The sequence below is a fragment of the Mauremys mutica genome, chromosome 1 (genome assembly GCF_020497125.1).
Source record: "Mauremys mutica isolate MM-2020 ecotype Southern chromosome 1, ASM2049712v1, whole genome shotgun sequence".
NCBI classification, from domain to species: Eukaryota; Metazoa; Chordata; order Testudines; family Geoemydidae; genus Mauremys; species Mauremys mutica.
In genome coordinates, this window is record NC_059072.1 from 350,678,849 (window position 1) to 350,930,785 (window position 251,937).

Sequence of the window (251,937 nt, forward strand, 5' to 3'; positions counted from 1 at the left end):
TATCCATCTTAGCGGTTTTAAACAGGTAGCCATCACCATTCTATCTAGGGTGACCAGACATCCAGATTTTATAGGGACAGTCCCGATTTTTGGGTCTTTTTCTTACATAGGCTCTTATTACCCCCCACCCCCATCCTGATTTTTCTATCTAAGGAGTAAAATGGATCAAGCTTCAAGAGTTCATGAAGTCTTTGGCTTTTTCATTTCTCTTTGGCAAAAGGTGTTTGGAGTATGTTGTTGTTTGGTTGATTTGCTCATTTCAGGTGTTTAAACTTATTTTTCTTGGGGTGGGGGGAGGAGGAGGTAGAGTTTAGGTAGACGTTGCCGTGTTGAGTGTCATTCTTTCTATGGTGGAAAAGCTTTTTCAAATAGGAATGTTGTGCAGTTTCCTACAGATAGTTGACCTCTGAATTTGCCTAGTCTCCTTGGAACGCTCGCTTCATACCCTTAACCGAGAATCTTTTGTCCCCAATTCCCATGTGCTTTGTGATCTGTCTTGTCTCAGAGGAGCACAACTGCTGATGCAGTTCATAGATCAAAATTCAGTTTAATGTAGATGGGACTTGATCCATTAAATGTTTTGAAAATGAGGACCTAGAACTTAAATTGCCATGTGAAGTTAACTGGGAGCCAGTGAAACATGGGTTTGATGTCCTCACAGTGATCTAGAGGGCCCTGCTAAGATCTATTCCCCCTTGTGCTAGCTTACTATATGCATGTTATGCCTATGAGTAGCTGTCTAAGAAAGTATCAGAGGGGGAGCCATGTTAGTCTGGATCTGTAAAAAGTGACAAGAGTCCTGTGGCACCTTATAGACTAACAGAGGTATTGGAGCATGAGCTTTCGTGGGTGAATACCCACTTCGTCAGATGCAAGTTTATAATTTACATGGACAAAGGAAGTTATTTTATGCATTTTATGGATTAGAAGCTACGATATTCCTAGGTCTGCCACTGGCCTGATCTGTGATCACAAGTGAGTCACTTGACCTCATAGGGACATCTACCTACCATAAAACAATACAAACTATTTGTCATATATGGTATATATGTATCACTTCTTTACCAAAATGCAGGAGCTGTTTAACTGTGCATAGCGATGTTACAACACTTTAAGACAGTTAGTGAAGAATACTATTGAGTTGTAACCCTCCAGAATCTCCCCATCCCAGCTCTGCTTGAGGTTTAGCGCTGTATATTACTGGATTTCTGATTCAGAAGCCATTTCTCTCACACTCCAGATTCCCTCAAGCCCACCCCTGCCTGGGGTCTTAGCATTTTACCTTCTGCTTGGACAAGGGAAGAAATGTCTTCTGCATTACTGTTGAAGCATAGAGGGTCCCTTTGGTTCTTCATATTGCACTGCCTCCCACCCACAGTGCCCTGGGTCACGGTCACTCCCTTTTAGGGGTTGCAGTGGTGGTCTCTTGTTTGACTGGAAGGTAAGCTCCTTCAACAGACATATGTTGCTTATTAGCTTGGATCACAGAAGGTGCTGGAAGACTAGCAACGCCTCCCTTATGAACGAACATGACGTTTCCACAATCCGCAAAGCTCTGCGTATCCAGCTGCCGGAAAGCAGCACAATGAGATGTGGCTCTGTTATTCCAGCTGTGTAGCATCTCTTTGCGAGGAGGGTGAAAAAGTGATGCAGTGCCATCTTGTGAAATAAAACTCAGATCAAATGAGACAAGATGATGTTTTCTTAAACTAAACCTGCTTTCAGATTATTCATATTCAATATATTATTCATACGTGGGGCTGAGGAATTGAAAGCCAAGAAATTTTATTGAGCGAGAACATTGGATTCAAATGACACCCCGACATGCAATTTGAAGCAACGTGCAGATTAAAATAGTCATCTAGTAAAGAAACCACACACTTAACTCTTCAGATAAATACTAACCAATTTTATTTTATAAATACAGATGCAGAGATTTTTTGCAATTACCAATGGAACTTTAACATGCCATTTATTATGGGATATTTTATTTTGTTTTAGTTATTTAAAGTACCTGGCTAGGCAAGAATAAGCCAACACACTTACGCTTGCTATAAAAATAGAGCTGGACACAAATCTTCCAAAGCTAATATTCTGAGAAATCTTAGGAATTTCTAGTGGGGGAAGAAAATGCAATGAAACATTTTCACTTGAAAATGCTTGCAGACTTAACAGTGTGTCTGCTGTGCAGAAACTAAAAGGCTCTTGGCAACTAAAATGCAGTGTGATATATCATCCAAATTTACAGTTTACCTCCATTCCCCCTCACCCCAAGATTTTTTTTTAATTCAGTAATTTACAAGGCAAACTGTAAAAGAGCCACGTGGTGGCGGCTTGCACAATATTTTTGCCTTATAATGGCAAAAATAAATTTGTCAATGCTTTGATTAGCCCCAAGACACTATTTTAGGTGGAACGTTATAAAACGCTGCCAAGAAACGTGGTGGCAATTCAAGGTGTGGGTGTGCTGAAAGGATTCATTATTGAAGAAAGTGGGTAAAGCAAACTTGTGCAACAAACGTGCAGACTCAAGAATAGCTGTACTGTGACATAAGCATTATAATTACAGGGGTCAATAGTGGTTCATTTGAAGAGTTTTTATAAACTCCAGAAACACTGGGTTAAAGAGCAACAGAGCAACACAACACAACATGTGGGAAGACAACTATTGGGCTTCATTTGGTTGTGTGGAACCTGAGATAATCAATTTGAAAATAATGCAAAAAGTATTTAAAGTCACACTGATGTTCTATGAACCCCATTTAATACATTGTCCAATTGCTTTGAGTCAAATGGTGCCTGTGTAAGGAATATAATTTTACAACTTTTCTTTGGGTAGATTTAGAGACACCACAACACAGGCTACACTGTACTCCCAAATATAATGACTTTCCTCATGCATGTAATGTATGTATCAGTAGAAGTGCTCCACCCTCAAATGTGCATGAGTGACTCCTATTGCCATTGGTGCTCAGACTGGAGGTTGTAGGTGGTTCTGCGATATTTCTCTCTGCTAGCAGAAGAGAGGAAGACGGTAAGATGAAGTCATTAGCACGCAGCATCCCACCACTTTGTTCTCATCTGAAGCACAGAGACTTCAATGGGAATTTTGTGCATTCAGATTTGGCTCTCATTATGCTGTCCATAGGGTTTAGTAAAAAAATATTTTTTAAGTTTTCCCCACGCATAGTAATAATGCTTTAAAACAGCTGTTAGTTACCCTATGGAAATACACACTTTTTTTGGAATGCAAAGGAATTTTTCATGATGTTAGAACTGAAGCACCATCTTCCAGGGCCGATGGGGCCCAATTCCACAAGGTACTTAAGCATGTGCTCAACTTTAGGCATTTGAGTAGTCCCACTGAGTTAAATGGAATATGTTCATGCTTGATGTGCTTAATACCTTGGCCTTAATTTCTGAATGCCTGTTTTTAATGTTTCTTGCAATATCCTAAAAGTAGATGAAATGCTGTAGAAAGGCTAGGTTAACTAATGCAGTTATAAACAAGCTTTTGAAACTTTTAATGAAAATATAAATAGGATTTCAATGTACTCATTAAGGTGCTACATAAAAAAATGCAGCTACTAGACTGCAACTATGTATATACTGTATCTCACACTCAATGTATTGGTTTGTCAACCTACAATGTTTAGATTACACATATCCAGTTTAAATTAATTTAGGTTAACCTTATGGTGAAGTTAGAAAGTAACAGACTTGCTTACTGGTTCAAGAGAAAGGCTATAGTGGGAAAGAAAAATCAGGCATAATGAAGTAAATTAAACTTTTATTCTGCTATATATATATTGATATTTGAGAGCTCACAACTGAGCCCAAATTCTTGGGTATACAATATAGAAAGCAAGAGCAATGAAATCCGAACTCAGACAAATACCAGGAAATCACGAGCAGCCTGCAAAATCTGTTTTTCCATTAGTGCAGTTGTAAACACATGTGCCAGTGGTAAACTACCTATCTACAATCAAACTGCATAATAGGTCCAATGTACTGATTGCACATAGTCTGGACCTACTTGAGTGTGTCCATGAAATCCATCACAGCACCTTGATGTCTGAAAGCAAGACATCTCATACCACAAATGATAGGTGGAACCTGCTAATATAATGCATTTTTAGGCTTTTGCCTGTGGTGTAATAGCTCTATTTTAATCCTAAACCAGGAGTGGGGCAATTTCCATTGGTTAGATTAACAGGTGATTGTTGAAGAATAGTTAAATTAATTAGCCCTCAAGGTTTCCACCTGGAAACTTTGCCTGCTGGTAGTAGCAGTGAGTGTAGGAGGGGAGGGAATTAGTGTGGGTATCATTTACGTGGGGAGAGAAACTGCGTGAATCTCATTTAGATGCTTATAAAAAGATGCATGTTTCTCTGGTACATTTACACCAGGCTTTAAAGAACAGAAAACCCATCGGTGCAATCTTAAAATTTTAAGGATTGCAAAATTCAACTGAATAAGATGCTGTTCAAAAGTAGCAAGTTCATGGTATTTCTGTAACACTGACTACATTGCTCAAGAGAAACTGTATATTGGAGAAGGTAAAAATATAATGACTGCGGGTCTTACCATAGATATATTTTTAAATTAACTTTTTCCCCTCAAAAGATGAAAATAAAATATAACTAAATAATAACGTAAGCAGACAAAGATTCATACAAGGGCCTGATTGGCACTAAAATCTCTTTCAAAGAAAGTATTTAGAATGGACTCTGGTACCTGAAAAACAGCTTATAAATACCAGACAAAGAAAGGACAGGAAGCAGAGTCAAAGTTTACCTGGACAGTGAATATACCATGATCCTGTGTTATCGTTCTCAGTTACAAAGTTCATTTTCCAACACCAAAGGAACAGCTTTAATCATTTTCCCATAATTAACACAAAGGATTATAAGTGCAACTTTATCTTCATTTCAGATCGCTGATATCACCGTGGTACTGTCCACTACCGAATTCCTGTTGAAGCTTACTTGTCCGAACTTTTGCGTGGTCTGCGAAAGCTGGACATGTTTTCGTTCAGTGCATAGATCCTTCGGGAGAACTCCTCAAACTCCCCTAGAACTTGATCATCACATTCCACTGCCACAGCATGGTCCACCGGGATGCAGTTAAAGGCTTCTAGCTGATCTCCGGTGCTGAATCCTGTTGCTTCCATCCCAATTATTTCCTCTGCTTGCTCAACAGTGCAACAAAGATCAGTGCTGAGGGGAGGATGGAACTCACATGGCTGCTCGCTGCTTGCACTGCCAGTGCATTCACTAGGCAGAAATGTTCCGTTTATTGCACTAGTATGTCCCAGGAAAGACTCCTGCTGGTCTTGGACATTATTCAGACTCCCATTTTCTGCATTTAAACTGTCACACAAATCCTCTCTTTTGTTGGTTTCTTTTGAGAAGTCCATGGAGGTATCTAAGGATGAGGTTAGCGATCCAGAATTTTTATCCGACTTTTCTACAGGGGCTGCAATGGCAACAGGCTGTGCTAATGCAGAATTATAACTAGGAGGGGGGGTTTTGTACTGTAGTCTTTCATTCTCTGAGCTGGCCCGTTTCCGGTGTCCCTTATCTGGGGAAGGAGGCCCAGTAGATAAGCCAACATCCAAGCCACCGAAGGTAGAACTTTGTCTCTTTGGAACTGGAATTGCACTAGAAATATGATGCCGATCACTATAAAAGAAAAAGATAAAAATGACAAAATCATCATCAATGTGTGATCACAGCACAAAAGGTTATAGCCAGAAGAGCATCAGTTCAGGAGTATGACAAACTAATTACTACTGAGCTCGGACAACCTATTACTTGAGGACTCCTAGCGCAAAACCAGCAAGTTTGGTCCTAGAGTGCTGGCACCCAAAATTTATCACTTAACGCTGTGCACTGCAGAAGCTATCCCAAGTTATAACTTCACTGACAAAACTAAAAGCTCAGCTGGGGTGTATGTAGAAAACTTCCACTGTCTAAAAGTCAACCAACCAAGAAACTATCATGTTACATTGATTCATACAGTTACCTTAATGTAAAGTTTTCATTCTTATCATGAAGTCCTCCAATAAGCAATAACCGCAGTTGCAAGCACTGTATTTCAAGGAGAAGCTCCCAAAAGCATGGCCTATTGCGAGATTTCAGGAGATATTGCACAGTTTCTCGACTGTTATAAAATTAACTTGTGCTAGCAGTATAAGGGCTTGTAAACACTACAGAGAAACTATGGCCATCAGAACTCTAAGTAATGCTGGTGCTAGAAAAAAAAGCCAGCATCAGTTCCTGACCAGCAAAGACCGAAAAGAGTAGCAGTGAGCCAGACTGTGGATTAAAATCAGTTTACAGTGTTACTCTACTCCACAGTAAGTTTTTGAAAAGTGATTTGTAAAATACTTCAAATATCTATATTTTTTACATCACACACACCAGCAACACAGCCTTCACAAGCAAATTTATGATAGCAATAAGCAAATATGGCGGTGGTTAATGGTGGGAATGCTGCCCATGAGGAAATTGAAGTCAGCGACTCAGTTCATATTTGTTGGCAAAGAGCCATTATTTGGTAAACTGTTTGATTACTAAAGCTCTTGGTATATACAGAACACATTTCATTATCAATCCCCTGAACAACTCAATCCCCTAACATTGTTGGCACATGTGGCCTCCAAAAATCAGTCAAGTTTGAACAATACTCCCCTTCCCACTCAAGGGCTGATGCACTTTGTTATTTCCATGCTTACTGTGGAGTAGAGTACACAGCACTGCTCACTCAAACTCAAGTTGCTTTACAAAGAAAAGTAAGAATTCCAGCCTGGGGAAAATGTGGCATGGAGAGAGAAATTACTTGTCCAAAGCCATAAAGAGAGGCATGACAGAGCTGGGAAGAAAACCCATGTTTCCCAATTCCCAGGCCAGTGCCTTATCTTCTGGACCTCAATGCTGCTTCGGGCCTCCCTTACTGCAAGCTTTTTTTGAACACACGTTTCCATTTATAAATTGTTTACAAATGGTTAATAAATGATTAATAGATGTTATAAACATCTTAGAGAGTAGCATGTGCTCTAGAGGGTTTCAGCACACCAGGAGATGGCGTTATAGATGATCATAAGCAACCCCTACTTAATCGTTGGACTCCAACGATTAGCTATTAATTAAAACAAACCATTTAACAGCCCTTTATATTATCGATTTGTAAATGGGAACCTTCATACAAAGTGCAACCCTTTTTAAAAAAACTGTGTGCCGAAGACTGCAATCAGGCTGTATGTTTTAGTCAAGTGTACAAGGAGTAGTCTGCTCCACTTTTTTTTTTTTAATTCCTTTTAGCTTTGGATGCAGTAAACAACCATCAAATACTCAGCACTAAAGTATAAGATACTAGGTTCCTCAAATCCTAACAAAAAGTCTTCCTTTCCTTCATTTCCTCTGCGTTTGCTGAGCCTTCCTTGTGAGCCTTAGACTGAGAAACAAAGAAACAGAGGGGAAGAACTGACAGCTATGTTTTCAGGAAGTTTCATGCCACCCATTAAAAAAAATATAGTCAAATAGTTTTTATATAAAGCATTTTGCTCTGCACGAAGCTATAACATGTTTTATGGTTAAGTTACATATCTTAGAGATTTACTCTGAGCCCTGAGGGTTTATGAAGACTCACAAGGCCAGACCATATTTCTTAAAGCATTCCTTGGCAAATTGTTTGGCGCCGAAGGAAAGGAGCATGTCGTTCTGAAGTTGTTTATGTGACGTAATATTCTCATCTCATAAATAAATAGCTATAAAAGACAGTCACATCTGACTGCTCATTCATTGTTTAACTGAAAGGGTCTGTCTGGTCATTTAATCAATAGCAGCTACTTTTTAGTATAAACTGACTGCTTACGCATTGATAAACGAGACAATACTGTCTTCTGCCTGTTTCTAGATATACTGGATAACTACATGGTAGAACAAATTATTTCTTTCATGCATCTGGTGAATGGTCCCTTCTTAAGAAGTTGCATCCTTTGCCCAACAGATCTAGTAGCACACACGACTTGACCTGACTGAGTGGGGGGAGTTTGAACTCTGAATGTTGGCTGCCCAGTGACGGGCTGAGCAGAAAAGATGCCCCACCTGAAGTGGGCAGACCGCAGGGGAATAGACTTTCCTAGTCTGCTGCCCCTGCCATGGCCGTTGCTGGAAGAGGCCCATCTGCCTGTTGGGAGGAAGAGGTAGACAGAGCCTGGCCTTCTCCCATCAGTCTTGGTGGTGAATGAGAAAGCGTCACAATTGCAGCACCATTTGCCTAGTGAAGCAGGAATTTGGGTACAGCTACACTTGTGGCACTTTGTCATCTGGTTGCCCTATGAGGAGCCTATGGCATTTGTCTTCAGCAGAGTCAGAAGTTGAACAGAAGAAAATGCAGGAGCCAGTCTGTACAGGGAACTCAGTCAGCTGCGTGGGAAGGAGAGACATGGAAGGCAGTGATTTGTCACTCAGTCTAACAGTTCAAACTGCAGAAAGAAACTCACTAGTCCAGACCATCAAAAGCATCGGGGCAGGACCACGAATATGTGCACCATTGTTATTTAAACGGCCCAAGAGTATGTCATGTGACTCACGGAACATGGTTTATAATCTCACTTCACAACGGGGCAAAAAATCCCAGGAACAATGTTCCAAAATTACTTTGTAGAGTCTGGATGAAGACAGAGTGACCATTGTGTAGAATGGGCTTTTCATGTCTTGAACGATTTGATAAGTCTGCCTTCTCCATCACTAAATATAGACGCAATCTGTTTTAAATGGTAATGTTTTAAAAAACCATGCCAGAGAATGGGGGGGGGGGGAAATCATTCACGTGCAGCCCAGCACTAATCCTCTTTCAACCTCAAGCGCAAATCTTATTCCCCCCTCCCCACAAAAAGGTGGGCCACTCCATGAATTGATTCCAACATTAATTTCTTCTGTAAAATTCAAAGATGAAATCATTCTCCTTGGGTTCTATAACAACGTTAGGGGTCAATAGTCAAACAAGAATCTCTTCCTGCTAGTTGGAACCCCAGGAGAACCACATTGTCCAAAGAAGGGGAAAAAAATACTGCTTCAGCCCAAAAAGAGCTAGACCAGCAATTGTGGAACTAAGCCAAAATATTCAAACAAAATAAGGCATGCCTCTTACAGCAGAAGGAAAAACCACTGCGAGATAGGGCATCTATTTTAGAGAATGTGTTCGTGCTAGGACACAATGATGGCAGCTGCATAAACAGACATGCCGCATTAACTATATTGCAGACATTTAGTGAGTAAAGGGTCAGAAACAAGTTTAATAAAAGCAGAGAAAGTTTTTTGGGTTTGTTCTCTTTTAAACCATGGAACACATTTATAAGACAAGACTTTTTAACTGATGTGACAAAAAAGGTTGTTCATCGGCAAAAATAAGGAACTTCCTTTCCTTGCAAATAGATCAAGCGTGCAGATAGGATCATTTAGTGTACATCTCTAACAGTCTAATGCAGCAGCAATGAAAAATTAATTTCTAATGATTACAAAGTTACTTCTCATTTCTTTAGAATTTGAGTATGCACAGGCTGCTGTAGCTTCTCCAGGTCTACAGGAAAGTCATGTCGGGCCATATTTCTTTAACAGTAAACAGAAGAACTAATGCACTGTATTGGAACACTTTTACTATGCTGAAAATTATGGGAGGGGCTATAGTACATAAAATGACATAGTCCCTCCTCCTCAACAGCTTACAATTTAAGACCCTGATCCTGCAATCAGATTAATCAAGGCAGAATCTTAAGCCACTCCACTAAAACCAATGGGAATCTACCTATATGAATCTGATTGTAGGAGCAGGTTTAACTTCAGATATGACAAAAATCAGAGCTGGGAATTTGGGAGAGGGGTTACAGAGAGAATTGCTAAGTTATTTGGCATTTGCTACTGTTCACCACACTAAAACATAGTTAGTGTAAATAAAATAGGTCTTACATTTAGAAGACTTTACAGATATTAAATTGCTCTAAGCAGGAAATCAACTTGATCATTCTGCTGCAGGGCATTCATCCCATCTGGAGTCAGTAGAACAATGAAAAAAGGACTAAGTGTATTGCTGTTCTAGGAACATGAGGTGCATCAAGGAGGGTGGTGGGAGAAGGATCAATAAACTGTATCCACAAAATGATGGTCAGAGTGGAGACTGGGGGCAAACAGTATAATAAACTGCAGCTACAAGCCAGGTGTTTCAATTGCAAGCTCCTTGGGGCAGGGCTGTGTTCTTACACTTCTGGTTCAATAATTAAAATAAAGGGACTATACTTCCCTATTCTGCACTGGATTCAGACTGGCCACAGGCTAAATGAAATGTACAAATTTAGGGAATATACAGGAGCAAATAGCTAAATAAAACAAATAGGACAATTAGGGGCCACATATCCACAATTAAAATAATTAAAATTACAAAAAGGTGTTGGAAAAATACCATGTGAGTATTCTCACTGCAACAAATTTAGGACAAATTCATCCCTGGTGTAATTCTACTGAAGTCAGGGATTAATTTGCCCCCCCCCCTTTTTTTTAAATAAAGACCCATCAGAGCTCATGTACTTATATTTTCCTTTGTCTCCAGTTTCGTATTATATTACCCCAGTCACACCAATGGCTTAGCATTTTTTTTTTAAACTTTGCAATGGTTAGAACTCATGTTTGATTAAGTGTATTTTATAGTATTCTACAATCACAACTTAAGAGAAAGCACAAGAACTTGAAGGTTGATTCTTTTCTACAACCTTAAAGATGTACTGGCATCTAGAGATGAGTATATTCAAGTTACTGCCTACAAAATCAGTACAAATGAAGTGTGATAGTGAGGGATTGTCAGTATACGCCTTCCCTTAACTGGATGGTGTGACTTATGGTCTTCCATTCTAAGCCTTCAAATATTTCCCCGTGGATGGCAAACGATATCTGACTAGATTGTGGATTTTAGACAAACAGTGGGTTACTTAGTTTTGCAGCTGATTAAGTAATGTTCTCAGTTAGCAAGCAAAAGCTAATTGGCAGAGGACTTTTTTAAAAGTTACTTCAGAAGATGTGAAATTAGTTTGTCTAGCAACTATGGAGACTGACGTCTATCTACTCAATTGGTGGCAGTGCAAGACTTCCCAGGCTGCCTTGCTAAGATACAACCCTGATGAAAACTGTTTCTAAGGTCAAGTTAGTTCAGCTTCCAATCCCAATTACTTGGCTCATCTTCTGAGACTGTAAACAGATGTGGACCCCAGTCCACTAGGAATGGTCTGAGACCAGAGAAGTATATGAAATGATTTGGTAAATTGCCATCAGACCATTATTACTTTCAGCCATCAACTTGGACCAGACTGGAGTCAGTGACCTATGGGGCAAAAGGTAATGCTAGTATGAAGTGGAATTTATAAATAAAAATTAAGACTGACACAAATTTACTGAGCATTATAGATAAGCATATTACATCAGTGACAGAACCTGAATGTTCCAATTGTGTCCGGATTTCAAAAAGCCAAATAATAAGCCTTACAACATACATAAAGTTACTTCACTAGCAGCCCAAAATAAAGCAGTTATCTGGGGCACCACTACTGTTTCCCTTAAAGTCTGCTTAGGGTTCTCTCTCTTCACCGATTGCTGGTAATATCTTTTGATACTCTCCAAAGCACCTATTGTGCAAGAGACAGGAATTCTGCTGTGCAGCAATCTGGGAGTTCAGAGAGATTTTTTAAAAATCTATCTACAATATTTCAAAGTATTTTTTTTTACAGTCAAGAGATGTGAATTGTGATCTGTTCACAACTTTCTTTTAAAAAAGTTCTTTCAATCAGATTCACTTGTGATTATTTATTCTGTCTGTAGCAGGCTCTGAAACGATAATGTATTATGAAAGACAGAATACAATTCATAGTCTCAAGTATGTATCTTTCCCTCCCTACAAAATGTTTCCTCTGAGGAACATTACTAGATCACAGCTGGTCAAAATACTAAATCTTGATTATCTGGCCAGAAGCCAAAATCCACAGCTACGCTCTATGGTATGAGAATACTTTAAAAAATAACTTAAACACTATTTGATTTTTTTGTTGTTGTTGCAAACTATGACCTCATGGTAATAAGAACGCTAACTGAAGGTGTTTAAGTTGGTTTATAGCCATTTGAAATGTTTGAAACTCCAGGCACAGCTCTAAGCCAATATCATGTCAACTGTGCGAAAAAGCAATAATAGTTTCTCACCTTCTTAAAGATTACTGCTTAAATAATGCACAATAATGACAGGGCTGCAAAAGGTGCCAAAAGAAGGCTGCCAATATGAAGTTAAGGTGAAATTGTGTCTTTTTTGGCAGCTAAGAAATGGACAATTTTTTTTAAACTTCATAAATTAAGCTACCAGAGTTTTCTAAACTCAATAACTTCAGTTTTACTTTTCTCCTTGAATCAGGCAGTATGAAAAAAAAAGCAATCTTTAAGAAGAAATGGTTACCAATTGGTTCTGTAACTGCCGTTCTTTGAGATGTGTTGCAGACATCCATTCCACTTCAGGAGTGTAAGTGCCCCAGGCACAGTCAGATTTTTCCCTCAACGGTACCTATTGGGATGGTGCATAAAAGTCTTCTGCTGCATCGTGCTGCTACATGCCAGTAAAGGGCAGAGCTGCTACCACTCTTCCTCAGTTCCTTCTCACCAGACTCCGATAAAGAGGCAAAGGAGAATGGGTTTTGAAATGGACGTGTGCAACATACCTTGAAGAACAAGAGTTATGGAACAAATTAGTAACAGTCTTCAAGTGATTGCACATGTCCATTCCACTTCAGGGGACTCACGAACAGCTGGATCTGCAGGTGGAATTGGAGCCTACCTAAATAAAGATTGAAGGACTAGAGGTCCTCCATGGTGTCATCTCTAGACTGTTGAGAGATGACATAATGGGAGGCCAAGGTATGCACTGAGGACCAACTTGCTACTTTTCAAATGTTCAGAATGGGTACTTGGGCCAGAAAGGCTGTAGAGGCTGCATGTATCCTCGCTGAATGTGCTAAGACACTGTTTGGAGGGGTTACATTGTTGTAATACAAACAGATATAACAGTTGTAGTACAAACGGATATAAACAGTTGTAGTACAAACGGATATAACAGGAGATCCAGGACAAGATTCTTTGAGCAGAGACTGGACAGCACTTCAGTGTGTGGCAATTACAGACTATATGAAGATGACCCAAAGGGTTTAGTCCTGTTCAAGTAAAATGCCAGTGGTCTCTAATACCATTCTAGAATGTGTGAAGTTCCTCATCCTTAGAAGCATGAGGCTTAGGGAAGAAAGTTGGGTTAATAGATAGCCTGATTAACATGGAAGTGAGACACCAATTTGGAAAGGAAGTTTGGATGAAGGTGTAGGTACATCTTGTCCTTGTAGAAGGCAGTATACAGAGGTTTAGACACTAGAGCTCAGAATTCACCTACTCTCCCGGCTGATATAATTATCACCAAAAAAAGACAGTTATCTTTTCCGTAACTGGCGTTCTTCGAGATGTGTTGCTCATGTCTATTCCACAACAGCTGTGCATGCTCGCCACGTGCACCAGTGCCGGAAGTTCTTCCCCTAGCAGTACCTGTAGGGGAGTGCCCCAGCGACCCCTGGAGTGGCGCCTCCATGGTGTGGTATAAGGGGCGCAGCGTGCTCCCCCCACCCTCCGTTCCTTCTTGTCAGACAACTCCGATGTGGGGACGGAAGGCGGGATGTGGAATAGACATGAGCAACACATCTCGAAGAACACCAGTGATTGCTTCTTCGAGTGATTGCTCATGTGTATTCCACAATAGGCGATTCCAAGCTCTCTCTATTGGAGGTGGGCAGGAGTTCACAAATTCTCGGGACGGAGCACAGTCCTGCTGAACCCAGCGTCATTCCTCGTTTGGGAGACAATCACATAGTGCGAGGTGAATGTGTGAACTGAAGACCACGTGGCAGCCCTACAAATGTCCTGAAAGGGGACGTGGGCCAAAAAGGCAGCCGATGAGGCCTACGCTCTAGTTGAGTGCACCTTCACATCTGGTGGCGGAGAGATTCCCGCCAGGTCATAACAGGTACGGATGCATGAAGTGATCCAGCTGGAGAGGCGCTGAGAGGAGATCGGCCGACCTTTCATGCGCTCGGCCGAGGTGATGAACAGTTGCGAGGACTTTCTGAATGGCTTAGTCCGCTCAGGTAGAAAGTCAGAGCTCGTCTCACATCCAGCATGTGGAGATGGTGCTCCTCCCTGGACACTTGGGGGACAGGACCGGCAGAAAAATGTCCTGACCCATGTGATAGGAGGAGACCTCCTTCGGGAGGAACAAAGGATGTGGGCGGAGCTGGACCTTATCCTTATGAAACACCATGTACGGGGGCTTGGCGGTCAGGGCCCTGAGCTCCGAGACCTGCCTAGCTGATGTGATCGCAACCAGGAAGGCTATCTTCCACAAGAGGTGTGACCAGGAGCACGTGGCTAGCGGCTCAAATGGGGGGCCCCCGTGAGATGGGCCAACACCAGGTTTAGGTCCCACTGTGGGAATGGGGGCCTAACATACGGGAAGAGATGATCCAAGGAATCAGCCAGTCATAGCATGGGAAAATACTGTGTGGCTCTGCACCAGCGGATGGAAGGCCGATATGGCAGCCAGGTGCACCTTGACTGATGAGGGCACCGAGCCCTGGGGTCTAAGGTGGAGGAGGTAGTCCAGAATAAGATGGATCAGGGTGGCCCCACTCATCCACCCATCTGGAAAACCAAGACCACTTTGCCAAGTAGGCTCAGCACGTGGAGGGCCGCCTGCTTTCTAGGAGGATGTGTTGAACCCTTCTGAGCATGTCCTTTCCTCCCTATGTAACCACTGAGCAGCCATGTCGTGAGGTGGAGTGCCACTAGGTTGGGGTGGAGGAGGTGGCCCTGGACCTGGGAGAGCAGGTCCAGGCGGTACAGCAACAACCACAGTGGGGCGACTGAGGGTCCCATACCAATGCTGCCTGAGCCATGCTGGGGCAATTAGAAGGACCCGGGCCTTGTCCGTCTTTATCTTTTCCAGGACCTTGCCGATCAGCGGGAATGGGGGCAAGGCACAGAAAAACTGGTCTGATCAGGACAGGAGGAAGGCATCGGAGATAGAGCCCCGTCCTAGCCCCACCCGGAGCAGAACCAGGGACACCGAAAGTTCTGCCGAGTCATGAACAGGTCCACCTGGGGAGTTCCTACACTCGGAGAAGTCTGTGCACCACCTCTGGGTGGAGAGACCACTTGTGCTCAAGCGATCCGCCCGCACGGTCCGGGCGCCTGGCAGATGTTGTGGGCTATACAAAAATCCCACAGATCCTGACCACCCGGCCCTCCAGGTGCGAGTGGAAGGCCATGCAGGCCAGCCATATTGCCCTGAGCACCTTGATGTTTATGTGGAGGGTCAGATCCCAAGCCGACCACAGACCTTGGGTCTGGGCATTCCCCACATAGGCCCCCCATCCCAGGTCCGACGCACTGGACACCAGCTCCAGCGACGGGACCCTGCCCCTGAACAGGACCCCTTAGAGCATGTTTCTCGGGGAGGACCACCACTGTAAGGAGGCGATCACTGGTTCGGGTAACCATGAGGACTTTGTCCATCCTGTCCCTGGCCTGTGACAACTCTGAGGCCAACAAGAGCTGGAGGGGCCTCATCCTGAGTCTGGCGTGACGGACCACATACGTGCATGTTGACATATGACCCAAGAGCGGGAGGCACGCTCTGGCTGTTGTCACCAGAAACCTTGTGACCATGTCGATGAGCCCCTTTAGGGTCTCGAACCTGTCCGGTAGGAGGGACGTTCTGGCTGACGAGGCGTCCAGGACCGCCCCCATGAACTCTATGCATTGAACTGGGACTAACATGGATTTGGTGTTGTTTACCAACAGGCCCAAAGTGGTGCACGTGGACGGGAGGAGAACCCCGTGATCCCGCACCTGAGACCAGGAGCTGCCCTAGACCAACCAATCATCCAGAAAGGGGAAGATCTGGATCCTCAGTGCCTGAGGCAGAATGCTACCACTGACATACATTTTGTGAATACCCTGGACGCAGTGGACAGGCCAAACAGGAGGACTGTAAATTGGTAGTGTTCCTGCCCCACCACAAAACGGAGGAAGCATCTGTGCCCCTCGAATATATGAATGTGGAAGTACATGTTCTGCAGATCGAGGGTGTCGTACCAGTCTCCGGGATCCAGGGAGGGGATGATGGAGGCCAGGGAGACCATGCGGAACTTGACCTTCACCATGTATTGGTTCAGGCCTCACAGGTCTAAGATGGGCCTGAGCCCCCTTTTGGCCTTTGGGATAAGAAAGTAGCAGGAATAGTACCCCTTGCCTTTGAACTCCCCAGGTACCGCTTCCAGGGCTCCTAGGCCCAGGAGCCACTCCACCTCCCGCTCAAGCAGAGCCTCATGCGAGGGGTCCCCCAGGAGGGACGGGGGTGGAGCGTGGTTGGGCAGGGAGGAAGTCAACTGAAGGGTGTAGGCCCGGGAGATGGTGTGGAGGACCCGTCAGTCCGAGGTCAGCTGTGATCACTCTGGGAGGAAAGCACACAACCGATTGATTGGAGAAGGGAAGTTTTTGTGAGAGTGGATCCCTGAGGAGAACTGGCAGGGCGCTCCCGGGTGTCCCATCAAAACCACCTTTTCCCTGCCTGCTTGCCCTTGGAGGACCCAGGGTGTGGGGCAGGCTGAGACTGCCTCTGTGGGCGCCTTGTATAGTCCTACAACTTCTTATAAGCGGTCCTGTATTTTGGGTGGGTGGCCTGAGCGGGAGTCTGCTGCGGCTTGAACTTAAGTTTAGCTGGAGCTAAAGCATAGAGACCCATGGTCTGGAGAGTCGTGTGGGAGTCTTTCAGGCCATGCAGCTTTGTAGCCATTTGTTCCGCAAATAGAACTTTGCCGTCATATGGGAGGTCCTGCAGGGAGGTCTGCGCCTCGCTGGACAGCTCAGAGCAGGAGCCATGATGCCCTTCTCATGGACACCGTGGAGGCCATAGACCGCGCGGCTGTGTCCGCCGCATCTGAAGCTGCCTGCAGGGTTGCCCTGGCAGTCACTGTATCCTCCTCCACCAGCACTTTGAACTACTTCCTGTCACGCTCCTGGAGGGAGTCCTCAAACTTGGGCAGGGAGCCCCACAGATTGAACTCACACCGGACCAGGAAAGCCAGCTGGTTCACCACCTGTAACTGGAAGCTCGAGGATGAATAAATTTTCCTTCCAAAAAAGAGTCCAGCCTCCGTGAATCTTTATTTTTCAGGGTAGGGGCTGACTGGCCCTTCTGCTCCCTGTGGTTGGCCGACTCGACCACCAGGGAGTTAGGAGCAGGGTGGGTGTATAAATACTCGTGTCCCTTGGCGAGTACAAAATACTCGCGTTCCGCTCTCTTAGAGATGGGGGCCAATGAGGCTGGGATTTGCCATAGAGCATTTGAAATTTTTGCCACCCCTTCATGGAGAGGCAAGGCCACCCTGCCCGGTGCTGAGGATGACAGCACATTAAACAGGGAGCCCAAGGGCTCCTCCATCTCCTCTGTTTGGAGGTGGAGGCTTGATGCCACCCTTTAAGAGTTCTTGGTGGGCCCTAAAGTCTCCTGCAGGACGGAGGGAGGCGGGGCAGTAATCGTCTCATCCAGGGAGGGCGAGGAGGCTGGCACAGTACTTTGAGTGTCCACTGGCACCGGAGGGTCCACCACCTGGTCGGTCTCCAGGCACGGTGCCTTCCTCAGAAGTCTGGAGAGAGAGGCCGATGGTCTGTCTGAGGCTTTGGCCACCGAGCGAGCCCCCACCAAGGGCCGCATCAGGGACCACAGTGCCCACTGGTACCATTGGGGCAGTCACTGCACATGCTGTAGCACCAGCTGAGCCGGTTGTTTGGCCTGGCCCATCGATGGATGACTACGAAGGGAGGCCAGGCTGACACATGACATGACATGACGTGACACTGTCTCCGGACTGGGAGGAGTGGTGGTGCCGGGAGCGATGCCGACCACGGCACCGCAATCCCGATGTGGAGGACTGGTACCATCAGTAACAGCTGCTCCATGATTGGCTCCGATGGGTGGACCCGCGACGGGGTCCTGGAGCAGGATGCCAAACAGGAACAACGTTGATGTCCGTGCCATGACCAGCAGCAATAACCCCTCTGAGACGAGGACCTTTGGTGACGTCTGCCTCTGTCCTGTTGGTGTTTGCTCCTCAAGGCAGAGCGGTGCTGAGAGTCTCGGTCAGACGGAACCCAACCAGACAGCCTGGTGGGCGTTGAGGGTGATCCACGTGGACTTTGCCCTGAACGGTCTCTGGGCAGTGAAAGGCATTGGGGACATTCCCTCGACCGAGACTGGTATCGATCCGGGGGCGACTGCGGAGATCCCAGCGGCAGCTTGCCTCTGGAGTGCGGGGCCAACATCAGTGGTGCTCCTGGTACCAGCATGGACATAATATCCTGGGCCACCTGAAGGGCCTCCAGCATGGAGGGCATCTAGACATCTGGGGAGGCCTGCTCTGAATGGGCCGGGCTACTCCGCTCTACTTGAGTCAGAGGCTTAGAGGCCAGTGGGGATCGAGGACTGCGCAACAAGGGTCTAGCCTCTGTCCTTGGTTTACTCCGGTGCCATGGTGAAGGCGGCCTCTTTCTAGCCTTCTTGGCATGCCCCTGGATGGGGAGCAGTGCCGACTGGTCAATGGCACCGAAGGGTCGCCGCGCACCGACACTGCAGTGCCCAGTGTCGACTCGGAGCAGCGCGCCAGACCCAGGGTCAGTGCCGACTCCATCAGAATAGCCCAGAGCCTAATGTCCCTTTCTCTCTTGGTCCGAGGCTTAAACGATCTTCAAATCTTGCAACGATCACTGAGATGGGTTTCCCCCAAACAGCGCAGTCAGCGTGTGGCTCACTCAGTGGCATAAATCGCCTACAAGTGTCACACGACTTAAAACCTGGGGCACGGGGCATGCCCCGGCCCAGGCGCTCTAACTAAACTAAACTACAGGTACCATACACTGAACGAACGAGCAGTTTCAGGAACGAGCTACAGCAAAGCTGGAGCAGAGCAGTTCCAAAGCACCTTCACTGGCGGCAAGAAGGAACTGAAGTTGGGAGGAGCGTGCAGCACCCCTTATACTGCACCATGGAGGCGCCACTCCAGGGTCGCTGGGGCGCTCCCCTATGGGTACTGCTAGGGGAAAAACTTCTGGCACCGGCGCACATGGTCAGCACACACACCTATTGCGGAATAGACATGAGTAATCACTTGAAGAAGAAAGCTACATTCACTGAGAGGTGGAATAATGAACAAGTGGCTAAACATTCAAAGGAGAACCCACTAACTTTGTTAACACCAGGTTTAAGTCCCAAGGGAGGATAAGGATCCTCCACTTGGGGATACAACCGGCTCAAACCCTTTAGAAATCTGATTGTCATAGGATTGGAGGAAAAAAAGTGATAAGATGGGTGAAAAGCCAAGAAGTGCTACCTGGACTTTAATGAAATTAATGGCAAGACCTGCCTGTTTCAGATGTAACAAATAGTCCAACACATGATAGACTAGAGCCCAGAGTAGAGAAACACCTTTTTCCTGGAACCAGACAGAATCTTTTCCACTTGAACAACTACGTATATTTAGAAGATTTTCTACTATTTAAAAATATGACCTGAACCCCCTTTGAACAAATCTCTTCCTGAGGAGTCAACCATGGAGTATCCAGGCTCTCAGAGGACCTGCAGATTGGGGTAGAGGAGGTGACTGTGGTCCTGAGAGATCAGCTCTGGATCCAGAAGTAGTGTTAATGGAACCCTGACTGAGAGGGTCAGCAGAGTGGAAAACCAGTGTTGCTGAGGCCATGCTGGAACCATGAGCATGACTTGAACATGGTACTGCCTGATTTTCAACAACACTGGGGAGGGATGGGACTGGAGGAAATGAGTACAGGAGCTTGACTATCAGGGTAACAGGAAAGTATCTATCACAGACCCTGGGCTGTGATCTGCTCAGTAACAAATGTGATGACATTTCTCACATAGACTTGTTCGCAATGAAAATCAACAGGGAGTCCCCCACTGCTAAAAAGGAAAGCTTGACAAGGTAGCCAGATGGCTCTCTCTTCTCTGACATTTACATGAAGAGTCAAAGCGTGGGCGGACCATAAACTTTGTGCCTGCAGGGACCCCCAGGTGCACTGCTCCCTCTCCCCTAACCAAGGGCAGAAGCATCTGTGACTAGAGTGGAAGTTGACTGACCAGGAGCAAATGGAAAAACCATTTGAAAGTTCTGTCCAACAACCCAGAGAGGCCAAAATGTGTGCTCGTAATCAAACTAACATGCCTAAAGGAGGAGTAATTGTTGTGTACATCACTAGCCACCCTTGCAGTTTTCTGACATGGAGACTGGCATGTTGAACTATTAAGTGAGAGAGGTTATACGTCCTAGAAGGCAGAGGCAATTTTGAACTATCGTGGTAGTTCAATTGGCCCTGAGGCTCAGTCAAAACAGGAAGAATACTTCTGATAGATGCAGATATGCTTGGTACCCATTCCGAATGGGAAGGTCCAAGGTGGCAACAGGAAAGCCTTAATCAGCAGAAACTTAAGCCTAGCTTCCCTGTCATTTTTGGTTTTAGGCACAAAGTCTCTGCAAATTAGACACCAATTGCAGATGTGAGTGTCTCCGAGACACTTCAGGCAACTGGAGCGTGAGTCATTCCCTGGTATCGGTGTCTTGCAGGAGTGGCAAGCCTTGAATACTGGCAACAGAGCTGTGCCCCGGTACCTAGTAACGAGAACCAAAGTTTTCAAAAACACACTTAAAAGAAAGCTTCTCTTTCTAACACTAACACCTAAGCTAGTACAAACAGGTATGAACTATATACAAATAGAAGGAAACTTGTGATAACAAGACAAGATGCTCCACAACTGTCTTGGGTGGAAAGGAGTAAATGAGGTTGGTGGTGGGTCCACCCTTTATATCAGGGGTTCTCAACCTTTTTCTTTCTGAGGCCCTCCACCAACATGCTATAAAAACTCCATGGACCAGCTGTGCCACAACAACGGTTTTTCTCCATATAAAAGCCAGGGCCAGTAGGGGGTAGCAAGGAGGGCAATTGCCCAGGGTTCCACACCACAGAGGGCAGCACAATGCTAAGTTGCTCAGGCTTCGGCTTCAGCTCCTGGTGATGGGGCTCAGGGCCTCAGATTGCAGTACCATGCAGTGGGGCTTTGTCTTTCTGCCCTAGGCCTTAGAGAGTCTGATGCCAGCCATACTTGGCAGACCCCCTGAAACCTGCTCGTGGCCCGCCACGGGGCCCCAGACGCCTGGTTGAGAGCCAATGCTTTATATCATTGCGCAGCAGCATGAAGCTTCCTGGGGCATATGTGCTGCCCCAATGGATACTGGTGAGGGAAAAATATCTGACAACTCTGCACTGTACGTGCACACATCTGAAGTAGAATGGACATGCTATCGTTCAAAGAAGAACCTGATTTAATGGACTATCCCCGAATGACATCTTGAGATAAAGCTTTTAAATATGTGGTCTAAAAACAAGATCTGCCTGATCAGCCAAAGTCAAAAGGGTTGTCATGTTTACCACAGATGGGTAAGCATATCGTCTATATTCTATTAACAAAGAAGAAATACCCATATTTACTGAAGTGCATTCTTCACTTTGTGCTAAAGTCACTTTCCCTTTGACAACATTTTATGCTGTTCTTGGAATGCTACACAAAATTGACTAAAATTAAATTGCTGAACAGATTAGAAAATAGTGAAACTAAAGGAATCCTTAGATTTGATTTAAAATTTAGTTATTTAAATAGCCTAACTTGTGAAAGAGAGCTCCATAAAATGAAGAGGAATATAAACACGTATCCTGGCCCCAAATTACACAGTCTAAACATGAGAAAGTGTCAATAATCCTCAAAAGCTGAAGCAAAAGCATGCTAAAGGAGAATAAGAGCTTTAAAATATGTGAATATGACTGCAGGGCCCTCAACATCAGCAAAAATTATGCTTTAAAATGAGCTGCTTTTCTGCAAGCCAATGAAGCTCCAAGACTAAACAAATTGCAAAACATGGAAGGAAAATTAAATATTTAAGAGAACTGCAAGTGGGACAGGATAATTAACAGCTTAGCCTGGTAATCTCTCACTTTAAGAAAGGGAGCCAACATCCAGCTTTTATATCAGAAAGGCAAGTCTTGCCACTCAGAGCCATGAAAGAGTCGACAGGAACTGACAAATCTGTCTTGATGTTGTCTGCACATAGCAGAAGAAATATTTTGCAGGGGAAATATGTAAAAGACAGCAGAATACAGATATCAGAGATGCTGAGGAGGAACAAGAGAGTTTGAAGCAATAAATCAACCATGCTGAGATGTGAAAACATGTATGTGTCATAGAATCACAGGACTGGAAGAGACCACGAGAAGTCATCTAATCCAGTCCCCTGCACTCATGGTAGGACACTGTATTATCTAGACCATCCCTAACAGGTGTTTGTCTAACCTGCTCTTAATCTCTAATGATGGAGATTCCACAACCTCCTTAGGCAATTTATTCTAGTGCTTAAATACCTTGACAGTTAGAAAGTTTTTCGTAATGTCCTACCTAAACTGCCTTTACTGCAATTTGAACCCAATTGCGTCTTATCCTGTTCTCAGAAGCTAAGGAGAGCCATTTTTTAAAATGTACTTGAAAACTTATGTCCCCACTCTGTCTTCTCTTCTGCAGAAGAAGCAAACCCAGTGTTTTCAATTTCCCCTCATAGGTCATGTTTTCCAGACCTTTAATCATTTTTGTTGCTCTTCTCTGGACAGTCTTCAATTTGTCCACATCTTTCCTGAAATGTGGTGCCCAGAACTGGACACAATACTCCAGTTGAGGCTGTATCAGCATGGAGTAGAGAAGAACTACTTCTCATGTCTTGCTTACAACACTCCTGTTAATTCATCAAAAATGTTGTTTGCTTTTTTTGAAGCAATGTTAGACTGCTTACTCATATTTAGCTTGTGAGTCACTCTGACCCCCAGTTGCCTTTCTGCAGTACTCCTGCCTAGTCAGTCATTCCCCATTTTTTGTGCATGAAACGGATTGTTCCCTTCTAAGTGGAGTACTTTGCATTTGTCCTTATTGAATTTCATCATATTTGCTTCAGACTATTTCTCCACTTTGTCCAGATCATTTTGAATTTTAATTCTGTCCTCCGAAGCACTTGCAACCCCTCCCAGCTTGGTATCATAAGAAACCAAAACAATACAAATCTCACCAGGGAGAGAGATCCAGCAGTAACACAACAGGAAAATTAAACCCTGATGCAAAGACACATCTGTAATAGGGCCAAAGGGAGTCTCAGTGCTCTGAGCTGAAGAATGGATTCTGTGAAACAGAGTGTGACGTGGCACCAGCCTGGCATTGGCCCCGAGAGGGTTAAAACCAGCCTGGGGAGACTCAGCGGCAGGCAGCTAAAGGAGCGGCTGCAGGGGAAACAGTCAGTTAGGGCAGCGGCTGGACGAGCCAGTCAGGGCCCAGCTGGCCCATATAAAAGGAAGCCGCATACCAGAGGAGTTAGTCTGCTGCAGGGAGCCCTAAGGAGATAACTGGCTTCCTAGAAGGCTAGAGAGACCAGCACCTGGGGAAGAGCAGGTGCTAGCAGGGATTCGGGGCTAGGGAGAGCTCCCGACTGGCTGCCACGACTTACAGGCTCGAGGCCCTGGGAAGAGGGCAAAGGAGCTGGAGCCAGAGGCAGGAGCAGAAGGAACTGAGTCTGCAGGGAAGTGGCCCAGGGAATAGAGACAGTGAGCTGGAAGGAAGAGGCAGCAGGAAGCTGCTGTTTGCAGGGTCCCGGGGCTGGGGCCCGGAGCAATGGGAAGGCCTGGCCTCCCCCACTAGCTGCTGAAGGAGCCACCTGGCTGTGGACTGCCAAGCCGCTGTGAGGAGTGGCTGGACTCTTGAAGTGGCTGGACTCCAACAAGATGGCCAGATGGTGACACGGCCGGAGGGCTGTGCCACGGAGCAGACGCCGAGAGAAAGGAGCTGTAACAGGTCTGCAGGTGGAGGTGAGGACGGGAGAGCCACCCCCCCCCCCCGAGGGCGCACCTACTGGGAATGAGCTAATTCTCAAAACGCACAGCAGAAGGTGCCAGTGTGGTGAGTGACCCCGAGTATCAGAAAGGTACTTCAAGCAGGTACTCTCAGTGAGTGATTGCCAAACCAATTTGGATACAAATCTGAAGTTGGGAGGCACTTCCACAGCCTACTTCAATTTTTTTTTCTTTTTTTTTTTTTAAAAATTGACAGAAGGTTATTTTCAAATCCAAACTGAGCAACGTCTTCATTTCACAAGATAAATATCAATTATTTCAATATGGTCATTTAAACTATCCCAACATTTCTATGGCACCAAGACAATTCAGTGAAGTTGGTAGTTGAGTGCACCCTGCCAACACAAGCAGCATTGAGAAAGTTCATATCACACCCATGACTAAAAGGAGCAGCAAGAAAGCCCATAAAGTTAGGAGTGGATGTAACAAACTATCCGCAAAGTGGTTAAAGAAGCTCACAGAAAGGCAAGGGGGTAGGGAGACAAGCAAAGAGCACACAGTACCTGGATCTCAACAAGGACGACCATGTTCAAGCCAAAAGGTGCAAATCTACCCTAGTGGTCATTTAAGGGTACGTCTACACTTAAAACGCTACAGCTGCACTGCTGTAATACTTCTGAGTAGACCCTCACTACAGTGACAGGCCAGGTTCACCCATCACTGCAGTTAATCCACCTCCCCAAGGGGTGTCACTAGGTCAAAAGAAGAATTCTTCTTTTGAGGTCTACACCTGGGGTTAGGTTGGCTTAACTGCATCTCTCAGGGTAGTCATTGGATTTTTTCCAATGTAAATTTTCAGTGTTGACCAGCCCTAAGGTTAATTTAACAAAAATGTATAAAATATGCAGGACTGCATCAAAATGTGGAAGACAGATGCTAACAGAAAGTAAGTGCTGAACATGGAATATTCATATGCCATAAGATGACAGGAGGACTCAGTGTAATTTATGAATCAGATTAATCACAAAACATTATTCTACACGTTAAGAAATTCCCAGGGTGAAGAGCGCCCAAAGAATGCAGACTTCTAGCAGCACTGGATGCCCAATAAAAATCCTATAAAAATATGGAAGTGAGCCACCCTGCTAAATTCACCCACTGGTACAACTATCTTAATAAACTGAATGGAGTTTACAGTATATGATTCACATACATCATAAATATGAATGTTAATTATTTAGACTGTAAGCTGTTTGGGGCAGAGACATCTTATGGGTTTGGACAGCACCCAGTACAAAAGGGCCCTGATAAATGACTGAGGTTCCTAGGTATTACCTCAACACCACCACCATTTATACCCTAAATAGCTTGTCAGTGATTCATGTTAATTTGCATTCTCAGACTGTGCCACACACAGTCCGTAGTTTTGCTGGGAAAGCCATCACCACCAGCTTTTATTTTTCTATTGAATATAACAATGTATCATGTGGACGTGTCTAATAGTTAGATCATGACCTCTGGGCAGGGCAGGCCTCGGGGACAGACAATTACAGCACCTGCCCTGGTTGCCAACTTCCAGGGGCACCAAAACATCCAGGGGATGCCACATTGCTCAGCTGTCTTTGGTTGGTTTTCTTTTTCCCTTCGCTGCCACTTTGCCTTTTTATTTGTTTTTTTTGTGCTTGGTTGCTCTGTGGCAGGAGGCAGGGCAGCACTAAAGGTGTTTTTCAGCAGATTACCCTCCCTTCTGGGTTCTTCCACTGGCTCATCATGGACTTCTCGGGCTAGTCAACTTATCAGTGACTCAGGGATAACGTCTACCTCAGAAGGGTGAGGAAGTTTGATTGCTGTCTAAAGCGGTTTGACCTTCAGATGAAAGGCATCGTAAGTGCAAAATACTACTTTGACTACTTTAATATATATGTAACACACATCTACTTATAAAAACAATTAAAATGCAAAGGCAAATCACTGAATTCCAAGAACATTTCAATATAATTTTGCTTTATAAAGATCAAAGTTGTTTTAAATTAGCAAGATTTTAAAACAGAACAATTCAATTTTGCTTTTTTCACAGATTACCCCTCAGGCTAGCAGCCCTAGTACTTGTTACTCTTCACATCACTGCAGCACATCTACACTAAGTTTGCACAGGTGGTGCAACTAGCTCTAATCTGTGCACAAAAACCCCAGTGTAGACAAACCCCAAGGATCTCAACCTTGAAAGAGTAATTCATGACTGAAGTTCTCAATACAGAGTTGATGGCAATGGACTAAGTAACTAAATGGTTACTTACCTTCTTGTAACTGTTGTTCTTCAAGGTGTGTTGTTCACATCAATTCCAATCAGGCGTGCGTGCACTCCGTGGACAGTGGTCAGAAACTTTCCCTTAGCAGCTCCAGTCAGGTCAGCCAGGGAGCCCCCTGGAGTGGCACCCTCATGGCGCTCAATATACAACCCTGCCAACCCGACCCCACTTCGGTTCCTCCTTGCCAGCTACTCCAACAGAGGGGAAGGAGGATGGGTGTGGGAATGGACCCGAACACCACATCTCAAAGAACAGCAGTTACAAGAAGGTGAATAACCATCTTTTCTTCTTTGGGTGATTGGAATTGACATGAACAATCAGGTGACTCCCAAGCTCTCCCAGTGGGGTGGGGTCGGAATTAAGGAATCACTGACCGGAGCACCGCTCTGCTGAGAGCTGCGTCGTCTCTAGCATTCTGGGTGATGGTGGAAAACACATGCACTGAGGACCAAGTTGCTACTCTGCAGATCTCCTGGATGGACCCCTGGACCAGGAAAGCGGTGGATGAGGCTTGAGCTCTTGTCGAGTGGGCTGTAATAGCCGGGGCTGGGACCTTGGTGAGGTCATAACAGGTATGGATACAGTCCATAATCCAGGAAGAGATGCATTGTGAAGAGACCGGAAGCCTTTTCATCCGGTCTGCCACCACTACAAACAGCTGGTTTGACTTTCTGAAAGGCTTTGTGCGCTCAATGTATAATGCTAGAGCTCTCTGCACATGTAAGAGCGAAACCTCTGCTCCTGTGCATTGACATATGGGGCTTGGGATAGAAAACTGGTAGAAAAATGTCCTGGCTGAGGTGGAATTGGGATACCACCTTGGGCAGGAAAGCTGGGTGAGGTCTGAGCTGTACCTTATCCTAGTGGAAGATTGCGTGGGGGGGGGGGTGTCGGATGTTAGTGCTTTTAACTCCGACACCTTCCCTGTCGATGTGATAACAACCCGAAAGGCCACCTTCCACAAGAGATACAGAAGGGAACGTGTAGCCAGTGGCTCAAATGGGGCTCCCATTAGTCTAGCTAGGACCAGGTTGTGATGCTCTGTACCTCAGGGGAACATTCAGCACCTTCATGTTCATCCTTGTAAAATGATTGTGTGGTATCCAATGCAAAGTTTGTCACGTTGGTGTCTTCGGAAGGCTCATGATGCACTGGCCATTGTTGTTATAGTAATGTAATAAGTTATAATTTCATGTATGTAGTTATGAGGCTGAAAATGTAGCCTCATGGCTTAAAATAATCCCACGCAAAAACTCTCCAAGAGCAGAGAGGCAGTTCACAGCTTATCAGGGCAGGTATGGGACAAACCCAGCCCAGCCTCACAGGAACAAAGGACGCTGGTCTAGACAGCAACAAAAGGATCTATTAGACTCTCAAGTGAGTCACTCCACTTCCTTTGGCCAGTTTGGGATTGTGATGAGGTAATGCTCACCTGACTCTGAAGGGGCAGGAAAGCCAAGAGGGAAGAAAGAGCATGATAAAAAGAAGAGACGTTTGCCATGCTCTCTCTCTCTCTTCCACCTACATTTACAGACACCACACCAAGCAACTGAACTGCTGATCAAAGGGGAGAGCCTGGCTGAAGAGCAACCAGCCAGCCTGTGGTGAGAAGCATCTAAGTTTGCAAGGGCATTGAAAGTGTTAACATCAGCTTAGAATGCATTTTGCTTTTATTTCATTTGACCAAATCCAACTTGTTATGCTTTGATTTATAATCACTTAAAATCTATCTTTCATAGCTAATAAATCTGTTTATTCTACCTGAAGGAGTGTGTTTGGTTTAAAGCGTGTCAGAGACTCCCCTTGAGATAACAAATCTGGTACATATCAATTTCTTTGTTAAATTGACAAACTCATATAAGCTTGCAACATCCAGTAGGCATAACAGGACACTGCAAGATGGAGGTTCCTAGGGTTGTGTCTGGGACTGGAGATATTGGCTAGTGTCATTCAGTTGCACAATCCAAGGAGCACCTTACATGCCATAGGCTGTGCGTGAACATCCCAGGAGTGTGGGTTCTCACAGCAGAGCAGGGTAAGGCTGGCTCCCAGAGTCAAGGACTGGAGTGACCTAGCAGATCACCGGTTCAGATAACACCAGAGGGGAACGTCACACAAGCTGATGTCCCAATTACTGGTGGGCAGGACTGTGAGTATAGCCTTTCCATGCCTGAGACTGAACACCCCAACTCTCCCAGGTGGAACACTGAGATGGCTGCGAGGTGTACCCTGATGGATGATCCGGCTAGGCCTTGCCGCTTCAGATCCAGTAGATAGTCTAGGATGAATGGTAGGGATACGTGACTGCGATAGCACCAGCATGATAACTTTTCCATTTGGCCAGGTAGGTGGCGCTAGTGGAAGGTTTCCTGTTCCCAAGTAGCACCTCCCTCACCGATTCCGTGCATTGGAGCTCCCTTGCATTTAACCATGAAGCTTCCAGGCTGTGAGATGGACGTCCAGGCGAAGCAGGCGGCCGTGGTCCTGTGTAATCAGATCAGAGAGGAGTGGCAGTGCGATCAGGGTGCCCACTGACAGCTCCAGAAGTGTGGTGTACCAATGTTGGCGTGGCCACACAGGAGTCAGCAGAATTACCTTTGCCTTGTCCCTGCGGATCTTGAGGAGAATGTTGTGGATGAGTGGTATTGGAGGGAAGGCATACAGTAGACGGTTCTCCCAGTGCATCGTGAACACATTCGCGATAGATCCCAGACTGTGCTTTTGGAAGGAGCAAAAACGTTGGACACTTCCTAATGCTCCTGGTGGCAAATAGGTCTACCTGGGGAAACTCCCACCTTTGGAAGATAGAATGTTGACCGGGGATGTTGACCGGTGCCGGGGTGCCACACTGTGCTGCCATGCCAGGGATCTTCAGTACCAAGGATCTCTACCACCAGAGTACTTCCTTGGTACTGATTCGCAGACTGATGCTGGGGTGCTCTGCACCGAGCCTGGGCCCGGGACTTGGCGGTTGGGTGCCGCTGGATGGGGTGTGGGTTCCATTAATCGCTGCTTCAAACGGAAGTCACGTTCCTTTCTAGTCCTGGGCTTGAAAGCCTTGTAGATCTTACAGCGCTAGGACTGATGTGCCTCCCCAAGACACCTCAGGCATGAGTCATGAGGGTCGCTATTGGGCATAGGCTTCTTGCATACACCGCAAAATTTAAATCCTTGGACTTGAGGCGTGCCCCAGTGCCCAAGGCGGGGTGAGGGGAGAACGACCGACTCACCAAGACTACCCTAACTACTGAACAAAAAACTGTGTAGAAGTAAGTAATAGCTAAGGGAACACTTGCAGGCAAGTGAAACTGTTCCAATGCCGCCACAGATGGTAAGAAATAACTGAAGGGTGGGGAGGGGGGGTGTCGGATCGGCGGGGTCATATATTGAGCACCAGGAGGGCGCCACTCCAATGGGCTCCCTGGCCGACCCGACAGGAGCAGCTAAGGGAAAAAGTTTCCAACTGTGTATGCAGAGGACGCACACCTGATTGGAACTGATGTGAACAATCACTCGAAGAATTATTAATTTACAAATGGATTAGCTGAACTGATACGTTGCCTTAAAAGTGGCATTTTAAAAATGAACCTGATCCATACTAAAATTCAATTCTTTTTTAGTTTGTGATTTTCCCCCCCCCCCTGGGTCCTGGGCCTTCTTTCCATAGGAAACAGCTGGAAAGAAAGAGCACTAAAGAGGAGTTATTGATGCCACATTATCAGAAAAACACTGCCATTAATGCAGGTCACTATTGCATCAGTTAACAGTTGTGTAAATTCAACCAAAAGAATAAGATCCTTGAAAAATGATCCCATTAAAAGAGAAACTAAAATCAACATGAATACTGAAGATGTTTACAAGAATAAGTTTGTGGTATAGATGAAAGTCTAAAATTCAGTAAGACTTGTCTACATCGTTGTAAACATTAAAGAACAGCAAGTGAACAAGAAAAAGGAGAGGACGCAGAAGTGCAAACAAATTGGTAACTAAGAAAACCAAGAAAGACTCTCTCAGCTGCTCCCAATCTCATGTTGAGAGTTGAGAGACACCTGGAAAAGCCTTGACAGTTACCCTATGCAACAGACATGGGATATGTCTATCAAGTCAGCCTATCACTTGATAGGTCAGCCTATCAAGTGACTTACCAGCAATAGCCTGCAAATCTCCATTTTAACAGCTGTGTTGTATGTGCGCTTTATATCGAGAGCCAGATATTTTCCAAACACACACTGGGTATTTGACCTCATGTGAATAAGTGCACAACAGCAAGTGCCTGACTTTGAAAATCTAGTCCATAATTTCTCCCTTGAGCTATGCTTCCTGAAAAGAACCATTTCCATTTATTTTATAAGGAAGTACTAAGAAGTATTGTTTAGAATCATTAGCCCTAAAAAAGAATGACTATGCATGCAAGTCTTAGAGGTGAGAAGGAAATGAGGCATAGATATTCACTGGGGTAATTTGATACCCCCAGAGAACCATGCCTAATATTCATATATGTTTTGAAATATCACCTAGCCAAAAAATGTATTTTGTCTTGCTAATGACCATACATCACTCTAAGGAAATACCTGTCTGTATAAAGACAATGTCCCTAAAGGATAATGCAGGCTTGCATCACTAGTACTTCAAAAGCCTACTATGTATAAAAAGGGAGGAAAAGGGTATCTAGTACTATATTTATATGAGTAAATTTACACCTGTTTGATAATAGTCCCAAACACATTACCTCATCCCTGCTCAACCAAGATTGAAAATTTTGATCTTGTCTACACTATTACTAAATTGTTTAAAACCTTACAGCAATCATGCCAGACCCCTCTCTTTCCACAGATCTAGCGTGCCCAGTGGTAGACAACCCTGGATCATATTAGCACTGACATAACAGAGATACATACTATATAAATAACCAAGATATGTTTTCCTCCTTTCTGTGACTTGTTAGGAGGTCAGAGCTAGCAAAGGGAGAAAGCTTTAGGCTGTGAGCCAATTTCACGGCTGATCTAACACTGCTGAAATCTGTTGAGTTACACCAGGGATTAATTTGGACCTCAGAGATGATAAAGTAGAATTTCAATATTCTGATTTAGTGCCACTCTAGCAATGCTTTTGATTGTATTCATCTCGATGCTTATTCCCATTTATGAAGTTTATTATGACTTTTCTATTTCTGTATTTTTCTTCTCTATTGCCAACATTCTCTTTCAACCCTAACTAAAATTACATTTGGAGACTAATATAGGTCCGTTACTGATTCATGTTTTTGAAGAATTAAAGTATAATACTCTGGTCAGTTAGGGGAGACAAAAAGAGGGTGGTAATGACCTAATTACTGGCCTGGAAGAGCTGGATCTTTCTTTCCACAAAATGGCATATCAGGGCTGCCAGGGGGCCACTGTGCACAGAGAGAACCAATGACTTACAAGGTATCAAGTGCTTTTTTTTTAAAAAAAGGTTCTGGTTGCTATATTGTCTATTTTATTCTGGAAGGTTCCTGAAATGTAACAGAGATCAAGATACATCTTAAGGCTGAGAAATAAGACAAAACTCTATATGTAAGTACCAAAATAGCCTCACCACTGCCAGCACCAGCTTTCAGACTCAAGCCTCTCCCCATTTGCTACAGGATTTTATTATTACCATCAAAAACTTTGCTCTATGATGCTACTCCGTCTCCCACAACCCCATGTTTGACTCTTAACACATTTTTTTTTTTTAAACCACACACAAGTGTACACAGTGGATTGTACTGTTCTATACTTCCACTAGGATTTTTACTATTATTCATTTGATGTGGAAGGTGCTCAGATACTACAGTGATGGGCAGCAACACATCTCCTGATACATCCGGGTTATTAAAATCAAAAGAAAATTAATGCGTCAGTAAGCTGTACCACTTTCCATCAAATGCAAAGAAAAAAGGATGCTTTTAAATAGCACTTGTTCTGAATGGTCTGTTTAGAGCCATGCAACAGACCCAGAAATGTTACGGTTATGACAATCACAGTGCTAATGGGTTAGTGTTCCTATGAAAACACTGGCTTCCTTTAGAAAGGACTGGAATGAAGAACTCATATATACTACTAGTCTTACTTTGCTGAAATGGAAACTTTCAGAGTAAGGTAACTTGTTGGGTTCACTGGAGCAGTGAAGGAGCCTGCATTTAATCAACTCAGAGCACCACCATGTGTCCCTATAGCAAAAGAAAAGTCAGCGAGGGTAAGAAGTGATTTATGAAAGTAACAATGCATGGAAAAACCTGCTTAATGTAAGAGGCTTGTATAACATATGTACTTTATACTCCCGATGCCTCTATACGATCTTTAAATCTACCGAGAAAAGTAATTAAATTCATACAACATGGCTGACCGCTTAGCAACATGAACTATGTGGAGCACAATTCACCTGTTCTCCATGGGCTGCGCTGGCTTCTGATTTGCTTTATAATTCTGTTCAAGGTGGTGACCAATCTAAAACCATATATAATTTGAGTCTTTGGTTCTTTAGAGAATACCTCTCTCTTCTTAGGCCTGGTCTACACTAGGGTGGGGGGGTCGAACTAAGGTACGCGACTTCAGCTACTGAACTACCTTAGTTCGAAGTACTCACCCGTCCAGACGCCGCAGGATCGAAGTCTGCGGCTCCCCCGTCGACTCCGTCACTGCCTTTCGCGGTGGTGGAGTTCCGGAATCGATGGGAGCGCGTTCGGCGTTTGAACTACCGCGTCTAGATTAGACGCGATAGTTCGAACGCTGAGAAGTCGAACGCTACGCGTCGACCCGGCAGGTAAGTATAGACCTGCCCTTAGACACTAAGATCATATAAGAGTGGCCATACTGGGTCATACCAAAGGTGCATCCAGCCTAGTATCCTGTCTTCCGACAGTGGCCAATGCCAGGTGCCCCAGAGGGAATGAACAGAACAGGTAGTCATCTAGTGATACATCCCGTTGCCCATTCCCAGCTTCTGGCAGACAGACGGTAGGGACATCATCCCTGCCCATCTTGCCTAATAGCTATTGATAGACCTAACCTCCATAAACTTATCTAGTTTTCTTTAACTCGGTTATACTTTTGGCCTTCACAGCATCCCCTGGAACAAGTTCCACAGGTTGACTGTGCACTGCCTGAAGAAGTGATACAATAAAGGAGTTACAAAGTACATAAACAAATTTTAAATTCCTATGGAGATTTTATTATCCACCTACTTTCTTCTTCTTCACCTTGTCCCATCAGTCAGGGTCAGCAAGTCTTTTTAGTCTCCTAGCACACTTGTCAAATGTGTCTTCAAAGACAACCACCTTCATCATGTCCTCCTTCAGCATCTCGAACCACCTTTTTCTAGGTCTTCCTTGGGTTTTGTCCCATGACTACTAGCTCTTTACTATAGTCAACATATCATCATTTCACATGACCCAGACATAAGAATGGCCATATCGGGTCAGAACAATGGTCTAGCCTAGGAACCTGTCTTCCAACAGTGGCCAGTGCCAGATGCTTCAGAGGGAATGAACAGAACAGAGCAATTATCAAGGGATCCATCCAGTTGTCCAGCCCTAGCTTCTGGTAGTCAGAGGTTTAAAGACACCCAGAGCACAGGGTTGTGGTCCTGACCATCCTGCCTAATAGCCATCTCAGGTGATATTCCCTCAACTTTTCCATAATAGGGGTTACCTGCATCATGGCTTATACCATTTCATTGCATAGTCCATCAGCTCTAGTCTTACCCAGTATCCATCTATGCATTCTCATTATGTCAGTGTGACGTAGTAGTTCTCTCTATTTCTCACTGGTTGGCATTCAGAACCTTATGTCATGACTAGTCTAATCATGATCATACACATTCTGCTCTTTAGTTTACTTGGTATATTCTTATTGCAGAAAATTCCCATCAACTCTCTCCATTTATGTTAAGTGCTATTTCTGCGGGCTCCTAAACCTGCAGCCACATTTCCATCACTACTCAACACCGAAGCAGGATATTTAAATTGTTGCACAGACTACCCCATACCATCTTGTTTTACTGGATTCTTATTGCCCTCTCAATGAAGCATGACATATATTCCATCTTTTGCCTGATTCATAAGCCATTTTCTTCAAATATACCCTGTGATGCTGTTTAAGAAAGGTGACCATTTATATCACTGTTAGGCATAAGGCAGGCTCTGTCCCGAGGCAGAAATGTAGCAGCCTGCCTATCTATGTTCCTTCATTGCAATGAAGCAAGCAGCTGTTTTGCCAGGGTTGGAAATGCAATCAGCCAGTGCTATCCCTTAAATTGCCTGGAGGTTCATTTTATAGCAGATAACAGGAATTGGATTGAAACAAAATTCAGTCAGTTTTTGCTTGAGAAAGGAAACGGTATCGAAGAGTAAGTGTCTGCTTTGTGCATTCCTACAAAAAACTGTTTCAATTTTAGAATAACACACTTCTTGATATAAAAAAACATGGTTAATAGTGCTACTGATAGTTAATTGATCTCATTATCTGAGGAAAAAATGTAGCAGCCTGCTTACATAGTAACATTGCTAATGTTCCTATTAGTTAGTTAACTGTTCCCATTCTCAGTCAATTCCCCCAGGAGCATAAAACCTGTAAAAGTTAAGACTTCTTTACATTGCCAGAGTGATGTAAAGGAGCCTTATTATAAATGACAGTAAGGGAGTCCTCAGCTAAGATGATTATGTGCTCTCTCACTTTTTTTCTGTGCCAAAGTGGCACAATGGGGTTAGATTACAGGTCAGGATTTATTTTACTTACCCACTAAAATAAAAGATTTTGAAGGCAAATAAAACATTTATCAAGCAGTCAATATAATGTCAAAAAATCAGAACGAAGCACTTTCTGAAGTACCTAGCCAAGTCCTTTTGAAGTTACCAAAAGGATATTCGTTCTTTTGTACAACGTGAATGGCCTTCACATCATGCATCAAAAAAAGCTACACCAGTTTCTTGTGCTCAAGAATTCCCTACAAAACTGCATGCGGATGGGGACAAATTATTTTGCACATCCTGCAGTGTTGTTCTCAGTCATGACCGATGGTCTGTAATAGTGGATCATTTTACATAAAAAACCAAACCTTTAGAAAAATATGCAGAATTTCCAGAATTTTAAATATTGTGCACAGAATTTTTATATTTTGATGTAGAATTTATTTTTTTGGAGCAGAATTCCCCCAGGAGTAAACCAGTCACACAGCCCTCCATGGTTCTAGGTTCTTTTCTAGTTCATATTTATCTTCATAACATGTCATCAGTGAAAACCTTGCTCCATGGAGCTTCTCCCCTAACGTCTTACATCAAGGCGTCCTGACAAATCACAAACAGTAATGGGTTTAAAGCTGATTCTTGATGCAGACATACCCTCACAGCGAATGACTCACTGTAGCCACAGCTGCTTCTCACTAGTGTTGTGCTACCCTCATATGTGTCCATGATAGTCTGAACATGTCTCCAGCAGATAGCATGACTGCAGGCACCACAATAACAATTCTCTAGAAACTGTCATAAGTCTGCTCTAAATTCAAAACCACTAAGTGCAATTCCTTGAGTTTCTCCCTATACTTCTTCTACAATATTCAGGTGCAAACACTGCATCCACTGACAACATTCCTGGCATAAACCCAAATTGGTTGTCAGTTCCTTGATGCTCCAGTTCCTCATGAAATCTTTCCTCGATAATTCTTTCCAGCCATTTCATTGTGTGACTCGTTAACTTGATGGGTCAGTAATTGCTACATTCTTGCATGTTTCCTTTACGCTTGAATGTAGAGACCAATGTGCTCTTCCCCTACTCATCAGGCATTTTTCCAGTTGAAAAAGTTAATCACCACCACTCCCTCACGGCCTAATGCTTTAATGCGTCAAATGGCAAACTGTCAGGTCCTGCTGCTTTCCCACATTCAAGTCTCCACCATGGTAATAGGTCTTGTGAGGCTTCCCCTCAATGGTTTCTTCACATTTTTCTTCACTGAGCAGTTACTCATAAAAGCATTGCCACGTCCTAATGATCCCACCATCCTACACTAGTACTCTTCCATTTTCATCTTTGACCCACTTTACAGCTCAAGTCCTCTGTGCTTCTTTGCCTAATCTTGGCTAATCTATATATTTATTTTCCCCCTTCCTTGTTTAGTAGTCTTGCATATAAGGCTTTAAATGCCTGACCCTTACTTTCCACAACCACTCTTTTTGCTGTTTTCTTTACCAGCTTGTATTCTTTGTAACTTTCCACTGTTCTTTCTGTCATTACTTAAACCCTTTTCTCTCCTTCTTTACTGCTTCCTATACATAGTTGGCACCATCACATTTCCAAGCCATGAAATTACCCTCCTTTTGTTGGCCACAAGCAGGTTGTGCCCTTTCTGTAGCATTTGGATATTTTCCCCCAAACATCATGGTCAGTCATTGTCCAATCTCCATGGAACCTCTTCCTTAAATCTCAGACTGACTTCCCTATCCACAAGCCTCCACCATTTTAGCCTTTGTTCTGCAGCTCATTTTGTTCCCCCAGTAGCCTTTTCACCCTTAAGTCCATTACAAGCAATCTATGCTGCTCCACAATCTTAGCTCCTGGTATCACTTTACAGTCTCTGACTTTTTTTTAATCTCTTCTTGTCAGAAAATAATTGATCGGGAACCTGTTGGCAATGCTCTTGTATGTAATTAAATGGTCCTCCCTCTTTACAATGTATGTATTGGCAACAATCAGGCCATGGGCTCTGGCTGACCCTAAGATATCCTCACCAGCTTCATTTTTGGTTCCAAAGCCTCATTTTCCTGTGACAATCACCGTAGCCTTCACTGTGTTCTCCCTACTTTTGTATTACTTAAGTTAATTGGTGAAACAGAGGCACTTACCATCTGACCATTAGCCCATGCTCCATGAAGTTTTTCAGGTTAGGAAGAGTTTGCCTTAGGTCTGGAGTACCCAATCCATGTTGATATCTAAGCTACAAAGAAAGAATTGTTAGAATTAGTAGGGCCTGCTGAGCACTAGACTGTGTTTCAAAGGTGGGGGAATAAAAAGCAGCATAACTAATTTACTAGCTTTGCAAATTAGAACTGAAGGATAACCAATCAATTCAAAATGGGGAAAAGGAAGAATTGTAAATATGCACTTCTTTAGTTAGGAATATTTTAAACGTAAACTGAATCCCCATAATAATGGGTTAAAAAACCCTCGCTGACTTGGATAAAATAATCAGTTCATCTGATCATTAATCCTTGTTACATAACTACTTTGTTTCATGCATACAGCATGAATATGCTCTCCTTGTAAAATAGGCTGATGAAACATGGGCCGGAGCTTATATTTTAGTACTGCATTCTTACATTCATAGCTTTAAAAAAAGCAGATTGAGAATACCCATGTGTAAACAAACTATTAAAATAATTCTATGCTAAATAGTATGAGATATAATTTTAGTATAGTATCAGAGGGGTAGCCATGTTTGTCGCTTTTTACAGATCCAGACTAAGAGTCCTGTGGCACCTTATAGACTAACAGAAGTATTGGAGCATAAGCTTTCATGGGTGAATACCACACATGCGTCCGACGAAGTGGGTATTCACCCACGAAAGCTTGTGCCCCAATACTTCTGTTAGTCTATAAGGTGCCACAGGACTCTGTCAATTTTAGTATAGTGTGTTAGTTAACTCTGTAGATAATTCCCCCACACGTGCCACTTAAATGAGCCCCTGTGATCTATTTATAAACAACAAAATTAGGTAAGGCTATATTGTGTCTATTTCACTGCAGCTGCACTACCTACTAGTTCTGTCAATCTTGGCATCAAATAGAGATACATTATAGCACAATGTAGTTGTAAGGTCTTTGAAGTAATAAAAAAGGGGGGGGAAGTGTGTTTCCTGATAACTCACCTAAAGATTACTTGATTAAATTATAACTCACATGTGTGTGTGCACTGTTTCTTATCAAATTGTGAAATGCTTCAATCCTCTATCTCTGATAAATGATAAACTGAAGCACACACTTAATTCAGATAGCATAATGTCAGTGACCAGAAAATATTAACTATCCACTTGGAAAATTATTAGTGGTCCTGAAACTAAAAAACAGGGCCTTTGGATTATGAAAGACCATTAGGATCTTAATCAAGTTTGCATTTGTAGAAACTACCTTCAGTAATACAAATTAAGTTGAGCAGTTCATTTGTTAATGCACATTCAACAGTTGCCAGTGGGGAAGCGGGGGGGAAGGAGGGGGAGTTTGACAGGCTGCAAGTATATTTTAAGACAATGAACTCTGAGTGGACCATGCTGGATAAATCTAAATATGTAACCTACATGCCATAATCCAATTAAACTACCACCTGGGTATATGGTCTTGAACAGTTTCTATCAGAAGAAAAAAATCTGTCTCACTTCATAACACACTAAATGCCTTTTATTACACAATAGATAAAATATTTTTAAACTCACACTGTTACATATTTGTGCTTATTAAACTGTTACACACAACTCTGCATTGCGTTTGCTATAGCAGTTTCCAAGTTCATGCCCAATATTTGTTCCTACATTCTAAACCTTCAGGGAGGCTTCTGGAGTCAAATTTATCCTCCTGCCCTGGATTATACTAGGAAAGACAGCCCTAAAATTAAACTGTTAGAACACAATCTGTTGGAATAAGCCAGTCTCGGTTTGATAAATGATGTTTACATTTAATGAACATTGCCATAAGTAGGGTTCATAGTCATATTAAAAAAAACCTGAATTTCTGAGAAATAACTGCTTCGCACCTGCACATAGGCACTGATTCAGTAAGGTATTTTGAAGTCAAAGAGATTCCTCACACATTTAAATAAAATATCATCTTGTTGAATTGGGGCATAAATGATTATATCTTGGAAAACAATGGAGATGGAGTATGCACAAATCAGCAAATAATTCTTGATAGTTTTCTTTTTAAAAAATATCAATTTTCTTTTTTAAATCTTGAATCTGAGAATTATTTCTATTGTCATCTGGGTTTAAGGAGAAAAAAATTGCTTTGGAAAAAATAATTCCCAAGTACTGGATTGTGTGACTGGAGGCCACTTATTGCAGAGTTTATTATTTCCATATGGACATAAATTTATGTACTATGGTGGGCTGTGATGCATACCTTCCACTCCAGTGACAGAACCTGGATTAAAACAACCATACAATGTAAATTACCAAATGATCCACACTCTCCTGGTAGGATTATACTAGATTTGGCTAAACAAAGGACTAGCCTGGAGCAAAGGAAAATATTAAACAAAAAAAAACTCTAATGACATTACATATGTCATTACCGGTACTATCACAGCCAAATGTTTGCAAAATAGGCAATTTTTTTAAGTCATTCTTAAATTCTAAGGTTTCATGACATAAAAAAGGACATGATTAAGGGATTTTTCCCTTTAAGGCAGGCATGCACTCATTTTGAATAGTCAGGATCAGAAGACTGTAGATAAGAAAGACTCTCCAGTATTAAATATGGACAATAGCACTGTTTCTAACTCCATTTTATATTGTCAAATTAATCCATAAATGCCATTGAACAGTTTTCCAGTTGGGCCCATGTTAAAACTTTGGTCTTTTCTTGAGCAGATATGCTGTAATGCAAACTCCATGCAGGATTAATATCTGCCATACTACAGCAGAGAGCCTTAGCAAGACATCTGATGGAGCAAATTTCATTATTTCTAGTGTAGTTCAATATGTAGACTCTTTTACCCTTTAGATATTTATGGTTAATATTGCACAAGAGTAACTGAAGTTATATCTAGCAAGTATCACTATACTTGTGGACTTTCAATGCTACTTAAAATTTCTTTAATTAGGAATACCATCAGAAGTATCGCTTGCATAATTGCTTTTACCACCTTTGCAGAAGATATGTGATGACCACTTGGCTGCTTTGAAATTACGGTACTTATTAGAATCATGTTATTTCTTTGTATCAACATACATAAATTCTGTCAGTGGTTTAGGGGTATTAAAAATATAAATTAACATTTGTGACCTACAAGAATAGTAGGCATCATTTGCTGATTTTTTAAAACCAATTTGAACTTGTTGGACCCATACATTGTAACAAAATTTGATACATGGTCAGTTCTTTATCTTCAGGAAATGGTACACTGCTTGAAATAAGCATGCAGCAGAAAACAGGTCTTGCTAGACCGAGTCTTCCTTTCCAGTCCGTCTGAAGATTAATTCATTGTCTTTGAAATGTGTTAAGGTAAATATGAAGTATAGCTGTTAAATATTATTTTGGCTACTTTAGGTTTTGTGATAACTCAAACATTTAACTCCTGGCAGGAATTCTTCTAGATGTCATTAGTTATTTAAAAAGTTGGCCTCAGTGAAGGATTCAGTGCCTCCCTTTATATTCCAAAATATACCAGAACAATTGGTGGTGGTGTTTTTTTTGTTTGTTTTTTTAAATAAATCCCCCTTCCTGTAGATTTCCTCTTGCAGTTTTTACAAACTCTTAATTTGCATGTGGCCCAGTATGCAAACAGGCCTACACTGTGAGGCATACACAAATGGCTAGACAGGGATAGGTGTCTTACCTCCTGCCTGAACGCGACATTTCCAAGAAACGTCACCTCCTGCCCTAACTCTAACACCTAATTTTCAGTATAGATACATAACTCCTTAAATCCAAGGACAAAGGACATACAAGAGGAAATAAAGAGGAAAAATCTAACAAACATCTTAGATGTCTGTATAGTACAGCAAGAACTATGGGGAATAAATGGGAAGAACTAGAAATGGTCTGAAATAAACAGAATGCAATTCAATAAAAGGACAAATGCACAGTACCACACTTAGGAAGGAATAATCAATTGCACAAATACAAAATGGAAATGGCTGCCTAGAAGGAAGTACCGCAAAAAAAGATTGGGGGGGGGGGTTATAGTGGATCAAAAACAAAATATCAGTCAACAATGTAATACTTAAAAAAAAAAAAGCAAACTTCATTCTGGGATATATTGGCAGCTGCATTCTGAACAAGACAGACAGACATTCCTCCACTCTACTCAGAACTGATTAGGCCTCAGCTGAAGTGTTGTGTCCAGTTCTGGGCACCACACTTTGGGAAAGATGGACAAATTGGAGAAAGTCCAGAGGAGAGCAACAAAAATTATTAAAGAGCTAGAAAACACGACCTATGAGGAAAGATTGAAAAACTAGGTTTGTTTACTCTGGATAAGAGAAGACTGAGGGGGGACAACAGTCTTCAAGAACATAAAAGGTTGTTCTAAAGGGGAGGGTGATAAATTGTTCCCCTTGACCACTGAAAATAGGAGAAGTAGTAATGGTCTTTAATTGCTGCAAGGGTGATTTAGGTTGCACATTAGGAAAAGCTTATTAACTGTCAGGGCATTTAAGCACTAGAAAAACGTTATCTCGGGAGGCTGTTGAATGTCCATCATTGGAGGTTTTTAAGAACAGGTTAGACAAACACCTATAAGTCTAGAGAATACTTAGTCCTGCCTTCGTGCAGGGGACTGCACTAGGTGGCCTACTGAGGTCCCTTCCAGTCCTGCATTTCTATGATTTAAGATTATCTGTACAAATATCTGATTATGAGGACCAGTGGGCTACTAGCTCTTCATAGCAACCTCACATGCCACCCTTTGTTGAACTATTATGTATATGTCTGACAAAGGATCCTTGTATAACCCTGTGCCCTCTGCCAGTTGGGACCAAGGAGTCTCTGGGTTACACCAACTTTTATGCATAAACTACACAAAATCCATCTCCTGTACTCTTGGCTAGATTGCAACAGAATGAGGGGTAATATCTGTTTTTTCTAAAGGAAAGCAATTAAGTTAGTAAGGAAAGGAACTAAACTTCAGTTGTGAACCAACAACCCAGCATGTTGCAAAGAGGCAGTGATGGAGGTACTGTTTTTTCAGAGGAGATAAAAAAAAATATAGTCTTAATCACTTGTGGCAATTTAAGATCTATAGTCCTTCACAAGAGTAGGAGTGATATTTAGAGGGTCCTGGGAATTACCAATCTGCCTAAATTTCTTTTATAGTTTGTGACTTAATGGAGGAAGGTTCTTTTTGAAGGTTAAGGAAAGTTCTGGTGTTGTGTGACAAGTCATGTGACAATGCAAGTAAACCTAAAGATTTGATACAGAATAAAAAATTAATAAAAATAGGTAAACAAATATATAGTACTTTACAGCTGCAGAGAAATGTGCAACCATTAACTAAATCAAACTTCAAGCAGAGAGCAAGTAAAGCGATGATAAAATCCACAGAACTAGGGTACATTTTCATGCAACTTATCTAAGCAATAAAAAGAAATGCAAACGTATAACCTGTAAGTCAGAATTTAGTTTCCCAGGGTCTTCAGGATTTTATACAAAAATTTTACTCTTAACATTTTCCTAACAAAATCAAGAATCAAAAAGTGACTAATTAAAAACAGATGCTTGTGAACGCCCCATGTTTTTCTAAAGAAATGAGCTTTCTGCTTTACCTGCTATGTCAGTAAATAAGGGCTTTGCTTGGCCAGCAGGGGACGAGAACTTGCTACTAAAGTACTCACCACTAGTTTCGCTGAAATGTTTAAATCTAGAAATCCAAGTGCCTTAGGCCTTGTCTACACTAGCAAAGGCTTGCCAGCACAGCTATACCAGCAAACCACTTTTGTTGGCATAGCTTATACCAGTTCCCCAAACAAAGTAAGCAATACCAACAAAATTTTTGCCAATATAACTACATCTACAGTAGAAAATTTGCCAGTACATTAATGTCACTTAGGGAGCTGATTATTTTTATGACTTTATTAAACCACCAAGTTTCTAGAGTAAAACAGGCCTTAGTTTCTTGGTCTCTCCCAAATAACCAGAATCTAAGCCATTTAAGGTTTTGTGAGGTGTTGGCAGGTCTTTAAGGCCCTTGAATCCTTAGGATTTTGTTTTCATTTTAATCTTAATATTCAAAGGTATGCAAGTAGTGATGCTGATGACTGCCTGTTTCTGGGGTCAGATTTACTACAGTGTACAGGGCCAGCACAAGTGGCATAGACCCTTAATTCCTATTTAAGTGCTTTTTGCAATGGGCTGAATTCCACCCACTGATATTCCTCTTATGGTATTTGCTGCCTCTTAGTTTAGAAGATTTTAAGTTCAAAGCTGAAGTACAAATTTAAGGGTGTTCATTTGGTAAAGGAACAAAAAGATCACTAATCTTTCCTGAAGCTTGATCAAGTCTCTCTAAACTCTTTTTAATTCCAAATTAAACACCACTACCATATACTTGACTAAATACTTGTGAATGGTGCAGCAAGCTGAAATGGACAGAAGTGTCCTACATCATAACCCATGCGGAGTACAATGACCCAGAAGTGTTCTCTGTTGCTATGCAACACACAAAGAAGAATAGCAATAAAATTAATACACGATTGCTTTGCTGCACTTCAGACTAAGATGAAAATGGTCTTTGGTATAGAACCTGATCCACAGAAACACAGAACTACACCAGAGCTGAGAGTTCCAGATGAAGCTACTTGCTAAGCCGTTTCCATAGACTACTGCTCGCTCTTGATATGCTTTATTGTAGTATCAACTTCTGTTAGGGGGATTAAAACTGAATGGGGTATGGCTCCAATCGAGCTAAAGGGCCAGCAACAAAAAAATTCTTCCCCATCTCCCAAATTTTCAGAGATCTTCTGTCAAATTACATCCATGACACTTCTTTTTAGGTATGTTTCCTTGTATCAAAGGGCTGTTTTCCATTCCCCATGGAAAACTACATTATCTGTTTCTGTATGGACATCTTTAGGCAATTACACAGAAAAGTGCTTTAAATGTTGCAACTAGTACAAGGTGATAACTACACGTACATAAAACAAGACTACAGCTAGTCACAGGGATAGTCAGAAAAAAAGGCTTTTATAACAGCAAAAAAAATTAAATTGAATTCCCACCCCTTCAGCTGAAGAAGTAGAGCCATTAGTTACGTCACTACATATTTAGTCTTATTTCCCAACTCTGTCTTCCCCTTATTAATGCAATTTAATGAGGTTCTTCCTCACAACGTGCCACAACCCAGCCTCAAATACTGAAAAAAAACTGAAACCCAATGTAAAAACCTCACTGAAAATAAAAACACAGCACTGCCATTCAAAAAAACCCCAAATGAGAGGTTAAATGTTTTCAGAAATTAAGTTAACGAGACCCTAAAATACAAGCAGGCCATGCAATTGGAGTTTTAAAGAGGATACATATGGAGATAGTGGCTGGTAGGTCCAAAGAAAGCATCAAGGAAGGCAAAAAGATAGAGCAGGAGAAGGCGGGAAGGGGAGCAATGAAGTGTGAGGCATTGGAAAAGGGAAGGGAAGGAAGAAGACACAAACAGTAGGGATGGGTGAATTTGCACAGTCCTGACAGCTGTCTTGAACTTCCAGTTATCAAAGATTTTGCTACCATCAAAAGTTGCCCATTCCAACAGGGCTTCCCTCTTAACGTTATATTTTGACAAGAAGGAGTAGAAAATGGCTGTTTTACAATGCAGGGTAAATTTATCCCCTCCATGACCCCCCTGGGGGGGGCACGCCCCACAATTTGGGGACCACTGCAGCAGATGTTCCATCTCCTAAATTCTACCACTTAAAATTTATAAACTATAACCCTAGCCAAGATAAGGGCCCACTGTGCTAGGTACTACGTGTACACAGTGAAACAGACCCACCCCTGAAGATCCCTAGCTCTCAAATCCCTCCTTAAAAACTCCCCTGATTCCATGTCCCTTGTCTTACACCAAACTGACCTGTCGCTGACATTTTCCATCAGTTCTTCTGGCACAGACGGTGTCTTTATACAAAGCTTTTATAATTGCAATCATCTTACCTGGCTGATAACTCTTTAGAGCTCTGATAGGTAAATGGCTTACCAGAGTAGAACAGCAAGACAGTAACATCTGACTACTCATTGCAGGCTTACACTTTTATAAGCATCCACTGCATATTACATAGTTTTCCTCTTCTGTATTCTGAATTTACATTGTGATAAGCTAATACAACGTAAAGACTCAATCTTGGAATCCACAGAAGGTCTCCATAAAGAAATGGAAATACCAAGACTGACTGGCTAGAAGAATTAGACTTTTGAACTGCTTGTATTATACAGAGGACACTGCTACTTTTGAAAAAACGGGTACACAGAATGAAAAAAGTGTGCAGGAAGCTGAGACAGTTTCAATATATTAGAACATTAGAATGATAAAAGCCGGATGATTAGTAAGATATTATAGAAAATACTAATTAAGTTCAGCGGGAAGTATGTAGTGGCTGGGTTAGTACATACTTTGAGAGTTCAGTTGATTGCTGCCATTCTATATTTATCTGTTCATTGTTTCTTGAAATTTTATTTATTGTTTTAGGTCCCCCTGCGGTATACTAATTTGTACTCTTTATTCTAGGATGTGTGGAAACGTTTCTCCAAACAGACAGGACAGCTAGATTCACATTACCACCTGGCTTAAATGTCTTTTACTGTGCAAAGCCACAATTTAGACTGAAATCTTGCAGCTTTTTTTTCCTAATCTGTAAGCAGAGTAGACACGTTTAGATACTAAACAAGTGTCAGAGTTAAAGTTTATCGATTAACATATGCAGCACTCTCCCCTATAACAGTATATCTTGATTTTAAAGAGCGTTGTTGGTTCTCTGGGCATGTTAACTTAAGTATTAATAGACTTATACCAGTAATTGCACTTACATAGCTCAATTGTAGTTCTCAACTATGTTCAGATAAATGATGATCTGAATCTCTTGTTGGTACACACAAATTGGAGAAAATAAACATATGCTCCACACATTTAAAAATGTGAAAGCTGAGAAATAGAGGCACAAAATGTTCTCTGAATGAATTCTATAGAATTGGTTAGAAGCCAGCCATTGATAAGGGTTTCTGATACAATAAATATTGGGATATAAATAAATAAATGAATTAATAAAAATGGTAGAGTTAATTGTTTTACAAGATCCTGGATCCCTTTTCTTAGTATGAAAGAGAGTTGGCCACGACTTGGATGACTAAGCAATGCAATAATCAAAATAGGAAGTGTTATAATGCCTGCTGCTATATAAACAACCTTGGGGAATCAATGAAATTATGCCTGTTGCTATATAAACAGTCCTCTGTGTTTATACCTTTTGGGGGGAAATTATAAAACTTCAGATTATTTGCTCACTAGCGTGTTGCCTGCCTATATTTTATGAGAGAGAGACAAGGTGGGTGAGGTAATATCTTTTATTGGACCAACTTCTGTTGGTAAAAGAGAAGTCTTCAAGCTACACAGAGATCTTCAAGTCTGTTCTAACTGAGAAAAATACAAGTTTGAGTAAAAAAAACCCACCATGAAAACCCATCCCTGGTATGCTTTTAGAAAGGACAGAACCAGAAAGACAAGAGGCGTGGAAACAAATCAAGGATTGCCTCCATTTCTGTGGCAGTTCCTTGAACACTGAATAAACTGCATGTACATAAAACTATTTCCCCTCTTTATAAAAAAAAATTGTGTTTGGATCTTAAGGTAACAGCCCTACCTCTCCATATCAACTGGATTTGACTACTGTGAATCTCTCTGAAAGCCACCTTGACATGCAGGTTTTTGATCTGCAATTTTTTAATTGTGAATTTCGCGCTCATAAGACAGGCACTTGATTGACAGCCCTGGAGACGAAAGTCCTCCATTGATCCAGAGAGCAAGGTACAGTAGTACCAACACTAGCACAGGATTCCTCATGCTGGCTGCTGGTGTTCCTACCACTGACCTGGAACAACCACCCAAAAGCATTCCATCAGAACTCTGAAAGAACAGTAGTGAATACGGCATACAACAATCAAAGCAGCAAAGTTTGATACTGTTTTATTTACAGAACAGTTTGTTGCTGTAATTGACCTAATTCAGTTTCTCTAACAATGAGGCTTGAATTCTTTGTTTTCTTTAGAATGCACTGATAGCCTGTGAAAGGTGCCCAGTTGTCAGCTCTAGAGACGGAAGTTTTTAAAGTGTACAGAAAGGGAAATAGGTACCGCAAATTTCCCCGTATTGCCTCACCTGGTATGTAACAAATAGAGGCCAAGAGGTAGTTCAATAACTGGTCTCTTTACTGAGATTGTCAAGGTTCGAATTGGGGACAACTGTGGCTGGTGGTTTCTGTATCTCCTCCTCCCATTTAGAATTCAGTTCATGGTCCATCTGAATGTCAGGGGAGATCAATGTACAAAACTGATCTGACTGAGAAACCAAACTACAATATCCTTACTGGTATATTTGGACCAACTGAGATCCCCTTTTGCTTTGTTTTACTTACTTCAAATTTTGTATAAGCCTTCAATGTGTGCCCTACAATTTTATTTCACTGCTTTTGTACAGTCTATATGGCTGCAGCTTAAGTGACCAACAACCTTTTAAACTGTTTTTCTTGGTATCCTTTTTACCTAAGAGATTATGATTTTACTATTCACTTGTAGCAGCAATAAAAATAATTTTTTGGGAGAAAATGTACTCTGCATAGAAAGGGGAAAGTTTGGCTTTATCTTCCAACAGCAAAACTACACTAAAGCCAAATTTAGCTAATCTACAGACTATAATACACAAACAATTGATGGTTGTTCCCCATCTTTCAATAAAATCTTTAACACTAGACCATTGCGGAAATCTCATATTACTAAGCATTTGTATTTTGTAAAAATAATTAAAGTACATTTGCTGATCCATTATGATAAGTCAGCAAATTAAAACCACAATTGTCAAAGTAACTGAACAAAGCTAATAGTGACGCACTTGTTTAATCTCTAATTTGTAAATTTCAGTGACCTGCAATGGTTTCCCAGATAGTAACGGAAATATGATTCTACAATTCTTAAAACTGAAATTGAGAAAAGCTGATATTTAATACTGGATTTTGCTTTCACTGCAATATTGTTTAGTGGAGACTGCCCATAGGTATTAAGTAAATAAAGTTATGGGAAATAAGAGTATGTGTTTGCGTGCATGCACAACACTGTATACTTAACCATTTATATGAGCCAAAAACTGCATTTCCTCTTGGACCCACAGACTTAGATACTGGTGAAATCTTCCATGAAAGTAAACACAATACCCCTCCAGAGAGGTAGGCTATATTAGTGTTCACAGTTTGAATTTATTTGGTATCCTAATAAGGATATGGGAAACAATTGTGAATGAAAGATTGAGGGGGAAAGGCCACTTATGTAAGTGAAGTATTCCTATAAACCTTGCTGGTTAGTAGATCTCTTATAAAAACAGTGATGAAGTACAGAGTCAGGGGCCCCACAGAGGTGTCTCATACTCCATGATTATTTTTCACAGCATAAATTTAAAAAAGCAATTAGAATATAGTGCAGTTACCAGCTTAAAAAAATGCCAAAAAACACCTCAAAATGCACAGAATTTTGACGCTTTTTTTTATATTGTTATCCCACAGTTTTGCTTAAGTTATAGCCCCAAAGTTGATGCCTTAGTACTTTTTAAACGCCTCAGTATCATGAAGTTATATTTAGTGGATTCCAAGACATGGGCACATTTGTTTCCTATGATCTCATTCATTGTGAACTTTTACATTACAGTAACCATTACATCAAGGATTGAAAGAGGGTCAAAAGCCCAAGGAGAAAAGTAAGTCATTACAAATTAAACAAGATTTTTGTTTGGATACATAATCTAATTTCCCTTATGTGATTAGGTTTACATTAATAATTTAACACTGAAAAAGGAAATTTTGGAGAACATGACCACCACCAAACATCACTCTTTGCAATTTTGTGCTAAGCTAAACCACGGGCCTCTTTCACTTGCTTTCTTTGCTAACTACTATAGATTATACTTCATTGCTTGGTTCGACACGTTGATCCACAGGTGGCAGTGTGCAAACACTTTTACCCACTTTACACATGCTTCTACTCACTCTTCCCACATTTATCAATTACCAGAGAAATTTGTTGTTTAAACAAGTATTTGTCAATGCATAAACTATAATGGTTAATTTCCCCTTGGTTATATACAATATATTTGTATTTGATGGTCCAATATAAATAAAGTTTGTTATTTCAGTAACTACCGCATGATCACCGGTTCTAGTTTAGACCATTTTCTTCCTAGTCCAATGGGAACTGTCATGCTGAATAAGAACATAAGAACGGCAATGTTGGGTCAGAGCAATGATCCATCTCACCCATTCGCCTGTCTTCCAACCATGGTTGGTCCCAGATGCTACAGAGGGAAGGAACACAACAGGAACATTTATCGAGTGATCCATCCTCTGTCATCGACTCTCAGCTTCTGGCACTCAGATTTAGAGACACCCAGAGCATGATCCCTGACCAACTTGGCTAGTAACTATCGATAGACATGTTCATGGAGGGTTGGTCCAATTCTTTTTTGAACTCAGTTATACTTTTGGCCTTCACAACATCCTCTGGCAACAAGTTCCATGGGTTGATTGTGCATTGCCTGAAGAAATACTTCCTTATAGTTGTTTCAAATCTGCTGCCTATTACTTTCATTGGATGATCCCCTGGTTCTTGTGTTGTGAAGTGGTAAATAACACTTCCTTAATCATGTTCTCTCCATCATTCATGATTTTATACACCTCTATCATCTCCCCCGTTAGTCACTTAAGGTACAGGGGGCTTCGGAGCAGAGTCCAGTATGGAAGAAAATACAGGAAAGCCAAACAGTATCAGAAGCAGAGTAATGAGTTATAGCTTAGTGTTTGGTGTAATATATATATATATATATATAGACACCAAAGTAGAAACTTTACAGATTTCAATAATGGGCACTTTTTTTTCAGGAAGGACATAGAAGTGGCAATGGACCTTGTAGAATGAGTGTTGTCCTATCCAGATAGAAGGCTGGGGCTCGCCTAACGTCAAGGGTGTGTTGCAGTGCCTCCTGGTTATCTCGATGTGGTTTGGAGTGGAAGACAGGCAGGTGAATGGGCTGATTGATATGGAAATTCATGGTGGCTAAGTCCATAAATGGCTATTAGCCAGGATGGGTAAGAATGGTGTCCCTAGCCTCTGTTCGTCAGAGGATGGAGATGGATGGCAGGAGAGAGATCACTTGATCACTGCCTGTTAGGTTCACTCCCTCTGGGGCACCTGGCATTGGCCACTGTCGGTAGACAGATACTGGGCTAGATGGACCTTTGGTCTGACCCGGTACGGCCTTTCTTATGTTCTTATGTTCCTTTGACAAGGTCCCTCACCAAAGGCTCTTACGTAAATTAAGCTGTCATGGGATAAAAGGGAAGGTCCTTTCATGGATTGAGAACTGGTTAAAGGACAGGGAACAAAGGGTAGGAATTAACGGTAAATTCTCAGAATGGAGAGGGGTAACTAGTGGTGTTCCCCAAGGGTCAGTCCTCGGACCAATCCTATTCAATTTATTCATAAATGATCTGGAGAAAGGGGTAAACAGTGAGGTGGCAAAGTTTGCAGATGATACTAAACTACTCAAGATAGTTAAGACCAAAGCAGATTGTGAAGAACTTCAAAAAGATCTCACAAAACTAAGTGATTGGGCAACAAAATGGCAAATTAAATTTAATGTGGATAAATGTAAAGTAATGCACATTGGAAAAAATAACCCCAACTATACATACAACATGATGGGGGCTAATTTAGCTACAACGAGTCAGAAAAAAGATCTTGGCGTCATCGTGGATAATTCTCTGAAGATGTCCACGCAGTGTGCAGAGGCGGTCAAAAAAGCAAACAGGATGTTAGGAATCATTAAAAAGGGGATAGAGAATAAGACTGAGAATATATTATTGCCCTTATATAAATCCATGGTACGCCCACATCTCGAATACTGTGTACAGATGTGGTCTCCTCACCTCAAAAAAGATATTCTAGCACTAGAAAAGGTTCAGAAAAGGCAACTAAAATGATTAAGGGTTTAGAGAGGGTCCCATACGAGGAAAGATTAAAGAGGCTAGGACTCTTCAGCTTGGAAAAGAGAAGACTAAGGGGGGACATGATAGAGGTATATAAAATCATGAGTGATGTTGAGAAAGTGGATAAGGAAAAGTTATTTACTTATTCCCATAATACAAGAACTAGGGGTCACCAAATGAAGTCTGACTTGCATCTGAAGAAGTGGGTATTCACCCACAATAGCTCATGCTGCAAAACGTCTGTTAGTCTATAAGGTGCCACAGGATTCTTTGCTGCTTTTACAGATCCAGACTAACACGGCTATCCCTCTGACAAATGAAATAGGCAGCAGGTTTAAAACAAATAAAAGGAAGTAGTTCTTCACGCAGCGCACAGTCAACTTGTGGAACTCCTTACCTGAGGAGGTTGTGAAGGCTAGGACTATAACAATGTTTAAAAGGGGACTGGATAAATTCATGGTGGCTAAGTCCATAAATGGCTATTAGCCAGGATGGGTAAGAATGGTGTCCCTAGCCTCTGTTCGTCAGAGGATGGAGATGGATGGCAGGAGAGAGATCACTTGATCATTGCCTGTTAGGTTCACTCTCTCTGGGGCACCTGGCATTGGCCACTGTCGGTAGATAGATACTGGGCTAGATGGACCTTTGGTCTGATCCAGTACAGCCTTTCTTATGTTCTTATGTTAACTCTGAAGAAACCTGAGCTTAGAAGTTGGGGTGGGGCCATAGTGTGACCTTGTCCTTAAAAATACTGTGAGGAGGGGTATGCCATCAGGGACCCCTATTCCTCCAACCCATCATGCAATGTGATGGTTATCAGGAATGCAGTCTTTTGACAAATGGAGCAGTGAACAGGTAGCCATTGGTTCAAACGGTGGTTTTGTGAGGCAGCTTAGAACCAGATTGAGGTCTCATACCAGAATAGGGTGCTGACCTAGCAAAAAGATTTCCAAACTCTGAGGAATCTTGTTGTGGTTGGGTGGGCAAAGATGGAATAACCCTGTATTTAGGAAGGTTGTATGTGTGGAAAGCCGTGACGGCTGCTAGGTGGACTCTTCTGGAGCTCAATAGTCCCAAGGTTTTCCAGAGTTATCAGTTTAGTTCCTATGTCTAGAAGCAACGAGGTAATCGGTGAAACCTGCCTGAGGTCACACTACCTGACAAACCTCATCCATTTTTGAGAAGACGTGTAGCAAATAGATTGTTTCCTGTGTAATAGTACTCTTTTTAAGTCTTCTGAGCAGGCAGTCTCTAATATTGTGACCCATGACTAACCATGCTTTGAGATGAAGTACTGGGAGATTGGGGTGGAAAAATCTTCCTGCCTTCCTGGGAGAGGGGAGTGATGATGAGTAAATCAGAGACCAAATGGGCAGCAGCATCAGGTAAGGAAAAACAGATTTGCCTGGGCCAGGTCAGAAGTATTAGGATGACTCTGGCTTGGTCTCTTTATTTTGAGCATACCTTTGGCTATTAGGGGAGTCAGTGAGCATGCATATAGGAGAATTGACAACTAGTGAAGGTGAAAGGCATCCCCCCGAGAATTGGTGATCCTGTCCGTCAGCTGAACAGAAGTGAGTAAATTTCCAGTTTAAGTCTTTGGTGAATAAGTCTGAAGGGTGCTCCACTGACTAAATGTGGTGTAATATGGTGGGGTTTATCTCCTACTCATGATCTTTGAAGAAGTGCCTGCTGAGTGCATCTGTAGTCACATTCTCAGCCCTTGAGGGATAGGCCACTGTGGTGGTGATCTGGTTGTATATTACTCCTGGGGGAATTCTGCACTATTGTGCATGTGCATAATTAATGAGCATCGCAGATTTATATTTTTTTGCACAGAAATAAGCTTCTGCAGTTCCACCTTTCCCCACCAGAGGGCATTGTGGTGATAGAACAAAGCAGCAGCTCCCTGCCAGTGAGGGAAGAGAGCCTGCAGTGCCTTCTTCACAGCCGGCCAGGTCAGGAGACAAGGGCTACGGGGAGACAGTGTGGGGTGCTGGGACCAGACATGGGCTCATAAGGGCTAGTGGGGGAGGACAGACTGGGGCAGGGGCTGAATGGGAGTGGAGGCACATGGCAACAGGGGGAAGGAGGTGCAGAGAGACATGGGGACAGGGGAGGGGGCACAGGGACACAGAGGGTGGCTGGGTAGAGGTACAGAGACATGGGGATGGGGAAGGAGTACAGGGATACAAGGGGATGGGGTGGGGGGGACACATGTAGACAGGGGCTACAAGGACACATGGGGGTGCAGGAACACGTGGGGACAGGGGCAGATGTGCCTGACTGAATGGGAGAGGCTAGGGGTCAGCCAGGATCTGCGGAGGGGGGGGGGGAAGCTCCCCACCCCCACAAAAAACCTGTTCCATACCTTTTCCCACCATACCTGACAACTCTCCAACTTCACACTCACGCTCCTTCCCAGCAATTTACTTCCCTCTCTCTCAGCTCTTCTGTTACCCCGACTCCCTCACGGCTTGGCTTCTGAGGGGTGTGAAAAATACAGTTCTGTATTGTAGTTTAAATGAATGATTACTCAGTACTGTATTAATATGTCTAGTAAGGAATCCATTTGTCAAAAAAGATTTCCTGAATCTTGTGTTGTCTGTATAGTTTCAGACATACTTGCTGACAAGTTTTGAAATAAATTATCAAAAAATAATTGAAACTCGTATGATTATATTGTGTTATTTTGACAAATAAAATATGCAGAATTTTAATTTTTTTGGCGCAGAATTCCACCAGGAGTAGCATATGCACCAATTCCAAAGCTTGAGAACCTCAGCACATAGAGAGGGGGCTCTTGCTCCTCTTTGGCGACTGCTGTAAAACATGGATGATATATTGTCTATCATGATCTTTGTGTGTTTAACCCTAATTAGTGATCGGAAATGGATACTGGTGTATCCGACTGCTCTGAGCTCCAGGAGGTTGATGTGTAGTATGGCCTCTTGCAGCATCTACTTGCCCTGGGTCATTTGAATGTCTAGTTGTGCTCCCCACCCTAGCAAAGAGGTGTGCTTCCATATGACGACTGCTGGGAAAGAATATGCAAATGGAATTCCTGTGCACATGTTGTAATGGTCTTTCCACCAGTTGATAGTTTGTTTTACGGAGGTAGGTACGAAAAGCAGAATATTTAAACTGTCTGCATGGTGAATAAACCCTTCTGAGCCACCCTTGAAGGCAACGCATTTGGCGCCTTGCATGTTCTGTAATGAAGGTGGCAGCTGCCATGTGCCCCAAGAACTGAAGACATTCTTGACTGTAGTTTGGGGGCTCAGCTGAGTTGCATTGGCTATATTGGAAAGGGCCCCAAATCTGTGCAGAGGAAGGTAGGCTCTTGTTGTCACTGAATTGAGGTGCGTCCCTATGAATTCTAAGTTTTGGCTGGGTCAAAGTGGATTTGTGGCTATTCAATTGCAGGTCCAATTTGAGGAAGAGACCTATGGCCTCAGAGGTTGCTTGAGACGTCAGTTCCAGGAGAGCAGCCTTTCAGCAGCTAATCATCCAGGTATGGGAATACTAAAATACCTTTCCTTCGGAGTTGCGCTGCTACTACTGATGACTTTTGAGAAGAACTTCAGAGTAGACTACAGGCTGAAGGGTATTGAAAGTGGTCCTGGCTGACAGTGAAAGGTAAATCATTTGTGGGATGAGTGGACAGCAATATGGAAATACACATCTTCAAGGTCCAGGGCTGAAAAACAATCCCTTTGCTCTAGTAACAGAATTATCACTGCAAGTGTCACCATTTAAAATCTTTGTGCCTTCACACAGGTATTGAGTAGTCTCAAGTCTAGGATGAGCCTCCAACTTCCACTCTTTTGGTACCAGAAAGTACCTTGAATAAAATCCCTTCCCTCTATGTTGCCTGGAGACTGGTTCTATAGCTCCCAAATGTAAGCGATAGTATATCTTGATGAAACAAGCTCTTGTGAGAGGGGTCTCCGAAGACGGGATTCATTAGTGGAAATGTAGTAAAAGGGATGGTCTCCCAGGCACGTCTGAAGTGGTGAGGACAGTCACCAAAGGGAGAAATCTTCAACTGTGCGGAGGCACCAGTCTAAGTATGGCAAATTTGAGCCCTTGATGAACCTGTCAAAATTGCAGCTTGGAGATGGACAAGTGAGAGGCGGGAGGTTGAGAATTGGATGGTTTCCTTTTCTGGAATATCAGCCTCTTTTCAGAGGTTGTATGAACCACACCAAAGGTAAGGAATTGAGCAGGGTGAGATTTCTGGGCCATCTGGGATTGTTGAGCTCTCTCTTGTAGGTGTGTGTGTAAATGCCAAGAGAATATAAGGAAGGTCTTGAGTCCTTTAAGGTTAGCACAGACAAGTCTCTCCTATCTGCGAACAACTGAGACCCATCAAATGGAAGATCCTCTACTGTATTCTGGACCTTTTTGGGAAGCCAGAGAATTAGGGCCAGGATGCTCTTATCACTACCGCTGCAGCGATTGAATGGGTGGCAGTATCAGTGGCATCAAGGGACGCTTGCAGGGCTGTTCTGGCAAGTAGATGGCCCTCTGCAATAACTGCCCAGAACTGTTCCTTGTCCTCTGTTGGTAGGTGATCAACAAAAGAATTCAGCTTGGGATAACCGACATGATTGTACTTTGCCATTAATGCCTGACAGAATTACCAATTGAGTCGTAAGAAGGCAGAGAAGTAATATTTCCCAAGGGAAAATCATGCCTGACTAACCTAATTGCCTTCTATGAGGAGATAGCTGGCTCTGTGGAGGAGGGGAAAGCAGTGGATGTGTTATTCCTTGATTTTAGCAAAGCTTTTGATACGGTCTCCCACAGTATTCTTGCTGGCAAGTTAAAGAAGTATGCGCTGGATGAATGAACTATAAAGGTGGGTAGAAAGCTGTCTAGATCATCAGGCTCAACAGGTAGTGATCAGTGGCTCCATGTCTAGTTGGCAGCCGGTATCAAGCGGAGTGCCCCAAGGGTCGATCCTGGGGTCGGTTTTGTTCAATATCTTCATTAATGTTCTGGAGGATGGCATGGACTGCACTCTCAGCAAGTCTGCAGATGACACTAAACTGGGAGGAATGGTAGATACACTGGAGGGTAGGGAAAGGATACGCTGGAGGGTAGGGACCTAAATAAATTAGAGAATTGGGCCAAAAGAAACCTGATGAGGTTCGGTAAGGACAAGTGCAGAGTCCTCCACTTAGGACGGAAGAATCCCATTCACTGCTACAGCCTAGGGACCAAATAGCTAGGCAGCAGTTCTGCAGAAACGGACCTAGGGGTTACAGTGGACGAGAAGCTGGATATGAGTCGACAGTGTGTTCTTGTTGCCAAGAAGGCTAATGGCATTTTGGGCTGTATAAGTAGGGGCACTGCCAGCAGATCAAGGGATGTGATCATTCCCCTCTATTCAACATTAGTGAGGCCTCATCTGGAGTACTGTGTCCAGTTTTGGGCCCCACACTACAAGAAGGATGTGGAAAAATTGGAAAGAGTCCAGCAGAGAGCAACAAAAATTATTAGGGGGCTGGAGCACATGACTTATGAGGAGAGGCTGAGGGAACTGGGATTGTTTAGTCTGCAGAAGAGAAGGGGGGGTGAGGGTTGATAACTGCTTTCAACTACCTGAAAGAGGTTCCAAAGAGGATGGATCTAGTCTGTTCTCAGTGGTAGCAGATGACAGAAGGAGTAATGGTCTCAAGTTGCAGTGGAGGAGGTTTAGGTTGGATATTAGGAAAAAAACTTTTTCACTAGGAGGGTGGTGAAGCACTGGAATGGGTTACCTAGGAAGGTGGTGGAATCTCCTTCCTTAGAGGTTTTTAAGGTCAGGCTTGACAAAGCCGTGGCTGGGATGATTTAGTTGGGGATTGGTCCTGCTTTGAGCAGGGGGTTGGACTAGATGACCTCCTGAGGTCCCTTCCAACCCTGATATTCTATGATTCTTCCCAGTAGTTCTAGACACTCACGGGGTTTTTTCATGATGAGGCCCAGTTTTAATGTGGTGCTGCCTTCCACGTTCATTAGCTATGTCAACTACCAAGGAGTTAGGTGAGGGATCAGAAAATAAAACTTAATTCTTAAGTCCTGGAAAAGGGCGTATCCGCTCTTTTGCATGGAGACGGAGTAGATGCTGGGGTATGCCCGATCTTTGCTGGGTCCAGAAAAGCTTCATTAACAGGCAAAGCTATGGAGGACGATGAGGGGAATGCAGGATATTGAGCAACTTATGATGAGGCTCTTTTACCTCCTCAAGAGGAATCTGCAAGGAGTCTGCAACTCTCTTGACCAGATCCTGATCATGTTTAAAATCTGCCAGGGATAGCGAAGGCAGCATGATATAGAGCAGGGGTAGGCAACCTATGGCACGTGTGCCAAAGGCGGCACGCGAGCTGATTTTCCGTGGCACTCAGGTCCAGGGGCCTCTGCATTTTAATTTAATTTTAAATGAAGCTTCTTAAACATTTTAAAAACCTTATTTACTTTACATACAACAATAGTTTAGTTATATATTATAGACATAGATAATGTTAAAATGTATTACTGGCACGCAAAACCTTAAATCAGAGTGAATAAATGAAGACTCGGGACACCACTTCTGAAAGGTTGCTGACCCCTGATATGAGTAAAGGCTATATTTAGTTGGTAACCAACATTAATTTGCAACTAATGAGAATCAGCCTCTTTAGGAAAACAAGTTAAAAGGTACAAATAAAAATCGGCTTTAAAAATCAATTATTTAAATAAAGATTTTTTGCTTGCTGTTTTAAAAATCACAATTTACATTGATATAAATTAAAGCTATTTAACATCACCAATCTACCCTGGTCACTACTGCAATTCTTACTTTACAAGGTTAGCCAATGGTCTGCATTTGATAATTTAATAATTACAACTTGATAAAGTAATAATCACAGTCTACATAACTATTTCAGGGAATTGGCAGTGAACATAAAATGAGCATACTGGGTCAGACCAAAGGCCCATCTAGCCCAGTATCCAGTCTTCCAACAGTGGCGAGTGCCAGATGCTTCAAAGGAAATGAACAGAACAGAGCAACTGAGTGATCCATCCATCATCCAGTCCCAGCGTCTGCAGTTAAATTTAGGGACACCCAGGGCACTGGGTTGCGCCCCTGACCATATTGGCTAATAGCTATTCATGGACCCACAGTTAAAATACTCAACAGAAAAAAATAACGGCCTAATTTCTATTTCTTAAACCCTACTTGTAGGATCACTATAATCAGGCCCAAAAGGAGCTAGACATTTCTGGGCTTCCTTACGGCAACTATCACAGAAGGAGAAAAAACTGCTCCATGTGCTTAGTAAGGGCTTTGGATTTTACAAATAAAAGGAAAAATTCTGGGCCCAAAACCCATTTATGCTCAGATTAAAGCTATTATACACCTACAAAATTAAACACATGGTTTTGAACGGGGACTGATACAGCAAAGCATGTTTCCCAAATAATGCTTCACAAAACTAATACTGATTTACTTATGAATTCCACCTGAATGTTCCCGAGTGCAAGATGCGGTTTCCATTCATATTACCCTGTTTTACAAAATACCAGTTAATCTTTAGAGAAGCTTTGATTTCAGTAACTACGTATTATGGACCAGGTCTCCTCCTCACATACACAGAAACCTGGTGGAAGGAGTTACAAAGGCAGGAAGACTTGAGGGGAACCTTGCAGAATTTCCTTAAGAGGAAGAGGCTGGGTGTAATGCAAACTTGGCAGGGAGCTAGACTTTCCACTCTCTCAGATCACTAGGACCCACATGGAAAGAGAACAGAGCTCTTTCCACGACACTCCACTGGCTCTGCCACCCTGGCTCATGCAGCTTCACACAGCGGTCATGGAAGTGCTCCTGGGAAAGTTAAATATCTGAACAGAATTAACTCTTGATGGAAAACTGGTTGGCCAACAGGAGTGTTGCTGTTGAATGTGGCCAGCTCCTTGCTCCCATTCAGACCTTACTGCCAACTCCAGGTTATTGGTGTTGCAAGAAGGAGGCAGAGGCAGCAGTCTCATTTCCCAGTTCCCCCCAGACAAGTGTAAGTCCACCCCATCAGGTCCCTTCTGCATTCACAAGTCCCTCTGTTTGTTCCAGATGAACTAAACCTATCTTTGAATAATTTTCAGGAGTTAAGAGTTTGTAAATCCCACTTGAATTCAAAAGCCCCCAACTCTGCCCCCCAAAAGCAGTACTTAAAAAGGGGCAAACTTATGATTCTTTCCCTTTTAGTGGTCAAGGGTAAACTTACTACATATATACCAAGTGCTTTAGTTTCCTGGAAAAAAAAAAGTGTTCTACCTGCTCTTATGATGAAAAGTTCTATTGCCTATACAGACATACATCCAAGTTATGTCTTCACTGACTTTTCTTTAGCTGTTTAACACACCAGTTATTTCATCAACCTCAAATGGAAGATATCTGTAACTCTAGGAACAGGGAACACTTTAAAATGAGACCTCTGTTCGCATTCAAGAGATGATTTATGAAGAAGAGTCACTGGGAGTACTTGGTGACTGAACACGACTACTATTTTAGTGGACCACGAACGTCTTCATTTCATTGCAGGTATGACAAAAATACTTTCATAAATCAAAACTTATACAGATTATTTAGGAAGCAAAATATATGAAATAAAATTTACACAGCAAAAAAAATCAAAGCATAAGAAACCAAACTAATCATAGCACTTTTCCAGTACAAGGACATGACTTCTTAACGAGGAGTTTAAATTAGCAGAGATTAGCATAGGTATTAGCAACAGATATTAACATAGATTAGGATAAAACACTACCAAGAAGGGGGGTGGGGAAGAGGGAGAAAACTGGTTAGGGTTGTAATATGGGAAAAGATCAAGAGTGAAAAATACTTTATTCCTATCCTTAACTTTAAACAGATCTTCTGGAGCACATATGATCTCTTCTCAGACTAATAATGTGAACATTTTTACAGCTTTTGTAGGACCACATCAAGAGTACAGTGTTCAGTTAAAGGCTGCATGATTTGAAAAAAACAGAAATAACTTGTGAACCTTTTTTGGGCTTTGCACGATCAGTATACAAAAAAGGTGTAATCAAATCAATGGGTTTTTTGCTTGGCATACAATTTAAGGGCCATATACAGCACTATATAAGTTTCCTTTGAACTGTGCAAGTCCTAAGTGTCCATAGATGCTCATTATGTCCGGCTGCATCGGACTGATGGTGGGCCTCTTGCAGCAGCTCATGTCAGATGCAAAAAACACTTGACAAAAGTGAGATGCACTCATTTAATACCGGCCACTGTGCAGACATCACATGGTAGAATCTCTAGGAATTTACCATGTCTTTCTGTAACAAGTCTCAAAAATTTACCAACCTGTGCTATATTTTTGTTGAGAAGGTAAACTCCATAATCAAACTGAAGTCTCTCTCCTCCCTTTGGATACAGTGGAAACCTGAGGAGGAAGGGTCAGAAGAAAAAGTCAGATTTAGAAAGTACACATTCAATATTTTATCTTTAAAATTAGTCTGATTTAAGCAAAACCATTTGCTGAGATACCAGCAAGAACACTTCTGAGTGCAGGTAAATCCATAGCCTTCTGTTTCTGCAGACTCCCAATCCCAATGAATCTGCAGTTTGCACATCAACTACTCATCAATCCCACTTACACGTCATGCACTTTCTTCCATGAGATATTCTATACCTGGAAACCCTTCCTTGGCTTGGGCTGCCATGTTTCCATTGTCTCCTTTTTCAAGTCCCCCCTGGGAGCAAATGTCTTCCAAAGCTCTCCCCTCAAGGTCTTGTTTAGAGCACTTAGTGCAATAGGGACTCTATACAGAGCCCACAACTACCATATTTCAAGGGGTTATTTCTGTTGTACAGTATCAGAGGGGTATCCGTGTTAGTCTGGATCTGTAAAAGCAGCAAAGAGTCCTGTGGCACCTTACAGACTAACAGACGTATTAGTTTGTAATAAGGGAAGCACATTCTGTATGATCTCTAAATGTATACTGAGATTTATATAATGGAAAAGTACATTGCACAGGAATACTTTTGTATTAGAATCATCATGGCTAGTTGCTGGTTCTCAGCTGCTGCTTGTTATAAGAACCATCATTTTAGCCCCAACGTAACTGAAGCCTATTCAAGTTTAACCTTCACTATTACTGTACAGTATTAACATCAGACATGCAAATTCTTAGAGATTTAAACAATTGTTCACGACAAAGCTGTTAATTTCACAATTTTATAATCTTACTACTGCACTCGTTCCTCATTTTGACTCTTCCTCACATTGCGTCTTGCCAGTTGGACTTTTACAGGCTGAGCTCATAGTGGTTAACATGTCAGTTTTAGAATCTCTCAATACGACCATGTACAAGTTTTTGCCTTTAAACTCAGTATCTTATAAGCTATTTGCAACACATTCTAGAGATGTGATTACACAACCTCTATTTTGTTCTGACTTCAAAGGACTTCTTTACTGCTTGCTACTTATTATTTGTGACATTTAAAAAGAATTTTAAAGAGCCATTAGAGCTAAATGTTAACAGGTCAATATTACGGGAAGATGAAATATTAAGACATCAGCTCCAAATTTTATGATACTTTCAAACTCTTAATGGGTCACTTCAAGTTGAGCAGTATAAAGATCACCATAACTAGTATATCTAGCTCACCTTGCTTAATACATCTATAAATCCAAGCTGTCTGCAGCACAGGAAAATAAAAGTGCCTTTAAATTGAAGATGTATGCTGCAAAAAACTACCACTCAATATACTAAGTGCAAGATACAAATCAAAATGAGTTCATTTCAATACCTACAGTTACACTACTCAACTGTAGCAGAATTTAGATTATAAAGGCTACAATTACAATTAACATTATAAAACTCATTCATTCTTGACAATAAAACTGCTGTTAAAATACAAAGCATGCTTCATTACATGATACTATTTCGTTAAGTCACTGAAAATGAGAGCTATATATTTTCTGTTAGAAATGGAAACCTCAATTAAAGGGAGATGGAAAGAGACAATATCAAGCACTTAAAAGTTTCTCTCCTGCACAATCAATTTCTTGTAAGGAACCCTTTAAAGTCATTAAGATTAAACTTCTCTCCCTACCAGTTTTTCCCTTCTGACATTTGGCTAACATTCAAGATTCATCAATCGGTGAAATGAGCTGGGGAAAACATGAAGTTAATAAGATCTCTTCCTGTATACTCATGTCATTACTATAATACTAAATTCCTTGAATTTTAAACTAAGTCAGGGAATGTGTTAGCCTATGTAAAGTGGCATGCACATTTTGGCACTACCCAATGGAAAATGCGCTACCTGATTTCTATGTGATCTTAGTTTTGTTCACCTCATCCTACCTCTACCCTTCCCTCTGTCTGTCACACTCACTTGTTGAAACTGTAAGCTCTTTGTGGCAGGGACCATGTCCTCTTATGTTTTTAAAGAGTTCTTAGCATGATGTGGCTGCAAATAATTACTATTGATGGCTGTCTGGTGGCCTATGTGAAGTGAATTTGTACTCCTAGCTCATAGTGAGCAATGCTGCTAAACTCATGCTCTCAATTTGCCATGCAGCCCAGAGTTAGTTTGTAAGTTCATTAGGTTTTCAATTAAGTCTGTTAATCAATTCAGTTGCCATCCACCCAGAGACTAATCTCTCTAAAGCCTGAAACATTAAGCACTGGAGGCCTACTAAAGCGCTTCCTATCAATTAATCATGTTTTCCTTCCAGACCTGCCTGCTCTAATCTCTGCTCTTTATGCACTGATGACTTATAGATTCATAGACTCTAGGACTGGAAGGGACCTTGAGAGGTCATCGAGTCCAGTCCCCCGCCCTCATGGCAGGACCAAATACTGTCTAGATCATCCCTAGTTTAGAGGCACTTGTTTGCATTTAGTGCCTCTAAAATAGAAAACAAACCCATAAAGTTGACCGAGTACTCACTCTGGGAAGGAGAATTCCAATGTTATAGGCAAAGGCATCATAGGATAGCCAGATTAGAAACAAGGTTATTAGTCAAAACTTGTTTTAACACCTGAGTGCAGTACTTGTTCATGTTAAAATTAGCTTTTTGGGGGGTTGGGTGGTGTTAATGTCACACAGAAGAGTCTTTATACAGGATTAGACTATGTTAAATGTGTAGTTGCCCACCCAGGGTCATTCTTTGGTGTGGTGAGATTTCAGTGTTTCCTAGTTCCCATATCAGGCATCAAAAGCAAGGCTACCAAACTATAATAGATTGCACCAAGTCAATTTGTTTATATTTGTGTAGCTCAAATGTAGCCTTCTGTATAATATTTGTATAGCAAAAAAACAAAACAAAAAAACAAAAAAAGAAGTAACTGACTAGCCAGTAGCAGTACTGCAGAAAAGGCCCCGAGTATAATGGATCACAAATTGAGTATGAGCCAACAATGTGCTGCAATCACAAAAAGGTTAATATTCTGGGGTGTATTAGCAGGAATGTTACAGGCAATAATTGTTCAGGTCTACTTGGACTGGTGGAGACTCAACTGGATTACTGTGTCCAGTTTTAGGCATCACACTTCAGACAGATTTGGATAAATTGGAGAGCAACAAAAATGATAAAGAGCAGAGCTGTCAAGCGATTAAAAAATTAATCGCTATTAGTTGCACTATTAAACAATAGAATACCACTTATTTAAATATTTTTGGATGTTTTATACATTTTCAAAAATATTGATTTCAATTATAATAGAATACAAAGGGTATAGTGCTCACTTTATTTTCTATTACAAATATTTGTACTGTAAAAAAACAAAAGAAATAGTATGCTTCAATTCATCTAATACAAGTACTGTCGTGCAATCTCTATCATGAAAGTTGATCTTACAAATGTAGAATTATGTACAAAAAATAACTACATTGAAAAAGAATGTAAAACTTTAGAGCCTACAAGTCCACTCAGTCCTATTTCTTGTTCAGCCAATCACTCAAACAAGTTTGTTTACATCTTCAGAAGATAATGTTGCCCGCTTCTTGTTCACAATGTCACCTGACAGTGAGAATAGGCGTTCACATGGCACTGTTGTAGCCAGTGTTGCAAGATATTTACATGCCCGATGTGCTAAAGATTCATGTCCATTCATGCTTCAACCACCATTCCAGGGGACGTGTGTCCATACTGATGATGGGTTCTGCTTGATAACAATCCAAAGCAGTTCTGACCTACGCATGTTCATTTTCATCAGCTGAGTCAAATGCCACCAGCAGAAGGTTGAGTTTCTTTTTTGGTAGTTTGGGTTCTGTAGTTTCCTCATTGGAGCTTTGCTCTTTTAAGACATCTGAAAACATGCTCCACACCTCATCTCTTTCAGATTTTGGAAGGCACTTCAGACTCCTAAACCCTGGGTCGAGTGCTTTAGCTATCTTTAGAAATCTAACATTGGTACCTTGTTTGCGTTGTCAAATCTGTAGCGGAAGTGTTCTTAAAATGAACCATGTGCTGAGTCATCATCTGAGACTACTATAATATGAAATATATGGCAGAATGCAGGTAAAATAGAGCCAGAGATGTACAATTCTCTCCAAGTAGTTCAGTCACAAATTTAATTAGCGCATTATTTTTTGAACGATCATCATCAGCATGAAAGCATGTCCTCTGGAATGGTGGCCGAAGTATGAAGAGGCATACGAATGTTTAGCATATCTAGCACATAAATAACTTGCCATGCCAGCTACAAAAGTCCCATGAGAATACCTGTTCCCACTTTCTGGTGACATTGTAAATAAGAAGTGAGCAGTATTATCGTCCATAAATGTAAACAAACTTGTCTTAGCAACTGGCTGAATGAGAAGTAGGACTGAGTGGACTTGTAGGCTCTAAAGTTTTACATTGTTTTGTTTGTGTGCAGTTACGTAACAAAAAATTTACATTTGTAAGTTGCACTTTCACGATAAAGAAATTGCATTATGATACTCGTATGAGGTGAATTGAAAAATACTGTTTCTTTTGTTTATCATTTTTACAATGCAAATATTTGTAATAAAAAATATAAAGTCAGCAGCGTACACTGTATTCTGTAAATATATTTTAAAAGTAGAAAACATCCAAAATATTTAATAAATTTCAATTGATATTCTATTTAACAGTGTGATTAAAACTGTGATTAATCATGATTATTTTTTTTTTAATCACGGTTATTTTTTGAGTTAATTGCATGAGTTAAATGCGATTAATCGACAGCCCTAATAAAAAGTTTAGGAAAAGGTGACCTATAAGTAAAAGATAAACTGTGCATGTTTACTCTTGAGAAAAGATGATTGGGCAGGAGGGGATAGGATAACAGGCTTCAATTACAATAAGGGCTGTTATAAAGAGGACAGCGATCAGCTGTTCTCCATGTCAACTGAAGGTAGGACAAGAAGTAATGGACTTGATCTGCAGCAAAGGAGATTTAGGTTAGCTATCAGGGGGAAAACAACTTTTTAACTATACGGGTAGTTAAGCTCTGGAATAGACTTCCAAGGGATGTTGTGGAATTTCCATCATTGGAGGTTAAGGACAGGTTAGACAAAAACAAAACCAAACAAGTCAGGGATGGTCTAGGTATACTTGGTCCTGCCTCAGCATAGGGCAATGACTAGATGACCTTTTGAGATCCCTTCCAGCCCTGCATTTCTATAATTTTATGATTAATTTTAGAAAGTATTCCACAGACTTCAGAATCAAGAAGCAGGGCTGATTACAATAAGAACAAACAAGAGAGACTGTTTCTTTTAAGAGTGCATTACTCAAATTTAATATACGAACAGATGCACTTTTTAATACTATTAAGTATCAACAATTATTTCTCCACACAGGAAATAAACGGCTTTAAGAGTTGTGGGGATCAAAGCAGAGTTCAAATTAAACTATTTGGCCTGATTTTAGATGACAGCATGGCAAAAGACCAGACTAGAGCCACTTTGTATGACCAAGTCTAGCAACTAGAATGTTTTTGAGTTTGAAATAAAAAGTTTATATAATCTCAGTTCTCACTCCCACAGGAGTCAGACACACTGAAAATGAGACTATGAGTATCCTTGGCATGACAGTCCAAACACAACAAACAGAATGCACACTTAACAGGAACAATACAAGTAAATTTAAAATGAAGTAAGACAGATTATGGCCAGAAAACTGGGACAGTCAAGAGATAAGAAATCCTCTCCCCTCCTTCACTCTAGAAGAGGCAGGGGGATTGGAGACAGACACCAACATTAGCAAATACCACTTTATACCTGAATAGTACTGAGTGTCTCCAATTTAAACACTGAGGGTAGGTCTATACTGCAATGAAAAAACCCATGGCTGGCCCGTGCCAGCTACCTTGGGCTCACGGGACTCAGGCTGCGGGGCTGTTTCATTGCAGTGTACTCGTTTGGGCTCGGGCTGGAGCCTGGGCTCTAAGACTCTCCCACCTCACAAGGTCCTAGAGCCTGGGCTACCGCATGAGCCTTGAAGTCTACACTGAAATCAAACAGCCCCATAGCCCAAGCCCCACAGGCCTGAGTCAGCTGGCATGGGCCAACCACAGGTGTCTAGCTGCAGTGTAGACATACACTGAGTTAAGCTCCACTACACCCATGTCAAAGGTAAGAATCCTTATTTTTAAAAGATAGGAAAACTGAGGCTGAGGTCATGTGATTTGTGCAAGGTCATTTAAGCTGGGAATGACCTAGATCTAACACCCAAGACTGTTTACCCACAAGATTGTCCCTCCCATAAGTTAGAACTGGCAAATGTGCCTGACTATATTTTGCAATAGCACCACAATATTATTATGTTTTAATGCTGTGAAGATCTCTTGTAACATGGACAGCACAATGCTTTAAATTTTAAAGTTTAAACAGCATGCACAGAATATTTGAAAATCTTTCCAATCTTCACAAAGCAACATAATTGCCACTTTCATTGGTTTGATAATTTTTAGGTCCACAGCTACTCTGCCAAGTGAAATCTTAGGAAGCCATTTCTTAAAAATTAGTCTTCACTTTTAGCAAGCATTTGTCAAATGAATACATCTGGTAATGCAGTGTAGGTGTTAGGTGTGCAGCTACATGCTAACTTTGTCAAATGCTAACAGTTTAAAGGGATACTTTTATATATTAAGCCATATTTTTAATTGACAATGGCATTTTCAGAATTTAGGGCAAGATCTTACATTATCAACATAGGTTTAAAAGCCCTTCTACAAAATACAAGGTAGAGAAATTCAATATATGCAGTAAAAAAAAAAATCACAACTTGGAAAGCTAAATGAGGCTGGATAAGGTCACTTCAACTCCAGTTGAACAGTTAAGATGTAATCAGTGAAACAGAAGTATTCAAGCTAAGCCAAGGTAGATATTTGAATATTTACTGTTGAGTTCTTAAGGCACCCTTTCCTATCTGAGGGTGCCTTAAAAGCTTTCATGATTTGGTGGCTATATTAGATTTCCAGCTGCTGTTGGATGATCAGAAAGCAGCAGTGTCCAGAAATGCTTTTTACCATCTGCAGCTGGCCATTGCAGTCGTTTCTTCCTGATGCAGAACTTACTGCTGTGATACTACACCTCAAGAATGGATTATTACAATGTGCTCTACATGGCACTACAATTCATGATAATATGGGCATTTAAACTAGGTCGGAATATAGCAGCCTGCCTATTAAGTGATGCTTCTGAGTTGCAGCAAGTCACTGGTGCTCCATATTCTTCACCACCTACCTACTGGTATCCAGATTTGGTATATGGGGCTTGTGATCTCTACAAGGCCTAAATGGCTTCAAACTTTGCTATTTGGGATACCGCCTCTTTCCTTGTGCCAGACCAAGATCAAAGGCACCTGAACTGGATCCCTCTCAGGCTCCACAGTGCTCTTTGAGAGGGGCCCTCCAGCTCTGGAACAAGTTTCTTCCCCTCAGCCTAAAAACAGCACAAGTCTATTGACCTTCATGGCAAGCTATAAGGCACAACTATTTAAGCTGGCTGCTGTGAGAGAAGTCTGGTTTTGGGGGAGCAGCTAGGGGAAAGGCTTGGTATTCTGCAAGTAATTTACTTGTGTGTAAAATGGGTGGGATGCCTTAAGTTTTGGATTAGGGCCCTTTTTCTTTTTGGTATAAATCTAAATAAAAACATACCTCTCTTCGAATAAATTCTTCGAAGGAAGTAATCACCCCATGCCCCACCAGAAGACACCTGGCAGAATGTCTTGTGTCACAATGTAAAATGGTCAGACACTATGGTGGGTGAGCAAGGGGAGAAAAATTCCAAAGCAGAAGGTCTTCCATCAAAGTGGCCTGCCACCAGCCCTCTGACATTTAAATCAAGGGACTGAATGTCCCCTTGGTACACAGAAGAACTGGGGACATGCAGACAGACTGAGGTAGCCAGGAACCAGAGCACAGAGTTTTATAGATCAAAAGTTAGCATCTGGTATTGAAATCATAAGACAATGAAGTTGAACTTCGAGTAACATGCTCTATTAATAAAGTAACAGAAGAAAAATGGAGAAGCAAATACCCACACTGAGGTAAGGTAGGAGTCAAAGGTTTTGGTAGCAACATAAAATCTCTCCCACAAAGATTTCCCAAAATAAATCTTAAAAACCAACTGTCCACAAAGGCTGCACACTATACTAACAAGTTACTGCATATATTGCAGAATACTTATTCAAATCTAATTTAAATATCATTGCTGAAATTTTTCCATGAGTTCATGAAACAAACTCGTTTTTAAGCCAATCGTCTAATTGCATATTTTCATTAAGAAGCAGCTAAGTATTTTGTACAATAGCAAAGTATTCAAAATAAAAAGAGTAAGATTTTCTGAAGCAGATGTGCTTCACCCGTGGAATATCTGTCCTGGGAAATCAGTAGTTTTATTGGTGTCATGTGCTTTCAGATCTCCAGTTGGTAAAAAAAAGTTGAGACATGCCCATACTAATTTCTGTTTTAAGCACTGTTCTGAGACCACCGTCGTTAGTCTAATTGTGTTCATTAACTGTGTCATAATCAATCATAACTACCAACTGATTCTCATCTTTGAGCTCTCTTTGGGCTGACCTAGAAAAGTACTTACCAGTCACTGAAACCTCATTTATTTTACAGCCTCATATCTGTTATTGGGCTAATCTGTACCTGTTCAACATCACACAGCAGCTTAAATATTTGAGTAACCTGCAGTAAATTTCCACAGGACTGTTTGGTCAGTCAGATGTTAACTGTTAAGTAAACCTAAGAGGATCTATACTCCATAAATTTATTTCAGACACTAAGGTTGCTCTTATGAGTTCTCAAGTCCAAACATCTTTATAGCTAGATTTTGTGATTTATGAACTCATTTTGTATCCAAAAAGATCACAAATGTGCCAATATACTGGTGACTGATTTTTACTGTATATAACCACCTGCCTTTAATACAAACTCTGTTTTAAAAGTTTAAGCAATTGCTTGATTTTTAACTGCCTTCATCTGTTTCCAATTTGGCATTAAAACATATGGTTTGGATTTTTTTTATTCTCTTCTAATCAGTCCTTTTCCCCATGTCCCAAACAGCACTGAAGAAAACCTATGCAAGGAGCTTGAAATCTCAAAATTTCATCTCCACCAAAAAAGGTCTTTGGACAAGCCTGAAGCGAAATAGTGACATTTCTGATCATTTCTAAAAGCTAGTTTACTACAGATTGACATGTGGCACATTTAAAGAAGGTCTGTATTAAACCCGAATGGGGTTTCAAAGGTTGTGGGAATGTATAATCAGTCTGTGGAATTCACTACTGCTAAAAGTCAAATACTGAGACTGAATTTTCAAATGGCTGGAAAGTTCCAGATACTCTAATATCTATAACTATGCTAGTTAAGTTAAAATGTAACAACAGATTTCCTGCAGACATTTGCCTACCTGCTATATAGCACTGAACAGATGCCTAGGTATAAAGGTTGCCTCCCTATTTCCTTTAAGACACTAGGTACAGGCCACTGTCAAAGACAGGCTGTATCAGACTCAAATTAACTATTGTGCAACTGCAGTATGGGAAACTCTACATTAGTCTCTGGGCATGTCTACACTGCACCACAGTTTGGATTAAGGGGGTGTAAATTGCCGAGCGCACCAAAAAGTTGCGCTCCAACTGCGGACACTGATGGTGTAAATTAAAAAGATACATAGTTCACATCCTCTTTCAAAGATGACATTAATGTGAACTGAGTGCCTTTTAGTCTGCACCAGCAGTGTCTCTACAGAGGAGTTAGAGCACACTCTTTGGCGTGCTCTGCAATTCACACTCCTGTGCTCTGCACTGCAGCCTTTGAAAGAGGGTAGTGAATTTAGTGCTTGTGAATGTGGGAAGCTAGTAATATTTATTTGGTGCCATGAAGCGTTAGGTATCCAGTTCTAAAATTTTGGCCCTAGTGTCAGACACTGAAAGCGAGCAGACTGTCAGAGGCGCTGAGCCTACCACTGATAGTCAGCAGGAAAAGTAATATCTTTCTACTTACGTGGCCACTTAAAACTAACGTACTGAACGTTCATCAACAAGATGAGACCAACAATTCACAGAAGTTAATAGATAAAAATATAGTGAGCTACTTGCTGTCGAGTGAACAGGCTAAATTAACTGACAATGCATGGAATCACTCACTCATCTCTAGTTATCTGCATCACAAAAGTAGAGTCCACCAAAAATAAAAAATGAACCTCACATCACTTTATGCTTTTTACAATTACAAAATCTGTATCTGTCCCGTAGATTTTGACCTCACCCGCCAATCCACCCATTTAGACTTGTGTTCTGTTGTAAACCAACAACTTTGCTCCATTACTTAACTCTTTTCAGAAAGATTTGACTATATGGCAGGCTACATAGAATAAAAATATTGGGCTTGATTCTCTACTCTATTGAAAGATATGAAATTGGTTTAATTACATTGATTCCAGTGGAATCAACAGCATAACTGAATGGAGAGAGTCAGGCATCTAGAGTCACTCTTTTTAAAAAAAAAAATCTGCATGGCAACTGTGCCTCACACATGCCTTTCAAATTATGTTCAATTATAACGAGGGCGAATTCTGGGCTTAAACCAACTAACCTAACGTCCTCCCAGGGCTAGGGAAATAGTCTGCCCAGTCCTGTTAAAGACAGACTGCATCTATAAATATCCAAGAATGCCAGGTCTCTGAGTTGAGTAGTTTAAATCCAAAATCTGAGTAGTTTAAAATTGCTATAATCTTTGCTTATTTGTTCTGAGCCTGAAAATCTGATTGCTTTGATTATGGTATAATTTAAGAATTAAGTTTAAGTGGGTCACAGCAATTCTCATTTAAATGTGTGATTTCATATATCCACTTCTGGGAAAGATTGCTATTTTTCCCTCTCTTTTAAATGTGTTCTGGTCATTGTTTTATGAAGGAATACTATACCTATAGCTGGGTGGAGAATGGCAATTCTGTTCTGGAGGATTTTGAATGCTGGTTGAATTCCAATTTGGAACAAAACCCAAACATTTAGGAATCCTCCCCAAAATGGATTTACCGTCCACTGCCCACCTCTACTGGGAGCCCTGGCAGCTCAAGCTTCCAAGAAGCCAGGAGACAGGAAACTGGGGCTCTCATCTTCCCACCAGCCCATCAAAAGAGATGCTGAGGATCCAGGTGAGTGAGCTTGCAGGTAACCAGCCGAGCAGGTGTGGGGGGGGTTTCCATCCAGTGGAATTTCATCAAAACCTGTCTCCATACAACTTTTTGTCTTTGATGAATTGGCAAATTCTAATGAAAAATGCTTTATAATTTTTTTTCCAGCTAGCTCCATTTATGTTTTCTGCACTTGCACCCCACTACTTTCAGAATTTCTGCCGAGTACTTCCACTAACAAGGCTGACAAAATGGCTTTACAGAAATTTAAAAATTAATAAAAACGTATAGAGTAGTACAACTGCTCAAGAGATCATCTAATCCAGTGCCCTGGGCTGAGGCAAAACCAAGCATCCATTGACACAGGATGATTTAGTGCTATGATTACATTTACAATTTAAAACTTCATAAGTATTAGTTGAATACTGGGTGGAGGACGCTTGCTGAAGGGGTATCTATTTCTTTTTATCCTCATTTGCTGTGTGATCCCATGCATTATTTACTATATACTATACAAACCTACACCAAGTACAGAATTTCCTCATGGGTTTCCTATGGTGCTCTCATCTTACTATTGCCATTCCTTACAAACAAAACAGTTAATCTTCACAACACCCAAGCAAGGTGAGGCATTGGTATTTTCTCCCATTATAAACACTGGGAACTGAGGCACTGAAATGAAAGTCAAAATTGACCAGTGTCAAATAATTTTGGGCACCTTTTATAGCACTACATATATGAAGAGTGGCTAATGCAGAAGGACATACTCTATTCCAAGAAGCCCTGATTGATGAAGTAGGCAGAAAGGGAAGCTTGCACTGGACGACTGGGAAGAAATCCTACCCCAGACTTCCTGCTGCCAGAAAGCCTCCCCAGTGGAGGGGAAGAATGTCACTCCATACTAAAGGTGGGATTGGCTGCAGGCCATCTGATTGCCCTTGGCAATCATTTGGCAGAGGGCTAGAAAGAACAGGCTGAGGCTTCAGTACACGTTGTTGTTTGTTGCTAGTGGAAGGAGCAGTCCCGAACAGTCTGAACTTGCAGCTAAGGGGATCAGCCCAGTAAGCAGGCTAGGGCATGACTACCACCAGGGTAAGACAGCAGCCTAGACCCAGAAGAGTCCTGATCAGCACAGGGATGGATGCCTGACATTGCAGCAGAGGTCTGAACTCAGCAGCCCAAGTTCACACTGTTCCCAAGCACCAGCAACTGCCATGAGGGGTGAAAGGTACCATGTTTAGGACTAAGACTGGGAACTTTTGGATTCAATCAGCTTAGAGAGCTTTAACTTGTTTATTCAGGTGTTGGAGACCGGGTACTGTTAATGGAGAGAGGGGTGTGTGTGTGTGTGATTTCCTATAGGGCCCCCCCAATACTAACTGAGGGTTTGTCTGTGCTCAGATGTGTTTATTGCTGAGTGCGTTTGTTTCTGGGGTTACTTCCTGCCTCCCTCAAGATCGTGGAAGCGAACCAAGAGGTTTAGATCTAGTCAGAGGTGAATGGCGTTCTTTAGGCACACGGCTTTGGATATGGAAACTATTCAATCAACCCAACAGTGCCCATACCACATAAATATAGAGCAGCGTTCCCAGTGACCTCAGTTGCATGTTATCAACACTTCTGTAAATCAGACCCCAGGGATGTCAACTTAGATTCACTGTGCTCCTCATTTTCAGTGTATGTTTCGGCTAATGGAACTTGCTCAGTGTCACGCAAACTCTTTGGCTGAGGCAGGGATAGAATCCAGTTCTTCAGGGTAGCATTCAGCTGCCTTATCCAAGAGACCATTCTTTCCTACTGTTCCTTGTCTCATTCACCACACAGCATCCAGCTTCTACAACAAATGAGACAGGGGTCCTACAAATAGCCTCATTAACTACGCAACCCTGGTTCTCTCCAGAACACTGTCCATCTTGTGAATGAGGCACTATACACTATAACATGTAAAAACCTAAAGGGGGGAGAATTGAACTGAGGTATCTTCCTTGAAATCTATGAGCTCCTAGCTAGCAAAGGTAGCTATTAGGCTAAAATTGTGGACAGATGAACTACCATTCATACATCGTAGACGTTTTACTTAAAAAAAAAAAAAGGCACCAAATGCTATTGCAATCATGACAATTACAGAAATGAAATCTAGATCCAGGAGCTATTACAAAGAAAAAGCACAAAAAAACCTCCTGTACTTTTCAGCAAGTCAGGTGCTACCCTTCTCTATAAAATCCAGAAGCACACTAATGAAAGTGTTGCGTGCAAGTATAAGAATGTGTGACAAATATTAAAGCTATAGATTAAAAGCACACCTACAAGTAGAGGAGAGAAAGTGTTGTGCTTTTATTTCTCATAGCAGTGCCAAGAAATTTAAATTGGTTATTTATTCAGCACCATCCGCATGGCGGACACTGGAGAGAAGGAAACACCATACTGTCCCTAGAAGCTTAAAATCTCAGACAGTCCAATCCAAATAAACGAAGGATACATAATTTGAGCCCAAACTTCAAGCAGCATGGGGCTCTTTACTTTTAAAATACCTTCTGTACTTTCACGAGGATTGTTGAACATTATTGAAGAAATATGTTTTAAGGAGGTATTTAATAAAAACTGCATTCTTTACTAAAACCATTGAGGAAAGATAGTTCTATAAACTGAGACTGAAAAATTTCTGTGAGGGAACTTCTGTTGACACAATATTACAAGACTATATTGTAATATATGAAGGAGGGAGCAGTTAGAATACATCATGGAAACACCATAACTTTAACACTTCTGTTTATGTTTTCAAAGTTGGCTCTTTGTTGAAGACCAGTGGCTGATATTTTCATACTTCATCTCTAGTAGTTCAGGAGATATATAAGTGTTAGGTCAACCCTGTAGCCTCCTGCTTATTTTACAGCTGATCTTTCTTTCAATATAGTGGTAAAGTAGTCTCATACTTTCCTAAGACCATAAGTGGTCTCGATCACTCATTTTAAGAAATAAAGTACTTTTATTTGCAGTTGCCAAGATGCTTGCTATATTAAATAGTGTGTACACATTTTAGAATGCATATTTACCAAAGAGAAACAGGTCTAACATGTAAGTGTTTAGGCACTATTTACAAAGTTTATTTTAGGAACTTGTAATAAGTATTACTTGCATCCATTAGTTTGCTGTTATAATATTAAAAGTTTTTAAATAGATTAAATCCAAACCACCCAAAACTTTTTTTTAAAATGAGTGTAACAAAAATATCTCCCCATCCTTGAAACAAAACCTTTTAAAAACCCTTCATTTTGATACTACAGGCAAAGTTTCAGCCCAAAATAAAATATGAATCTAAATTAGAACCACTTCAAGCCAAATATTTAGTAAGTCACCCTAAATGTGATGCCAACAAGGGGTGCTATGTATTACATAGACTTTAAGGTCAGAAGGGACATACTCTGCCAAGTATGAAGAAAGCCATGTCAGAATTATTTAATAGTACCTTGCACTGATGTTGAACAACTGTCTTTTAATAATAAGCCTACTAAAAACACACTAAGTGTTGGATTCTGTTGCACATTTAATCACCATGTATTTCAACTAGATGTGTATGAAAAGGAAGCAGCTAGGGCAGAGGGAAAGCAACTGCAAGTTAAGATACTAAAATTAACTACAGTGCCACCAGCTACCAAGACTGCAGTGCCCAGAAAGATGGCAGGACAGAGGTCTCATCTATTCTTAATTTGCCCCTCTAATACTGGAGGCTGACTCTTAGGACCTCGGACAGAGCCAAATGAGGAAGAATAGAGCTTACTGAATATGTTGGGAGAAGGGGTAATACCAGAGGGTGTTTTTGGAGTACTGCAAGCTAACTCTCCCTCTTTGGAAACATATTGTGGAACGTAAGTGTTGAATTCATGAGGGCTAGGGGAAAAAATATCATTTAGATAAATAATCTGATTGAGTATAACTGGCTCAAACTCAAAACACCATGACCTGAAGAACTTTAAGTCCTATTGGTAGATATTTGAAGGATGGAAGGAAATTGGTTTAGACTTTAAACACAGTTCTCCCCACTTGCATGAGAAATCTGTTGAAAGCCAGCTCCAGTATCTGTGTCTCAACCTTAATTAAAATCTGGATAAAGAACGATTGTGTGGTTAAAAAACTAGGAGTAGGGCTCAGGAGATCTGAATTCACATCAGGCTTTGTTAGACTTCCTGGATGACCTTGGACAAGTTACTACACCTGTTTCACTTCCTTTAACTGTAAAATGGGGATAATTATTCTTCTCCCATCCTTTGTTTAAATAGTAAGATCTTTGAAGCAGGGTCTAAGGTAATAATAGGTAATAATTGGAGATATACCAATCTCCTAGAACTGGAAGGGACCTTGAAAGGTCATTGAGTCCAGCCCCCTGCCTTCACTAGCAGGACCAATTTTTGCCCCAGATCCCTAAGCGGCCCCCTCAAGGATTGAACTCACAACCCTGGGTTTAGCAGGCCAGTGCTCAAACCACTGAGCTATCCCTCCTCCTTTGTAGTCTGTCTTTACTATGTGTAGTCACTGAATTTCAATGGGATGTGTGATCCTAAATCACTTAGGCAATTTTGAGAAATCAGATACACAGTGCCTTAGCACAGTAGGGCCAATCCATCTTGGTTGGAGTCTGGAGCTCTCCAATACTAATATTTACATATGAATTTTGCTTAACGTGTAATCCACACACTAAACTATGGCTTGTTAAAAAATATTACAACTCCAATGAGTTTAATGTCAGTTTGGATACACACCTCATCCCCTTCTCCCCTCCCCCGGGCCAATGCAAACAGTTTGTCTAGACAATGTTTCCTAAGTGCAAGCACAGAAGCATTCCCCTTACCCTCTTCTTCAGTCTTGCCTAGGTGCTACAACTCCATTGTTCTGTATGTGCTGACTACAGAATGAACACTAGAGTCAGTAGTTCTGTGAGTTTTACTTTGAAGCTCACAGTACAGAGAAAAAGAGCAGATGATTTTATTACCCTTAAAGTTTATATGCTCAAATATAAAGTAATTATGTGAAAATTCACCTTACATGTCTATAGCCACAATGTTGACCCACAATATATACTAATGCAATATATTATACGTAGTTCAAGGTAGACTTGTATTTGTGATGTGTACGTTGAGAAAGTTTCATATATACATTTTGAGAGTCAAAGATAATGTTGCTGTTTGTGCAAGGTGAATTTTCACATCAGTGTCATTACTTGAAAGTATCCTGGGTCAGAGAATTCACGTAAATGAATTCTTTAACTGGCCATTTTCTGTCGTTAGTGCTTCGGTTTTCTAATGATAATACTGTAGTTACCTATTTCACTAAGAGTTATATTACCTCAGCAACCTTGACAAAGACTGTCAAAGAATTGCAGGAATTAAGATTCTGATGGCACAGAATAGTAACTAAACAGACATTAATAATAATAAAACAACAGACATTTGTTGTATTGAATCCATTGCTGGTTACAGAGCACTGAATATGGATCAGACTAAGAAATGCAAAAATATTCTAAAACTTAAAATTCACTGTAGTCTGTCTGGTCTACATGTGTAACAATGAAGTTTCACCACACAAAACTGAAATTTAATAATAATAAAAAAAAGTAAAGGAAGTGCCTCTTTGCACCCCTAAATGAATACAACTAGAATAGACTAGTTTATGTAACTTCAATCTAGTTTAACTAGTCTGCTACAAATTTCAACCTAATCCTATTCACATGGGATTCAGACACCACAATGGAAACTGCATCCTTGACTTGGGTACTAAAAACAACCTACTTCAATATCAACTACTGCAACTCCATCAACCTTCTTGCCCAGTCAAGATGCCACATTTCTCTCAGAAAGTACATATGAAGATGACATACTTACTCTCGCTCTTTCTCTGTCAGTTTGTCGTTGATATTATCTTTGATTGCAGATCTGGAACCTTTGTGAATTATGGGATACCTGAGTGGCACTTGTAGAAAGAAGGAAATCATTGAGACCAAGTGTGCAGTGTAGCCCAGGGCAACAGCAATGCTTCCATCATCTTTTGCTGTTAATGAAAAAGCAACTTATTTATCTAAATGAATTCTACTGATATGGTAAATATTTTAAGCATATTAATGAAAATTTAGCATGAGAAGGGTGTCCATATTACACAAACAGTAAAGACTAACACATGATGAAAATAATATACATGATTTAACAGCTGCATACAATGAAAAAGATAAAACAAGACTGCAAGCATCTTACAGAAATCTTAGTGGTATTATTAAGCTTATTCTATCACACATTACAATGCATGGTTCTGACATGTTTATGATGCGATAATAGCACATTTAAGCATTCAATAATAGAAAGATACTGCATTTCCAATATAGTGTTAAACATTTTTTTAAAATAGTGGTTGAGGCACTATATTCTGATGCTAATGGTAAAAACCTCTCCTGATTTTAATCTGTTTGTTATCCCTAGTCCATTACTTGCATCTTGTGTTGAAAGGTGACATCAGATAGGTGATAGTTTGAGCCTCCAGTTTAAGACCTACTCCTATACTGTCAAACTGCAAGGGAAAGGAGTTTTTGGCTTCAAATGGTAACTGAAAGGTGTTGGGGTTGTTTTTGTTTATTTTTTTTTAAAAAGGCTCCCTAGGCCAGAGTTCAAGTCTTCAGAGGTCTGCAATTCTCTGGCTGCAGCTGATGACCTCACTAACACCTACAGCAGAGAAAGAAGCTGCATTCTTACATTGCTTTAGGCATTAGTGAGACCACCAACTGTTGGACAGGGAAATTGAATCCCAGGGCCTGAACTCTAGTCTTGGCCAGTAACTGGAGGAACTGATTTTTAACCATTGTTTTAGAAGGTTAAAGTTTCACATTTATTCAGCAAATGACTGGGGATCTGAAATTGTGTATTTAAAAGTTAATTTACCTCCAGAGAAGATTTATGGCTCTTCCACCCCACCCTCTAACCCCTTTTCTACAAAAAAAGTTAACCTTTTAAAGTCATTTTTAACTTTTCATGCTGTACCTTCACCCTATTTTCTAGCTTATTAAAAAAATACACATGAATCTATGAATAGCTGGAAAGAAGTTATAGCCAGCCCAAATCCCTTCCAATGACAAACAGAAATTCTAGTGACACTAACTGAAATATATGAGGACCTGAACAAGGAAGGAAACACACTAATTTAAGTCCTCTGTGACATCTATGAAATCATACCTTGCTCTCAATAAGGCAATTCATGACACAGGTTTAAAAATAACACCCATTCCAAGAAATTATTCTGTACAAAGGGATGCAACTCTGCAGCAAAGATAGAAGTCCATGACCTTAGAGTTCTACTATAATGAGACCTGATTTTATTTTTAACCTAATTGTCCACTAACATTCTATGCTAACATGCAAGGAATCAGATAAACAACATTTTCCAAGTTAAAAAAAACTTATCAATATTTCATTTTTTCCCCACTCAGTCTGTAGTAAGCCACTGGGCAGGCAGACTAATTCCTTGTGACAAACTTGAAAAGGACTCAGTCTCTCTGGATAGCACCAATAAGTTATGACTTTTTGTCACAGCTTCCTGGTGATCGGTCCCTGACTTTTACTAAAAACATCCCTTACAAAATAGGGAGGAGGCGGGTCCAGCACCCTAGCCCTCCCCCCCCACCCCACAGCACCTGGGAGCTGCAAGGACCCCCATTGTCCAGTGTCTGGGAGGAGTCTCCCTGCCGCCCTGCATGGCTGAGAGCTGCAGGGGGAGTCCCCCACTGCCTGTAGTGGCAGGGGAGCTATGAAGTCCCTCTGCCACCGGTGGCAGCAGCTGGGAGCTATGGGGCGACCCATGCCACCCACGGAGGCTGGGCTGCTGCGGGAGATTCCCCTGCTGCCAGCAGCGGCTAGTCAACTGCGGGGCCCCCAATGTCATGGAGGTCACTGGAAGTGACTTCCGCAACCTCTGTGACATAATCTTAGCCTTAGTTATAACAATCTAAATTGACACAACAGCACTTTTAAACTTTTATAAACAAGACACAGGATTGTTCAGGATTGTAGATAAAAGGACTATGGCCCATATTTAGTAGAATTAGAGAGATATCAGTGTGATTAGTATTTCTTCACTCTCTCATTTCACTTGCGTTTTTCTGACATTTTAACTCAAACATATTAATGAGTCCTTGTGAGGGGGGAAAAGTACCAAAGAAGGCAGGAGCACTATAATAGAAGCTCAAATTAAATGCATACCCCACATAAATAAATAAATACTAAGAGGATCAAAAATTGCCACCATGGCTAAAGAGAGTAAAAGAGGTCATTAGAGGCAAAATATCATCCTTTAAAAATTGGAAGTCAAAGACTACTGAGGAAAATAGAAAGGAGCATAAATTCAGGCAGGTGTAAAAGTATAATTAAGCAGGGCAAATTAAGAATTTGAAGAGCACCTACCAAAAGACGCAAAAAATATTTAAGTACATCAGAAGCAGGAAGCCTGCCAAACAACCAGTAGGGCCACTGGACAATCAAGGTGCTAAAAGAAGCATTCAAGGAAGACAAGGCCACTGCGGAGAAGTTAAATGAATCCTTTGCACCCTTCACTGCAGAAGATGTGAGGGAGATTCCCACACCTGAGCCATTCTTTTTAGGAGGCAAATCTGAAGAATTGTCCTGCACTGAGGTATCAATAGAGGTGGTTTTGGAATAAAATTGATAAATTAAACAGTAATAAGTCTCCAGGATCAGATGGTATTCATCCAAGAGATCTGAAGGAACTCAGTTATGAAATTGCAGACCTGCCACCTGTGGTATGTAACCTATTACTTAAATCAGCCTCTGTACCACATGACAGGATGCCAATTTAAATAAATAAAAAAAAAGATTCTAGAGGTGATCCTGGCAATTACAGAGTAGTCAGCCTAACTTCAATACCAGGTCAACTGGTTGAAACTATAGTAAAGAACAGAATTATAAGATGTTTGTAGCATAGCTGTAGCCAAGTCAGTCCCAGGATATTAGAGAGATAAGGAGGTTGAAGTAATCTCTTTATTGGACCAACTACTGTTGGTGAGAATGACAAGCTTCCGAGCCACACAAAGCTCTCTTTCAGGTCTGGGAAAGGTATTCTGAAGGTCACAGCTAAATGCCAGGTAGAACAGATTGTTTAGCATAAGTAGTTAAGGACCATATTCTAAGAGTTCATTCAAAGTAGAGTGGCCCATTAATACCTCTGCAGTCACAGGACTGCAAGGCGGGGTGGGGGGGGGTTAGCAGGTTACAGATTGTTGTAATAAGCCATAAATCCAGAATCTCTGTTCAGTCCATGATTTAGTGTCTAGCAGAGTTATGAATTTAAGCTCCCAGACTAGTCTTTTGAAAGCATTGTGCAGATTTCCTTTGAGGATGAGGACTGATGAGTCAGATGTAGAGTGATCGCTTTGTGGAAGTGTTCACCCACAAGTGATAGGGAGTTTTTGTTTTTAAACCATTTTCCTGTGACAGTTCATTTGAGAACGGAGTGATTGTCTGGTTTCACCCACATAGTTATTGCGGCATTTAGTGCACTGGATGAAATATACCACATGTTTTGATAGGCATGTGTAGGGTCCATGGATCTTGAAAGGTGTATGGTGGTGGGGCATTGATCATTGCAGCAGATATACAAACAAAAAGGAAGAAATAGTTACTCGCTCTGCAGTAACTGTGGTTTGAGATGTGTCCCCCCAGGGGTGCTCCACTCTAGGTTTCCTACCGCCCCTTGCGCCTTTGATCGGACATTTCTCATAGCAGTGTCCGTTCAGCCTGTGCACACGTTAGGCAGCCTCATTCTCTGCTAAGGAACTTTGTGGTAGAGAAGGAACTGAGGGTGGTTTGCCCATGCAGTGTTGTAACAGGACGGCATGGGGCACAATACTGACTAACACGTATGCACCCACAGAGACTACTTGAGGGAGAAGTAGTTTTTCCACACAACATACAGTCAACCTGTGTAACTCATTGCCAGAGGATGTTGTGAAGGCCAAAAATATAACTAGGTTATAAAAAGAATTAGATGAGTTCGTGGAGCATACGTCCATCAATGGCTATTAGCCAGGATGGACAGGGATGCAAAAACATGCCATGGGTGTCTCTAAACCTTGGACTGCCAGATGCTGGAACTGGACAAGAGGGGATGATCAATCAATAATTGCCCTATTCTGCTCATTCCCTCTGAAGCATCCGGCACTGGCTGCTGTCAGAAGACAGAATACTGGGCTAGGTGGACCACTGGGTCTGACCCACTATGGCCATGCTTATGTTTATTACAGTAACTCCTCACTTAAAGTCGTCCCAGTTAACATTGTTTCGTTGCCGATCAATTAGGGAACATGCTCATTTAAAGTTGCGTAATGCTCCCTTCTAATGTTGTTTGGCAGCCGCCTGCTTTGTCCACTGCTTGCAGGAAGAGCAGCCCATTGCAGCTAGCTAGTGGGGGCTTGGAACCAGGGTGGACCGGCAGCCCCGACCATCTCTCCCCCCACCCCCATCAGCTCCCTACTCCCCTAAGTTCCCTGTGCAGCAGCTGCCCAGCAGACTAGCAATTGCAGCTGTCCCTCCCCCACTGCCATGTGCTGCTCCCGCTCTCTCCCTTGGAGCTGCTCCCCAAGACTCCTGCTTGCTGTGCAGGGGGGAGGGAAAGGAAGAGGGGGGACTAATGTCAAGGTGTCCCCCTTCCCCCTGCTTGTCCCCATCTTCCATAGCGCAGGGGGGACACATGACATGGCTCAGGACAGAGGGAGCTTGCTGGCAGCAGTAGCTTCCTTCTCAGCAAGCTGATCTAATTAACAAGGCAGTGTACTTAAAAGGGAAATGCGCATCTCTCTCACACAGTGTGTGTGTGTGTCTCTGTCTGCGGTGCTCTCTCCCCTCCCTCCATTCCTGCTGCCTTGGAGACAGAGAGTTAACCCTTGAGAGCTCAGCCAATTGCTAGTTCATTTAGCAGTAAGGCATTCCCTAGAAAATATCCCACCCTCTGACTCCTCCACCTCAACCAAACTTCACAATCATCATCACTGTGTACCAGTATTCAATTGTTTGTTTAAAACTTATACTGTGTGCGTGTGTGTATATACACACATGCGCGCACACACGTGTGTGTGTGTGTATGTGTATGTGTATGTGTGTATATATATATATATAAAAATAAATAAAATAAAATCTAGATCTTATCTGGTGAAAAAATTCCCTGGAACCTAATCCCCTCATTTACATTAATTCTTATGGGGATATTGGATTCACTTACCATCGTTTCGCTTAAAGTCGCATTTTTCAGGAACATAACTACAATGTTAAATGAGGAGTTACTGTACTTGAATTCATGTTTTTATTTTCCTGAGGTAACACCCCACCAGACTGATCAAAAGGCTGAGAGGCAAGAGTTCCTAAATGTAATTATTAATTTAGTCATTCTAATTTTCAAATACTTGTATAGATACCTGTAAACAAACTTGTGCAGCTGTTAAGAGGCAGGCATACAAAGACAAAACACATGCCATACAGAACATCTGCAGATGCACTTATGCTACATTATAAATACTGACATAAACGGGACTGAAATAGCATTGCCATAACAAGATAGGAACGTATGCATTTGATGCAGCCTATTTGGTGTAATATTGTTTATATGAATAGACACAGGTAGCTAGTATGATTTTTTTTTTTAAACAGGTAAACATATTAAAATCTTGAGCTAAAATATCTGTGTGGGTATGCACAGAGGTTAGAGAGTATATAAGGATTAACCAGGACATATGGTGTCATGTAATTTTAGCTCAGAATCCAATTTCTTGTATATGTCCCCATCACAGTAGTATTTCAGCACCTCCTATATGCCAAAAATAACATTTCCTTCTAGGTTTATCTGTTTATTGCATCTTGTGAGTAACCTAGGTTAGTTATTTTTGCCTGATTAAAAGTATGATTTGCTCCATTTTGTGCCTCTCAGGGGGCTAGGTTTTAATCACCCACGGTCTGAAGCATTTCCTGGCACCTATTAAATACCATAACTAGATATTGTTCTGTTTAAAATATTCTTTCAGAATGTAGAGGCTTGGAGAGAAGCAGCTCATAGCATCAAGGGATTGGTCTTTACCCAGTAACGTCCCGAGTTTTCTGCAAGATTGGGGTTGCGATGACAACGTGTGTGTCTGCGGGAAGTCCCAGAAGGACTGTCGTGCACTATTTGTGTCTCCAGCAGAAATCAGAGGTGGAGTTAGTTTTATAGGAGATTATTGGGGTGTAAAAGCATAAAAAGCAGACACGACAAACCCATGGGAAAAAAAATGCAGAAATTGGACTTGTTTTTGTCTTAATTGGCTTGTGAGTTGCTTGTTGGCTAGTTTTTGGCTTGTTGCTTCTTTTTTTGTTGATCGGCTCCCAGCAAGCAGGGGCAAGGAGGGACAAGGGGAAAGCGGGGCAAGGCAGAGAGAAAGTCGGGGTGCACAGCAGGCCGACCACAGTCCCAGACTGCATGCTGGGGGGGTGGATCTTGTCACAGAGTATTGGGGTTCTTAAGGATTGGCTTGTTTTGGCCTTGTTTTGAAGTGGGATTAGCCTGATTTTTGGTTTATTGTGAAAGTCGGGGTGCTAATTTAACGCATGAAAATTGGCAACTGTGATAAAAAGATAATCTTCAAAATGTCATCACCAATCAGTCTTCATCATGAATAGAATTTCAGTGGAAAGTTGTCTATCCAGTATGAAACCTCAAATTTTGGCAAAACAATTGAAATTATATTTTAATTAGACTGAGGTTTCATTTTGAGATTTTGAAACATTTAGAAGTCAACCTTTGTTTTTTATTTTTAAAAATAAAGTTGTTTTGAACCAAAAAACAAAACTTTGTTTAAAAATGATGAAATGGTATGTTCTGACAATTCTGAAGGTTTTCCAACATTTGTTCTGAGTCAAGAAATTCACTAAAAATTAACCTTTTCCCACAAAAACAGTTTGGTTGTGACAAATCAGCTTTTTCAGTAACGAATGTTGAATCAAAGTCCCAGCTAGTTCTACTCAGAGGTGAACAATGATTAGATCAGAACTATCTGTTTGTCTAAATTTTTTCAGTCTCCAAAAGTGAACTGTAGCTCCTAAAAATGGTAAGTCTGCCCTATGAGATGTTAAAGTAATGTTACAATTCTAGGTACTAAATGAAAAACATCCAGCTACCTTGAAAGTCTTCAGAATTAGGCAGCTTGACTCCGCAGACGAAGTAATCCTTTTGATCGTTCTATGGATTTGAACAGCAGAAAATGAGAATGGGACATAGTACATTTAAAAATAAGACAAAAGTTTCAAATTCCAGCAAAACTTAGAGGCATGTTAAAATGAGACTACAGAGACTTTGTGAAGCATCAGTTAATATAGATGAAAAAATTCAAAATTAAGAAAATTCAGAGTAATGTGTCTCACCCTATATTAAATTTAAAATATTTTCAGAAGACTAACTCTCAAATAGGAATGGATTCACTTTCATTCAACTGAACTTACAAAATCATCTTAAACTTATGTTGAGCAAAGAACCTTGGACCGCAATCTTCTGATGAGCATTTTTTTGCCTAATATGTTAAAAGTCTAGCTAAGTTAGTGAAGTCTGGTAAGATGATCAGCTACTTTGTTGTGCTCTCACTATCAGTTTTACTTGCCGTTTCATATGCCACCACAAGAGGTCCAAGTTTAAGTTACCATGGGGTGGCGGCAGTATCCTGTTACAGTGCAGCACAATAGGGTCCTTTCCTTGTCATTTACAACCTAAGTTAGACAAATAATTCAGTGCGAATGATGACACAGCGACAGTCCAAGCATGCACCAGGCCTTCTTTGGACTCATTTGCCTGACTACAGTGGTGGCAACAATTAATTCCCAAAGCAATTGCTGCAGCAAGACAAGGGAAAAGAGGGAAAGCAGGGGCAGGCTGGGATGTGTGCGGAGAATAGGGAGAAGTTCTGTGGCAAACATTACCAAATCGGAACCCCAGTGACTGAAAGAGAGGGGCAGGAACACCAGAGTAGATGAAGTCCCTGCCAGACAAGCTCACTGTCCGATTCAAAGACAGAAATATCAGAAAAGAAACGAGAGAAATTTACATGGCATGGAGCTGACCAGTGTGGCAGAGAGAAGCATTTTACTCAGAAAGCAGCTAGAGAGCATATCTGGCAAACAAAAAGTTCATTCTAGCTCAGCAGGTTTCTTAAGGTGTTAGAAACTTACCAAATCAATAGCGTAAATATAGGAAAGCTCTGATAACAACTGCCTGCATCGAATGGTCAACTGTGCATTGGTCTTCAAGAACAATTCTCTTTAGGGAGAGAAAAACCACGATCATTAGTGACCTCAAACTCTTTGCACTATCAACCTCCACCATTCCCAGGAATCACACCCCCCACCTGGGCAAAAAAGAAAGCCCCAGATAACTTTGCAGTTGGGAAGATAATTATAGAAAGCAATGCTGGCCTGTACTGCTTCCACCCTTTTCAATTTTAAGTGTTATAAAGCAATTTTTATATTACAACTGCACCTAAAGGCCCCTTCATCTTATGCGCTCTCTACATACAATCCTTGTCCCAGGGTGTTTACAAGCTAAACAAGATAGGAGAAGGGAGCATAGTTACCTATTTTACAGATGAGAAAACAGAGGCAGAGATTCAGTTACTTGCACAAGGTCACACAAGAACTGAGGGAGACGATTTCATGATTCTAGTCCAAATGCCTTAATCATAATACCCTCTTTCCAATTACAGATTAAAAAGATGAATGGAATCATTGGTCCCTTTACCTCTTAGCAGTGCATTCTTTTCTCAACTCATGCAGGGATTCTTTATGCATTTGAAGCCTCTGGTATTCAGTCTCAAATGCCTTTCCTAGAGAACAGAAATGATTAGAAAAACCATTTAACAGCACTGTATATCCAGTGAATTGACACAAGCTTCAATACTGGAACACTTCTGAAAATTAGATACAAGCTTGGGTACACAAACTTCTTCAGTTACCATTAGTCATGTTCTCCACAGTATGCAGCCATATGAGGGAATAGAGTGAATAGCTGTAGAAACCACACCTCCCTCTTAGTAAAGGGGGAATTCAGTCTGCATACACTGTACACCAACCAAATACAGCCCACAGCAAAGCCTAGCTCTCCTTTGACACCTGCCCACCCCTCTCCATAGTTACAGAGGTACGCAGACAAAGTAGCTCAACTATTTCTACTGCTAGAGTTAAGGGTAAGAGTTACCACTACACACCCTCTACTTTTACAATATCACTATTCCTTGAATGTCCTATTTTTCAATCTACTGTAAAGTCCCATGCTCAGATCAAACTATTTATATTTGTGGAGCTCAGTCTGTAGAAGATCTCTAGAAAAGAGATCAGCACTTAGTGTTAATATACTACATTAACGATATGCTTTATTCTATACCAACAGACTGAGTGTTAAAGCATTTACTTAGATAATAAGCTTCCTGGGGTAGAGACTGTTTTTGTACCGTGCCTAGTACAATGGGGTCTGGCTCTATACTGTGACACCTAGGCATTATTGCAATGTTAGTAATAAACCCTCTTCCTTGAGGAATTGAATTTGAAGTGTGTTGTTATTACACCATCACTTACTGTGTTGTGATGTTGCTTTAGTACATTTTGGATACTGTTAACTGCTTGACTTAAGCATGGAGCTACGGACAGGGTAGGCCCCTTACTCAATGTGGGGGAAAAATAAGAACAGAAAATGTGGAAATGGCAGAGGTGATTAATGACTTTTGTTTCAGTTTTCACTAAGGAGGTTGGTGGCGATTGGATGTCTAACATAGTGAATGCCAGTGAAAATGAGGTAGGATCAGAAGAGGCTACAATAGTGAAAGAACAAAGTTAAAAATAAATTGGACAAATTAGATGTCTTCAAGTCACAAGGGCCTGATGAAATGAACCCTAGAATACTCAAGGAGCTGACTAAGGAGATATCTGAGCCATTAGTGATTATCTCTGAGAAGTCATGGAAGACGGGAGAGATTCCAGAAGACTGGAAAAGGGCAAATATGGTGCCCATCTATAAAAAGGGAAATAAGGACAACCCAGGGAATTACAGACCAGTCATCTTAACTTCTGTACCCGGAAAGAAAATGGGACAAATAATTAAGCAATCAATTTGCAAACATCTAGAAGATAATAAGGTGATAAGTAACAGTCAGCGTGGATTTGTCAAAAACAAATCATGTCAAACCAACCCGATAGCTTCCTTAGACAGGGTAACAAGCCTCGTGGATCGGGGGGAAGCGGTAGACGTGGTATATCTTGACTTTACTAAAGCTTTTGATACTGTCTCGCATAAGCTTCTCATAAATAAACTAGGGAAGTGCAATCTAGATGGAGCTATTATAAAGTGGATGGAAAACTGGTTGGAAAACCATTCGCAGAAAGTATTTATCAGTGGTTCACAGTCATGTTGTTCTGTTCAATATCTTCATCAATGATTTAGATAATGGCATACAGAGTACACTTATAAAGTCTGCAGACGATCCCAAGATGGGAGGGGTTGCAAGTGCTTTGGAGGACAGGATTAAAATTCAAAATGATCTGGACAAACTGAAGAAATGGGCTGAAGTAAATAGGACGAAATTCAAGGAGGACAAATGTAAAGTACTCCATTAAGGAAGAAACAATCAGTTGCACACATACAAAATGGGAAATGACTGCCTAGGAAGGAGTACTGCAGAAAAGGATCTGGGGGTCATAGTGGATAACAAGCTAAATACAAGTCAACAGCGTAACGCTGTTGCAAAAAAAAAAAAAGGCAGTGCATCTCTTTCTGGGATGTATTAGCAGGGGTGTTGAAAGCAAGACACGAGAAGTAATTCTTCCCCTCTACTCAGGTCTCAACTGGAATAGTGTGTCCAGTTCTGGGTGCCACATTTCAGGAAGGTTTTGGACAAATTGGAGAGAGAGTCCAGAGAAGAGCAACAAAAATGATTAAAGGTCTAGAAAACATGATCTATGAGGGAAAACTGAAAAAATTGGGTTTGTTTAGTCTGGGGGGGAAAAAAACGACAGAGGGGACATGATAACAGTTTTCAAGTACGTAAAGGCTGTTATAAGGAGGAGGAAGAAAAAATGTTTTTCTTAACCTCTGAGGATAGGACAAGCAATGGGCTTAAATTGCAGCAAGGGAGGTTTAGGTTGGACATTAGGAAAAACTTCCTAACTGTCAGGGTGGTTAAGCACTGGAAGAAATTGCCTAGGGAGGTTGTGGAGTCTCCATCATTGTCTAACCTGCTCTTAAAACTCTCCAAACACCTGTCAGGAATGGTCTAGATAATTAGTCCTGCCATGAGTGCAGGGGACAGGACTAGATGACCTCTCAAGGTCCCTTCCAGTTCTATGACTTTCTTGGTGTGATCTCCACATGGATCACTCTTATGTGATTTTAGTTGTTAGGCCAGACAAGTATTTTTGATGTCATTTCACTTGCATCTTCTAATATCATTCTGATATGCTGTGACTTGAAAATTCTTTTAATACAGAGATTGCACAGGCTAAATGTAAGCCTTTTGGACTGAAGATCTCACATATGGCTACAAACTTTAAAGTGGGAATCCAGCTACTTATATAAGATCATAGAACATAGAATATCAGAGTTGGAAGGGACCTCAGGAGGTCATCTAGTCCAGCAGGACCAATCCCTAGATAGATTTCTGCCCCAGATCCCTAAATGGCCCCCCCACAAGGATTGAACTCACAACTCTAGGTTTAGCAGGCCAATGCTCAATCCACTTTTGTAGCAGTTTTCATGCTCTCTAAGCAGGGTACTTGGCCTTTTGGATAGGGAGCTGTGAATACTGGCACTAGAAAATTCCTTTCATTCAACACTCACCTTTGTCAAGTAACATATTTTGTTCCTTATGCAGCAAGGCCACCTCTCGACCCAGTGCCTTCTTCTGCCTCTCCAGCTCATGCCGAAGCACCAAAATCTTCAACTGTAAACACTCACTCTTTTTTTTCTATAAAAAAAAGTAGACAATTGATCAATAAATATACTGAAAGGATTACTTGAATTAAATACAGTAACTAATTCAATTATGTGCATTCCCTAGCAGCACCAAAAATTGGGCTAACAAGTTGCCAAGAAACGATACCTAAATTATAGTTACAAATATGATTTTCAGTTATTGATTTTTTTTTGTTTAAAGGGAACATGCACACAATTATATGCTTTGAGGTCAACAGAGGAAAAAGTTATCAATGGAGATAGCATCGTTTCCCAGAAACTAGCCTGGCTTTGTCTGATGTAACGCGCAAGTCTGTTGTGAAGCTGCAGAATTTTGACTGGGTCAGTATATATATTTTACATACGTCTTTGCACAGAAGTATCTGTACCTGTAGGGAATATATTTGTACATACAACATATGGAAAGACAGCTAGAAACATTGCACGCCTGCAGGGTATCAGTACTAAAGACAATGAACCAAATTTTGAAAGAGCCACTCATCAAAATATACACCAAACCTTTGGATCTGAAGATAGTTTGTCACTTGAGTAAAATGATTAAATTACCTTTCACCCACTCTATAGTTAAGAAACAGGATTAAACATGGATAGTCCATATTTTGTCAAAACCTTAGCCTAGTTTGAGGCACTTACTGAAAGTAGTTCAGTATTCAGTCCAAGATCTAGCACATCACAAAATGATTGACTTTCTTTTTTTAAATGGATAGGAGCCTGCCAATGGTTGCCAATATAAATTTCTAAATGAAGTCACCATGAGCAATTTTGGCTATATTGGCTCTCAGCTCTGAACTGAGCTCAGCTCTTCTGAGAGAGAAACTAGTGCCAATATGTTGCTTTTCTCTAAGAGCCAGCGAGAGCACAAGAGCACAAAGCTATAACTGAATCATAGTTAATATTGAAAATGGACATGTCGTTTGTGTGTCTGAAAAGTTGTTACATGCATTGCTCTGAGCCCAAAAGACTGGGCAGCAAATTAGAACAATTATTAGACTCAGCCCAATCAACTAGAAACCACCACACTTTCCACTGGTAGATCATTAATCCCAATCTCTAAAATTTTATTTTTGCTGGCAAATGTTTTCTAGTCATTATACAGTTGATGTTTACGCATTAGCAGTGTAAAGCATTAAGTGATCTATTAATCCCCCCCGCCCCCCCCTCGGTAATGTAGATATAATCCAAAACCCAATACATTGCACTTTCCAGATAAGTTTCCATTCAAAATAGCTGATATTAAATGTAAGGAGTGTTTTACAAGATGCTTGTGTGTCCACTGGGCATCATTTAACTGCATTCTTTTAAGGAAGTCTGCAAGAGTAAGATTTCAAAGTTGAATGTCAAAGCCTACCAGGTCATTGCTTGTGGATGTAAGTCTCAGTTTTTCTTCAATCTCCCTTCCTATTTTCTGAACAGTTACCTGAGTCTGTTTAATTGCACACTGGGCTCTATGAAGCCTGAAAATAAAACACAAGTTATAGAAGGAATGAAATATTTTTTTATATAATGTGCCCTTGTAATGAATATACTGGTTACTCCAAACAGCAGAAGCAGTATGAACCCAAACTACTGACTCCTATTTTAAAAGGGGAAGAATATCAACGATCTCTAGACACTGAGGTTTTGTAATTAGATGTCCAAAATGTAGCCCTACGGTCTTAACTCTGCCATGTGTGGCAAATGTCCTCCCCATTAGCTAGGTTGAGACTCGCACCACAGAACTTCAGAGAGAGTCTACAGGAGGTCAGGTAAGTGGGACATGATGGGCTGTCACAGGGGAGCCCCCCCCCACCATGCCACAGGTGACTGGAAGTTGCAAGATCTAAATGGATGAAGATCAGGATATTATGGGGTGATTATTACATTTTCAGCACCCTTCAATCTGGCGAGCAGGAGGGGAGTTAGGCACTCACCACATACTCCTGAATCGATTTTTAACTAGAAGTTAAAAGAACTGTGAAGGAATTTAATGGCAAAACAAGCTTAGATACTCCTTCCCAGAGCACTAAGAAGTACCATAGGGGAATCTAGCATTTTCAATACTATTCGAGAGAAGAGAAGCGGCCTCTGAAAAGATAAACATGTCAAATACTTCTCATAAGGCACATAATTCAGCTTTAATTAATTCACCAATACTATAAAATCAACCAGTAAATAACGCCCGGGGCCATACTTACGACTATGACAAAACATTTGCTTTACAAGATTGTTCATCTTATCAAATTTGGCTAAGAAAGGAACCCTGCAGAACAGCAGCATTTTATATTCACTTTCCACAGGTGTAAGCATTTACATGCGGTGCCAGGCAATTGAGAATAAGGCGCATTAGCTTTAATCTGTCAAGGGAACAGAACATGGGAAATTTCCAATATTCCATGCTCTCATAAGACACAGGAGGAGTTTCCAAAGGTTTCAAAGGGGAGTTTGGTGCTCAGTTCCCTTTAGGTTCCTTTGGAAATCCCAACCCATGAGTCCGGTGGGGGGGCGGCATTCAAGAGCCCCATCACTGGAGTTTGTCTTTTTAAAAAAAAAATCCAATGATGGGGCTCGAGTGGCTTAAAAAAAAAAAAAAAAAAAAGGACAAATCTGTCAGGGATGGTATAAGTATACTTGGTCCTGCCTCAGTTCAAGGGGATGGAATAGATTACTCTAGAGGTCCCTTCCAACCCTACACTTCCATGATTATATGAAGCCACACTGTTCCTCAGCCTGTTAAATCATCATATTCAAAACAGAGATACAAAACAGAATCCACGTAAACAAGGTTTCAAGGTGAGACTATGCTTACAGTAAGGATCTCAATTTACTCACTCCAAAAATACAATTTTTTAAAATCAAAATCAGTATTGCCAAAACACAAAGCAGCCTGAAATAATGGTGGTGTGAATGCTCGTGAGTTCCGAAATACAAGTGATTCATGGCCATAATTAATGCATGATGAAGTCTGTACCATATCTTGTTTTAGACAGGCTGTGCCAGTGGTGTCGACTGTTCTCCCAAAGGAAGTACAGCTAGAGATTCTAGTTTGAACTTTTGCTTCTGAACTAGCAGTGCACTCAGCTCCTGTGGCATGACATGCCTAAATACAGAACAGCAGTGAAAACTTAGCAACACAAGTGCTATTGACTGGAACTTGAGAGAGAACTCTCTTAATTCTCGACCAGAGGACCGTTCCTGGGATGTGAAGCCTTGGAGAGACGATCATCAGAAATCCAGTGTAGGTGAACTCAACTGTCTTCAAGTCTGGATGCAGTGCTGAGCTGTTGGCCACTTTGTTCCCACATAATAACTGTAATTTAATAGCTTAGATGCCTGAATATGTTGTTTCCCTGTTTTCAGGTGGTGATAACTTCATACCAAAAGGTGCTACCCTGCAATGAGACAAACGTGCCACTGCTGTAGTGCCTTTTAGCTAAGAAGTCTTATTATGACATGACTGATATTGATCAAAAGAATATGGCATGAAGTGCATCGCTCATGCTGAATCTCAGAAATTTCTAATACATGGAGTCAAGTATCAGAGGGGTAGCCGTGTTAGTCTGGTTCTGTAGAAGCAGCAAAGAATCCTGTGGCACCTTATAGACTAACAGACGTTTTGTAGCATGAGCTTTCGTGGGTGAATACCCACTTCTTCGGAATGAACCTCTGAAGGGTATTTGTATTCATTTTGAACTAAACCTCTGTCGTCAGTTTTAGTATTCTCCACTACGGTATTGTAACTGCCATTGCACTGCAAGTCTGAGATAGCTCCATAGAGAACAAATTTTCCATAACCTCTCTAAACCAAGTTTTCTTAAATTTTTGCATTAATGGGTAATTGCTTGAACTACATTCTTAGAGATTTTAAGAACAGGATTTACTGCTGCATTTGTAAAGCCAATCTTCCTTACACTTTTTACTGTCAATCACTTCAATACTACTCTCTACTTACTCATAAATACTAAACCCAGGTGGTTAACATTTTGAAGTCAGGATTTCCTGACACATGTTCACACTAATTACAGTAGCTCTACCTGCTCTAAGAGTCTGCAGTTTTGCACTTGCAACTCACACAGAATACTTAGAGAGTTGGAGAAGTGGCTGCAGTAGAATTTCGGTGGCATTTTAGAGACAGTCCACTTGTCAATGTTGGCAGACACACACCATCACACACACATTGCTGAGGACTGCAAAATGACTCCGCTCCCCGGAGGTATTCGTGCCCTGAACACTGTTGATAAGAACGCTGTGTTTGGCTTGACCAGATTGCATATGCCAAATAAATAATAAATGACCAGCTACAGCTCTTGATCCAGAGAGTCAACTCCCAGAGACCTGTTTATACCAAGGACTTTACATATTAAAACTAAGTTTATCTATATTGGACTATAATGCATCTTGAAGACCACAGCATTAGTCTGCACCAGTAATTGCTCCATTAATTTTAGAAGACTTGTCCTAATAAAGACACAGATTAAAGTTTGTTACCCTGTAACTTTCCCCCACCTTTATCTCCATTCTAAGCAATCGGGCATTATTCCTTTTAGAAATGTGGGGAGACTGATGAAAGGAACCACTTCCAGCTTTCATAAGGTTTTAATAAATCTAAAATACCAGTTTTCTTTTACAAATATCCAAATAGCTTTAGCATTCTTCAAAACAGTTTGGCTCTCCACAATGGAAGCAGATGGGTTAAATTTCAACACGCACAATATATAGTCTAATGTTCAAACTTTACATACCAGCATACCCACAGCTAGCTCAGAATTCAACTGCCCTGGGCAGCTGAAGGGATACTTATGAAGAAAGGTCACAAATACACACTACTAGAAGAGGGAGCCAGCTCCCCAGCAAGCTGAGGAACTCCATGCGGTAATGAGAGCAGACAGGAAAACCAAGCATGCCTGCTTCCCAGAGTCATGGACTCTGTAGGACACAGATAACTTCCTGACCCACATGAAATTCTGTACAGTTAAACTGAGTTCTCAATTAGAGTTCAGACTGTTCACATTCCTGTCATGCAAAGTTCCTACATAAAAAAAGCTTATTCCCAGTTCTGTCTTCAGTGCACAGGAATTGATTTAAATTCAACAAGCTCACTAGCATTTGCCTTTGATCTATATCCTCCCTCTATCTTCTGTGGTATGAATCTTCATTTCAATCTTATGCTAAATAATTCCTTTGAAATTCTTTTGTTTATTCTTCAAAGTATTTGCAGATTTTGCTGTCCAACCCTTTCAGTCAAGCTACACATTTGATTCCTTTAAAATCCCTCCCCCCCCAAGAAACAATTCCTCCAGAACCCTGTTTTCTACAAGGTTTCTCTGAAATCAGTGCAATTTATCAAGGTGTGTCTAGGATTAAGATGCCCAGAAATGAACACCATTTTCCAGTTATTTATGTCGCATAGGTGCGTAGAGACGTTCCAGTGATGAGATGACTATATAGTTCAAAGTTTCATTGGCTTATTTTGCTGCCATTGCATACGGCAGACTCCTATTTAATTTGCTGTCCTATTGATTCTGCTGTCTCAGCTTCATTGGTTTCCAGGTTACTCCTTTTCAAAGGTCTGGATCACTTCCCCCCCCCCTCCCCCCCCCCCACACACACGCACATACATTAGTTACAGACAGAGGAGGCCTGGTCTATACTAGGGAATTAGTTGAGCCTAACTGAAATCCACACCCCTGAGCGATGCAGTTAAGCCCACCTAACAGCCAGTGTAGACAGCAGTACATCGATGTGAGAATTCTCCCTTCGCCCTAGCGGCCGCCTCTCATGGAGGTGATTTACCTACACTGACAGGAGAACCCCTCCTGTCAGCATAGGTAGTGTCTTCACCGAAGTAGTGCAATTGCACCGCTACAGCATTTTAAGTGTACACAAGCCCATAGAAAAAAAAGATACAGAATATTGCATTTTCCCCCTGGCTTCAATCCCCTTTAGTTCTTTTCTGCTCAACTTCAGATCATCCTGGACCCCATTGTATTTTCTTCTTTCAAATCTTTGCTGGCATTTGCTGCTCCTCGCAAACTGGTATCAATACTAACAATGGGCTGTTGTACGCAGTTTTCCTCATCATCGAGGGTATGAGTAAAAATTTCAAAAGTGCCTAAATGACTTAGGAGCCAGGATCCAATTTATGTCTGTTTTTCAAAAGTAGAAAATGAAAACAGGACTTAGGCACTTTTGAAAATAATATGCATTGGCAGAGCTCTGGCTAAATGATGATGCTTTTTTTTTTTTTTTAAGGTATTTTTGTAAAAGCCATAGCTCTCAGGCATGTTGTGCAATACTTCAATTAGTAACTGCCAAGAATCTCTCTACTTTCAGAATTTTTCATGTCGAGAGGTTTTAGTCGTCTCATGCCCACAGTAAGGTTGATAAACATTGCAAATATTGATACTGGGTTAAGGAAGCCTGCACGTACTTTAGCAGGATATTTTTTCAAGGTGGTGAATTTATATGCAAGTTATTCCAGACCTATTCAAATTGCCACACAGGATAATTCTATATGACAATTCAGTCCCACAATCAAATCTGCTTATATTAAATGAGAGACTTTAATTTTAAGCCAAATATCGGGCAGACCTATTCCAATCATTTCCTTGTGGTCAGAAATAAAAATTGCTCAACTGTTATATCTGATTGCCCAGATGTCTTCACAACAGTGCCATTTCAAGTAAGGTATCAGTATGTATGTACACACACTAAATGAATAGAGCAGGTTTCTGTATTAAGTGTTGCCTTGTTTTTCAAAAAGGCTGTACAGTAAGGTTCTGTCCACAGCTAAAGTTAAAAACTTTCCAAAATTCAAGTTGTAAGGGATTTCCCTGTCAGTAACACTCCAACTGAACTCCCATAAAATAAACTATAGGCATTGAGGTGTGCACTACTCACAGTAATATTATGGGGGAAGTTATGTGCACCTCTTCCCCATGCCAAGGGAGAAGAGAACTATCTGTTTAACTAGAAGTGTGACACTGTTGGGAATAGACTCACCACTGTGAGTGCCTACCTCAGGGCAGACTATCAAAAACAGGGCAGACACCCCAAACTAGTAGTATGTTCTATAATTAGATTTCACCAATGGTAACAACATGTGAACTCCTGGATCATTGTACCAGTCTTACCATAGAGTACACAGACAATCCCCTTAGGCTCTCCAGTCTACCTTGCCACATACATTATATATATATTAGGAAACAAAGGATAGGAATAAATGGTCAGTTTTCAGAACGGAGAGAGGTAAATAGTGGTGTCTGTACTAGGACCAGTACTGTTCAACATGTTCATAAATGATCTGGAAAAGAGGGTAAACAATGAGGTGGCAAAGTTTGCAGATGATACAAAACTATTCAAGATCGTCAAGTCCAAAGCAGACTACGAAGAGCTACAAAGGGACTTCACAAAACTGGGTGGCTGGGCAACAAAATGGCAGATGAAATTCAGTGTTGACAAAATGCAAAGCAATGCACATTGGAAAACATAATCCCAACTATACATATAAAATGATGGGTCTAAATTAGCTGTTATTACTCAAGAAAGATCTTGGAGTCATTGTGGATAGTTCTCTGAAAACACCCACTCACTGTGCAGCAGAAGTTAAAAATGTTGGGAATCATTCAAAAAGGGATAAATAAGACAAAAAATATATTGCCTCTACATAAATCCATGGTACACCCACAGCTTGAATACTGCATGCAGATCTGGTCGACCCATCTCAAAGAAGATACTGGCATTGGAAAGGGTATAGAAAAGGGCAACAACAAATGATTAGAAGTACAGAACAGCTTCCGTATGAGGAGAGATTAAAAACCTGACTTTTCAGCTTGGAAAAGAGACGACTAAGGGAGGATACAATAGAGGTCTAGAAAATCATGACTGGTGTGGAGAAAGTAAATAAGGAAGTGTTATTTACTCCTTATCATAACACATGAACTTATGGGTCAAATGAAATTAATAGGCAGCAGGTTTAAAAAAAACAAAAGGAAGTATTTCTTCACACAACGCACAGTTAGTCAACCTGTGGAACACTTTGCCAGAGGATGTTGTGAAGGCCAAGACTATAACAGGGTTCAAAAAGGAACTAGGTAAGTTCATGGAGGATAGGCCCATCAATGGCTATTAGCCAGGATGGGCAGAGATTGTGTCCCTAGTTTCTGTTTGCCAGAAGCTGGGAATGGGCGACAGGGGATGGATCACTTGATGATTCCCTGTTCTGTTCATTCCCTCTGGGGCACCTGGTATTGGCCACGAGTGGATGGGGCAATTAATGCTTTTGACTTATAATGGCCTACTTAATTTTTGACAGTCCGGGGGCGGGGAGGGGGCGCACAATTCCCATGCCTAGGTTCACAAGTTCAGAGCAAACATTTTCAAAGTTTGAAATCAAAACCTATGTATTTCCTAATAGCACAGAATACAGATGTTATAAGTGAGATTTAGTGTTAAGACTCTATGAATATATTACAGTCTTATAAGACAATACCTATTTTAAACAAAACTAACATACAAATGAACTGATTCAGTTTCCAACTGAGTTTGTCAGTTCTTAGCTAACACCTACAGCTTTGGTCAGAGCTGGCACTTAGTTTACCAGCATCACAATAACTCAATTTTCTGTAAAGACAATTCATAAGAGGTCTGATTAATGTTCTAGGAAGTGTCTAGCACAGCAATGAGACTCAATTCTGTGCAGAGAAGAGCATCACAGGGTGGGCAAACTTTGTGGCCTGAGGGCCACATTGGGTTTCCCAAAATTGTAGGTAGGGCTGGTTAGGGTAGGCTGTCTCCCCGCAAACAGCCAGGCGTGGCCTGGTCCCCGCCTCCTATCCAACCTCCCCGCTTCTCGCCCCAATGGCTCCCCTGGGACTCCTGCCCCATCCAACCCCCTGCCTCCCTGTCCCCTGACCACCCCTGACTGCCCTCTGCCACTCCATCCAACCCCCCCCTCTCATTTTTGGCTGCTCTTCCGGGACCCCTGCCCCATCCAACCCCCCGTTCCCTGCCCTCTGACCACCCTGACCCCATCCACCACCCTGAACTCCCCTGCCCTCTATCCAACCCACCCTGCTCCCTTACCGCGCAGGTGGCTGGCGGCATTACAGCTGCCCCACCCAGAGCACCGGGTCAGGCTGTGGCTCTGCAACTGCGCTGCCCAGCTGCCCAGAGCATTGCGCCAGCAGCGCAGTGTGCTGAAGCTGTGGGGGTGGGGAGACAGCAGGGGAGGGGCCCAGGGCTAGCATCCCGGGCCAGGAGCTCAGGGGCCGGGCAGGAGGGTCCCACAGTAGTTTGCTCACCTCTGGTCTATCATTACAAAAAAGTAGTGGAACTGCCATCGTCTCTGTCCTACATCACATAGACCATGATCCTGATTCTTTGTTTTGTTTTACTGTTACTCTAGGCCCCGTGAGCTGCAGTGCAATTCTCCAAAATCATGCAAGTTTCATGCGTTTTGGAAAAGCTACATTGGGGGGGAGGACCACCCAAAAGTAATTTGGAGAGGTAGAATAGTTGAATTCTTATTCCTCCTCCCAAGCCCTTATCACAGCAATCAGGATGTTTCCAAAAGGAAAGAAGAGGGAATGGGGTGAGTACACAAAATCAAAACTTGAGACCTTTACTAGTCAGAACCCAAAATCAAAGACTGATTCCCTAAACCGGATACCAGATGCTGGTAGAAATCCAAACTACTTCTGCTCGTCTCAGCAACTGACATTAGTGGGAGTACTGATGTCAGAGGATTGCAGAATATGGCCCTCAATCTGCAAAGTCTTTGGACTCCTTTCACCATGCTATGGATATCTTTTAAGACCAGAGCACTTGTGCTAATTAGTTGCAAGATCACAAGACTTTGGAAGAGTGAATGATCTTTGTGTATTGACAGCCCATACAATGTCAATGGCACCATGGAGTCACTGTTGATAGAAATTGACCATGAATTTCTATTTCCTTAAGAAATTTGTCATTTGTCACAGAGCAATCTGCTATTCATTTTCTTCTCTGTGTGTTTGGAGGCTATTTAGGGTAGTCACAATTGTTAGACCATAGCTTTTATTTTGTAGTCTGGTAATCTTTTCTTTTATACTTGCTATGGATTTGCATTTAGCTGAGATTTCTGATTTTATTAGACATTTCTGTGATCCATAGATGTGATTAATTCTGTTTGAAAGATTATCCAATTTTTGGATTGTTCAAATTCTTTTTGTTCTCTTCCTTCTATCTGTTATATGTGAACTTTCATGTACAGTATTTGAATTTTTGGTTGTCAGCCATGACTACCCAGACTAAATACAATAGTGACACATGCTACAGCTCTCTCACAAGAGAAATAAATATACTGAAAGTCCGATTTGCCAAAACAACCTTAGTTTACACGAAATTTATTTAAACAGACTATTGACACTGGGGATTTAGAAAACAGAACAAAGCTTTTTTGGCAACAAAGAGAGAGATGGGATATCCAAATTGTAAACACCCAGCCCCATCATTAAAAATAAGACCTCTATTAAACAGATATTAAATAAAAATACAAAGCCTGTATAAACATTTCTTTACATTTGTCCAGAGACTAGATTCTAGGAAGCTCCTGCCAGACTCCAGCCAATTTTAAAAAATATATTTTACAAAAGCCCCATTAAAATGTCATTTACTTTTTCTTCATTTCCTTTCCACCCTACAACATCCAACAGATTTTTCTGCTTCATAATTAACCTCACCATCACCCAACTCCTTTAGAAATGTGACAAAGATCTCTTGCAATGTGAGCTGGGCGAAGAAGCAGAAAGTAGTGGTGATGGGAAGAGAAAGGATGGAGCCTGAAGACCTAGGTTCTATTCCTGGCACCGACATTAACTTCCTGTGTGACCTTGAGAAAGGTACTTTACAGAAGAAGTTGCTGGGGCACAGAGGTGAAGTGTAGGCTGCTGAAACACGTTGGACTCTTGGATGAAATGTGCTATGAAAATGCAAAATATTCAGAGGGGTGACAATCCAGAATGTAAGATTATTTCCTGTTGGGTGGAAAAAGCTCTTATCTTGAGGTGAGGTGGGTAAGCACCCACTCCTAGGATTCAAATCAACGGTAGCCAGAGTCAAAAATCATAAGGAACAGGAAAAATGTATCTGTGCTTACCTGAAAATCTCCTTTCTTCAAGTAAGATTTTTTTGGTCAAAAGAAAGGAAATGGCATTCAGAGAAGTTCAGTCATTTTTTAAAAATTGGGTTTTATTTAAATTATAGGTTTTTCTTTTAAAAAATAAACCTGTTTAAAATTAAAACTGAGTTTAATACAACATATGTTAAGGCTAAGCTTACAGTAATCTCTTAACACATTTGATAAAAAATGCTGTATCCATGAGCCTCAATCAAAAACTGAGTTAAAGATGCTTTTCTCCATAAAGAAAGATGGTTTTTCCCTTGATTCTATCTTCGGAAGTCAAGCTTTATAAATATGGCAAAATAGATCATGTATTTTATTAAGGACTTGATCCTGTGGAGGATCCAGGGATTCTGCTACTAGGTGCAAGAGACTGGCAAAGTCATCACAGGCATTGGGATTGGGCCTCTGGACTCCAGGGGACACCATAATACATCTCATCAGGATCATTCACTGAGCCCACCTGAGTGGTCTTACACTCTTGTTTTATGGCTTTTCCCCTGAAACTCCGTTCACCATGGCAACTTACTCTCCATCTCATGCCAGAACACTGATCTGCCCTGTAGCTACCAGCCCTTATTTCTGGATGGTTCTGGGCAATTCATGCAAACAGCTTTGCTCTGTCTTCTTGCACATGTACACAGGCAGAGACACAAACAAGCAGAAATCCATTAATTTCTCAACTGCCTCACTGCCTCTAAACAAATAAAATACTGCAGTGCAAAGAGGCACATGGGTTACACAAGCAGAAGTCTTGGATTGTTAGTTCTTTTGTTTTTTCTGGCGGGGAAGGGAAGGGGCAGGGGAGTTCTGTAACAAAGGAAAAGAAGCAGCGTGTGCAACCAGAAAGGAACACTTGTGTCAAAGCAGGGCACTGCAGGAAGGACAGCTTTTTTAGAGTGGAGCCGAGTGCGCTGATTTCAACACCTGGGAACTGGAGGGGGAAAAACTGCCATGGCTGCAGGTTGGAAAAGTCACCCTGTGTGGGAATATTTTCAAGGAGTTCCTGTACCTCTGGGTGAAAAAGGAATACTTGCCAAATGTAAACAGTGCAATAAAAATGAAAGGCCTAGTTTTTAGAATGAAAGATTATGAAAGATACTCCTCAAAAGACAGTGACATTAAAGACAACAATGTGGACATGTCTTAATCTGGATCAACTCCTTTAATTTCAAAAGGGGGAACTATACAAAAATGGCTTTAAATGGGGTTAGTTAAACAAAAGTTAAAAGGTACAGGGACTAAAAAGTGAAATCCCTGCAAGTTGCATGGGCCCTTTTTAAAGGCACCTTAATAAGAGGCCCAACTTCAATGTATACCCCAAATTAAGAAAAACAGTAAAAACTAAAAAAGAGCCACCGTGGCTTAACCATGTAAAGGAAGCAGTGAGAGATAAAAAGACTTCCTTTAAAAAGTGGAAGTCAAATCATAGTGAGGCAAATAGAAAGGAGCACAAACACTGCCAACTTAAGTGCAAGAGTGTAATAAGAAAAGCCAAAGAGGAGTTTGAAGAACGGCTAGCCAAAAACTCCAAAAGGTAATAACAAAATGTTTAAGTACATCAGAAGCAGGAAGCCTGCTAAACAACCAGTGGGGCCCCTTGACGATCGAAATACAAAAGGAGCGCTTAAAGACGATAAAGTCATTGCGGAAAAACTAAATGGATTCTTTGCTTCAGTCTTCATGGCTGAGGATGTTCGGAAGATTCCCAAACCTGAGCTGGCTTTTGTAGGTGACAAATCTGAGGAACTGTCACAGACTGAAGTGTCACTAGAGGAGGTTTTGGAATAAACTCAACATTAACAAGTCACCGGGACCAGATGGCATTCACCCAAGAGTTCTGAAAGAACTCAAATGTGAAGTTGCAGAACTATTAACTAAGGTTTGTAACCTGTCCTTTAAATCGGCTTCGGTACCCAATGACTGGAAGTTAGCTAATGTAACACCAATATTTAAAAAGGGCTCTAGGGGTGATCCCGGCAATTACAGACCGGTAAGTCTAACGTCGGTACTGGGCAAATTAGTCAAAACAATAGTTAAGAATAAAATTGTCAGACACATAGAAAAACTGTTGAGCAATTGTCAACATGGTTTCTGTAAAGGGAAATCGTGTCTTACTAATCTATTAGAGTTGTTTGTTGACCCCTTCAAAGATGTGGACAAGGGGGATCCAGTGGACATAGAGTACTTAGATTTCCAGAAAGCCTTTGACAAGGTCCCTCACCAAAGGCTCTTACGTAAATTAAGCTGTCATGGGATAAAAGGGAAGGTCCTTTCATGGATTGAGAACTGGTTAAAGGACAGGAAACAAAGGGTAGGAATTAATGGTAAATTCTCAGAATGGAGAGGGGTAACTAGTGGTGTTCCCCAAGGGTCATTCCTAGGACCAATCCTATTTAATTTATTCATTAATGATCTGGAGAAAGGGGTAAACAGTGAGGTGGCAAAGTTTGCAGATGATACTAAACTACTCAAGATAGTTAAGACCAAAGCAGACTGTGAAGAACTTCAAAAAGATCTCACAAAACTAAGTGATTGGGCAACAAAATGGCAAATGAAATTTAATGTGGATAAACGTAAAGTAATGCACATTGGAAAAAAAATAACCCCAACTATACATACAATATGATGGGGACTAATTTAGCTACAACGAGTCAGGAAAAAGATCTTGGAGTCATCGTGGATAATTCTCTGAAGATGTCCACGCAGTGTGCAGAGGCGGTCAAAAAAGCAAACAGGATGTTAGGAATCATTAAAAAGGGGATAGAGAATAAGACTGAGAATATATTATTGCCCTTATATAAATCCATGGTACGCCCACATCTCGAATACTGTGTACAGATGTGGTCGCCTCACCTCAAAAAAAAGATATTCTAGCACTAGAAAAGGTTCAGAGAAGGGCAACTAAAATGATTAGAGGTTTGGAGAGGGTCCCATACGAGGAAAGATTAAAGAGGCTAGGACTCTTCAGCTTGGAAAAGAGAAGACTGGGGTGGGGATATGATAGAGGTATATAAAATCATGAGTGATGTTGAGAAAGTGGATAAGGAAAAGTTATTTACTTATTCCCATAATACAAGAACTAGGCGTCACCAAATGAAATTAATAGGCAGCAAGTTTAAAACAAATAAAAGGAAGTTCTTCTTCACGCAGCGCACAGTCAACTTGTGGAACTCCTTACCTAAGGAGGTTGTGAAGGCTAGGACTAGAACAATGTTTAAAAGGGGACTGGATAAATTCATGGTGGCTAAGTCCATAAATGTCTATTAGCTAGGATGGGTAAGAATGGTGTCCCTAGCCTCTGTTCGTCAGAGGATGGAGATGGATGGCAGGAGAGAGAGAGAGAGATCACTTGATCATTGCCTGTTAGGTTCACTCCCTCTGGGGCACCTGGCATTGGCCACTGTCGGTAGACAGATACTGGGCTAGATGGACCTTTGGTCTGACCCGGTACGGCTGTTCTTATGTTAACCATTAGTAAAAACTTATTTTGCACCATTTGTGTGACCTGCCTACCATGTCCTACTACTCTAGTAAATGATAACAAACTGTCATAAATTTGTGTTCTGAGTAGGTTACTTAAGAATTTCAAAATATAATTGGAATATTACTTTGGAGTAGTTAGTTATATTTTTACTGTTACTGCTGGACTTCTGAAATTATTTTTATCACTCAATATAATCAAACATCCAAGGTGAAATTTCCTGTTTAAATTTTAGACATTTATGAATTTTAATATTTTTAAAAAGGTCTTCAAACTGTTGGCTTGTTGCTAGAGATAATGGGCTAAATAGATTTAGATCAGTGGTTCTCAAACTTTTGTACTGGTCACCCCTTTCACACAGCAAGTCTCTTGGGTGCAGCCTCCTCTTTTAAATTAAAAACTTTACCTATTTAACACCATTATAAATGCTGATGGCAAAGTGGGGTTTGAGGTGGAGGCTAACAGCTCATGACCCCCCATGTAATAACCTTGGGACCCTCTGAGGGGTCCCAACCCCCAGTTTGAGAACCCCTGATTTAGATAATTATGGATTTATTATTTTCCCTATAAAGCTGGCTTTAGACTAAATAAATAGTAACACAAACAAACACACAGTTTCAGGAGGAGGAATCTCATTTACAATCTTATTTTTCAAATGAGAGCGCTGAGTAATACTCAGTGGCAGACTTTTCTTTAGTCCATTTTGTTTCAGGGTCCAGCTTTGACACAAGGGGTTATGAATGTCCACCAAAAGCAATGTCAACAAACGTCAGAGTAATCTGCTAGTACAACCAGTAGTGCTGCAACTAAACATACAGACAGTAAAGCTACCTGTGTATATTTAAAAAAAACAAAAAAAAACCCTTCCTCATCCAGTAAAGCCCATGGATGTTTTTCATAAATCAGGACCAGTAAATTCCAGCAAGACGCCACAGACGAAAAGATTGCTCAGTTCAAATTCTCCCTTTCATCTTCTTCAGATGAAACATTTCATTGACATAGTTCAATCCCTATGACCAGGCTACTCTCCACCTGGCAGAGCACACATTGCTGGAAAGAGGAAATTGAACACTGTGCAAAAAACATTGAAGGGAAATTCATTAATCTGAGTCTTGGTGGGTGGAACAATGTACACAATGATCCAGTAACATATGCTTATGTGACAACAGAAGATGGGTTTGTCTATCTTATAGCAACAATTGGTACAAGAAATGCCCAAACACCAGTATACTTAGAGGTAGCAGTAAAAGCTGTAACAAATTTAAAAATTCCAATGTCCAGTGTGCAGCTTTATCACAGACAATGCTGCAAATATGGATGAGAAGAAATCCAGAAAACGATAATGAAGGGAACCTGAAACTTAACACATATCGGTGCAGTCTGATGCATCTTTTAGCCAAAGATTTAAGTACAACTCCAGGAATAAAAGGAAAAATGTTGTTGAAATTGCAAAATATTGCCATAACCATTTTGATTCAGCTTCACTGAAGAATGAATAACTATTGTTTCATTTTCTTTTGGGATCCATAAGTACTTTATCCAAGTATTCATTTTAAACCAGTTTGGTTTACCAGTAGCAGACCTCAGATCCATCCAAAGATCCAGGGTTAGGCCAATCGGTCCCAAAAGTCATAGCCTCTTCAGTCAGAAAGGCATAAGCAGCAGTATCATTACTGCTCTTTCCTATTTTTTGCATTGTCCTAGGGAGCAGCAGAAAAGATTGTAAGCCATAGCAGCGACCAGGCCCAGTTTTGAAGGTCACTCACCACCTCACATCCCAGGTTCTGACGCAGAGGACACAGGGTACTTTATTTACTGTTTCCAGATGCAAAGAGGTCGATCACCAGCCCACCAAGTTGACTGATAAGCAAGCTTTCTGGAGCCACTATATTAATCAGATTTCTGCCATGCAAATCTTGGTGTTCATGACCAGCCATGTACATAGAAATAGGAAACTGGTCCAGCCAGGCCAGAAGCATAGGATATGCATCTCTCTACGATAGGGCTAACTGCATTCTTCCTAATTATGAAAACAGACATGTTGACCGTAGTGACTAGAACAGGTCTGTTTTCCATGGAAGGAGCAGTGCTCCGAGACCTCAATCAATCGGTGTGTTCCACTGTGCTCTTTCAGGTACCAATTCCCTGAAGTGAATCAGGAATTTCTGTTTAAAAAAAAAAAAGATACCCAAATCTCTGCATTTACCACTTGTGGAAGTGAAGAACATCAATTGGAACTAGATTTGACAGAAAATAAGATGAAATGCAGAAGGGATAGCTGGATTACTGTATAGGTATGATGAACTCTATCACTGAAGCATGCACGTGTGTGAGATCAGAATCCCCAACAGACTCCACTAAATTGGTTTTGGTTCTTTTTTGGTTGGTTAGTTCTGTGGCAACACTTGTTTTTTCATTACATCCATCTTCATCTCTATTAACATTCTTCAAGATGAAACCTTATACCCAACATCCGCAGCCCAAGCCTATGACTCACCTGCCTGACAACGAATGTGAGTGTGTCCTTATCACTGTGTTTGCTTCAGTTTCCTATACAGAACCCTGATCGAATCGATGGGAGCAAGGGGAAAAAAGGTCCAGGGAGAGAGAAGTGAATTTCATAGATACATAGATCTGACCTCCCGTATAACAAGTCATAGAACTTGCCCAAAAATTCCTAGAGCAGATTTAAAAAATGGTCAATGATGGAGAATCCACCACAAGCCTTGGTAAATTGTTCCAGTGGTTAATTACCTTCACTTAAGAATTTACGCCTCATTTCCAGGGCAAATTTCTCTAGCTTCAACTTCCAGCTATTGGACTGTATTACACCTTTCTCTGATAGACTGAAGAGCCTACTATTAAACATTCATTTCTATAATCCTGCTTCAGAGGAGGAGTGAAACCAAGCTCTGAAAATATTGTGTGGATAGAATCTCCCAACCCTAAAAGAAGCTGGGGCACTCCCCTCCCTCCACATCTGCTCCTTCAGGGTCACTCAAGGAAGGTAGTTTTCGCCCAGAGTTCAAGAACGGGCTCCCCAGTGTCTGTTACAGCTCCATTTTGTCTCTTAAAGCTGTCCCCTTACTCCATTTTGTTCTTGTTCTCCTCTGTGGCCGCCCCTCCCTGGCTGTTAAGTTGTTTACCAGGGCCTCTGCCCTTCTCAAAGGGAGGGCCCCTTAAGTTGTTTAACAAAAGCCATTGCCCTTCTCAAAGGAATGGCCACTTATGCTAAGTGGGACCACTGCCCTGTTCAAAGGGTTAGTCCTGTTATCACCTTGTTAAAACCTGGGCTTGGTGTAGGGTAGGCTCTATCCAGAGCTGCAAGACTATTGTGTTTTTAAGATCCTGGGCATGAGTCATACCTCTGGGCTCAGGACTAGTCCTAACATGCCTCTGTGGCTACCTGCAGTTTTTCCCTGCTTGCTCTCCTCCCTGTGAGAAGGGGAACCAATCAGAGTTACTGGCGGGAAGCTGCCAGGGTTTGCCTTTAAAAACAGACATTTTGAACAGACTTCAGAAAGGTTCTTGCATTGCTGCCTGGTCTGATCAGCCAGGGGTTCCTTTCTCCGCTCTCGTTTTATTTTTGAGCGTACCCCCGTTTTTGAACCCCCCCCTCCACGAAGAACGAATTGCTGCCTGAGAGATCTCCTGATTATCAAGACTGTACCGAGCCTTCTGATGTTCTTGCTGCTTCTGCCTCTGTTGCTGCCTTGGGGGATGGTAAGAATCCCTCTGTGAAACTTTCTGTACTTTTATTTTATTATTTTAGCTGCTGGCTCTGTCTCCCCAGCACACAGACTCAAGCTAAACCTTGGTCTGTGTTTTAAAACCTCTCTTAAACTCTGTGGCCCTCTGCCACTAAAAATAAGTTTGTGCTGCTGCTAAGTTCTGCTCCTGTGGGCTTTGCCTTGGACTGTTTTCAGCTGTATCCACTGCTGCAGTCACCCCCCCCCCTCTTTGGAGCTGTGTCCTGGACACACACCACTCAGCCCTCTGGAACTATCCTTAGCATAAGGTGCACCCATTAAGTTAAGTTTAGCATTATACTTTTGTAAGTTAGGCTTAGAGAATTGTTGCATTGTGTTTTAATTTGTGTAGTCTTGGTTAAGTTAGCTCATAAATAAGATTTTGCTGTGTTCTTTATAATTGTAATTGTCTGTCTTCCCACTGCAAACACCCCCCCCAGCTTCTCTGTGTCTTTCTACCTTGTTACACTCTCTCTGCTGCTTAAGCTTGCAACCTGTTTGCTCTGTCTCACTAAGTTTAAATCTCTAGCATAAAACCCCATTGGTTACTTTCTTCCTTTCTGGTACCCCTCACATTCTACATTTACACCACTGTGACACATTTTTACCTGGAATTGTTTGTTATTTAACACATTTTATCCATAACTGTTAGTTGGTTATATGCTGCTGTGACACACCTTTTTACATAGAAATCGCTAGCTACCTGTTACATTTATACCTCAGTGTTAACTGATTACCCACTGTATTGTATCCTACTGTGTTGTACCCCACTATTGAAACTCCCTTACTGTTCACCAAAAAGAAACCCCTCCCCAATTGTCTACCTTAACAACCCCATACCCCTCACTATTGAATTTTCCCTGTTTTTGTATTTTCTTAATAAAGTTTATTTTGCACCCCACCCGTGTGGTAATTGTTCCCCAAGATCCCATATACCTGCTGGCAGGGACACCCAGAAAGCCTACCTCCTTGACTGCTTGTTATTCACATGTAACAGAAGAGATCCCTACTCACAAGCCAGGCTGCTTTCCTTAGAAGTCTCAGCCTGGCTTGTGAGTTAATCTCTTCTGTTACAGAGGTGACAGCAGGGGGAGAAGCTGAGCCCAAAGGCCTCTTACTGTACCCCAGCACTGGTAATGTCTGTGCAGTGTTCTGTTCCTTTCCTTTCCCATCCATGGGGTAACAGAGGGGGAGATGGTTGAGCTTCACAACCAGAGGCGCACTGGCTGGTTCCGTTGTAAAGACTTGGGCACCATCTTCCATCTAGCAAACTGCCCTTCTGGCTTCACTTCCCACATGGAGATGGGGGGAAAAGGTGGTTGCTTTCCTTGGAGCCAGTTCTTTTCCAATTCTGCCTGACTCCTTTCCTGCTAGGGGACAAAGTGACCCCACCCAGCCTGGGCTGCATCTTTTTAAATTTAAGCCATTGAATGGTAAGCTGCAATGTCAGCAGTTATTACTGTGAGAAGGGATGAACTGGAGGAAGCAGTTTATTACTTCTGCTATTCGGTATAAGAACCTAGCAGCTAAAAACCATGGCCCACTTGTTCACCAAGGCACAGTAATCAGGTGCGTCTTCTTGGCTTTGAAACTTAGGCCAAGTCTACACTACCCACCGGATCAACGGGTAGTAATTGATCTATCGGGGCTCGGTTTATCGCATCTCGTCTAGACGCGATAAATCGATCCTCAAATCGACGCCCGTACTCCACCTCAGCAGGAGGAGTAGGCGGTCAACTTCCCGCTGTGAGGACGGCCAGGTAAGTCGAACTAAGATACTTCGACTTCAGCTACACGAATAGCGTAGCTGAAGTTGCATATCTTAGATCGATCCCCCCACCCAGTGTAGACCAGCCCTTAGGGAGAACTAATACACATCCTAAAGTAAACAAGGCTTTGCCCTCTGGAGTTTTAGTTTCCCCAACATTGCTACCCTGGCTCAGCTTCAGCAGTTTTAGAAGCAATGGGAATGTACTGGCAACCACTGACATTTTAGCCACAATGCCATCTAGACCTGCTTCGAGAGGAGTTAGAGGACATTATGGTTAGCGCCTTGGCAGCTGTCTGGAGCTCTCCTTACGTTAGTTTTTCTATTGGTAACAACGGTGCTACATTTTAGAAAAAATTCTAGTGCAGAAACAAGCAAGTTTTTTCTATATTTACATATAGCTATAAATATAGCATGGCTGAAATACCTCTTAACTGTAGTGAAAGTTATCAAAGTGTATTCACACCTACAGAGCCCTCCTTCGGGATGCACTTTGTGTAGTCCAACCATACAAGGATCAGGAGCAACAGTAAATCTTGGAGGACAAGAACTACATAGCACCAGATCCGCTAAAGAGCCTGCTTCATAAGGAGCATGTTCTCCTTATTATTTCCTTGTACTCAGTCTGTATCCACTTATCTGTTGTCTCTTGTCTTAGGGCTTGTTTTCACTATGGGCTAAATTGGTGCTGCTGTGATTGATGCAGCAGGTATAGATTTAGCGGTAAGTTGATGGGACAACGCTCTCCTGTCGATTTCAGTACTCCACCTCAACGAGAGGTGGAAGCTATGCGGATGGGGAGCATCTCCCATCGACATACAGCAGTGTCTACACCGTGCTAAGTCAATGTAAATTACATCAATTTAAGTTACATAACTTAATCTACTTACAGGGTTAGTGTAGACAAGGCCTTAGACTGTAAGCTGTTTGGGGCAGGGACTGTCTTTGTTTGTACAGTTCCTGACACAACGGGGTCCTGACCCATGACTGTGCTCCTAAGCACTATGATAATACAAATAACTAGCTTGTTGTGTCGAACATTTTCTTAAAGAAATGATAAGATAGAAAATACACTAAATGGTTCATGAAGTTTCCTAGATTAAGACTGACTGTTAGACACAAATCAGGAAATGCCCAAATTTAAAAAGTTACACAGGCTTACATAACTGTCCCTTTGTGCATCTGCATTACTAATCTTTAGTTACAGGACAGCATACTATCTCAAGTACAGCACGTCTTCTCCATTTCCACACCCTCCAACAGACACCCTTGTATACCAGGCACACACCTTACAAATGACTTTCATGGACTTCTACGCACAGTAGTATACAAGTTACTAAACACATTTAAAGTTATAGAAAAAATAAATTGCTTAAAAATACAATATCTGTGATCAATACATATGTACTATAGGAAGTTAAGGCCGTATGCAACTGGAGACTAATACTTACCCCACTGACTATCATCTTTAATTCTGTTTTTGCATGATTCCATACATCTACATATATTTAGCAGGGGCACAAATACCATAAACAGAATATAATAAACTAAATGTCCTGTGCAATGACATTCAATTTATTATAAAAAACTAATGAAAGATGTGTTTAGTAGGGCTGTCAAGCAATTAATCGTGCAATTAGACAATAGAATATCATTTATTTTAAAGGATGTTTACTACATTTTCAAATATATTCATTTCAATTTTACAACAGACTACAAAGTGTCCAGTGCTCAATTTTTTATTACAAATATTGACACTTAACTGTATTTTTTAAATCACCTCATCCAAGTACTGTAGTGCAATCTCTTTATCATGAAAGTTGAACTTACAAATATAGAATTATGTACAAAAAACTGCATTCAAAAATAAAACAATGTAAAACTTTAGAGCCTACAAGTCCACTGAGTCCTACTTCTTGGCTAGCCAATCACTCAGACAAACAAGACTGGTTACAAATTGCAAGAGATAATGCTGCCTGCTTCTTGTTTACAATGTCACCTGAAAGTGAGAACGGGCATTCACATGGCACTGTTGTAGTTAGCATTGCAAGATATTTATGTGCCAGATGTGCTAAAGATTCTTATGTCCCTTCACACTCCAACCACCATTCCAGAGGACATGCTTCCATGCTGATGATGGGTTCTGCTTGATAACGATCCAAAGCACTGCGAATTAACACATGTTCATTTTCCATCATCTGAGTCAGATGCCACCAGCAGAAGGTGGATTTTCTTTTTTGGTGGTTTTGGTTCTGTAGTTTCCGCATCAGAGTGTTGCTCTTTTACGACTCCTAACAGCATATTCCACATCTCGTCCCTCTCAGATTTTGAACAGCTTCAGATTTTTAAACCTTGGGTCGAATGCTGTAGCTATTTTTAAAAAATCTCACATCGGTACCTTTTGACGAAACGCAAAGATTGGCTGTGAAAGTGTTCTTAAAACAAGCGTGCTGGGTCATCATCTGAGACTGCTATAACATGGAATATATGCAGAATGGAAGTAAAACAGAGCAAGAGACATACAATTCTCTCCCCAAGGAGTACAGTCACAAATTTAATTGATGCATTATTTATTTATTTTTTTTAAAACAAGCATCATCAGCATGAAAGCATGTCCTGTGGAATGGCAGCTGAAGCATGGAAGGAGAATACAAATGTTTAGCGTATCTGGCATGTAAATACCACATGTAAATACCTTGCAACGCCCGCTACAAAAGTGCCATCCGAATGCCAGTTCTCACTTTCAGGTGACACTGCTGCCTGCTTCTTACTTACAGTATCTCCCGTCAATGTAAACAAACTTGTTTGTCTTAGCGATTGGCAGAATAAGGAGGAGGAGGACTGAGTGGACTTGTAGGCTCTAAAGTTTTACACAGTTTTGTTTTCAAGTGCAGGTATGTAACCAAAAATAAAAAATAAAATCTGCATTTGTAAGTTACACTTTCTCAATAAAGAGACTGCACTTCAGTACTTGTATGAGGTGAAGTGAAAAATACTATTTCTTTTGTTTATCATTTTTACAGTGCATATATTTGTAATCAATAATATAAAGTGAGCACTGTGTACTTTGTATTCTGTGTTGTAATTGAAATCAATATTGAAAATGTAGAACATGCAAAATTATTTAAATTACAATTGGTATTCTATTGTTATAACTGCAATTAATCACAATTTTTTTTATCTCGATTAATGTTTTTGAGTTAATCGCGTGAGTTAACTGCGATTAATTGACAGCCCTAGTTTTCAGATTTAACAGTCACTTATCGCTTACCACTACACCTGATCTTCCTGGTAAGATTTTTCTTTAGATACAGCAAGCATAAAAAGTTTGTTCAGTCCCTTTTATCCCTTAATATTACTTTTAAAATGTAACTAAATATCAAAACACTAACCCTACAATAAGGTTACAAAATCTGGCACTAAGGTCAAGAGATGCCAGAAGTTACTCCTTTAGGCCTGGTCTACACTGGTGGGGAGGGTGTCGAACTAAGGTACGCAAGTGTAGCTGAACTCGAACTACCTTAGTTCGAACTACTTACCCGTCCAGATGCCGCGGGATCGAAGTCCACGGCTCCCCCGTCGACTCCGCCACCGCCATTCGCGGTGGTGGAGTTCCGGAGTCGACGGGAGCGCGTTCGGAGTTCGATATATCGCGTCTGAGACGCGATATATCGAACTCCGAGAAGTTGATCGCAACCCGCCGACCTGGGCAGGTAGTATGGACGTACCCTTAATGTTAGCTCAGTCATACTGCTAATGCAGTGTGTAGGATATACAATAATGCATTTTACCTCTCATTTTCTGTAGTGCACCAACTAAAACCAGGTACATAATGAAGATTTTAAGACTCACGAAGCCCTACCTATAAGTTAAAAGAATAGCCAATACTATGCATGTGTACAGTGTGGCAGAATTAACACTCAAGGGGAAACATCTTTTGGAATTTTCCCATATTGGGTGTTTAATTTCATGTCTTTTAAACATGTTTTGCTCATTGTTTTAAAAAAGGAGAAAACATCCCCAGTAACTATTTGGTTTGAGCAGCTTATTAACTCTGCAGTGTTCGCTTCTGGATCTTACCCTTTTGCCCTCCAAGCAAGATTTCTTGTGAAGCTATAAAAAGGTGCTGGAAACATCTTACTCTAGAGCAGGGGTAGGCAACCTCTGGCACGTGTGCCGAAGGCAGCACGCGAGCTGATTTTCAGTGGCATTCACACTGCCCGGGGCCTGGCCACTGGTCCAGGGAGCTCTGCATTTTAATTTAATTTTCAATTAAGCTTCTTAAACATTTTAAAAACCTTATTTACTTTATATACACAACAATAGTTTAGTTATATATTATAGACTTATAGAGACCTTCTAGAAACGTTAAAATGTATTACTGGCACGCGAAACCTTAAATTAGAGTGAATAAATGAAGACTTGGCACAGCACTTCTGAAAAGTTGCTGACCCCTGCTCTAGAGCTAAGCTGTCTGTCCACTTACAAACCCTTCCACCTGCCTCAGTAGCTGAGCTTGTAAATATCTGGAATTAAGTATCTGAACACACATGCTTCAGCTCCACCTTAAACATTCAGCTAACACTTTAAATGAGTTTTCTACAGTTCACAAACACCAACTGGTTTAAAAAACTAACAAACAAAAAAACACACACACAAATGTAGCCAAGCACATGCTTTTCATTAGGGCCTATTTACATACCGAGCTTGAAGTTTTAGAGCTCAGCTGTTTAAACTACTTGCTTTAAAAAAGTGCAACTCCTAAACTGCAAGAAGTTGTGCAGACTTTCCAGAACAACTATTTCAACAGCAGGCAAAGACCAACCACGAAAAACATCACTTCCAGCAGGTTTTGAAAGGTGTCCATGAAGAAAGAGAATAGAAGTTGCTTTGCAATTAACGATAGCATGCACCACCACCTGCAGCCACCATGTAGGAAACTTTTAGGGAAAGTAGGAGGCATGAAGAAGCAAACACACACCGCCCCAAAGACAGGAAAAAGAGTTACAATTTCTTCAACAATAAAATGAAGCAATTGCATTCAAGTTCTCAATCTGTACTTGTGACTGACCAACCAATAGCTTAGAAGGTCCTGAAAAAAAACAACAACCCTGAATCCCCTCATCTTCCACAGAGTTTTGAGTCAAGGGAATTCAGACACTTGCACAATCAGGCCCACACCTAGAGACTAGCCAGGATAGAAACAAGGCTTCAGGCCATTCACGTTCGTTACTGAATAATTTATAGTCTCAGTTCCCTTTAAAATATGTAGTTTTATTTTAGTAAAGGTTCTATAAAATTACTTTTTCTGTTAGTCTCTAATAGCGTCACAAAGTAGGTTGGAGATTGCACAGTATGAACCCTGCACATTTCCTACTACAAACAGAATTTCAGAATGCAGCTTTTGCTTTCATATATTGTTTTATAGAATCAAGGAACAGCAAGTTTAAGTTTTTAAGAGTGATCATAGTTTCATTTCTGAGTAAGTGAACTAGAGTCAGCTCAACTCCTATCATCTCTTTTGCACTATAGGAGAATATATTATTGACATTTCTTAAAGGCAACAGTGACACCTCCTGGTAAGATTACTAAATGGATTAGATGTTTGCAACTAAAGAAATAAATTTAGTTTTCAAAATTTTTGAAGGAATTTAAAATTCCTAGCTCTTTATCAAGGGTTTCCCTTGTGACACAAATATTATGATTACTCTAGATCTGAAGTTCAACACATTCCTAGATAAGAATTACAGAAAGTGTTATAACTAGACTTTCTATATAAGCATCTCAAATTCAGGCTACAGTCAATATTTAAGTGATAGGTTACACTCCTCTACAATGCTAACCACCACAAAAGTTCTCAAAAATATTGTATCTGAGTCAGCCCAACAAAATCCAGCTCCCAATTGACCTGAACTTTTTCCCAGTTGGGATTAGAGCATACAATGGTAAATTAAGTCACAACCCTGCATTGTGATTTGCATAGGCAGACTGTTGTGCCTGCACAGAGTCCCTGAAGTCAATGGGGCGCTTCCACAAGCAGTGTGTTGTGTCCACACAGATCATAATGCAGGACAGGGGCCTTAGATGGCCCAAGGTAGCACAACTCAGTGGTTGATCAGAAGAATCCAAGAACTACACTGCTAGTTTTGTTCTGACTACGGGATCATCCAAGCCCTTGGTACTTCACAAAAAAAAACAACAACCCACAAAACCCACACACAAAAAAACAGGCATCCTCTTCTTCAGATGACCGTTTTAAAAACATTTAGTCTGCTTTCATTTTGCTGTGCACAGCACAAAGGGGTTTTCTGCAGGAAATAAATTCCTTGGCTATAGAGTGTGGAATGCACACAGCCCTGGAATTGTAAACTGCTAACACTGGTTCTACTTTAGGCTGTTTTAAATTTCCCATGAAACCGGTTTAGATAATACCATGGTAGAGAAACCATGTGCCCTGTTGACACTAGCGCTCCTGCACGGCTGCCAGTGGTTAAGTTTCACCATTTAGAAGAAGTTTCCCAAAAGGAACAATTAGCAGTCTAGAAACAGTTCTCTTTTTAAGATATATGCATTTCCTCATACACCAAGCAATTTAAAAACACAGAGCAATATTCTAAAAAGTCTTACCTAAGCAACGAGAAGACATCATACGAGTTACGGACACAGTTCTGATCTACCTGGAGAAGACTACTCTTCTGGGTGCCTGAATGATCCTTAAGGCAAAGAAAGAAGACCACTTTAAATAAATACAATAAATAAAATCAGAGTAAATTTTCTGATAAGACTACTGTGTGCCTGGGACCACACAACTGCCTTTACATTTAAAGAACATTATATATCACAATTTAAAAAAACTCAAAAGCACCAAAAAGAAGCAATTTAGTTCTCAGGAAGGTGGTGTTGGCAGCAGGAGACAAATTACGACCCTGCTGTAAGTCTACGGTGACAAGATGTCGCGATTTTTGGGTCTTTTTCTTATATAGTCTCCTATTACCCCCATCCCGATTTTTCACATTTGCTGTCTGGTCACCCTATGTAAATCAAACAGCTAAGCATGCAGCATAATGCATAATTGCATTAAGTTATTAGCAGTGTTTAGTATTCCATTTTATTTTCTTTAGCACATCTTTAACCCCATTTAGCATAAGTTGCCTAATACGGTCTACTCAAGGATGCAAAATGCAACTCCGCTGAAACTCCCCAGCTTCAACCAGTTTTGAACACAGACTTTCCGCAAGGCACAATGCATTCAAGAATCTGCTCTCGGACACGCAACACTAACAGGCTCTCAGTAAGAGGTAATTAGAAAGTTATTGTTTATCTATTCCATAAACACCCTTCAGAGATTCATGTATTCCTTGGGATGACCAAGGTATCCATGGAGGAGCTTCCGGTCAAAATTTGTAGGAACACAAAAGATTATGGCCACGGTCTGCACAAGGGATGGCAGGAAGGAACTGTTGCATTATCTTGTGCCGCAATTTTGTCAGATTTCAAATTAGTCTGTGTCAGGCAGGTGCCATACTTTGACAGACACACACCTAGGAAGTGTAAGAACTCTTCCTTCCCAGTCAGCACTAATAGAGTATCCCAGAACTCTGCTGCTAGAGACAAAAAGGTAAGACAAGACGTAGGACAAGAGGCCTAGACATGTGTGAACATTAAAGATTTGATTGCTCTTTAGGCTGGAGAAGAGAAGACTGAGAGGTGACATGATAGTTTTCAAGTACATAAAAGGTTGTTACAAGGAGGAGAAACACTGTTCTTAACCTCTGAGGATAAAACAAGAAGCAATGGGATTAAATTGCAGCAAGGGAGGTTTTAAGTTGAACATTAGAAAACACTTCCTAACTGTTCAGGTAGTTAAGCACTGGAATATTTACCTACGGAAGCTGTGGAATCTCTGTCATTGAAGAACAGGTTAGACAAAACACTGGTAAGGGATGGTCTAGATAACGCTTAGTCTCCCCATGAATGCAGGGGACTGGACCAGAAGACCGCTCAAGGGCCTTTCCAGTCCTACAATTCTATGAAAAATACAGGCATTTACCTTTATGTATTTACCAGTGTTACAATTTCACCAGGTCCCTGAAAGCGTTTCAGCAGGATACAGTGATTTTCTTCACTTTAATCACACACCATAAATTTAAAACGAACAGCTACTGCTTTCCACCACAGAAATAACTGCACTTTAATGTGGGTGAAGTAATCCTACCTAAACATCCTTTACCTGCCTGAGTGGGCTGCTGTGGGGCTTAGCTAATACTAAAGCGCTTGGAGGTCTTTTGCTGTACAGTTAGATGTCCCGTGGGCAATTCAGTAGGAAGTTCCCCCCCCCCTTTCCATGTAAGCTATGTTTTTTCTTGCACACACTATGGAACTGCGTGCTCTTGATAGTGACAATATAGCAAATATGCCATTTTAATACTAGAAAACCAATACCATGCATTATCTGACCACTTCTCAAAAGGGAGAAACCATTTCTTTCTGATAGGTTAGGAGTTTGATGTGTAGGATCCATCTTCTGGAAAGATACTAAAGCAAGACTTCACCACCTGAATCTCGTTGAAAGATTAACACAAGGCAGGAAATTTTCAAGCAGTGCAGCTGGATCTTCAGCATCTCATGCTGAGAAATGGGCCTTGTTTGGTTTCAAACATGCAGGATTTAAAAGTAGGGCATGGAATCAAAGTTGTTCCTTGGAAGAGTGCAGTAGATTAGGGCAAACAGTCCTGTCTCTCCGCCAAGACAGTGGAAGAGGGTGAAGTAGTAATTTCAGAAAGGGAAAGTCATTTATATGTATGTCAGTCCCTTTTCTTCTTCCATCCTGCTACAAGATGGTAGCCTCATATTGGTGTCACCTGCCAGAAAGCAAAGAGCCAAAGAAAGAATGAGTGGGTATATGAAGGCTAACTCCACCTTCCCATCTCTCAAGCTGTTTACATAAAGAACATAAGAACGTCCATATTGGCTCAGACCAAAGGTCCATCTAGTCCAGTATCCTGTCTTCAGACAGTGGCAAATGCCAGGTGCCCCAGAGGGAATGAACAGAACAGGAAATCATCAAGTGATCCATCCTCAGTTGCCCATTCCCAGCTTCTGGCAAACAGCTGTATGCAAAAACAGATTTCACGTTTTGCGCTGTACCTTTTAATTTCTGTTTAACTTCCTCATTTTCGTGTAGTCCCCCTTTCTGAAATTAAACGCTAGTGTTGGGCTGCTGTGGTGTTTTCCCCGCCACAGCGATGTTTAATTAAATTATACTACGGTCACTATTACCAAGCGGTCCAGCTATATTCACCTCTTGGACCACATCCTGTGCTCCACTTAGGACTAAATCAAGAATTGCCTCTCCCCTTGTGGGTTCCAGAACTAGCTGCTCCAAGAAGCAGTCATATAAAGTGTCAAGAAAATTTATCTCTGCATCTCTTGCTGCAGTGATATGTACCCAGTCAATATGGGAATAGTTGAAATCCCCCATTATTATTATTGAGTTTATTTTAATAGCCTCTCTAATCTCCCTGAGCATTTCAGTCACCATGCTGGTCAGGTGGTCAGTAATACATCCCTACTGCTATATTCTTATTAGAGCATAGTCTTACTATCCATAGAGATTCTATGGTACAGTTTGGTTCATTTAAGATTTTTTCTTCATTTGAGTCTACGCTTTCTTTCACATATAGTGCCACTCCCCCACCAGCATAACCTGTTCTGTCCTTCCGATATATTTTGCACCTGGTACTACTGTGCAAACTATGGAGAGAAAAGGAGGGATGCACATTAGGAGATAAGGAGGCACTCCAATCCTCAGCTGTCAAAGGGTAGTTTTCCCCCTTGTTGAGGGTCTCCCCTCTTCCACCCTTCTGCAATATTCAATACTGGCACTGGGCATGGCAAGTCATGCCATTAGATCAGGGACAACTGACTTTCTGGAGAGGCAGCCTGAAACACATTTTGATAGATTCATCTTCCTAGAGCAGTCACGGTCCACCTGATATTGGCTGATGAAGAAGCAGGGAAAGGAACAAGCGATCACCTTACATGTCTGTGGAGTTGTGGCTTCAATCCCTCTCCTTGAAGGAGGGAGAGAGTGACGTGATCCTTCAATAGGGAATGTGGCCTCTTGTCTGCCTGCTTGTGTCATGGGACTGAAAGCCTACCACTGCACAGAACATGTCCTAGAAGGCAGGGTGACCTTTGGGACACAGTAAAAGGGTTTCAAGTTACCGAGTGCAATACAAAACCTGTCTCCTTCCCTTCAGAGACACCAGCAAGTCAATAAAACGCCATTAAAAATGCTGCTCTTACCACTGGCAGATGCAGGGAGGCTTCTCAAAAGGTGTTCCTGCAGGACACAGGACTGTCTTGTTGACAACCAGCAACAGTAAACAGTTTAAAGGGAAAGGATCTGGAAAAGCAAGGAAGTGGAACCCAAGGCTCCCGCTCCTTTCATCTTCCCACTAACTGGTCCCTAGAGAGCTGATATGGCCTGCATCTGTAATTTTTGAACCTGGACAAGACAAACTGGCTACAAATGAACAACTAGAAAATGTTAAATATCTACATGAACATAGAACGAGGAGGTCAAGTAGACCTACTGTACAAACTGATCAAGGTTTTGCAGATTCTATAACCAGACATTTTAACAGCATCAAGAGGGAAACCCTTCTAAGAACCTACCCCAATCAGCTTCCTGCCATAAGACTTAGATCTTTGTCTCCTGCTACAACACTGGGTAAGCCCGAGAGAGAGATGGGGAGGCTTTCTGCTCTTACTAGTATGGAAGACGGAGCAGAGGACAAGCTACTGCAGGAGGCGCAGAAGCTACAGGGATCCCAGATGGCGCTGTAAAAAAACAAAAGAAAAAACCCATCCCCACGAGGGGAGTAGCTCCCAGCACTGGTGCACTGTTTACACTGCCATTTTACAGCACTGAAACATGCAGCACTTATTGGGGGGGGGGGGTGTCCACAAACCTGAGTAAGAAAGTTGCAGCACTGCAAAGTGGCAGTGTAGACAAGGCCTCAGTTTTAGCAAGGGGGAGCAAAAACCCACTCAGAGCACATCATAAGGCTCCTTTGCAGAGTGCCTGAGAGGGTTGCTGCAGAGGCAGGGAAATAAAATCTGTACTCCAAACACCACAAGAAAAGGGGGACCACAGAATTCTAGGGGTTCTATGTCTTGACGATGAGTGAGAAGGAGAGAAGCTGGAACTAGCAGCAGAGTTAGAGAAGGCATGAGAGGGGTCTGAAAGCCACATGGTGATCTTAGGCAGAACAGCAGTGTTGGAGGCACATGGTTTTGCCTTCACACCCCCAGTAGTGACTGGGCTGCTAGGATCAACAGCTAAAAGAATATCCCTCAGGGCACAGAATTGAGGGGGACCAGAGAGGAGCTTTTTAAGTCTTCCCCAAAACCTTTTTTCTTCCATCAACCTAGTGCTCATTGTCACAAAAAAGAAGAAACTGGAGTTTAAGGGAAAAAACCTTAACAACAAAGCTTTGTCTCTGAAAAGGGAAATAAACCAAATACCTCCCTGAAAAGTCAAAGGTACAGATTAGTAAAACTCCTATGAAAAATGTCAACTGTCAAACCAAGTTGATAAGGTCAGTTAATAGTCTACTGGATGTTAATGAAAACAGAGTCATTATACATTATTAAGAAATGGATGCACAATCCCGGGCACCACTTCGGACCAGTCGATCATCCCAAATAAACTAGTGTTTCTCTACCAAGCTTAGCCCGTGTAGTGCATGTCCTTTAATGTCACTCCTTTACAGGAGAGGTGGCAGCTAGGAATTTAGTGTGCAGAACCCAGATGGGAATTTTGCAAGACTATTATTCTGTCTTAAAAACGTAAGGCCTTGGAGGCTCCAAAACAGCAACTGCAAAGCCGTTTAAGCTTGTCTCCATGTTATGCTTTCAAAGAGGTATTCCATTATATTAAAAAAGAAAAGAAAAAAAAAGTAGCAGGATAGTATGTGCACCTCTGGCTGGCTAGAGATCAGTAATAGGTCAAGTCCCAGCCACATTAAGTCAGCCTTCCTGACAATGGAAACTAACGAACAGCCACAACAGGAAAATGAATACTTAGCTTGGATATGCTGTGGCACCACCAATGTATCTGTAATCCCTTCTCCACCCCACTCCCCCGCATTAATTTGCCAGAATTAATTTATTTTTACTAATCTACTCTATAGCAGGAAAAACTCAATTTGAGACCAGGATCTATACTTTACTTTTTGAATCTGAAGTGGGTCAAGATGTTTATTTAGAGTAGCAACAAATACACAAACTACTTCTGGTTATTAAATAAGAATATAAGAACTGCCATGCTGGGTCAGAGCATTGTCCATCTTGCCCAGTATCCTGACTCTGGCAGTGGTCTGTATGAGAGCTTCCGGGCAAATTAACAAAACAGGACAATTATGGAGTGATCTGGCTTTTGGTAGTCAGAGGTTTAGTGTTGCCCCAAGCATAGGGTTGCGCCCCTGACCATCTTGGCTAATTGCCAGTGATGGACCTCCATGTACTTATCCAGTTCTTTTTTGATCCCAGCTATACTTTTGAGCATCACAACTGACACTGCACCTCATATTCTTTGCAGTGATATTATCTAGTTATGAGATAAATTATAATGTATTTTATGCAAGATAAGTCATGTGAGGTGTCATTGGAAAAGTTATGATTTGCTGAATATAATTATTCCATTTGTATGCATGTATCATTTTTGTATCTGAAGTTAGGAATATTGACTATGTATCTGCATGTCAAATGTAGTTACACCTGGGTAACGTCCACCCAATAAAATGCTTTCAGTCTAGACAGTGGGTAGGGAAGGGCCTATTCTGGGCAATGGGCCATTAGGAAAAAACAGTAGGCCTCAGGAGACGCTTATCTCCCACCTGGGAAGCCTTCCTGAGAACACTATAGAGATCCTCCAAGTAATGGCTGCTATGACTCTACAAGGACACGTGATGAGACCACAGGTCTCTAGACTCTATCTTGGGATGTCAGTGTTTTTCCACTGACTGGCATGGGAACAAAAGGCTCCCGCCAGATGCAAAAGCTATATAGGGCAGGGAGTGACAATCTGGGGTTCTTCACTCATCACACAAGAATACTCCTGGAAACACCTGAGGAACAAAGACTGAACTGGGGGAAGTGCTGGACCCAAGCTAAACAGATTTTAGCCTGTGAATGAAACACCTGGGGATTCCAAGCTGTAAAGCAAGTGCAGCTCGCCCCTTAAGAATCTGCAGCCTGCTTGTATCATTTCTTAGGGTGAGAATCTGCCATTCATATCCAATCTAGTTAGTATATTAAGTTTAGTTTGCATTTTTTATTTGCTAGGTAATCTGCTTTGATCCATTTGCTATCCCTTATAATCACTTAAAATGTATCATTTATTAACTACAAACTTGTTTTTGCTTTATTTAAACCAGTGAGTTGGAATGAAATGTGTGGGAATCATAACTCATGGGAAAAAGGCTGTTGCATAGTCCTCTCCACATTGAGGGAGGGGGCAAATTTTATGAGCTTATGCTATACAGTTCCCCGTGCAGTGCAAGACAGTATAATTTTGGGTTTATACTCCAGAGGGGTGCATGACTAACTGCAGCTGGGTGTACCCTCACCTGTATGTAGGCTAGAAGAAGTGCAGGCTGGAGGGCTTGGTAGATTGGTCACAGCAGTACAGCGTGAGAGGGCGCCCAGGCTGGTGGGTCAGAGGGCTCAGTGGTACCCTAGTTCCAGGTGGCACCCCAGGGGAATCCATCACAACATTCCATGGAAACAAATTCCACAATTTAGATGTGCCTATGTGAGAAAGCACTTCATTTGTAGTCAATCTGCTGCTTATTAATTTCATCAGGTGACCCCAGGTTTTTGTATTGTAGGAAAGGGTAACTAGAACTTCGCCGTTCACTTTTTCCACCCCATTCATGATTTTTTAGACCTAATCAGACATACCCTCATGCTTAGTCATCTCTTTTCTAAGCTGACCAGCCCTAGTCTTTTTAGTCTCCCTTTGTATGAAAGATGTTCTATACCCTTGATCATCTTTGTTGCCCTTCTCTGAACCTCATTCAGTTCCACTATATCCATTTTGAGATTTGGTGACCAGAACTGGACACAGGATTTTATATGGGGGCTCACCATAGTTTTGTATATTGGCATTATATTTTTGTTCTTATTTTCTATCCCTTTCCTAAGGGTTCTTAACATACTTTTGTCTGCTGCACAGTGAATGGAAGTTTTCACCAATCTATCCACAGTGACTCCCAAGATCTTTCTTGGATGATAACAGCTAATTTAGAATCTGTCATTGTATATGTATATTTGGTATTATCCCCCTCCTCCCCCCGCCCCATGCATTCCTTTGCATTTATCAGTGCTGAATTTTATGTGCCATTTTGTTGCCCAGCCACCTAGCTTTGGGAGATCGCTGTAACTCCTTGCAGTCGGCTTTGGACCTAACTATCTTGAATAATTTTGTATCATCTGCAAACTTTGCCACTTTGCAGTTCACCCTGTTTGAGATCATTAATGAATATGTTGAACATGACAGGTCCTTGAGAGACAACACTGTTCTTCCCTATGAAAACTGACCATTTATTTCCACCCTTTGTTACCTATCTTCCAATTAGTTACAGCAGAGCCCAGTTTATCTGACCCTCTATTATCCGTATTAACCAAACAACCAGCGCACACAGGTCCAGAAGCAGGCGATCTGTCCTGTGGCCACTAGATGGCGCTATACTTTCCCGTTGTCCGGATTATCCAAATTTTTGATTAGCTGATCTGACCCCAGTCCCAATTAGATCAGATAAAGGGGGTTCTACTGTACTGGACCATGAGAGGATGTTCCCTGTTACCCTATGGCTACTTAGGTTTCTTGAGAGCCTTTGGTGAGGGACCTTATCAAAAGACTTTTTGAAAACCCAAATACACTGTATCAACTATCACCTTTTTGTTCCAAAACTTCTCCTATTGACCTATCAGTTTGGGACAGAAATTCAGCGCTCTTCTTTTGAGCAACAAATCTGATGTGCTTACCTCTTCCACATCCCCCGCAGTGAAAACCAAATGCAAAGAATTCAGGCATGTTTGCACTACAAACTTAAGTCAACCTATGTTAGGTCAAATTACAACCACTGCAGTAATTACAGACATTTTTCATGTCCACACTACCCTCCTTCTGTCAGCAGTGCGTGTCCTCAACAGGAGCGCCGGGCTCCGAGTGGGGAGTCAGGAGTCCCAGTGGCCGCCCTTGTCATTTTCATGGCTCCAGCAGTTTAGCTGATCTAATTGTGAAATTGACAAGAATGACAGCCAACAGCAGAAGTAAGTAATGCAGCATCTACACGGACACTGCGTCACCCTAACTACACCAACGTAAGTCCTACGCCTCTCATGGACGCGGAGTTATGTCCATGTAATAGGGCATGTACATCGGCGGGAGCAAGCCTGTGGCGTAGACACTGACAATTAGGTCGACGTAAGATGCCTTGTGTCAACCTAACTCCATAATTTAGCATCTCTGCAATTGTTTTTTCTTCCTTTAGTGCTCCTTTAATACCGTTATTGTTTAGGGGCCCCACTGCCTGTTCGGTAGATATCCTGCCACTTAGTTTTTGCATCTTTTAGCAAGTTACTTCTCAATTTCTTCTTTGGCCTGTCTTATACTTTTACATTTCACTTGCCAGAGTTTGTGCTCCTTTCTATCTTCCGCATTAGGATCAGACTTTCAAATTAGAAGATTTCCTTTTGCCTCTAATGACCTCCATTAATCTGCTTTTTAAGCCATGGTGGCATTCTTTTGGTAGTCCTACTGTCTTTTATGATACATTTGGTCCGAGCCTCTATTACGGTATTTAGTAGTCTCCATGCTGATTGCAGGCCTTTTACCCTTGTGACTGCTCTTTTTAACTTCTGTCTAACTAGCACCCTTATTCCTGGGTAGCTCCTATTTTTAAGAGCTAAATGCTACCGGGGGGGAGGAGGGAGGTGTTGGTATTTTCCCCCCTACAAGGATGGTAAATTTAGTTAGATTATGGTCACTATTACCCAGCAATTCAGCTATAGTTACCTCTTAGACCAGATCTTGCGCTCCATTTAGGAATAAATCAAGAACTGCCTCTCCAGGCAATTGTGGGTTCCAGGATGACTGCACCAAAAAGCAGCCATTTATGGCATCTAGAAATTCTCTCTGCATCATGCCTTAAGGGGACATTTACCCAGTCAATATGAGGATAGTTGAAATCACCCATTATTATTGTAGTTTCTGGTTTTATAGCCTCTTAGCATTTCATAGTCACTGTTACCATGCTGGTCAGGCGGTTGTCAGTATATGCTTATTGCTAATATTCTTACTATTCAAGCATGTAATTTCTATCCACAAACTCTATGGTACAGTTTGATTCATTTAAGATTTTCACCTTATTTGACTATGCTTTTATAACATAGTACCTCTCCCTCCCCCCCACATGACCTACTCTGTCATTCCTATGTCTTTTGTACCGTGCTATTATCATGTCCCATTGATTATCCTCATTCCACCAAATTTCTGAAATGCTTTTTATATCAATTTCCTCATTTAATGCCTGGCATTCTAGTTTACCCATCTTAGCATTTAGACTTCTAGTATTTGTACATAAGCACTTGTACATTTTGTCAAGATTTAGTTGCTGGCTTTCATGTGTTATGCTTACATGGGACTTGCATTTGACTGTTCATTACTAGCTCCTATCTGTACTTCAACTTTTCCTATCTTCTATACTAGGACATAGAGTTGTCCCTTTAATAAATTCATCCCTAATGGATGTCTCTGCCCAAACCATGTGCTCCTCTGTAGCTGTTGCCTCTCTCCCAGGCTTTAGTTTAAAAAATCCTCTACAACCTTATTTTCTGTGCCAGCAGTCTAGTTCCATTTTGGTGGTTGTCAGACAACCACCAACTTCCCATTTCTGTCATGATAGTGGACAATGGTGAGAGGATGGCAAAGATCCTCAGAGTTTGTTTTTAAACTTAGCATTCAGCGCTGTTTCCTGATACCAAATGTAAAGCTGGTATGTCAGTAGTACATATATTAGTTTATGACCAGCATCTCAGAACAAGATTAATTTAAAATAGGAAACTAGAGTTATATTGAGATGTGTTGTATTTTGCTCTAGGACTCCAAGAATCTAGTTAGGTAAGGAAGAAATCAAATTGAGAATTAGAGAAACTGATTCTGTCAACAAACTGCTACATCATGTCCAAACACCTCAAATTACAATATGCAAGCTCCTCAACAGGATTTGATTATGACTGCACCATACTGCATTTTACTGTTGCTGGAGGTCCCAGTTATAGATAGAGACAGAGGAGATCCTCTAACACAAACATTACAAATCCCAAAATCCTAGACTGTCATAGGTCTCACCCCCACTTAGAGCTGTTGGGTTCCAATATGGGGACCTGCATGAAATTTATCTCTAAACTAAAATCCTAGTTTAGATCTGGTAAAGCTGCCACCACCCAGTCAGATACGTGGATTGGGACACAGTCCTTCCCCAAAATCCTTGGGGATCCCAAGAGCCCCAAATCCATGGAGTTCTTACACCCAGGAGAAATAAACCATTCCCCCCTGTTTCCTCCCCCCTCCCTTTTCCTAGGAGAGACACCGGGATCTAACTACAGAGGGATGCCTCCCTCCTCCTCTTTCCCTGAGAATCCACCCAAGGAAAGACCAACCAAGTCCTTAATAGAAAAGAATTTATTAAAAAATAAAAAAGAAAGTCACTGTCTCTGTAACCAAGATGGAACAATATACAGGGTCTAAACTTATCAATCTCTGGAGAGAATTCCCCCTCCTTTCTTTCTCAGTAAAAGCAATACAGTACAGACTTGAAGAAATTCTATAGCAAAACACAGAAATAAAAGTATAAGAATACTAGTTCCTTGCTAATACTCACTAGCTTGAATAGAAGAATTTATTGCAGAAACCTGGGAGGACTTGATTAAGACGTCTGGACTCTCTTAATTCCCAAGAGAGACTCTAAGAACAAACAGGAAAAAAAAACTTCCCTCCACCGGATTTGAAAATATCTTGTCCCTCATTGGTCCTCTGGTCAGGTGTCCACAGGTACTGCTTGTTAACCCTTTACAGGTAGACAAAAACCTTAACCCTTAACTAACTGTTTAAGACATAGACGTTCTCATTAGGCCTTGAAAAAAATTTGTTGTAACAGATTTTGCCACTAGGTCCCAGCCTGGACTCAGCCTTATTAAAACTTGTTTTCTCTTCATTTAGATTAAGCCTAAATTTAATTTAGTTTCAATTTCTAAAGATATTAAATCAACAGAAGGGCATCTGTGCTTTATGCACCCTTATAAAATGTTACACAGTATATTGCTCATCCTTCCATGACACTATAAGAACGAAGTGCCAAACCCAAATAAAATTCCAACACTTCAGACACTCTCCTTGCAAGGAGCAAAAAGAGGAGTCTTGCATCATGTCCAGAAGAGTTAAATTCAGGTTCTGGCAGACGACTGAGTTCAGTCAAGTTGACTTCTGTCAGGGAATGGTGGCAGCTAAAAGGAAGGATAGCAAGTGAGGCAACCTCTCTTTAGGGCTCTTAAAAAAAACAAAACACCCGAGTCCTGAATTCCATCTGGAAACTTACAGGTATACAGCATAACTGAGGAATATTGGTGTTATGCTTGTAACTAGCACTGTAACAGTCAGAGAAAAAAAAAAGACTTGTCCACATTGTTCACTGAAACCACCATCATGTTTGCAAATGCACATTAAGCCCCTCTAACAGCCTGTATGCCCCACTTGTTTGCTTCTCAGAGTCATCTCCATGCCATTTTTGAGGCTTCTCCAAAGCATGGAACAGTCAGCCAGAGTCTAGACTCTAAAGCCACTAGCTTCTATTCATATTCCTCGCGAAGTCTCATCTCAGAAATAATCACAAGCAGCAAGTCAACAGCTGTATTTCGAAAAGACAGTTATTTACTTCTGTTGGCTTCCCAGAGCCACCTGCGTACAATGAAGTGTTTTAGTTGCAAGCTCTTTGGGGCAAGCTGCGTTTCAGTTGCAAGGTATGGGTCTTGTACACTGTCAGCGCTTAGAAAATGCAATAATTACATTATACATGGTTGTTGCTAACACAGCTTCAACTATAGCATGGTCAGAGTCAAAACGCTGACTATTCTGCTTGCCTTGTATTAGCTTGAAAAAAAAGTTAGAGGATTAAGATTAGGAGACATGAAAGAGGGGAAATCATTCAAAGAAGGGGGTGAAAGAGCTACAGCGCTTAATGTAAATAACTTAATTTTAGTATTAGTGTGTCTGGTCATTAAGTGTTTTGAAATACACCACAACTCAAGGTACTTTAAATTCAAAGTAATCCTTCATGATTAATAGCCACTTGAAGCAGATTTCATTTTCAAGCTTTTTACAAAGTTTGTTGCTCACATGCGTGTGCCATTGGTGCCGACTGACTGGTCAGTCAGTGGTCATGAGTGCTGACTGATAAAAACCATAGTATTCAAAGATGAAAACAAGCATTTTTGGGCAGCTAAAAACACAAGACATTACAGAGACTCTGGAAATAATTTTTTAATAAGATGTTGATCAAATACTGGGCCTACCAATTTTAAAAAGTAAGTATTTAAGACAGTGTAACTGCATGAAATCTCATTAATCTAGCATTTGTGCTCTACACAGCCATTAAGATAAGTAGTAACTGAATTTTGGTTATCCAGTTATCCAAGATGGCAAGGATTAGGAGAGTGCTATCTGCAGCACTCTGCTTCTGCAGAGAGAAAGAAGTAACTTGTTTCATTCAACAGTAACCCTTCTGGTCATTTACAAGCCAATGACTGGCTACAACTAGTTCCATTAAACTTACTGGGAAAGCAAAGATGGAAACTGCAACATGGAGCCTCAGGGACAGAGGTTAAATGAAGAGGACAGTAAGAACTGTCTACAATTTTGAAGCTTTGGTGCCTAAAGTTAGGCACCTAGACAAAAGTGGGAAAGGTTCAGCACTCTTGAAAGTGAGGCCATTTGTTTAAGTGGCCCAATTTTTCAGAGATGCTGAGCATCTCAACATTCAATTATTTAGGTGCTTACAGTAGGCACCGAACCTTGAAAATGCTGGCCTATGCCAAAAGAATTTAAATTACAGCCTGTGAATATCATTACTACATAATTTGCATAAATATTAGGTATTCATACCTTCTGTTCAAATGAAGCTCCATAATAGCCATCGTTCAACCCAAAAATTATTTCATTTGGGTTTCGAGCATGTATCTGTAGTTAAAAAAAACAAAACAAAAAACACCAATGACATTAGGGTCAACTTAGTTTACCTGCAATCAAGCTTAATATTAATTGCTATTTTTATGACTGTCACCTTTTCAGTTCTTCCTTCTAGTGCTAATAGTGTCCATGAGGGAACTGAACTATTACCATAGAGAACACACTTGACTTTCACACCTCTAAACAGGAAATGGCTGATATGCTCAGTGATTATTCCCATCTGCCAAGATGGGAAATAAAAAAAAAGAAGGTTACTCACCGTTGTAACTGTTGTTCTTCGAGATGTGTTGCTCCTATCCATTCCAGTTAGGTGTGCGCGCCGCGCGTGCACGGCTCTTCGGAAGACTTTTACCCTAGCAACACCGGCGGGCCGGCTGGGCACCCCCTGGAGTGGCGCCGCTATAGCGCTAGATATATACCCCAGCCGGCCCGTCCGCTCCTCAGTTCCTTCTTGCCGGCTACTCCGACAGTGGGGAAGAAGGGCGGGTCTGGAATGGATAGGAGCAACACATCTCGAAGAACAGTTACAACGGTGAGTAACCGTCTTTTCTTCTTCGAGTGATTGCTCCTATGCATTCCAGTTAGGTGATTCCCAAGCCTTACCTAGGCGGTGGGGTCGGAGTGAGACGTGGCAGAGTGTAAGACTGCTGAGCCGAAGGCTGCATCGTCTCTGGATTGCTGCACCAACGTGTAGTGGGAAGCGAAGGTGTGGACAGAAGACCAGGTGGCCGCTCTACAGATATCCTGGATGGGGACATGGGCCAGGAAGGCGGCAGACGAGGATTGAGCTCTCGTAGAGTGAGCGGTGAGACGGTGAGCTGGTACACAAGCAAGCTCGTAGCATGTTTGGATACATGCAGTGACCCAGGAGGAAATCCTCTGAGAGGAGACCGGCGTGCCTTTCATACGCTCCGCAACTGCTACGAACAGTTGGGGCGAACGCTGGAAGGGTTTTGTTCACTCTATGTAGAAAGCAAGGGCCCTGCGGACATCCAGAGTGTGAAGCTGTTGTTCCCGACTTGAGGCGTGAGGCTTCGGGAAAAAAAAACAGGAAGAAAAATGTCCTGGTTTAAATGGAAGGCCGACACCACCTTAGGGAGGAAGGCCGGGTGTGGCCGAAGCTGAACCTTGTCTGCATGAAAGATGGTGTACGGTGGACCAGCCGTCAGGGCATGAAGCTCGGAAACTCGCCTCGCTGAGGTTATGGCGACGAGGAAAGCTGTTTTCCACGACAGATGGAGCAGGGAACACATGGCCAAGGGCTCAAAGGGGGCTCTCATGAGCCTGGTCAAAACCAGATTCAGATCCCAGGACGGAGTAGGACGCCGCACTGGCGGGAACAAGCGATCTAGGCCTTTGAGGAAGCGGGAAACCGTCGGATCGGAGAAGATGGACCGGTGACCGACGGGCGGCCGAAAGGCGGATATGGCCGCTAGGTGCACTTTCAACAATGAGTCCACAAGACCTTGCTCCTTAAGTGACCAGAGGTAGTCCAGGATTGTTGGTATAGGGACAACGAACGGATTCAGGTCTCTCTGATCGCACCAGATTGCGACTCGCTTCCATTTCGCGAGGTAAGTGGAGCGAGTGGAGGGCTTCCTGCTCTCTAGCAGGACTCGCTGGACCGCCACCGAACAGGCACGCTCCGCGTGGGTCAATCACTCAGGCACCAGGCTGTAAGATGGAGGGACTGCAGGTCCGGGTGGCGGAGCCTGCCCAAGTCCTGCGTTATCAGATCCGGCCACAACGGGAGAGGAATGGGATCCCGAATGGAGAGCTCGAGCAGCAGAGTGTACCAGTGCTGCCTCGGCCAGGCCGGAGCGACGAGTATGAGGTGGGCCCTGTCCCTCCGAAGCTTGAGAAGCACCCGATGTACGAGCGGGAACGGAGGGAAGGCATATAGGAGGTGACCCGTCCAGGAGCAGAGGAATGCGTCCGACAGGGAGCCCGGGGCGCGACCCTGGTAAGAACAGAACTGGTGGCACTTCCTGTTCTCTCTGGAGGCAAACAGGTCTATTTGGGGAAACCCCCACCTGCGGAAAATTGTGTACACCACATCTGGACCCAGCGACCTCACTCGTGTGAAAGGAACGACCTGCTGAGACGGTCGGCCAGCGTGTTCTGCACTCCTGGAAGATAGGACGCTAGCAGGTGAATCGAGTGGGTTATACAGAAGTCCCACAGGAGCATAGCGTCGATGGGGAGGGTAAATCGCGACATGGAAATATGCGTCCTTCATGTCGAGGGCGGCAAACCAGTCTCCCGGATCCAGGGAGAGGATGATGGTCCCCAGGGTCACCATGCGAAACTTGAGCTTGACCAGGTACCTGTTGAGCTCTCGGAGGTCGAGTATGGGTCGTAGACCTCCCTTCGCCTTGGGGATTAGGAAATATCGGGAATAAAATCCCCTGCCTCGCATATCGCTCGGCACCTCCTCTATGGCACCCAAGCTCAGCAGCGACTCAACCTCTTGTAAGAGGACTTGCTCGTGAGAGGGGTCCCTGAAGAGGGACGGGGTGGGTGGGTAGGAGGGCGGGGGCGAAACAAACTGAAGACGGTAACCGGACTCTACCATGCTTAGCACCCAGTTGTCCGTTGTAATCTGGGACCACGCCGGGAGGAAGTGGGAAAGACGGTTGAAAAATAACGGGGAAGGATCCGGTGGAGAGACTGATGGGCCGTCCTCGGGCGTCCCATCAAAACGCCTGTTTCGGCCCTTGAGGGGCTTTAGAGGGCGCCTGGGACTGGGTACGCCGATTGCCCGATGGTCTACGGCGGTTCAGTCTGCCTCTGCGTCCATTATCAGGCCTCGACCTGGACTGATTAAATGGGCGATAGGGCTGCTGCCTGAAGGACCTCCGCTGGGTAGCAGGTGTGTGCATGCCCAGGGTGCGGATGGCAATACGGCCATCCTTAAGGGTCTGGATTCTGGAGTCTGTCTTCTCCGAGAAAAGGCCCTTGGTATCGAAGGGCAGGTCCTGCAAGGTGTACTGGACTTCTGGCGGCAAGGTAGACGATTGCAGCCAGGAGATCCTTCTCATGGTCATTCCTGATGCCAAAGTCCTGGCTCCGGAATCTGCAGAGTCCAGTGAGGCCTGGATGGAGGACCTGGAGGCTTTCTTGCCCTCTTCTAGCAGGGCAGAGAACTCCTGCCTGGAGGTTGTGGGAATCAACTCCGTAAACTTAGAGAGAGCCACGAAGTTGTCATAGGCATAGCGGCTAAGGAGAGCCAACTGATTGGATATCCGTAGTTGGAGGCCGCCAGCCGAATAGACCTTTCGGCCCAACAGGTCCATCCTGCGCGCGTCCTTGGACTTCGGCGCTGGCGCAGGCTGCCCATTTCTTTCCCGGTCATTCACCAACTGTACAACGAGCGAGTCTGGGGCCGGGTGTGTAGACAGGTACTCGTACCCGGTCGGGGGCACGGAGTACTTTCGCTCCACGCCTCGAGCAGTGGGAGGGATGGACGCAGGTGATTGCCAGATTGTAGTGGCATTCCTCTGAATAGTGCGAATGAAGGGCAGGGCCACTCGCATGGGGGCCTCAGCTCCAATCACATTAGTAACTGGATCCTCGTCCTCAGTGACCTCTGCGACCGGGAGGTTGATGGCTTGTGCCACCCGACGGAGGAGGTCCTGATGGGCACGCAAGTCAATCGGTGGGGGATCCGATGATGAGGACCACGCCACCGCCTCGTCCGGTGAGGAAGACGAGGAATGGCCCTGACCCATGGCTTGTAGCTGTGGTTCGTCCATGGGGTGCGAAGCCTCCGCCTCTACGGGATGTTCCGCCGGTACAGATGGCGGCGGAACCTCAACCGGAGGTGATGGAGGGGGCCTGCTGACAGTGGCTTCCGGCACCCTGTGGTCGGAGGGCCTGGGTCGCTGGAGGGGGGGGCGCCTTGAGCCTCGTGAAAGGCCCAGGGGGTCCAGAAGCCCCATTGCTGTGGACCGTGGTCCTGTCCTTGGGGGTCTGCCCGGTGATCTCCACCGCTGCCCTCGTGCGAGGCGACCGACGGTTGGTGGGAAGGCCACGGGGGGGCAGAGGCGCTCAGGGACTGCGCCGTCGATGCCGCTAGTCTGTCCGTGTACGGTGCCGGGGACCGGTGCCGATCGTCGCGGTACCGGGAGCAAGAGCGGGACCGTCGACCGCGTGAGTACTGGGAGGTCGACCCCGATCTCGACCGTCGTCGACGGGAGCGGCTCCGAGAACGGCGACGGGAGCAGTGCCAGGATCCGGACCTTCTTCAGTGCTGACGCTCCGGAGACCGGGACCGGGATCGCCTCCAGGAGTGCGACCGGTACTGCGATGAGGAGCGGTACCGGGACTGCGACCGGCGCCGAGACAGAGAGCGGTACCGGGATGGTGACCGGTGCCGGGACCTGGATCGGCGTGAAGGTGACCGTCTCCGAGATTGGGAGCGGGACCTGGATCACCTTCTATCCCGTCTGTCAGGGGAAGGAGGCCGTATCATGGCCGGCTTGCCCACTGACTGCACAGCCCGCACCGGCGGTGCCGGGGGCCGGAGGCTTGGTGCCTCTGTTAGCTCTATGAGCTCCCTCGCTGTTGAGAACGTCTCGGGCGTGGACGGGAGAGGCAGCTTGACCACGGTTTGCACCAGGGAGCATGGAGGTACCGGACTCAATGGCCCTGTTGGCGCCGGAGTCGACGGTACCGCGCACGGTCCGTGCGCTGTTGAGGTCGGTACCAAAGGGGCCGACACTGGCTGCTGGACAAGCGGTCTCGATGCAGCAGTCTTCCCAGACTTTGGCTGCAGCTTCCATTTCCTGGATGGTGAGAGGGAACGGTGCCGGGGCTTCGGTGCCGGCTGCTTCTTAAGAGTCTCGGTACCAGACCGGTCGGGGACCGCTGGAGCGCTCCGTGCCGAGGACGACGGCGGAGCTGATGGTGTCGGCACCGCAGGGGTAAGCGCCGATTCCATTAGGAGCTGCCTTAATCTAATGTCCCGCTCCTTTTTCGTTCTAGGCTTGAACGATCTGCAAATAGGGCACTTATCTGGTCAATGGGCCTCACCAAGACAACGCAGGCAGGAGTCGTGAGGGTCCCCAATCGGCATGTGCCGCTGGCAAGCCGCACAGGGCTTAAACCCCGGTGTCTTGGGCATACGCCCGCACCGGACGGGAAAAGAGGGGCTAAGCCCCCCTAATTCCCCTTAATCTACCCAATAACTTACTTAACTAACTATTTTAACAACTATATACACTAACTACAAAACTAGAACCAAGGTGAGCTAGGGATGTGGAGGACAAACGAGCACTCCACTGTTCCAACTGGCCGTCACGGGCGGGAAGAAGGAACTGAGGAGCAGATGGGCCGGCTGGGGTATATATCCAGCGCTATAGCGGCGCCACTCCAGGGGGCGCCCAGCCGGCCTGCCGGTGTTGCTAGGGTAAAAGTCTTCCGAAGAGCCGTGCACGCACGGCGCGCACACCTAACTGGAATGCATAGGAGCAATCACTCGAAGAAGAATTTGCCTTAACCACTATATAGCACCTAGAACTACTTACAGTATCAGATAACCAAGTCTTCCTCTTTCCTAGAGCCAGAAGGAGAGAAATAGTAGGAAGATAGAAAATAATAAAAACAAACAAGGAAATAGCTCATTCAGATAGCTCAGTCATAAAGGAGCCAATTTTCAGCAGATAATGCACAGTTAAATCAATCATTCTTTATTGTTTATGGCTCAACACAAAACTGTTCCTACATTAAGTGTGTTAGCTGAGGGGGTAAGGTTATTTATAAACAAAAAAAGGTAGTGTTAGAGAATATTCTCTAGAGGCCTATTTCCTTGGTGCAATGAAATGAAACAGAACACTGAAAATCATCTTCTGCACAGCAAGTACTGGATCCAACAACAAATGCTTTTTCGTTACAAGCCTATTTTATAAATAATGTTGACATTTCAAAGCATTTCCATCTTTTAAAGCTGTAGATTCGTTTTAGAACGGCAAACTCAAAGAGCAAGAGAGACCAGGGCAGGACACTCATCTAAGAAACTTAGTTGAAAACCAAGTGTGTCAACCTACTGTGATTACAACAAACAGACACCTGGCATTTGTTTCATGGAGTTATGGCTCTCTAAGTATCTCCTTTTTACATCAATTACAAGTTTAAAGAAAATGTTAAAACTAATGTTAATGACTCGCATTTATGTAAAATCACAACTAAAGATTCCACTTGTTCCATAAGACCCACAAATACTAACCAGGGGCTCTCAAACTTCATTGCATCGTGACCCCCTTCTGACAGGAAAAATTACAACATGACCCCAGGAGGGAGGTCTGAAGCCTAAGCCCCACTGCCCCACGTGGGGGTTCAAAGCCCGAGCCCCACCGCTCAGGGCAGGGGGCCAAAGCAGAAGCCCAAGGGCTTAAGCCCCAAGCAGAGGGCCTGTAATCTGAGCCCCACCACCTGGGGCTCTTCAGACCCAGGTAGTGGGGCTTGGGCTTAGGCTTCGGGCCCAGGCTCCAGCAAGTCTAATGTCAGCCCTGGTGACCCCATTAAAATGGGGTCCTGACCCAGTTTGAGAACCGTTGTACTAAACCCATGCCAGACAGGTGATTTCCCAGGACTAGAGAAGAACGGGGGGGAAAAGGTTCCAAGGTAAACACCATCCTCTTGGTTTCTTAATCTGTAATTGGATTGAAGATTTTTATGCCAAGGGCATTGTTGGCATTCTAGTAGTATTAGCACAGTCTAATTAGAAAAGCTAAAGAAAGTAAACTGTGATCACATACAGAGTAATAATGTCATACACTGTTTCTCACTTGGGGCTACTATTGTGATTAAGAAACTCAAATAGCTGCAGCAACTTTAATCCCCAAGAAATTTCACAACATAAAATACTTTAATATTGTGTCCATCCCTATTATTTAAAGCTCCTTACAAGGAGGAGAGCTACCCATACTAGCAGTCCCTTTGTAAGTAGTTTTATTCCATAATTAAGATAGTGTTTACTATATTTCATCATTTTCCTTCTCTTCAGTCTGTTTGTAGCCTTGATCTTACAACTTTTTTTTTTACCTTAAACAAAGACTTTTAGCTACTTAATCCACAAATTGAGGAAACATGCTTTTAATTTTACCTGCTGACCCAAATATTTTAGTCCATCTAGACTGACTTTCCATTCGATCAACAGCTGATAGAGCTCTTTCTTGCCACCCCAGATCCTCACCAGAAAACATGACACAGATGTATCGAGGCGATCAGGCATTATTCCAAAGTCAAGACTCCTCCATGTTGGATTCTGTTGATAAGTAAAATAAAGATGTAGGAAGAACAACATTCTTTGGTGTTATTTCAGTTTAACAACATAGTGTGTTTAAAATTTAAAGAGGCCAAGTATTTATGTCAAACTTCCAGACTGCAAAAACTGAAGTAACACCCTGCAAGATCAACGGTCTACTAAGTTACACATGAGAAGGCTCAAGCCATCAGAGACTCTGCTCCTTCATTATTCGCATTCCCTTTTCTGATCAAGATTCCTAGTTTGGCTCCCATTTCCATCTGCTGCTGCAAGCCTGCAGGCTTTCAGACCAACTACTACTTCCTTCCATTATGAGATGCCTGGAAATTACTTCATTAACTTCCTTTTGCCACAACAGGCACTTTTTCAAGAAATACAAATACTAGTATTTTTAGAAAATGGGAGTAGCGTGAAGACTGTTCCATACTCTTAACATCTGGCTTCTAAAAAAAAGAGCTGTAGTTTATATTAACACCGATTTACTTCTCATTAACTGAATTTGGTTTAAACTATTAATGGGGGTTTGTTCCTATTCCCCTTCACCCCTCAACTCTGCAATGCAGACACCAAGCCCTGAGTGCTGCTACCTTCTGAGGAGCTCTCTTCATTCTAGAAATTTGGAGAGCCAGCCAGACAAGTCCAGACCTTAGGGTTTGACAAAAAATCCACAGACTTAAAATCCTGCTGACTAATTTCTCTGAATTTAGAGAAGGTTTCAAGTGTCTTGAGAATTTTGAATACTCATGGAACCACTATATTTAAGAAATTATGAAAAACAGTCATAACATGCTTCAAGCTTAAACATGGATACTAGTGATTAATAGGTCAGAATGAGAAGACTTCAAAGGGTATCTATTTCCTTCCGTAAGTTTTACATAAGTCCCTGTCCCCTTACTCACCTCTTGAATTTTTCCTAGCAAGAAAGACCTATTTATATATCTGTTGCTGGCTACCATCATAACAGGAAATTAAATACTGGTGGAGTACTTGGCAGTTATACGGGAACTTGCTAAAACATGCTACTTTAAGATTTGCAGCACTGTTAGTAGTAATTGCATCACTTAGCCTTGTGTTTCTTTGGACAGACCCCCAGTTTATAATTAAGTTTCCATTTCAGACTAAATACAGCAGAATTCTAGATATAAAAAAGGTCCCAGAGAAAACCCAACAGGTTTGGACAACTGGGGGAGGTCAATCAAATCAGCAGATCTTCAAATATGTGTTCAAGGTCTCCTGACTTCAGAATGTCTTCAAACCCTGCTGGATAGCTCCCCCAGTTTGCTACCAAATCCTCATATGCTAAAGTCCAACTTCAGCACACAGACTCAATTTAAACCTCCAGGAAGGTAACAGATCTTTGGACTTAACAGCAAAGTGGTGCACAGATAAGAAATTTGACTTATGCTACTTCAACACCAATATTTTCCCTAATACTCTAAAAGAGAGACTTGCATATCTCTGGAAAGTATCTGAAACTTGTCTAACCACCAGCATTTTCAGCCTCTTAGGGCTATGCAAATACCAATGAAATCAATAAAAGTACTCACTGAGTACAAAATATTTGCAAGAGGAAGGACTGCAGGATCAGATACTTGTTCGTAAACTTTAGGCTACACTGAAGTCATCTACAAACTGTTAGCACAGAACACAATTTTAATTCTCTGTTTCTAAGACTTAAGTTTCTTAAGCTGTAAGCTCTTGAAAGTAGGGACCATATTTCCACACAAAAACACAGATATTCCCTAATTACCACTATACTACAAGATTATATAAAATTTGCAGCAGCTCTAGTCCTTCCAACACAGTTCACCAGCAGTACTAAGACACTATTCTGAGGCTCTACAGCACAGATTTTTAGAACTTCTTGTTTTTATTCATCATCATCATCATCAAAATAACTTTGAAAACAGTTCTCAAATTCACTGTTAAAGCCTAACTGGAATTTATTAAGCTACATTCTTCCCTCCTATTCATATTGGCATCTGTGGCATTACTTGTAAGTGTTAGGCTTCTGGCTTTTATATGTAAGTTGGCTTTAAGGGCAAGGGAGGAAGGAGAATAATAATTATTCTTGTTTGTTTTGTGACATCTGGAAGACAGGAAAACAATTGTTTATGGACTTTGCTGACAGCTGTCAGAAAAGTAGGTCACATTTTGAGTCTAGACGGCATGACCATTTCCCATTAAAAACAATTTGATTGTAGGGTTTATGCAGCACCAATAATACCTGGCACTGTATGTACCACCACTGCAACTAGCTCTTCCAGAAAGTGAAAACTGAGTCAGACTAGTACTGAAGCCATCTGCTAAATAATTCACATAGTTTGCCAGATGATTTATCCTTTTCAGCTTTTAAACAGAATAAATTTTGTAAAGCTTTTAACATGGGAACAGAGTGGGAAAAAATGCACACATTAAAGTGAATTAGCCTGGAGTGTTTTGTTTAGTTCTATTAAGATTTTTTTGGAGCAATGTTTTATATTGGTAATTTGTTGAATTGTTACTGCTATTCAGTAACTCCGCTTCTAGTGATTTCCACACATTTGAACAGGACTTGGAATGAGCACGAGAATTTGATATTTTCTTTCCCAAAGCTATCGAAGGCTGACATGATTTCCTTTACGAGACTCATTCTGGGAAGTTATTATGAATAGTTAGTAAAGGGTTAAAGCATAGTACCTGGTGGGCACCTGACCTGAGGACCAATCAGGGAAGAGAATTTGAAATTCCTAGGAGGGAACTTTTTCCCTCTGTGTGTGTGTGTATTGTTCTTAGCCGTCTGGAGTTACAAGAGTCCAGATGTTTTAATCAAGTCTACAAGTTTCTACCTTTCTGAACTAATTTCTTCTAGTCAAGATAGTGAGTATTAGAAAGATACTTGGTGTCCTCACCTAATAATCCTATGCTTGCAATTCTGTGTGTTTGTTATTGATTATTCTTAATTCTGCTTGTACTGGTTGTACTGAGAAGGAGAGGGGATTCTCTCCAGAACTTAGCAAGGTTATACCCTATGAGTGTCCAGCTTGGACTCAGAGATTCTGTATTTTCTTGTTTTTCTTTTAATAAATTCTTTCTATAAAGATTTGATTAAATCCCTTCCACTGTGGATATAGGGGGAGGGGCTAAGGCGCTCTCTCTCGGTGATTCACAGAGTGGCTAGCAGAGAGGGAGGGGGGAAGTGGGCTGCTTCCCTGCGTGTGGGAGATTCAAGGAGTTTGAATCAAGATCTCTCTCTCTCCGGAGCAGGCTGGAGAGAGGGAAGAGAGGGGAGGGGGAAGGTTCCTCCTCTGTGAGTTGATCTGTGTTCCCAGGGAGTGTCTTTGAAGGGAGACAGGGGGGAAACAGAGGTGTCCCGGCCCACGTATTGACCGCGGTGGTGGCAGCAAAGGGGACCTACCCTAGGATTTTGGGGTGGGGGAAGACATGCGGGTCCTCACTTTGAAACTCCCCAGTTTCAAGTGAGGGTGCAGACCTGACACCCCAAACAGAGGGGGAGTGGGAAAATCACTTGTCCAAGAGAAGCCAGTTCTAAACATTGCATAGAACTGTGACCTGCTGGTAAGCAGAAATAAGTTTATTTCCTCCCCATCTCCCTGTACCTCAGGCCTAGCACAAGGAAGAACAGACAAGTATTCAAGGAAGCCCTCCTAACAGAGGAGGCAATAGCTCACAGCATTACTCCTCACCAACCTTTGGGTCAAGGATCACCTTTTGGGGGAGGGAGGAAGGAAGGGATGAAGACAAGAACCTCCTTCATATTCTGAGATACAGCTACCGAAGTGCATTTGAGGCCTTGAGCTCACACACTTGGACGCTGATTAGTAGGACTGGACACATCACACTTAAAGTTGACTCTCCATAGCTGCATAGATTGGATAGGCAACATCATGCTTATCCACAATTACATTTCAGGTGCACTATTTTCTTAGAGCTTTAACACTTTAGTAGTAGTTAGCAATACCAGCGTGACCAAAGGATATAAGTAGCAAGACCCACCATAGCCATCTATATTTGGAAGCAATAAGAAAATAGGTGCCACGCCACCAACTGCATCTATTTGGTTTTTATCTCCACTCTCTAACCAGTGCAGTTCTGTTGTTGCTAGCACCAGTAGAAGTGTTGGTATACACAGAGCAGCTTCTTTGCTACTGTGACATGATAGGGCAACCTAGGTGTTGGTCTTTTTAATGTTGCCAGCATTAAAAGTAATGGTAGAGCTACCTCAGTGCTGGAGTATGGCAAAATCTTCAGCAGTAAGGACTTCAAGACTTGAACTGCAAAAAAAAAAAACCCCACACTACTCTGAGGCTGATATGAGAGATGCCCCCATTACCCATGTACCAGGGCTAGAAACAATTTTCTTGCAAGAAGCTCTGCTTCTCTCCATTGACACTGGGAAGTGTAGTGTTGGGGTGTGGAATAGGCTGGATTGATTTAGATTAAAGCGATATAAAAATCACCATTTTAATCATGATTGATACAGCAAGTGGTGAACCTTGATCTAAATTATTAATTTTAATCATGTTTTGCATTTGTACTTGAGTTATTTTCTTAAGAAATTTTGATTCTCATTGGTTAGTAGCCATTAAAACATGTTTTACAACTAAATATAACCTTTACACTAAATTTAGTACTTTTTTGCTATCCAGGAGGATACATTACATCTTAACACAATTTTCAATTTTTATTCCTCCCCCCCCCCCCCACACACACACTTGTTATGTTAAGAAATGCATCATTCACCATTTTCTATTTACTAGATTGGTAATTTTTTTGCTTGCAATTATATCAAGCTCTGTTTGGATGTAAATTCAATTAAAAATGCACAATCATTTTAATTTATTTAAAATTAACTACTTAAATGGGATGGCTACAAAAGAAAAAAAGTTTACCCACAAGTTTTGAATAAACATGTTATTGAGAGCAGCAAAGTGCCAAGTCAAAAAGAAGAGCAAAAAAAAAAAGTCATTTGCCTAGATTCCCAACAAGCAAGATTTAGGTAATAAAAAGGTAATAATTGGAGATATACCAATCTCCTAGAACTGGAAGAGACCTTGAAAGGTCATCGAGTCCAGCCCCCTGCCTTCACTAGCAGGACCAATTTTTGCCCCAGATCCCTAAGTGGCACCCTCAAGGATTGAACTCACAACCCTGGGTTTAGCAGGCCAATGCTCAAACCACTGAGCTATCCCTCCCCCCTCGACTCCCTCCCTCTACCACAACCACAACTCCTGTTTGAGGTTCAAGTTATGTCTTCAAAGATGACCTCACCCTTCTTGATCATAAATCTCCCATCTGTTTTGCTCAACTGCTAGGTGTCATAGAATCATAGAATCTCAGGGTTGGAAGGGACCTTAAGAGGTCATCTAGTCCAACCCCCTGCTCAAAGCAGGACCAATCCCAACTAAATCATCCCAGCCAGGGCTTTGTCAAGCCTGACCTTAAAAACCTCTAAGGAAGGAGATTCCACTACTTCCCTAGGTAACCCATTCCAGTGCTTCATCACCCTCCTAGTGAAAAAAAGTTTTTCCTAATATCCAACCTAAACCTCCCCCACTGCAACTTTAGACCATTACTCTTTGTTCTGTCATCTGGTACCACTGAGAACAGTTTCCCCCAGCCAAGAGTGTCAACTGCACAGTTAGACTTTAAAGGTACAACTTGAAACAGTTTTAAGAAGTGAGTTAGTACTAGTTTCATACTACACCTGCCCTAAATCCCCTTTATCATTTTTGTGGATTTACAGATGCATTTGCAGGGTTCTGGGGTTTTAGTCTGTTCTGAAATGTTGCTATCCTCTGTTGCCAACGCATGCAATGATTCAACTGACTATACACGATACTGTCAAATGCATAACAAACGAAAAAGATCTTCCAGTTAGTAATTGTAGGTGCTACTTTTAACACTATTTACAACGGTAGCTGGATAATTCAGATTTACAGGACATTAAGTTGATAACATCTCCCTCAGAGAGACCCTCAGGTTGTCATTAATCCAAAACATTGCCTCTTTTACTCCATAAGGGCATGAACCTTCGGGAGTGGACAATAAGATCCAGCTGTACTAGTTTAGTAGTGTCTGGAAAATGGAAGAAAAGACTGTTTCAGATGTTTTACTACAAATTAAGTGCAATATTTCAGCATTAAGTAAGCCTACACATTAGGAGATAAGAGTGAAGCACAAGGGTTTCTATACAAGTTCACCAATATTAAATCAACTTACCAGGGAGTTCTTGATCACTTCACTCCTATAAAATTCTAAGAGGGAAAAGAATTAAGTGAGTAGAGAAATTCAGCCCATTTTCAACCTTTAGGTACAATGTCAATATTTATGCTACAGTACAAATACAGAACAGTTCCCATTTAAAAAACAAGTAAAACAAGTCCTAGAAGTATATTCTATGCAAAAGGTAACTGATGCATTAGTTCTAGTAGAAACTGAATCAAACTTTACCTAAAAAGATCAAACTGAGCTTGCCAACGTTCAGATCCAAACAAGACCAATTTTTTCCCCCCTCACTAATGGCACTCTGTCATCCCATTTCTCCACTTGTAGCTTGAAGCAGAAGGCAAGAAGCAATAGATGGAGAAAAAAACCAACATTCAAACATGCTCACCAGGAACAGGCAAGACTAAACATACATGGCTATTTAGGGACTCAGTATTCCACAACTGTTGTCTGGAGCTTAGTTACCATGGTGATAAGCATCTTGGAAGAATTTAAGATAGATTGCGCCTGTTCCTGGGATGCAGTAGCAGCTAGGTCAGATGCAGGAGAAATGGAATGTTTGTTTGAGAGTTGGTTCAGTTTGACTGAGCCTGCCTACGCCTGATCTTTCAGTTGCCTATCAATGCATCAGGCAAATAGTGCAGGGCACATCAGCTGCACAGAGTCAGAGAAGACCAAACCTTGAAGCCCTAATCTGAACAAATTTAGAGAGAGAGGCAGTGCCTCACTGTGCAGGTAACTAGCTGCTTTATGTACAAGGATACCTATTTTGCTAGCAGCCCAACTAGTGGTACTGGTGTAGTCTAAGCAGACAACTCACGCAGCTTGACAGCTGCAAGACTGATAGTTGGGTCTATCTGCTGATAGAAAATGGAGAAAATGTGGAAGCTTTCATCGTTTATCTTTAGCTCATCTGAAAATACCATTAAAATTCATTTGTATCAAGTCACCAGGAAACAAAACGAATTCAAGGTAGGATGAACTTCAAAAAAAATTGAACAAGGAGCATCAGTGTAGTTTGTATAGGAAGATGGAGTTACGCGATAAGTGTTGACAATAGGCCCTTACCTTTACATATCTTACTGTTAGCACACAAATGAAGAGTGAAGTAGGTATCCAGAAGGCGATAACCATTCCTATTAACAATGTTACGTGCAGCAATATTCCGTAGGTGACGAAGCCGCCGCTAAAAAAATAAAAAAAGGACATTGAGGAGCAGGAGTTAAAACTGTACATTCAATTTATGTTTTTTGTTTGTGGATAGCTGCTTTATTCTAGAAGAAAGCCATTAATAGGGGCCTGTTTAGACTTCAAAAAAAGTATTCTAATGAAAAGACTCCATTTTGCTAGAAAAACCAGTTCAACTAGCTATGAAGACAAATGTACAAAATAGCAGGTATGGAGATGGAATGAACAGTAATTAGCAGCCTCTAACTCAGGGGTGGACAAACTTTTTGGCCCGAGGGCCACTCTGGGGTTACAAAACTGTATGGAGGGCCAGGTAGGGAAGGCTGTGCCTCCCCAAACAGCCTGACCCCACCCAGTCCCTCCTACTTCCTGCCCCCTGACTGCCCCCCTCAGAACCTCCAACCCATCCACCACCCCCCTCCCTCTCTGGATCCCCCCACCTCTAACCACCCCCTTGGGACCCCGGCCCCTAACCAAACCCCGTGCTCCCAGTCCTGACTGCCCCGACCCTATCCACAACCCTGCCTCATGACCCGGGGCCCCATGCCTATCCGTCCCCGTTCCCCAGCCCCTGATCACAGAACCTCCGCCCCATCCAACCGCCCCCTGTCCCTTGACTGCCCCCCAGGACCCCACGCCCCTTATCCAACCCCCCGGGCCCATCCCACTTACCATGCTGCTCAGAGCAGCATGTCTGGCTGCCGCACCACCCAGCCGGAGCGAGACATGCAGCTGCTCCGCTCAGCAGGAGCGCGCAGCTCCGCTGCTCAGAGCGCTGGCCACATGGCAGCATAACTATGGGGGGGGGGGGACAGCAGGAGAGGGGCTGGGGGGCTAGCCTCTCCAGCCAGGACAGTCCTGCGGGCCGGATGTGGCCCATGGGCCGTAGTTTGCCCACCTCTGCTCTAAATATTCAGAGTAAACAAGCACCCATGACTGCCTCAGAAGTCAATCTGTTCTTAGTTCTGCCCTGGTGCACCACTTTTATTCTATATAGGTTTTTCTACCATGTTCATCACCATAGTGCGATTGCCTTCCACTCATGTAGCTTTATGCATTACTAACATCTGCCAGCTGCTGAAGCAGTAATGCCACCAAAATGTTTTTTATCCACTAGCAACAAAGCTGAAAGATTCCAAGTTAGGAACTATACTATTTTGGAAAGATGCTACTGGCAACACAAGGAGAACAAGTAGCTGTAAAATAAAAAGTCACCAAAAAAAGCCAAACTATAGACATGTGATTGGCTAAAAAAGCTGCCCAAATTCACAAAAACATAACAGCCATACTGAGTCAGACCAACAGTCCATCTAGCCCAACATCCTGTCTTCCAACAGTGACTGGTGCCAAATGCCTCAGGGGGAATGAACAGAACATGGCAATTATTGAGTGATCCATCCTGTGATCCAGTCCCAGTTTATGACAGTCAGTGGTATAGGGACACCCAGAGCATGGGCTGACCCTGACTGACTTGGCTAATAGACATTGATGGACCTATCCTCCATGAATTTACCTAATTCATTTTTTAAAAGCTTACTGTATATACTCGTTCATAAGCCAAATTCTTTTGGTAAAAAAGTGACACAAAGAGCGAGGGTCAGCTTATAAACGGGTCTACACCAAAAAATTGATGATTTTAAACTCTATGGAATCATTGAATTGAATATCTAATATATTGTTGTTTTGTTTACCTGGAGCATCTGCAGGCATAGAACCCCTCAGCTCCCTATGGCCACGGTTCGCCGTTCCCAGCCAATGGCGCGCCACTTCCCGCAGCTCCCATTGGCTGGGAACAGCAAATTGCAGACACTGGGAGCTGAGGGGCTCCATGCCTGTGAATGCTCCAGATAAACAAAACATCCAGGCCCACTAGCAGCTTACCCTAACGGGCCACGAGCCAAAGTTTGCCAACCCCTAAAATATAGGGTCGGCTTATGAAAGGGTCACGGTTTTTGCTATTTTTAACCTAACCATCTTGGGCGGGGTTGGCTTATAAAACGAACGGGCTAACGAACGAGTATATTTTGGCCTTCAGAACATCCAATGTGTTCCACAGATTGACTGTGCATTGTGGAAAGAAGTACTTCTTTATGTTTGTTTTAGACCTGCTGCCTATTAATTTCATTGGATGACCCCTGGTTCTCCTGTTATATGAAGGGGTAAATAACACTTCCTTAGTCACTTTCTCCACACCATTCACGATATTTTAGACCTTAGTCATATCCCCTCCCCAGTCATCTCTTTTCCAAGGCGAACATTCCCAGTGTTTGTCGTCTCTCATTTAGGGGTATAGAACAGCTTCCATACATCTTTGTTGCCCATCTCTGTACTTTGTCCAATTCTAATATATCTTTTTTGAGATGGGGCAACCAGAACTGCCCTGTGAAAGCTATATTGCCATATTCTTAAACAAAAACACATTAATCTCATTCTAGGAAGACAGATTTCCCTGTAATGATGGATAATTAGTGAAACAGGCTCAAGAAATTTCTCATTGGGTTGGCTAAACTTTTTATATGAAAAATAAAGTTTACTGTTCAGCATTTATTGATTTTGTCCAAGCTAAGAAGAAATGACTAACCATTGTCCATATTGAATGAAATGACAGATTGCATCACTTATGGTCACTTTCAGTTTGTTTCTCTGACTAGCACAATATGTTGTTTGTGGTTCAAGTACTCCAGAAAATGTTACCTCCAAGCTAAAGTAAATACACTTGATTTTTTTAAATGATTTCATTGAACTATTTGAATACTGTACCGTATCAGGTTCCAATAAAATTTGAGTCTTAATCTTAGATTTTGGGCCAAGGTTATCCAATAGTTTGCTGTCAAGTCCAAGCACAGTTCACAGTTGTGACCAAGCTTCTCATTTTCACAACACGCTAAGCTCTAGAAGTCTGACCTTCACACACAGCAATTTTTATCACAATGTACAAAATTTTACAGTCTCCAGTCACACTCAAATAAAAAACCCTTTTCCCCAGAAGCAATCATTTTAACCAAGTACATACATTTTTTGGGAAAAACCCCACACATTCCACGTAGTTAAACACTTCATGGCCCCATTTTAAGGATTCCATTGAGCCACCGTACAGCTAGAAGAGATGTGAAGAAATTGTCAAAGAAGTCAGCACTTACATTAAGAAAATTGGCTACAATCCATACACTGTAGCTTTTGTGCCAATTTCAGCTCTAAACAGCTGCCACTTGATCCTAAACACTTGTAAAACTTTTCACTGGATCCCTAGTATATTTCAAAGAAGTCTGTTTGCTAGTAGTTCATTATGTAAATACAAATATTCCTCTTGACTAGATTCACTTTACAGTTCCTCATCCTCTCAACCTATTTCATATGCCCAAATGCCCTGTCTGAGGCACAAACTGAGCTTCTTAACGCTGTTTTACAAGAAAAACTTTTCAGTTTATTTTAGTTTCTCAGCAACAAATAAGAGATTTAATACTAAATTTTAGAATCAGAAAAACATTCTTAATTAGTTTAAGACCGGCCATATCGTGAATCTGAACCAGAGGACAGTGGTCTTTAGCTCGTAATATTAATATTGCAGAATATATGGGAAGTCACCACTTACTTTGAGTCTCATGCAAAAATACAAGCTTAGAAGGGCAAATTAACGAAAGAGAAAGGAAGTTCTCCCTCAATACTTGTATGGCTTCCCCCACACTGTAGTGTGTCAGTTTTAATATATTTTTTCTTATCTTTTAATACCTCACCTAGACTAAAAGTCAATGGAGTGATCAGTCATCCTATACTTATGAACTACTATTCCAAAAATCAAAGCTAGGACAGTTCATGCAGTATGTGAAACAGAAGCTACTGGTAGTATTACAAGTAGACTGTGCTTCTGATTTTAAATAAACTGTAGTGATCCACAAGCAACCATAATACAAAGTTAAGAGTTTTTCATTTTACACCAAACCAACTGATACTTCAGCTCTCTAAAGCTAGTAGTTTTTAGCACAATAAAAAGGTATACAAACGTACATATTCAAGATCAGGTTTGAGCCCCTGGCACACCACATTTCAGAAGCCTTCTCTATCCCCATGGTATAGTTTTGATTCTAGATTTCTCATTGTGCCTTCCAAAAGGCTGTCCTAATTCTTCCAACATACACTTCCCACCAGAGCAGTTTAAACAAATAACCTACAAGTCCTTGACTGCACAGACACTGGAGAACGTGACATCTAATAGAAAAATGGTGATGGCTAAAAATTGGTCTCCCCACTATCAATAAAACCAGCAGTAGGCCCCAATTGTCACACGGAGACACTAAGAAGCATTAACAAGAAATAATCCATGGAGCAATATCAGACAACTCGGAGTACGTCTGCACTGTAAACAGATCTGTAGGACTTGTGCCTGTGGATTTCGTGTTTCCGAGCCTGCGCTTCAGTGTCCAAACTGCATTGTAAACCTGGATCTCCAATTGCTGAACCTGAGTCTCCTAACTGTGCTGCACAAGGTGGTACAGACCTGGCAGATGCCATGCAGTTGATGCTCCTCCTGCCTGTTGCCGTAACTGCAGATTCCCCATAGGTAGACCAGTGCTTTTGGATTAGTCTCACAAGCATAAATTGATGGGATCACATCATGGAGCTTGGGATATGCAACAGTGGCTCCAGAACTTTTGCACAAAGCAGCAGACATTCCTGGAGCTTTGTGAGTAGCTTGTCCAAATCCTCCAGCATCAGGACATATGCACGAGGGAGGGTGTATCGGCCCAGAAGCAGATTGCCATAGCCATCCATAAACTGTCTACCCCAGACTATTACATGTCTGTAGCTAACCAATTTGGTGTTGCAAGTGCACTGTTGAGGTTGTGGTAATGAGGTTTTTAAATCATAGTCCTGAGCGCTTCACCAAAAGGTGGTGTGCATTAACCATGTCCCTGAAATAAATGCTGGTTTTAAGAATACAGGCTGTCCAAAATGCACCAGGGCCATCCATAGGACTCATGTGCTCCTTGCGGTGCGTAAACTATGGGCACATACACCAAAAAGGTCACTGCTCCATAATTGTACAGGCCCTAGTCAACCAGAGAAGCAGGTTTATGGACACTAACATGGGATGTGCTGGCTTGGGTGCATGATAGAGTTTTCCAAAACAGCAGGACTTTATTTCCACCAACTGATAATTTTATCAATGGAATCATTGTCCCTCTTGTTAATCTAGGGCAGCGGTTCTCAACCTGAGGTCTGCAAACCCATGGGGTCCACGGACTATGTCTAAGGCAGTGGTCCCCAACCTTTTTGGGGGCAGTAGCACATTCATGTTTTCAGAAGAGTGTGGCAGGCGCCAACAATTTTTCAAGGCTTATTTTGTATTTGTACATTAAATAATACAAAAATCATCATATTTAATATTACATAATATATGAATCCAGAGAGAAGAGAGAAGCCGCGAGGACAGAGAACACCGGTGCCTGCAGCCTGCAGCCCTGGAGTTCTCTGTCCCTGGCAGGCGCAGGGCCACAGCTTGTCTCCCCTGCTGGGCACTAGGTGGGCGCACATAAATGCCCTGGCGGGCACCATGGCACCCACTGGCACCACGTTGGGGACCACTGGTCTAAGGGGTCCGCGAAAGACAAACTGAAAACGGAACAGAATTCAACTATATACACACACAGACAAATCGATTTCCAATGGGATCTGCACCTCCATGTGAAATTTCCAAAGGGGTCCACAAATGAAAAAAAGGTTGAGAACCACTTTGCTAGGGGACCCTGCTTAGAGACAGCCAAAGGAAAAAAAAAAAGGTCCACTGCAGGAGAATACGCACTATTTAGAGGATGACCACTTGTTAGCTCAGACAGACTTTTTTTTGCAAGTTTTGTTAACTATTTACATAGCTTATGTCTAACCTCTTACTAAAAAATGAATATGTATAAATGCCACACAAGCAGTTCTGCGCACATAAATAGTTTTACTATAACTAAGCATTGTGCTTTCACATTTAAAAAACAGACTTTAAAGATTTTTTTTTTTAAACAGAATCTCTGAAGTCTAAAAACAGTTGAAAACAATAGCTTAAACACTATGAAAAAGAGCTGACAGAACCTTTAAGTCAAACAAAATGAGCAAAGAGGAATGAATAATCCTATTCTTCATCTTGCCTTTAAAAAATTCATTCAATATTTTCCTGAGTAATCAGTTTTACATGATTAAGTTGGATAATGGTTTCTCAACCTGAAGTCTATGGCAAAGTAAATGTTTTTTAGCAATATTGCTAGCAAAAAAAGGGACTGCGAGAGTATCAACACAATATTTATAAAAACTTTTATCATTCCCTCCAACACAACAATGTATTAAAAAAAATCTGGGTGAATCTGAACTTGTATCTGGGATCTATTCCCTTCTGTTTTACAGTAGTATCTAAAAGCCTCTATCAGAATTACAGTCCAATTGAACTAGGTGCTATACAGAGAAAGACATCCATCCCTATTCCAGAGAGCTCACGATCTAGGACAATGAGCATGGAAGGAAGGCTATGGAAATAGCAACAGTCACATGATTAAACATAGGCCAGCTATGTTTACAACCAGATCAATTTTATATAAATTCAGTAAAAAGAGATGCATATAGAGAGTTCCTAGAGGCTATGCACTCCACCATTATCAATGGACAGACTACTGTCAGAACTATAGGGGGACAGGATTTGAAACACAAGGCATGAGTCATCCCAATAACAGTCTTCTCACAAGAAGTTACTCTAGTTTACGGTGATTCTTTTTGGAATGTCAATGCTATTGTTTTCCACGTATAAAAACATTAGTCCAACTGATTTGTTCCTTTAATAAGTGACAAGAGGCACATTTCTTAGCCTCCACGGCATATTGCAGATGATGGTATAGATAGATCTCTGATTATTAGAATTTTAGCATAATGGGCTGAAGTGCAAATTTTAGTAGCCTACCTCCAGGCTTTTGTGACCTTTTATGTGACCAACATAATACATGGAAAAGTTATTTTGAGTACTATATTTGTCCTAGTCCACTGTACTTTGCAGGGAACTAGTTAGATGGGGAAATTAAAAATGAGACATGGACTTCCGATCATTTGGTTCAACTCTAGCTCCGGTTGGCAGTAAGTGGATAGATCACCAAAGCTACCGTATGGTAATCAATCTGAAGCAATTTCCTTCAGAACAAGTGGCCACATCACACAAAACCCACTATTGAGAAAATACAAACCCTTAACTGTGTATGAGAAATCCTTAATTACAACATTATGTTCTATCTTTCATACTTCAAGTATTCCAAAGAGCTTTACAGAATCTTGAAGTTCTGACAGCCATCAAAAATGAGGAGCAGAAAAGTCATTCCACCAAGTTTTGCCACCTAGTTCTGCAGTTACAGTATTGTTAATGAATGTAAAGCTAGTGTGTCTACACAAAACTTCTAGAAGTTTTACAGAACATCCAAGAGTGCATTACTGATAAGATTCTTTCAAAAGTCAGATTTTGGTTTTTTGTTTATAAAGTGCTTGATTCTCCTTCAAATTCTGATGAGTTATTTGTTAGTTCTACCATTAAAGTCTTTCCAGTATTATCATGGAAGCCATAAACACGGAAGCTTAACACAAGGCATAGAAAAAAATATTTTCATCAATGTTCCTGTTGATGTTTTGCACTTTCATCAGATGATCTCAAATGACTTGGCAATACCCCCACCTCACAAGAACATTCTGAATCTTAAGCGTAGAGGGGAAGGAATCTAGTTCCAAATTGCAGGCAGGTAAATTCAGGTACCAGTAGGGTGTAGTGATTTTCCCAGGATCAGACAAAGTGTGGCAGAACTTGGACCAGAAGTCAGTAGTCACAATTCCTACTCTGCTTTAACCACTGAACTCTATCCCCTTTAATGATATAATATTCCAGAACAAAATAAATATGCATAAGTCACTGCTGGAATACTGCCAAGGTGAAAAAGTTCTGCCTACTCTATGGATCTAATTCAGAGAACCAACCTGCTAGCAGCTGACATACCTCAGGAAGATTGAGGTAGAAAAAAAAAAAATCAAGGAACCCATGCCACTAACATGGCTAATGACAGGACAGGCTTGGCTGCTGGCCACTTCTCATGTGGAGAGAAGCAAGCCTTTGCTATGCTGATCCCTCTTCAAGTTTTAGATTAAGCTCAGTTACCTGTTTTGTCTTGTCAGACCATGCAGCAACTGATCATCATGGATTGTTTATGCAGCAAAATATTTATATCACAGTAGCAGTTAGACCTCCGAATTGATGCCCCTTGTGCTAGACACTCTTCTTTGGCTATTCCTCGATGTGAAGCTGATGTCTGCCAAGGGGGTTCACTGATGGTTTTTTAGCTGGCGGAGGAGTCCAATTGGTGCCCTGCAGACATAATTGTTGACTGGAGTGTTGGGACCTCTCTTTCCTCCTTTGTCACTTCTGTCTTATGAGCACATCTGTTCTCTTCAAAGTGGGTTATGGCCTGGTGTACGGTGTGGCGCCACTGTGTTCTATTCCATGCCAAGTCCTCCCAGTTTGTTGAGTTGATGTCTCCCTTTTTAAGGCGTACTTTCAGTATGTCTTTGCCCTCTGCAAACCCTTCTTCCCTGACTTAACTGAGTGAAGAGTACTTGCTCCAGGAGTCAGGCATACATACACAGTGGCCAGCCCCCAGCAGAGTTGGTGTTTCATGACCTGTGGTTCTACACTGCTAATGTTGGCTGCAGAGAGAACACTGATATTAGTGCATCAATCTTCCCAGCTGATCCTGAGAATCTTCCTGAGGCAGCGCTGCTGGAACCATTCCAGATGCTTGAGATGTCATCTGTAGGTTACACAGGTCTCACACCCATAGAGAAGGGTGGTGATGACAACTGCCTTGTAAACCAAGATCTTGGTGCCTGTTTGCAGATCCCTGTCACTGAAGACTCGTTTGAGTAGTCTTCCAAAGGATGTGCTGGCACAGGGATCCAGTATTCAATTTCTGTATCAATCAATGCTGGCTGTTTGGGAGAGGTGGCTGCCAAAGTATGGAAAATGGTGATTTGTGGAGTGTGAAGAGTAGTTTGTGCAGGTGAGAGCTGGCAGGGTACCTTGGTTTTTTCAATGGTGAAAGACCCAGATTGTGACAGGCATCTGCAAAAGGATTTCAAGTGCTTTGCAGGTCAGCCTGTGTGTGAAAGGATGATGCAGTCATCTGCATACTTATTAGTGATGCTAATTCTTGTAATCTTAGCTTTTGTTTGGAAATGTTGGAGAATGAGGAGTTGGCCATCCATAGGATATTCAATCCCAATTCCATCAGGAAGGTGGTCACAGATGAGAATCAGGATCACAGAAAGATAAATAGAGACGAATGTTGGAGCAATGACACAGTCCAGCTCGACACCAGTGCAAATGATGAATGGTTACACACATATTGCTCTTTCCTCAAGGAGTTGGCAATCCAAGATGACAATGTGAATGATGAGGATAACGGTTCTGGGTGTTTTATTATGCAGTTGCAATTTTAAAATTGGGTGTGTCAACTAATCCTGTCTGCCCTCTCAAGCTGCCATTAATTGGCTTATAGTTGATCCAGCAGAGACTAGCTGCCTTATAGATCAGTACAGGGAAGGCATTCGAGATGTCTGCAACACCCCTTGAAACATTAACAGATGATGGACAAAGAGGCTACTCCCACAACTGGATTTGCATGGGCAGATTCCAGAACTCCACTGATTAAGGGAACAGAAATTCAACCCACACAGAGCCAACTGAAAGATTCTGGAGAGTTTTCTTCACAATAGCTTATGCTGTGAAATGAAACCAATAGTTATATTGGGGAAGGAGGAGGTTTTACAGATTTAAGTGCCTTTCTTCAGTTTAATCACGTCACTTGGGAAGGAGTTTAAGCTAAACCAAAAACACAAAAAATCATACCAAAGTAAGTGTCCACCCAGAGATTATACCTGTATAATGTTCCTACATAGATAAGGGCGTTTAAACTAATGCTGCTAACTTAAATATATAAATCTTGGACTCACCCTGTTACCTGTCCCATAACACAACCCATCATTTAGGGTTCTCACAACTACCAGATGATTTGAAGCAGTCATACTTGCTGTGGTGAGACCTACTGAGTTGAACTTATTCAATCCTGACCACTCTCTCAGTTCCATCTCGCCTCACTTTTAAGAGACACTGAGATTTTATTTCATAATTCACTTCTGAATCCTGTGCCCTATGTTTTTTAAACCTCATCTGACCTCATCTTTCTAAACCAATACCCCTCACCTTTGTCTTTATCTGTAAATTCTGTTACTATGTTTTACTGACAGGGGATGCTTTACAATTCCTTTAAAACTATGAGTGCTGACCATGCATGCTATGGTTTAGTGTGTGAAACTGTTTCCATTATAATCCTGTTTGTCCAGAGTTTTCCAGAACTTTCCTATTTTGGGCTGAAAGTTTTCATGTTTAGGCCATGCCCAAAGGTGACTGCGTGGAAAAAATGAGCAAAATCCTTCCAACTGTTTTGGAGTTGAGGGAAGAATGCAAACAGTTAACTAATGTGCATACTGATATATTAAACAGCTATAGTAGGTGTGGCTGAAGTTCCAAACTTCACAAACTAACCTTGCAACAAGAACATTTCGCTAGTTAATCAGATCACTTAATACTCGTCACAATTTGACCCCTATGTTTTCTGTAGCCATAGAATGGGTCTCAAATTACTGTAGCCCTTAGGATGCCAAAGAAAGCCTTTTAAATCTGAACCAAATGCAACCAGTGCAACGTCTTCACATTTGCAGACTACCTTAAGTAGATGAGAGGTACACACTGCCCCTATTCATGACAATGAGGAAACTAATGACAACATTGTGAATGAGGAAACTGTTAACCATTTTAGCAGAAACAGCCAGTTAATAAGCTTATTCCACAGTCCCAAGTGGCCTCCCACAACCTCCTGTGTGTCAAGAGCACTAGCTGTCCCTTATCCAGATGCCAAAACCTCCAGCTTTCCCACAATCCCTTCAATGCACTTGTACGTTAAAATATTTGCAGCCTTCTGAAGCTTGAAAATTTAGCAGCCCAATAAGTTGACTAATATTTAACTTTTAATATTGTACTGATTCCCCAGCTTGCCACAATGTACGTAAGGCCTTAATTATAATCAGTGCCTAGTTTAAATAGAGCAAATTGGGAACACAGATGTTATTCACATTTTTAGTTACTTGAATCCCAATGACACAGCTGATCATGAAATTTTAAACACAACTGTGGACTGCTCAAGAGCAGAACCATTTGAGCCGAGATCCTGAAGGACATACTGGTTAACTAGTCATGTACCAAAGGTATTCTTGTGGGGTTGTGTCACCCCTTCTCTCCAATGTGCAATAGAAGCCACTGGAGAAGACAGCAAATCTGATGAAACTGCAGCCCCATCAGCATGCTCACAAGCACTTCTACATCTCCTTTCCAACTGAGCCCAGATAGCACGGTATCTTGGCTTTCCCAAGCTGCGGATCAAAAACGGATTTGAGATCAATTTGGCCAAGGGTTAACCCTGGTAAAGTGAAAGTAATAATGCAGAAGTTGGCAATCTTTGGCACGTGGCCCATCAGGGTAATCTGCTGACAAGCCAGAGACATTTTGTTTACGTTGACTATCTGCAGGCACAGCCCCCTGCAGCTCCCAGTGGCTGCAGTTTGACGTTCCCGGCCAATGAGAACTGCTGGAAACGGCAGCCTCGCTTCCCGCAGCTCCCACTGGCCGGGAAGAGCGAACCACGGACACTGGGAGCTGCAGGGAGCCATGCGTGCGGATGGTCAACAGAAACAAAATGTCTCATGGCCCGCCAGCAGATTACCCTGATGGGACGCTGCCAAAGGTTGCCAACCCCTGTAATAATGGATGGCTAAAAAGGAAAAAAAGACTGTTACTGGCACCATCCTTGTAATACAATGAGAAAACCCTAAAAGTTATTTCCAGTTCTACAGGTATTACTGGTTCCAACAGTATTTTCAGTTGTGTGTATGAAATATCACTAGAATAGACACTTCCAAAATTCATTAGTTTTTAAATAGACCCACCACAGCACATAAAGGGTCTGCTAACCCTTCTTACAGGTATACAGTCTCATTAGAATGTGGCACACATCCTTAACCTTGCATATGCTACAGAGCAACCTTAACGCTGAAATTTCTAAATTGATCCTTTAGCCGTGCAACTTTAATGTTTTTATTTAAAAGATGGAAGCAACTTCAGCATCCAAGACTTGCAAATTCTTTTGCAAGCCACGAGAATTTTCAATAATGCATATGAATTCCATAACTTGGAGCTATGTGGCTAGAGACCACTGAAAGTCCCTGACTCGCACACTTTAAGGAGGTACATGGAATGAAGGCCCTCTTCTGCAAGACTTATGAGTAAGGCTCCTTGTTTGTCACAGATTCTGTGACTTTCTGTAACCTCCATGACTTCTGGAGCAGTCTGTGCAGCCTCTGGGCCAGTCGCACTGGCTGTTGCTGGGGCAGTCTTGGACACTCTCTGCCACCCAGCAGCAGGAGTTTTGGGGGGGGGGGCGCTCAGGGTGCGGGGCAGTGCTTACCTGAGGCAGGGGCACTTCCCAGAAGGGCGACAGGAACTCCCCTCCCTCAGCTCTAGCTCCACATGCTGCCTCCAATGGGAGCTGCAGAATCGTGGCTTGGGGCAGAGGGGAGGCAGCATGCGGAGCTAGGAGCTGGAGGTCGCTGGTTTCTAAGAGCCGAGTAGGGAACCTGCCCCAGCTCTGCCAACCCTCCTCCTCCCCTCCCCACCCCAGTACCCGCACCGCCTCCAGGGCCACAACCACCACCCCAGCACCAGGCACCCCCAGGGCCGCCAACCCCCAAGTTTTAGTCAGGAGTATATAATAAAAGTCATGGACAGGTCACGGGCCATGAATTTTTGTTTACTGCCTGTGATCAGTCTACAACGTTTACTAAAAATACCATGGCTAAAATGTAGCCTTACTTATGAGCTGCAAAACACCCAAGATACAAAGTGGCACTCCCTCCTGTAAGCCTTAAAGGCCATAAGGCAGCATTCCCTAAGTTCTAAGCATCTTAGGAGCCCTTGCCTTTCACCCCTGCCCACTTTTTACTACATTTTTCTCTATACAGCCACATACACTGTGCATGCATGTACCACTAAGTTTTTATGCTTGTACCCTTTAGGAATTGAGCAAGACAAGAGAAGACTTACTGTACATGTATCATATGTCATTCGCACAGATTCAAGAACTATTTTCACTAGCCCAAACTAACTGTCAGTGAAAGATTTTTCACCAACATCTTTCAATCCCCAGCTGCACAACTGTTTAAAAGTAGGATACAATTTTTAAATAAGAAAATGTTTCCCCATTCCTGGTACTTAAAGGCAACTGAAAAGTTTTTGTTCCACTTTCAGAGATGTTGAGCTTTGAGCAGAAACCAAGCTTGAAAAATCAGAACTGAAAGATAGGGCTAGAATAACCTCACTATAGCTGTAACTGACATTCCTGTTGTAATAATAATTAAAAAAACACAACACTTACTGTAAAGTTGCCACAAGATGAAAGGTAAGGGATACTGTTAGTTTGGGGAAAATCAGCTAAGAGGTCTATCCAATTAATGTGTCAAGAGGTTTGCTTCAAAGATAACATCTAACAAAACTTTAAGATATGTGGAGAAAGGGGAAGGAGGGGGAGAAAAACTCCCCTTGGGTAAGAAGGACGTCTGTATTTGAGATGGCCCATTTGGAAGTGGGTTCTTGAGAATAATTGTTTATGTTTGGGATCTTGAAGAACCCTTCATTAGCTTAAACTGGGATTTGTGAAGGGACAAATACAGTCTATTTGTTAACGTCAAAACAAAACCTTTTGGTCTATAGTAGATGATGTAAATCCTAATGCTGATGGAGAACTGTAATACTGATTTTCAAAGCCAAACAGGACTAGTTACCGCCTCATAGGTGGTCAGTACACTTGTTTTTTGCTTTGGCCTTTTTAACATACCATCTTTCCTTCCCTCAAAAGGTACCCAAACTCTGTTGTCCACCAGGGTCTTTTCTTGTAAAATACTTGAATTCATAATTACTCTCTTTTCAAGCATAAAAGAGAGAGTTTTCTGTCTCAGAACACTGATAACTGCAGTGGGGAATTGCACAGCAATAGCAAATAATTATGTGAAATAAAGAAGAAATTATGACTTCCAAATCCACACACTACCTTTTAACAGAGTGCAGAACTAATGAGTCAGACAAGACCATAACTAAAATTCACATCTACCTGTTGATATGATCCCAGAGCATTTATTTGCATTTCCCTCTACCTCCATCAGTTTACATATATACCATCCAAAATATTAATGTTCATATCAATCCAGTAAACCTGACTGATCCATAGACATCCCATTCACATAAAATAGGCTAAAATGTGTGCAAATAGCAGCATGTGAATAGTTAAAATGAAATAGGGAGATCTTCAGATATCATGGGCAGTGAAAGCCCTTGAATTTTATTACCCTAAAGACCCAAATTAATGGGTTAGATAGAACAAGTTAGAGACTCAAAATATAAAGCATTACATTCTCTACATGAATTGGGAGTGGAAAGGACAAGAGCAAATGCTCAGAGAACAAAAACTACTTACAATAAATTAAAGAAACTTAAAGATAAAGCAAACAATTGACTTCCTTCCCCTTATCACTCCAACAGCTATATTTATCATGTAGTCACCGCAATGATAAGGACCCAAAACAATTCTACATGAGAAGTGATAGATTGAACTTACCAGGTAAACTCCTTGACCAACATACAGCAGATATCTGAAGAATGCAACCATAAGTTAAATAATATCTACCCCAAACCCTGCACTCAGCCAGATCAATTTTGCCCTCCCAATCTTATGAAAATAGGAAAGATAGGCATAATTATTTCTCTAGTTCCACAACAAGAAAAACTTAAAAGTATATTAAACTAGTTCTCTAAAGAATTTCCTTTCATTTTGCCCATATGAAAGGCTTACCTTTTACAAGATGAAGGCCCAAAAAAGGAACTTGGTTCTCTGCTACAATGGGGCAAGTATACTAGTGGTTAGGAAATGGGACCAAATTGAAGAACCTGGGTTCCAGTCCCAACTCTGCCACAAGCTTGAGAAAGTCAGTTCATCTCTATGTGTAAGTTTGTCTCATCCACAGTCAACCTGTAATACTTCTCTACTTCACAGGGTGGTGTTGACAGGTTTATGAATGCCTGTAAAGCACTTTAAAAGTCTTCCATCTGAGGATCTTAAAGTGTAAATAGATGCACTTCATTATGATACCAAGCTTGCATCAACCAGATCAAAGAAAGACAGTTTCAGTCTTAATAAGAGCCACCTGATTTCACACAAACAGCCTGCATGCACTACATTATGTATGCTTTTAAAGGGTGCACATGGCTAGATAGTTATTACTAATAAATGTGTAAATAAAGATAAAATGCAGTCATGACACAAAGCAAGGGTACAGCTGACAAAGACGACCTGACAGGAGTTTATCACCTAGTTTCCTCCTTAGTAGCTAATATAGGGACTATAATTAGCTTGTAATTTAAAAAGGCTCGTGTGCAACTCTGTGAAAGCATCAAAAATAAACCAACCACTTGTATCATTAGAAGATACTAGCAGCTAGTACTAAGCTATGTATCATACTTCAATGCTGAGCATCCAATCTATACCCTCCTTAGGAATAGATTCGGAGAGTAGAAGAACAACAAAATTGAGAACTGCACACTGTGTATACAGCAAGAATCTAGTCCCAAATTGTAACAGTTTTAAAGCCTTGTCTATAGATTACGTTGTACTGCTTTAGCTATAATTAGAGATATATAATGTCCTGGGGTGGATGCCAGTTCTACTGTTATAAAGGTGCCTTCTACAAGTGTAGTTGTTCCCAAGAGAAAGGGGAGTAAGTACCAATATAAGGCACCTTTAACAGTTTAACTGTGTCCATACTAGGGATTTTACCACTACAACTATTGGGGGAGGAGGGCAGAAAAAAAAAATCATACCTCTTACTGAAATAATTATACCAGGCCCAAGACAAGTGAAAACCCCAATTAAATACTAAATGTCTCCTTTCAGCCATTCAGTTTCTCCCTCTAGTGTTGTTTAACACTTCACTTCCTCTTTTATACAAAAAGCTATCAGTGGCCTATAACTAGTAGGAAAGTTTAAAAAATTACTCCATATTTTTACTACTGATTAATAAAATTATATAAACAAAGATTCTCTTCACCATTCCTTTGTAGTTAATAGAGCTAGTGGCTCACACATACTTGTTCTCAAATTTGGACAAAAGCTGCTTCTACTCCCATCTCCAGACTGTGTTTTTGTTTCAAGCAGAAGGGACATTCACCAAGCCAGCAATCTCTCTTCATATCCATGCTAAAAGTCTTGATTCTGCCACACTGCTTACAAGAGAAAAGTTATGTATATGCCTTAAGGGAGAGTGTGGAATTAACCCTTGCTAAAATATAATTTGTTCTTGTATCCATTTAAGTCATGTCTGACTTCAGACTGTACGCCCTTCAGGTTAGGGATTGCATTTGATTTTTTGTCAAGTGCCTAGCACATTTTACTATTAGAGTCCAGAAATCTAGCCAAGTATTTGGATTTATGGGGCCGCTGAGGGAACCCACAGCTCAGCAAAATAGACTCATTGGGCTGGAACTCCAGCCATAGCTTTATAAAAGTTATGTTAACTTGTTAAGGTTTGTTTGAACCCAAGATCCAGGGGAATGGTTTAGTAGTCTAACCTTTAAATTTAATATACTCAGACACCTTGGAATGAGAGCTAAATCCCAAAAGGATCAATTCATCCCTCATTCCTAAGAGGCAGCTTACATAATATGTAGCTTACTGTGCTAGGGTCTTTCACATAAAACTTCACAGAGTAGACAGGAGCCGTGCTTTTATGGACATTAAAGATCTTCTGAATCCTTCTACTGTTTTACAAAAAGAATCATATCTCCTACTCACCAGAAATTCACTATTCAAAGAGGAGACAGAGAGCCCCAATCCCTGGCAAGAACTTCAGGATACTGATTTATATGTACGGTTGTAATTTAAGAATATACTCTTTGTCCCAACCCTCCTGAAGACCATTTATTGTGGTTGTTTTCAGAGTTCACTGCAAGTCTCTAAAAATGATCATGGGACAACTACAGAATTAGAGGGACATCTTTAATCAATGGTCCCCAGAACAAGCTAAAGTAACTCTATCCAATGACCTTCAGATAGGGAACAGAAAATTTTTAGAAAGACCCACACAAACAGAAAATGAACTATAGTGAATACATCAACACATAATAATGCTGAAAAACTAGAGGAAAATTACTACAGTAAGCTGTTACTCAAAATTCAAAAAGTGTGATATTTAAGTTGACTGCATCTCATTTTATATATGAGACATTTATTACAAGTTAAGTGTTAATGCAGCTGTTTACATAACAAGAAAACTGACTGGAGACAAAACTTATGGGCCTTCAATTATCATCTCCACCACAGTTCATTAAGATCTCCAAACCTCCTCATACTGAAATCAAAGGCAGAATTCTTAGCAATTTCAACCGGAGCAGAAATAGGCCACAGGCTAGATAAAACCATGAAAGCGGCATTTCTCTCTAAATAACTACACATTACATTCCTTTTGATCAAGAATCAGTAATTAGTACAGCAACTTTCAACAAGTCACTTGACTCCAGCGTGACTGGCTCCCAATTTTAAGACTGCATTTTTGTTCATCTCCTTCCTGCTCAACTACTGAAAGCCTAGAAGTCTGTCATAGGCTGTCTGAAGGAAGGAATAAGGACTAGAAAGCTTGTTTTAAGCTGTTATGTACCAAGACTAGAGAGATCTCTTATGGTCCTCTTGACCCCAGCTAGCTGATCCATGCATGACGAAGCATTTGGCCACTAGATGAAGACAACTCAATGGATCGCTTTCTTTCAAAAAGTAATTTTTCAGATGAGGAAGTATGTCAGTGTCTACAGCTTTTAGGTTCACTGATCCTGTTCTTTAGCCAAAGAAGAGCAGCTGACATTTTGACAGAATTGTAGGTTAGTTACCTCCTCAAATAGTGCAAACACTACACATGCATATACAAAATTTGGTATATGCAATTATTTAAGCATTTTTTTCTTTGCTGGGATAAATAGCTTTGAACTCAGGTCACCATTTCTCTGGTTTGCACTGTTCAAGTATGGCACTGACTGTTCTAATAAGGCACCGAGTACTGGAACATGAATCAGTAAGTGTGTGCGCGCGCTCTGTGCTAGCAGTAGAAAATTATTTGCCTGAGTTATGTGGGATTGCACTCAGATTTTTAAAGTTACACAAACATTAGAATAAGATATAGCTATGAAGTCAGAATGACTTTCATATTATTTCTCATTAACAGAGAAATGAAAAGCATTTAAAAATATAAGTATCTGTATTTTTGTCTAGATTTAAATTTCAGCTATACAATAAAAACAAAATTGACTGCTCCTTCACCTATGTGCCAAAAACACAGTACAGACTCAAAGGTTTCACCATTGTTGCCTACTATCATTATTAGTACTTTTTAAGGGGGAAAGGAAGGAGACATGTGAGGAGTGTTATTGCCCACATATGAAAAACATTTTACATCTCAGTCTAAACCATGGGCATCAAGGCCAGATACTATGGTGGGGATGGAAGGCTGGTCTTAAGGTTAAGGCACTGGACTAGTATTCAGCAGCCTTGGCTTCAATTCCAAGCTCTGTCACAGAATTCCTGTGTGTTTAGAATGTAGGCTCTTCAGACCACGGCTTTTATGTGTTTGTATAATGCCTAGCACAACAGGCCCACAGGCTCATAGATGCTACTCTAACCCTTCTAATATTAACCACCACCACACAAGAGCATCAATCTTTTTTTATTAGGTCTCTTCCAGATCTTTTGGCAGGGAGTGGTTTTACAATGGAGCTAGTTTTCTCTTCAGCTGATTTTGATGTCTATTGATGTTCTCTGAATCGTGCTTAGGTACTTATTTACAGGCACATAGAACTAAGAAATGTAGCTCCCTTCTGTTCTTTAGCTGTCAGTGACAACTGTATCAAAAGTAACACACCCAATTCTGAGGATGCAGATTCAAGTCTTATTTGATAGGGCTTCAAAGAAAAAAAAATAATCTCAGTTGCTAATTATACACACTGACAAAGGTAAGAGTTTTGAAGTTTGACTTCTAACATTATACTACTCCAACTCACATTCTGAGCCACTGGGTATGTCCACAGTACAGCCACTGCAGCTGTGTGACTGTAGCATAAAGTCTTCCTCAGGTGAGGGGGGGAGGTGTTGTTTCCCCACTGATGTCATTAATCCACCTCTCTGGGGGCAGGCCTACACTACAGAGTTAAGTAGATCTAAGTTATGCAACTCCAGCTATGTGAATAATGTAGCTGGAGTCGATGTAGCTTCGGTTGACTTACTGCGGTGTCTACACCGTGCTGGGTTAACGGAGAAACTCTCCCATTGACTTACCTTACACTTCTTGTTCCGGTGGCATGCCGGAGTCAACAGGAGAGCGATAAGCGTAGACATGCCCTAAGAGGCATTAGTTCAGTCAATAGAAGAATTCTTCCTAGCTACATCTACACCAGGGGTTATGCCGACTTAACTACAGCACTCAGCACGTGAATTTTTTCACAACCCTGAACGACGTATCTAGGTGAACCTAATTTTTTTAAAATGTGGACCAGGCCTTGAGTTATTGTTAAATAAATGAGCTACATGAATCTGTATTCATGAGAGAAAAGCAGGAGCTTTATTAAATACACACTGCTAAACATTTATATGATTATAACAGAAGAGTTAGGGTTTCTTACTTAACCTTGTTTTAAACACATTCTTCAAGATTAAAAGGCTCACTCAGTGAACCAACAGCCAAACCAATAAACAAGAAAGATGGGGTAACCAGAAGGAAAGAGTAGGAGGTGGGCAGAGTCTCATCAGTTTTTTAAACAGCTGTAATGGAACCATTTTTACTGACAGACATTCCAGAAAAGAGATTTTTTTCTTTCCTTGATTACATTAAAACAATAATATTTGTCCAATCACTGCAAAAAGCATACACTTGGGGGTCTTGGGAAAAGAAAAGATAGTCAGATGCTGCAACACCACACACACACCTTCAAAAAACAACTGTTTGCATGTTGCCACCTATGAAGCCCAGTGAATCTGCCCTGCCCCTCTCAGTGCCCCAGGGATTCCCCTTTCCTTCCCCTCCCCAAGTACCCCAAGGACCTTCCTGCATACCTGCCTCACCAGCATTTGCCTTGCTTCCCAATCCCTTGGGGAATGCCCGCCTCTAGCACCCACTCACTACCTCTAGCACCCCCCCAGCACAGCCACCACCACCCCCAAGCCCAGCCACTGGCCCCCTCTCATCCCCGCTCACTACCCCTAGCACCCCCCCAGCACAGCCACCGCCCCCCCAAGCCCAGCCACTGGCCCCCTCTCATCCCCCGCTCACTACCCCTAGCACCCCCCCAGCACAGCCACCGCCCCCCCCAAGCCCAGCCACTGGCCCCCTCTCGTCCCCCGCTCACTACCCCTAGGACCCCCCCAGCACAGCCACCACCCCCCCAAGCCCAGCCACTGGCCCCCTCTCATCCCCCGCTCACTACCCCTAGCACCCCCCCAGCACAGCCACCGCCCCCCCCAAGCCCAGCCACTGGCCCCCTCTCATCCCCCGCTCACTACCCCAGCACCCCCCAGCACAGCCACCATCCCCCATTGCCCCCAGCCCAGCGACCGGGCCCCTCTCATCCCCCGCTCACCCCCCAGCACAGCCACCCCCCCCAAGCCCAGCCACTGGCCCCCTCTCGTCCCCCACTCACTACCCCTAGGATCCCCCCAGCACAGCCACCGCCCCCCCAAGCCCGGCCACTGGCCCCCTCTCGTCCCCCGCTCACTACCCCTAGCACCCCCCCAGCACAGCCTCCGCCCCCCCCAAGCCCAGCCACTGGCCCCCTCTCGTCCCCCACTCACTACCCCTAGCACCCCCCAGCACAGCCACCGCCCACCATGGCCCCCCAGCCCAGCATCCAGCCCCCTCTCGTCCCCCACTCACTACCCCTAGCACCGTCCCCCATTGCCCCCCAGCCCAGAGACCGGCCCCCCACTCAGCCCCCTCTTCCCCCACCTCAGCAACAGCCCCCAGAGACCCTCCTACCATCACCTCCCCCACCCCCGTTACCACTGCCAGGCCCTTCCCCGCCAGCACCCCGGACGCCCCTCGCCCACGGTGCCCCCTGCGGCCCGGACCCCGGCTACCTGCTGCGAGGGCAGCTCCACATGCAGGGCCCGGCTGCTGGAGCCCGCGGGCAGGGCGGCGGGGCCGACGGCCGAGCTCATCCTCACGGGAGGGCGGCGGCCCGGGAGCGCGAGAGGCGCCTGCGCATCGGCCCCGCGGTCCCTCCACCGCAACCGAGCACCAAGGGGTTAATGGCGGTAGCAGCACCGAGCCGGGACCGCTCACTAAGGAGCCATATTACCGCAGTGCTAGGAGAGACCCGACCGCTGATTGGCCCGTGGATATAAGAGGTGGGACTCCGAGCGGCCTGGCGGCACAACGATTGGGAGCTGCGGGAGTCAATCAACGTTGCTTTCAGATAAGCCTCCTCTCTGTCAAGGTATATGCCTCCAACAGCCTCCTGATTGGATGAAGTACTTGCGGTGGGTCCGGACGACAGCAGAGGAGGGCGATGCTGATTGGACAACATGGTTGTAATTGACAAAGAGCTGTACCCCATCACGTGGGGACATGTTTTTATCACGTGAGATGAGAAAAATATTTTTCAGGGTAACGTCTCGGGAGGGAGCCAGTCACCATGGCAACAGAGGAGCTCCTTAGGCTGGCCTGCCCCTGCCTAGGACTGGCCAGGAGTCTTGCCCCGGGTGCAGCCATGCTGTGCACCCGCCTCCCCATCACCTGCTCCCAGCATGCACTGCAGCCCACCCACACTGCCTTGTGAGGCATCATTTTAAAAGTCTTGAACCCTTGAACATTAATATCCTGTTGGATTGTACGTACTTCCATTGTATGTGAAGTTATGAAGTACTTGCAATCTGAGTTCCTGAAATATGTTGTGAGATTGGGAGATGCCCACAGCCAACCCATGCTGATGGTCCATTGAAAGGGAATCCACTCTCCCAACGGCTAGCCCAAAGACTTCTCAAGAGAGCACATAGGCAAATGGAGACTGCCTGTCCAAGGGGGGTGCCTGACCCCTGCGTCACCGCAGAAATATTTCGAGCAGCTGGGAAAAGGTATAAAAAGAGAGACAGTGACATCATCACTTGGCCTCACTCCCCCCACAACTCAATACCTGGAAACACGTCTGGAGGACAAAGACTTTGAACTGGGCGAGGGTGGTCCCAAGCCAAGAAAGAGTTCTAGCCTGTGTATTGAGGATCTGTGACCTGTTTGTACCATTTGTCACGGTGAGACACTGCTTGATTCAAATCCTGTTTAGTTTATAGAACTCAAGACTGTGAATTTATTTCTTAAGTAGCCAATGCTGATCTCTACTCTTGCGACTTATAATCACTTAAAATCTATGTTTCTGTAGTTACTAAGTCTGTTTTATATTTTATCTAAAACTGTGTGTTTTGATTGCAGTGTTTGGGAACTCTCAGCTTAGTTTACAAAGGCTTGTGTGTGTCCTCTCCACATTGAGGGAGGGGCAAACTTAGTGAACTTACACTGATCAGGCCTCTGATCAGTGCAAGATGGTACAGTTCTGGGATATAGGACTGGGGAGCTGGGGTGCAATTGGAGCCTCTCTATTGTTGCTTCATGAGTAGCTGGGAGATCACTCATGTAACTCAGTTGGATGCGTCTCAGCCTGTGGATGGCTGTGTAAGTGCAGTACCTGCCAGAGATTTGTAGCTTGCCAATGACATCACAGTGGGAGAGGCAGCCCATCTTGGTGGGACAGAGGCCTCTGCGATTCCTCAGTCCAGGATGCACTCCGGAGACTGCACTTATCAAAGCCACACACACCCCCGCCCCAACACCTGCTCCCAGCATGCAATGCTGGTAAAAACAGGAAACATGCAGGAGCACTCCTACCCGAGGGCCCCACCCCTGTATCTCTCTTCCCCAGAGGCTCCACCTTGCTCCTCCTCTTCTCCCTGAGGCACCACCCTCTTGCCAACCCAGACCAAAGCTGGGCTGTGGTAAGAGCTGCCTAGAGAGCCTGGGCTGCTATGGGGAGCCCCGGACGCTCCACTTCCCCTGCGCAGGGGGCTGGAGTGCCTGAGCGTAGCCCCCAGACCGTGTCCCTGCCCTCCAGGGGTGCGCTGCCCAGGGCAGGCAGAGGGTCCGGGGCTCCCCAAAGTGGCCTGGGCTCTCTGAGCAGCTCTTACCATGGTCTGGGACTGACCAGTCAACCACACACCTCATTTGGAACCGGAAGTACACAATCAGGCAGCAGCAGAGACGGGGGAAAAAAGCAAATACAGTATAGAGAACAGTATTGTGTTAAACGTAAACTACTAAAAATAATGGGGAAGTTTAAAAAAAAAAGATTTGACAAGGGAAGGAAACTGTTTCTGTGCCTGTTTCATTTAAATTAAGATGGTTAAAAGCAGCATTTTTCTCCTGCATGGTAAAGTTTCAAAGCTATATTAAGGCAATGGTCAGCTGTAAACTTTTGAAAGAACAACCGTAACGTTTTGTTCAGAGTTATGAACATTTCAGAGTTACAAACAACCTCCATTCCCAAACTGTTTGTAACTCTGAAGTTCTACTGTATATCTCAACATTTTCAGCCAGTATTGCCAACCTCATGCATTAAAATATCATTAATCCAGGCACAAAAAATCATGAGATTTTTAAAAATACAGGCAAGTCTCATCTTACACGGGGGTTCCGTTCCGTGGTTAGCGTGTAAAGCGAAAACCACGTATAGCGAAACACTCATTGAGTTGAATGGTGGGCGGAATCGCCCGCACTACAGATGCAGTTTTTATATTGTTGTTTTTCTTTTTATTCCCTGTTTTTGCCGACCGCGCAAAGCTGAATTTCCGCATGTTAAATGCACCTAAGATGCAACTTGCCTGTAATTCATTTGGGGTTCATTTTGTTTGCATTCTGCTTTCTGAGCCCTTAGGTTGCATTCTAAAGCTTTTCTCCTTAACAATGAGGGCTAGAAACTTTTTTTTTTTTAAAGAAAGCTGAGATTCTTTTGCCATCTTTTTATTCCAGAAGTTGGGGCCTTAAAAATATACCCCAAATCAAAAGACTCATGGTAAAATTATAGGAGTTAGTTGGCAACACTGTATACTCTTAAACCAATTATGCTTATTAGCTAAAGGAGAGAAGTGCACATTCCAGTTTGTAGGTGTAGCTGTTTATTGAACACTTCTGCCTTATTTGCATTATTATTGATAATTCTACCATTTCCATCTAGTAATTGACCAGTACCATTGTCAGAATTCTTTTTGTTCTTGATATATTTTTAAATCTCCTTCTTATTATCCTTAAGTCTGCTGGCCCTAGATTTCTCCTTGTGTCCCTTGTCTTCCATTATTAATTTTCTACAATTCTTACCTTCTGATTTATATCCATTACTATCAGCTTCCCCTTTCTTCCATTTGTTGTGTTGTTTTTTTACAGCTGCCTTCACTTCCCCTATAAACCAGTTTTGTTTTTGTTTTTTTAACCAGCACAGTCTTCTTCCTCAACTATGAGATTGTGGCATTTTGGACATCTAGTAAGGTGTTCCCTTAGGGTTATTATTCATATTTTTCTGATTAAGTTCTTCCTCCCAGCTGATTGATCTTATAATTGTTTTCAGCTTTGTGAAATTGGCTCTATTAAAGTACATATATATATATATTACTGGTCTGGACTTCATTCTGCTTGCACATTATAAATCTGATCAAGGCATGATCACTTGTACCTAAACTAGCATTAACTTTTAGTTTTGTCATCAGTCCCTCTTTATCTGTTAGTATAAGGTCTAACATAGAATTCCCCTGTATTGGCTGCAACACTGTTTGAGTTGGGAAATTGTCATCTGTAACATTTAGAAATTGGAAGGATATTTTAGTACCGGCAGCATGAGACCTCCAGCATGTCACTCAAACTGAAGTCCCTTATTTTTTTCTTAAACGTTATAGATAGGTGCATAAAGAGATGATCATCCTGTTCCTTGTGTAATTTGGTGGTCTGTAGCAGACACCAACTAGTACCCTCATGCAGTACATGCAATTTCAGGTTGAATGTTTTGGGCTTGATAAAGTTAGAAGTGGGCTGAAACTGAGTTTATAATGAGAAGCTAGCACCTCTCAGTAATAACTTACTCCACAAGAGCAATATAAAAGCTGTCATGGCATAGTCACAGAAGATTTGATTAAAGCACTGAAAAAGCATTGGAGTTACTAATCCTGTGACAAATCCTGTTTGCACATAAATCTATGGGAGTTTTGCCACTGACATCAGTGAGATAAGGATTGTGCCCCTGACCTTTATACCTTCTCTTTGTATAACATATCTCTCACTTCACTGTTTGTGTGACTTTGCTCTGTACCTTATTATAGTGTTGCATCAATGCAAAGTCCAAGACCAGTGTACTGTAGGCAGCAACCTATGGCAAAACCAAGCTGGCATGATGTAATGATGGTGCGGTCTGCTTTTTATTTTTTGTTATTTAACAAAACAAGTTTTTTCACTGTATGTCAAGATATGAGAATCTCAAAATACTCTTGAATTACTTTGTGACAGGTTTCAGAGTGGTAGCTGTGTTAGTCTGTATCAGCAAAAAGAACGACACGTATTTCTGGCACTTTAGAGACTAACCAATTTATTTGGGCATAAGCTTTTGTGGGGGTTTTAGCCCACAAAAGCTTATGCCCAAATAAATTGGTTAGTCTCTAAGGTGCCACAGGTATGTCTCGTTCTTTTTTCTTGAATTACTGGTGTTGTTTGGAAAGGTTCAGGTATGAGGTGTTTTCTTACAGCAGCTAACGCAATATGTAGATGATGAAGGAGTTCCATTACAGCTAAACAGAGACTGGGAGAACTCTTCAACAATTTAACCCTTAAAAACTAAAATTCTCCCTCTGAAAGAAAATTAAGACACAGCCAACAACAACAAATCCTGTGTCCACATAATAAAGAAAATGGACCAGATCCTCAGCTAAAGTAAATCAACATAACTCCACTGAAGTTCATGGAGTTATGCAATTTATATCAGTTGAAGAGCTGACCCTATCATCAGCTGACCCTACCCAATTCATAGTTCAGATTAGAATTTTGCCCTTTTCTAACTCATTGTGACAAGGAATTTATTACCAGAGGCTCCAAAACAGTCAGCACCTACTGTGCCATATGTGTTGTAATACCTAGGTATTACACGGTGAACTAAGTATGGGATTTCGTTGCTTTTGATAGCTTAAGTGTGAACTTTACATAGTTTAATATGGATTTGTAGATTGTGAGTGGCCTGCAAATAATAATAGCATATTCTGAATATATTTCATCATAGAATTTATAAACTCCTTTGGGCAGGGACTGTGGCTTCCCTTATGTTTTATATAGTACCAGCCACTCTGAAGGCACTTAAATTATTAATAAGAACGGTAATACAGTGTTGAAAATCTCAGCTGTGCACTGGGCATTACACATCAGCTCCTTTGTAATTGGCTAAAGACTTAGCAAATTGTAATTTGAAATTTTCTACCAATAATGTTATCTATTTGTGCACATTTGATGATTCTAGAGTTACCTAAATTAAGGAGGGAGACAATACCAAGAGGAGGAATAGTCCTTGATCTATTTTTATCATGAAGGGTCTCTTTAGACAAAATTTCTGTAACTGCAGCAAATACCCAGATATGCAGCACTCATAACTCCATCAACAAATACTCAGTCCTGCTCATGTGAATCCAATATACTGCAACAGCAACAATGTTTTCAGAATAGTCACCTTGCTTTCAGGCAGGGAATGTAAATACTTAAGAAGCTTATGAGTCTTGTGTTCTTGTAAGATCTAAGCTCACAAAATCCCCGTGATAAGAAGGCTATTCGTTTCAGTGCTAAGGCAGGGCAGAAACTATTTCGTCCAGTCACTTTTTGGAAAATAAGGCCGAGAAAGAATTAGAATGATTATTAGGAGAATTTTAAGAAGCATTTTTGATGGAATAGAACAAACCATTCTGTAGAAAAAATATATTTGATGTCTCAAAAACTTCTCAAGGAAACTGGATGGGGGGCCATTAAGAAGTAGGAAGGCATTGATAGAAGTGGTTGGTGATTTATTATGTATTTTTCTTCTGAATCATTAGTATATCAATGCCCTTTCAGTGTGGTGGCCTTGAATCAAAAGCAACGCTGTTAGGGGATGCTCTGCTTTCAGATGAAATGTAAAACGGGAGCTCCGACCACTTATTGTATCAAGATTCCATGGCATTTTTTGCAAGATTAGATGTGTTAATGACAGTGCTTTTGCCAAATTCTAAATCAGGTGATTGCATCCTGTCTAATTCCTACCCTAGCCATTTGTACATGCAGTTCCCTCAACTGTATGTGCAGTCACTACAACTGCATGCACAATTTAGGCACACAAATAAACTCACGTTTGCTCATGGAAAAAGTACATGCAGAGTTCTGAAAATCTGGCCCTGTACGCCCTCCTGTGTATTCATTTGTCTGGAAATCTGGAAAATCCTAAATTTCTATGGGATATCGTACTGGTAATTTATCAGAATATTTTCTAATTCCTTTTTCACACACACTATCCTCAGAATCACTTCTAACCTGATCATTTTCTTGCAATAGTATAAATTCCCAAAGTAAAGATGTCTTCTTTGGTTAAGACATGTTTGATTTGTTGATCTGGAAGACAGTCCTATATGCTGAAAGGACTGCTTTTTTAGAAAAACTAGGAGTCCTTTTGGCACCTTAGAGACTAACAAATTTATTTGGGCATAAGCTTTCATGGGAACCCACTTTATCAGATGCATGAAGTGAAAAATACAGGAGCAGGTATAAATACATGAAAGGATGGGGGTTGCTCTACCAAGTGTGAGGTCAGTCTAACGAGATAAATCAATTAACAGCAGGATACCAAGGGAGGAAAAATAACTTCTGAAGTGGTAAAAGAGTGGCCCATTACAGACAGTTGACAAGAAGGTGTGAGTAACAGTAGGGAGAAATTAGTATTGGGGAAATTAAGTTTAGGTTTTCAAACCTAAAGCAACCACTCACCAGCAACTACATACCACACAACACAAACACCAACCCAGGAACCAAAGCCTGCCACAGACCCCTGTGCCAACTCTGTCCACATATCTATTCAAGGGATACCATCAGAGGACCTAACCACATCAGCCACACCATCTGGAGCTCGTTCACCTGCACATCTACCGATGTGATATATGCCATCATGTGTCAGTAATGCCCCCCATGCTATGTACATTGGCCAAACCAGACAGTCTCTACGCAAAAGAATAAATGGATACAAATCTGACATCAGGAATCATAACATTCAAAAACCAGTAGGAGAACATTTCAACCGCTCTGGTCACTCAATAACAGACCTAAAAGTGGCAATTCTTCAACAAAAAAACTTAAAAAACAGATTCCAACATGAAGCTGCAGAACTGGAATTAATTTGCAAACTGGATACCATCAGATTAGGCCTGAATAAAGACTGGGAGTGGTTGGGTCATTACAAAACCTAAACTTAATGTCCCCAATACTAATTTCTCCCTACTGCTACTCACGCCTTCTTGTCAACTGTCTGTAACAGGCCACTCTCTTACCACTTCAAAAGTAATGAAGTGGGTTCTAGCCCATGAAAGCTTATGCCCAAATAAATTTGTTAGTCTCTAAGGTGCCACAAGGACTCCTCATTGTTTTTGCTGATACAGACTAACACAGCTACCACTCTGAAACCTTCTTTTTTAGAGGTGCTGATCACCCATGACTCCAGTTCAAATCCAGGGGACTGTTCCTCTGATAATCCAGCCCAAACTCTTCTACAGCATAAACAATGTTGCCAACTCTCTTGATTTGATCACAAAATTATTTTTAATGGTGATTTTTAAGCAGTTTTCAGGATTTTTAAGTCCTGACTCATTAATTTTGAATGCTCGGGGTTGTCAATACCTCATAAATACAGTCAGTACAGGCAATGGCTTCATGCCTGACTTGTATGGACCACCTTGAAGGGTAAGAGAATAGTTCAATCTCCATTCCCATTCAGACCCTGGCTTCTCTGGTGCAACTACCAACCAAGATGACAATTGTGGTAGTATTATTTATGTGACGTCAACATGTGTCCACCAGGAACTGGACAGGGACCACCAATTCATATCACATAAGCTGCTAAACAGCTATGAGCTAGTATAATTTTCAATAACAGACTGAAGATGAAAATAGGCCTTTTTCAGTTTTAGATGCAACCTGGAACCAAAACTGTAGGGGCAGGTTGAGATCCTGTTTAATTGTTGATATACCTATCTCCTAGACCTGGAAGGGACCTTGAAAGGTCATTGAGTCCAGCCCCAGATCCCTAAGTGGCCCCCTCAAGGATTGAATTCACAACCCTGGGTTTAGCAGGCCAATGCTCAAACCACTGAGCTATTCTTCCCCCCATAGAAAGTGAATCCCAAACCCCCTGGAAATCCAAAACATTTCAAATTTGAGGTTCTGGATTTTGTCTTGTCTTGAAATTAGAGTCCTAATGGGAAATGCTCCATTAGTCCTTGTTTACTCTCTCAGCATTCTTGGGCATGTATCTTTGTATCAGTTCTTGCAACTTCCAGAGCCATGATCTGATTTAGGAACATTCAGAAAAGCATCGGTCTGGCTTTTAGAAGCGTTAGCATAGGGAGAATTTCTGAGACCTGACAAGATCGCAGCATAAGATTACTGGTTTGATTTTAAAATGTTGTAACAAACCTCAGACCACGGAGGACTCCACAGTTGTCATTAATCTGCACACCACACACTCAGAACTTCACAGTGAGACTAGAAAGATAGGTCAGATCATACTGCTCCAGAAACATAGGTCCCTGTCATTGATCTAAAAGAGGAGTCTCCTTTAGATCTTCATCTGCTAACAGCTACCTGACCAGGTCAGCAATGATGATAGGTGCTATAGAAAACTCTAAGGTGGATGGATGGATAGAGATAGCATTATACCTGGCACAGAGTTGAGCCATTCCAATTCCAACCTGTAGAGGGCAGTGGTACACATGCACACCAGCCATCACATTACTATACATACAATAACAATACCACACAGCTATCTAGCAAGTTTCCAGGGGATTTTGAGTGCTTTAGAACATAAAGTATCTGTTATTTTGCATGGAAGAGCTCTCCTTCAACAAGTCTATGGTTCTTACAAAATATAAAAGACAAAAACCTGTGGAGAGATGTCCCACTAAACCGAAGAGCAGTATCTCACAAGACCATGAGCACTGCATCAAAAAGTAAAAATCTGACTTATTCCAAACTTGGATAGGTTGCTCAAGAATATCTTTGATTTTCAGCTCTTTGGTGTAGGGACCATCTTTTTGTTACATGCATGCACAATGCACAATGGGGCATCGGTCCCTGCTGGGATCCTCAAAACATTGCTGCAATACAAATAAGAAAACTAAGTGACAGACCACAGAATAAACCTTGTATCTTCATGAAGTTTATTGCTTTTTTAAACAAGATTAATTCTCTGGAACCCTAAAAATGTTAAATCAATGTTTTAATTGGAGTAGCCTGAGAAATTTGTTTGCAGTATAAAGTGATCATATCGTAACACACAGCCTTATTTAAAACTCACTGAAGTCAACAGAAAGACCCCTCGTAGCTTCTTTGGGCTTTGGATCAGGCCTCCAGAGAGGTGAGGTTGCGTAAAAAACATCGTCATATTGTAATGCGGTGTCACATAAGGGTTACATAAAAGGTTACGTAAAATCATCATGGCGTCACGGCAGCAGTACAACGCAGTTCAGTTTTTCAGGGCTAATATTTTTAAGGTAGTAAAGTTATTCTCCAGCATTATTTGTTAATGAAGGAGGAAACCACCCTCCTAAATTTGGAATGATTCTACAATATTTTAGAGAGCTGGTCCACCATAGTGGGCAGACCTATTTTACTGGAAAGCTTGGGGCATTGTGGGAGGTAGGTCAGGATTATACTAGCGTTCAAGAGTTGTCATCAGAATGTTCTACACGGGGAATGTTGAAAACCCAGGAGTTTTCATGTGCTCGGTCACTCCTCAGTGCTCGGGACATTAGATTCAGAGATCGGCAGAAGTCGATGGAGCTAAGGTACGGGTTGACACCAGCGGGCAGTCTGGCACTCAGACTTGTTAAGAGAGCTTCACCCACTTGTTAAATGTAACAGGTACCATCTCGTGTGCTAGCCTGAAAAAATTCCCTTCGGAAATGTGATGTTAATTTAGGTTGGAGAATTGCCAGTTATTCTGGATTTTGTTTGTTCCAGTTAGCGCAGACCGTTTTATGGTCATGTGAAGGTCTCTGAGGGATTTTTGTTTTAAGAAGTGACAAGAAGGCTATAAGATAGTACTCAGAAGTGTGCTCTCTCTCACAATTGTTAAACCAAAAAAGAACCCACAAAGGAAAGTTTAAAAAATTAATGCTTAAAGAATCCTACAAAACTCCCGCATTTCATTCAGAACAAGAAACACTGAAAAATCTTCAGTCTTCTCACAGGACAAATGACAGGTCCTGCCGTCATATACTGGTGTGTTGTGATATTACCAGATTTCACAAGTGAAACTGAATCAGGCCTCATCAGTATTGGATGAGGACACCCAGGGCTGGATTTAGGAGCAGGCAACTCAGGCGACCATCTGGGGTGCTGGGCTTGGGGGGGTGCCAGCCTCCAGGGGTTGCTTTTGTTATTAGCTACAAAAGGGAAAATAGAATGTTGGAAGTAAAAGTTTCAGGTATTCCATATGTGGATTCAATTTTCACTAACCTCGTAAAATGTCCTGGACCTTTGTAGAATCTCATGGGACCTTCCAGACTTTCTGAAAACTACATTTTCCTTGAACCTCCTAGAATGTTGTCAGCCATGCCCTCACGGGTATATAAGGGGCAGGGAGTAACCAGTCAGTCAATGAGATATAAGAATGAAGTAAAGTGAAGTGAAGTGAGAGCCCAGTTGCGATATCGTGAACTGTCATAAATATAAAGGAAAGGGTAACAACCTTTATGTATGTAGTAACATAAAATCCCTCTTGGCCAGATGTACTGAATCACTTTACCTGTAAGAGGTTAAGAAGTTCAAATAACCTGGTTGGCACCTGTTTTCAGGAGAGGTTTTACCTGCCTTGTCTCTCTCTCCGTCCAGAGAGGGAACAAACAAAGAGAGCACAAACAACTCCTCCCCCCCACCCCCGATTTGAAAGTATCTTCTTTCCTTATTGGTCCTTTTGGTCAGGTGCCAATTACAATTACTGGCATAACTTAGCTGATGCTCTGAAGCAATATGAAAAGTCATCCAGCCATTTTACAGCCTACTCCAAATAGATGGAGTTTGAGTCCAGAATCAAGCTGAATAAATGCACGGATGCAGAAAACCAGCGCGTTATTAATATAGAAACCTAGCACTGGAGGAACATCCTTGAGCATCTCATCTCAATTACTCTCTTCCTTGCAAAAAAAAATTTGGCTTTCTGGCACTCGTTGGGTAAGTTGTTTGCTGAACATAACTATAATTTCCTCAGTTTGGTAGAGCTCTTTGGGAAATATGACAATGTCATTCGTGAGCACCTCCGTCGAGTAGTTCATAAAGAAGCTATGGACCAATCCTGCAGCAAAACAATTCAAAATGAATTGATTGATGTTATGGCCAGGAAGGTGCTTGATAACATATTGATGCAGCTCAGCAAAGCTAAGTACTACACCACAATAATGGAGTGCACTCCCGACATTAGTCACAGTGAAAAAATGGTATTTACAGTAAGGTTTGTTGACGACAAGGATGGCTGTATTCAAGTAAAGGAACACTTTATCTGTTTCCAGTCTGTGGGTGACTCTGCTGGAAAAGGCCGAGCAGAACTGTTTATGAACTCTTTGAAGGAGAATAAAATAAAGCTTCAGAACTGCTTTTCAGCCAAGGTTATGACAATGGTGTGAACATGAAGGGAAGAAAGAGTGGCATCCGCACAAGGATCCATGTGCTGAATCCAAGAGCTTTGCCTTGTGGCTGCCATTCCCTTAACCTGGTTGTGTCAGATGCAGCATCATCTTCTTTTAATTCAGTATCTCTCTTTGTATTGCAAAGGATATACGTCCTGTTTTCAGCATCAACTATCGGGTGGAAGATCCTCACAGACAATGACTTCAAATTTCTGGTCTCAATTGTGGTTTGGCATGATATCCTATTCCAAATAAACATTTTCAGGAAGGCATTACAAACTCAGCCGATGGACATCGCGACCACTACTACTTTGATGAGAAGCTGCTTGATTTTGTTGTGGCCTACAAAGACAATGGATTTGAAAAGGCCATCGCTGGTACTAAAGAAATGGCAGAAAACTTAGGAGTTGAGTCTGTCTTCAAAGAAACTCGTATTCACCGGAAGAAGAGAGAGTTTGGTTATGAGGGCAGAGATGAGGTGATGTGAAGCTTGGAAATAAAATTCAAGAGGGAGGGTTTTTGCTCGCTCATTGATACTGCTTGAATGTCCATTGAAGAAAGGTTTAGACAAATGAAGCACCACAAAAAGACCTGGGGGAGTTGTATGACCTTAGTAAGCTTCTGGTGGACAGGAAAACAGTCTTGAACAATTGTATGGACCTTCACCAGATGCTGACACATGGGGAATGTTTGGACATCAATGATAAAGAAAGATCTCTATAAAAGCAGCAAAGAGTCCTGTGGCACCTTATAGGCTAACAGACGTTTTGGAGCATGAGCTTTCGTGGGTGAATACCCACTTCGTCGGATGCATGAGATCTCTATGTTGACTTGGACAACATCCATCACATTTTGCAACACGGGAAGCACTCTCCACTCCAAGTTCTCCAATTCATTCAGGATGCAGAGCTGAAGGACACTTTTCCTAATGTGTGGATAGCTTTGAGGAATCTGCTCACGCTGCCAGCCACAGATGCGAGTGGCGAGTGCAGCTTTTCGAAGTTCAGGCTCATTAAAACATATCTTCAATCAACGATGGCCAAGAAGAGACTGACATTGCTGGCTATTTTATTACTTGAAAATGCCATTGGCTGGTCTTTGGATCTCTCTGACACTGTGCTTCAGTTCGCGAGGGGAAAGGCGACAAAAGGGACCTCTTGAACTAAAGGACTAGGGTTAACATTCTAAGGCTGTCGCCTACTGTAACACTCTTTAATACTGGTCCACGCAGTGTTGGTGCACAGTTCAATTTCTTGATGTTAGTACATTTAAGTTATTCTTCAAATTAAAAAGTTTCCATAAGAAGAAATGATTTTTTTTATTTTCTTATATATGGCATGAATAAATACAGATTTACATATTCTGGCATGCACATTTATCATCTTATATGACAGGGATAAATCATGTATGCAAATCGTGCATCAAAGTAAGGAATGGGCTACAAATGCAATAAAAAATAAGGCATTCAAAAGTTTAACAAGTGGCGGGTTAGGTGCTGAAGATGCTGCTCACCTGGGGCATCATTTGGTCTGGGGCTACAACATGGCTTTAGGAGCTGTGTGCTGCGGAAGGCACTATTTTGCATCAGGTGTAAAACTGACATCCTAACTCTGGATATTCATTAAAGATGCTCCAGGACAAATGATGCTAAATTAATAGCTCATTAGTAAATATACAGAGATCCATTGGATGGAACATACAGCTCAACGTGGTAATTAAACATACTGAATAAATCAGCAGTTAACCCATTTCATGATCCAAAGAGCAGAGAATCCAAAAGAGCAGCAGGGAGCGCCAGATTTGGGGTTGGGAGAGAATTTTTCCTTAAGTTGCCTTCTCACAGTTCTAGTGGTTATACATTCCTGGGGGGCTGTACATGGGAGGACTCAATGAGGTACATGCCTGAGGGCTTACATGGAACTGAAGAGATGCTGGCCGTCTACACAGGGCTGAATTCTATCTGATGGGACCTCTCTGCGTGCTGTGCGGAGCAAACTGGGTGTGCCCTTCTATAGAACTTCCTGCTGCAACAATGCTCATTTCCATGCTTTTGTCCTCTTGGGTGATGTTGGGCTGGATGTCAACCTTTCACTGGCACCTTCCAAGTTCTCTTAAAACAATATGTTGCAGAAACTTTCCGGGCAAATAGGAAAATCTATTATACAGACATGCTCTGGGCTTAACTGTTATGCTTGGCTAGTTTCAGCACATGGGGTGGGGAAGACATCGTTTAATATTTGCCTTTGGGATCAGCTGTTTATTTAGTTTCAGGGCATCTTATTTAGAGAAGAGCATGATTTAGTGCTCTGGACAAAGGACTAAGAACAAGCAATTTCTTCGTTCTAATCTCAGCTCTGACACTGACTCTTTTTGTGACTTTGTGCCAGTCACTTAGGCGTGGTCTGCACTAGAGAAATCCAGTCAGGTAAAGCTCTCAGAATGCTTGCAGAACACTGCATCCACACAGAAACATGCTCATCTGACTCCAAAGAGCATTTCATGCACAGAGGAAAATAAATTATAGCTCTTATAAGAACGTCCATACTGGGTCAGACCAAAGGTCCATCGAGTCCAGTATCCTGTCTTCTGACAGTGGTCAATGCCAGGTGCCCCAGAGGGAATGAACAGAACAGGTAATCACCAAGTGACCATCCCCTGTCGCCCATTCCCAGCTTCTGGCAAACAGAGGCTGGGGACACCATCCCTGCCCATCCTGGCTAATAGCCATTGATGGACCTGTCCTCCATGAATTTATCTAGTTCTTTTTTGAACCCTGTTATAGTCTTGGCCTTTACAACATCCTCTGGCAAAGAGTTCCACAGACTGACTGTGTGTTGTGTGAAGAGATACTTCCTTTTGTTTGTTTTAAACCTGCTGCCTATTATTAGAACCCAAGGGCGACTCTCCCCAAAGGACCCCAATGCTATGATAAATGACCGTGTTCCCGAGCTATTGCTATGGCGGCTAGTACACTCAGCAAGGGGAAGAGCACTGGATACCAGCCCACTCCTTGCTGAGGATATGTCTACACTTAAATCACTGCAGCTGCGTCTCTGTAGCCCTCCAGTCAGACACTTACTACAGAGAAGGGAGAGGTTCTGCTGTCGCTATAGTTAATCCACCTCCCCGAGAGGTAGTAGCTAAGTTGACTGAAGAATTCTTCTGTCTATCTAGCACTGCTTATACTAGGGGTTAGGTCTGCTCAACTTTGCCACTCGGGGGTGTGGATCTTTCACAACCCTGAGTTACGTAGCTCAGTCAGTCTAACTTTTTAGTGTAGACCTGGCCTGACCTGGCCTCTGCAAAGATGTCAGACCCCGAGACCCCTTGGTGAGACAAGGATGGGAATTTGAGGCAGGTGCACAGGAAGGCTGAGTGACTGAGCTTTTGGAGGCTATACAAATGGAATTTGAGGTCTGGCGCATGAGTTTCTGAAGTTCCTACATCAGCCTGGGTTGAAGAAGACTCAAGGCCTATCCTACCCTGTGTCTTCTAAGGGTACGTCCATACTACCCGCCCGGGTCGGCGGGTAGCAATCGACTTCTCGGAGTTCGATATATTGCGTCTCATCTAGACACGATATATCGAACTCCGAACGCGCTCCCGTTGACTCCGGAACTCCACCACCGCGAACGGCGGTGGCGGAGTCGACGGGGGAGCCGCGGACTTCGATCCCGCGGCGTGAGGACGGGTAAGTAGTTCGAACTAAGGTAGTTCGAGTTCAGCTACGCTATTCGCATAGCTGAACTTGCGTACCTTAGTTCGAACCCCCCCTCCCCTAGTGTAGACCAGGCCTAAGAGTCAAAGGGAAGTAGAAAGTAGGGACGAATGCAGTAACTTTCTCTGGAAAATGTCTCAGTGTGTGAACTGACAGAAATATTGAAGTAGATTAGCTACAGGCCAAGACCACCAGTTAGCCAGGTGAACACAGCCCAGTTAACCACCAAGTGCCTCTTTCATAACACAACACAGCCTTCAAACAGAATGATGTAGCTAGTTTTGTTATCCTGTAGAGCCACAAGGTGGAGTAATGTGAGCTCTGTGTCAGCCTCTTATTCTGCTTCCCCTGATAAGGTAAACCATGCTGCTCAGTGGTGTCCCTATGATGAGTGTCCACTTCAATCCTGTGTTTAAAGTAGCCACAGTGCTGCCAACTCTTGTGCTATTCAGTAGCTCTTGCAGTCACATGACTACATCAGAATTTTAGCTTTTGTTAAAAAAAAGTAGATATTTAGCTGTCAAGATTGCAGAGAAAAGCTTGAAAACATGAACTCTAAAGTCATAAAAGCCCAGAAGGAATGAATAAAGAATTTTAAAAAACCAAATGTATTATTTTTGAAAAAATCTCATGATTTTTTAAGCCAGCCTCATGGGTTTTTGAGGCCTGGCTCCTGATTTTTGAATGCTTAGGATTGGCAGTTCTATAGCTATACATCCAACCTTGTGAGTAATTCCTACACATTAGCAGGTGTCAGTTCTGCTGTGTGTGTGTAATCATAGTCTTTACCATGCCAGAATGTTATAAAATAGAAGATTAATGGAAAAGGAGGAAACTGGAGTGATAGGAGCTTTTACTAAAAAAAAACAACAATCCTGGGCATAGACACTGTGTCTTTTGTTTTGATATGAATAGCTGGAGGTATCTTTTACGCCTGTTTTCTTGGCATTTGTGGATCAGTTTCAATTTCTTTTTAAAAGGTATTTGTAATGGCAAGAGTCACCAGATGACATTATTACACAGAGCCTTAGAAGTTCTTTTAGGGATAGCTCAGTGGTTTGAGCATTGGCCTGCTAAAACCTCAGGGTTGTGAGTTCAATCCTTGAGGAGACCACTTAGAGATCTGGGGCAAAAATTGGTCCTACTAGTGAAGGCAGGGGGCTGGACTTGATGACCTTTTGAGGTCCCTTCCAGTTCTAGGAGATTGGTATATCTCCAATTATTACCTTTCTTAGCATACACGTGATGCTCAGTCCATGCTGATAGTTTTGTGATGGAAATTCTTTTGAGGGAAGCTGAGGCATTCGGCCTTAATCTAACTAGAGTCAATTCTTTGAGCAAAGTGGGCAACTGGGTTTTAGTTAAGAGTTCTGAGAGAGTGGATTGCCTGCCTGCTGTTTATGACCATCTCTGTTCAGAGACAGATAAATGTAGTGTAAAGAAAACAAGAGACACTAAAGATATCCAGACTTTGTGTCGCTGATTTCTCCTCCAACAAGAAAGTGACCTGCAAGACTCTGACATCAGCCGGCTTGGCAGAGGGGGTAACACTATTTTCAAATGTAACCTACAGTGTGAATTAAATCATGTTTTACAAGACCAGAGAGACTTGGTTTTTAATGGCTTTTACATGATGATCTGTAACTAAGATCTCTTCATCTTGTCCCATGAGTCATCAGTTGAAGTAAGAATCTAGGTGCTTGTTTAAATTTCCCCTTCTCACCTCACACACCTTCTGTTGGAAAAAGTAACCTCTGATGCTCTGTGGGATTCCTGACACTAAATCCAAACCAAACTCAATTCATGAAACGGGTCCTGCTGAATAAAAGCAGATGGCCTGATTTTCCAAAGTGCTGAGCGCCCACAAATCCCATTGAACTCAATGACAGGTGGAGTTGCTCAACGCATTTAACAATCATGACACACACCCAACCTTCACATGAACCTCTTGCTTCACATCAGTAAAACCTGTTGGTTTGGAAGAGCGTTTTAAAGTGTTTGGAAAGTATTTCATTAAAATTATATTCTTGGATTATTGTGACTCCAGATCAAATTTTCTCAGTCTACAAGTAAAGAAATGCCTTGCAAATTTATCCTCTAAGATTCTAATTGGAATTTAATTAATGATTCTCTTAACCATGCATGAGTCAGGGCAAGTCTACACTTAAAACAATGGAGCTGCGCTGCTGTAGCGCCTCAGTGAAGATGCTACCAAGCCGAGGGGAGAGCCTCCCATTGACACAGTGCTGTCTACATGGGGGTTAGGTTGGTATAACTGTATTGCTCGGGGGGGTGGATTTTTCACACCCCCAAGCCACATACTTATTCCAATAGAGGTCTGGCCACAAAATCAAAGCCATCTTGCTCTCCCAGAGCTGAATTGACACTTCAGAGCTAACAGGACTAAAAATTAGTTTTAAAAAAATTGCTTCAATGACAAATAAGCACATATGGCTTGGAATGCAGACATGGGGCATGTCTTCTGGGTAAGAAGGTGCTGTTTTACAATAGCCCCCATCACGCTGTTAAACTGAGGTGTTGGTGACGCACACAGAACAGGCTTTTTGAAGGACAGTTTTACTGAGCGACGATTAGAAGAGTTCTCTTAGTAGAAATTCCTTATTTTGGCCCCACTGTTGACGATAACGACAACGCATTTTTACGCACAAGGTAGGGACTGCCTTTTTGTTGTGTTTGTCAGACACCGGCCACAGTGGGGTCCCCATTTGTGATTGGGGCTCCTAAGTGCTACTGCAATACATGTAATAAATACAAACAACACCTTCCCGGTATTTCCCACTGAGTACTTTCCTAAAACATAACACAAACCCAGGTATTCTATTGTGGCACTACACTAATTGACCACTGGGGGGCAGCACATGCTTACCGTTTGGTCTCTTTTGGTAGAACTGAGATGGCAATTCTTTCTGTAAAGACCAAATAAATAAATCACTCGCTATTCCTGTATTTGCATATAATAGCCTGAGTGTCTCCCTGTTTCTGTTAATATAATAATAACCCTGTGGATCTCAGAGCACTTAGGAAACATCAGTGAGTTCATTCTCACAACACTCTTGTAGGTAGGTACGATTACAGCTCCCCTATTACAGAGGTTAATAGGGGTTACATCTCCCCTATTATAAACTGAGGCACAGATGGGCTAAGTGATGTGGAAGAGCTAAGAATAGAATGCAGGAGTCCGGCGTCCCATGTCTGCCCTTTACTTAGAAGACCGTTCCGCCTAGTCTTTCAACCACTCTCATAGAATGGATAGTTCTGCTTTTACAAAGCTAAGCAAAACTGAGCAGAGCATTACCCACGATAACTAAAGAAACTTCAGGGCATGAGTATAGGAGCCAGGCACCAACCGAGGTACTGCACTTTTAGCATGCGGTGGCAAAATGGGATGAGCAAACTTTGAATAAGCACATGAGAAGCAAGTGGTGACAATGGAAAGTTCTGCCTGCTACTTAGTAAGGAGGGTGAACCAGTGTTTCAAGTGGTTTGAAAGCTAGAGGGTTGGGATCAAGCATACCCCCCCCACACCGCCCCACACATGAAGTAAATGTTCATGCATTTGCTACAGACATTTCACAATGTCTTTATACATATACTAGGTAAGTGCATATAGTGTTTAGCTCATGAAGCTATTGATGCATATTGATATTGTTTTTAAATGAGGCAACCAGGCCTCATACAAATTATTCAAATAAAATACATAAATTGTTCTTCTTAACCTCTGAGGGTAGGACAAGAAGCAATGGGCTTAAATTGCAGCAAGGGAGGGTTTAAGTTGGACATTAGGAAAAACTTCCTAACTGGGAGGGTGGTTAAGCACTGGAATAAATTGCCTAGGGAGGTTGTGGAGTGTCCGTCACTGGAGATTTTTAAGAGCAGGTTAGACAAACACCTGTCAGGGATGGTCTAGATAATACTTAATCCTGCCATGAGTGCCAGGGACTGGACTAGATGACCTCTCAAGGTCCCTTCCAGTCCTACGATTCTATACATCCTGTGAGTTGGGGGGATGGAGAACTGGGGAGGAAGGGGTCTGTGAGCTTCAGTGGGTTGGAGGGTCTCTCTGGGGATTGGGAACTGATGGGCACAATGAGAATCAGTGGAATTGGGGGGGTCTCTCACTGAGGCTGGGGGTGCAGTGACTGTCAGTGCAGTTAGAGCTGAGGGGTCTCTCTGGGGCCAGGAGTGCAGTGACTGTCAGTGTGGTTGGAGCTAAGGGGGTCTCTCTAGGGCCAGGGGTGCAGTGACAGTCAGTGGGGTTGAGGCCAAGGGGTCTCTCTGGGGGTGCAGAGAGTCCCTGGAGCCCATGCTAGGGGTGGTGCCTTTCTGATGGTGCTGCCTCTCTTCCCTCCCATACCCATCCTGTCTCCCCCTGCTGGCCCAGCTCTGAGTCTGTCCCCACCAGGCACTGGGAGGCCAGCTGAGGAGGGTCAACACCCCCTGCAGCTTCTCCCGGCTCCTCCCAGCCTCTCTGTGGCACCTGGGCTGTGCCAGGGCTGGAATCCCGGAAAGCTAGATTTAGGGCTCCCCTGTGTGTGCAGATGGGCCAGTGAGTGGGCTGTACCTGCCCATGGGGGACTGGAGCAGGGTTGGGGTGCTGTGAGGGGCAGTAGCTCTGATCCCGGTCCAAGAGTCCCACACAACCCCACCCAGGCCCGCTGTAACCCTGGGGGTGAACAAGTAACAGGTGACAATGAGAAGGTGAAATGCTTAGGAACGCAATCCCAACTAAAAGGGGACAGAGAAGACTCAAGGACAGATTAGAGACCAGAGAGGGAATGGGGACGTAACGAAACCGGAAAGGTTTGATTCCACTTAACCTAAAGGAAGAAGCAGAAATAATCTGAGCAATTATTTCTGAGAAGACCTGGAGGGGAGATCTAGCCCCAGTGGATTGGAGAAAGGGAAGCACACTGGGAGAGAGGCGGAGCCCAAGAAGTTTCCCTTTAATACTAAGACGTTTGCTGTAACAATTAATAAAGCAGTAGAGGAAAATAAGGTGATAATGGAAGGCACTGGGGGTTAATCGGAAACCAGATACCAATATAGCAATACTAGTTACTACTATTTGTATGAGGGTGGTGCCCAGAAGCCCTGAGATCAGGGCCCCATTGTGCTAGAGGCTGTACAAATGCGTGGTCAGAGCCAGCCCTTGCCCCAAAGAGCTTACCCTTAAAATAGACAAGCCAGACCGAGTGGGAGGAGGACATGGAGGCCCAGAGATGGGAGGCAGGTGAGTGCCAGAACTGGGACTAGAACGCTGGGTCGCCAGGTCCCGGTGCAGTACTTAGCTCTTACAATAGCGCAGAGCTAGCCTGTATCTTCCCCGAGTAAAAGCCATGGGAAGTGGATTCTGTGAGATTCATTGTGGAGCATTCTTCAGATGCTTCCATCAGGGTTAGGGGCCTTGGTGTCTGCACAGAGTGCGGGTGTACAGCCTCTAATCTGGAGGGAGGAAGGAAGCTGCAGCATGTTTCACCAGCCCCAACATGGTGCTCTCTTCCCATCCAGAGCCACCAAAAGGCCTCTCTTCAACATCTTGTCTGCAGCCATGTTAAGGGGGTGGAGCATCTCATCTCTCATGGGCAAGGTGAGCTCATTAGCAAAGCAAACACTGGAACTGATAATCTTCTATCTATCTCATAGATATGGAAGGGACCCTGAAAGGTCATTGAGTCCAGCCCCCTGCCTTCACTAGCAGGACCAAGGACTGATTTTGCCCCAGATCCCTAAGTGGCCCCCTCAAGGATTGAACTCACAACCCTGAGTTCAGGAGGCCAATGCTCAAACCACTGAGTTATTCCTCCCTCCCTTTGTTGTCAGTAAGGCAGGAGGAAGTGAGCAGGCTGGTCCTTAGCTACTACTATCCTTGACTGATAAGTCACTTGGCTCCCTGCTTCTGTGTACATGAAGCCATCAGGCTACCAGCCCTGACCGTTTCTGTTGCCAGGATACAGGAAGCAGGGGTGGACATGAAATGGAAAGCCCAGATCCGGAGCCAGAACGAAATTGTAGCGACGCCTGGGCCCGTCACTGCATGCGTTATAATAGAGAACCCCTGCGGTAGATCAGATGTTAACCATAAGCCCCAGTACTCAGTCCTGTCACAGGTCCAGTACAGATTTTCTGTAAATCCAACAGAAAGGAATGTGATTTCAAACATTCCAGGATCCTAACTGTGAATTAGCCTTGAGGAATCAACTGCCCCATCAGACTGTCTTCACAGACAACACGTGTTTGCTTCTTAGAGCAGAGTGACACATATGGTGTCTGGTCTCTTGCTCCCAATCATCTAGGGCAGTGGTTCTCAACCTGTGGCCCATGGGCTGCTTGCGACCCAATCAGCACCCAGCTGCTGCCCATGTGACAGCCTCAGGGCCATACAGTACTATATGTAGTATACAGGGTGGCTATGGCCCACATCACACAGAGAGCTGCATATGCAGCCCACAATGGTAAATAGGTTGAGAACCTCTGACCTAGGGGGAAAAGACTCCTTTTTAGCACCTGCCTACTGAGCTTTCACTGGACTCCCTCCTGGCTGGTTAAATGCTCCTGTCAGGGTTCCCTCCCCACTCTGAACTCTAGGGTACAGACATGGGGACCTCCATGAAAGACCCCATACGCTTAAGTTAAAAACTCCCCAAGGCACAAATCCTTCCTTGTACCTTGGATTAGGAAACAGTGCCACCACCAAGTGATTTAAACAAACATTTAGGGAGGGCCACTTGGAGCCCTACCTTCCCCAAATATCCCCCCAAGCCCCTACACCCCTTTTCCTGGGCAGGCTTGAGAACAATCCCCCTTTCCTGGGGAGGCTTGAGAATATATCCTCACCAATTGGTACAGGTGAACACAGACCCAAACCCTTGGATCTTAAAACAATGAAAAATCAATCAGGTTCTTAAAAGAAGAATTGTAATGAAAAAAAAAGGGTGAAAGAAGTACCTCTGTGAGATTAGAATGGAAGATGATCTCACAGGCAATCAGATTCAAAACACAGAGGGTTTCCCTCTGGGCAAAACTTTAAAGTTACAAAAAGAAACCCAGGAATACCCTTCCTCTCCACCCAGAAAATTCACAAGCCAAAAAGTAAATCTAACACATTTCCTTGCTAAATACTTACTAACTCTATAGGAGTTGGATTGCTTGCTTCTTTGATCTTGCTCCGGCCAGGGACAGAACAAAAGCCTTCCCTCCCCCCCCCCCCCCCATTTGAAAGCATCTTGTCTCCTTATTGGTTCTTTGGATCAGGTGCCAGCCAGGTACTTGAGCTTCTTAACCCTTTACAGGTAAAAGAGGAATTAACCCTTTAGAGGGTAAAAAGGGATTTTATGCTACCCTTAGCTGTATGTTTATGACAGCTCCCCTCCAGCTATTCCAGCCTTCCTAAGCAGTTCTCATACCTGGGAATAGTTTTGTTTGTTCCCTGCTTTGGAATTTCAATGCAATTAATCAGGAGCTTGACTTCTCCCTGTTCGGAGCCTTGGTAATGGAGTATCTCTTGAACCAAGTACACAGAGGACCAGCCAGGCCTCAGGGTTGGGGCTTGAAGCCAAGAGCTTCAGAATCCTAATCCCAGATCTGAGACTTTGGGCAGGTCATTCGCACACAGGCTCTAGGTGAGTTGGTGATGTTGCTAGAAAACTCGAGGGTTGCACTATAACTGTATCTGTCCATAACAGTGAAATATGGACAAACGGCTAAAGAGAGGTAGTGTTAAGAACACACAAGAGATCAGTGTTGAGCAGTGAAGTGATGACATTTGTTTTGCCAAGATCTGTGAACTTCTTGAAATCACCGGTGAGACGCCGACTACTGACGCAATGTACAGATCTCAGCCTGTGATGTGAAATACCAACACCAGTCACAAAACAGGATCTATATCAAAGACATAAATGACAAAGTACATCAACATGGGATTTACTTGGACTGGAGACAATGAATACCCTCAGCCACAGAGTGTGGGATGTAGCGTAGTTCTGTCGAATAACAGCCTAAAACCATCTCTTCTATGCAGACATTTGGGAACAAAAACAGGAGCACCACAAGGCCAAACCACCAGGATTTTTCAAGCGGACAAACAAGTAAGTTTTGTGCTCTGCTGCTGCTGACAATATTAAGGCCCTCAAAGCACCATATTTAGTAAGTTACAGTATTGTGAAATCAGAAAAATCTCACCGTAGCAGAGGAACTACTACTGCTTGTGGCTGCAGCCATGGTAAGCACTATGCCCCAAAATTCATTCAGTTCCTGCCATCAAGTAACAGCGGCTCGCTGAATTGATGACATGGCCTTGGGTGTCCTAACTCAATCACTAGTAGCCAGTACTTTGCTCCGCAGCTGGATGAATCCATGGACACAGCAGGCTTAGCTCACCTTCTTGTGTACATGTGGTATATTTACAAAGGTGCAATACAGGAGGACATTTTGTTTTTCCAGTTGCTGCCTACCAGACCAGCGAAGGAGATTTTCTGGTTGCTTGACAACTTCACAAAAACATGGTATCATTGGGTCAGGATGTATTGGCATCTGCACCGATGCCACAAAACCAATGACTGGTAAGCATAGTGACATATCAGAGCAGTCGCTCCCAATGCGATGCAGGGGCATTGCAGTATACATAGGGAAGCACTTGCTGCCGGAAGCACACCCGCCAACTGGAAAGAGGTGCAGGACAGGGCTGTAAACTTTATAAAAGCTCAACCCTTGAACTCCAGCAGCTTTTCCACTCTTTGTAATGAGATGGGGAGCCAGCATGTCACTATTGCTCCACAAGAAGGTCTGACAGCTGTCAGAGGGCATATTGCTTTGAACTTCATGCCCAACTCAAGGTATTCTTGACAGACGACCCATTCCCACTCACTGTCTGTATGACACAGCTTGGCTCTCACGATGGGGCTACTTGTCCGATATATTCTCTTGCCTGAATGACCTAACTCTAGGACTTCAAGGGCTCACCGCAACCATCTTCAATGTCCAGGACAAAATTATTATAGCTCTGTATGGTAGGTGTATGTATGTGCATTGTAATTTGTACATGTTGGGCATTGAGAGGAACTAGCTCTGTTGGTCTGGTACCACATGTGCCCTGGGTACCAGATTTAGATGGGTTCAGTTCTGTCAGTACCAATGACACTGATCGAGGTGGAGATAATTCAGTTCAATTGTGGCTCTCTATGGGGACTCCTGGGCCTCGCCTTAGAGATCTTGTGTGAGTGGCTGGTGGGAGTCTGCACTCGCTCACCTTCCTTGTGGTGAGGGCTCCCGCTGGGACTCAGGAAGTCGAAGGGCTGACTCCTTGAGTAGGAGTTTGAGCTTCAGTTCTCTGTCTTCTGTGGATCTGGGCTTCAGTTGCTGACACAAGCCACACTTCTGTGGAATGTTTCTCTCCCAGGCAGTGAATGCACTTGGAGTGTCCATCAGTCACCAGGATAGATTCCTTGCAACTGAGACACTTTTTGAAGCCGGGAGGGAGAAGAGGGGGCTTGGGCATACCAAGGGGTTGGCAAAAGACAAAAGTTTATTAAAAAGGCAATGTCCAAAATAAAATGTAAACAAAGTAAAGAAAGAAAAGAGGCTTCCAGGGAAGCTAAAAATTAGCTATTCTAAAAGCATTAGTGAGCCACCACTGGACAGCTATAGCTCCATCCCTAGCCAAGGGTGGTTGAGAAGGAACTGAGGTGGGTTTGCACATGAGGAGCAGGACATGCACCAAAAGTTCTCTGATCAGCAGCGCAGGGTTGCAGAAACCCCTACAGTGGAGCACCCATAAGAACACTACTTGTAGTAAATGATGTGTAAGATTCTCACAAGCGGAGTTTCAGCACTTTTCAAGGCTGCATTCCAAACCTGGGTCTCATGAAGGATCTCTGGGAAGTAAGTGCTTAATTTCTGAGAGGTTCAGAGGGGAAGAGTTAAAGATTTACTATTGGTTAATCTGTAGGCTGTCATTGCCCTAATGCACATGCACCCAGAGTGTGTTGGAGAAGCACTTGCAACACAGTCTAAATAAAATAAACCAAATAACCACAGATAACATTTAAGGAACCCTGTTACACATCTGTACGATGCAGAAGAGAGCCATGGCGCAGGAGAAGAGGGTATGAACTATTTTTGCTCAAATTTATTTCTATAAATTTGTACAAAAAGTTTGGATATGGTACAATATTCCATCAAATAGGAAAGGAGAAACATTTAGTTGTGATGCAAGATTCCAGGACTGTCCTCTTGCGTAATACAAAGGCACATTTCAGAGCTTCAATACATTCAACAATTAACTGTTGAAGAAGGCAGGTTACACATGCAGTAGTGCAACGTTTTAAATCACACACACACACACACACACACACACACCTCATCTCACTATAAGCATCAGTGTCAACATCCATGTAAACATTTTATAAACAAACATTTAAAAACAGTCAATAAACGTATATCCTGTGCAGAAAGGCTACTTCCTTACATTCACAGCATGGAATATATTATAATTTTTTATAAACTCATCTTTGAACTTTACATGTGGACCCTGATCTTGCAAACACATGCATCACTTCATGCACAGGAACAGCCCCGTCGCATTCACCCTGCTGCACATCCCTGAGTGTTTGCAGGATCAGGGCCATTGTTACATTCACATAAAAATTGCACCTCCCAATACTTCTAGAGTTTGTTTAAAGTATTGCTGGCTAATACTGAGCGCTTCCAACATTCTCATACAACACACATTCAAGTACCATCTAAAGTCAGATCTGTTTATAAAGACATTCAAAAATTAAAAAATAGGGTGCCAAATACACTATATACTGCATGGAAATAACATGGTCTTTTGGAGTTACAAGTTTTTGGTTTCCAACCCCATGCACACCAGAAGCTATAAAAACAGGGCCCAACCATCAAATTGCATTGTTTGTGCTTTCAGAAGGGGCTTTTCCCAACCAGAAACGCCCTTGTGCTATGTAACGACATCTAAAAGCAGTTCTTGTGCAATGTAGCTACAATACCGGGGTCACTATCAAATCAAATAAGTGCTTTCTTTGGGTTGCAAAATAAATGGACCCTACTCTCCCAGCAGAATCTGCCACTGCTGGTAAGAATCTGTAGCAGTGGGAATATTTAAAGTCCATCATTGGCCATCAGAAATATTGTATAGCAGATTACAATGGGAATCATGTTTTCCTCTGTCCTCATTCCCACAGCTGTGGGAAATTGTAGTGTTCTTCTTGATAGCGATAGCAATTTGTAATGGGATGCATCTGAAGCAAGATTTTTTTTTATTTTTAAAAAGGTCTAACATTTGACTAGTTTAACAACTTTTTTTCCTTTAAAAACAGACACCCATCCACACATGCTTTCAGCTTTATAGAACAAAAACAATGTGGACTTCTGGAGACATCATCTCCAACTCTGATTTCGAGCAGGTCACCACCAGGTCAAACGTTGTTCTCTCAGTTGATGTCCAATACCTCAGTCTCTGGCAGGCCAAATTTAGTCTTGTACTTGTCAAAGAGTCTAATCAGAGAGCTCACATACATGCTGTGATAAAAGTCTATCTCCCTCTGGCTCGGATGGTCAACTTTAGGAATGGTGATAGGCTCCCCAACTGAAATGAAAAACAAAATCCAGAACATTAGACAGTTTCTCGCCCAATAGAGGGTCTGAGGTTTCTGCATTGTCTAGACTCCTATCTATGGTGGAGTTTTGCAATGGTGTAGCTACACTTGTGCAGCCCCAGCTGTAGATGCCCTGCAATGGTGTAAGACAGGGCTTGCAACAGAACAATTTAACATACTAAGGGGGTTATCCCAAGCCCCTTGCAATTATTGGAAAGATTCCCACTGCCTTCAGCGAGCTCTGTGTCAGAGTGCAAGTCACACCAGCACAATCCCTGGTTTCCAGTGGTGCAGAGCATGTCATTAGTAGTCAATTACAGTAGATGTAGCAGAATCAAAAGTTATACCAGTGCAAATTTTGCTGCCAATGCACCAGAGGGTGTAGCAACTTCTGCTGTTACAGACCAGCAGTAACTTACTACCCCTTCAAGAGTAAGGAGGAGTAATTGCATCTTAACCGAATGTCTCAGGAATACAGTGCCTCCTGGTGCAATGCCTGGGGTAGTGCAGCTTATGCATTACCCTGTGCTGAAAGGTAAATTCTAGCTCACTGAACTCTTCCTGGGTGGTCCATGCCAAATATATTGATCTTCTCAACTCTGCTGTGTTGGCTATTGGTTCATGTGCTGTTCTTATCTGGGTCAAAGGGAGATGCTGCCTTACAATACTGTAAATAAGATATTCACATAGGATCCACATGGAGAGAAAGGGGACAGTAGGGAAACTGATAACTTTGGACTGTCTGCAGAGCTTAGGCAATTGCCATAGGATGGATTTTTCCATTCACTATGGATCCTGTAAGATGACTTCCAGAGTCTCAGTTTCTGGTAGGTCCAAGTAACTGCTGTAATTTTTAAAACTGATGAATTAGAGACCTGACATACCAGCTACAGTAAGAGAAACCCTGCATAGAACTGGGCTGTTTTTCCCTTTCTGAAAAGCTTGGTGCTTTGGGAGGCGAGAACAAAGAGGGGGCTCAGTGCCAGAACACTCAGTCTGGAATGGGATCCGGACACAGATCTGGATTCCAGAGAGCAACCCAGTGAAACAACTTCTGCTAAACCAACATGGTCACTGCAAGAAAGGATAAAAGGCTCAGTTCACCCTGCTTGAATCTGAGCCTTTCGATCCAGGGAGTCTAGTTATCCTAACCTCAGCACAGTCTACTAAACCAGCCTCTTCTCCAGCCCAATAGAACAGTGCGGTGCTGTATGTCATGTACATGTTCAAATCCAGTGCCTACCAACAGTGGTGATGGGCTTGGAATAAGGTACCAATCCCCAGGTGTTGGAAGAGAAAAGGCCACGGCCATGGAATATGCATGGAGCAAAACCAATGTGTTTCTGAAACTTCTTCTGGACCCATCTTCCCCAGGAGCCCTCCTCGAAGATCACCTGCTTGTAAACATCGTTCTCGCCAAACGAATACACCGGGACCAAATCCGCTCTACAAAGAAAGAAACAAGATGAGAGTCAAAACCTTCCAGAGGCTGGAAATCAGCTTCTAGGCTCAATGCCAGACACATGCCTGAACAAAGAAGAGCAGCAGAAGAGGCTCCGGCTGATTTTCTGCACACTGTATTCACTGCAACTTTGCCTGCAACATCCAAAAACGAGCCTTCACTATTGCTAGGAGCTACTATGGTTTGCAATATGCAATATGCTCCCGTGGGTGCCCTGGTCAGTTGTACAAATCATCAGAAGACAGAGTCTAAACTAGAGAGGGAGGATGGGATTGTGATTAAGGCAGGCAGACAGACTCAGAAGATCTGGGTTCAATTCCTAGGCTCTGCTACAGATTCCTTGGGCCAATCGTTTAATCTGTTTCTCCTCCATAAGGAAGGAGAAAAAACAGGGGGAAATCCCACGCTTTGTCTTGTCTCTTCAAATTGCAAGATCTACGGGGCTGGGACTGCCCATGTACATGTACAGTGCACGGCATGCCTAGCACAATGATCTCAGCTAGAGACAACTAGGCGTTACCATAATACAACCCCCAAATCAGAAAAAAGGTGAACTATCCACCAATCACATACGCAACCAGAGCTGCATGGGCAGGACTGAAGCAAGCACCTGAACTGCCAGTTTCATATAGGTGTGCACACACAAAGTTAATCTGGTTCCTATTTCAGGGTTGGGTAGAACAATACTGTGGAAGTGGAACAAAGTAAAGGACAATACAGGCTTTGGAACAGCAGAGTCTTACTGCATTTGTGCAGATGGCACAGTGGCAACTGTAGATGCTTTAATATAAAACAGCTTTTGCACCAAGAACAAAGGAAGATGGCACAAGCAAAAGATCTCCACTACCTTAGGCCAGTTCCTTCTACAGCAAACTGTTCCATGTACACACAGCCCCAAAGGCAAGAAGTAGCTCTCATGCCTGAAATCAGGCATACAGAATATGGGAAGAGTGCAAATGTCTCAGAAGGGAAGAGTGAATCCAAGGAGTTCATTGCTTCGTGTAATGACTGAGGAAGAGCATAAGGGGGGGCTGTTATAAATCTACTCCCACAGATGTGCTGGAAATTGAAGTGTTATGGATTAGAGTGGATTTCTCCTTTACCCGTGTCGTAGAGCCAGCTTCACAAATCCCTTCCGATTTTTCAGAGTCACTGAGTTCTTCCCTGGCATGCAGTTCAGGGACTCTGCAGCTCCTCCAACCACAATGACAATTGCATTTCCACTGCCGTTCTTGGACAGGATGTAATCTATGCTGTCGCGGTTCACAGGACAGATACCTGAGCATTCCAGGAGAGAAAAATCTGGCTAGGAATTACTGAAGACTTGACGTTTGCAGTGCAGAAGATGAGTGGGTAAGGAGAGACATTTGGTTTTGAAAACACAAAGTGCTGCACAATCCCCAGCTTTTAAAGAGCATCTCCCCCCCCACCCCATCCCCGAGGGTGAGAGATGGCACTTATTCAATTCCAGCTGTTATAGACCAGCTGGATGGTCCTAAATAGGCCAACCATCTCCTTAGAAAGGAAATCCCCACAGGCCAAAATGAACTCTAAAGATTTTTAAAGCCACATGGGTATGCTGAGCTCAACATTGCAACACCTAAGTGATTTAGAAACCTAAATCTCATTTTCAAAAGGGATTTAAGCAATTAAGCATCTAAGTTCCATTGATGCACAGCAATGCCCAAATACCTTTAAAAAGCCAGGCCTAAAAACCTATAGATGCAGCACTAGTCTTACATCAGTACAAGGCCCCTAATCCCACCAGCCTTTTGCTATTATAGGACATAATTGCTCTGGTGTGTGGGCACTGAACTTTACCCTATCAGTTGGTATATTGCTCACTGGCGTAGTGCTGGAACTGCTAGCACACAAGGGCTCACTTCTGCACTCAGAGATGAATGCCCATTTGTCTAAGAGCCATAGGTCTGTCTGATTTAAGGGAGAAATCCTGCCCCTGAATTTTGTAGCCACAAGAGTAGTTTTAAACTTTCTCCCTTCAATAAAGTGTGAGTGCTCAGTCAATTTAGCAGGATTTTCTGAATATTGTAATGGATGTGTAATGGTTTTTGCTGGGGGGACAGAGTGTGAAACCATGAAGAGAGACAGGAAATAGTGGGGAAAGAAATCTCATTTCCCTGGAAAGATGCTTTCTACCCCAGAATGCAACACGAAAGCAAGAAATGCACACAGTGCACCTTCACACTGGGATCTCTTTATTCCAGTGTCAATTAGCCAAAGAACTAGCGCATTTTTCTAACATTTTTTAAAGTGGAGAGTGCTAGAAGTTAAAGCAAGTTAGACACTTTCTGTTCTGCTCTCAAACTAGAAAGGATGTATGGTGAAAAAGTATTCTGGTGCTGCCTTCAGTACTGCAGCATAATTGTCCTAAGAACCCAGTGCTGGCAAAGATGAGGGTACAGTCTGCAGGAGAGTAGGTGAATACCATCCATTATACAGCCCTACAGGGGGGCATAATGCTTTACAGAATTAGTGCCAGGCTTGGCTCCAAGGGGCTTAAAATTCCAATCAGAAGTAGAAAAGGGGGATTTATTTTCCAGCTTTATTAAAAATCACTTAATTGACAAATGCCAAATAAATGCAGTATATTCTCAGGTTCCTGAAATACAGGGATTGTATGGTAAGGTTATTCTCACAAACATGAACAGCCTAGAAAAAGTGTCCTTGTTCCTAAATTAAGTTGCAGATACACTAAAACACAATACACAGTCAAATGACTCGTACTTTCCTGAAATCAGTGACCGCTTTCTCACTAGAACCTACAACATACATGATTTAAAGATCGGAATGAATGAGATGTGTTAGTGCAACACAGGAAGAGCAATTTCACTGGTTAATTCCCCCAGCCCCATCTAAACAGAGAGACAGCTTCCTTTTGAAGAGGAAAAGCATTTTATGGAACAGCTGCAAGCTGAAATAATACCATTACCTAGTCTGTCTGTGGTAGGTAGCTAAGTAGCGCATGACAGGCAGGTTAGCAAGAGACCATCCCTCCTTGGTAGCAAGCCATGGAGGGACTCTACCCTACAGTGCCTGCCATGGTCTGTGTGTGCACTCTACTGGGTGTGTGTGTGTACGTGTACACACGCACACAATTCACTGCAGTGCTTGGAGCTAGCCCTCTGAAAAAAAAAAAAGGACAAGATAAAAGCACCTGAGCAGACTGTTAATGCAAATCACCGCATTGCACGTGGACAGTCCATGGCAGGCTAGATTCACACACCTCCAGCTTGCCACAAGCTAAATGTTCACGTAGTCAAGCCCTAAGTGTAACCTCACCACCGCCTACTGCCACACAGAGCATGTCTGAGTCATTCCAGAGCTAACAATACTTCCTAAGGCCAAGTCTACACTACACACATTTCAGTACAAGTACGTTGCTCAGAGGTGTGAAAAATCCACACCCCTGAGCAAAATGATGATACTGCCTGTAGCCCCCTCCGGAGACAGCGCTATGTTGGCAGGAGAGTTTCTCCAGCCAACATAGCTACAGCCTCTCGCAGAGGAGGAGCAGCTACTATTGGAGAGCCCTCTTCAAAGCACTACAGGAGCGCAGCAGCGCCAATGTCGCTTTTGTAGTACAGACCTACCCTAGCATTCTTTTCCTGGCCATTGGAGTTAATAGTCCACGTTTCCCCCTTAAAGGCACAACTACCAATTTTCTATAGCCTTTTTGGTAATTACTGTAAATGGATTGAGAAGCAAAGTTAACCACAGTACTAAAATAATCAAGCACTAAAGAGAACATTTACGTTTGCTAGACATAAATTTGGCCTGTTTTTTCTCACCACCTCCAAATGCTCAATAGATCTTAGGAGATGAAGTGGCTTATTGTATCCTTTAGCCCAAATATGGGCTTCAGTGCACCTTTGTCTTTCTATTAAAATAAACCAGTCTCAGCCGCTCCAGCAGGCAAGCTGAGAACAAGCTGAGGAAGGAGATTCTGGAAATAAACTGCTTTTTCAGCTTCAAGCTTTGGATGCTGCAATAGAGACCGGGGGGGCGTTGGGGGGGGGAGACAGACAGAATCTGGAGAGTGGCTAGGTGGGGAGAGGGAGACAAAGGAGTGGGATCTTTTGCTCTTACCGCCAGACATTAAGTAATCCCTCAAAATAGGCATTCTAAAGTTCCCAGCTAGTGTCGCAAGGTACGGTCTGATCCCAGGAAACTTCTGGCCAACACCAGTGGCTTCTGTGCTGAAGTTGCAGAAGGCACCCAAGCCCATAATTCCATGTGGGTGGTAGCCAAAAATGTAATTCCTGTTGGTCAGCAGATTGTGGGTTTTTACCAGCTGAGAAAGAGAGGAACGTGACGTTAACACAATTGTTTAAAATGCCAGCGAAATTACATGCAGAAATTCTCTTGCACGAGACAGCTTAAGGCCAAGAGAAAAGGAGTTTTGAAAAATAAGTTTGACACTAAAATGTTGAAATCCGCAAAGCATCAGTGCCCAATTCACCAATGCTGATCTTCTGATCCCAGCCCAGAAATTTACCTCCCATCACCAACCACCAAGGTAATCCAGGACATGCCATTTTGAATTCACGCAGGATGGTGGAAACGAGAGGTTCAACAAGAAAATCCTTTTGGCTCCCTACACTTAAGGGGCAAATATTGTATGAATGGTGTGTTCCCTATCATGGGACCACATGCTCACTGTGCCACGTTTAAGGGAATGATTGTGTTTCAGCAAAAAACATTTCCCTTCAATGCCCCTCCTGCCATCCCTCATGTCCTGAAATCCTATTCTTTGCAGTCCTGGAAGCAGAGGCTGTACTTCGTGCCACAAAGCCCTTTAGATTGAACTATTGCACAGGAACTGGGGAAAACCATTTCCTGTATTCGTTTCCTGTAGCTGCTAGCAAAATTAAATTTGCTGAATACCTGAATGCAGGCTCTGACTCCCTGAAACCCACATCTGCTGCTTTGCGCTTCTAGAGCAGTTCACATTTATTCACCTCCCCAAATAAGCAGCCTCAACATAGTTTGCACTTGATTGGTAGCGGACAGTTTCTGTAATTTTTTCTTCCCATGTTAGTTAGATCTTTACTTTCCTAAGTGATCCCATCTTTTCCCAACTCTTCTAAAATGCCAAGAGTGGGTGCACGAGACTTTCATAACCAGTGGCTGGCACTGTTCAATTCCTGGAGGAACTGTACAGGAATCCAAGTGACAAGCCTTCTTGATTCAAGGTTGTGAGAGTTTTCTGGCCATTTGAAAATAGGGAGAAGAAAGATTGGCACAGAATCAATCCCTCCTGGACAAATTCAAATTTCATCAGCGCGTCTTAGTTCTCAGCCACACATAGCAAACAAAGTGCAGAGAAAAATCCACGGCCTGCCTGAAGCCATGCCAGTTGCAAACTGGTTTCATGTACTCAATGAACGTGCTACCATTTAGCACACAGAACACCCCCATGAAAAGCCATCTGACTGGGAAAGAAAATCAAGTAATTGTCATGCAGTTCACTGACCCTGTAATCACAGCATAGGAGTACTGCATGGTTTCGCATCTGTGAGTGACCTTCTCTGCCATTAAAGCCTGGAAACCTTATACAAGCTATCAACTGGTCTTTCACAAGGCAGAACAGGGATCACTGACTAGAATTCCTTGGTGGATGCAGGAGCAGAGAGACTGGCTTTGTTTCAGATGGCGCATTCAGAATAAGATTGTACAGATTCTGCCAGGTTCCAAAAAGGCAGAAACTTTAGCTGCTCTGGTGTAGTATATGGTACAACACACCACAATCTAAATTTTACCCTCCGATATCTACATGCATCTTGCATTGAAGTCAGTTTAATGAGTTAACTTCAGTGGGAGCTGCACTCATGTATGGGTACTGTGGTAGCACCCAGGAGCCCCAGTCATGAGCCAGGATACCATTGTGCTAGGTGCTGTACAAACACATAACAAAAAGACAGTCCCTGCTCCAAAGAGCTTACAAATCTCTCAGATCCAAAGGCAGAATATGGCCCTTGGTATGAATATATAATAAGTTGTATTTGAAAGAGCAGAGAAACTTTCCAAAAAAACCTGATAATGTTGCACCATAGCTGATTTACACCAAAAAGTTTATTGGTGATATGACAACATGGCTCGACTAAACTATAAAGCACCAAAACGCATCTCTGTGGGCCTCATGTGTTGTAATAAATCTAATGCCCTAGCATTTGTATGCACATGCAATAAGTTGTATCTGAAAGAATGCAGAAGCTTTCCAAATATCTGGTGAAAGTAGGTTTGCACTATCACAACACATTTTAAGCAAAGAGATTTCTAGGCAATAGAAGTCAAGTCATGTTGTCCTGAATTGCCAAGATTCCAGATCACCAAAAAGTACCTAATACATTGCAATTGATCAAGTGCCCAGGAGTTTGAATCAAACAGAGGACGGTACTCTCAAAAACAAATCTACCACACAACAACATATTTGTTCTGAAAAAAAGCACATGAATGATACTTCAGCAGGTTAAATGTATGGATCATCATCTTCCCCAGGGACTTACTCTTTCTAACAGCAGCAAAGAGTCCTGTGGCACCTTAAAGACTAACAGAAGTATTGGAGCATGACCTTTCGTGGGTGAATATCCACTTCGTCAGACATTTCACCCACGAAAGCTCATGCTCCAATACATCTGTTAGTCTTTAAGGTGCCACAGGACTCTTTTTTGCTTTTAACAGATCCAGACTAACGTGGCTACCCCTCTGATACACTGTTATAAATTCTGTGGGACTAATATCCCAGCAGCATTATAAAGATGCTCAGAGATTTATTACATTAGGTAGCAGCCACAGTTCTTGAGCAGGAGGGGACCCTGTTTTGCTAAGTGCCATCCCCATGCCAAGATTCAAACTTATTGCTTCATAAATTAGGGCAATATTTTTTCAGGGTTTCCCCCCTTTTAATCTCATGAAAACAAAAGCCGGCAAGATGACAAAGTAACTCTTTTCCTTCTCTGGAGGAAAAATCCCCAAAAGGTCTGATTATGAGCCCCCAGAATGACAATCTCTAGACGAGCTCTCTGAAGAGCTCAATTATGTATGGTTTGTACTGCACTAATACTCAAGATCCTCAATCACAGACCAGGATCCCATGGTGCCTGGTGCTGTGCAAACCTAGAGCAAGACAATCCCTGCCCTAAAGAGCTGCTTATATTCTAGCACTCACAATCGGAGAGACTCAGGCACCATGTGTTTTTAAAGCTCAACTGTTTCATGTCTCATCAGCAGAGAAAGAAACGGATGCAATCTTCTTGCATTTAACTCCATTACTGAACAAACTGCTGTGCATCATTAATTGGCACTGGAGTGCTTTGTTCCAGTACCTGGACATAGCAGGAAGGACATTCCACATCTTTATGGCTTTGGGATGCAAGAAAGAGTTATGGGGCCAGACCAAGAGATGGAAAACCTGCTACTCCTGAAAAGAAGTTAACTAAATGGAGGGGAATGGGTGGAGAGAGACTGAACATTCAGTTATGGCTAAAATAGCAGTACCCGATTTCTCTTGCCCTAGTACTGGGGGAGGGAGACAGGTAGCAAGTATGACTAGTAGGCCTGGGCAAGGAAGGTGGCCACAGTACACTTGCAGTTTGGTTTAACCAGCCTCAGGGTCTACAAATTACATATAGTACATTTATTAATAGCTGCAGAGCCTTAGACACTCTGCAGTTAAAAGGGTGACTGAAGGAGCTTTAACACACTGACTTGGGTGAAGGCTGAAGCCGATTGTCCCTTTGCTGGCAGACTAGCAGTACAAACAACTAAGCACAGCGTTCCCACTGCTGGAGTAGTCTAGACAATAGAGGAGCACAGGGAAGCAGGACTCAGATTCCATTGCCAGCTCTGCGACTAACTTTCTGTATGACTTGGGGCAAGTTATTTGATCTCAGTTTCCCCAGCTGTGAAGGGATGGGGCCATACCTCTCAGGAGTAAGGCTGCTCTGGGTACAGCTCAGAGACTTAAAGATGCTGCAAGGTCTGGGTTACCTTTCTGCATCCTAATAATGCACATGCAGAGCCTGCCCCTTCTATATGCCTCAGTGACCACAGTGAGAGGGGGAAGAGAGGCGGCTCATCTCAGCAGCTGTACTTTGTCACCCTGAATCCCACGTGCTTTTGTTTATTCCAAGAGGCCACTTTAGGAGGGAGTTCACACCCTTCGGGGCTCTGAAAAGCGCACTCTACAGTGCAGTCTGTTTGTCATTGGACTCTAACCTGTCAGGGCTTCCACCAGACAGAAGGCCCTTTTGCAACCCTGCCAGCCTTCTGGAGGCTGAAGCAGCAATGAGGAGTGATCAGTTACTTCCCCCACCCCCCTTTCTCAGAGCACTGTGAATGGGCTACAGAAATCCCACGGGTATGTCCATACTGTCATGAGGTGGGACTGCCCCACGTGTGGACAGGCCTGAGCTAGCTTGGATGGAGCTAGCTCGCTAAGAATAGCAGCAGAGCTGTGGTGGGACGGGGTAGCCACTGGAGTACAGTCCCACCAGTACTCTGGGTGCATACTTGGAGAGCTGCCCATGCCGCTGCATCTACAGTTCTAGCGATACCCAAGCTCGCTCGATCCAAGCTTGCGCCGGTAGGCCTGTGCATTCTGCCCCATCCAGCCCGCTGGATGTCTGGCACACGAGACAACCTTGTCAGAAAACTACATCCTCCCCTTCTCTCCTCCTCAGTTTAACACAGCCCACTGCCCTTCCTTTGCAAAGCATCCCAGAAGGATGGGGCAAGGCCAGCCAGTTATTTCTGGGGTAGCTGCTGAGGGGGTAGGTGCCAGGTTAGTGAGCTGTATCACTGATCAGACCCTCGACCACCACGCTCTTAAAAGCCGTACCCCAGAGTGATGTGGCATTTCGAGCAAATCAAGGGCGCTTCTAGAGGGAAACTCAGGCAGAGGGCAGGGGGAGAAAATCCAGAATTATAATAATTAAAAGAACAAGAGCTTTGGAAGAATGATAAGTGCTCCTGTGTCAGGGCTTCAGCCAAACCTGTACCTGGCAGAGGCTAGAAAAACTTTTCCTCGGCACAAGTTACCCAGGAGGAATTTCTTGCACCTTCCTTTAAAGCCACTGTTGGTGGCAGGACTGTGGACTAGATGGACCACTGGTCTGAGCATGGCATTTCCCACAAGATCCTATAGATGATTAAGCCAGCTGATTGAGAGAGGATAGTCCATAACTGCCCACGGTTTTGTTTTCCCCTGTTCACATACTACTTTAGTATGGAGATAAAGCTTCCCTGGTGCCCCCCTTCAACACCTCACTCTCCACTCCCTGTGTAACCGCTGTCATCCGCTTATTTTACAACCCTCACTAGGTGAAAGGTGCCCTAATGCAAAGTTCAGCAGCATGAAATCCACACTTCCCCTTGCCTCACGCTGTTCAGCGGTTACTAACGAGTGGTATTTTAAAAGGGTTACCCCCAGACTGAAGCTACGACCTTCGGCCCAGTGCCCTGAGGTTGGACTTTCCTCCCCATAGCTAATAAAGCAGTTGTGAACGTGACTCCTGGGTGCACAGGAAGCTGTTGAGTCTGACACCACGACAGATCATGCACAAACAGAAGGGGAAGTAGCCATAGGAACCGGACACAGTCCAAGTAGAGAGCCTGAGCAGCCTAGGGGCCAAGGGGTTGAACACCATCCAGACCTAGGAAGAAACAAGGCTCGCTCCAAAGCATTGACTGTCCAAATGTATTTGTAGACCAAGGGTTCGTCTACCCTTTGAGTGGCGGTTGCAATGGTGTGATGGGCCAGCTGCCTCTAGTATGCACCTAGCATGTCAGCCAGATCCAGGCGTGGGCCAGCTCACCTCTCCCACCCCTCACACCACCATACACTACTGTTAAGCCCACTAGATCAGACATTATATCTTACCCCTCAAGCTCTGCTTGAGCTAGAATTGACACCTCCAGCACCACATGGAGACACGTCCCAGGAGTGAAGGAAAGGAAGCCGGGGGGGGGGGGCAGGGGTGACTGAGCACAGGGCTAGTTCCTGTTCGTATTTATTCCTCTTTACGCTGGACCAGCAGGAGGCATTGGGTAAGGGGGTGGAAGGTTAGAACAAGCGGAGAGTGAGCAAGGGGTTGGTGGGGGCAGGGAGAACGATGCAGGCCGTGCGAGGACTGAGGCAGAGGCTGGTGCAAACAGCCGATCAGCAGAGAGTAAAAGCTGTCAGAGCTCTCAGTGCTGCATGCTAGCTACTGACATCATTTGGGTCCAAGGTGTCTGGAGCAAGCGATACCAGCTGGGCATCTCCCTGCTTCACTGGTGCCAGGAATGCCCCTCGTATCCCCAGAGGCTGGAGTTTGGTAGGTGGGAGTGCTAAGACCCAAGGTCTCGCTACCATTTTGGCAGAAACACCCATCTACTCCATCTCGCAGAGGGGCTGGATGTTATTGAAATTAGGGATTAAAGAAGATCTGTGATGTCTAGTGCAGGATGCAAGAGCCTCTGCTTCAATTTTGCTGCAGCAGACCAGCTTAGAAGGAAGGAAAAAATACTCTTCTGTATGCCAACTAGGCCAGCCAGATCAATGAGATTTGGGAGCAAGCTGGAAAAGCTCTTACAAGCCTCATTTGGCACGAATGGTGCAAGGCTGCCTGCAGCCACCTTTGACTTTGCTAGCAAGCTAATTGTCAGGTGCTTATTTGAAATAATAGCATTAAGCAGAGGCTGTTTGCAGCTACACTCTTTGCTCCTGAATGGCTTCAGTAGACGCTTAAGTAGCCAGCATTAAACGATGCACATTCAGAGTTTTGAACGTGCATCTCTTCTGACCAAGCAGGCACTTCATAAAGCTGAGCACTATAGGGTTCATGTGCACAAACACTGGTTCACATTCACAAGCACTGCAGTGATTCTCAGACAGGCGTACCCAGAGGTCTTCCAGAGGATATGTCAACTCATCTAGATATTTGCCTTGTTTTACAACAGGCTACATGAAAGCACTAACAAAGTCAGGAAAAACTAAAATTTCATACAGACCATGACTTTGTTTATACTTTCCTATATAGTAGATCAGGGTTTCAAACCTGAGGGGGGGGGTCATGATATTTTTATAATTATACGGTAAGCAATTTTTCAGTAATAGTGTGCTGACACTTTTGTATGCATGTCTGATTTTGTAAACAAGTAGTTTAAGTGAGGTGAAACTTGGGGTACACAAGACAAATCAGACTCCTGAAAGGGGTACAGTACTCTGGAAAGGTTGAGAGCCACTGGTTGAGAGAGAGAGAGAGACACACACACACACACACACAAAGTGTTGATGTGGAAGTTTCTGGAAAGTGTAGGGGACAATTTCCTGGTGCAAGTGCTGGAGGAACCAACTAGGGGAAAAAGTTCTTCTTGACCTGCTGCTCACAAACAGGGAAGAAATAGTAGAGGAAGCAATAGTGGATGGGAACCTGGGAGGCAGTGACCATGAGATGGTAGAGTTCAGGATCCTGACAAGGAAAAAGGGAAAGCAGTAGAACAGAGACCCTGGACTTCAGAAAAGCAGACTTCGACTCCCTCAGGGAACTGATGGGCAAGGTCCCCTGGGAGAATAACATGACGGGGAAAGGAGTCGAGGAAAGCTGGCTGTATTTCAAAGAAACCTTATTGAGGTTGCAGGAACAAACCATCCCGATGTGTAGGAAGAAAAGTAAATATGGCAGGCGACCAGCTTGGCTTAACAGTGAAATCCTTGCTCGTCTTAAACACAAAAGAACAGCTTACAAGAAGTGGAAGATTGTACAAATAACCAGGGAGGAGTATAAAAGTATTGTTCAGGCATGCAGGTGTGAAATCAGGAAGGCCAAATCACACTTGGAGTTGCAGCTAGCCGGAGATGTTAGGAGTAACAAGAAGGGTTTCTTTAGGTATGTTAGCAACAAGAAGAAAGTCAAGGAAAGTGTGGGCCCCTTGCTGAATGAGGGAGGGAACCTAGTGACAGAGGATGTGGAGAAAGCTAGTGTACTCAATGCTTTTTTTGCCTCTGTCTTCAAAGACAAGGTCAGCTCCCAGACAGCTGCACTCTGCAGCACGGTATGGGGAGGAGGTGACCAGCTCTCTGTGGAGAAAGAAGTAGTTCGGGGCTATTTAGGAAAGCTGGACGAGCACAAGTCCATGGGGCTGGATGCGCTGCATCTGAGGGTGCTAAAGGAGTTGGCCGATGAGATTGCAGAGCCATTGGCCATTATCTTTGAAAAATCATGGCGATCGGGGGAGGTCCCAGATGACTGGAAAAAAGCTAATGTAGTGCCCATCTTTAAAAAAGGGAAGAAGGAAGATCCAGGGAACTACAGGCCAGTCAGTCTCACCTCAGTCCCTGGAAAAATCATGGAACAGGTCCTCAAGGAATCAATCCTGAACCACTTAAAGGAGGAGAAAGTGATCAGGAACAGTCAGCATGGATTCACCAAGGGCAAGTCATGCCTGACTAACCTAATTGCCTTCTATGACGAGATAACCGGCTCTGTGGATGAGGGGAAAGCAGTGGATGTACTATTTCTGGACTTTAGCAAAGCTTTTGATACAGTCTCCCACAGTATTCTTGCCAGCAAGTTAAAGAAGTATGGGCTGGATGAATGGACGGTAAGGTGGATAGAAAACTGGCTAGATGGTCGGGCTCAACGGGTAGTGATCAATGATTCCATGTCTAGTTGGCAGCCGGTATCAAGTGGAGTGCCCCAAGGGTCAGTGCTGGGGCCGGTTTTATTCAATATCTTCATTAACGATCTGGAGGATGGTGTGGACTGCACCCTTAGCAAGTTTGCAGATGACACTAAACTGGGAGGAGTGGTAGATACACTGGAGGGTAGGGATAGGATACAGAGGGACCTAGACAAATTAGAGGATTGGGCCAAAAGAAATATGATGAGGTTCAACAAGGACAAGTGCAGGACTCTGCACTTAGGACGGAAGAATCCCATGCACTGCTACAGACTAGGGACCGAATGGCTGGGCAGCAGTTCTGCAGAAAAGGACCTAGGGGTTACGGTGGATGAAAAGCTGAATATGAGTCAACAGTGCCCTTGTTGCCAAGAAGGCTAATGGCATTTTGGGTTGTATAAGTAGGGGCATTTCCAGCAGATCAAGGGATGTGATCATTCCCCTCTACTCAGCACTGGTGAGGCCTCATTTGGAGTACTGTGTCCAGTTTTGGGCCCCACACTACAAGAAGGATGTGGACAAATTGGAGAGAGTCCAGCGGAGGGCAACAAAAATGATGAGGGGGCTGGAGCACATGACTTATGAGGAGAGGCTGAGGGAACTGGGATTGTTTAGTCTGCAGAAGAGAAGAATGAGGGGGGATTTGATAGCTGCTTTCAACTACCTGAAAGGGGGTTCCAAAGAGGATGGATCTAGACTGTTCTCAGTGGTAGAAGATGACAGAACACGGAGTAATGGTCTCAAGTTGCAGAGGGGGAGGTTTAGGTTGGATATTAGGAAAAACTTTTTCACTAGTAGGGTGGTGAAGAACTGGAATGGGTTACCTAGGGAGGTAGTGGAATCTCCTTCCTTAGAGGTTTTTAAGGTCAGGCTTGACAAAGCCCTGGCTGGGATGATTTAGTTGGGTTTGGTCCTGCTTTGAGCAGGGGGTTGGACTAGATGACCTCCTGAGGTCCCTTCCAACCCTGAGATTCTATGATTCTATGTGCACCAATGCTGATTTCACTCAGGAAAATTCCCCATAAATGAAGACCTTTACTTTATGACACAAGACAAAGTTATGCAATAATCAGATTGTAATGATCATAACTAGATAAGCAAGCAAGGATTAGCAGAGCACGCTTGGTAAGTGGACTCTAGAATACAACAAGGCAGTCTGTTGCTATCTAGAACCACTAGACTAACAGATACAGATAACTATTTGTCACAGCACCTGGCCCAGATGGCCATTATCAAACATTAGGCCTCATATAGACCTCCTCTTGACTGAGACACCCCAGGCTGCAGAACTCCAGAAATTGTCCTGGGACTGCAGTTTACCAACACTGCTAAGCTTGAAGAACTCCTGCTTCCAGGACCAGTCATTAAGTCGTAGCAGACATAAGCCTTTCTAAGCCAACAGCTTTCTAAGCTTATTTCTGCCCCACTAACTGATGTTATTCTGTTCCCTTACATGCTAACCTCACTAAATACATTCCCTACACCTTTGGCAGCAGGTCAGTTTTGTATCCGGCATGATCTTTAACAGAAAGAGAGAAAGGACACAGGATTCATGTCTAGCTTCCTCTGCTTCCCAAGCCTTAGCAGTTTTGAAATACAGTACAACTTCCACTATGTGCATCTTGCAGCACAGACAGCCTAGTGACCAAGCCTCACTTCTCAGAGACTTACGGTACTAGAGTTTGGTCTCGTATGCCTAAGACTTTGTAAGTGCTACCCAAGAGATGCAACAGCCCACAGCCATGAGTATTCCACTCAGCAGCATAGCAAGCTTGGCTACAGGGATGGCCAAAACCCAACTACAACATGACTGACTGGCTTCCTTGCTAATTCACAAAAGGTTTTACCATTCCTCACACCACCCCCGGCCCCATTATTGGAGTTAGCCAGGTTCTCCTGTAGCGTGCTCCTGCACATTTGCAGACTCAACTGAGTGAGCTCTTCAAGCACTGTTCACACATTTTAAATATTTTGGATTTAACAGTTATTTGGATTACAGTAGCAGCTAGAGATGCCACTGTGCTAGGCGTTGTACATACATAGCAGCAAGTAGGAGGAACTCCATCCTTAAGGAACTGACAACCTAGAGAGACGGGATATGTAAAGAGGCCAAAAACAGAAGCATGGAGCTGAAGTGACAGTGAAGGTCACAGAGCAGGGCCATGACAAAGCTGGGTGTAAAGCTGAGATCTCTGGCCTCAGTCCTGTACCTGAGCCACTAGATCACACGGCCTCCATTTTATACCTTGTTTCTAGTGCCAGATACCCAGCTTAGGAATACTTCATTCATAGCAATTTGCTTATGGCAGAGATACAAGTGTGATGGTGGTGGGCTGGGCAGTAAGTGCTCCCCCCCACACTTTACATGGTTATGCACTTTAAGCAGGTTTGCTTTTAAATAAGTGTTTAGTACTACGGCACCTTTCACTGTTACAAAACTAACATGTTGGTGGGTTGGGTAGATCAGAGCAGCAGAGACACGGTAGGAGAATTAAACACTGATTGTCAGCTGGAGGCAGACGTTGAAGATTACACTGTTGCTCAATGATCATGGGAAAGATTCAGACAGGGCAAAGTTCTGCATCACACAGTGTGATTTCCCTGCCCGTCTCCGCCTTAATTAGGCAGCACAAGGGATTCTTGGACCCTTCCTATCTCCCTTGTGCACTTTACCCAGTATGTGGCTGTGCAAGGGCTGAAGAAATGTAAACAGCACTTTCTCATGGCGAATTTGCCCCCCCAACATCCCTCCTCTGAACTAGCTAAAGCGATTCACAAGCCAGGGGTCAGTTTAGGGAGTCACCAGCCTGAGTAGCTGGTTTTAAAGCCATTAGCACCCTTGCAGACAGGTTAATACTGTAGGATTTGAGCACCTTCCAGTAGGATATCTGTACTTCCTCCTACTCCCAAGCAGCCACGGGATCAAACACTGTCCTAGCTCCTGATGCTTCCCAAGCCTACATCCCATATGTGTCAGGACTCAGCCTAGCTGCTGGCACCTTTTTATGCCTCTCTCCCTGGTCGCATGCCCCTCCCTACAGGTATAAATGCCATCTCACATGGTCATTTCTGCCTTTTAAATACAGCCCCCTGTCCGGATCAGTAGAGCGAGCTTGGCTGTCACTACTGTTCAGCCACGTGGTGACAGGCAGCCCAGTGAAGTATTTCAGTGGCAGCAGTGGGACCTAGACAAACTGAGCAAATTTTGATCTGATTTCAGAGAATGTGATTAGGGAGTCAGAGCTGGCTCCTGCAAGCATTTTAGAAGGAGGCAGTAGCTGGTCTGGTATCACCCACATGCAGACCGGAGAGTATGGATTACACAGGAGCCATGCGTATGACAAAGTGAACACCATAACACATCCGAGTCCTGCCATTCATGGCATATTTAGCTGCTCAATACTTTGAGGAAGTGGTCTCAGTCCCTCCATACCCAAGGTAATCCCCACCCCCCCCCCCATCAGCATCCAGCAGCTCTAATACATATGTCTTACATTTATATAAAGCCTTCCAGCCTAAAGCTAGCGTTTGCTGAACTCCCCCACAGCTGATGGCTGTGCCAGTTAACCCAGGTTCTAATTAGAATCACTGATACACACTTCTGCAGAGTACTGGTCTCAGATCACACCCAAGTGCACATCTGGCTGATTTTAAACATTGAACAATCCCTGCCTGTCCTAAGCAGGTTTTTAGGACATGGTAGTTCGCACCTTAACTCTGCCCATGCTGGCTCGTCACCATTGCCAATACCAGCCTATCTGCTCTCTGATGGGAAAGTGGACACTTTCTAGGCAGTAGATCCAGGAGAGAACAGGGGTGTTCTTACCCACTCAAGTTAATCAGGCCCACTACAATATTAGCGGTTTACAACACCATGGTATGCTCCTGCCTCTCAGTGTTAGTAGCTAGGGGCAAGGTCTGTATTAGCCTTGGGAAAGCTTTTCCAGCAGTGCTCAGAGCTTCAGCTTCACTCCTGGGCTCTGCTGTTTTAAGGCCCGTCTTCCAGCCACGCTCAGAGCAAGTGTATGTGACTAACATTCTGCAGAGAACAACTCTTTTGGGAAGTGGGAATCTGTAGCATGGAGGGAAGGACACTTGCTATCACCAGTGGAGCTAACCCAGCAGCAGTGGGAAATGATAGCCAGGCTCCTAACACAGACAAGGCCAAAGTACCAGGAATACGGTTCTTGCTTAAAAGGTACACATGGCTTCCAATCTCTGGAGAGAAAGGGCTAGTTGTGTTGTTGGCTGTTCGATAGCCCCACCCTGCCTGGGGGTGGGGAGGAAGAGCTACAGAAGGCCTTACCCAGTCATGCAACAGGCCTTTTTCAAACATGCTTCTAAATGTACCAGGGCCATTTGGCAGCCAAGGTACCTGAGTGCCCCTGTTTGTTTCCTTACATGGGACAGCCATGATCATTAGATATGTGATGCTGCACAGGGCTAGATAACCAGGACTTTGTCCCCAGCTCTCTATAGAGGTGGTGGCCCCTGCATTGCCATTGAAATGGGATCCCACCTATGGGAAAGCTCAGCTGCCTTATACCCTTATCATACCAGCAGGAGTATTCAGTCTGACAGGGATGGATAGCATGCCTAGACCAAGCATGCGTCCTGCTGGAGGTAATGAAGACCAGAGGACAGAGACAGAGCTATGTACCAAAGACAATAGATGGGGAATCATTTGGATACACAAGAGGACTCAAGAGAGCCCTGTATGAGAACTACACATGCTGCAGTACTGCAGCCTGAGTAGCTGGCACCATACCAGCATTCCTGCATGATGCAGCGAGAGGGATCTGTGGCCACAGATTTGACAGCCCTGCCTGAAGGGGTCCTGCCCATTTGCCACTTTGGATTTTTGTAAGAGCTGTGCTCTCTACACAAGGTCGAAGAGGCAGGTGCCTGGTGCTGAGACTTCAGGGTGAGAGGACAACCCAGCCAAGACTGAATCCACAGCCAGTGGAGGACAGCCAGAAGGATCAAGCTAATTGCTTTTCCTCTGTTTAATATCCTCTTTCCCCCATGCCTGCCTGCTGCACGACATTGTGTCACAGATGTTCCGACTCTGTGCTGAATCAGTTGCTGACTTCACATTCCACTGTTTGTGCGGCTGATAAACAACGCTTATCTAGAGTCACCATCTGCATGCAAGGCTCAAGGACCAGTGAAGTAGTAGTACACGCTCTCCAAGGTAGCTGCAGGGAGATGGCAAGTCAGCAGGGAGTCATCTGGGCTAAGAAATCCCATAGGAGGTGTTCAACAAGCTTTACTAGAAAACCCTGGGAGTTACACTTTTGACAAGTTATTGTTTGATGTGCTTAGTTTTGTAGCTATGCTTCTGATTGCTAAGGCCAGCAAGGATCACCATTAAAAAGCCAACAGACGTCATCTAGTCCAAGTATTCTTCAATATTATTGATGTATAGTATATGTTAGCAAATACTGGCTTTTTAATAGCTACCACTGCATTCCTAGAATAAGCACCTTGAATGACCTACCCTTCCTCCAACAGGCATTCTGAGAACAAACCTCTTCCCAGCTCCAACGCCTCTAGTCCTGAAGAGTCCCCAGCTGCACAGCAGGGTTACTTCCATGTATGTTTTCCCTTCCCATGCACTTGCCAGTCCTTCCTCTCCTCAAGCAACCAGTCTAGTTGGATCAGAATTATTATTAGCTGGGGGACTGGCTGAAGGGGCAGGAGGTGCACAGGCTAGAGCAGGTCTCAAACTCAAATGAGCACGAGGGCCACATGAGGACTAGTTCATTGGCCCGAGGGCCACATTTACTGACACCTCCCCCTGCTGCCCTGGACCCTGCCCCCACTCCACCCCTTCCATGAGGCCCTGCCCTGCCTCTTCCCACTCCTCCCCCGAAATCCCCACTCCAACTCTGCCCCATTCCTGCTCCCAGGGGGTGCAGGAGGGGTGTGGCGGGGGCTCAGGGCAGGGAGTTGGGGTGTGGGGTGCAGGAGGGGTGCAGCAGGGGCTCAGGGCCAGGGTGCAGTAGAGGTTTCAGGGCAGGGGGTTGGGATGCAGGAAGGGTGCGAGGGGCAGGCTCCAGCCTGATGCGCACTGGGGGCAGGACAGGCTCCCCGCCCACCTGCCCTGCCCCATGCTGCTCCGGGAAGCGTCCAGAGCCTGGGGAAGGGGGGCGCAGGGGTGTGTGAGGCTGTTACTTCAGGCACCGTCCCCAGCAGCTCCCATTGGCCAGGAATAGGGAACCACGGCCAATGGGAGCTGCTGGAGATGGTGTCTGAAGCAACAGCCCCACACCCCTGCGCCCCTCCTTCCCCAGGTTCCAGATGCTTCCCGGAGCGGTGTGGGGGCAGGGCAGGCAGGAAGCCTGCCCTGCCCCTGGTGCTGGTTGGGCCAGAACTGCTCTAGTTAAATGCTGGGGGGGGCACGAGGAGCTCGTGGGGTGCAGAAAATAACCCCGCAAGCTGCATGTTTGAGACCCCTGGGCTAGAGGATGAGAGAGCATTTGGAAGAAGAAGAGGAGAGTGATTCCATGTCCAAGACACACCCACTTCCCCAGTGCTAGAGTCCCTCCCAAATTAGCTACAAATACTTGGCAGCCTGCTCCACTTCAGCAGTGGCCATTCCCCGGGGGTGCAGGTCCATTGTTAAAGATGGAGACCTTTCCTCAGCTACTACCTACACATGTGCTGTGAAGTGGAATCCTGCTAATTCCAAGGTCTTGTACTGCAAAGTGGCATACAGGACACCTTGAATTCTTTAGTTGTAAAGTGCTATGCTGTAGCTTAATGAAAACTGGCAAGTCTCAACCCCGGCTATCAATAACTTGAACAGCATCTCAGGAGCCCAGAGACAGAACAGCTATTTATGGAGGCTACCAGGTGATCAAGCAGGTGCAATAAAAGTTATTCTTGCCCCTCCCGCAAGGACTTTTTGCATATTGATAATAAAATTAAAGTTTAGAAGTGATCACCCCCTATTCCACCAGGGAGCCTTACAGGCAATGGACTAGATCTTGGCCTTAGGTAGTGTTCTATGAAATGGAGAGCACAAGATGCAGAGGGGATAGCCTTCACGTCACACATGTTCTAGCTAGTGGGGAGGGGTGAACAGGAAAAGCCATTGTTTATAGGAAACTCTTGTACCACCAGATTTCTCCAAGGCAAATTGATGCCTTGAGTCAATGGAGTCATCTCAGAAACTAATGACATTCCTATCAGGATCGATTAGGGATGCACCAAGTTTGCAATGCAAACGACAGACTGTTCCGGGGAAATACACATCACATGGTGGGATCCTAAGTAAAGCACATTTTCTTATCTTGGTTTTTCAGTTTCAGATAAGTAAGGCCTGTGTACAGAACAAGAGCTGGTTTCCTCATGTCAAAGAGGGTTTTTTGTGTGTGTTTTTTTTTTTTTAAACACAACAACCAAGAGGTTACCACAAGACAAATCTTTAAGAGGAACAGAAGAGCCCTTTGTACAATCAGGAGTAGAGCAAGAAAAGGTTATTTACCCGTACTGGAAAGTAGTCTCTGAAGTATCTCCATATGGCCCAGTTTCTGACCCACTGGGATCTTCTTCCACCTTGGGGAAAAAAGGGAAGCAAGTGCAGTTTGAGAATATCAGTAGCCGTTTGGAAGGGCAACACCACTGATGCCTATTAGAAGATCTCAGGACAGCACAGATGCCCTGCAGCCCTGGGAGGTAGAGACTTGCACAAAAGCATGTTAAGGCCTCATTTTCAGACGTATGGAGCACCTGCACCTCTCCTTGGCTTCCACACTTCTGAAGAGAGTCAGGCCTCAGGCAACAACTGCATAGCAGAGTTGACAACTGAACCCCGAAGTCCCCCCCATGTTCCAATGCCATGTAAACACTAGAACTGAAAACAGGGGTTTGTAGTATTAAGACATCCATGTTTACCATCTTTTGCATCAGTTTCTTCCCCTGAGAAAGTCCCATTAGCTCAGCCAGGATCTTTTTGCATTGAAAGCAATGTAGAGTTAAAGTCTGGCTGAGACATTAAGTCTTTAATGCCTGGTGGTCCTAATTGCCCTCTCTGGCTACAAGCGCCCTTTTTTCCTACTAAGAAAGCTTATAAGCATGGGGAAACTGTATTCAAGTGTGTCAACTGAAGTAACCTGATCATTCTCAACTAGTTTCCACAGAACAGTAGGTCAATATACACATCTCCCATCAGACAGGGGCTCAAACCCCTGACAACATGTGGATCACTAACCAAAGCAGCCCCTTGATCTTAACTGTAAAGACTTCAACTTCCCCTGGGCTTTCGCCAAGTCAGGTTTTAATTTGGCTTGCAAGATTCAAACAGGACTTTGGAATCTCGTAAGAAAGTTTAGGAGACAAGTAATTAGCCTGGGGAGCACATTGCTACAAGAGCTTAGTTGGATTTGGAGAGGGGCTACACATTTATAAGGATAAGAAAATTTGCTGTCACTTCCCGGGACAACAGTTAGGCAGGATATACGGGCAAGTCTACATAGGGAAGTCAGCACGCACCAAGCTAGAGTGTGAATTTAAAGCGCATTAGCCACTGTGCATTAGTTCCCCGTGCGGGCACTCCTGCACACCAACAGTGCCCTCATGTGCTTTAGCTTTGTACACTTCCAGAGTGCATTAGGCTGATGTGCACAAAGGCATACAGTGCGCAGCCACACAGAGTTAGTGTGGAGTAACTGGTATGCACCAGCTACTGCAGGCTGCCCCTACCATGTACAGACAAGCTATGTTATATGGCAAGCCAGCCACTAACTGAAAAGAGTTCTATTCCCCGCCTCCTCCCAACACAGACATTTCCATAGCTGTCTATTATGAGGAGCTTTGTACATTCTGTAGTATATGGCATGTCCTATGTAAAGCCTCTACCACACTAAGAAGAGGCAGCATGCTACATTCGACGACTTACCTTTCTTTGGAGTATTCCAGTCAAACACCAGCCATGCCAAGTACACAGCTGCAATCACCCAGCAGTCTGTACAGAGTATGTACATGAGGATTACAGTGCATGCCACACCTGGAGTTGCCAGAGGGTCAGGGAGGAGATAAAAGAGGGGAAATGGCATTAAAGTCTCATTTTTGCAGAGCGGGTATCTCTATCAGCATTAACACCCCTTGACTTTTGACCCTGACATACTTAAGGATTTTTAAACTAAATCAGATTTAGTTGTTACAGATTAGTGACATCACACTGAGACTAAGCCTTCGGCAGGGCCGAGACAAAGCTTCATCCAGAGCAGCCTGCTTCAGAGCAGTTACTTCCCTGTCCCTGCCCCAGAGTCCACAGGTTCTCCGTCTACTGCAGCAGGCTCCCTGGACCTCATGAGGAATAGACTCTGCTGCTAGCTCAATTTTCTTGAGTCATAGGGAAGACTCTCGATACACTGGATATTCCAACACAAAAAGTTCCTCTCACACACCCTTGCACCAGGCTGGGACTTATCATACAAGAGCAGCAAGCATTGATTTTAAATTACGAGAGGGGAAATAAATTCCATATATGTCCTACCAACATGTCTGGAATGAAAGAGGAAATTCAACTGGAAACTTCCAGCAGGCAGTATATAGGCAGTGAACAGGAAGTATTTGACAACAGGCATGCTGATGGTGGCTCAAATCAGACTTGATGAGTTGGACAATGCAATCCAGGTGCTCGGAGAGAGAGACTAGCCAACTCTGATTTACTTCAATACTAGCGATTATTAACTCAAGAAAAAACTAAAATGCTTCTCTTCCTCACACTCAGAGCTCCTCTTAACTAAGCAGGTATTAAAGCAGGAAGGAAAAGTCTTTGCAGCTGATATGATGGGCGCACAAGTGTCACCTATAAGACGGCAAGCTGCAAGCACTCCAGTGAGTTCTACTGGACTGGAATCTCCAGAGAAGAGTCACATTGCAAGAGGTCATTAAAAATTAGACTGAACAAAGCTTGGAATATATGGTAAGAAGCAGCCCATCAGTGCTGAGGAGATTGGAAAGACCCGTGATTCTATATTCTTAGAGTGGCTGTCACTAGAAATGCAGATTGGATGCTTTTTTCCACTACATTTGAGCATTCATGGCAAGACATTTGTTATCTGCAGAGCACAGACTGTACAGAAGGAAGGATTTTAAAAGAGATCTGCATCTTTGTGCTCCAATACCTACAGATCAGCCCTACTTACATGTGTGTAGTAATCCTTCCTATGTGTTCTGTTTATCTAGCCATAGTAACACCCTGTTCTTAAGCAACAGAGGGAGACCCAACAGGTTTTTACCTTAGCTGTTAATGACCATGATTTGATTTCTGCCAGGACAGTTTTAATCAAGAACCTCCATTTTCAAATGAAAGGTATTTCTTACCCATGACAAGGAAAGTAAGGACCCATTGCAGCACAGATATAATCTGAAGTTGCTTCTCTACTTTGGACTTGGACAACCAGGATAAATCCTGCAGAGCAGAGAGGATGCTTGACCCAGTACCTAAGAACAGAAAAATAAAGATAAATTACTCTGTACATCCATTTAGAACAATGCCTCATTTGAAGTGAAAAACAGAAGGCATAGAACATGGAGTTCTATGCTGTATTACAGAAATCACTTCTAGTTTAAGATAACTAAACCGGATTTATGTAGTTTACATTAGTCTCTTGGATGTCATCTCATGAAGGGAAAAAAGCCTGAAGAGGAAACCTGTTATTCTATAACTAAACAGAGCTGATCTATAAATGCTTGCCATGACTGTTGCAAAGCAGCAGAAATCCTCTTCAGTGTTCCCAAGTCCAGTAACATGGAGCTTCCAACCAAAAACCTCTGTAATAAAAACATTAAAACTCCAAGTGTCCTTTCAGCCTCCCTAGTACTTTGAAGTTTACATTACAAGCCAGTGATGGTCACACTGCAAGGTGTATTAATACATCTAGCGGTTTGCCCCAGGAACCTTTTCCATACCCGACTGCCAATTACTGGGACACTGAGGCCAAAGGCAACTTGCTCCGTTTCCCCAGTTTACAACTTGTGAAAAAAACTAATCATATATTTGTAATCCTTTGCTAGATCAAGCCATTGAGAACTATTCTTAAAGAGACACTGTCAACTTCATGTTTGACAACAGGCCAATAAAGCAAACCACAAAAAGCAAACAGTTGCACTACATTAATCACTATCATTCAGACACTTCCAGATTTTTTGCACATAAAAAGTTTGTTATTTACAAGTAGATTTTTGACTCTAAGCAGACAGCTGGAAAGTTACACATTTACAGATCCATCAAGACCGGAAATTCCAAGTGTAAAGGAATTTGGCTTCTGGTTAACCATTCACAACAAGCTTTTAAAGTGTATACTATGCTATTGGTCAGCGTCCAAATCTTTTGCTTGCAGTAAGTACCAATAGGTCTACAAAGCACTGACCAGGAGTGTAAAAGCTACAGAAGTCAGTGACAGATTACTGGTATAGTATGAACTTAGGGGAGAGTTCTACACTACAGCAACATGTGCATGCTTTAACCAAACATCAAGTCCTGATTAGTTTATAAGATAAATGGTGGCATGAACAAGTGACAAGGAATATACTGCTAACTACTTCATAGCAGATTTAAACGAAGGCTAGCTGTTCATGGCTTGCCAAGCAACCTCTAGACTGAAGGAATACACTTGCAGGTGCTAGCTTGAATATGATTTCTATAAAAAAAGCCTCCTGTTTGTTTCAATAGAAGCTTGAGATGTTGCCTTACAATTAGTTTAAGCCGCAAGTGCTATATGCCAATGTTAGCTAGAAGCCAGTGTTAATGCACAAGTCCAAGCACAAGCATCTTTACATGGCTCATTTCAAAGGAAAATTTAATGTTATGTGAAGTCAGATTCCATAAGAGGTGAGAAGGGAGAACTAGTATGAGAGTTAGTAATTGGATAGGTAGCTTTCCTCCTATGGCAGGTCACTGGCCTGAATCTAGCTCAAAATGGCCATAAGGCAGACAAGCACTGACAGCTTGTGAGAGGAGCCTCCCTTCAGTTCCTTAAGGACATGTTAGTTCACAGTCTATACTAATTGGTCCCCTTGCTGGCAGTCCCAGCAGAGGCATTAAGGACTGAATGAGTATTAAAGCACAGAGGAACAGCACAGGGAAGGCCATGGGGATGAAGTCTAGTGTAGACTTCAGACCCCCTCATTATCCAAGACCTGTGGGGATGTCCCAATTTACTGGGAGCGGTGTCTAGAAAGACATGGGGGGGGGGACAGAACTCAACACAAGTGTCATTGTCAGGGCAATAGGCATACGACTTTGTAACATCACATATTTACTGTCTAGACGTAGATCTACTGTCTAGGACACACCCCAGCTACACAAGCCCCTCCCCACACAGGGCACCTGTCTCATAGTACTGGGAAGCCACTGAACCGTCAAGGCTCTTCCTCCTCCCCGCTCCGCAGCTGTCACTGGGGGGGGGGGGGGGACAGGATCTCTGCAGGCATTAGGAGCAAGAAAATGAAGCCCCTTGCTCAGTTATGGTGCATGTGCTCCAGTGTCATGGGGGCTGTGAAGATGCCATTAAGGAGTCAATGGCACTTCCCAGGGACTGAGGAAGTCCTAATTGGGTCTCTTCTCCCTCCCCAGCCCAAATTAAGTAGGCATCTGTAGCTCCTCCCATTATTTGTGTTACAACAGCACCCAGGTTCTAGTCAGGGCCCCACTGCAGTAGGTGGTGTGCAAATAGTGGAACAGAGGCTACCACAGGTCACCCAGCAGATCAGTGAGTGCACTGTCCACTGGAGCACCTTGCCTCTAGATTCTCCACCCAGCAAATCCTCTTCAGCCCACATGACTGAGGAGGGTGACACTGCTTTGTGGGGGAAGGGTTCACCCCACCCACCTCCTTTTGAGGTCATTACTAGACAACCCGGAGGGAATCCTTATGTTGGAATGTGACCAATCTAGAGTGAGCATGCAGACCTTCTACAAATTACAGTAAAACACACTGCCACCTGTCACACTGGAGGGGGCTCCCCTGCACTTACAATTCACATGCAAATACAGTCAGATGCAGGTCCAAATTCTGAGGACAGAAGTTGCAAGTAGCTAACCAGAGACATTGCAAGCATACTAGACAGGACATTAGAGGCAGCATAAGAGAAGGGAAGCAAGCTTTGCCTGTTCTGAAGTGCACTATTTAGAGGGATGTCAGGTTTGTAGTAGTTAGGTTTAATTGAGAAGTTAATGAATTTGAAGTAGTTTCCAGTACAAAATTGGACCCCAAATCCAACAGAACATGGCAGAGTTTTAGAACTGCATTTTTATGTTCTCTCTCTGTTGCTGTCAAAGACTCACAGCTTCTCCTTGTTTTGAGAAGCTTGCCAGTGCATTTGATGAAGATGCGTGTAAAGCTGTGTTTATGGGGGGCATAGCTCAGTGGTTTGAGTACTAGCCTGCTAAACCCAGGATTGTGAGTTCAATCCTTGAGGAGGACATTTAGAGCAGGGGTCAGCAATTTTTCCAGAAGTGGTGTGCAGAGGCTTCATTTATTCACTCAAATTTAAGGTTTCACATGCCAGTTATATAATTAACATTTTTAGAACATCTCTTTCTAGAAGTCTAGAATATATAACTAAACTATTGTAGTATGTAAAGTAAATAAGGTTTTGAAAATGGTTTAGAAAGCTTCATTTAACATTAAATTAAAATGCAGAGCCCCCGGACTGGTGGCCAGGACCTGGGCAGTGTGAGTGCCACTGAAAATCAGCCCATGTGCCGCCTTTGGCACGTGTGCCATAGGTTGCGTACCCCTGATTTAGAGATTTGGGGCAAAAAATCTGTCTGGGGATTGGTCTGGCTTTGAGCAAGGGGTTGGACTAGATGACCTCCTGAGGTCCCTTCCAACCCTGATATTCTATAGTAAACCTTTCAGTAATATACCTTGGAGTAATTTCAGCTGCTGCGAGTAAGGCTAGTCAGTAAGATAGTCAAAGAAAAGTGCAGTGCTCTTTAAAGATACAAGACTCCCAGCTACTATTGGATGGTGGGGAAGGTTACCAGCAACTCTGCAGTAGTCCTTAGTGACTTTGTGTCCCCTTACTATTTTAGTTATAAAGTCAGTTTGAAAAAAGAGGTAGCACAGTACTGGGAGGTAGATGCTAATTCTAGGCTCCACTCCAACAACGACAGTGTCTTTCGACATGTTATTTAACCTCCCTTCCCCCCAAACCTTGCTTATCTTGCATGTGATCATGCTTCCATTTAAGTCGATAAGAAAAAAAACTCTATTGACATAAGTGGCAGCTGAACGGGGTTTCGATCTACAGAAGTGGGAAAATACTTACGCGATGTAATGGCATTGCAAAAATATTTGTAAAGAGTCTCTAGCAGTAACATCAGTATGGTTGGTTTCTTGTATTAGAGTTTAGATGCAAGACATTCGTCTCACTTGTGATGCTAGCAATAACTTTCTTCTGGGGTTTGGTAAACATGCAGATATTCCTTACGGTTATCAGCTTGAAGGGAATTCCATTAAGCCTGCCTAGCAACCTGTCCTCCCAAAAGGAGGGGCAACTTTCCTAACTGTGGATAAACAGACAGGTGTTTGAGGGGACACATCCAAAATAGGAACCAGCCCCTTGTCTGGAAAGGAGGCTGAACAGTACAGATTAGCATCTGCTGAATTGTAACTGAAGTCTAAAAGAATTCAATAAATTGCAGGCATTTAGAAGTCAGGCAGTGTGAATGAGACTATGCAGATTTAGGATTACAGTACATAAAATTAAGGGAAGGATCTTCCTTTGGTAGCAGTCACCTAAAACAGATAGCTTGACTAGCACTGCTTCTCAGGACCATTTTTGTTTTAGCTTGCTAAAGAGGAATAATTGCAACACAATTGTAAAGAGACCAAGGCAGCAAAAGTATTTAACTTCTTAGCCTTGTAAGATAATTGGGGAAAAAAGAGGGGGGTCTTTATAAGTCAAATGAATTGTGGAATTGCAAGCCAGGCTACTCCACTGCCCTCTGCACTGGCCATATTGTGTCAGGATATTTTGTTGAATCCTTTCACCCAAAGGCATCTTCAAGTCTGACAAGAGAAGGATTCTACACCCGCAAACAATGAAGGACCCGGCATTAGGGCATATCTTATACCAGTGGTCCCCAACGCAGTGCCCACAGGTGCCATGGTGCCCGCCAGGGCATCTATGTGCGCCCGCGTACTGGCCGGCAGACAAGCATCCGCCGACATGCTGCCAAAAAGCAGTATCAAGAGGCGTCACTGCTGAAATGCAAAAATCAGCGGCATTTCAGCGGCAACGCCTCTTGACATTGCTGCTTCTCGGCAGCATTTTGGCGGATGCTTGTCCGCCGACCACGGTCCTTGGTGGCTCATTGTCTGGTACCCACCACCCGGAAAAGGTTGGGGACCACTGCCTTATACCATCCAGCAAGGTCCACCAGGAGTGTGGCTGTTGGCAAATCCAGATCTAGGAGAACTCCCACTGTTGTAGTTTTTGCAAAAGCCAAACTGCCTTAGTGTAAGTGTTAACAGAAGGCCTGCAAGGTACAACTAGAATAGCTCCCCTGCAATAATCAGAGTGGTACAGACCAATCTTGTCCAGCATCCTGCCTCCAAAAGTGCTGGAGGCGAAGACCAGGGCTGCCCGGGGGGGGGGGGGGGGGCAGCAAGTGGGGCAATTTGCCCCAGGCCCTGCAGGGGCCCCCACGAGAATATAGTCTTCTATAGTATTGCAACTTTTTTATGGAAGGGTCCCCCCAAAATTGCTTTGCCCCAGGCCCCCTGAATCCTCTGGGTGGCCCTGGCAAAGACCTAGCATACAGCCAGTTGTACAATACCTTACCCTGTGGGACAGTTTCCTCCTGGAGACAGCCAGCAATTAGTTTGTACGAGAAGCATGAAAACCTAATCCTTTTAATTTTATCTTAGTATATACTTGCAGGTGCTGCTATTCAGAGGTATGTTTAATTACCTTGAGTAAGTCTCTACACTCTCCATTCTTGGAGTGGATCCCTATCCTCTTTCTCCTGAACCAAGCACCTGTTAGACTTGTTCTTCAGCATTTCCTGGATGCTATAAACAGATGGGCTATTTACTCTAGTGACAACCCCTAATATTGGGTATTGCCAATTGGCAATATGCTACCACCCACACACCCATGCTTGAAACTGCACTATGCATCATGTATGCTACGATTTGCTGCTTCACGGTGAAGCGATACATACTCCAGAGCAAATGCACAGCTATGAAAAGCTATTTATCAGAAGGAGATTTAACAGGTCGCTAAGTGTTTGGTTTTCAGAAAGGGACTCAGTTACAAACATTAATCCAACAAAATAAAAACCAATTCTGAAGTGTTTACCAGAAGTAATTCAGAGAGCTTTTCAAGAGGGATTACTCCGAAGCAGAACGGTAAACTCAAGTTTGTGCTGAATGCTTAGCCAGCTTTTTGGCATGGAAAGTTTTAGATTACTTATTTAGAATTCTTAGTACTTTCCAGTCCATTAGTGTGGGACAGAATGATGTATTCTGGGATATCTGAGATGCTGCAGTTCGTGGCAAGACTTCTTGGTAGTATTAGGTTTGTTAGGGATCCCAGAGGAGGTTAGAGAATTTGTAAAGGTGAATTACAATATACGTCCAAGTTGGCTACTCTGCACAGCTTATTTACTGGTGGCATTAACAAGTCTTCCTTGTCCTCTGCTGACAGGGAATCTCCAAACAACTGCAAGGCATTTGCCAAGGAGTCCCCTCCCTCAACCCAAGTACTAGAGGTCATAAATTACATGACTAACAGATGACAAATTTTGACTTGATCAGAAGGACTGGTCATAGATCAGCCGTAAGTGTTATATTCTAAGCTGCTAGTGTATAGTCTCAATATATTTCCCTAGAACTTAAGACAGACACCCCCATGGCCCCAGCATCCCCTTTCCATTTCTGGAAGAGAATGAGACTGGTTCTATTTAAACACCCATGGTTAGCGCATTTATGAGGGGAAGCAAAGAAGACATGGACTGACCTGGTCTTTGATCACCATTTACATTAATCTCTTCCCTGGGTCCAAAGTTTAATCCTGCAAAAATAGGAGTTTCCATCTTCTACTAAAGCAGTAATAAAGACAGTTAGTAACTGTTCTTTGGTCCCATTCGCTATCTGCTCCACTTTGGAATGTTTACTGGCTGCGGTTATGGCCACCCATTCCAGAACACCATTCCAGGACTAGGACTACAGACAGCACAATCTCCCATCCAGTAATATGGAGCACATTCTTAGCACTCATGCCAAGCAGGCAGAGCTCTTTGAGGCGACAGGATCAGGACACTGAACTACACCACTGCCCATGCTCAACTGCAGGAACAACTGAATCACTTCTCTACATCACCTAGCACTTTGGAAATTACGTGGACAACAAGAGGGTTTCAGCATTTTTATTGAGAGCACAAAACTTAGGTGCATCTGCCTTGCTTTATCTCTGGCCAAAAACAGCTGAAAGTTTTGCAGAAAAAGCATCAGGCACCTCTGCTTGCAGTTAAGGAACCACACTACCTCCAAAATCCCCTCCAGTGCTTGTCAACTTGAAGACTAATTAGAGAAGAACAGATTCCCTTCAGGCTTCAATATGTATGCAGTAGATGATTCTTTGTGACGATCCCATGAGGCTCAAAGACCCCCCACCATGACAATAAATCAGAAGGACTAAGGAGAGCACCACCAGTAGCACCAAGCTCAGTGATTCATAGGTACTTATGGATAGATTTTTACACACCATTTTTCCACCCCATCCTCCTTTTCTCCTCTGGCAAGTTCCATGAGATTGGATATTCTAATTCAGCTTGAGCTAGAATAGCAGTTATACAGCCACTGATCCTCTGTGGCAGGTTGCCCATTTCTAAGCATCTGAAAGATGCCTTCCAGCAGGATTATGAACTGTGCCGGACTACAGTCTACAACTGGCATAGCCTTCATACGGAATTCCCTTGGCGAGAAGGATCCAAAGAGCTTTGGAGAGTAGATATGTTGCAATATTGCCTCAAGTACGGCATGCTGCTCAGACCTGGAAACAGACTGGTAGATCTTAAAGATTTCCTGAATAGTAGCATCCTGTAAAGAAGCAGATACTGAGGAGACTGGTGATGGAGAGTTACTACTGTCTGCCTCCACTTAAAGGAATAAGGAGAGCCACAAAGGAACTCCAGTGGCTTTACTGATTGTTTGAGAGGAACAGGTAAAAAAATCTGATGATCTAGGATATGGACTTGGTTGTGCCTTTTTGCCAGGCTTCGTCACTCCCCTCTTCAGTCAGATCACTCACCTATTCTGGTTCCTACTACAGCCTCTTCCCATTCGCACTTGGTACCTGAAACTACAAGCAGAACAGCTGTTGATCCTTCAGCCTTGTCCTATAGTGACTTTTAAGCCAACAGTGCAAACTCTAGTGAAGATGCTATTTACAATAGTGCATTTTCATTTGTACTAGTGCAGGGGTTCTCAAACTGGGGGTCAGGACCCCTCAGGGGGTCATAAAGTTATTATATTGGGGGGGGTCACGAGCTGTCGGCCTCCACCCCAAACCCTGCTTTGCCTCCAGCATTGATAATGGTGCTAAATATATTTAGCACGTGTTTTTAATTTATAAGGGGGGGGGAAATCACACTCAGAGGTTTGCTATGTGAAAGGGGTCACCAGTACAAAAGTTTGAGAACTACAGTACTAGTGCATCTTATCCTGGTGCTGAACCTGAGTAAACTGCACTAGTGTAAATACCTGTAAATCATTTACACTGGTGCCCTTACAGCACAGACTGCCCCAAGCAGAATTTATACCCAAAATAAAGGGAGAGGAGCCAGAGACTCCACAAAACAAAAAAAACTGCTAGATTTATGCAGATCACAGCTATTTTACAGGTTTCAGTTTTAGCTCTGAACAGTGCTAAAAGCCAGAGCATTATTATTGGAAGAAACGGCAGTAACCAGGGCCAGATTAGCCTGTAGTGCCTGGTGGCAAATGTCCAGGGCCTGGATCCAGAATGAAACCTTGCCCAGGCCAACTAAGCTTTGCTAGGCATTGCACAAACACCTAGTGAGAGTTCTTGCTCTCATGAGGCTACAATCTAGATTGACAAAGTCAGGGGGTAAGAGGGAACCAGAGGCAGACAGGTGAAGTGATTTGCCCAGTGTCACAGCAGATCAGTGGCAAAACTGGGGAATATAATCCAGGACTCCTGACTACCAGCTCAGTGCACTATCCACTAAATCACACTGCCTCTAAATTCCCTGTTCCCTGCCAGGTGAGTCCCACCGAACAGTTTCTGTAAAGAGACAGAACTCATTCCAGTGGTACAGGAGGAATCACAAGGTTGCACAGCTTTTCTCTGGGTGGGGCCCTTCTTGTTTTTACAGAACACACCCCCCCACCCACCCCTAAGGAGGGGGTGGGGGGACGGGGGAAACCGCTCAGCCTGTTGCCTGAACTGCCAAAGCAAAAAAAGCCACCCGGACTGTGCTACCCCAAGAATGGACGGAATGCCGCCCCTCAGCATGTGCTGCCGCAGGCACATACTTCCTCCGCTGGTACCTGAAGCCAGCCCTGGGAATCAGTCACTTCTGGTATTACAGAGGTGTGAATAGCTTGCAAGCCTAGAAAGTGGTGACATTTAGTTAACTTGCACCATGAAGGAAGCTGCACTTACCAAGGCAATACCTTCCTTCTAAGGTGAAGTCACACTTGTAGAAGAATGAGGTGTACTTGTGCCACCTTAGAGACTAACAAATTTATTTGGGCATAAGCTTTCGTGAGCTAAAACCAGACAGTCTCTATGCAAAAGAATAAATGGACACAAATCAGATGTCAAGAATTATAACATTCAAAAACCAGTCAGAATACTTCAGCCTAAATTACACTCAATTACAGATCTAAACGTCACAATACTAAACAAACAAAAAAAAGACACCTTCAAAAACAGACTCCAATGAGAAACTGCTGAATTGGAATTAATTTGCAAACTGGACACCATTAAGTTAGGCTTGAATAAAGACTGGGAGTGGATGGGTCATTACACAAAGTAAAACTATTTCCTCATGCTAATTCCCCACCCCACACACAGTGGGCCATCCTGATTATCACTACAAAAGTTTTTTTTTCCTCCTGCTGATAATAGCCCACCTTAATTGATTAGTCTCGTTATAGCTGGTATGGCAACACCCTTTTTTTATATTCTCTGTGTATATACACATCTTCCTACTGTATTTTCCACTGCATGCATCCAATGAAGTGGATTTTAACCCACAAAAGCTTATGCTCAAATAAATGTGTTAGTCTCTAAGGTGCCACAAGTCATCCTTGTTCTTTTTGCTGATACAGACTAACATGGCTACCACTCTGAAACTTGTAGAAGAGAATTTGCAAATGCATCAGTGCAGGCCTGAAGAGAGAAAGACCTGCATGGAGAATTAAGGCAGCTTTCCATCTCTATATCAGATTATTTTGAGTTAAGGCCAACTACACTGTACATAAACCACAGGCCACTTTAAAATATGCACATGCCCTAAATACATTATTAACATATTGGCTCAGAATGGGCCTCACAAAGGAGGTGCCATTGTGGTCTATCAGGTCAGTGCTACATATTTGATGCCTTCCATGAATGATTTAGTCTTTTCTTAACAGAGTAAGTTAAGTACAAAAGTGGAGTATTGCAGTTTACACTGCACTGTCAGCTCATGTCACAGGCTCTCATCTCCAAATGGCACCTAGGGAAATCAACAACTCTGCTTTTTGTCAGTTTAGCACAACTTTTTGGTTTTATTTATTAAGGGCCAGTAGTGTTCAGTGCTGACCAGGACATCAAAATACAGTTGCTTTTCCAAGATCCTACAATCAGAACTACTCACACAGAGCCCTGTATAGGTGTGGACATCTCCTGATTCCATACTGGAGTAACCCACACACCTCCTGGGTGTGGTGTTCTGTCCCCTCTAGTGGCACTGAGACCACTTAGAATGAATGAGTCTGCTACAGCCTTAGCTAAGAGCCATGGGGCTTTTAGCTCATGCCGTAGAGGCTCATGCATTTAGCTCCAGAGATCCCAGATTCAATCCCACCCATGGATGAGCAGGGACTGTCGGTGTTACACAGGCATCCACATCAAAGCTATTTGCAGGATTGGAGCCCAAAAGACACATGGAAGACCAGAAATCCAGAGGCAAGGACAACAGTGGAGGGAGTGCATCTGCAATATAAGTCAGAGAGTGGGTCCTCCCCCACCCCCCAGCTCTACCTGTTGGCAAAACCTGCCTGGACAGATCACTTTACCTCAGGGCCACTATTTCCTTTCCCACCCTTTGTCCAATGTCTACTCAGTTCTTCAGAGCAGGAGCTGTCTCAACAGGTACATGTTGAGCACAATGGGGTCTCCAGGCCCCACTGTGTTACAGATCATCAAGTGTGGGTGATTTTTAAAGTTTCAGTTTATCAAAGTTATGTAAAACTGTACCTGTGTGTAAGCGCCACACCACTGCTAAAAGGCCAGTAAACCTGTTTCTCTAAAGGGCAGAGAACAGGCTCTGAGGCGTAAACATTTGCACTTGCTAAGTTTATTGCTGCTGTACCTTCAGAGGCCTTGTTTACTGACACCCAAGGCAGCGGTAACACAAGCTTCCTCACATTACCTCAGGGTTGAGGTCACTGGACAGACAAAGGTTTGACCCTCCCTAGATGGGGTGTTCAGTGTCTATAAAGCAGATAGTTTGTCAAGCTAGAAGTCTCCTTCAGGGCAGTGTCCTCACCACAGCTGAGAACCACCAACCCCATTTCACTACGGAAATGGGAGGAGAGTTTTGCATTGGTGGGTAGAGGTGAAAGGAAGTCTTAGCCACTAACCCTTGCTGCCCTGGATAAAAGCCTATTTTTACACTTAATCTTTAAGATGTTTTAGGGAGATGGACATCAGTCACTTCTTTCCAGCTTCTTCCTACTGCCACGAGTATAGGAAAAGTAGCATTTAAGAAACTAAATTAAGTTTTCACAGCTAGTTTCCAATGAAATGGTTATTTGCAGCCGCAAGGCTGATAAAAGCTATTACATTCCTCTTCCTCTCGCACACAAAAACCCATGCGTTAAGAAAATGAGACCCTCAGGGGCTCTGTGTCAGGAACACATCAAACCCAGAAAGACACTTGTGACAGGCTTTGAAGCAGCAGAGCCTGACAAACCCTGCAGCTTTTCCAAGGCTCATTGAAGAGTAGACACCCCCCCCCACCCACCCCAGACTCCTGTGGAAGCCTCCCAAAGCTACAAACAAGGTATTTTTCCTTTCCTTACAACAGTGGCTCTCAACCTTTCTAGGCTACTGTGCCCCTTTCAGGAGTCTGCTTTGTCTTGTGTGCCCCTAAGTTTCACCTCACTTAAAAACCCACTTGCTTACAAAATCCGACATAAAAAAAAAACACAGAAGCGTCACAGCCACACTGTTCCTGAAAAATGGCCAACTTGATCAGTGTGTCTGTATGAAATTTCAGTGCGTCCTGACTTTGCTAGTGCTTTTTACGTAGCTTATTGTAAAACTATCTAGAGGAGTTGGGTGTTCTCCCTGGAAGACCTCTGTGTACTCCCAGGGGTACACATAGCCCAGGTTGAGACCCACCACCTTAAGATACAGCCACACTGGTCCTGGGGGAGAGGGAGATGGCAGATGTAGCCTCACAATGTACAGCGCTAAGGCTCTGGCCCCAACAGCCCTCCCCACATGAAGAGCCAAGCAGCCAGCGCGCACCTGCCACAGAGTCAGGCTACAGACACCCCTGCAGCAGGCATGTTATTCAGTCACACAATCAACAGGCAGGAGAGAAACCCCCCCAACGCAGCGCAGGGGCTGTGTGGGGACAGGGGGCGCGCAATGCCTAATGCAGCAGCCAGCCCGCTCCAGACTTCGCGCCGCTCACCGCCTCAGGGTGCAAAACACCCCCCAGCCCAGCCCCTGGCACCCAGGCTGCAGCTCCGTGCCTGCAGAAGGAGCACCACGCCGGCCCCTTTTCCCCGTGCAAAGCCTAAGGGGGATGGGGCACCCAGGAGCCCAGACCGCCCCGGGAGGAAGGCGCTGGGGCGGCTGCGAAGAGGCTCGCCCGCGGCCGGTCCGTATAGAGGCATATGGCCCTGCGAGGCTCGGGGACCGGCCGCTAGGAAGGCGGCGGTTACCTCGCAAGACGCCCGAGTAGGCGGCGATGATGGTCTTCATCATGGCTCAGCGTCGGCGCCCCCCGGGCAGGTCCATAACGCGCCCCGCTGGGGCCGGGGCGTCTGTGGGAGGCAGAGTCCGGCCCGCTGCACCGACCCAGCCAGCGCCGCGCACAACCCGGCCGGCCGCGCCGCACTGCTTTATATCGGCCGGCCTGGGGGCGGGGGAGTGGGGGGCGCGCAGGCGCCCTGCCCGCCTCTCCCCGGGGATTGTGATGCATCTGCCCGCCAGCGATGTGTGTCTCTGTGTGTGAGCTGGAGGGAGGCGGAGTTTGCTCCAGAGGGAGCTTTATGAAAATAGATATTTTGAAAAATGATGTTGCAAAAAAGCCCGTGTGTTGCAAGCGGGGCGGGGGGTGATTTCAGTGGCAATGTCTTGCAAGCGAAAGGAAATGTACTTCCACCCCCGTCCCCGGTGGTAGGTGCGTGGAGCCGGCGGAGCGGCCGTGGGCGGCCCTTGGTGCCACCCGAACCGCAGGCAAGTTTCATGGAGTTCCCCTTCGCCCCCGGCTGCCTGCGCCCCGGGGTCTGGCCCAAAGGCAGGGACTGGGCAGCAGGAGTCCGACGCGTGGGTTTCCTTCCTGCCCCTGCTGCTGACTCCTTGCGTGGCCCCAGTTGTGCAGAGCGAGCTGTATAGATGCAACAGCACCGGTGTGACTTTGCACTAGCTGCTTATTGAGCCTTGGTTTAATTTACTATGTAACCGGGGGACCAGCACCTGGCTCGTGTGAGAGCTGTGCAGTGTTATTTGTCATTTGTATTATTACTGCAGTGTCATAGGAGCTCTAGTCCTGAGCCAGGAACCTATTGTGCCAGGTGCTGTATAATGTGTTATGTAAAGGGCTTTCAGAGCCTTGGGAGAACAGCAATACAGAAGCCTCCGGATTACTGAGTCCCTATCATTTTCCACAAGAAGCTGTTGGATGAAAAAATACATGCCAGATAGTAAATATCTTGCTACTGTTGAACATACTTTTTTTCTTCTCTGAGCCGTACAAAGTCTGTGTTTAAGACAATATTACTCTGAAATCCTTTATGGATGCTGTACAATTTTAATGTAAGATGCAGTATCTATTTATGCTTTTCAGCTTCTTGCTTTTCTCTGGGTGTGCGCTAATTTAGTGTTAGAGCTCAAAGTGCTCTTTAGACATTAGAAGACCTAGGTTATGGTCCCAGCTCTCTAGGGTTTGATCCTTCACTGGCGTTAACTACTCACTGAGGGCCAGATTTTAAAAGGTGTTTAGGCCCCTAAGATGCAGATGGCATCTAGTGAGATTTTCAGAAGTGCCCAGGTGCCTAATTACATCAGTTTGAAGGGGAGCTAGGTGCCTTTTGAAAATCCCAGTAGGTGCATCTTTAAGCATCAACTTTTTTTTTTTCAAAATTTGGCCCATAAGGCCTGTTTCTGCTTCCAGTAGGAAATGTGCCATTGATTTTAGTGGGAGTTGGGACAGGTCCTTAGCATCCGATCCTGCACTGAAAGGGGAGTTTTGCTATTGACTTTAGAGAGAGCAGGTTCAGGCCCTTCACTCAATCTCTGTACTTTGGGAGTAATATTCATCCAACTTTGTGAAGCAATTTGAGATCTAATGTTAGTGCTGAATGTTGCTATTATTTTTCTGTGCTCCCCACACTTCCAGCATGGGCCGCAGCAGTGCTGGCTTCCTCAAGCCGCTTCAACCCTCACCTAGCAGCAGCTACCTTTAGGGGGGAGCTTGAGTTCTGTTCTTGCCCATGCAATCATAGCATCCCTGTGGGCAGGAGGGCAAGCTGAAACAATAACTTTTTGGCATGGGGACACCCATCTGTTAGGATCTGGAGTGAGACCAACAACTCATTTCACAATAAGGTGACCAGAAAGTCAACAGATGGTTACAACTTTTGGTCACTACCAGCCTGTGCTGGACTTGAATCCGTGACCTAGAGGTGAAGGCTTTGGATTTCCCATAAGCAATCCCCTGAGCCATTACTGTATAAACCATTCGGTGCCAAAAGGGCATTTGAACTGTCCTGTCGGCAGTCCCAATATTCTGTTGTAATATGTACCAAAAGGGAATATTGCAACAGTCTGTCTGGAAGCTTTGTCTTGCCCAGCAACTCCTGGGTGTAAACTGCAGGGATGTGTCCTGGATGGAAAAATCCATAGTTACAGTATATTTAAATATTATCTTATAGGAAAGAGGATGGGCAAGGAGTATGGATTCCTGCACCAAGCAGTGCTATGGTAAGTTCTATGGCTTGCGTTATATAGGAGGTCAAACAAAACGATCACGATGGTCCTTTCTGGCCTTGGAATCTATGATCAGCTATCTATGAACATCCATTGCCATATGGTTGGCGCTGACTGAGATCACACCTGTGTGCTTTCTCCCGTGCTGTCCCTCAGCTGGGAGGAGCTCCTTATAAACATCTGCAAAACTAACTCCGTCTCCTCCTTCAAATCTTTCCTCAAACTCCTGTTTGCCATGATGCCTAAAAAAACTTGACAACAGTTAGGCCACTGGTATTCTCACTGTCTATCAGGCTAACCAGGGCCGGCGCAACCCATGAGGCGACCTAGGCGGTCGCCTAGGGCACTAACATTTGGGGGGCGGCGACCGCAGCGGCTGAACATCCGGCCACTGCAGTTGGCGGCGGTATTTCGGGGGCGGGACCTTCCCACACCTCTGTCGAGGGCGCCATTTTGGGGGCGGGACCTTCCGGCACCTAGAGTGCCAAAAAGGCTGCCTGCGCTCCTGAGGCTAACCATGCTGTTCCTTGTATTCCCCCCATCAGTTTGTCTGTATCCATTTGTGATGTCTTGTCTTGTAGTTAGATTGTAAACTCTTTGGAGCAGGGACTGTCTTTTTGTTCTGTGTTAGTACAGCACCTAGCACAATGGGGACCTGGTCCATAACTAGGGCTCCTAGGTGCTACAGCAGGGGTGGGCAAACTACAGCCCACGGGCCACATCCAGCCTACAGGACCATCCTGTCTGTCCCCCCGCAGCCTCAGCTTGCTCTGGGCAGCGGGGCTGGGAGCTCCTGGGGCAGTGCAGCTGCAGAGCCCGGCCTGACCCGGTGCTCTGAGCTGCGTGGTGGTGGCAGCAGAAGCATAGCCTGGCTCCAGCCAGGCGGCGCAGCTGTAGCACCGCCAGCCACCAGTGCTCCAGGCAGCACGGTAAGGGAGCAGGGGAGTTCGGGGTGGTGGTCAGGGGACAGGGAGAAGGGGTGGTTGGATGGGGCAGGGGTCCTGGGGGTGCCGTCAGGAATGAAAGGAGTGGTTGGATGGGACAGTGGGGGGCAGTCAGGGGCGGGGGTCCAGGGGCAGTCAGGGGACAGGGAGCGGGGGGTGGGGTTGGATGGGACAGGAGTCCCGGGGGCGGGCAGAGAGGAGGTGGGGGCTGGGCCATGACCCCTTCCCCTAACCGGCCCGCCATACAATTTACGAAACCCGATGTGGCCCTCAGTCCAAAAAGTTTGCCCATCCCTGTGCTACAGTGATACAAATAATTGTAATGGATAGAGATGTGGCGTTCCAGGGCTAACTTTATCAGTTTCTCTCACTGCACCCCATTAATCATGTGAGTATAATTTTCCACCCTTGTTTATTTTCAGAAACAGTTTGGGTCACTTAAAATTAAGAATCTGCAACCACAAACCAGATACCTAGATTGTCGGGTGACAGTAAGTGAGGGGCCTAAATAACAGCACCCCCAAACCCCACCTGTCATTATTTGCACCCACATTTTGCAGTTGCAAAATGTGAGACCAGCTTTTGAAAATTTGGCCTCAGATCTAGTCTGGCTCTGCTAAATCCTAGCCTGTGAGCTTTGTGGGCACTGTTGTAATAGACCAGGCTATAGGTAGTCAGGCCTGGTGGGCAGACCAGGAGTCAGAAACCAGAGTCGGGGGTCAGAGCCAGAGTCAAACCACTAGCTAGAGGTGAGATGTAAAAGCGGGGATCTGTAACAACAACAGAAGTCAGGCAGGATAACAGTGTCCAATGTAGCAGCAAGACCAAGATTCACCAAGCAGCTGCTCAGACAACTTTCTGTCCCTCCTTCTGGTTTAAATAGTGAGTCTGAGCCAGAGAGGCTAGACATCTCCTCCAATCGGGAGTTTTGTGGGTGGTACGTATGGTGAGTGAGGGTCCAGCGAGCTACCGGGCAGTTGCTGTGGTGTGAGGCCTGCCTGAGGACCATGGACTCGGGTTAGAGATCAGTGATCGTTCAGACATGGTCTGCTTCTGTGTAGATTGTCTGTACACTGCCTATGTACAATAGGACCCTGAATCTGTAGGGACTTTTAAGTGCTGTTGCAATAGCAATAATGAATAACAGCAATGTCAAAGTATACTTGAATAATAGGGCATGGGAAAGAAGTTGATTGTAACCCAGATTCTGCCTCCATTACTCGCATTAAATAGTACTTTGTTCTGTAAGTTGTCCCATTCATGGAGCAATGTATGACTCAACGTGAGTATGAGTGGCAGAATCGGATCCTAGATTTTTCTTTCTGTGATCTCTTCCACCCCCCGCCCCCACCTCCAATAACCCATCCACCGCTGCTCACTTGTGAAATGTTTTTGTCAATTACAGGAGGGTTGGTGGGTTTTTATTTTTATTTTATTTTTAAAAACAGTGCTGCTTTATGCTAACATTCTTGCTTTGGCACAGAGATAACATAACCTGAATCTCCAGCAGAGTCTTCCTCAAACAATGCCGTTCTTTCAAATAACATGCTATTAGTTCACTTGAGCCTGTGGGAGAACAGGTTTTGAACAGATTGTCATGGATAGCAGGCAGTCTTTGGGGTTTGTGCACCAAAATCATTTACAGTAGTAGCAGAAATCTTGAGGCAGCATTTTTGTGTTTTTCGTAAGCAGCAGGACCTGAAACACAATGGGCAACAACAATGCACCTTTGTGCAGTGACATTTTTTAATGCATGCACTGAATTTTTAGGAATATTCCTATTGAATATTAAATAAATGCCCCCAGAGCTCTTGGTCTTTTCACCAAAAAGCAGCTTTCTTTTCCAGTAACATTCAGTGACTTTGAAAATCTTTGAAAGGCACCTGTATACAGCAGTTTATGAGTCAGCAACAAGTTTAAAGCAGTTCTGTGGGCTATCTCACAATACAGTATAATAAAGCCAGGTTTTCAAAGTCAGGCAAGTGTAATTATCTGTGTGCACATAATTCGCACACACAAATATCTAAAGTACGTACCCAAAGATCAGCTATTTGCCAATGTGTACGGCCATTTAGAGCTGCATATATTAGGCACATACAAATGCGTGCACATAATTGACCTCAGCTACCTTTGAAACTCTTGCCCTCTATCTATATATTTAAAATGTACTTAATAGTGGGAAGGGAAGCTAGTTAATATTTTTGGTGTTGCTTTTCTAGGTTTCTGGTTCCAGGTGATACCATTTTTAGAAGATTTTGTTTCCAGGAAGTTGAGTGAGTGTATAACCAGCCGTGCTTGGTCCATCACAAGGATTTGAACCAGAGACTACAGTGGAAGTGTAGGCAGAGCCAACCCATGTTCTGTAGCATAGGTTACAAACACCGTACTTCTTACAGTTCTTTTTCCCACAGTTTCCCTCCTGCTTGCACTGTCAAGGTGCATCAATTCTAACACACAGAGACCACCTCTAATGAAAGGGAAAGTCATTCAGTCTCCTTGCCCATTCATACCTGGGCCTCTCTGTTAAGCTGGTCAAGAAGGTGCCGACTTTGATGGAATTAGATATTCACATGAGTGAGTAGTCATGTGAGTAAAGGTTGCCAAATTGGGTCCTCGGGTTGTGTAGGAGCAAATATTCTTGTGATTTTGGACTCTTAGGTTTAAATCAAAAGGCCAGAATTCTGTTCTCATTTACGCAAGTCATAAATCTAGAGTAACTGCCTTGGGCTTGATGGAGTGACTCCGGATTTACACCAATGTAACTAAGAATAGAATTGGGGCAAAAGATGAAGACCACCTCTTTGCAGGCTGTTTCCTGCCGTCTAGGTTAGCTAAATCTACACTGAGCCAAACCCTTCTCATCTGGGTTACTTGTATGACTCAGGTGAGCATGTGTCATTCCAACATCTTCAATATGATAAACCACATTTCAGTTGGAAACAAGGGAGACAGAAAATGTCACCCAGCTAGAAGGAATAACGTGTCTTACTGAGTATCAGAGGGGTAGCCATGTTAGTCTAGATCTGTAAAAAGCAACAGAGAGTCCTGTGGCACCTTTTAAGACTAACAGATGTATTGGAGCATAAGCTTTCGTAGGTGAATACCCACTCGTCAGACACATGACGAAAGCTTATGCTCCATACATCCAACCCACGAAAGCTTATGCTCCAATACATCTGTTAGTCTTAAAGGTGCCACAGGACTCTCTGTGACTTACTGAGTTGGCTTGATGAAAGAGCTGGAGAGATAAAGCAGTATTGTATTAAGATAATATCATGAATTGTTGTCTATTAGAGCCCAAGTGTGTATTATAGGAGTCAGTGGGAGTTTTGCCATTGATTATGTTGGGAAGTCATTCGAGATCTGAATGCATCAGGGAATGGGTGGATCCACAATCTTGGGATTTCCATATCAATTTTACTTTGAGCCCAGAATCCTCTACTGATAGCAAAAGTAATTATGTATTTAATTTGAATAATGTAAACCGCATTTTAAGTTACACAGCATAATAACTAGATTTGTTTTGTCAAATTGCCAGGAAGACAAAACACACAGAAAAGTCTCGTTATAACTGTTGCTTTGGTTACTGTTTTAGCTGCCACTCAGTTTACTTATGCTGATGTCTTTTTGCTTTATACATTACATGGCATCCCCACTCCTGCTGATGCCTGATGCTCTGTGATCAAACGATATCTCCTGTGAAGGCATTTGCGTTAACTCAGCTACCTCGAACGAGGACGTGCCCACTTCCTCCCATCAGCGAGTTTGGCACAGAGTCCAGTGATTATTCACTCAGACTTGAGTGTAACATGATCTGCAAGATGCCATCTGTAGATAAAGCCCTTTCTGATGCCACACTTGTAAGCATGGAAACTAGAGATGGAAAACACCTCTTAGGTCATCAGGTCCATCCCCTGACATTGCAGGATCATAGCCAACAACGTAGTTTCAAAGGTTTTGTGCAGAGATAGAGGAAAGTCCATGTGACCGTCTGCTATTTGACAGATTTTCCCCTTCTTTTTCTTAATTTTAGTGCTCAATAGACGTACCAGGTTAACAGATTTGATGGCTGAAGTCCTGTATCCACAGAACATCATTGAAAGCAACAGTGACAGCTTCCTCACGCTACCCTGCCAATAGACCTCAACTTTAAATGGAGAGGCCACCTGTATAATGGAGAAAAGTAGCTTTTTAGCCAGTTCGCTTAGTACATACTGCCTCCTCCAAGCACTATACAGAGATAGGTAAGTGCTACTATTCCTATTTTACAGAACCTCGAATCCTGTTCCTTACACAGAGAGAACTGCTGCCTCCCTTAGGAAGATATTGTAGATTTCAGATCAATACATGATTTTCACACACTCATCTTGCTCTCACTTACCCTTGGTTTACACCATTGACTTCAAAGAAGATACTTCTGAATCACATCACTGAAAGTGGAAGCGGAGGAGGGAATTGGGCACCCTAGGTTTTTTGTGTTTGTTTAAATTAGGCACAACTCCAGTATTACAAACTGAGCTGTCACCAAGGATCTTTGAATCCAACAACAAATCTGCTATAGCACATCCTCTGTAATTGTTGGGTTGTGTCTGAAATGTCCGTTGTCAGTTTTTTTAATCAAAGTGTCCTTAGAACGTAACAGCTCCGGGGCAGATGAGCAGCAGTGACAGACCATTATGTTGCAGAGGGTTTTTCTGCTTCAAGGACATCTTGACTGCAGGACAGCAAAGACTCACTTGTCTTAAATAAGGGAGGCCTTGATCTAGTAATAGGAATAGCCAATTCCTTCCCAAGATTACTTGATTGTAATGTGTGAGTCCCGGCCTCTGTAAAGACTAGAACAAAATTTGGTTTTATATTTCATTCCAGGCATCACACGGAACATGTCAGCAGTAGTGCAATGTGGGTGGGCATCTACCATGCATCTATTATGCCCTCAACAACAGCTCACACACAACCCTGGGAATTAATAATGATACTTTAAACTTCCAGGTCTTAAATCCAGGATGGCAAGGGACTGTACAAACATCTTTTCTCCCATGTCATCTCTGTGAGGTAGGTAGGTAGACAAGAATTATTATTCCCAGCTTTCAGATGGGGGGAAGTGAGTATTTGGGCTCTCTGCAGGTGAGCTCCAGCCTGCAAGTCAGAACCGTAGTGGTTGGTGGGCCACTAATAGCTACTACTCAGAATGATCTAGTGGGTAGCAGTGTGGGCTAGTGGGCTGATCACTGGACTGGGATGCAAGAGTTTTAGTCTGGCTTGATCACTAGCCTGCTATGTGACCCTGAGCAGGTCATGTCCCTGCTCTGTGCCTCAGTTTCCCTATCTGTAATATGGGGATAATGATGCTGCCCTCCTTTGTAAAGCATTTTGTCCTGGACCCACAACGGAACTCGGGTGTTGTGATGCTAAGTGTCTTGGCACCTAGAATGTTACAGGAACAACACTGTGCTCTACAGAGCTTGAGTTAGGAGACCTATACCATGAATGGAGAGAGATAGATCCACAAAAGCCAGCACACTAGGCAAGGATAGCTCAGTGGTTTGAGCATTGGCCTGCTAAACCCAGGGTTGTGAGTTCAATCCTTGAGGGGGCCACTTAGGGATCTGGGGCAAAATCAGTACTTGGTCCTGCTAGTGAAGGCAGGGGGCTGGACTCAATGACCTTTCAGGGTCCCTTCCAGCTCTATGAGATAGGATAGGCAGAGAGCTGCCTAAGCTAGCCAATGAGAGGCATGTGTCCTAAGCTCCCACCCCTCTTGCAGAGTTAGGTGCCTAACTCTGGGCTGCAGGGAGGGGCCTATCTCACTAGCGATCCACAAGCAGGAACCCCTCGCCTGCAGGCAGATGGCCTGGGTGCCCGAGCTCTCTCTTGTGAGAATGCACTAGGTCCCTGTCTCACGCCACAGAAAATAGCCAGAGGAAGAGAGGGTGCTGCCCCTGCCACCAAATAGCTTCCTGCCTGGGGTTAGCGTGCTCACCTGGGATGTGGCTGTCACAGGTTCAGTTCCTGCCTCAGGCAAAAAGGGTTTGAACAGGGGGGGTCTCCCCCTCTCAGAAGAGCATTGGGATATTCCGAGGTGGGGCTCCTGCAGTCTCTCCTTTGGAAGCTGTTCCAATATAATACATAATTAAAGACTGAGTGGAGCAGGGGGACTGCACCCTGGGTTTGCCATCTCCCAGGCCACACAGCCAGCCTCTCTCTCAATCTCGATTACTCTAAGTAGTTAATCCAAAGTTGAAGCTGCGCCAGAAGAAAGGCTGAGGGAATTCCATAGCCCAGGGGTTAGTGCACCTTCCTAGGAGTTGAACAGGGGTCTCCTCACTTCTCGAGGAGGGAATGACCCTGTGTTTCCCACATTCCAGGTGAGTGCTGTAACCACGAAGATTATAAGGTGGTGACACCACTGCCAGCTTTTGAACAGGACTCAGTGCAGTAGGCAGCCTCTGAGCACCCCTAGTGGGTTGGGCCTACCGCCTGAGTTAGGCGGTGGAACGCCCATCTTCCCCCAGATTGTGGATCATGTGACGGCTTAGACGGGAGATAGGTGTCTGGACACCTAGAGCGGGGCAGCAGCGCATGTGCCTAGGGAACTTCTACCCTGAAAACTTAGGCACTGAGTTTTGTTGCTTTACAGCAGGGGGTCCCCAACGTGGTGCCTGTGGGTGCCATGGCACCCACCAGGGCATCTGAGTGTGCCCGCGTACTGGCCGGCAGACGAGCATCCACCGAAATGCCGCCGAAATTCGGCGGCATTTCAGTGGCAACACCTCTGGATGACTCTGCTTGCTGCTGACAAACAGCATCATCCAGAGGCGTCGCCGCCGAAATGCCTCTGAAATTCGGTGGCATTTCAGCGGCGACGCCTCTGGATGACGCCGCTTGTCAGTGGCATTTCAGTGGATGCTTGTCTGCCACCATGGTCCTCCATGGCTCGTCGTATGGCGTCCGCCAGGCGAAAAAGGTTGGGGACCACTGCTTTACAGGGTTCAACCTAAAACTGGAACCAAGGTGCCACCCCAGATGTAGAGCTTGTCTACACAACACTGCAGTCTGGACCATGGGGTATGAATTGTGGAGCCCTCTGTGTTGTGCTCTAACTGCCCCATATAGGCCCTGCTGGCATGAACTAAAAGGTACCTAGTTCATGTCAGTGCAGTCCTGTTTGAAACTGGACCACATCAGTGAGAGCTAGGCAGGGTCTGCACAGGGCAGTTAGAGCACCACACGTTACAACACTCACAATGCATCCCCCTGTAGCCCACACTGCAGTGCCATGCAGACAAGCCCTTATGCACCAAAGTCTAGGGTTTAGGGGCACTTGTGTCTTTTTGAATCAGGGCCTTTCTTGGAAATATCTAGATGAAAAGTAAGACTAGATATTCTTATTATTCAAGCCTTTTATTTTCCCACCTTCATAACATCACTTGGATTTTAGCAAGGGGCTGTGTTTATGTTTTAAACACCACCCTTATATTCTCCTGTTACTTAGATCTTATCTAAAGTGTGCTTCTCATGTGTGTCATCATTAAATCATTAAAAAGGGGATAGACAATAAGACTGAGAATATATTATTGCCCTTATATAAATCCATGGTACGCCCACATCTCGAATACTGTGTACAGATGTGGTCTCCTCACCTCAAAAAAGATATTCTAGCACTAGAAAAGGTTCAGAAAAGGGCAACTAAAATGATTAGGGGTTTAGAGAGGGTCCCATACGAGGAAAGATGAAAGAGGCTAGGACTCTTCAGCTTGGAAAAGAGAAGACTAAGGGGGGATATGATAGAGGTATATAAAATCATGAGCGATGTTGAGAAAGTGGATAAGGAAAAGTTATTTACTTATTCCCATAATACAAGAACTAGGGGTCACCAAATGAAATTAATAGGCAGCAGGTTTAAAACAAATAAAAGGAAGTTCTTCTTCACGCAGCGCACAGTCAACTTGTGGAACTCCTTACCTGAGGCGGTTGTGAAGGCTAGGACTATAACAATAGTTAAAAGGGGACTGGATAAATTCATGGTGGCTAAGTCCATAAATGGCTACTAGCCAGGATGGGTAAGAATGGTGTCCCTAGCCTCTGTTCGTCAGAGGATGGAGATGGATGGCAGGAGAGAGATCACTTGATCATTGCCTGTTAGGTTCACTCCCTCTGGGGCACCTGGCATTGGCCTCTGTCGGTAGACAGATACTGGGCTAGATGGACCTTTGGTCTGACCCGGTACGGCCTTTCTTATGTTCTTATGTGTCCTTCAGAGAACTTGTTAGAAAAGGAAGATTACCATGGCACTGGTTTCATCCCTCAGTCTTTTGTAAAAAATTTACCTTGTGGTTGACTAGTATGTGCTTATCACCCTATTATACAGAATGGGGAATGACTGCCTAGGAAGGAGGACTGCAGAAAGAGATCTGGGGGTCATAGTGGATCACAAGCTAAATGAGAGTCAACAATGTAACACTACTGCAAAAAGAAAAGGCAAACATGATTCTGGGTTGTATTAGCAGGAGTGTTGTGAGCAAGACACAAGAAGTAATTCTTCCTCTGTGCTCTGCACCGATTAAGCCTCAACTGGAGTATTGTGTCCAGTTCTGGGTGCCACGTTTCAGGAAAGATGCAGACAAATAGGAGAAAGTCCAGAGAAGAACAACAAAAAATGATTCGAGGTCTAGAAAACATGACCTATGAAGAAAGATTGAAAAAAGGGGTTTGTTTAGTTTGGAAAAGAGAAGGTTGAGGAGGGACATAACAATTTTGAAGTGCATAAAAGATTTTTACAAGGAGGAGGATGAAAAATTGATTTCCTTAATCTCTGATGATAGGACAAGAAGCAAGGGGTTTAAGTTGCAGCAAGGGCAATCTAAGATTGGACATTAAGAAAAACTTCCTAACTGGCAGGGTGGTTAAGCACTGGAATAAATTGCCTAGGGAGGTTGTGGAATCTCCGTCATTGGAGATTTTTAAGAGCAGGTTAGACAAACACCTGTCAGGGATGGTCTAGATAATACTTAGTCCTGCCATGAGTGCCGGGGACTGCATTAGCTGACCTCTCAAGGTCCCTTCCAGTCCTACGCTTCTAAATGGGCACATGGCTGAAGGTTAAATGCAGCATTTAGTTCTATGGGACTTCTAATTTCTGTCTGGGACTTCAGTTTAACTTTTCCTTTGGACAAGCTCTCTAAAAGGCTAGGTCTTCTCCTGTATTGCACTGTAATAGATGCAGCCCTGGGGAGGTACCATCTGTAAGACCTGGTCACTGGATATCAACTCATGATCTTCTGGGCACCAGCCAGCACAGGCGCAGCATCACCCAAATGTCAGCCGGACAGCGTCTGTGTGTGCGCGGCTTGTGCGTGCGTGGGGGCCCATTGACTGTTCTTCCCTGGGGCCCGGAATTTCTGTCAGCAGGCCTGGATGTCAATGAAGCTACATCCTCATACATTTAGGCACCTAACTTCCATTGATTTCAGTGGAATTTAGGAGCCTAAATACATTTTTAGACTCCTGGCCTACGTATTTCAGGTCAAATTCTCAGTGACACCAATGCACGTGGTGCGAGATTAACAAACAAGCTGATTTTCACTTGCTACCAGTTGTATAGACTGGTTTCAGCCCACTGTCGTAGGAGTGAAAGTCTCTGGAGCATATTACTACTTTAATGAGCCATTTAATCCCTGCACTGAATATGGTCTGTGCATCACCAGCATCCATTGGCACTACAATATCAGATATGTTTATCTCAGGTTATTCTATGTGGCCTATCACTTAGTGCAAGGGTCAGCAACCTTTCAGAAGTGGTGTGCCTAGGCTTCATTTATTCACTCGAATTTAAGGTTTCACGTGGCAATAATACATTTTAATGTTTTTAGAAGGTCCCTTTCTATAAGTCTCTAATATAGAACTAAACTATTGTTGTATGTAAAGTAAATAAGGTTTTTAAAATGTTTAAGAAACTTCATTTAAAATTAAATTAAAATGCAGAACCCCCCAGACCAGTTGCCAGGACCCGGGCAGTGTGAGTGCCACTGAAAATCAGCTCGCGTGCCGCCTTCGACACATGCGCCATAGGTTGCCTACCCCTGACTTAGCGTCTAACCACTGTCTGTGAAGTATCTAAGCACGACAGTCACTTTATAAACTGAGCCCTAATTTAGAAGTCACTTTTGCTCGGGCAAAGGTTGCGTATCATGTAATACACTGGTAAATGATGCAACTGAAGTACTAAGCAGAAATCTGTACTTTTTATAGCCCTGGGCTCATTTTTTTAATTTGAAAAGTTAAATCAAGTTGTCGAAAGTGCATAGATTTTGAAATGTGGGGCTCATTTTTCAGCTACCCTAGTGGCTCCTGTTCACAAGTGGAAGCAAAGGTCAGGGAGAAATCTTTAACAGACAGAATGTGTGTGGAGGAAAAAAAAGGGACAGTAACAGACAGCAGGATTTATGCAAGTTCATGAGTAAGGCCAGATTTCAAAAGTTTGTACTCTTGCCATAGTACATACAGCAGACTATTGATTGTCTAAAATTAGAGCTCATAAAAAAAGATGAGCCCTGTCTGGTTAAAGTCTTTTATTCCTGATTCAGGTCCACGCGGGCTTTGCCTGAACAAGGACAGCAGAATGAACAACAGAGCTGATCAATGTTTTTCTTTAAAAATTTTTTTTAAAGAAACAGCTTTTCTACCAAAATGAAAATCTCCACAGAAAATGTCTGTTTTACTCCAAGTTATGCATTTTTCCTCTGAAATTTGGGGGGGGGGGTGTCTCCCTCTTCCACCAAAGAGCCGGGTGGGGATAGAAATGAAATGTTCCATTTTTGCTTAGTTGACAAAAGTTCCATGGATAAAACTTTCAAAAGAAATTAACGTTCCATTTTCAGTTTTCATGGAAAACATAGCATTTGTCAACCAGCTCTAATTAACAGTAATCCAGCACACTTCTGTAGCGAGCATCTTCCAGAGCCCTACAAGTCTTCGTGGATTAAGCCTTACACGACCCAGCTGAATTTGTCCTTGTTTCAGATGGGGGAAACTGAGGCACAGAATCATAGAATCTCAAGGTTGGAAGGGACCTCAGGAGGTATCTAGTCTAACCCCCTGCTCAAAGCAGGACCAGTCCCCAACTAAATCATCCCATCCAGGGCTTTGTCAAGCCTGACCTTAAAAACCTCTAAGGAAGGAGATTCCACCACCTCCCTAGGTAACCCATTCCAGTGCTTCACCACCCTCCTAGTGAAAACGTTTTTCCTGATATCCAACCTAAACTTCCTCCACTGCAACTTGAGACCATTACTCCTTGTTCTGTCATCTTCTACCACTGAGAACAGTCTAGATCCATCCTCTTTGGAACCCCCTTTCAGGTAGTTGAAAGCAGCTATCAAATCCCCCCTCATTCTTCTCTTCTGCAGGCTAAACAATCTCAGTTCCCTCAGCCTCTCCTCATAAGTCATGTGCTCCAGCTCCCTAATCATTTTTGTTGCCCTCCGCTGGACTCTTTCCAATTTTTCCACATCCTTCTTGTAGTGTGGGGCCCAAAACTGGACACAGTACTCCAGATGAGGCCTCACTAGTGCCGAATAGAGGGGAATGATCATGTCCCTCGATCTGCTGGCAATGCCTGCTGCTCCATGGTCGGGCCTCAGCAGGAGAGCAGGCAAAGGGGGCCCAGCTGGCCATGTGCAGTTCATGGACCCAGTATCACACTCCCCTCTCTGGGCCACTCTTTGCTCCCTGAGGAGCATTGTTTGAAGTATCAGAGGGGTAGCCATGTTAGTCTGTATCCACAAAAACAATGAGGAGTCCGGTGGCACCTTAAAGACTAACAGATTTATTTGGGCGTAAGCTTTCATGGGTAAAAAACCACTTTTTCAGATAACAGATTTATTTGGGCATAAACTTTCGTGGGTAAAAAAAGCTTATTTGGGCATAAGCTTTTTACCCACGAAAGCTTATGCCCAAATAAATGTGTTAGTCTTCAAGGTGCCACCAGACTCCTTGTTGTTTTTAAACATTGTTCCTATCCATTATGTTTAAATTTGCAGCTGACATGCTTGGCTAATGCAAGTTGGGACAAGTTTAATATTATTAGCCAAGTCTCGGTGCCTCCCCACTGAACTCGCTGGCAAGGCTGAGTCTCCCAAGCACTATACACCACCTTTGATAGTTCCTCCACGTGGCAGCCACTGGCTCCCTAGACAGCTTTGAGGAGCAGTGGGCGCTGTCCAGGGTTCTCTGTTCAGTGTCCCTCTCTGGATTCCTAGTTTTGAACCTGTGACCTTCACTCCTGACCCTGTTATTCATTAGTTGTGCCCCACATTCAGTTGGTTCCCAAGTCCAGTGGTCCCTCCCGCAAGGCGGGGGGAGGGGGCTTTAGACGTGGGCAGGCTTGTGCCCACCCACCTCCCAGGATTTCCAATAGTGCCCAAGAAAGGTGCATAAAAACACTGGAGGATAAAACAAGCAAAGCAGCTATTACCCAAGTCAGCCTGCAGTTGCCTAGATCTTGCCTACTAATCATCCCTTGGAATTATCACCCTTAGCACTTTCCTTCCTCAAAGTATTTGACAAACATTAAATCTTCCCAACACTCCTGTGAGGTAGGAAAGCAGCGGCACCTCCATTTAATAAACAGAGAGAAAGTAAGTGACATGCCCTTGGTCACAGGAAAAGTGAGTCATTATCAAAGCAAGTCAGTATCAGAGACAGGATTTGAACTCAGAAATTTCTATGGCAGACCATGGACTTGATTCTCCACTCCTTTTCCCCATGTGTAGTCATTGACAGAGCCACAGTAAATGCTACCAGATCAGGAGTCTCCTCTTGCTTGCACAGGCAGTAGCGTTTTACACACACTTTGCACAGGTGTAAATGGCTATGAAAGGCAGCAGAGAATCAGTACAGTGGTCATATCTGGATTGAATCTGAGTCTAATCTGATGTAACACCTAACAGAGTCCTGAATGGGTAACTTATGCTAAGGATCATTTAGACTCACATCCACTTACTAATATAACATACAGCCCCTTGCACATCACCTCTGAATGTGGCCCACTGAGAGTGAACCTAGATTGATTCAGAGATTCTAAAGCCAGAAGGGACCATTGACCTCCTGTATAAACACAGACCATACAACTTCTACAAAATAATGCCTAGACCAGATCTTTTAGAACATCCAATCTTGATTGAAAAATTATCAGGGATGGAGAATCCACGCAACCCATGGTAAGTTGTCCCAATGGTTAGTTATTCTCACCATCAAAAATTTACACCTGATTTCAGTCTGAATTTGTCTCGTTTCAACTTCCAGCCATTAGATCATGTTATACCTTTGCCTGCTAGATAGAAGAGCTCATTATTAAATATTTGTTCCCCATGTAGGTACTTACAAACTGTAATCAAGTCACTCCTTAATCTTCTGTTTGTTAAGCTAAATAGATTGATCCTCTTGAGTCTATGACTCTAAGGCATATTTTCTAATCCTTGAATCATTCTCTTGGCTCTTCTCTGAACCCTCTCCCATTTATCAGCACCCTTCTTGAATTGTGGGCATCAGAACTGGTTGCAGGATTCCAGCAGTGGACACAAGTGCCAAACACAGAGGTAAAATAACCTCTCTGCTCCTATTTGGATTCCCCTGTTAGTTCATCCCAGGATCACATTAGCTCTTTTGGTCCCAGTGTCACATTGGGAGCTCATGTTCAGCTGATTATCCACCAGGACCTCCAAATCTTTTTCAGAGTCACTGTTTCCCAAGATGTGCATGGCCTTCATTCTTTCTTCCTAGATGCATATGTTTACATTTAGCCATATTAAAAGGCATATTGTTGTTTGCTTGCACTCAGTTTACCAAACAATCCAGATGGTTCATATTCAATGACCTGTCCTCGTCCTTATTTACCACTCCCCCAGTTTTTGTTCTGCAAACTTACTCAAATGATGATTTTATGTTTTCTTCCAGGTCATTGTAAAAATGTTCAATAGCGTAAGGCCAAGAACCAATCCCTATGGGACCCCATTGGAAACACACCCACTTGATGATGATTCCCCATTTACAGATCTATCAGTTAGCCAGTTTTTAATCCATGTAATGTGTGCCATGTTATTTTTATATTGTTGCAATGGGACACCACACACACACTAGCCCTGAAAGGGTTAATATAAGGAGAGAGGCCAATTAGCCATAGGCTGCACCTGGAGGGGAGCTCTAGGAGGCAGTGAGGTTTAATTGGGGGTGAAGCTCACGTGGGCAGAGACAGACAGGGCTTCTATCAAGCCAGGGAGCTGGTAATGGGGAAGGGGGCTACAGTGAGATAAGGGGAAAGAACAGGTGCCTGTATGAGGAGGGTAGGAAGCAGACCAGGGAAAGAGTTAGGCTATGTACACACCACAGCATAGATCAGTATAAATTATGTTGCTAAGGGGTGTGACTATTCCCCCCCGGAGCAATGTAAGTTACACTGATCTAAGCCCGGTGTGCACAGTGCTATGTCGGTGGAAGAGCTTCTCCCTTGCAGGGGCTGGAATAATTAAATCAGTGGGAGGGCTCCCTCCCATCCCCACCAGCAGCACTGTGGTGTAACCCTAGCCTTTGGGATTCAAAGGGAGAAGTTTCTCATCCTTTTCCTTTTCCTTATTCTGCTAGCAGCATCCTTGAGCATCTCCATGGACTCAAGCTTCCTCTCTGAATTTTTGGGGTCCTCCATTCCCTCCGCCACTCCAAGGGGTCACATCATAGGGACCTTCCCCCACCTGAGGGCCAAATGCCTCTCAGAGCCTCCCAGTGTAGATCCTGGCTGGGACCAGCAAGTCTCTGCAGTTATAGGTATTAGTGTGATGTGCTAGGTGCTCAGCTGAGTGAGATTCTGCCTCCATAACTCACTCCGCCCAGCAGCCCACCAAGTGAGAAACAAAATCCATTAACTGAACCCAGGTTTTCCAAGGGGTGATAAAGAAACCACTAACCTCTGGGCTGGATATCATTTCTCTCTGACCCAGATTTGCAACCCATTATATTTCAGCCCCCACTCAGCAAGATGTGGACATCCCTTGGCACAAGTTGATCTGGTGCTTTACAAGCCAATCACAGCTGTTGTTATAAAAGCAACTGATGCCAAGCACATTGTACTGGGAGAGAGACAGTGTGGTCTAGTGGTCAGAGCATAGGACTGGGAACAGAAACTACTGAGCCCTGCTGCTAATGTTGAGAGGACTAACGATTTGTATGTCAGGCATCCCCCTATTTGCCTTTTTAATCAAAGCTTTTTCTTTAAGAGGGCAAGGTCTACACTAAAGTCCTCATTATATTTTTCTTTTTAAAATAGGAATTCAGGGTGTCTGTCTTTTAGCATAAGAATATTATAATAATCCCTAGCTCTTACATAGCACTTTTCATCTGTAGATTTCAAAGCACTTTAGAAAGTAGGTCAATATCATTATCCCCATTTTACAGATGGGGAAACGGAGGCATAAGAACAGCCATACTGGGTCAGACCAATGATCCATCTAGCCCAGTATCCTGTCTTCCAACAATGGCCAATGCCAGGTGCTTCAGAGGGAATGAACAGAACAGGTAATCATTGAGTAATACATCCTTGTTGTCAACTCTCAGTTTCTGGCAAACAGAGGCTAGGGTCACTCAGAACATGGGGTTACATCTCTGTCTATCCTGGCTAATAGCCATTGATGGACCTATCCTCCAGGAACTTATCTAGTTCTTTTTTGAACCCTGTTGTAGTTTTGGCCTTCACAACATCTCCTGGCAAGGAGTTCCACAGGTGGACTGTGCTTTGTGTGAAGACATGTAACCCATCCACTGTATTGAGGAGCTCAATAGGATTTTGCATAATGACATGACCAGGCTTCATGGCAGTTTGTGGAGCCTGCTGGCTCCCTTCTCTGCTCCTCCCCCTGGAGGATGACCAGAGGATGAGCATGAGGAGGCCAGTGCAGAGATCTCCCCTGAAAGCCAGGATCTCTTTGGGACTCAGGACCCAGATGCTGGCCAGATAGAAAGTGAATTTGATTCCTGCCTTGCAGCAATAAAGCTTGATTCCCAGGCACGATCTGAGACCAGGACTGAGCAGGCTGATCCTATGGAGGGAACCTCGGTGTGTTCATTTTCCCACTACTTTGTTAACGATTTACTGTTTGTTTCAGTTTATTGTTATAATGCTGTACTGCAGCGCTAGCTTGTGTGCTAGCCGGGTGCATCCTGGCCGCAGCCATTGTAGGCTAGAAGCCTTTCCAAGTCTGACATCCTCAGCGGCCCTCCCTCAGCCCACATTGTCTGTTCTCCCCCTTTCCAAAATGCCTGCTGCACCGGCTGCACAAAAGCACCAAGTGCTGACCATTTGGAGGCATATTCCCATGTACCCGTTTCCTTTTGCCTTCTCTCTGCTGTCCTGGCCAGTGAATGCCCCCGAGGCTCTTTGCCAGCTCGAAACGATGAGTACTAGCGTGGTGCAGCTGCTGCCTCGAGACCCGATTTGAATAATGAAAACTCTTGTGAAATATGCAAACGCATGTAGGCAAAAACAGAAGGTACACTAGGGCCTGCTACAAAATCACACGTCCACCACCCATAAACAACACCCAAAGGTGCAAAAAACCCTTCCCCCTAACCCAACCCCCAGGGGTTAATACCTGCATGTACAGCAGAACCGTTTCAGGCCCGAGACTCAAAAAAAGAGCAATAGGCTTCCCATGATAATACCGCCCCAGCTGGTTGCACTATGCAGTGGATACCTTGCTGGCTGCTCAAACCACTGAGCAAGTTTCTGTGCGCCAGCTTCCCCGCCCTCAATAAGGCTTTCTCCCTTACTCTCAAACACTGTGCAAAAAACAACACACTGCTATAACCTTTGGGGGGGGGGGTTCTCTCTGCTGCTTCCAACCTGGTCCACAAACAGCACCATCTCCCTTTCAAACGGCCAAATGCACCCTCCACTAGTACCATTCTGCACCTGCTGATGGGGGTTAGTTAAACCATTCCATCCTGGATCCACCGCTCCTGAAGACCCTCCTGCTGCTGCTGCTGCTGCTGCTTCCACCGCCACATTGTCTGCTTGGGTGTGTGGCAGGCAAAGTCCCAAGCCGAATTCATCTGGCTTTGAGTGCTGAAATACAACCCAAGCAGCTTCTGTATATATCAGGGTTGCCAGCATAGTGGTATGGCGCATTGTTGGGTCCATGCTGGCTGACAGCTCTTTGCAAATGGTGCTAGCCTGCACAGAATGGAAGTATAGTATGGGGTGGAGACAGATGAATCACATGAATGCACCAGGGTTCCGCTATGCCTCCCAAAATGCACAGCGGGCAAAGACCCAGAATGCACCCTGCTCACCAGTGATGCAAAGGAGCATGCGATACCCTCCAAGAATGCCATGCTGTCTGCAGCAAACAGCAGCCATGTGCATTCACAGTGGGCCCACCAGCCTGTGTGCACACTATTATTGCAGCTTGCATACCATGTGCTACCCGCTGCACAGAAAAAACACCACAGTTTAACCCCCAATGTAGACAAGCCCTTAGACTCTCATCCACTAAAAAATCTTGTAGGGCAATGAAGAATCTGCCCTATAATCTAAGGCAGGGGTAGGCAACCTAAGGCATGCGTGCCGAAGGTGGCATGCGAGCTGATTTTCAGTGGCACTCACACTGCCTGGGTCCTGGCCACCAGTCCAGGGGGGCTCTGCATTTTAATTTAATTTTAAATGAAGCTTCTTAAACATTTTAAAAACCTTATTTACTTTACATACAACAATAGTTTGCATCC

General features: G+C 43.3%; 2 protein-coding genes across 4 annotated transcripts; both read right to left on the reverse strand.

Annotated features, from left to right (window-relative positions):
• Window positions 1–3,773: 3,773 nt before the first annotated feature.
• On the reverse strand, window positions 3,774–166,679 carry UVRAG (UV radiation resistance associated). Its single transcript, XM_045021498.1, has 15 exons — window positions 166,447–166,679; window positions 144,995–145,112; window positions 143,921–143,955; window positions 137,537–137,698; window positions 130,348–130,422; window positions 116,742–116,827; window positions 91,325–91,430; window positions 89,842–89,968; window positions 86,755–86,839; window positions 86,190–86,277; window positions 85,149–85,209; window positions 77,835–78,000; window positions 60,691–60,769; window positions 37,245–37,336; window positions 3,774–5,684 (listed from the first exon to the last, which is right to left on the reverse strand). The coding sequence occupies exons 1-15, from the start codon at window positions 166,525–166,527 to the stop codon at window positions 4,985–4,987; spliced, it is 2,061 nt and encodes a 686-aa protein (XP_044877433.1). The 5' UTR covers window positions 166,528–166,679; the 3' UTR covers window positions 3,774–4,984.
• Window positions 166,680–192,138: 25,459 nt separating this feature from the next.
• On the reverse strand, window positions 192,139–231,159 carry DGAT2 (diacylglycerol O-acyltransferase 2). 3 transcript variants are annotated; one of them, XM_045021519.1, is made up of 10 exons: window positions 230,953–231,159; window positions 226,073–226,123; window positions 224,780–224,833; window positions 218,129–218,248; window positions 216,696–216,803; window positions 215,283–215,353; window positions 199,214–199,418; window positions 196,210–196,384; window positions 194,888–195,090; window positions 192,139–193,634 (listed from the first exon to the last, which is right to left on the reverse strand). In XM_045021519.1, the coding sequence occupies exons 1-10, from the start codon at window positions 230,993–230,995 to the stop codon at window positions 193,480–193,482; spliced, it is 1,185 nt and encodes a 394-aa protein (XP_044877454.1). In that variant the 5' UTR covers window positions 230,996–231,159; the 3' UTR covers window positions 192,139–193,479. The 3 variants fall into 3 exon arrangements, with proteins under 3 accessions (XP_044877454.1, XP_044877463.1, XP_044877473.1); XM_045021528.1 differs by lacking the exon at window positions 224,780–224,833 and having other exon boundaries at window positions 230,953–231,158; XM_045021538.1 differs by lacking the exons at window positions 224,780–224,833; window positions 226,073–226,123 and having other exon boundaries at window positions 230,953–231,157.
• Between the last annotated feature and the right edge of the window lie 20,778 nt (window positions 231,160–251,937).

What these genes read in the sequence shown, in the direction of transcription:
- UVRAG (XM_045021498.1), bottom strand. Translation starts at nt 166,527, where the DNA reads ATGAGCTCGGCCGTCGGCCCCGCCGCCCTGCCCGCGGGCTCCAGCAGC. An exon ending in AAAGAATGCACTGCTAAGAG is followed by an intron (nt 86,278 to 86,754) that starts GTAAAGGGACCA and finishes CTCTCCCTAAAG; the next exon opens with AGAATTGTTCTTGAAGACCA. An exon ending in TAATTCTGAAGACTTTCAAG is followed by an intron (nt 78,001 to 85,148) that starts GTAGCTGGATGT and finishes TTTCATTAACAG; the next exon opens with CAAAAGATGATGGAAGCATT.
- DGAT2 (XM_045021519.1), bottom strand. Translation starts at nt 230,995, where the DNA reads ATGATGAAGACCATCATCGCCGCCTACTCGGGCGTCTTGCGAG. An exon ending in CTGGAATACTCCAAAGAAAG is followed by an intron (nt 215,354 to 216,695) that starts GTAAGTCGTCGA and finishes TTTTTCCCCAAG; the next exon opens with GTGGAAGAAGATCCCAGTGG. An exon ending in GAGACTACTTTCCAGTACGG is followed by an intron (nt 199,419 to 215,282) that starts GTAAATAACCTT and finishes TCTCTTTCTCAG; the next exon opens with CTGGTAAAAACCCACAATCT.